Raw genomic sequence first — 268540 nt, forward strand, 5'->3', positions numbered from 1 at the left:
ATACAGACAGACATACATACATACATACATACATACATACATACATACATACATACATACATACATACATACATACATACATACATACATACATACATACATACATACATACATACATACATACATACATACATACATACATACATACATACATACATACATACATACACATACATACATACATACATACATACATACATACATACATACATACATACATACATACATACATACATACATACATACATACATACATACATACATACATACATACATACATACATACATACATAGATACATACATAGATACATAAATACTTACATACATACATACATACATACATGCATTCATACATACATACACATATACTATTGATGGACACATGAAAAGACCTTAACTCGACGTTGTTGGTTATGAGAAATCTATTGATGGACCCATGAAAAGACCCTAGCTGGACTATCTTTGTTATGAAAGGACTATAGTTCGGCCCATGAAAAGACATTAGCTCGACTTTAACTAGCGACCTCGACCGTGTAATTATAGTCAATATTGACCCCCGCCCCTACTAGATATTTAAAGTCTTTTCATAAGTCGAGGTCTAGGCCTGGGTAAAAATGAATCTGGTTTAATATTATTTTGAGATAAAATTATAGGGTGCTTTCTTATTCTCCTTCTCCTATAAAGGTAACGGTTTCAAAAAAAATGTATATTTTAGACAAATTTAAACAAAATCCGTAAAATTCAGTTTTTGTGGGGTTTAAACTAAACTAAAGCCAGAAAAACATGGCTGATGCAATGCGTTCAATTCGACATCATTTTTTTGAACGTACATAACCTTGTTCACCAAGCGTTTGAGACGTCATATTTGTTCTCGGCGTCAATTTTTTGCTTTTGTTTCCCAAAAGCTGTGCCAAAAATTATTAAAAGGCCACAAAATGGGGCATTAAAATACGTTTTATACGTTAAATTCACAAACGAAGCGAAAACTTTTTAACGCGGACAGCTTACAAACTTACAGACTGATGATTTTATAGCCAAGATGCCATTAAATATTTTTAATAAAGATATAAAAATTAATACGCAAAAACATCAACGGTGTTTTTACGAATAGTTGAATGTCCAACAAAATGTTCAATCAAAACATGTCAATATTTAAAAAACATTATTTAAAAGTGGGCACCCGAATGATTTAATTATTGTATTTAATAATTTTACATAGATCATAAAGACTGTTACAGTCTTAGATCATATTTAAATAGATTGCTAATACATTTCAAAAAAACAGAAAATGAAAACTAGTCCTTTTTGATAGTTTGCTAATACGTGCAAAACAAGACAGTAGCAAAGTATACTTTTCATCGGGTCAAGGAGTTGTCCAAAGTGAACCAAATTGATATCCCAGACTACCAGTACTATCTAAGTTGTAATGCAAAAAGAAAAGAAAAGATGCCTAGAAGAAAAGTTCGTACTTCAATCGGTAATATCGACTTATTCGCTTATTCTATTTTCAAAAATATAGACATTTTATTGGGTCAAGGAGTTGTTCAATTTGTTTCATGATATAAACCTAGTCAATATAGTTGTCATTTTGGATTTACGATTCAAAACGGTAGGATTATGACTCGACAGACCGGGTCACTGTTCCGAAATACCAGTTTTATGAATAGAAAGACCGGGTCATTGTTCCGAAATACCAGATTTATGATTCGACTTACCGGGTCATTAACTTCTTCCGGGACCGTGTATTTAACGACCCGGAATGACATCCCCCCAGACGACGTTTTGTCGAGTCATATTTCTAACACCTCGCCCCGGGTAGGGAATCTAATCTCAGAATTTTGAAAACGCTCCACTTAACTTTAACTTTCAGGTTTTCAAAACCTTATAAGTAGAAAGGAAACCAAAAGGGTTTGCATAGATTCGCCAATTTAGTGCGATTTTCATATAGCAGATTGGTTATGCCAATTCAAAAAGAGAACAGTTAAGGTGGTAGTAGCAGATAGTCAAAAACTATTGGCAGTAGGAACAGATAAAGTTCAAAGTTGCGATACAGTCAAACGCTATTGGCAGTAGGAAAAGATAAAGTTCAAAGTTGCGATACAATATTAGCATACTCCTCCATTATTTAGATGGCCTTTAACAAAAAAATTGCAGATTGCGAATACGTAAACTTTTTCTTTCCAATCCAAGTTCTTTGAGTTGGCATCTAATAGCCAAAAACTTCCCCTCGAGAGCTCTTTCATTCCAGAGAATGCTTGCTTTGACAAAGAGAGCAGTACCTTCAAAACTCATAGCAACCGTACAATCAAATTCGGTCTCCAAAGTGACCTCAAAAGGGCGAGGCTTGGAGGTGTTTGAAGAGTCTGGCTTTCCAAGCCGTCAAACAATTGGAATACTTCTCACGGGCGGAATAAGTAGTTGTAGTAGTTGTTGTTGTTGTAGTAGTAGTAGAAGTAGTAGTAGAAGTAGTAGTAGCAGTAGTAGTACTAATAGTAGTAGTAGTAGTAGTAGTAGTAGTAGTAGTAGTAGTAGTAGTAGTAGTAGTAGTAGTAGTAGTAGTAGTAGTAGTAGTAGTAGTAGTAGTAGTAGTAGTAGTGGGGGACAAAATCCAACCTCACCTCCACGTGGTGTCCCCTGGGGGTAGGTCTTGTGCTGCGGCTCTCCGCTCACATGGTCGAGCTAACGAGGCACTGGTCTTCTAGTTTGTGGCGCAACTAGTCGTATCTCAGCCTTCAAACACCAAAGCAATGATTCAAATGTCGAGTCAAAGCCGAAGGTGAGAAAGGACGCTTATTTGATGTCAGAACGGGCGTTAGGCAGGGTGATGTGTGGTCCCCAATCCTATTCGGCCTTGTCATCAACTACATTTTGGCTAACTCGGTGCATGGAGGATTAGACATTGGGAGATTGGTGGCTGACTTAGATTTTGCTGATGATGTTGCTCTCGTGGGGGTCTCAGACAGTGAGGTGCAAGAAAACCTACATCGAATCGAGGCCCTTGCGGAAGCCGCTGGTCTGAAGATTAATGTGGCCAAAACAAAGAATATGGGCGTAAAATGCGACAGCCCAAATGTTGTTGCAGTGCCTAGTATCCAACAGAACGTGGAGATACTCACTGGAACACATAAAGGCAAACTAGGACTCCTGGCAGAGACATCTAGCCAGTCACGACTAACCATCAGCACGGAGGTGCTGCTGGGAACGAAAAAGAAAGCGGGCTGGTTCGAAACACAAGATGGCCGGAAGCTAAGATTGAAAAGCTTAGCGGTGGCTAAGCCAGCGTTGGTAGCTTCACAACAACAATTTGCGGTAGCAGATTCAGAGTCGCTAGAAAATGAGAGTCGGTCAGTGGTGGCTGACCAAGAGTCTTTAAGATGTCAGAATTGTCAGCGGCAATTCAGTACAGTTACCGGACGCAAAGTGCACCAAACAAGATTCTGCAAAGCCGGTTTGTCAAAGAATGTCGTCGACAAGTCAAAGTTCGAGCAACTAGAGGCGAGCCTTACCTGTGACAAGTGTGAAAGAAAGTTCAAAACAGTCAATGGCCGAAAAGTTCACCAATCGAGATACTGTGGCAAACCTAAAACAGTTGCCACACGCGTGTTTTCCTGCAAAGTACAAGATGTTCTCGGAAACGAGTTTGAAAACATAGAAGCGTTCAAGTATCTCGGATCATATGTCAGCCTCAAGCATGGAGACCTGCAGGAAGTCAATTGCAAACTTGCAGAAGGTAGACAACGGTTTGCTAACTTCCAAAATCTCTTGAAGAGCAAGCAGCTCAGCGTGCACCTCAAGTGCAATTTGTACAAAGCACTCGTTTTATCAGCCGTGCTGTACAGCTCAGATACTTGGACTCTTTCGAAATTAATGGAGAGAAAACTTGAGAGTTTCCACTGTGGTTGTCTTCGGAGAATTCTACGTGTGTCACATCTGGAGAAAGCAACGAACGAAGAAATTATGTCAAGATCACGAATGCCCCAACTATCCACGATGATCAAGCTCAAACGGATAAAATGGTACGGACACATCCAGAGAATGGAACCAGGAAGATTAGCCCGCAGTGCCTTCGATTGGGACCCGCCCGATCAATACGTCCATGCTAGACGCGCTCCTGGGGGGCAACGGAAAACGTGGATGAGTCAAATCGAAGGAGACTGTGTACGAAACAAAGTATCGTTCACCAGATTGCAGGAGAAAGCAGCAACCGGGTCAAAGAATGCCTTCAACAATTTCGTCGTACAGCACTTCACAGAATAACCAAACATATAACTCTTCTTGTTTTGTTTGTATTTGTTGCCAACCGTGCCTTTATTTCATATTTGGAATTAAAGTGTTGAAACAGTAGTAGTAGTAGTAGTAGTAGTAGTAGTAGTAGTAGTAGTAGTAGTAGTAGTAGTAGTAGTAGTAGTAGTAGTAGTAGTAGTAGTAGTAGTATCAGAAAAGGACGTTCCTGCTATACGGAGCAGCGGGTGTCCTTATCAGCGTCCGTCCGGGACGCCACTCCTCGGTATGATCAACTACGTCCTATATGCAGAGCCCAGACTAGGGGTGTAAGGTAGCAAGTACCGGGCTGAGATGGTAGTTCGACATCGATTCTATCAGATAAGCCCCTAACTTTTAACTTTTTCGAAGAAAAAAGACTCACTACCGGCTTGGTAGTGGACCTGCTTTTCGTGGGTGAGTAGACAGTTTTGCTACACCGGTTTTTATCTCGGACAGTTCTGCTAACTTTTTTTTGAAGGCTGATTTCTGCACTTTCCAAAGGCTTCTGGAGGTGATTCAAAGTGCAAATGGAAGCTCACTAACAGTTCTTCATAATCTGTTTTCGGCTTTTTTTGAATTTCAAGGTATAAATAGGAGCTACTTTTCGAGTAGTGGAATGGTGAGTAGACCGCGCTGCTAGTGCTTATACGTGTAGGAGATTCCCAATTTACATTTTGGATGACTTTTTTGCACCAATATCATTGTATTGGCCTGGAAAGACATCCTAGTATAGGAACTAGGTATCTAAAATCATTATTTGTGGTACCTACCTAGCGTTATTTGTACAGTTAGGGAGGACCCCACTGCTAACATTGATGATCAAACACCTCTCATTATATTGACTGTTGATTGTTCCGAACAAGTTTTTCACCTTTTCGAACTATTATCGCACTGTGTGAAGGCAAAAAGAAACTTAAAAAAGTTTCTGCAAAGCTAGGAGAGAGAACTGTGCTCACTAATAGCAATGACACTTGACGCAAAATTTCACCAAAAAATTTATCTCGGAGCCTCTTGCTACCCCACTACTACTACTACTACTACCCCACTACTTACATTTACCACATTTGAAATACTGATCTCTCTTTCTGATCTCAATAGAAGACAATCACCGGCCCCAACATTTGAATTAACGTCCTCTCTAACATCGCCAATACATAATGGGCCTTCTATAATGTAAATAATGGGCCACGGACCCGACTGCTAATGCAGAAATCGCAAAAGAACAATCTGGGTAATATAATCAACGAAGTAAGAGAAATAAGCTACACAGTAGCAAAAACAAAACAAAACATTAACAAAGCTCAGACAAATCAGCTACAGTAGTATAAAACAACATATCTACAACAAAGACTCAACAAGATAAAGATGATGGAAGTTTATGACAATCTAGCAGTATGGTCTGGTCTCACCAGTTTTCGAAATCAAGTTTAAACAAAGTTTCATTCAGCTAAGCGATTAACAAGTGCCTTCAGTTTGTCGTATATCTTGTTCACAAGGTTCTTTTGGGGGTTTTTTCCAGTTTTGTCCCGATGTGCAGCTTGGATTTCAGTCTTACTAGGAGTGGTCTTGGCCTGGGCAAATATGAGGAGCAGACCCTTTTCCTCAGCCTTCCAGTTAATTCTACCGGAAAATGTGTTTAGGCTTGCGATAAACTCTCCTCTCCTCCGTTCCGGAACAACGCTCTGGGATTTCCTAGAGGCAGAGAGAATTGAGACATTCTCGTCCAAGTCCGAGAAAACTTTGTCGGGGTCATCAGGGTTGTCGTCAGCGTCCCCGAGATAGCGTGCCATCTCTTCTGCCTCAAGATCACTGTCGTCATGAAAAGCGTCCATGTGCTGTTGATGAGCCTTAACTTCAAATATCGCTGTGACGTCCTCCTCGTCCATGTCAGACTCTTCGTCTAATTTGGGGAAACTAGCAGCCAGGTCCTCTCTCACATTGAATGAGCTTGGTCCAGGTTTGTTTTGATCTGCATATAGGTGTGGAAATAAAGGCCCGTCGTTGCTCGTATTGAGATAAATTGTGCTCTTCGCCATTTCATTGAATTCCTGCAGAGTTACATGAGCAGGGATGGTCCTAATTTTCTCTGTGGGAAGTCTGAAGAGTTTACCGTACTCGTGCTTTACACTGCCTGAATTGACAAGATCCATTACATAGTGTCGTGTTTCGGTCCGGTCTTGGTGTGCCGTTTGCATAAGATGGGCTTGGTATAAGTGGGGGTTACTCTCTTTCTGACCAAACATATATGTAGACAGTACTCTGCGCATTGCCGTCGGATTAAATTGCTTGTTGAGCAAGGACCTCGGTGCTATCTCAGATAGCGAGTCTTTGACAAATCGAGCTATGGACTTCTCTTTTTGATTCAATGTAGTTGGGAATAGATAAGCAGGCTCCGTGCCTGTTTCCTTTCTGAAAGCTACGTACATTTGATCAAACCATGGGGTTTGTTTGACAGTTAGCTCGAACTTGACTGCGTACTGTGCACCGGTCTTGTGCTCAGTTGAGTACACGATCTCACCTCTTCGCAACGGGGCGTACTGGTCAAAAGTAAGGTTCAAGATTGGCCCAGGCCAGGTTCCTGATAGTGCATGAAAGTAAAAAAAGACAAGTCCTTTTAAAAAGTTATAAGAGTAACTGATAAAAGTTGGGCGATCCAGGTGGTCCGTGACACACTGCAACATAGTTGCGCATTCTTCAGGAGATGGAGTTTCGCTTTTCTTTTTGTTCTGTAGAAGAACCTGATCCTTTTTCATTTGATGCCTGTAGTCCCCTGATATCTCAGACAAACCGTCCATCCAAACATCGTACGGAAGTTTCATCTGCTTCTGATTTCTTCTGATGTAACGAAGATACTTCTTGAGGACTACAATTAAGAGGACCATGGAGCTAGCTTTGTAGTTACCGTTCTTTTTCACTTCTTCGATGAGCTTGGACGCGTCTTCGTGTCTCCTGAACTGTCCTGTTGTAACCCAAAGCCTATTTAGATGGTGTTGGAATGTCTTAGTGACCCTCTTATGAACTGCGTCCGTGCTGTAGTTCTTACGGCAGGCCTTTTTCACTTGATCTCTAACAAAATACTCCAATAGAATCCCACCGTTCACCTTGGCTCCCGTATCTGCGATAATTCATCTCTTATGAACTCAGGCATTTCATTAGGGTTCTTGGGATTATTAATCCGAGTGACATCGTTGTCAAAATGATCACGGAGGCCAACACTAACTTGGCGGTTCTTCCTGTCCCGTTTTGTCCTATGGTCGGTCGGGTTGACGAAACGTCGGAGGCAGAGACTGCAGTCATATACTGGATCTTTGCACGATCCACTCCTGTTAAAGTGCCGTCTACAATCGAGAAGATAAAGGAGTACGCTCTTTGTCATGGCCTTGTGACTTTTGTAGTAATGCTGTGCCATATCCGCAAGTTTCCGTCCACAGACGTAGCACCTCGACTTGTGCTTTACTCGGTGAACTCTCGGACTGTCGAGCTGTTCCAATTCATCTAAATCGGATGCTTCTGAGATCGGGTCAGCTGAAAATAAAGTCAGAATCGATACCGTATATATACATAGCAACGAGGTCTGACCTCACTATTAATTTTATTTACTGTACAGAAGATTCCCAAATGGCGTTTTGTGAGCTCTCGTTTGCGAGTTTAGCTGTGAGTCCTGGTCCTCATCTACAATCTCACTACTTTTCTTCTTCTTATTTGGCATGGGAGTGACTGGCGCAGACCTTTTGCGTTTGCTAGCTGAGCTGACCGTGAACCTTAATGGCGCATCGGAATATGTTGCGATATAGTCGTGGCTTTTATCGACAATTTCCTTTCCGGAAGGTTCCGGGGTCATTGTCGTCAAACAGTCCTCCATTCAAAGGCAAAACAAACCTGACATATTCAAAAAACATTGCACAGAAGGTAGTACTACTATATGACACAAAGAGAGAGGAGCCTAATGCTAGTCGGTGGAAAATTGAAAAACCCCATTCCCCATTACAATAGATCTAAAACCGCGGAAACAGATGCTAATATTGACCAGGAGTTGAACACACTGACAAAAAATGGTTTTCCTACATCCAAAATTCACAAAGATTTCACTCTTCAAAAAAAATTATTTCACGGTATGAATTGTCGAAAACACAAAATGCCCGACTACTTAGTGTTCTGCTGTATTAGAAGGTATTTCCGCAACAGTTTGTGCTCAGGAAGTTTTTTCTGATCGATAGAGACCAAGACCGTCATACGAGCTTCCGGGTGTGTTCACTTATTGATCTCCGTTTTTTTCTAGTTTGAGGGTCCCCCTATAAATTTTACGCCGAGGATATCCGACTACTGAAATTACTCTAGCAGCAGCGTAAAACATCTAAGTAGTAGTAGTAGTAGTAATAGTAGTAGTAGTAGTGGTAGTAGTAGCAGCAGCAGCAGCAGCAGTAGTAGTAGTAGTAGTAGTAGTAATAGTAGTAGTAGTAGTAGTAGTAGTAGTAGTAGTAGTAGTAGTAGTAGTAGTAGTAGTAGTAGTAGTAGTAGTAGTAGTAGTAGTAGTAGTAGTAGTACCTGGAAAAGTTTTTGCATCAATCATCCTGAATAGTTGCAAAGATGCACTTGATCAAGTGCTAAGAGAAGAACAATGCGGATTCCGAAAAAGCAGGGGCTGCACTGACCATTTGTTTGCGTTGAGGCAAAAACTAGAGAAATGCATGGCCTTCCAATTGGACGTCAGTTTTTGTTTCATTGACTTCCGCGCTGCATTCGATTCGGTGGACCGCGAGATGATGTACAAGATAATGAAACATTACGGGCTCCCACAAAAAGTTGTGAATGTCATCCGCAACAGTTACGAAGGCTTCAAGTGCTGCGTCATGGCAGAGGGCGAGAAGGGCCAGATGTTCGACGTAAAAACTGGTGTTCGCCAGGGTGATGTATGGTCGCCTATTCCCTTTGGCCTTGTGATAAACTATGTGTTGGCTAATTCAGTTCAAGGAGGAATCGACATTGGACGCTGTGATGCTGATCTTGACTTCGCCGATGATGTTGCCCTATTGGGCGTCTCTGATTCCGAAGTTCAAGAAAATCTACATAGAATTGAATCTTTAGCCGAGGCTGTTGGCCTAATGATCAATGTTGGGAAGACAAAGAATATGGGTGTTAAAGGCGAAAAAACCGGAGCCAGTGTACCCATTGCTCAAAGGAACGTGGAAATTCTTACAGGAAACCGCAAAGGCCGTTTTGGGACTCTCATTGAGGCCGAAAACCAATCCCGACTACTCATTGGCAGAGAGGTGCTAGTGGGCAAGAAGAAGAATGCGGGCTGGTTCGAGACACTAGCTGGCGAGAAACTGAGACTGAAAAGTTCAGCGGAGGCTGAGCTTGTGACAGTTAGCAGCGAAGAGAGGTCAGTGGTTGCTGATCTAGTGTCTACGGCGAATAACAGATCATCTGCGGTCTCTGATGACGATAGTTGTGTATGTTCAGGTTGTAAACGTCGCTTCGACACTGTAAGAGGATGCAAAGTGCATGAAGCCAGATTCTGCAAGTCTAAGAATTCGAAGAGGGTCGAAGACAGCGCGTCAAAGTTTGTTGGGCTAGAGAAAAGCCTCACTTGTCAGAAGTGCACTAGGAAATTCGCAACTGTGAAAGGCCGACGAATTCACGAGTCACGATACTGCGGCAGAGAAAAGGCTGGAAGATCCCGCATTTTCTCCTGCGATGTCCACGATCGAGATGGAGTGGAGTTCGAAAATGTAGAAGCTTTCAAGTATCTCGGTTCTTTCGTGAGCTTGCAACATGGTGACCTAAAGGAAATCAGTGCTAAGCTGGCGGAAGGGAGACAGCGATTTGCGAGCTTTCAGAAGCTTTGGAAGAGCAAACAACTTAGTATTCCCCTCAAATGCAAGTTATACAGAGCTCTCGTGTTATCAGTGGTCTTATATAGCTCTGAAACGTGGACCATGAATAAAGCAACGCAACGGAAACTTGAGAGCTTTCACACCACTTCCACTTGTCTGCGAAGGATACTATGTTTGTCATATCTGGAGAGGGTGACAAATGAAGAAGTACTGGCTAGATCACGTATGTCGACACTTTCTGCAATGATCATGATTAAACGGTTGAAATGGTTTGGCCATATCCTGAGGATGAATGACGATCGTCTAGCGCTCCGAGCCTTCACTTGGGAGCCGACAGAAAAATATCGATATGCTAAACGAGCTCCAGGGGGTCAACGCAAGACGTGGATGGATCAACTTGAAGAAGATTGCTCAAGGAACAACATGAGCTACATCACCTTACGACAGAAAGCGAAAAGAGGGTCTAAATCCCGCTTCAACAGTTTTGTTGAACAGCATTTCCTGGATTAAATAAACACAAATAAGCTCAAACTTATACGCAATTTATTAACTTGTTTGTACTTATTGTCATTGTTCCTTTATTTCTTTATGGAATTTAAGTGTTCAAACAGTAGTAGTAGTAGTAGTATTAGTAGTAGTAGTAGTAGTAGTAGTAGTAGTAGTAGTAGTAGTAGTAGTAGTAGTAGTAGTAGTAGTAGTAGTAGTAGTAGTAGTAGTAGTAGTAGTAGAAGTATCAATATTAGTAGCAGCAGCAGTAGTAGTAGTAGTAGTAGTAGTAGTAGTAGTAGTAGTAGTAGTAGTAGTAGTAGTAGTAGTAGTAGTAGTAGCAGGGACAAAATCCAACCTCACCTCCACGTGGTGTCCCCTGGGGGTAGGTCATGTGCTGCGGCTCTCCGCTCACATGGTCGAGCTAACGAGGCACTGGTCTTCTAGTTTGTGGCGCAACTAGTCGTATCTCAGCCTTCAAACACCAGAGCAATGAGTACATTCAACCATGGCCCCGAGTCCCGGGTAAGGGGTGCTAAGAATCTCCCGAGGAACCAACTCAGAATTGCAACTTTAAACGTCAGAACACTGACCCAAGCCGGATCTTTAGAGGCTTTGAAAATGGATCTGGCGCAATACAAGTTGGATATTCTGGGAGTGCTGGAGACGAGATTGCAGGAGCAAGAAATTGATCTCGGAGACCACAAGCTCTACCTGTCTGACTCGTGGTTGTCTGGTGTAAAGTCGAGACAAGGAGGAGTGGGCGTTGCTGTAAAGAAGTCATTGATAAACAGCATCGTAGAACAAGTGGCTCTAAGTGAACGTATTTGCTACGTCAAGTTCGCGGCTCGGAGGAGAGCCAATCTAGCTGTTGTTGTCTGCTACGCACCTACGAATGAAGCTAGTCTCCAAGAGAAGGATTTGTTTTGGAGTCAACTTTCAGACCTAGTTTCCAGCTTCAAACATAGGGAGCGTATTTGTATCATCGGTGACCTCAATGCAGAGCCTGGACACCAGTTGAATGACACCATGAGCTGCAGAGGCCCGTTTGCAATGGGTGAAGAAAATGAAAACTCGGAAAAGTTGTTATCATTTTGCACTTCACACAAATTGCTCGTAGGTGGTACATGGTTCCAGCATCGACAAGTGCATCGGTACACCTACAACCCTCCCGATCCGAGTTGTCGAAAAAAGATGCTGGATCACATTCTGTTTGCAGAGAGATACAGAGGATGTCTGACGAATGTGAGGACCAGAAGAGGGAAAACCACAATTACCGATCATGAACTGGTCATTGTGGAAGTATCTATGAAACTTTTGTCTAAAAAGCCATGTTTCACGCCCAGAATCAGTTCTGCAAAGCTGCAAGATGAAACAACGCGTGACTTATTCACGCAGGAGGTCAAGCTACATCTTGATAAGAGCGGCGATTTCGAGAATACAGAGCAGTCTTGGGACAATTTTCGAAAAGCCCTGAACCAAGCAGCAGTGAAATGCCTCCTTCCGGACAAGCGAGTGAACAAACCTTGGATTTCTCCAGATTCTCTGGAACTTATCCGGAAACGAGCTGATCTACAGTTGAAGAAACACAGCAGCGCGGTGGCGTTGTTAGAGTTCACAAACTGCTGTAAGGAAGTCAGAAAAGCTCTACGTGCAGACAAACGGGCATGGCTTGAACGCAAAAGCCAAGAAGTGCAGAGCTTTGCGGACAGAGGCAACTTGAAGGAGGTTTTTGGGGCATCACAGCAGATTTGCCGAAACTGGAGTCCCCAGTTGACCAAATTAGTTTCAAGCACTGGCGTCAACTTACGGACGAAACAGGAACGACTTGAACGCTGGACGGAACATTTTAGTCAACTCCTGAATCCCCCAACATCCAGTTGCAGTACGAGATTGGATCCCGAAGAAGCAGCTGAAAGCTTGTCGATTGACCTGAGCCCAATTTGATTTGAAGAAGTGCTTGAAGTTGTCCGCAGGTTGAAGAATGGCAAGGCAAGTGGACCCGATAACATTTCCTGTGAGATGTTGAAAGCACACAAGGGTATTGTCGAGTGGCTCTGGGACATCATAGATAAGTGTTGGTTGACGGAAGTTCTGCCCGATGACTGGAAGGTAGCAGAAATTGTCCCATTATACAAGAGTAAAGGAAAGAGGTCAGAGTGTTCGAACCACCGAGGGATCTCTCTATTGTCAGTACCAGGCAAAGTGTTCGCTTCCGTTATTCTCAATCGATGCAAAGATTCAGTGGATCGCGTCTTAAGGGAAGAGCAGTGCGGCTTCAGAAAAAGCAGAGGATGCGCCGATCAACTCTTTGCCTTGCGTCAAATAATAGAGAAATCAATGGCGTTTCAATTTGATATTAGCTTTTGTTTCATAGACTTTCGAGCGGCATTCGATTCTGTCGATCGTGAGCAGATGTACCAGATAATGAAACACTATGGTCTTCCGCAAAAAGTGATAAACATCATAAGAAACAGCTATGATGGATTCAAATGTCGAGTAAAAGCAGAAGGTGAGAAAGGACGCTTATTTGATGTCAGAACGGGCGTTAGGCAGGGTGATGTGTGGTCCCCAATCCTATTCGGCCTTGTCATCAACTACATTTTGGCTAACTCGGTGCATGGAGGATTAGACATTGGGAGATTGGTGGCTGACTTAGATTTTGCTGATGATGTTGCTCTCGTGGGGGTCTCAGACAGTGAGGTGCAAGAAAACCTACATCGAATCGAGGCCCTTGCGGAAGCCGCTGGTCTGAAGATTAATGTGGCCAAAACAAAGAATATGGGCGTAAAATGCGACAGCCCAAATGTTGTTGCAGTGCCTAGTATCCAACAGAACGTGGAGATACTTACTGGAACACATAAAGGCAAACTAGGACTCCTGGCAGAGACATCTAGCCAGTCACGACTAACCATCAGCACGGAGGTGCTGCTGAGAACGAAAAAGAAAGCGGGCTGGTTCGAAACACAAGATGGCCGGAAGCTAAGATTGAAAAGCTTAGCGGTGGCTAAGCCAGCGTTGGTAGCTTCACAACAACAATCTGCGGTAGCAGATTCAGAGTCGCTAGAAAATGAGAGTCGGTCAGTGGTGGCTGACCAAGAGTCTTTAAGATGTCAGAATTGTCAGCGGCAATTCAGTACAGTTACCGGACGCAAAGTGCACCAAACAAGATTCTGCAAAGCCGGTTTGTCAAAGAATGTCGTCGACAAGTCAAAGTTCGAGCAACTAGAGGCGAGCCTTACCTGTGACAAGTGTGAAAGAAAGTTCAAAACAGTCAATGGCCGAAAAGTTCACCAATCGAGATACTGTGGCAAACCTAAAACAGTTGCCACACGCGTGTTTTCCTGCAAAGTACAAGATGTTCTCGGAAACGAGTTTGAAAACATAGAAGCGTTCAAGTATCTCGGATCATATGTCAGCCTCAAGCATGGAGACCTGCAGGAAGTCAATTGCAAACTTGCAGAAGGTAGACAACGGTTTGCTAACTTCCAAAATCTCTGGAAGAGCAAGCAGCTCAGCGTGCACCTCAAGTGCAATTTGTACAAAGCACTCGTTTTATCAGCCGTGCTGTACAGCTCAGAGACTTGGACTCTTTCGAAATTAATGGAGAGGAAACTTGAGAGTTTCCACTGTGGTTGTCTTCGGAGAATTCTACGTGTGTCATATCTGGAGAAAGCAACGAACGAAGAAATTATGTCAAGATCACGAATGCCCCAACTATCCACGATGATCATGCTCAAACGGATAAAATGGTACGGACACATCCAGAGAATGGAACCAGGAAGATTAGCCCGCAGTGCCTTCGATTGGGACCCGCCCGATCAATACGTCCATGCTAGACGCGCTCCTGGGGGGCAACGGAAAACGTGGATGAGTCAAATCGAAGGAGACTGTGTACAAAACAAAGTATCGTTCAACAGATTGCAGGAGAAAGCAGCAACCGGGTCAAAGAATGCCTTCAACAATTTCGTCGTACAGTACTTCACAGAATAACCAAACAAATAACTCTTCTTGTTTTGTTTGTATTTGTTGCCAACCGTGCCTTTATTTCATATTTGGAATTAAAGTGTTGAAACAGTAGTAGTAGCAGTAGTAGTAGAAGTAGTAGTAGTAGTAGTAGTAGTAGTAGTAGTAGTAGTAGTAGTAGTAGTAGTAGTAGCAGTAGTAGTGGGGGCAAAATTCAACCTCTCCTCTCCGCTGTGTCCCCTGGGTTAAGTGGTGCAGCGGCTGCCCGTAGGGCAGATGCATAGTACCACCGAGCTAACGAGGCAAGGGTCCTCTATTTGGTGGCGCAACTAGTTGTATATCAGCCTGAAAACCCAATGCAATGAGTTCAGTTCAAACAAAAATGGCCCCGAGTCCCGGGTAAGGGGTGCGAAGAATCTCCCGTGGAATAGAAATCTCAGAACTGGAACCCTCGATGTCAGGACACTGGCTCAATCAGGTTCATTAGCCTTAAAATGGACCTGAAGAAGTACAATTTGGACGTTCTGGGAGTGCAGGAAACAAGACTGGAGGAGCAGAAAATAGATGTTGGCGACCACAAGCTCTTCCTCACTGACTCCTGGCTATCGACCGCAAAAGCGAGACAAGGAGGAGTTGGTATTGCAGTGACGAAAACACTTGCCGGTAGCATAATTGAGCAAGTTGCTGTTAGTACGCGAGTGGCTTTTGTGAAGTTTGCAGCTCAGAGACGAGCTAACTTTGTTGTGATTGTGTGCTATGCGCCCACAAATGAAGCTGACGTCTTAGCGAAAGATAATTTTTGGAATCAGTTGAGCAGCTTGGTATCCAGTTTCAAGCAAAGGGAGAGAGTCTGCCACGTCGGAGACTTCAATGCGGAACCTGGTCAACAATCTGATGTCAACGTTCCTTGCCGAGGCCCCTTTGGAATGGGCGAGGAGAATGATAACTCAGAAAAATTGTTGTCCTTTTGTGTCTCTCATGACCTGTTGATTGACGGAACCTGGTTTCGACAACGGTTAGTGCACCAGTATACACTTAACCCACCTGACCAACAGATGCGAACGAAGATGTTAGATCATATCTTATTTGGTTCGAGGCACAGGAGTTGTTTGCACAACCTTAGGATAAGGAGGGGAAAGATCACTCTCATCGATCACGAAAAGGTTATTGCTGAAGTGCGACTCAAAATAGTGGCACAGAAGCAACGCAGTCAATCAAAAGTCTACTCTGCCAAGTTGCGCAATGAAGTCACGCGTGAAGCTTTCTGCGCAGAAGTGAAACGCTATCTTGATGAGAGCGAAATTATTGAAGGCGTAGAACAATCTTGGGCAAATTTTCGAACGGCTCTTAGTGCAGCGGCAACAAAAACTACTCATCCCCGAAAAGCGTGTACACAAACCCAGGATTACAGTTGAAGCGCTGGTTTTGATTAGGAAACGGGCTGAGATAAAGTTGAGGAAGCATAGTAGCTTGGAGGCGTTGCTAGTGTTCTCTAATTGCTGCAAAGAAGTACGAAAAGCATTAAGATCTGACAAAAGACAGTGGCTGAAAGAGAAAGGTGAAACAATACAAGATCATTCAGACAAAAGTGACCTGAAAGAAGTGTTTTGGGAGTCAAAACAGTTATGCCGGAAGTGGAGTCCTCATATAAGTAGATTAGTTTCAACCACAGGCGAGCCTCTGAAAACAAAAGAAGAAAGGTTGGAACGTTGGACCGAGCAATTTAAGCATTTGTTAGATTCAGCCACGACAAGCGGCAATTCTGTATTGAGCATAGTGGAAGCATCCAAGAGTCTTGAAATAGACCTAGGTCCAATTCGGTTTGATGAAGTTCTAAATGCAGTGCGTAAACTGAAAAACGGTAATGCAAGTGGACCAGAAGATATTTCTGCCGAAATGCTAAAGTCGCATATTGGAATCGCTGAATGGCTTTGGGACATTGTCAACAAGTGCTGGACTGAAGAAAATCTTCCACAAGAGTGGAAGTTAGCAGAAGTTGTCCCGCTATACAAAAACAAAGGGAAAAAGATCTGAGTGTTGGAACTATCGCGGAATTTCACTGCTCTCGGTACCTGGAAAAGTTTTGCATCAATAATCCTGAATAGATGCAAAGATGCTTTTTATCAAGTGCTAAGAGAAGAACAATGCGGAGTCCGAAAGAGCAGGGGCTTCATTGACCAATTGTTTAAATGCAAAAAACCCGGAGCCAGTGTACCCATTGCTCGAAAAAAAGTGGAAGTTCTTACAGGAAACCACAAAGGCCGTTTTGGGATTCCCATTGAGGCCGAAAACCAATTCCGACTACTCATTGGCAGGGAGATGCTGGTGGGCAAGAAGAAGAATGCGGGCTGTTTCGAGACGCTAGGTGGTGAGAAACTGAAATTGAAAGATTCAGCGGAGGCTGAGCTTGTGACAGTTAGCAGCGACGAATGTTCAGTGGTTGCTGATCTAGTTTCTAGGGCGAATAACAGATCATCTGCGGTCTCTGATGGCGAGAGTTGTTTATTTTCACCTTGTAAACGTTGCTTCGACACTGCAAGAGGCTGCAAAGCGCATGAAGCCAGATTCTGCAGTCTAAGAAATCGAATAGTGTCGAAGACAGAGCGTCAAAATTTGTTGGGCTAGAGAAAAGCCTCACTTGTCAGAAGTGCACTAGAAAATTCGCGACTGTGAAAGGCCGACGATTTCACGAGTCACGAGACTGCGGCAGAAAAAAGGCTGGAAGATCTCGCATTTACTCCTGCAATGTCCACGATCGAGATGGAGTGGAGTTCGAAAATGTAGAAGCTTTCAAGTATCTCGGTTTTTTCTTGAGCTTGCAACATGGTGACCTAAAGGAAAACAGTGTCAAGCTGGCGGAAGGGAGACAGTGATTTGCGAGCTTTCAGAAGCTTTGGAAGAGCAAACAACTTAGTATTCCCCTCAAATGCAAGTTATACAGAGCTCTCGTGTTATCAGTGGTCTTATATAGCTCTGAAACGTGGACCATGAATAAATCAACGCAAGTGAAACTTGAGAGCTTTCACACCAGTTGTCTGCGAAGGATACTATGTTTTTCATATCTGGAGAGGGTGACAAATGAAGAAGTACTGGCTAGATCACGTATGTCGACACTTTCTGCAATGATCATGATTAAACGGTTGAAATGGTTTGGCCAAATCCTGAGGGTGAATGACGATCGTCTAGCGCTCCAAGCCTTCGACTGGGAGCCGACAACAAAAATCGATATGCTAAACGAGCTCCAGGGGGTCAACGCAATACCTGGCTGGATCAACTTGAAGAAGATTGCTCAAGGAACAACATGATCTACATCACCTTACGACAGAAAGCGAAAAGAGAGTCTAAATCCCGCTTCAAAAGTTTGTCGAACAGCATTTCCTGGATTAAATAAACGCAAATAAGCTCAAATTTATATGCATTTTTTAAACTTGTTTGTACCTATTGTCATTGCTCCTTTATTTCTTTATGTATTTTAAGTGTTTAAACAATAGTAGTAGTAGTAGTAGTAGTAGTAGTAGTAGTAGTAGTAGTAGTAGTGGTAGTAGTAGTAGTAGTAGTAGTAGTAGCAGTAGTAGTAGTAGTAGTAGTAGTAGTAGTAGTAGTAGTAGTAGTAGTAGTAGTAGTAGTAGTAGTAGTAGTAGTAGTAGTAGTAGTTGTAGTAGTAGTAGTGGTAGTAGTAGTTTTAGTAGTAGTAGTAGTAGTAGTAGTAGTAGTAGTAGTAGTAGTAGTAGTAGTAGTAGTAGTACTAGTAGTAGTAGTAGTACTGGAGGAGCAGGAAATAGATTTTGGCGACCACAAGCTCTTCCTCACTGACTCCTGGCTATCGACTGCAAAAGCGAGACAAGGAGGAGTTGGTATTGCAGTGATGAAAATACTTGCCGATAGCATAATTGAGCAAGTTTCTGTTAGTGAGCGAGTGGCCTATGTGAAGTTTGCAGCTCAGAGACGAGCTAACCTTGTTGTGATTGTGTGCTATGCGCCCACAAATGAAGCTGACAACTTAGCGAAAGACATTTTTTGGAATCAGTTGAGCAGCTTGGTATCCAGTTTCAAACAAAGGGAGAGAGTCTGCCTCGTCGGAGACTTCAATGCGGAAACTGGTCAACAATCTGATGTCAACGTGCCTGGCCGAGGCCCCTTTGGAATGGGCGAGGAAAATGATAACTCGGAATGAGAACCTGGTTTCGACACCGGTTAGTGCACCGGTATACATCTAACCCACCTGACCAACAGATGCGAAAGAAGATGTTAGATCATATTTTATTCGGTTCGAGGCACAGGAGTTGTTTGCACAACGTTAGGACAAGGAGGGGAAAGATCACTCTCACCGATCACGAAATGGTCATTGCCGAAGTGCGATTCAAAGTAGTGGCACATAAGCCACGCAGTCAACCGAAAGTGTGCTCTGCCAAGTTGTGTGATGAAGTCACGCGTGAAGCTTTCTTCGCAGAAGTGAAACGCTATCTTGATGAGAGCGATATTGTTGAAGGTGTAGAACAGTCTTGGGCAAATTTTCGAACGGCTCCTAATGCAGCGGCAACAAAACTACTCATCCCCAAAAAGCGTGTGCACAAACCCTGGATTACAGTTGAAACGCTGGCTTTGATTAGGAAACGGGCCGAGTTACAGTTGAGGAAGCATAGTAGCGCGGAGGCGCTGCTAATGTTCTCTAACTGCTGCAAAGATGTACGAAAAGCGTTAAGATCTGACAAAAGACAGTGGCTGAAAGACAAATGTGAAACAATATAAGATCACGGTGACCTGAAAGAAGTGTTTGGGGAGTCAAAACAGTTATGCCGGAAATAGAGTCCTCCTAAAAGTAAACTAGTTTCAACCACAGGCGAGCCTCTGAAAACAAAAGAAGAAAGGTTGGAACGTTGGACCGAGCACTTTAAGCATCTGTTAAATCCAACCACGACAAGCGGCAATTCTGTATTGAGCATAGTGGAAGCATCCAAGAGTCTTGAAATAGACCTAGGTCCAATTCGGTTTGATGAAGTTCTAAATGCAGTGCGTAAACTGAAAAACGGTAATGCAAGTGGACCAGAAGATATTTCTGCCGAAATGCTAAAGTCGCATATTGGAATCGCTGAATGGCTTTGGGACATTGTCAACAAGTGCTGGACTGAAGAAAATCTTCCACAAGACTGGAAGTTAGCAGAAGTTGTCCCGCTATACAAAAGCAAAGGAAAAAGATCTGAGTGTGGGAACTATCGCGGAATTTCACTGCTCTCGATACCTGGAAAAGTTTTTGAGTCAATCATCCTGAATAGATGCAAAGATGCACTTGATCAAGTGCTAAGAGGAGAACAATGCGGATTCCGAAAAAGCAGGGGCTGCACTGACCAATTGTTTGCGTTGAGGCAAATACTAGAGAAATGCATGGCCTTCCAATTGGACGTCAGTTTTTGTTTCATTGACTTCCGCGCTGCATTCGATTCGGTGTGGACCGCGAGATGATGTACAAGATAATGAAACATTACGGGCTCCCACAAGAAGTTGTGAATGTCATCCGCAACAGTTACGAAGGCTTCAAGTGCTGCGTCAAGTCAGAGGGCGAGAAGGGCCAGATGTTCGACGTAAGAACTGGTGTTCGCCAGGGTGATGTATGGTCGCCTATTCTCTTTGGCCTTGTGATAAACTATGTGTTGGCTAATTCAATTCAAGGAGGAATCGACATTGGACGCTGTGTTGTTGACTTCGCCGATGATGTTGCCCTATTGGGCGTCTCTGATTCCGAAGTTCAAGCAAATCTACATAGAATTGAATCTTTAGCCGAGGCTGTTGGCCTAATGATCAATGTTGGGAAGACAAAGAATATGGGTGTTAAAGGCGAAAAAACCGGAGCCAGTGTACCCATTGCTCAAAGGAACGTGGAAGTTCTTACAGGAAACCGCAAAGGCCGTTTTGGGACTCTCATTGAGGCCGGAAACCAATCCCGACTACTCATTGGCAGAGAGGGGCTGGTGGGCAAGAAGAATGCGGGCTGGTTCGAGACACTAGCTGGTGAGAAACTGAGACTGAAAAGATCAGCGGAGGCTGAGCTTGTGACAGTTAGCAGTGACGAGAGGTCAGTGGTTGCTGATCTAGTGTCTACGGCGAATAACAGATCATCTGCGGTCTCTGATGACGATAGTTGTGTATGTTTAGGTTGTAAACGTCGCTTCGACACTGCAAGAGGCTGCAAAGTGCATGAAGCCAGATTCTGCATGTCTAAGAATTCGATGAGGGTCGAAGACAGCGCGGCAAAGTTTGTTGGGTTAGAGAAAAGCCTCACTTGTCAGAAGTGCACTAGGAAATTCGCAACTGTGAAAAGCCGACGAATTCACGAGTCACGATACTGTGGCAGAGAAAAGGCTGGAAGATCTCGCATTTTCTCCTGCAATGTCCAGATGGAGTGGAATTCGAAAATGTAGAAGCTTTCAAGTATCTCGATTCTTTCGTGAGCTTGCAACATGGTGACCTAAAGGAAATCAGTGCCAAACTGGCGGAAGGGAGACAGCGATTTGCGAGCTTTCAGAAGCTTTGGAAGAGCAAACAACTTAGTAATCCCCTCAAAGGCAAGTTATACAGAGCTCTCGTGTTATCAGTGGTCTTTAATAGCTCTGAAACGTGGACCATGAATAAATCAACGCAAGGGAAACTTGAGAGCTTTCACACCAGTTGTCTGCGAAGGATACTATGTTTTTCATATCTGGAGAGGGTGACAAATGAAGAAGTACTGGATAGATCACGTATGTCGACACTTTCTGCAATGATCATGATTAAACGGTTGAAATGGTTTGGCCATATCCTGAGGGTGAATGACGATCGTCTAGCGCTCCAAGCCTTCACCTGGGAGCCGACAAAAAATATCGATATGCTAAACGAGCTCCAGGGGGTCAACGCAAGACGTGGATGGATCAAATTGAAGAAGATTGCTCAAGGAACAACATGATCTACATCACCTTACGACAGAAAGCGAAAAGAGAGTCTAAATCCCGATTCAACAGTTTTGTCGAACAGCATTTCGTGGATTAAATAAAGCCAAATAAGCTCAAACTTATATGCATTTTATTAACTTGTTTGTACTTGTTGTCATTGTTCCTTTATTTCTTTATGGAATTTAAGTGTTCAAACAGTAGTAGTAGTAGTAGTAGTAGTAGTAGTAGTAGTAGTAGTAGTAGTAGTAGTAGTAGTAGTAGTAGTAGTAGTAGTAGTAGTAGTAGTAGTAGTAGTAGTAGTAGTAGTATTAGTAGTAGTAGTAGTAGTAGTAGTAGTAGAAGTAGTAGTAGTAGTAGTAGTAGTAGTAGTAGTAGTAGTAGTAGTAGTGGTAGTAGTAGTAGTAGTAGTAGTAGTAGTAGTAGTAGTAGTAGTAGTAGTAGTAGTAGTAGTAGTAGTAGTAGTAGTAGTAGCAATAGTAGTAGTAGTAGTAGTAGTAGTAGTAGTAGTAGTAGTAGTAGTAGTAGTAGTAGTAGTAGTAGTAGTAGTAGTAGTAGTAGTAGTAGTGGTGGTGGTGGTAGTAGTAGTAGTAATAGTAATAAGAGTAATAGTAGTAATAGTAGTAATAGTAGTAGTAGTAGTAGTAGTAGTAGTAGTAGTAGTAGTAGTATTAGTAGTAGTAGTAGTAGTAGTAGTAGTAGTAGTAGTAGCATTAGTAGTAGTAGTAGTAGTAGTAGTAGTAGTAGTAGTAGTATTAGTAGTAGTAGTAGTAGTAGTAGTAGTAGTAGTAGTAATAGTAGTAATAGTTTTTGTAGTAGTAATAGTAGTAGAAGGAGTAGTAGTAGTAGTACCAGCAGCAGTAGTTGTAATAGTAAAAGACCTTTTTGCTCATTGAGGCACTAAAAACAATCAGAACAAAACTTCAAATATTAAATTCTATTTATTCAACAAAAATTTGAAGTAAAATATTTTTTGAGATATTTCGGAAAGAGCAAAATGTCATCAAAACGTTCATTTTGGTTTCAGAAAGAAATCTGTTAGCCAGTTTGATGTCACGAAACAAAAAGTGTCCATAAGGGAGCGATTTTCTGGATTCTATTATAACTGAAAAAGACTTTGAGAAAAGTAAAGAGCTGTATTGGAAGGGACAGTCTATGTCAAAATTATACTCTCTTGGAAGTCTGCTGAAATAAATTGTAACCAGTCTGATTTGATTAAAACTAGATTTCATAAGTAATTTTGGGAATGTTGTACACGACATAGGTCCTTTTCGCATTTTTTTCAAACGCTTTTTAAGACAAAGTCCCCTTCATAACACCAGACCAATTACGTTCAAATGGGTTAACAAATTTAACAAATTCTGGCAGATCTTATTCACAATGGAGGCAATATAATCAATTTTGTCTTTGTTTATATTTGTCTTACCTTCTGTTTATTTATCTTTGTATATTTTGCAGTTAAATGATATGTAAACACAATGAACGTGCCCGTGGGGAGTTGCAACCAGATTCACCTATTAAGCTCGGAATTAGGCAAAATTGCAAATAGCCTAAATTTTGATAATTGCTAAAATTTCAGATCACTTTTGGGAAGATTACGGCTAATTTCAGATCAGATTTTGGGAAGATAATAGTAGTAGAAGGAGTATTAGTAGTATTACCAGCAGCAGTAGTGGTAATAGTAAAAGACTTACTTGCTCATTGAGGCACTAAAAAACAATCAAATCAGAACAAAACTTAAAAATTTAAATTCTATTTATTCAACAAAAAAATGAAAAAAAATAAATCTTGAGATATTTCTGAAAGAGCAAAATGTCATCAAAACGTTCATTTTGGTTTCAGAAAAAAGTCTGTTCGCCAGTTTGTTGTCACGAAATAAAAAGTATCCATCATGGAGAGATTTTCTGGATTCTATTATAACTGAAAAAGACTTTGAGAAAAATTAAAGAGCTGTATTGGAAGAGGCAGTCTATGTCAAAATTATACTCTCTTGGAAGTCTGCTGAACTAAATTGTAACCAGTCTGATTTGATTAAAACTAGATTTCATAAGTATTTTCGGGAATGCTGTACAGGACACAGTTCCTTTTCGCATTTTTCTCAAACTCTTTCTAAGACAAAGTCCTCTTCATAACACCAGACCAATCACGTACAAATGGGTTAACAAATTTAACATATTCTGGCAGATCTTATTCACAATGGAAGCAATATAATCAATTTTGTCTTTGTTTACTTTTGTCTTACTTACTGTTTATTTATCTTTGTATATAATGCAGTTGAATAATATGTAAACACAATGAACATGCCCGTGGGGAGTTGCAACCAGATGCACCTATTAAGCTTGGAATTGCACACAATTGCAAATAGCCTAGTTTTTGATTATTTCTAAAATTTCAGATCACTTTTGGGAAGATTACGGCCTGTTGAACTCTTCTTCGTTGAATTCAGTAACACCTTGTTTGAAAAAGGTTGGAATTTTTTTGTAAAATTAATGATCAATAATTGAAAGTTATGACTCCAAATATTGTTTGAGCTGAATAAGAGTGCGCTGACATTACAGAAATTGAAAATAAGCAGCACTTTTTTTGACGACATGCTTTATGTGGAGGAAAAGGGAACTGCAACTATAGCGCGGCCGAAAACTGAGACAATATTACACCAATTAGGAGTCTAGCCCTCTCTACCGTCCAATGAAGTCTGTTCCATCTTCATTTCTGAACCAGTTTTTTTTTAGTTTTTCTATATGATTTAATTACTAACAAAGCTAGAAAACTAGAAGTCGAATCGCATCATTAAAAAAATCGCAGAGTCGAATCGCATCATTAAAAAAAATTCCAAGCTCTCTCTCTCTCTCGCTCTCTCTCCTTAACTTTTTTGTTAAAGCCGCCCTTCAGCTGCTGTTATCTAGCGTGATATCATCTTCTGGTACTCTCACCTCCCGCCATTTCATTTAGACTAAAGCTAGCATCACTAAACCACTGCTAGCTACTGAAGAAGCCAGCCAGTCGTTTGTCGTTTGAGATCAATTCGCTGGACGTTGGGTTGGTTATGTTTACCAGACTCATTCTAAGTTAAAGTTTTTTTGCTCACAACAATAGAGTAATCATGTTTGCCTGTGTTCACAGTAATATACTGTCGAGATCCCACCCACAATTGTAGTAATAAGATCATTTTTTTCTCTATTTGTCTCTATCTTGTGTTTATTTATCTTTGTATTTGTCGTAATCAAATATTATGAAAAATTATTGAACGTATATCTGAGGAGTTGCGAATAAAGTCCAACCATTAGGCGTGGTATTTGTGCAAAAACGGAAATAATCCAGTTTTTGATATTTGCTAGAAATTCCAGACCTTTATTGGGTAGCTTACGGCCTGTTTGAACACTTCTTCAAGGAATTCATTAACATCTCGTTTAAAGGGATTGCAGTTATTGTTCTTTTAATGATCAATAGTTGGAAATTATGCCTCCGGATATAGCTAGAGCTGAGTTAAAGTGCGTTGAAACTACTAAAATTAAAAAGTATGAAGCATTTTCTCAACGATTTTCTTTATGTTGGGCAAAAAGAAAATGCAACTATTGCGCTTCCGAAAGTTGATGTAATAATACATATAATGAGAGTGTAGCCTTCCCTGCCGCACAAGGTGGTTTTTGTTATTTTCATTTCTCGGCCAGCACTTGCTGATGCTTAAAATTTGTTTGAGTTGAAATATTTTTTCCTTTGCTGTTTTCTTCAATTTTAAATTGAGAAACAGCAATCTCAATGTCTCTTCAGATATCTTCAAAAGGGTTTCCAATTTTTGATTGTCTTCAGGTTGTTCTCAGTTTTCACCTTCATTGTGCATTTTTTACTCAAATTAGGTCTCGTTAATACGCTCTGTCTTCATATGAATTTTTTGTTTTTCTCAGTTGGATCTGCTCAATTTTGCCGATGTGCTTTTGAGCGTTTCAATTTTCGCATTTTATTCATTACGAATGACAAGCAAGTTTTTTCAAATAAAATTTTTTAAATTCGTCACCCACATAATTGACAAATTCTTCTTGATTTTTTTTGTTTCACAATTAACATTAAAAATCAGATTTGTTTCAGATTGTCCCAGCAGTTAGACAGTTTATTGTAATTGTCGTCTGTTTAGTTTGTTTTGAATCGGTTCCCATAACTATGCTATGCCTCGAGTTTTTAAACAACTAGGCAGGTTACAGCTTTTTAAAGTATTTTTAGTCAAAGGACTCAGAAAATTTTTGTTCAGAGGAATTAAAACTCACAGTGTGTTTCTGTTTTTATAATTAATTATGTTGATGTAATAATTCCACCATATTTTGGAAAAACTCTATCAATTTGTTTAACTGTAGTTGCTTAAAAACTTTTATATGCTGCAAACAAACCAAAACGAGTCAACTTCTGCCTGGAGACGAGTAGATCGTACATCTAAATATAAAGTCGATACAGAAACATTTTGATGAACTAGAATCATAAGTTTTCGGGAAACAAACTGTCCGCAATTTGTTGATCCGAGACATGGTTGAGGGAACAAATTGATGAAAGATTGTTTGGTTTAAAGGAATTCAGCCCAATGTTCTATCAAAACGGCAGCTCAAAAAAGGACGGGGTTTGTATCTACATCCCTCAGTCTCTGAATGTTCAGCAACTGAACTTTTCGCATAAGTCATTAAACCTAATTGCTGTAAAATGTACAAATGTGGTTAAAGTATCCTATATGGTTGTGTGTATTTATCGAGCTCCATCAACTGACAAAAAATTTTTCATTAATGATTTGGGTTCACTTCTAAATGATATTACAAAACATACTGTGCAAATTTTTACGCTCGCTGATAAAAAATTTTGGTATAGTGAATAACACTCACCTGACTAATGAGTACTTTGAAACGCTGGAACTTTTCGGAAATTAACAGGGAATAAATTCTTCATCAAGAATCACAGACAACACGTCCCCATTAATTGACCACATTATCTTCGATGATCCCTCCTTGGAACTAGAGTTTCTAGTTGAAGATTTAGGTTAATCCGACAATTGTGCTCTAAAGGTATAACTTTCAATTGCCAGATATTGATCCACTCATCTTCCCCTTGCATTTGATACAAAAATTGACAATCCTTAAGGATAGTAAACGCTTGAGAAACTTTTTGTCTGTTCTCGACCAAAAACTAGAATTTATGATCTCAACTGAGCACCCAGATAAAATATAGTAACCTATATAGCCGAAGAGAAGGCTTTAAAGAGGTGCAGACAAGCACCAACGCCTGAGAAAAATTCCATGTATTCAAGTCTACGTATTGAACATCAGAGACAAATAAAGTCCTCAAAAAAGACTCTTACACCAAGAAGTTTGAGAAAAACATCTTTAAACTAAATTTATTTCACTCATATCTCAACCAAACACGTGACGCACAAAAATGAATGGTAAGATTTCTTTGAAGGATGATAACGGTGGTATTATAACAGATGAGATAACCTTGTACATTGTTCAAAAACAAATTCATTTCATTGGGAGCAGACCTTTCCATGTCGTAGAGAACATTCCAATCAAGAAAAATTTTCCATTCAATTAAATGGAGTAATCCTTCTATATTCTTCTCTGCAGCTACTGTTTTCGAAGTTTCCGTCAAGATAAACTGTTGAATGAAAGTAAAGCAAAACGTATAGATAAAATTATAGCAAAGAATTTGAAACTAAGTCATTGTGTAATCCTCCATCCCCTGACAGAAGTGATAAATGTTTCAATATAAACAGAAATTTTTCCACAGCTCAATAAAATTGCAGTTTTTTACCCACTACATCAAAAAAGCGACAAATCCTCCAATGATAACCAAATGTCAATTTCAACTTTACCATTACTTAGTAAAATTTTTGAAAGAATTGTTCTGCGCACGCTTCTCAGTTTTTTAAATAAAAACAACAAATTGTACCCAAAACAGTTTGGAATTGGACCAAAGTATCACGCTATGAGTAACTCTGAGAAAGATTTTCGTGGGAAATAACAATGATACCCGAGGTTAGAGTCTAGGTTTTTACCTTGTACCAAGCAAGCATAGGAAACCAATTTCAGAAAAGTTCACTGACTTTGAGAGGAACTACTCTACTCAATAAACTGATAAGTAATGAAGCCCTCCTTGTTGATTTCAAGCGGTCCGGTGAAAGCGAGCACAAAAATTCTTTTTAACGTGAAGTCAAAAATAGAATATAAAGACGTAATCCACTTAAATTTACGTGTTTGGGTCTCTCATGAATTCTCTGGGTCCTCCAAACATCGGTTGATACCTAATCAGGGTCCTCTCTGGCGGCTTAAAAATAAATTGTTTCCTGTTTTATAATGTGTACTTTTTTTGCAGAGCTTTTTTATTGCCTTACACTTTTGTTATAGAACATTTTTTCAATCTTGATAGAGTTTTCCACTCTTGAATTCTTAAATTCTACTTGATCTCATTTCCTCTCCTTTTCGATTAAAGATTTTTTTTGAAGTCGTTTTTGCATTCTTGAAAAATTTGTAACTCACCCTTAATATTATTACCGCCCCCCTTTTTTTCTAGAGCAATCGTTAGATGGTCTATGATTCTTAAATGAAACTCTGCTGTTATCTGTTTGATTACATGATAATAGTAACGTGCTTGGGAATAATGGGATAATTTTGGTTCACTGTGAGCCAATAAATTAATGTGAATGTAGGGAGTTCCTTATAAATGGCAATAATTAATATGTATCTTTTCCGTTTTTGTCCCCCCTCCTCCAGTTTAGTGGGTTCCTATAATTTTCAACCCCCCCCCCCCCCCACGAGAGAACGCTTAATGATATTAGATAACGTTTTACTAATTAATGACAGGTGATTCATAATGATGGGCGCATATCTATTTGGGTTCAGTGGTGAGTCCATTAAAATAAGGTGTTTCTCAAATCTTCAAAGACATATCCGCAAAGTGTAAGTTAAATATAAGATGACGGCAAGGACAGTTTCGCCAATCCTGTGGGCGTTAGTTCTCTGCAAAAACAAAAATATCACAAATTACTCTGCAACAACTTACTGAATTCAGTCATGTCAATAATTAACAAAGTTATACCGATATCTCTACTACAGCAAACAACGCTATTCGAATTTCTTCAAAAAGTAGCCTTCACTCAAATTCACCAGTCAGATAGATTAACACTTGCTATTCTAACGGACCAAATTCTTACATCCTACGATACAAACATCTTGACAAAGGTAGCGTTAGTCAGTCGCGGAATGATTTTCACCTTGGCAGTGCCCTCTGCATCTAGATCGACAGCTCTCAACTTCTATAGAGCAACTCCAGTACCAATTCCAACTAGATGAGAAGATGGTTACGCCTCTCAAAATGGCTTGGAATCAAATTATGTTGCACTAGCTGTACCTAAAAACTGCATATAATCACTCTCACAACCGCAAATTGACAATTGTGCCGGCTCCAGTAGCATTTTTCTACGTATAAATTGATTCACTTTGGAAACCGCAGAAATTACATGTTTTGGTTCACTACTGATTGTCAACCAGTTTGCAGCTACTGTTTTCGAAGTTTCCGTCAAGATAAACTGTTGAATTAAAATAAGACAAAAAGCAGAGATAAAATTTAAGCAAAGATTTTAAAACTAAGTAATTGTGCAATCCTCCATCCTCTGACAGAAGTGATAAATGTTTCAATGTAAACAGAAATTTTTCCTCAGCTCATTAAAAATGCAGATGTTTACCCACTACACCAAGAAAGGGACAATTCCTACAATGATAACTATAGGTCAATTTCGATTATACCAATACTATGTAACGTCTTTGAAAGAATTGTTCTGCGCATGCTTCTCAGTTTTTTAAATAAAAACAACAAATTGTATCCAAAACAGTTTGTATTTCGACCAAAGTAACACGCTATGAGTACCTCTGAGGGAATTTTTTGTGGGAAATAAGATTGATACCCGAGGTGTGAGTCTAGATTTTTACCTTGTACCAAGCATAGGAAACCAAGTTCAGAAAAGTTCACTGACTTTGAGAGGAACTACTCTACTCAATAAACTGATAAGTAATTGAGCCCTCCCTGTTGATTTCAAGCGGTCCGTTGACAGCAAGCACAAAAATTCTTTGTAACGTGAAGTCAAAAATAGATTTTAAAGACGTAATCAACTTAATCTTCACGTGTTTGGGTCTCTCATGAATTCTCTGGGTCCTCCAAATATCGATTGATACCTAACCAGGGTCCTCTCTGGCGGTTTAAATTTAAATTGTTTCTTGTTTTTGTAATGTGTCCTTAGTTTTGCAGAATTTTTTATTGCCTTACACTTTTGTTATAGAACCTTCTTAAATTCTACTTGATCTCATTTCCTCTTCTTTCCGATTAAAGATTTTTTTTGTGAAGTCGTTTTTGCGATCTTGGAAAATTTGTAACTCACCCTTAATATTAATACCCACCCCCTTTTTTTCTAGAGCAATCGTTAGATGGTTTATGATTCTTAAATGAAACTCTGCTGTTATCAGTTTAATTTCATGATATTAGTAACGTGCTTGGGAATAATTGTGATAATTTTGGTTCCTTGTGAGCCAATAATTTAATGTGAATGTCGGGAGCTCCCTATAGTTGGCAATAATTAATCTGTATCTTTTCCGTTTTTGTCCCCCCTCCTCCCGCTTAGTGGATGCCTATAATTTTCAACCCCTTCCCCCCAAAAAAGAACGTTTAATACTGTTAGATAAAGTTTTACTAAATAATGATAGGTGATTTATAATGATGAGCGCATATCTATTTGAGTTCAGTGGTGAGTCCATTAAAATTAGGTGTTTCTCAAATCTTCAAAGACATATCCGCAAAGTGTAAGTTAAATATAAGATGACGGCAAGGACAGTTTCACCAATCCTGTGGGCGTTAGTTCTCTGCAACAACAAAAATATCACAAATTACTCTGCAACAACTTACTGAATTCAGTCATGTCAATAATTAACAAAGTTATACCGATATCTCTACTACAGCAAACAATGCTATTTGAATTTCTTCAAAAAGTAGCCTTCACTCAAATTCACCAGTCAGATAGATTAACACTTGCTATTCTAACGGACCAAATTCTTACATACTACGATACAAAGATCTTGACAAATGTAGCATTAGTCAGTCAAGGAATGATCTTCACCTTGGCAGCGCCCTTTGCATCTAGATTGACAGCTCTCGCTTTTTATACAGCAACTCCAGTACCAATGCCAAACAGATGAGAAGATGGTTACGCCTCTCAAAATGGATTGGAATCAAACTATGTTGCAATAGCTGTACCTAAGAACCGCATATTTTTACTCTCCCAACCGCAAATTGACAACTGTGACGGCTCCAGCAGCATTTTTCTAAGCAAAAATGGATTCACATTGGAAATCGCAGAAATTACATGTCTTGGTTCACTACTAATTGTCAACCAGTTCTCAGCATTACAGAATTGTAGTATCCTGACGGTCAAACTATCGATTAAAGAAAAAACAGAAAAACTTGGTAATGGATAATGGTTGATAACATCATCCAAAATAAACTTCGATCTTTTTCTCAGTGATTTGAAAAATACGGAATATCTTGAACGAACAAAACTTGGGTGTCAGATATATTTGTGAGAATTAAAATGCGTAACAAAAATAGACTAACTCAATGGAATTAAGAGCAGATATATTTTCTTGCAAAAATGACAACGCAATAAAGATTGACATCAGACTGGCTGATCCATCACAAAAACTCTTCAGTAAGCTTCCAGTTTCCGATGAACTCCCACTCATCTCATCAATGTCTGCCGCTCGTAGACAAATTATCGAACGAGTAGAAAATAAAAATGAGGGTGCTTGAATTTCATAGAAATTCTATCAATAAAGTAGATGAGATGTCAGAAATTAATATTCTCAACATGAAAATACTGAGATCAAGCATTCAGAATAAGTTTCGAGATGCTAGAACATGGAAAATGTCACTGACAATTTTTTGCTATTTCTTTTAATGCAATTTTGACTTACTTATGTTATTTATTTTTATCGTCAACGATATGCTAGAGTTATCTCATCAGTGGTTGCTGAAAAGAAAATTAACTCAAAACCGATTATGGTTGTTTTCTCAGCATGTTATCAGTATCTGCCACTACATCCTTTGAGTAAACTTGCAAACAATAATTTTGTTTTGAGTGAGCAACAGTTGATACAAAGCTTCAACTTGACGAATCAATAGAGTGCTCCATCATATATAGACATCATGCAACTTGTTTGCAAACAAACTGAGCGAAATCCAAACACCCCATTTTAATAATCTTATATCTTAAAACTGGATACCTGTTGCATGCAGAACTTCAGTTTGTTATCGACAACACCAAAGGCCGTCCTGTCAATGTGGTTTTTAATTGCTTCAAAGAATAAATGCTTCATGAAATAGTGCTAAGTAGTATAATAAACTTTAATTTTAAAGAAGCGCACAGTAATGTTTGAACTTTGATTGATTTTATTGCTAAGCCATTTCTATGTATTTTTAGTTCATTCTTTTTTGTGGAAAAGTGTATGAATTATTGAATGAATTAGTCGTTGATAACTTACCATTAGAAGGATTGGATTTGTAGAATTGAAATAGTAGAAAGATTTTTAATAGTTGAAGAAAAAGTTTTAGAAGAATTCAAAAAGAGAATCGATTGTTAGAACTAATTTTGTTTTGGGATAACTGCTAGACTCACTTCCGAAGACCTGAAATATATTGTAATTATCATCAGATACTCAATATAATCAGGTAAAACCAATAAATTTTCGGGATCTTCAGTTTGGTAGGTGACATATCGAGAAATTAATTTTGGTCTTTCAATTGAAATCAAATCAAGAACGTATGAAATTGACTACAGTAGAAAATCAGCATTTTTGGTGTGATTTTTGTGCACCGTTGAGTTTATAAACAGCGCTTGAATGAATTATAATAGGGGGATTGAACCCAATATCAAACAGGTTCACTGAGTTATTGGTTAGCTCCACAAGTTTTTCGGGAGAAGAGGGATATCAATTTGCGACATTTCATGTTCTATAGTTGAATAACAATAATGGGGTGGTACTCCTCGCCCTTTACTGACCGAATTGCTGGAATAAATTGACACAGATGTGAGTCTGCCTAATGAACACTTTTTGAGAAAACGCATGTTGCTCAAAAATTCATAGAATTCCAGATACAACTTTTTTTTCACTTCAATCCATTTTCTCCAGAGGTTCTTCAACCATTGAAGTTTTTCACCAGCCAGTGTTGTTTCCTTGCTTAACATTTTTTGTCGAAAATCAACCCGTTTCTTTAATTAAGGAACAAGGAATTAGAAATTTAATATGAATACAAAATTATTCTAAATTGAGAATGGTTCCAAAAAAATTTCATCCTTAAAAGAAAAATGCTGATTGTCTCTGAAAGTGATTTTACTGTTTTTAATGCCAAAAAAAGGATCTATTTGTTTCCCTTAAATCACCTACAACTTAACCTGTAAAAGTGTTTAGCGTGCTGGTATAGGAGTGCAGCTATATTATGTTGGTGAAACTATAAGCCCTAATTGGATGGGGTGTAAATCCTGTTAGTTATATTCTTTTCGCAATGAAAAAGTAATCACTTTTGCACGTGAAATGCTTTTGACTTAACTTGCACAACGCGTGTTTCAAAATGGTTACGTGACTCTAATAAAGTCACTTCAAAACTCTGGAAACTATCTCGAAACGCTTCCCTTGTTTTCGATTAATGTCAGACTTGTGTTGTATGGATTTAGATGAAGCCCGCTTACAACAATGTTTGAGCCGAATAAGTATCTTCATTTAAGACCTTTCGTTTTGATAAAATGATGTAGATTTAATGCTCCAATTTCATTGAAGAGGCCACAACTGCTGCCTCGCAATTGCAATTAAATTTTAGCTAAGATTGAGTTGGCACTGGCGTTCAAATTCAATTTGATCAAAAGTTGAAAAAATGTGTCGCCAAAATTGGTTGTGCTAAATTACCTTCAACGCTCGGTATCAATTTCACTTTAGATCTTACCGGGGGGGGGGTATAGAACGAGCGGTAATGACAGCCTTTGAAACGACTTTGTAAGTTTATCCAGGCTACTACCTACTGCGTGATTACTAGTTATTGGGGAGTGTAATTCGCTCCAACGCTTTTGCTTGCCTTGTGCTTTGGCCTCGTGCATCATATTTTCCACGATTACTTCCCATCCTAGCTTACCACTATAGTAGGAATAAAGCGTATGTCCCTTAACTTTAAGAATTTTGAGACCCCAGATTTTGATAGTTGCCGTTGTTACAAATAGCTTTCACTAGCTGTATTGGGGAAGTTGGAATTGATAATTCCAGTAGGGTACCTTAAAAATGAGATTTTTTCTCCTTTTTGCTCTTGAATCCCAAAAGTTAGTTCGATTAAAGCCATTCGTATGGAAGATAAACGTAATGGAAGAATTAAAAACATGCAACAGAAAAGATGCAAAGTTTGGAGCTATATTAACTTTTACTAATTCCGATTTTCAGGGGACGTTGTTAGCCACCAAGATGCACAATAGTACAACTGTTACTGCCACCAACACGACAGACAATTTAAAAAATTTAAACAGCAAAGATGAGCACTCTGAGACTGAAAGTCAGACCAATTCCGAAGAGCAAGAGATCATGAAACGTGGAGGGTTTATGGAAGCTGAAGGTGATCCAAATGGTAATACGATTCCTGCAAATGGTGTTCCTCGTTGGGGACCACAGCACGCGGGCGCACAGCAACTTGCAGGGATGTATTCTGATAGCAAACGACTGCAGGAAACAATATCTGTCTATACTGCCGGAACCATTGGGCTCTTGACTGTAGCTTTAATTCTGCTCAGTGTCAGATATCAGTACTTGCCTTACATGTTTCTGGGTTTCGGTAAGTTTCTGTTCTTTCCCTGGTGACCAAGGTCTATCTGCCTGTTTCTTTACCCTAATTGTTTTCAGTGTTCGCTGGTCTGACTGCAGATTTCTTCTCAGGGTTGGTTCATTGGGGTGCGGATAGCTGGGGGTCTGTTGATCTGCCCGTTATTGGCAAGGTGAATTGTTTTCATTTTTTCCCAGTTAACTGTGAAAACGTGCTCAGAATATACAATTTGATACAATATTAATCAAAGCAAACGAAAAGTTCCGAAATGCATATCAAAATGCCTCAATCCCTTGCGACGTTTCCCCTTAACTTCAGATTCCGTTAAAGTTAACATTAACTATCCAGAAGCAATCCAGTTTTTTTGAAACGGAAAAATAAAATTATAGCCACAAGGTTGACGATACTTCAAATAAACAGATTATATACCAATCATGCTAGCATTTTAATACCAAGAAACTGTGATATAGTTAAATGTATAAAAACATTTTTTTAAAAATATTCAGTGCCTATTCAACTGCTAAAATTAGTGTACATGATTTTTGCAGGTTAAAAATAGATATATGATAGGAACATTGGACAAGGAACGCTACCATAGTCTTAACACTTCCATATGATTACCCGAAAAGCGGAATTAAATATCAGCTTGCAAATTCCTTGGTGTTTTTGAGACGGATGGGCAACAAAATATTTTTATCCACTGTCAATTGATTACCATTTTCAGTCACTACTGAGGCCATTCCGTGAGCACCACATCGACCCAACAGCCATCACTCGTCATGATTTCATCGAAACCAGTGGTGATCTCTGCGCCATCGCAATTCCCATCTTCGGCATCATTTCGTACCGACAGTACCAGTATTCTAATCTGTCGATGTTCGGACTGGGAACAGCAGATGCCAACTTGGCGCAACAAGCACCAGAACAATATGGATTCTCGTTCTTTTTGTTCATGCTGGCCATATTAGTTGTATGTACTAATCAGGTAAGTGGTCACTGCTGGAGTAGCCTATAGATAGCAAGTAGTTAGATCTAATTGTTATACTGAAACAAGCGCTAAATCGACAACCCGGTTGCTATTTGTATTCGATGTTGTCCTTTAGTAATTGAAGCGGAAAATAGGAGACTTGGCGACAAAACACTTTCCGGCTTTCTTCATTTCTGAAGCTATTAGGAGCATTTTTGGTGAAGCTATATGTTCCCACCAACGTTTCCCAAGGTTTTGCCGTTTTCAGACAAAGCGCTTGCAATTATGCAGAAATCCCAAGTACAGCTAGCGTACTTGTACAAGCAAAAATTGTCATTTTGCAATATTAGACCCCGATTCATACTATCAATATTTCGAAGAAGGGATGACCAATCATAACTCAAAATGAAAAGGGTGCTGATGCTATTAAGTTTTTCTTGTGCAATTTAATGCAGTTTTTTTAGTTCTCATAAAAACCTAATCCTGTTTACATAACTATAGATATTGTTATGCTCTCTATTCAGAAATCACAGTATCCGAGGTGAAAATTGCAAAGGCTGCATTTTTTTTTTGGGAAAATCTGTTGACCGTTCGCTCTAGACAGGTTCAAGAAAGCCGGTTGATTCGTAGTTACTGGATTTTTCAATTTTAATTAACCAAATTTGCCACGAAGTTTAACATTAATTTTATAAGCAGCCCTCATATTCTCAGCCGGCTATTATAGCGCTCCTTTTTTTACAATTCCATGAATTTAATTGTATTGGGGCGCTGTCTTAAATCGGTTCACAGATTTTCATGATTGTTAAATTCAAATCGAAGCGATGATTTTGGTCACGGCGAAACAGGAAGTGGGGCGATAAAGCAAGTGGTTTTGCGGGGTGAAACTTGTTCGCTCTGAATTCCGAGTGAGAAAACTGCTTGAATAAAAATTTTAGGGGTTTTTTGTTCACATGCGGCATTTTGACATTAATTTTTACGATTTTTAATTCCTCTCTAATGAGAAGCAATTATTGTGAACGTGCGTGTCTTTTTAATGCAAATTTTTTGCTTGGCAGTTCTGCGCTTTTCTTCGAGAAGACTTCTCAAGTGACTTCTTCACGCACTTGATTTTTGAGTGGTTTCAGTTTCTCAAACTCCGAAATAAAGCTAGTTTTTTTAAGCAAAAACGGTTGCTAGCGAGTACATGACAAGGCCCTGGTAGCCCAGTGGTTAATACCTTCGTCGAGGTGACCGAATGTGACTCAGGAGTTTGGGGTTTGAATCCTAGCTTCGGCTGATGTTTTTGCACCTATACAGAAAAATTTATCTGGGCCCTGAATTGAATTGCGCAGCCTGTCATTCGAGAGCAATTTTTCCGACGTTAGTTGGTTTCTTTTAATTTTTGAATAGTCCATTCGAGGTCCAGCTCTTTTTTGTTTAGTCAATAAAAATTATTTGAATGTTGTCAGGATTTGTGCTGCTTTGTTTTTACAATCCAAGACATTGCTCGACACCTCACATGTTTTTACGCATTTTTCTCATGACTTTTAGCTTTCAAACCTAAGCTGATTTTAGTAGTCTTTAAGGTGCTTAATGTACTGAAGCTGCTGGGCACATCTAATTTTAAGATGAAAAAGTCACTTGTGCTCACCACAGAATTGTGCTTTTTTTCTTGTTTTTTGTCAGACTTCAATTGAAATTTGCTCCTAGTGGTCTTGTGCAATCTAGAAAAGCTCTTGATAACTGTTTTTTGAGGTATATGTTTTGGTAATGTAAACTTAATTACCAAGTTGTAATATTTTTTTGACTTTTTTTGAAAGTTTGTCATTTGAGTTTTCCGATCTCTGTGAGCCAATGTCCAATCGTTTTGAGGACTTAAAATTGGTTATTGGATTGTTTTAGTGCCAATGGAGTGGTTTTTCATCTGGTTATTTTACGCATGTTTGCAATTTTTAATAAAGTTTGTCATTTTTCTGTTTCTTGAAATTTTACAAGTTTTTTTTAGACTCAGTGGCCTCTTCTAGGGTTTTTTTTTAGTTAGGTTAGGGCATAGGTTTTGCTAGCAATGTAAGGCTACTTATCGTTTTAATGTTAAGAATTTTAGCAATCTTTTTGCTTTTTCAAGTTTTTCTAAAACTATTTTGGCTTTGAGTGTATCGATATTTCTGGGCCTGTGAAATTTTTTAAGGCCTAAAATTCGGATACTGGCTAGTTTCTGGAGACAATGAAAAGGTTCTGAAGATATGATTATCACGAATTTTAGTAACATTTCAATAAAATTTGCGATTGTTTTCAAATTTTTTTGAAAATATTTGTCATTTTCACAGTTTATTGATTTTTGAGGGTCAACTTTTTTGAGGTCTTGCAGATGGGTTATTGGTAACTATGAAGACAGGACTATGCATAAGTATGAATTTCCATCTAAATAGTTTGCATTTTAAAAAGGTTTTTGTACAACAGTCTATTTTTATCATTGTTTTTTCTGTACTTTCAATCCCAATCGGTGTTATGAGAATCATTGGCGGCTATTTTGCGGCATTCTGCCGGTTATTTTTAAAAACTTCTTGGTTCTGGAAGTAAATCGACAATTTTTTCAAATTAAATATTGTACAAAGCCTTTAATACATCATTATCTAATCGTTTGACAAGGGCACGTGACAAGGGAAGCACGCGTTCACAATTTTGGGCTGCTGAAAAGTGAACCAGACCTGGTTTAGCTTGCTATCAAACATCGTAGTAATATTTGACAAGCTCTAATAGCATCATTTTAAGCCCTCGGTGACATGATACCGCTGCCTGTTTGAAGCAATATGTTGTTGACCGGCGCTTGTTATTTGGTCGACCTTAGTCTGTTGTGCTTTTTATTAACGCTCTTCATCGATTTATTCATAACGTCTGTTAGGGCGCTAAGAGTTTACTGTTCAAGTTTTGCCAATAGTTTAAATTAGCCGCCGTCAGCCTCTCAACAGATTTTATTTAGGTGCTCCCTTTTTACAATTCAAATTGTATTGGGGAGCTGTCTTTTTACTTTTACGACTCGAAGAGGAGTATAGGAGAAGTCCTCTTTAAATCATTTTCATTGGTGATCTGGATCAAATGAAGTCGTGAAAAATTTTGGAGTCGTTTGGTTGTTGAACGAAATTGAAGAGTAGAGCGAAAAGAGAGTTTTTTTGATGATCTGAAATTGAGGTGTGAAAGTTTTTTCTGTAAGCGAGCGAAATTTATTTTTCACGTACGCTTTTTTTGGTTTAGAAGTTGGATTATGATACTGTATAATTTTAAGAGTTGTTTTGATAGTGGTTTGAAGGTTTCCAGTAATTAATTTGAGTTTTTTCCAATTTGCTGGTTTTTCACCTATTTTGCTGAGCTTAGACGGATTTTGGCGATTTCCGCTGTTTTGTTTTACTGCTTTGCGTGGGAATTGTATAGACGCTTAATTTTTAGGGAGTTTTTAGATACCAAGTAAGTGCAGTATTATTGGTATTGAACGTTTCTTTTGTGGAGAAAAATTAGCAATAAAATAAGAACTTATTTAATTTCTCATATTTTTTGCATTGGTTCGGGTTTTTTTCTAATCTTAGATAAGTTTCCTAGCCTATTGTGACTTTCTTGTTGTTTTTTGAGCATTTAAACGCTCTATTTGCTCCAGTGAACGTTTTTTTTGGCTTTTTGTGCTCTCTTAATATAAAAAAATCCTTAAAATCCTTAAGACTTTTTTTAAATGATTTTTATTCTTAAGTTTTATTAGCATTTGGTATGTCTGTGGTTCAAGTTAGTTGTCTTTGCTGCTTTTCGTTTTTTTATTTTAGTTGTTTCGGTAAAGATAATTGAGTAAAATTTATGCAGATTTTGGCGGATTTTCGTCTTTTTTCCTTATTTTGGCTACTTTTCTCTGATTTTGTGCTTTTTGCTACTTTTTGTCGTTCAATTGTTTATTCAGTTTTTCAAGAGGTGTTGCTGGAAGTCACTGGAAACTAGACAGGGCAGTTTTTTTTGAAAAATAATACAAATTTCTTACATTTTAATTTTTTTCCTTTTTTTAAATATAAATTGGCAAGGTGTTGGATTAATGTGTGCTTCACATAAAGTAGTAATATATTTTTTAAAATAATCGATTGGAGTAGATTTGAAAGAAGTAATTGGCAACTTATCCTTTATTTGTAGCTTAATTTTGTTGAAATTTGCAGAGATTTTTTTTGATTTTGTCCTTCATTTCCTTTCGCTCACTTCTGTTTTCTCTACCTGAAAATTGTTATGAATGAAAACTAAACGCGTCGCATGGTCTTTTGTCGATAGTTGTTTTGGAGTTTCAACTTTAAAAGGAAGTTTTGTCAGATTCGTTATCATGGTTTCTGTTCAGATGCTTTTTCACTGTTCATTTTAATGCTTTTTTTCAAAGTTATTAATGTTATTTCGTAGGATAGTCATAATGTTAGTTAGTGGCCAATTTGTTTTTTCGTCTGGGTTCCAGAGTTCTACCGTCTGTTTTTTATCTGTAATTATGTTGGAATGTATTTGAAACAAGAAGTGAAATGCGTGAAACAATGTGTTTAGGACAAATTGCTGAAGAGCTGAGAGAAAAGAGAGTTGTTTTTTGTTCATGTAGCTTGTTTGAGAGAGCGCGAGAAAAATAGGTTAGAAAAATATTTCACTGAGCTTGCGGAATTTTTTGATCACCTGTGGCTTTTTGAAAGCAGCTTTTTTTAGTTAACTCTAACTTTTACGACCAATGGTGTTTCCCTCAATTAACTAAACAGGTAATACAGAAAGCTTTTTTGATAATCTGAAGTCGTTTTTTATAGCCGCACAGCGATAGCTGGGTCTATTATTGGCATTCTCTTGTTTTTTACAATCCAAGAATTGGATTGTATTGGTGCTCTGTCTTTTTTTTTTATTTTTGTAAGATGTTTTCACACCTGTTTTCATGACTTTGAGCTTTCAAAACGGGATAAACAGGTAAAGCTCAGCGGGCATCAAGTTTCATTAGAGGCCCGCGTTTAGTAGTCCCTCGAACACTCAGAGTGGTGAAGCTACTGGGAAGGCCGTAATTCAAGGTTAAAAGGTCATTTTTGGGAGTTCTTGAGCCTAAAATAAAGAATTTTTAGCATTTTTTTGTCATTTTTTTGGATTTTTTGTGAGATCAGTCTGAAATTGAGGTTTATTAAAGTTGATAAAGGTCCTTTGCAAGAAGTCCTTTGCTTTTTACGGCCACTTTAAGCGCTATATCTATTGCTACTCCAAACATAAACACGGTAATTTATACTAATATTTTCAAATTGTATGAAAATTTTTGTCATTTTTTTGAGTTGTTTCGGACTTTGATGTCAAGAAACCTCCTCTGCGGTTTAATAGGTGAATGCATTGTTTCTAGTGGTAATGAAGTGGTTTTAAACATTTTAACTTCATGAATTTTACCAATTTTTTTTAATCAAACTTGGTGTTTTTTCAAAATTTCTGCCATTTTTTGTCATTATTCAAGTTTTCCCACCCCAGGGGGCAAGAAGCCTCATCTAGGGTTTGCTAACAGTTTACTGAAAATATTTTTTGGCCATAGAATGGTATTCAACATTTTAATATCTTTTACCAATTTTTTGAAAAAGTTGCAATTTTTTTTAAATTTTTGAAATTTTTATTCAGTGGCCAGGGAACCTCCTATAGAGTTTGCTAGTATGTTACTACATAGGTTATAGGGGCAATAAAATAGTTTGCAATTTTTTAATTTTGCGGTTGTAGGGACTTTTTTAAATAAAGCTTGCAATTTAAAATTTTCGATTGTTTTCAAATTTTTTCGATTTTTTGTCATTCTCTGAGTTTAACTATCTTTACTGGCCAACGAAACTTTTCAAATTTTGTGGACGATTTACAAAAAAGAACTTCAGAGTCAATAAAATGTTTTGACCTTTTTAATAGCCCTATTTTTTTGTAAAATTTCTTTAAATTTTCTCTTCTCAGTTTCTTGATGCATTTGTCATATTTGTCCAGTTTATCTACTTTTGGTGGCAGATTCATCTCTTTCAAGGTTTTTGCATGAATTAATGAGTATTTTGAAATGAGTCATATATGGCCTTCAAGTTAAAAGCTTCAGGGGTTTTAGCAATGATAGTTTTTTTGTTAGTTTGTTTGATTCTTTTAGTTTCTCAACTTTTGAGATTTTGTCCTGTTGGCTGGGATTGTTCAATTGATCTGCTGGTCAGTTTAATTAGGTCTGTCTTTCATTCACTTACTTGGATTGTATTTCAGGACTTGTCCTGCTATGTTTTTTTATTTCGTCGTCGCAATTTTTGCTAGAACCATATGACGTCACAACCACTTCAAATCTGCTTTTTGTTCATTCGTTCATGCAATATCAACTGAAGTGCGTGCGTGACGTCATTTTTGCTCTTATTGGAGCAATTTTTTTATTCATTTGCTTGATTGAAATTTTGGTCACACTTGACTTACCTCACTCACAAAAATGACTTCCTCGCTATGAGATTGACTTTTATTTACTTTTATCCAAAGAGATATCGTCAAATGGGTGTGTACTCTAAATGAATGTTATTAGAGATCAACTAATAGAGGTAGCAAAAACTTATACAGATTTTTAATCAAAATATAACATATCAGCCTTCAATGAAAAGACGAATTTTTTTGGTCTGTCTTTTACTGTTGTTTTGAGACTGCAGATTTACGCAGCTATTGCGTCTATTTTCTGGCAATCTGCCAGCTATGTTTTTTTGGTGTCAATTTTCAGCTATTTTTACAACTCTGTCTTACAATTCAGCTATTTTACAAAGCTTTTTCCGCAATTTTTTCATTCTTCAATTTTTGATAGCATCTGGGTATTTTGTGGTTTAAGCAGATGTTTTAGATTTTTTAATTGTCTCCTTGGTTGAATAGTTTTGCCTTTGAGTTCTTTTGCTTAAAATAACTGTGTAAATTTGGGCGAGTTTTATGCCAATTTTCGTATGTTTTCTAAGTTTTTTTTGCTTATTTCTTTTAATTTCATGGTCCTTGATGTCGTTTTTCTTGCTCAATTTTTAATTAAGAGCATTTTTATAGGTGTGGTTACAATGAAGTGGTGCGTGAACGGGAGAAAGGTCACCTTTCCTTGAAATTATACATATTCCTATTTTTCAGATTTTTTCTCGTTTGCTTTTTTTAACTGGTATATTTTAATATTTCTCTGCAGTATTTCTCGAATGACCGATCTAGCGGAAGATCTAAGATTTTGTTCCCAATGTTTTTTGTTAGTTTGCTCCTTATTGTTTTTATTGAGAATAGTTCTTATAGAGAATATAGGGATTTTTTCTATTGAATTTTATAGAGAATATTGTTTTCTACTTTCTCCTTCGGCATGAACTTTCCGTTTGCTCGTTTTTGTTCTCTATGAGCCCATTATCTTTTCTATCAATGGATAATTTTGTTGTTTTGAACTAAGTGTATTTCTGTTTTACCAGCACTTACCTCTACTTTTGGAGGCGCAACTTAATGTAAATTTTATCAGATGCTTTTTGTTATTGTCATTTTATTTCCTTCACTGAATTTTTTCTGTTATTTCTTTGTGTCAGCAAGCGGGTGATTCATCAGGTCATTGAGTTTGGTCAGCTTTCTACCCCGATTCGTTTCCGTAATTCTTTCGGCTATGTTTTTAAGATCTGTTCACACGTTTTTGAAATCAAATTGGAGTGATGATTTTGGTCACGCCGAAATAGGAAGTGGAGCGAAAAAGCGATTGGTTTTGGGGTGCATTTTTTTCACAATGATTTTAAAGTAGGGTGAAAAAATGGTGTTTGAATAAGAATTCGCTTTCGCTAGTGGTTTTTTGTTCATATGCGGCATTTTGACATCGATTTTTGCTGTTTTCTTTTCGATTTTCAATCTGTTTTTTTTCTAAATGTTTTCCTAAACAAATCCTTGACAATTCTAGGTCTCAGAATTGTTTGTCAGGACTTGTCCTGCTTGGTTTTTTCAACTCACTGTACCTTTTGATTAAGTTTTTCGTTTTACACTTGTTATACACGGTTTTTACGTTAAGACTTATATCACTCACTGTTCGACTGAATGTATTTTAAATACTTTTACGCATTGAATTACGCAATGTGAATACGGTCAATGTCAAAAGAGCAAAATCAAAAGAAAAGGTATAAACTGTTAAGGCCCGATCATTAAGTCTTTGTGCATTATGTTATCAAAGTTCATTAGAGTGATGGCTAGCTTATTAAGCTTGGTATTAAGCTTAATAGCTTTCAGTTTAGAAGCTGAAATAAGTATAGTTTTGAAATATAGCTCGACAGCACACAGAATTAAAAGTCTTTTTGAAACAGGAATAAATTCTGTCATTTCTATCATCTTTTTTGTTTCATTCCCAATGTGCTTCAACGGCGGCTGTTTTCCGGCAATTAGCTGGCTATGTTTTTATCTGATTCTCTTAGTCTTTTCCAAGTTTTAGACATCTTGTTTTTCATTCAGTGTCTCCAAATTTTTCGCATGCTAAAGGGTACGCAGAATCTGAACAATTGTTTTGTTTTTGCATTACTTGACTATGCTTGAAGTGATGGGCTCGTTGTAATTGTAAAATTAGATCAATTTAGGTTAAATTTTACTTGAAAAGCCTTAAGTAATGTATTTGAATTGACTTCTTTTCGAACGTTGTACTTTATGAGCAGCAACATTTGAAATGTATAGTAATAAGGAACTGCTGGTAATTCTCCAGATTAAAACGTCATTTTGAGAATTTTGATCCCATATAGGTCTCTCCGACTTATCTACACTAAAGACCTCACCTTCATGTAAAACCCCGCTGCTAACCTGTATTTTTTGGGGCAGCTGTCTTTTCAAGCATTTTCATTATTTTTGAAGTCAAATTGAAGACGTGAATTTGGTCACGCCAAAACAGAAAATGGAGCGAAAAGCGCGTGGTTATGCGGCGTAACTTTTTTCTTTTCTCGATTATGGATTGTATTGGATTATTTTTGAACTGGAAATCCCAATCCTTGTATGGTCCGCTCTAGGATTAATTTTTTGTTTTATCAATAAAATTTCGTTGAATTGTTGGCCAGGACTAGCCATGTTTTACTTTGTCGAATAAATTGTTTCTCTTTACCGTAAGTCACGGCTGGTTCAAATTTTTAGAACCAATTTTTTTGCGTCAATTCTTTTTGACTTATTTAGGCTTCTTTATTCTTCGCTCATTCTGCTCAAAATGCTTTTAAACAGTTTTTGCTCAGCAAAGCAGTCTAAAATGATCGGAGTCTTAAAAACGAAATCAAGATTAGAAACGGGAGAAACTCAAAGCTCAATTTTAGATGCCAGCTACTCAAACTTTGTTCTTAACAAGTCCTAATTACCATTGCTAACGCTTATTGGTATTGATACCAGCCCATGTATTCCGTCATTAAGAAACAGAAATATATCTAACTACGAAATGATATCAAAATATTTCACACTTCAAAAATATTTTGTACAAAAATTTTCTTTTTTTCATAGCCGCAAAAAGATAGCTGAGGCTATTATTGGCCTTCTCTTGTTACAATTCAACGAATTTGAATTGTGTTGGTGCCCTGTCTTTTTTTAAACTGAGCCAGTGAGAAAACGGTGTTTTGAACAAAAGTTCGCTTTCTCGCCTGTGGTTTTTTTGTTCACATACGGCAATTTCATTTTGATTTTTACTGTTTTTTTTCGATTTTTTGGATCGGATTTTTTCTAAAGGGTTTTACCAATCCGGTCATAGTCCATTCTAGGCCCTGTTTTTTGTTTTAACCAAATTTCCTTTTCTCGATGGTGGTTTTTTGTTCACATGCGGCATTTTGACATTGATTTTCTGTTTTTTTTAACTGATTTTTTTAGAAATGTTTATCTCAATTTACTCATCGTTCGTTCTAAGTATAGATTTTTGTATAGTCAATGAAAATTCTTTGAATTGTTCGTCAGGACTTGTCCTGCTATGTTTTTTTATTGTTTCATCGTCAAGATTTTTGTTACGATCATATGACGTCACAGTCACTTCAAAACTACTTTTGTTCGTTTGTTAATGTAGTTTGACTGAATTGCATACGTGACGTCATTTTTCACTCTTATTGGAGCGAATTTTTTTGTCCATTTGCGTGATTAAGTTTTTGGTCACACTTGACTTACCTCAGTCTCAAAAATGACTTTCTAGCTCTGAATTTGACTTTTCTTCACTTTAATTCAAAAGGATAGGGTCACGTAAATGTGTGTCACTCTAATTGAAGGTTATTTGAGGCCAGCTAATAGAAGCAGCAATAAGTTAAACGAATTCCTAATCAAAATATAACATCTCAGCATTTAAAAGAAAATTCTGTTTGGTCTGTTTCTTTTACTAACTTTTTGAAGACTGCAGATCTACGTCTACGAGGCTATTGCGGCTATTTTCTGGCAATCTGCCATCTATGTTCTTTTTTTCCGCGTTCTTTCAATCCCCATCGGTGTTCTGGGAATCAATTTTGGCTATTTTCCGACAATATACTAGGTATGTTTACATCTGAAATAAATGCTTCTCTTAATTCCAATCGTATTTAAGCTGTACGACATCATTGTTTTAAATTGTTAGACTAAAAGTTTAATCTGAAATTTAGACAAAAGCTAATATTGATTAATTTTGCCCTATCATTTGACTAACCAGACTGTAATGTTTCTCCCTGTGATTGTGGCTCCTTTTATGAATAGATTCACAAGTGGTCCCACACTTACTTCGGTCTACCCAAATGGGTTGAGTTCCTGCAGTGGAGTCACCTGATTCTGCCCAAGAAACACCACCGACTGCACCACATCTCACCCCACGACACTCACTTCTGCATCACTACAGGTCAGTCGGAACCCCCTTTGTGACCATCTGTTATCGTTAGCGTAATTGTGGTTTCTGCGTATTCGCAGCAATAGGCCACAGAGGTCTGTTGTCAGCTGCCCGTTTTTCTTATGACATTTACATGTTATTGACAATTTGTACGCATTTTTTTTTCTTACTATATATGTAATAGTCCTATTAGTTCCTATTCTATAAAAGCCGTATATCATCAACCCATGAAAGCCCTAATCCGTGCAAAAGTTTTTCGAAGCAGAAGAAGGATTATTTCATAGTTTGTAAATTGATTAGCTCCTAAATTGAGTAGTAAAAAGAATCAAGAATTGATGAATTTTCGTATAGCCGGGAAGCAATAAGAATGCTATTATTGCACTCATCGTGGATACCTTACATTCCAAAGGACTTGGATTGCATTGCAGCGCTTTTTCTTTTATGATCGGTTTACTGTTTTCGATTTCTTGATGTCAAGGAGAAGTCAAACTGGATTGATCGTTTCAATGTTGCTCGGGAATTGTAAAAGCAGCGAACACGTGGGTACATATGAATAGTGTCAAGTTTTCTAATTGATGCTAAAGTGGAATGGGAGTTTCTTGTTTAAAATTTTTGTTTTCGTCAATTTGACTTCTGTTTTCGAAGTTTTTCTCAAATCACTTTGCAAAGAATGGTACTAAAGCTGATATATTTGTTCAAACAATGCAGGGTTGAAATTTCTTGAATCCGCCATTGAGCAGCTAATAGGTTTTAACACTTCATCAATATGTTCTTTTAATACATTGTTATAGAATATCTTCAGTTCAATCACGTAATGTAATTAATGACATGTTCCAACAGTCCCATAATGTGGCATTTAAAAAAGCCTATTAAATGTTTGCGACAAAATTTACTATTAATGTAACTTTAACTCTTTGTTTTTTATAAAATTGGTTTTTTTAGAATTGCCCCTATCTATTAGTCTTTTTGTTGTCTTTTCACTTAATCGACTTAATGACAGGAACTATGTGGAAGCATAAATAATTTTCCATGGTAGTCTAATTAAATTAATTTATGTTCTCAGTTGATAGCTTATGATTTTTTTTTTACTTTGAATTCAGTTTCTCCCAAAAATGTCAAGGGATTGTCAACTTTCCCCATTTTGTTTTTGCTCGCCCTGTCATTTAGTCTCATTAATAACAGGGCGAACACGTTATAGCTTGAAAGATAAATGAATCGGTTTAAAATTTTAGGCCTTTTTTGTCCAGAAATTTGTTTTCTTAAAGTAGGTTAGTACATAACAATGTAATAATTACGGTTAACAGTATAATTTCAAAATAAATTACGCATTATTAATTGCTCCCAAACAAGTTTTATAGCATATATATTAGTCTGTGAAAGCGATTTTTCACGTGTCCGATTTTTCGTCTGACTCATTTCACTTTTCGTCCTCAAAACGGATAAACAGGTAGTGCTCGCAAGTTTATCAGAAATTATGCTATGGTACGTGATCGTATATTAAAAACTCAATGGCTTATATTTAATTACTTTATTAGTACGACCTACCACATTTGGCCTGATCCATTTGCAGGATCGAGAGTGATGGTAGACGATAAGGCATATTAAGTCCAGCGATCTAATATTTAGTGCTAGGAGAGGATGTTTGTCGTTCTGCAGTTTTATCGTGAACCGAAGGTGATTTATGGTTTTAATCTTCTTAAGGCACTTGAAACGAATTAAGCGATGCCCGTATGTTTTGGCCTTTTCTTGTCATCAAACTTTTCTCAGAGAAACAAACTCAAAGTTTTTTATTAAGTATCTCAAACCAACGGTTTGCGAAGCAAATGTTCCGGCCCAATGCAAAGATAAAACACTTTTTTGGCAGCAAAAATGGTTATTTTTCGTTTTTGCTTACATTATTTGATGAGTATTTTAAATGAGTCTGCGCAACTATCTTATGTGCTCTGAAGATGTGCTCTTTATTTTATAGTTTAAGGGCAACAATGTCTGGGCAAAGTTATCGATGGGCGCATTTGTTCACGGCTCGAAACTACTCGAAATCTTCATTTTTAGGTTTTTAATTTGTCAGACAAGGTTTGTAGCAGTTATATTAATTCTGCTGGTCTTTTTTGCGTTTTTTTTGTACTGACAACTTTTCGACTGATCGTTCTTTTTTTCGTCTGACCATTTGACTTTTTTCTTCAAAAATGCTGTAAACAGGTAAATCCTGGAAGGCATTAAGTTCTCTTAGAGCCTTACGGCTCACTTGTTTTTAAGTATGCGATTCTACAAACCGTTTACGAAATATAAATTCGTGGTATGAAGTGCAGAATAACCCCACCCCCACTACTTAACTCTCCCTCCCAAGTAAATCCTAGAAGGTATTAAGTTCTCTTAGAGCCTTACGGCTCACTGGTCTTTAAGTATGCGATTCTACAAACCGTTTACGAAATAAAAATTCATGGTATGAAAAGCAGAATGACCCCACCCACTTCTTAACTCTCCCTCCCAGGTAAATCCTGGAAGGTATTAAGTTCTCTTAGAGCCTTACGGCTCACTGGTCTTTAAGTATGCGATTCTACAAACCGTTTACGAAATATAAATTCGTGGTATGAAGTGCAGAATGACCCCACCCCCACTTCTTAACTCTCCCTCCCAGGTAAATCCTGGAAGGTATTAAGTTCTCTTAGAGCCTTACGGCTCACTGGTCTTTAAGTATGCGATTCTACAAACCGTTTACGAAATATAAATTCGTGGTATGAAGTGCAGAATGACCCCACCCCCACTTCTTAACTCTCCCTCCCAGGTAAATCCTGGAAGGTATTAAGTTCTCTTAGAGCCTTACGGCTCACTGGTCTTTAAGTATGCGATTCTACAAACCGTTTACGAAATAAAGTTCATGGTATGAGGTGCAGAATGACCCCCCCCCCCACTTCTTAACTCTCCCTCCCAGGTAAATCCTGGAAGGTATTAAGTTCTCTTAGAGCCTTACGGCTCACTGGTCTTTAAGTATGCGATTCTACAAACCGTTTACGAAATATAAATTCGTGGTATGAAGTGCAGAATGACCCCACCCCCACTTCTTAACTCTCCCTCCCAGGTAGATCCTGGAAGGTATTAAGTTCTCTTAGAGCCTTACGGCTCACTGGTCTTCAAGTATGCGATTCTACAAACCGTTTACGAATTATAAATTCTTGGTATGAAGTGCAGAATGACCCCACCCCCCCCACTACTTAACTCTCCCTCCCAGGTAAATCCTGGAAGGTATTAAGTTCTCTTAGAGCCTTACGGCTCACTGGTCTATAAGTATGCGATTCTACAAACCGTTTACGAAATAAAAATTCATGGTATGAAGTGCAGAATGACCCCATCCCCCCCACTTCTTAACTCTCCCTCCCAGGTAAATCCTGGAAGGTTTTAAGTTCTCTTAGAGCCTTACGGCTCACTAGTCTTTAAGTATGCGATTCTACAAACCGTTTACGAAATATAAATTCGTGGTATGAAGTGCAGAATAACCCCACCCCCACTACTTAACTCTCCCTCCCAAGTAAATCCTAGAAGGTATTAAGTTCTCTTAGAGCCTTACGGCTCACTTGTTTTTAAGTATGCGATTCTACAAACCGTTTACGAAATATAAATTCGTGGTATGAAGTGCAGAATAACCCCACCCCCACTACTTAACTCTCCCTCCCAAGTAAATCCTAGAAGGTATTAAGTTCTCTTAGAGCCTTACGGCTCACTGGTCTTTAAGTATGCGATTCTACAAACCGTTTACGAAATAAAAATTCATGGTATGAAAAGCAGAATGACCCCACCCCCCCCCCCCCCACTTCTTAACTCTCCCTCCCAGGTAAATCCTGGAAGGTATTAAGTTCTCTTAGAGCCTTACGGCTCACTGGTCTTCAAGTATGAGATTCTACAAACCGTTTACGAAATATAAATTCATGGTATGAAGTGCAGAATAACCCCACCCCCACTAAACTCTCCCTCCCAAGTAAATCCTAGAAGGTATTAAGTTCTCTTAGAGCCTTACGGCTCACTGGTCTTTAAGTATGCGATTCTACAAACCGTTTACGAAATAAAGTTCATGGTATGAGGTGCAGAATGACCCCCCCCACTTCTTAACTCTCCCTCCCAGGTAAATCCTGGAAGGTATTAAGTTCTCTTAGAGCCTTACGGCTCACTGGTCTTTAAGTATGCGATTCTACAAACCGTTTACGAAATATAAATTCGTGGTATGAAGTGCAGAATGACCCCACCCCCCACTTCTTAACTCTCCCTCCCAGGTAGATCCTGGAAGGTATTAAGTTCTCTTAGAGCCTTACGGCTCACTGGTCTTCAAGTATGCGATTCTACAAACCGTTTACGAATTATAAATTCTTGGTATGAAGTGCAGAATGATTCCACCCCCCCACTACTTAACTCTCCCTCCCAGGTAAATCCTGGAAGGTATTAAGTTATCTTAGAGCCTTACGGCTCACTGGTCTATAAGTATGCGATTCTACAAACCGTTTACGAAATAAAAATTCATGGTATGAAGTGCAGAATGACCCCATCCCCCCCCCACTTCTTAACTCTCCCTCCCAGGTAAATCCTGGAAGGTTTTAAGTTCTCTTAGAGCCTTACGGCTCACTAGTCTTTAAGTATGCGATTCTACAAACCGTTTACGAAATATAAATTCGTGGTATGGAGTGCAGAATAACCCCACCCCCACTAAACTCTCCCTCCCAAGTAAATCCTAGAAGGTATTAAGTTCTCTTAGAGCCTTACGGCTCACTGGTCTTTAAGTATGCGATTCTACAAACCGTTTACGAAATAAAGTTCATGGTATGAGGTGCAGAATGACCCCCCCCACTTCTTAACTCTCTCCCAGGTAAATCCTGGAAGGTATTAAGTTCTCTTAGAGCCTTACGGCTCACTGGTCTTTAAGTATGCGATTCTACATACCGTTTACGAAATATAAATTCGTGGTATGAAGTGCAGAATGACCCCACCCCCCACTTCTTAACTCTCCCTCCCAGGTAGATCCTGGAAGGTATTAAGTTCTCTTAGAGCCTTACGGCTCACTGGCCTTCAAGTATGCGATTCTACAAACCGTTTACGAAATATAAATTCTTGGTATGAAGTGCAGAATGACCCCACCACCCCCCCCCCCCACTACTTAACTCTCCCTCCCAGGTAAATCCTGGAAGGTATTAAGTTCTCTTAGAGCCTTACGGCTCACTGGTATTTAAGTATGCGATTCTACAAACCGTTTACGAAATAAAAATTCATGGTATGAAGTGCAGAATGACCCCACCCCCCCACTTCTTAACTCTCCCTCCCAGGTAAATCCTGGAAGGTTTTAAGTTCTCTTAGAGCCTTACGGCTCACTAGTCTTTAAGTATGCGATTCTACAAACCGTTTACGAAATATAAATTCGTGGTATGAAGTGCAGAATAACCCCACCCCCACTAAACTCTCCCTCCCAAGTAAATCCTAGAAGGTATTAAGTTCTCTTAGAGCCTTACGGCTCACTGGTCTTTAAGTATGCGATTCTACAAACCGTTTACGAAATAAAGTTCATGGTATGAGGTGCAGAATGACCCCCCCCCACTTCTTAACTCTCCCTCCCAGGTAAATCCTGGAAGGTATTAAGTTCTCTTAGAGCCTTACGGCTCACTGGTCTTTAAGTATGCGATTCTACAAACCGTTTACGAAATATAAATTCGTGGTATGAAGTGCAGAATGACCCCACCCCCCACTTCTTAACTCTCCCTCCCAGGTAGATCCTGGAAGGTATTAAGTTCTCTTAGAGCCTTACGGCTCACTGGTCTTCAAGTATGCGATTCTACAAACCGTTTACGAAATATAAATTCTTGGTATGAAGTGCAGAATTACCCCACCACCCCCCCCACTACCTAACTCTCCCTCCCAGGTAAATCCTGGAAGGTATTAAGTTCTCTTAGAGCCTTACGGCTCACTGGTCTTTAAGTATGCGATTCTACAAACCGTTTACGAAATAAAAATTCATGGTATGAAGTGCAGAATGACCCCACCCCCCCCCCCCCCCACTTCTCAACTCTCCCTCGCAGGTAAATCCTGGAAGGTTTTAAGTTCTCTTAGAGCCTTACGGCTCACTAGTCTTTAAGTATGCGATTCTACAAACCGTTTACGAAATATAAATTCGTGGTATGAAGTGCAGAATAACCCCACCCCCACTAAACTCTCCCTCCCAAGTAAATCCTAGAAGGTATTAAGTTCTCTTAGAGCCTTACGGCTCACTGGTCTTTAAGTATGCGATTCTACAAACCGTTTACGAAATAAAGTTCATGGTATGAGGTGCAGAATGACCCCCCCCCCCCACTTCTTAACTCTCCCTCCCAGGTAAATCCTGGAAGGTATTAAGTTCTCTTAGAGCCTTACGGCTCACTGGTCTTTAAGTATGCGATTCTACAAACCGTTTACGAAATATAAATTTGTGGTATGAAGTGCAGAATGACCCCACCCCCCACTTCTTAACTCTCCCTCCCAGGTAGATCCTGGAAGGTATTAAGTTCTCTTAGAGCCTTACGGCTCACTGGTCTTCAAGTATGCGATTCTACAAACCGTTTACGAAATATAAATTCTTGGTATGAAGTGCAGAATGACCCCACCCCCCCCCCCCCCCCCACTACTTAACTCTCCCTCCCAGCTAAATCCTGGAAGGTATTAAGTTCTCTTAGAGCCTTACGGCTCACTGGTCTTTAAGTATGCGATTCTACAAACCGTTTACGAAATAAAATTTCATGGTATGAAGTGCAGAATGACCCCACCCCCCCCCCCACTTCTTAACTCTCCCTCCCAGGTAAATCCTGGAAGGTATTAAGTTCTCTTAGAGCCTTACGGCTCACTGGTCTTTAAGTATGCGATTCTACAAACCGTTTTCGAAATATAAATTCGTGGTATGAAGTGCAGAATGACCCCACCCCCCACTTCTTAACTCTCCCTCCCAGGTAGATCCTGGAAGGTATTAAGTTCTCTTAGAGCCTTACGGCTCACTGGTCTTCAAGTATGCGATTCTACAAACCGTTTACGAAATATAAATTCTTGGTATGAAGTGCAGAATTACCCCACCACCCCCCCACTACCTAACTCTCCCTCCCAGGTAAATCCTGGAAGGTATTAAGTTCTCTTAGAGCCTTACGGCTCACTGGTCTTTAAGTATGCGATTCTACAAACCGTTTACGAAATAAAAATTCATGGTATGAAGTGCAGAATGACCCCACCCCCCCCCCCCCCCCACTTCTTAACTCTCCCTCCCAGGTAAATCCTGGAAGGTTTTAAGTTCTCTTAGAGCCTTACGGCTCACTAGTCTTTAAGTATGCGATTCTACAAACCGTTTACGAAATATAAATTCGTATGAAGTGCAGAATAACCCCACCCCCACTAAACTCTCCCTCCCAAGTAAATCCTAGAAGGTATTAAGTTCTCTTAGAGCCTTACGGCTCACTGGTCTTTAAGTATGCGATTCTACAAACCGTTTACGAAATAAAGTTCATGGTATGAGGTGCAGAATGACCCCCCCACTTCTTAACTCTCCCTCCCAGGTAAATCCTGGAAGGTATTAAGTTCTCTTAGAGCCTTACGGCTCACTGGTCTTTAAGTATGCGATTCTACAAACCGTTTACGAAATATAAATTCGTGGTATGAAGTGCAGAATGACCCCACCCCCCACTTCTTAACTCTCCCTCCCAGGTAGATCCTGGAAGGTATTAAGTTCTCTTAGAGCCTTACGGCTCACTGGTCTTCAAGTATGCGATTCTACAAACCGTTTACGAAATATAAATTCTTGGTATGAAGTGCAGAATGACCCCACCCCCCCCCCCCCACTACTTAACTCTCCCTCCCAGGTAAATCCTGGAAGGTATTAAGTTCTCTTAGAGCCTTACGGCTCACTGGTCTTTAAGTATGCGATTCTACAAACCGTTTACGAAATAAAATTTCATGGTATGAAGTGCAGAATGACCCCACCCCCCCCCACTTCTTAACTCTCCCTCCCAGGTAAATCCTGGAAGGTTTTAAGTTCTCTTAGAGCCTTACGGCTCACTAGTCTTTAAGTATGCGATTCTACAAACCGTTTACGAAATATAAATTCGTGGTATGAAGTGCAGAATAACCCCACCCCCACTAAACTCTCCCTCCCAAGTAAATCCTAGAAGGTATTAAGTTCTCTTAGAGCCTTACGGCTCACTGGTCTTTAAGTATGCGATTCTACAAACCGTTTACGAAATAAAAATTCATGGTATGAGGTGCAGAATGACCCCCCACTTCTTAACTCTCCCTCCCAGGTAAATCCTGGAAGGTTTTAAGTTCTCTTAGAGCCTTACGGCTCACTAGTCTTTAAGTATGCGATTCTACAAACCGTTTACGAAATATAAATTCGTGGTATGAAGTGCAGAATAACCCCACCCCCACTAAACTCTCCCTCCCAAGTAAATCCTAGAAGGTATTAAGTTCTCTTAGAGCCTTACGGCTCACTGGTCTTTAAGTATGCGATTCTACAAACCGTTTACGAAATAAAGTTCATGGTATGAGGTGCAGAATGACCCCCCCCCCCCACTTCTTAACTCTCCCTCCCAGGTAAATCCTAGAAGGTATTAAGTTCTCTTAGAGCCTTACGGCTCACTGGTCTTTAAGTATGCGATTCTACAAACCGTTTACGAAATATAAATTCGTGGTATGAAGTGCAGAATGACCCCACCCCCCACTTCTTAACTCTCCCTCCCAGGTAGATCCTGGAAGGTATTAAGTTCTCTTAGAGCCTTACGGCTCACTGGTCTTCAAGTATGCGATTCTACAAACCGTTTACGAAATATAAATTCTTGGTATGAAGTGCAGGATTACCCCACCACACCCCCCCACTACCTAACTCTCCCTCCCAGGTAAATCCTGGAAGGTATTAAGTTCTCGTAGAGCCTTACGGCTCACTGGTCTTTAAGTATGCGATTCTACAAACCGTTTACGAAATAAAAATTCATGGTATGAGGTGCAGAATGACCCCCCACTTCTTAACTCTCCCTCCCAGGTAAATCCTGGAAGGTTTTAAGTTCTCTTAGAGCCTTACGGCTCACTAGTCTTTAAGTATGCGATTCTACAAACCGTTTACGAAATATAAATTCGTGGTATGAAGTGCAGAATAACCCCACCCCCACTAAACTCTCCCTCCCAAGTAAATCCTAGAAGGTATTAAGTTCTCTTAGAGCCTTACGGCTCACTGGTCTTTAAGTATGCGATTCTACAAACCGTTTACGAAATAAAGTTCATGGTATGAGGTGCAGAATGACCCCCCCCCACTTCTTAACTCTCCCTCCCAGGTAAATCCTAGAAGGTATTAAGTTCTCTTAGAGCCTTACGGCTCACTGGTCTTTAAGTATGCGATTCTACAAACCGTTTACGAAATATAAATTCGTGGTATGAAGTGCAGAATGACCCCACCCCCCACTTCTTAACTCTCCCTCCCAGGTAGATCCTGGATGGTATTAAGTTCTCTTAGAGCCTTACGGCTCACTGGTCTTCAAGTATGCGATTCTACAAACCGTTTACGAAATATAAATTCTTGGTATGAAGTGCAGGATTACCCCACCACACCCCCCCACTACCTAACTCTCCCTCCCAGGTAAATCCTGGAAGGTATTAAGTTCTCGTAGAGCCTTACGGCTCACTGGTCTTTAAGTATGCGATTCTACAAACCGTTTACGAAATAAAAATTCATGGTATGAAGTGCAGAATGACCCCACCCCCCCCCCCCCCCCCCACTTCTTAACTCTCCCTCCCAGGTAAATCCTGGAAGGTTTTAAGTTCTCTTAGAGCCTTACGGCTCACTAGTCTTTAAGTATGCGATTCTACAAACCGTTTACGAAATATAAATTCGTGGTATGAAGTGCAGAATAACCCCACCCCCACTAAACTCTCCCTCCCAAGTAAATCCTAGAAGGTATTAAGTTCTCTTAGAGCCTTACGGCTCACTGGTCTTCAAGTATGCGATTCTACAAACCGTTTACGAAATATAAATTCTTGGTATGAAGTGCAGAATGACCCCACCACCCCCCCCCCCCCACTACTTAACTCTCCCTCCCAGGTAAATCCTGGAAGGTATTAAGTTCTCTTAGAGCCTTACGGCTCACTGGTCTTTAAGTATGCGATTCTACAAACCGTTTACGAAATAAAAATTCATGGTATGAAGTGCAGAATGACCCCACCCCCCCACTTCTTAACTCTCCCTCCCAGGTAAATCCTGGAAGGTTTTAAGTTCTCTTAGAGCTTACGGCTCACTAGTCTTTAAGTATGCGATTCTACAAACCGTTTACGAAATATAAATTCGTGGTATGAAGTGCAGAATAACCCCACCCCCACTAAACTCTCCCTCCCAAGTAAATCCTAGAAGGTATTAAGTTCTCTTAGAGCCTTACGGCTCACTGGTCTTTAAGTATGCGATTCTACAAACCGTTTACGAAATAAAGTTCATGGTATGATGTGCAGAATGACCCCCCCCACTTCTTAACTCTCCCTCCCAGGTAAATCCTGGAAGGTATTAAGTTCTCTTAGAGCCTTACGGCTCACTGGTCTTTAAGTATGCGATTCTACAAACCGTTTACGAAATATAAATTCGTGGTATGAAGTGCAGAATGACCCCACCCCCCACTTCTTTACTCTCCCTCCCAGGTAGATCCTGGAAGGTATTAAGTTCTCTTAGAGCCTTACGGCTCACTGGTCTTCAAGTATGCGATTCTACAAACCGTTTACGAAATATAAATTCTTGGTATGAAGTGCAGAATTACCCCACCACCCCCCCACTACCTAACTCTCCCTCCCAGGTAAATCCTGGAAGGTATTAAGTTCTCTTAGAGCCTTACGGCTCACTGGTCTTTAAGTATGCGATTCTACAAACCGTTTACGAAATAAAAATTCATGGTATGAAGTGCAGAATGACCCCACCCCCCCACTTCTTAACTCTCCCTCCCAGGTAAATCCTGGAAGGTTTTAAGTTCTCTTAGAGCCTTACGGCTCACTAGTCTTTAAGTATGCGATTCTACAAACCGTTTACGAAATATAAATTCGTGGTATGAAGTGCAGAATAACCCCACCCCCACTAAACTCTCCCTCCCAAGTAAATTCTAGAAGGTATTAAGTTCTCTTAGAGCCTTACGGCTCACTGGTCTTTAAGTATGCGATTCTACAAACCGTTTACGAAATAAAGTTCATGGTATGAGGTGCAGAATGACCCCCCCCCACTTCTTAACTCTCCCTCCCAGGTAAGTCCTGGAAGGTATTAAGTTCTCTTAGAGCCTTACGGCTCACTGGTCTTTAAGTATGCGATTCTACAAACCGTTTACGAAATATAAATTCGTGGTATGAAGTGCAGAATGACCCCACCCCCCACTTCTTAACTCTCCCTCCCAGGTATATCCTGGAAGGTATTAAGTTCTCTTAGAGCCTTACGGCTCACTGGTCTTCAAGTATGCGATTCTACAAACCGTTTACGAAATATAAATTCTTGGTATGAAGTGCAGAATGACCCCACCCCCCCCCCCACTACTTAACTCTCCCTCCCAGGTAAATCCTGGAAGGTATTAAGTTCTCTTAGAGCCTTACGGCTCACTGGTCTTTAAGTATGCGATTCTACAAACCGTTTACGAAATAAAATTTCATGGTATGAAGTGCAGAATGACCCCACCCCCCCCCCCCCCCCACTTCTTAACTCTCCCTCCCAGGTAAATCCTGGAAGGTTTTAAGTTCTCTTAGAGCCTTACGGCTCACTAGTCTTTAAGTATGCGATTCTACAAACCGTTTACGAAATAAATTCGTGGTATGAAGTGCAGAATAACCCCACCCCACTAAACTCTCCCTCCCAAGTAAATCCTAGAAGGTATTAAGTTCTCTTAGAGCCTTACGGCTCACTGGTCTTTAAGTATGCGATTCTACAAACCGTTTACGAAATAAAAATTCATGGTATGAGGTGCAGAATGACCCCCCCCCCCACTTCTTAACTCTCCCTCCCAGGTAAATCCTGGAAGGTATTAAGTTCTCTTAGAGCCTTACGGCTCACTGGTCTTTAAGTATGCGATTCTACAAACCGTTTACGAAATATAAATTCATGGTATGAAGTGCAGAATGACCCCCAGACCCCCCCACTAACTCTCCCTCCCAGGTAAATCCTGGAAGGTATTAAGTTCTCTTAGAGCCTTACGGCTCACTGGTCTTTAAGTATGCGATTCTACAAACCGTTTACGAAATATAAATTCGTGGTATGAAGTGCAGAATGACCCCACCCCCCACTACTTAACTCTCCCTCCTAAGTAAATCCTAGAAGGTATTAAGTTCTCTTAGAGCCTTACGGCTCACTGGTCTTTAAGTATGCGATTCTACAGACCGTTTACGAAATAAAAATTCATGGTATGAAGTGCAGAATGACCCCCCCCCCCCCCCCCCCCACTACTTAACTCTCCCCCCATGTAAATCCTGGAAGGTTTTAAGTTCTCCTAGAGCCTTACGGCTCACTAGTCTTTAAGTATGCGATTCTACAAACCGTTTACGAAATATAAATTCATGGTATGAAGTGCAGAATGACCCCACCCCCACTACTTAACTCTCCCTCTCAGGTAAATCCTGGAAGGTATTAAGTTCTTTTAGAGCCTTACGGCTCACTGGTCTTTAAGTATGCGATTCTACAAACCGTTTACGAAATATAAATTCATGGTATGAAGTGCAGAATGACCCCACCCCCACTACTTAACTCTCCCTCTCAGGTAAATCCTGGAAGGTATTAAGTTCTTTTAGAGCCTTACGGCTCACTGGTCTTTAAGTATGCGATTCTACAAACCGTTCACGAAATATAAATTCATGGTATGAAGTGCAGATTGACCCCACCCCCCACTACTTAACTCTCCCTCCCAAACTCCAACCTCGCCCCCCACACACACACACACACTCATATATCCTACCACTCCCCACGCTCCATCTCATTCCACCCGTGTAACGTGATGAACTGGTAAAACCCAAAGATATTAAATTTCTGATCTTTGCTCTTAGAGCTCCAGTCGTTTCTACGTTTCATCGAAACCCATGAGGAGCTATAATTTCAGTTGGAGATCAGTTTTGGAAAAGAAGAGATCCTGTCTCTTTTCGCAGAAATGTCGCAGACGGATCTCTAGCTTCCCAAAACTGATCTCGAAACTAAATTGTAGCTCCCCAGGAGTTTTGGTGAAACGTAGAGAGTAGCGGAGCTCGAAGAGCCCTGATCAGAGAATTAATAATTCGGGGTTTTCCTGTTTATGAGGTCAAAGTCACATGCTCAGACAAAAATTCGATCAAGCAAGAAAACATTTCGCAAAAATTGAAAATGATACTTAAAACAGATAAAATAAAGCTAAATTGAAACATGAGATAAATTTATTAAAATAGAAGTAAATTTAAAATATCTTAAAATACTGAAAATTAGTAACTGTAGTCCAATATCTAGCAGTTTTTGCACTAATCTTCTCATAATCCAAATTAGAAGCACGGTAGAACATTCATTGATTAGAGCATTTGAACTTACTATTTTATTTTTGGCTAGGTTGGCTTAACTGGCCCCTTCACTACATCGACTTCTGGCCAAGACTGGAGAGTTTGATCACGGCCTTGACCGGAGCTAAACCGAGAACTGACGATCTAGCCTGGGCTACTAAGGTCACCATTCATTAGATAGATGTCAATGGTGGACTGCAACGTGTAACAGGAATCACTCTCAATTTCACTCAGATAACAAGCATTCGAACTATTATCTTTATCCAAGCTTGCATTAACGACTTCAAAACGCGTTCAATATTGCGTCGAAGAAATTGATGCAACTGTTTCTTTCCCTTCGTTGAAAATAAAGTTAAAGTTTTTTTGCACCTTCTCTCTCATTTACTTGTTAGCGTTTTGGCTCTAAATAAACAATGGGCTGTTGAGATTGCATTGTTGTGCATTATTTTTTTAATATCAACTATTCTGCTTAAGGTTCTGCTTACGATTCATTGCGGTGGGAAAAGAAACAGTTGCCTCAGAAAAATGTCAAAATGCACGCATCAGTGCTAAACATTCAAAACTTTTGTTAAGATTGCACATTAAAGTTTTGGGCCAAATTGAAACTTTGTTTTTGCTAACTTTCAATCAAGTGCTACTGGAATGGCTGCAATTTTCGAACTGTTCATTAAATGGCCTCGTATTTGGTGGTTATTATCGAGATGCTAACATGACGATGCTAACTCCAACACGCAACAGACTCTTGACCTTTATCAATACTTTTGCTCCTCATATTAAAAAAATTTCTCATTTCCTACAGAAATACATTTCAGAGGACCATGTTGGATTGTATACATTATTCATGTTAATAATAGCTTTTGCTATGATCTTAAAATTCCTGTTTTTAAGATTTCTTAAGAAAAGGTCTGGTTTTAGCTATTACATAATAGGAGTAAAGGCATCGTCGTGTTTTTCATTTTAGTTGCAAATTTTGTTCTAAGTTGGTTTGATGTTCCAAGATTTTGAGGAATTTGATATTGACATAGCCTTGAATAATTTCGAAGGAACTGAATTTGCAACTAATATCTGATTCACTCTCGGCTATTTGTTTCAGTTATAAGCTTTTCTTATTCTCAAAGTGGCTGTCTCGATACAAATAGCTGGTGATAAATTGTTATAAAAACTTTGTGCATGTTTAAAAACCCCGAGCTATTTCTGCACTAAAATTCATAAGCTGTTATAAATGTGACAACTAACTAATACGCCAACCTAATCATTTTACCTCGTTTTGTATAATTCTCTTATTTTGTTCTCGTAAGCTTTTCGAGATAATTTTTCGTTGCTTCAACATTGAAATTGATTTATCAAAAGCATGTGAATTTATTGTTTTTAAAGCGCTCAAAGTAGTTGATGTGAACTTTCCCTCTATGAAGTATAAACAACTTGAAAAAAAGCTACTGGAAATTGTTGAAACTGCATCAACAACCAATATTAAATTTGAATGATTTTTCTTCAGTGAGGGAGAATTTATCTGCGCCAAGTTTTTGTCCTGTTCTTCAAAAAGAACTGTTTAAGTTATTTTGTCATACTTTGTGCTCATATCGGCTCCTAATTTTAATTTGAATTGTTGATGGTAGATAGTAATTAGTTTGACCTCGTTCAAACTTTCAGATGGTAGGGGTCAAAGTCTTGCGAACATACATTTTGACGACATAGTTCGAACTTTGCGTTGTTGTTTTCTGTTGGCAAATAGCAAATGAAGTTGTTTCATGTAACCGACTTGATGTTGAACCGTGAAAGGGGGGATTATGCTCAACGGCATTTTGAAATTCTTGCTTATCGAATTTTCTTAAAAAAAGACGATGGAATTGTAAAATCCCGCGGATGCATATAGACTAAAAATTGAGTATTAGAGTAGAATTTTATATCTATCAACTAAGAAGAAATTGTGTACTTGGAATATATATCTGGTAACGTATTTAAGGTAAACTTAGGTTATAAAGAACGTGAACGTTCAATGGTTCAGTAAATGAACCTCAGTAGTTTGAAGGTGAAACGAATTTACTAATTAGTTATCAAATTGCTTCGAGTTGTAGATTGCTGCAAATTGTGATAAAAGGCCAAGCTATGTTCTTGATAAGATGGTGCTTAGACTAATGTACAAAACATCTAATTCTTTTCTAGAGGAGAAAATGCTATTTTGGTTTATAATGCTTCGAAGATAATGTTTGCTGTCCCAGTTGCAATGCTAATTTTGTGCTTAAAGTTCAACGAAATTTAAGCTGTGCTTTTTGCTTACTGTCGGTCATGTTTCTGTCGTGCAGAAATAGTTTTATTTTGAGAACCTTTAACTACTCAGCTAAATGTAAATTAAAATGTTTTGATAACCTGAATTCTGTCGAAATATTTTATCTACTGAATTAATGAATTCAAAATTCCCTGTCAATTTTTTTTGATGTTTTGATATGAATATGGCTTATGGTGTGGAATCTAAGCAGGTCTTGGTATCAGCATTCCGGGAATGTTAAGGTTTCTGGAACTGTTTCAGGTCATGTTTCTGGGATCAGGGCTGTCAAACTAAATTTATACCAGCTATGTTGAGGATTTTGGTCTTCCTTTGACTTTTGTGTCTGACCCATTTCACCAGCGTCCGCATTATCCATTACAACTCTTTATATTAAATTTATTTGGGTATTTATGCAATGCAACCTAAATTGAATAACTGGCGGACAGAACCCTTTACTTTTCGTGGGAAAAATTTAAATCCAATGTCAGATAAAAAGAAAGATATCATATAACAATGGGAATGTATAAACAAAGATTTAATTTCATGGCACAATTTAGAGCATATGATAAATGAATTTAAATGGGATCGAGATGTTGAAATTATTTCTGTGACGGATAGTACTCTATGATAGGCTTCCATGAGATTGGTTAGAGGCAGTTCGAAAGATGGGTTAGGGGGCAGTAACTCAATTGTTTTTGATTGCTCTCGAACGAAGTTGGAAGCAATTATTGTTAACCTGTCTTTTTGTGCTAATTTTTTACTTGAGGCGTTTGCGCTTTTATTCTAGAATATTCTCTAACTTTTTGAGCAAATTTTTGCTCTAGCTCTTCATTTTTAGATTATCTAAGTTGCTCTCATGCTGAAATAAAGTTTGCTGATTGAAGGGATTGTACGCGAAAAGAAATCAAAGCCTTTGTATCTGAGTAGCTAAGATGTTAGGGTGGCAACCATGAAGGCAGGGTTCGAACTCTAGTGAGGATGTTATTTCACCCATAAAACAATTCTAAGCTACGACCCCTCTGAATTAAATTGCCCTCGTCTGTCGTTCGAGAGCAATTAATCCGACCTTTGTCGGCTTGCTACTGAAAATAGAACCACCAATTCTATTAGATCAACTGAAAGAATACCAAGATTATAGAATGGCAACAAGGAGGCTCGGTAATAAGCGTTTGCAGTTAATGTTTCGAACCCGCTCAAGCACATTTTGACTTACATGGCCAACAAATGAAGAATTGCTTTAAGCTCAAACCATTAAATAAAGAAATGATACCTCATAGATGGACAATGATACGTGTCATTAAAGAGGCCTGGAGATAAGAAACGACAAAATCAAATAAAAAAAGCATTACGACCAAACCTCAATATCCATCTATTCTTTAAACAAAAACTTTATAACAAAGTTCAAATAGCATAAGAAAGGCTAAACTAAACAAATTGAAATTAATTTCAGCAAAGATGATATGGGGCTTGTCTTTATTGATCATAATTAACGTGTAGACAATTTTAAAAAAATGACAAATTTTGAAAAAACGTTTGTAATTTTTAAAAACAATTTCAGAGCCATAAAAACAATAAGCTATGATTTCTATAAATGGCTTCGTTTATACCTTCATAGGAAACCATTAAGACCTGTCATTATCCAGATTGGCGTACAACTTCAAAAAGAACAAATACAGCAGAAATAAAAACAATCAGTCGCATTTTTTTGAGAAAACGGTATCGAAGCCTTTCAAATTATAATCTATCAGCTAAACATAATCAATTGGGCCTTTTTTAATGCTATTAATGTGATATTAGACTTGTTATTAATGTGACAATCGGCCAAGAAAGCAAAAAAATTAAAAATTGGAAAATGTCCAAAATAAAAAAAAATATGAAATCTCGTAGCCGCAAAGCGAAAAAATCCATTATGTAAATGATTCATTTGAAAGAGGATGTGACCTCTATCTTTGCAGAGACTACGCTATAATGTGACAAAAATAAGATGAAAAGTGGCAAATCTCAAGATCAATAATTAAAAAAAAATTTGAACCATAAGTCGTAGGAACCATAAGCCTTCGACTAAAAAATAGTAAATAAATCAGCTTTAACTGCATTTTGGAAGACAATTGGACATATTTTTTCTGAGATCAAGTCCAAAATCTACAAAATAACAACGAAAACTGGCAGAACTATTTTTTTACAGTTTTACGCAAAAAGTGTTGAAGCCAAAAAAACTTGAGCTTTTGACTGAAATCATAATGTTTATTGGACTTAGTGTGCACGTAAATTTGAGTCGTAAATTAAAGAGTTTTAAATTCAAATCTTTCTGATCTATTATAAATGTGAAAAAAAAAGGAAAAATGTGGAATTATTTAAAGCAGCTCCCCATTGCAATCCGAATGATTGAATTGCTAAATTCCACAATTAGACGAAAACTAGTCTTGCTATTGCTTGTCCGTTAAAACAAAAAATACATTTCAAATGTTGCCAAAATAGATAATTTGACAAACAAAAGTCAATATATCAAAAATAAATGATGAATTTTGGATAACTATCGAGTTATTTCAGCGAAAAAAAAACGTAGTTATCAACTGAAAGCCTAGGATATTTTAAATAATAGCTCCTTAGATGGTGAAAGACTTAGATAACGAAATTAATTAATTATACTCAGTACTAATAAACTACGAATTCTGGCAAAACCCAAGAATTCATGAAAAAATTAACAAAACACTTTGTCGAAGCCCTAAAAACGCGCTTTATTCGAAAAAAAAACTATTTATTGGCTGGGCCTCAATGGATCATAAATGGGAACTCTCATTGATTAAACTGTAAATTAAAACAGACTTGTCTGCTATTTGTGAGACCAAAAATGGCCTTGCTGTCGCTGCTCCGCTGCTTAAAAACGTCATTTTTCCAAATATTGCGTAATAGATTGTCTGGCGAACGAAAATCTGAATATATGCAACTCAAATAGTTGATGCAATTTTGATAAATATCGATTTAAATCAGGGAAAGGCCGACAAATTGTTAGTTTCCTAGCGCTTTCATGGGAACAGGATGTAGAAATAGCCCTCATCTGAGTAAACGAAAATCTTGCCAGAATTTTAGTAACTGCACTACCGGTAATTTCGGACGCATCGGGCTAAAGTATCATATTTGGTGCCAAATTTAGATGAAATTTTAGTCAAAAGAGCAATTTTAGTTTGAGCAATTCAGCACTTTGAACCTTCGCAGTTCTTTGGAAAGAAGCAAAATTCAAAAATCTCAATTTGATAGTCTACGCCTGACAAGCTTTCTAATGATACCACCTAACAACTCTGTACAGTGACTATATCGATCGGCGAAAATTGAGTCAGCAAAAAAACCCAATTGAGCTAATATTTCCTCCTCCACTAAAGTGGGTCGGAACTAAAACTCGATTGCCGTGTACCTGTACTTGCTTTGAACGAAAAATAATAGATTCCTGTGGGTGTTTCGGTATGAAGATAATGTCGATTTAATTTTTAGAAACTAAAATTGTCTCGCAAAAATCAAGTTAAATGTATGTTTACTTTTAAGATATATTACTGTGGAATTTGGTCCGATTAAACTTTCCTAAAATTGCAACAGAAAAGCCAGAAATCAGTATAGAGTTGCTTTAATATCCGTTCCTATCATACGTCAGCTGTAGTTTCAGATGACTTCTTCCGGCAATTATGCTCAATTATTGATTATTTTCAGATATTTTGTATCAAATGAGAGACCCCCTTACAGAATCTCCATTTGGAGCGCTACAACCGGCACGAGTTTTCACATCAGTTGAGCCAAGCATGCCAAATTTGACAGATAAAAAACGGGACTCCAAGATTTCAAATTCAATTGTAGTCAGTGGGAAAGCTTCCAAAATAGTGGAACCCGATCTGGGTGAAATTCGCTTCCTGCTGTCTAGCAAGCCGAAGAGTTCGACCAACGAGGCTAAGGAAAGTGTGCTCAGAAGGGAAGATTATGTGAAGCAAGTTCTATCCAATTTCTTATGCAGGGTAAATACAAGATTTTGCCCTTGATTGCATAATTTAGGGTGTCAATATTATTAAAAGGGAAGTTTTTTTGCGGTTTTCTGTTCTGTTGCTTTGGCTTTATTTGACTCACAAAGTTTTCTCGTAGCTTGCAAATGTTTGTGTATATTTGGCTAAATGAAACACAATTTGTGTTAACGGTTCTTAAAGCCATTAAATATTTGATAACATTGGAGTTCATTTTCTAGAATTTTATTCCTAGTCTGTTCCCTCTCCTAATGATCAAACGGTTTAAGGTAGCTTGCACGTGTTTTTGTCGACCTTTGCTAAAATTCGTTGAACTTGTCATGGACAATTACTCAGATTGGAAACATCTTAACCGGTAATTAAGTAGGAAACTAATCAGTGAAGGAGTTCCGCACGAACAGTGTTAAGTCTGCTGCTGTTTAATCTCTTCAACGCCGATTTCGAAGTCATAAATAGAAAACAGTTTAATTAATTATAGGGATGACTAACTTGCTCGTTTCACGATTTACAGAACATCTGAAATGATGAACGCAATTTAATTGTGGTGTCAGGAGAACGCAATGGAATTGAATTCCAAGCAAACCACGAAGTTTACTGTTCATTTCATAGTGGCTTCTGCCAAACATATTTATCTCTGAAATTTGAGCCAGTTAATTCAGTGAAAATTATCGTAAATGGATACTATAAAGAAGTTAAACATAATGTTGTTGGAAATACAGCAAATTTATTGAACAGAAATCTGTTTTTGATATGAAAATGGTTTTGATTGGACTTGAACGGAGCTCAGAGTAAAATAACTGCAGTTGGATTCAAAGGAAGTTGTCAGTATATTCCCAAGAAAACAGATGCTTAATTGCGCTCGAACGAAGTTTGAAGCTATTAGTTGTTTCTTTATGCAAAAAAAGAATTTTTTTTGGCTGGAAGTTTGTTTCGCTGGTCTTTTTTCGCTGGACGTTTCTTCGCTTCTGTTCTACAACATTCTTTGATTTTGGAGTGACTTTCACACTTGAGTTCTTCATTGTTGAGTCCTTTAAATCTTTCTGAAATAAAATTTGTCAGTAGAAGCGAATGTGAGCAAACAAAAATCAAAGACAGTTTAAGTTTGTGGTTAAAATGTTGGACTTGCATCCCGGAGCTCCTCCCAACGGCTATTATTTGGGTTTTCGCGTTTCTATGACTCGAAGAGGAGTATTGGTGAAGCGTCTTTTTATCAATAATTCTTTGGAGTGTATTTAAAAAGGATGTAAAAGTTAATGCCGCCTTTGGAGACTGTGACTTTTTCGAGTAAAGTGGGTGTTCTAAACCATATTAACAACTAATTGTTTGTTTGGGAGTTTTTTAAGACTCGAAGAGGCTTTATATTTTTCTGTTTTGAGGCTATGTTTTAACTATCTCGATAATAGATTAGTGATTTATATGGAATCTTGCTGTTTTTGCAATTTCTCCGTTTTGGACGCTTTTTAGCGGTTTTGTGGTTAGTGTCTGAGGTAGTTTTTTGGTTGAAATAGGTATTCATGTGGCTTATTCATGTGGCTTTTCATGTCCTCTGTTATTTGTTATCTTTTGAAGTTTGTTTCAGTTGAGGAAAACAGTCTAAATCAGTCTGAATTTTTCACATTCAATTGTTCAATTAGGATTGGTTGTAGTGTTTTTGTTACTGAGTGAAAATAATTAAAGGCACATTTTTTAAATTAAAATAAGTAAATAAATTCTGCAGTTTTGTAGTTTTACTTGTTTTAAGTGCTTTCCAGTGCGTTTGGGTGTCGTGTTGCTGCTCAACGAAGAAATAAAAAGTTTTTTCTAATATGTATCGGAAAAATCCTTTTTTGCTTCGTCGAATAAAATTTTTTTTAGCTTTACTAAGTTCACAGTTTGTTCAACATTTTGCGCGAAACCGTTCGTGACTTCTGGGCTATTTTCATTTCTCTCTCATTCTGTTGAAAAAACTTTAAGGAGGTGTAAAGGAGATGTGAAAAACAATCTAGATTCAACAGAGTCAGTATTATAAATTTTAGTTAATATCTCCAATGCTTATTATTATTGATACTAGCCTCTGTACCCCTCATAAGAAACAGGAATATGTCTCAACTAATGAATGATATGGAACATAGTTTACACTTTGAAATATTTTGTACGAAAGTATTGTCTTCCTTTTAATGCCAATCGGGTTTATGGTGATCAATGGCGACTATTTTCCAGCAATCTGAGGTGATTGTTTTCTAATGTATGCAGTTTTTCGAACAGAAGTTTGAGTATATTAGACGATCTGTTTTCGAAAATTGTTATTGGAATCGCAACTCACGAAAAGTTGCCAAGAGTATGTTTCACATTTTTGTTTTCCTTTCTAATTTGTTTGATAGTTTAGTTATTGGTTAATTATTGCATAAGTTAAGTTCTACTTAGAGTGAACTCGGGAGTCTTTCGGCCGTGTTTTTTATTCGCTGTACCTTCTGATCACGTCTTTCGTTTTTCATAAATCACGATCTTCACGTTTGACTCGTAACTTACCTCAATCAGTGTTTCAACTGAAAGGTTGCTAAATTCTTTCACGCATTGAATTGCGCAATGTAGTGGATACGGTCAATGTCAAAAGCGCAAAATTAAAAGAAACGGGATAAACCAATAAAGCCCGGTCAGTAAGTCTTATTGCATCAGGTTATCAATGTTTATTAGAGCGATTGCTAGCTGACATTATTATTAAGCTTAATTGCTATCTATCTCGTGAATTTCTATCTCTTTCTATTTCTTTTCTCTATAATTTTTCTCTTTCAATCCCGATCTGTGCCAAGTGCGTCAACGGCGGCTGTTTTCCAGAAATCTGCCTGCTATGTTTTTAAATTGACGTAAATATACATATGATTAAAAGGGGCCTATCAACGAATAGGGGTTAAATAAATGTTCTTAAGGGAAGCCTGACTGCTTCATTGACAGATTTGTTCAAGAAAAAATGTTTCAAGGATGATACAGAGCAGAATTGCTAGTCTATTTTTAAACTTTTACGAATGTTGGCACAAAATGCTGTAGAACTAAAAATTTTATCAGCTCCTGTTGAAAGAGTATTGGTTTTCGATCAGTTTGACGAAACAAAGGTTTTTGTAAATTTCTTTTTTCAGAGTTTAGAGGTTGTCATTAGTTTTTAAAATGGGACGAACTTTTCCTTTCCAGAGTCTTTTGGTTTTTTCTCGCGTTTGATCAAAAGATCATTTCGCTCGTGTACTAGCTCGAAAAATTACTTCTATACTCACTAACAAAACAATTTGCAGACACAAGGTCAGTTAGAAATGGAGGTCAATGGAGGAGAGCTTTAATTGTTTTTACGAGGTTGTTATTCTTTGATAAATTGTAGCTCTTTCGTAATAGAATATCATAGCTGTATTTCAGAAAGAATGGTTAGTTTTTTGCTTTAAGGTTACAAGTGGAAAGTTGTTTTAGAGTTTTATGTGGTTTTTGGTTCGTTTTCGGAGTCGTCGTGCTATAAACTTTCAAACGTTTTCAAACGATGGACATTAAGATAGTGAGTACTGTGTGTTTCTTGTATTCATTAGTTAGTTACCTTTGGCAATGTTCAAGGTGAAAAGGTCGTTTTGAGAGGTTATGATCCTATAACAGTAGCTCCTCCCTGCCGTAGCTACTTGCCACTACCTGCCTACCTACCCCACCCCATACTAGATCTACCTCCACGCCCCTACCCATCACAAATCAAATCATTAACCATCCACCAACACTTACCCCATTCTTTTCATCTCGGGCCACATACCCACACCTAAAAATATTGTCTTCATTTTAACTCTTTCTATGGTTTTGTTAGGCAAATAACTTTTGTTCTTTTATTTATTTTTTGATGTTTCTGATCCAGGTAATGTTAATTTATATTGCAAGACTCGTCGAGTCGTCTTTTGTCCGACTCTTTTTTCGTTTTATATCTGTTCACATTGCAAGGCTAAAGGATTTTTTAATTTTTTGCTTGATTTTTTACCAACTGCATTTGCTTGCGTGACTTAAGTTTTCACAATTTCCAGCTTTATTGTTTGCCATTTGCGTGAATAGGTTATGATCACATGACTTACCTCACTTAACAGAATGACTCTTGATAACTTTTTCAAACTTATTTTTGTATCTGTTCCTATCTGTATTCTATGACAAGCATGTGTGTGTGTCAGTTTTCCAGCAATGTGCTTGTTATAATTGTGTTTTCATTTTTTTTTGTAATTTTAGTAAATATAGGTCTTGGTTTTGTTTCAGCTTTCAGTTTGGCGACAAAAATTCTGCTAGTTTGTACGGTTCATATGTTTTAAGATTCCTTCAGTATCTTACATAGTCAACGCTAGTCATTTTTCGAATTCTAAGACTTGTCCTGATGTTTCTTAAGTTTGTAGATGAAATAATTTTTTTTTGCCGATGGCGGCTTTCCTAACTCTTTCCTTTGCAGGTCAATTAATTTTTTACGGCATTTAATCTCAGGATTTTGATTGTGAAAGAATTAATCATTTAACAGCAATCTGCATCTTCAATAATATGAATATATTTTCAATTTCGCACCTTTTGTGATTTGCTTAATCTGTCTTGAAGTCGCAGTAATAAAAGGTTGTATGTATTTCTGACTAATGCATACTTTAATAATCTTGAACGATGTCTTGGTACGTTTTTGTTGTTTTTCCCTTATTGGCGTTGAATGTATTTGATTCTTATTGCGGATAATTTTTGCACAAACAGCACTATGTAGGTACATGTTTAAGAAAATTTTATCAACGTCACTTGGGAAAATTAGCAGCTGCATTGTGCCAGCATCTTTCATCTTCTCGTTACCTTGTTACAACGTTTTATAAATAGTTACTGTTTTGATCTGGTTAGAATCTTGTGTTTTAGTCTGATGTATGTTATGGCGGCCCTGACGTGAATGCGCCTTATTTGCAGACATTTTAGGTTTGGCGCTCTTCGAGTACTTTTTTGCTATTTGTCTCCTGAAGGTGATATTAAAGGATGTTGCATGCATACTTTCTTTTGAAAGTTAGTGTAATTGTTGTGACGGTGTCAATGTAATTGGTGACAGTGTCAATCGTTGTAATTTTTCTTATGATTTGGAGGGGGGGGGGGTTGGTTTTGCTTAACCTTCCGGAAATTTGCTCAGATGTTTGTCAAACAGCTCAGAGGTTTGTATGTTTTTATTATTCGTTCGCTTTGTTTCTTACAAATATCCGTTTTTCAGTCGTCAGATTTTTCGGTTATTCAATGAATGAGAATATCCTTGGAAAATTGGATCTACTCAGGATCACATGATGAAAATTCTGTAATAGGTACTTTTTGTCTGATTCCAAATTTTAAGTTGCCCTCGAACGAAGTTTGAGGCAATTATTGTAATTGTTTTTATGCAAATTTTTTGATTAATTGCTCTCGTAGAGAAGCAATTATTGTAAACGTGCGTGTCTTTTTTATGCAAAATTTTCGCTTGGCAGTTTTGACTTCTCGAGAACTTTAAAAATCCTCCTAGAGCTGAAATACTGTTGTAAAATGCAAATTCACTGGTTTAAGAATTTTTCAACCTTATAGGATCTTAAGGTAGTTTTCTTTATGTAAACAAAATTTTAGAGTTGTTTATAACGTCATTGGAACATCTTTTGACTTTTTCATGGAAATTACAACAGTAGCTTTACAGATGAAGCTGAAATTGAAGTCAAATATAGACTGTACGAAAATTATGCATGTAGTCAGTTAATAGGTTTAAATACCATGAGGCTTATCGCCAGCGACGCTTCATTTGCCAGTGACGCTTCAAACAGTCTATACGACGCTTCATTTGACCTTAGAAGTTATATTTGTGCAGATCATTTTGCTATTGAAAAACATTTTTTAAATCGGTTTCTGTGCTGTACCGCTAGGTGTTGAAAATGGTGGTATAAACTACTTTCAACTTTTGTGAAGCATCGGATCTTATCAGATGAAGTATCATCAGATCTTACAGGAGAAACAAATTTGTAAGGCACAATTTTTACCGCGTAAGACCTGATAAGTGCTGATAAGAAATTTCTCAGACTTGCACTTAAAAATTCCAGAGCCACTGAGGTGATTATCTTATGACATCCAATAACTGATTTCAGAGTAGCGACATCCAAGTAACTCACTTGTTAGAGCCAGTCACAATTGAAAAACAGCAAAAAGAAAAGGAAGCATCGAAAGAGAAACAGACTAGCGAAACTTACTTTATCTTCAAAAGTGAGTTTTGGGTGAAGCTTAGACGCTGGGATCAGGCGGACCCTAATGTCTTGTCTCGGATGACTGAAATTTACAATGTCTTATTGGAGAAAGTTGGTGCTGACTTCGTTTCGGTCATAGCTCTGCCGTCTTTCACACAAACTGACAGCTTGATGCACAAGTACAGGTAAAGGTGTCAGTTACAGCTGCCAATAAATTAACTTAACTATTTAAATGCCTGAAAAACTTTGGATGATGAACTTCATGGGTCAGCAGCTTGAAAGAAGGAAGAATCAGTTAAATACAAAATATAGCAAATAGATAGATTCGGATACAGATTTAGACCTCACGTCACCTCAAATGTGGGTGGTTTTTTTTCAAAAATTGTTGGACAAAAATCCGCGTCCTTTTGCTGTCTCGTCATAGGTGGTATAGTGATATCGTTACCCATGCCATACTTTCCTAATTTTTTGAGCTTTAAATTCAGTTTTCAGTGCTTAAAGTCAAAATCAAGAAAGAGTCGCGTTCAGTTGGTGAAAAATATTTTTAATTTCATAAAGCTGTTTTTCAGTAATTGCTTATGGTAAAATATTTTGATTTCGCTAAATGTTTTACATTGTGGTGACATGACGCTGCACAAAATAATAACTTTTTATCTTGCAAGAAAGCTCCGTCATTAACTACTATTTCCATATCACGTGCTTCTCGTAAGTGTTGAAACAATGTTCACAAATATTACTTGATTTTCTGTGGTTCAGATTGCAGCTGTTATTTGCATAAATAAAGGATTGTGATTTCCTACTTATTTAACCTTACTTGACCTTATATAGGATATTACATTGCTTACCAAGTCTCTCCTCTATACATAATGATGAGGAAAAGAATTTTTAAATTGCTCTCGAACGAAGCTTGTAAACTGTCAATGCACGATTTCATTTGACCGTTTTCTCCTTGAATATTTGAATGATCTAATTTGCTCTCGTTCAGAATTTGAGCCTCAGACTTAATGGATTTAATTTCTCCTTCGAATTTTTCTAGTGGTCTATGGAAAGCTAATGACATCTTGAGTGAGCTCTCCCCATCCGAGTGAATCAGGCTGCAATTAAAGCGAGCAGTAGTGAGAAATGGGGTGGTCTACCGCACAGAAAAGGGATCCCTTCACTTATTAGTCTTGAACCCAAGCTTTCGGGGCATTCATATGTTAATCATACTTTTTTTAGCCTAAACCACCGAACTACAGGGGCATCATTTTTGAAACATTTTTGGCAATCATATACCGAACTTCACCAAGGTTAGTTCATACAAAGTTCATTTTATGGCCCATTATTTATTGCTTTATCTGTGTGTTTGACATATCGCAAATTGACTAGTTTGCTTTTGGTCCTTTTTGCTTCTGTGTAATGTGTGCTCAATTTGCCAAACCGCTTCTGGGTAAATTTGACTTTGAATCAAAAACCGTTCAGCTTTAGACAAAAGCTAAAATTGGTTCCTTTCATTTTTGGTATCTCTATCTTTGCCACCTTTTATCTGGTTTAGACTCATTAAAGACAAAGAAGTGCTAGTTTTGCGCATAAACAAAGGTTTCGAATATGTTAATTCAGATAACTATCCGCTTACCGAATATGCTTCAACTGAAGCTTTTCAATATCATGCAATTAGAATAATAAATGACGATTATGGAAAGTTAAGAGTTCGCTTAAAGCTTTATTTCAAAGTTTGTTAATGCGAGTCTTTCAGATTGATTAGAGGCACGTCATCCTCTGATGTTAAATCAACTAGTTCAGGCGGCTCGTTTTCGCACCGTTTAGCTCGCTTCGTAGGTTTTACTTCGGCGAATGGTATCAATCTTTTATTTATTCTCTCCCTTCTTGCCGCCCGCGAGTATTCTTGATGATAAATCAGCAGGGCAGTCAGCTCTCTCAGATGCACCGCTGTGTACTGTAGGTCCTACATGTCCCCTTTCATTGTGAATTTCTTGAAGTAGAAGAATACGCTCAGTATTATGTCCATTGGATCAAAATACTTACAGCAAACCTGTAGTAGGTGTTTTCGGTATCTAAACAGAAACAAATCATCTTTAATTTTGTAAGACAATACAATTCCGTTGAGTTTTGTCTGGGACATATACTAACTAACTATTCACAACCATTAATTTGAAATCAATTGGTATCTAGTAAAGAACAAAATTTTACCCTTTATATCGCGAATCACCTCACAGTTTTTGCTCTCAACCCTCATCCTCTCGCACGCATTGAAGTTGATGACAATATGTCCCTCGCTGTTGAATTTACCGTCGCTAATGAGTTTAAGAATATCTCTTTCTAGTGTGCAGGAGTCCATGATCTCTGTGTAATGGTGCTCGGGTATTACAACGGATTGATTCAAGTAGCGTTCTTCATTTGCGAACTTGAAGAGCGTTATTTCAATGTTACTGCCTTCTACTGATTCGTCTCTCGCAACTCTTAGTAGGCGAGTTGAGGTTTTGTATTCAGAGAAATATCCCGCGGTTTGCATTTTAAGACACGTCTAGTTTATAATTATTTTATTTTGGAGTATGTTGAGACGGATCGGGAGTTGCGAGTGAGCTGCTTTTATACTGCTTACCTTTTGTTGATAGCGGTTATCATTGCATAAATCAGAAATATCTTGGCGTTTTCTTTGCTCATAGTCTACCTCATTGCATATGAGAAACTTGTGTCTTCGCCAAATTTGGTGCGACCTAAGCCTGCATATGTCAAAATTATCTTTTCAGCGTGAAGCTTTTCCTTCGGCTTATTCATTTGCAAATATTGTATTAGTTTATCAGCAGGTGATATCTATCAAATGATTGAGCTGAATAACCGAGAGTTATTTCAATTTCTCCTGCGCTGAACAGTCAGGAAATACTTTGTCCGTTTACTAACTTTCCGTCGAATTTGAAAGATTTCTAAATTAAATTGAAAATACAAATTGTGATTGTGTCCCAAATCTCTAAAACGTGCATACAAAAATTGTGAGGTGAGATTCGCTCGCGTTATATTAAGAAAATGTTATCAACCAAATGGGAATTAGGTTGGTGAAAAAGTGAAATGAAATGGGATATGTGGGTATGGGGGAAATAAAGGGGTTGGGGGGGGGGCGGGATTAAGGAACTCTATGCTAGGTGCTTGTGAAGAGCGGAGCTCTTCTTTTTTTTAAAAAACTGAAAGAGCAGAGCTCTTCCTTTTTTTGAAAATTGTTACTTTTTGCGAAAAATTCAAATTGGTTTCGGGTTTACCCAATTAGGCTGCCTTAGATCAAAGCAAAACAAAGCAACTGATCTCTTTTTAAACTACAAGGTGAGGAGTAGTTTTCAAAGTCTGGATAAAATTCTGTTATGTTTTATGAAAATTTTTTCAAGCTTAGTTTTTGTAAAACCGATTTTCGTACGTCGAATTGAAATTACTTTCGATTAGCCTAATCGATTGGCTCACATTGAGAACATTATGCTAGGCTAGTTAAACTCGAAGAGTTGTGCTCTGCCTGCGTTAGGGCTTAAAAAGTTGGTTTATATTGGTCTGCTTACTGAATAATTATGCATAGGGACCAAAGAACTGAGACTTCCAGTCCCGTTAGACTTTAATTGCTTTTCCGAAACTGATCGGCATACAATTTCAAGATGGCTGTTCTCAGCAACAATTTCTCATGGTTTTTCTGGTACTGCTCAAAGCATTCAAAATTGATCTAGGGTTCAGTAGTCCTTGTGATCTGAGAGAGCTGCAATTAACAAAGGGAATTGAGTTGATTTTTTGAGCATCACGGTGATGTTCAACATAATCGACTTTGTTCCTTTCGTTTCTTGTAGCTTTCTTATACATTGCTAAGATTACTGAAATCGGTATTCTTTTTGATGTGAGAGAGTTGTGAGTTACTGAGAGAACGTAGTTGATGTTTTGAGCATCCGAGTGATGTTCAAATATTTGACTTTGTTCTGTTTGTTCCTTGCAGCTTTCTTATACATCACTAAGGATACTGAATTCTCCTTCCGGCTTCGGTCAGCCTTGGCTACCTCTCGTCGAAGGGACCAAGCAAAAGTCGGGTGGGGGATAGTTGGAATATAGACTTCGAAAAACTTATGTTTTTTGAAGTCTGTTTTCCGACTATCCTCCACTACAGGACTTAACAAAAAAAAGATGCTTGGATTACCGGTTTTAAATAAACTGGACCCTCGCATCTTTTCCGGCATGTTTAATTGAAAAACGCCGGAGACTTCCTTGTAGCCACCTCCTACAAGGATTGAAAAAAAACTTGACCGGAATCGTTTGTTTAGGCGTTATGGTGAAATGCGTTTTGTGTAATCAAGACTTTGCGAAACAACGAGATCTTCTCTTACATAGGCATCAAAAACATTCCGAGCTTCCGGATCAGAGCTTTCGATGTGGTCATTGCCAGACAGTTTTTACGCTTGCCAAAAACTTAGTCCGTCACCTAAAGAAAGTGCACAAGTTTGATCGTTCAGTAAGATGCACCTGTCAGACCTGTTTTGGGCAACAGGAAGCATGGCAGAAACACTGCACAGAAGAGCAATCATTGACTGCTCCCTGTGTGAGAACAAATCCAGCTCGCTTCTGTCAAAACTATAATTTTTTATTGGAGCGTGAAAGAAAAGCTATTAGAGAGCACTTCCAGTCATTTCGGTTGAAATTGTCAGGAGATTCTAGTTTTGACCCTTTCGAGTTTCTTGTTACTAAAGAAAATGATATCATTGATTTCATCAACAGAAAACTGGAAGATCTGGTCTTGATAAAATTTGGAATGTGCATAGAAGTTAGGTTTGTGAAGCCGTTGACAGATGATAGCACTGTCTGTTTTTTTCACAGTCCAATGGAAATCCTCACAAGTTTTAACGGCCGACGAATATTTTTCACACGTCGATAAACTGCTGACTAAAATCAACGTTTTCTGCACGGCTGGGATTTGATGGGTTATTGAAAAACTGAATCTAGTTGAGCTGACGATAACAAAGTTTGCGCCACTCCGAGCCGGATCGTATATCGCTACCCCGCCGGAACTTGAAAATCAACGGAAATCGATTCTCAACATCAAGAATCTTAAAGACTATTTTTGTTTCCTTTACTCTGTGTTAGCTGCTCTTTTCCCTGTCAAGCAAAATCAAGAAAGACCTCAAAGTTATCGGCAACATTTCAGCGCACTATACTACAATCCAAAAAAAATGCCAGTTGCTTTAACTGACATACCAACTTTTGAGAGAAATAATCAACTTAAAATCAACGTCTTCGCTTACGAACAAACAAAGTTTTTTCCGGTTTACTTGAGCAAATTGAAAGTTCAAAGCAAAAGAATAAATTTGTTACTCTTATCAGAAGAAAATAATTGGCATTATTGCCTGATAAAGAATTTGGATCGTGTTATGAAAATTCTGCTGCGTTCATTTGCCACCGCCAACTCGAAGAACAATATAAGAAAATTTTGTGAGCGCTGTCTGCAGAGCATTGCGAGAGAAAAATTTCAGCTGCATAAATCTCTTTGCGAGCATCATCAACCTCAAGTTATTCAAATGCCTGAAGAAGGGACAACGTTGAGATTCAAGAATTGGCAAAAAACTTAAATGCCCGTTCGTGGTTCATGCAGATCTAGAGGCTCTGGACGTTCGAACGGATGACCTTGAACCAGTTGAGGAAATTGTCAAAAATGGCTTAAATCAAGGATCGGCTTCAAGTTTTGTCGTTGAGAAACAGTACCCTTGTAGTTTCGGTGCTGTGTTAGTTGACAGTAGAAACTCCGAAGTGCAACTGAAGAAGTTTTATAGAGGAGAGAACTGCATTTCAGTTCTGATGAGCACTTTGCAAAGTTGGGTCAAATAGGAAGACTCGGAACGACAACGCTTTCGTTTTCTAAAAATGTCAAATTCTGGGAAACGTGATTTCATTGAAAACTGGTCTGCGCCGTGTTGCATTTGTGAAAAATGTTTTGTGATTCTTGAAGATAATGTAGTCCATCACCGTCACTTAACTGGAGTTGTGCTTGGAGTGGCTTACTCGGCTTGCAATTTAGCTGTTACAGTTGGGTCGTTTCTACCAGTTCTCTTCCATAATTTGTCGCGATACGACGCTCATCACATAGTGAAGTATCTTGAATTGGAGGAAAACGAAATTCTCTCTGCAATATCAAGAACTGAGGAGACGTTCATTTTTTCTCGGTCCAAGTTCCAATAATAACCTATATCAATAAATGCGGCGTCGAGAAGATAGTTCGAAACGAATTACGCTTTCTCGATAGTTTCAATTTTATGGCTTCAGGCCTTGATTCCTTGGCACAGACGTTAGAGGATGATGATCTTAAGCTGCTTCGTAGCCATTTTGCACATTATTCAGATGCTGAATTCAAAAGAATTAGAAATAAAGGAATTTTTCCATGCTCTTATCTGGATTGTTTTGAAAAGTTTGAGCATGGTCTTCCTGTTTACGGTGAGGATTGGAAAAATACCTTAACAGGGAAGATAGATATCACCGAAGAAATATATCAAAAAGCTGTTGAAATGTATCAATTGTTCAAATGCGACAACTTTGGCGACTACCATGATGCAAATTTGGAAACTGATGTCTTGTTGCTGGCCGATGTGTTCGAGTTGTTTCGTTCTGTTTGCATTAAGGTTTACGGCCTTGATCCAGCATACTTTTACAGTGCACCAAATCTTAGTTGGGACGCTATGTTGATGACAACAGACGTTGAGCTTGGATTGCTCTCGGATGTCGATATGCTTCTCTTTTGTGAAAAAGCAATCAGAGGCGGGCTCAACGGAGTAGGAGCCCTACGCCACTTTCGAGCAAATAACAAGGACCTGAGTGATTACAACAAAGATGAAAAATCAGTTTATGGAGCTTTTCTGGATGCAACGTCACTATATGGAGGAATCATGATGGAAAAACTGCCAAAAGACGGATATCAGTGGGCTGAGTTTGCAAATATTGAGTCACTCGTTGAGACTTATAAAAGCAACAATACTGTCGGTTACTTTGTCGAAGTCGATCTCAATTATCCGACTTCAATTCACGACAATCATTCTGATTTTCCACTGGCTCCTGAGAAACTTATTATTCGCGACGACTGGTTGTCACCCTATAGCAAGAAGATAGGTCAAAACAGGGCATCTGTTCCAAAGCTCGTAGAAACTTTATTTGACAAGGAGCATTACATCTGTCAGATTGAAAATTTGTTGTTTTATGTAGAACAGGGTCTGAAAGTAGTTGCTCTTCGTCGCGTACTACAGTTTAATCAATCAGACTGGTTGCGTCCTTATATTGAAAAGAACACCGCTATGCGTAAAAAAGCATCAACCACCTTCGAAAAAATTTCTACAAACTTATCTCTAACGCCTGTTTCGGGAAAACTATGGAGAAGAAACGAAACAGAAAAAATATTCAGTTTGTATCGGACCAAGTTAAAGCTTCGAAGTTAACATCAAAACCAAATTTTAAGTCATTCCAAATTATCAGTGACAACTTATGTTCCGTTTCTTTTTCCGTTCCAAATATTAAATGGGACAAACCAACGCCTGTTGGAGCGGCCATCTTTGATCTTTCTAAACTTGCACTATACAATTTTCATTACAACGAGATGAGACCAAGATACGGTACGCGGATTTGGCTCATGTATAAGGACACGGACTCGCTTTTGTATCGCGTAGAGACTGATGATCTGTACAAGGACATGGAGGAGTTTAAACATCTGCTTGATTTGAGCGACTATCCAACATCGCATCCACTTTTTGACCCGACCAACAAAAAAGTACCCTTGACAATGACAGATGAATTAAATGGAGCCGTTTTGGAGGAAAGTGTAATCTTGCGATCAAAGATGTATAGCATCAAATTTGTTAGCGGTGTTAAACAGAGTGCAAAGGGGGTTCAGAAAGTTGTTAAGAAAACGCTTCATCACGAAAAATACCTTCAATGTCTTCAGACAGGTGTTAGCAGCAGGGCGCCTATGACCAGAATACATTCCCTTAATCACCAGATACAAGTTACCACAACAAATAAAACAGCTCTGAGCTGTTTCGACGACAAGAGGTTTATTCTTGACAATGGCATTGACACCTTACCATACGGTCATTATGCTCTCGGCCAGGATCCTCCAACACCATTCACAGCTTGCAGTACTAACTTGTCGAGCGATACCGACGACGACGTCGATCAAACTTCGCTTTCAACTGACGAAGAGCAAAGCTTGAATGAGTTCAAAGAGCTCACTCCCTTAGACGCAGGTTCTGCCTCCAGGGCGTCAACGTCATCTTTCGGTTGTCAATTTTAAATTTTTTTAAATAATACAAATGAAACAAATTTATATTGTGAATTTGTTTTAGCATCACCTGATCCCGGTCTCTTTCCGCGAGATTTTGATCAAAATGAACCTACGTTGAATTGGAGTGACCTGAGTGATCTGAATGAGGAGGATGATAGCGAGAAAGAGTGTGGGACTGGAAACCCTTTCATTGACGATGAGGCGACAGAAGACAAAATGATTAGAGAGAGCGACGATGAAAACTATTTACTTGAAGCATTGCCTGCAAAGTGGTCCAGGCTGATTGTTCCTTACTCTGATTCAGACTAGGGAGAAATTTAAGCATTTAATACAAGTTTTATTACAGAATTTTATATGTATGTTTAGACTGCAGTCGGCTATTAAAAAATCGTATCAAATTTACTTCATTAATCAAACCAATATTTTTAACTGCGCTCTCAACAAGGTGTCGAAATTGCTTCATCACACTTTTGCAATCTTTGGAGTTATTGTAATGGGCATATCCAATCTTTTCAAAAATTTTTAATGCGGTATAAAGACAATACATTCCGCACAAGTTAGAAGATTGGGATTGTGGATGAGGTGATGAGGCAATTTCATGAATAGCGTATGTTTCTCTATTTGAATAAATATTATGCACCCTTTCGTAAAAATCGACAAAGAAACTTAGCGGAATTGGCAAGCTATTCCAAATTATAATTTTAGTTATTGACTTCGCTGGCTTAACATGACTCAATCTTCGCCGCCGCTGTTAGTTTAGTAGTCCCAGCAAAGATTGAGTGAATAGCAACAATAAGAATCCAATGTGTTCCCCTCATATAAGAAGGTGAAGTATTTATTATCTGAAAGTGGGCGCCGCGTTTCGCTATTATCGGAAAATTGTTGGCCGACCAAACGCCTCCAAAAGTGAATTTTAGCAAATTGAAATTTTTGGCTACGTGCCTAATAGTTGCGTTATCCATTGAAGATGGTTTGGTTTTTCGAGATGTTGCTTTTTGCGTCAATAAAGACCTGCTGACTGAACCTTTCTCCTATCAAAAAAAGTTCAACTGCTTCTGGAAGAGCTTCAGAGAAAAATAGTTTGAGGGTTATTGGTGCTCCTGTCAATTCCGGGGACAATGTAAGATTTTTGGACGCCTCTTGGTATGATGTCAGATCAAAGGTCACAATAAATTTGTTTGCAAAATCCTTCAGAGAAATTTTGTTTCCACCGTTTTTAAATCCCAGAGCCGTTAGATTGTTGTGATATATGCGAGCATTGTTCTCTGTGTCGACGGGAGTGCCTGCTATTGGTTAGTCGTTACCGCGTATTATTTCGATTCGTTTTGTGTCGTTCTTGTGATATCAGAAAGAGTTCGTGTCTTTGGAGCCTCTAAACTTGTCATTCGCGACCATGCAGAACGTCAAGCGTCTGATGGGCTCAGTTCCGAATATGGACTCTTTTACAAAAGAGTTTTGTCCAGTTTGCATGATAAAGCTTTTGCATGAATATTCTATGTAAGGATATCTTGCAGGAGCTTTTAGCAATGCCCTTTCAATTGAAAGCCGAACGGACTCGGTCACGGTAATTTTGCGAACAAACAGCGAGGCTTTTTCAATAGCTGCTGTAAACATTTTGTCTGAGTCGTCGGCTAAGCTAATCAGACTGAACGCGTTACTGGCGCGGTAGAGCTTTATTCGAATGTCAACTTCGGGTAGCATTAGTTTTTCGCAACTAAAAAAATCCACATATAGGGAGCCATAGAAATTGAACGTATAATTGTCGGTCACTGTCTCTTTTAGGCGGTATTGCAGCCATTCTGATTTATTGGCGTCTGATGAGGGATCTGGATCGTAACTGTATCCCTGACAAGCCGCCCAAGTCTCTTTACTATCACTGTTTGTTGTCAATTCAGTCTCCAAGAAGGCACGATGATGGTACGTGATGTTACTGTCCGAGATCAGAATTCCATTGGCGTACACTTCTACTTGTGAAAAGAGACTGTGTAGTGCATTATTTGCAAAAACAACCTTGCATGCGTCGTCGCTTTTTATACGATCTTTTCCATCGGGCGTGTAAATAGCCACTTGTAGTCCGAGTTGTAAAAAATTGAGGTCGATGCAATTGCGTTGGTCGCCACTAATCAAAAAGTCTAAGGTTGGTCCACGAGAACCAACTTGCGGGTAGATCTCCTGGTCGAATCCACTTTCATAATTAACAAGCACATTGGGTTTTTCAAAAAAGTCTAGCGCTGTATGTGTTACTGGGTTGGCAATATCTATTGCTAAGCTCGTGAACTCGGTCATTTAGAACTTTGTTTGACAAAATATCAGCTCCACTGCGTTTGGCTTTTGAGTTTTTGAAAGTGTTGCTGTTCAGGGATTTTGCTGTCCGCTTGCGCGAGGTTGTCTTTCTTATCTCCCGTTTGCTGGATGATAAGGATTCCTTGGGGGGGGGGGCTCAAACCCGCCGGCGGATGGCGTGGCGACGCGGGCCCGGGCGCCGGACGCGTGCGTGGTGCGCGGTCGTTTCGGCGCCGAACGAGACAACTCCACGGAGTCTGAGATTGTTTTTGAAACTGATTTTTTGATTGAGTCCTTTGCAGCAGCTTTGAGCTTCTTCTTGCCGGCTATCATCTGACCAATTTCTGGAATTGCCGCACTGACAAGATTCCGTCCAACCTTCTGTGCAATTGACAATGCGTATTTTTTCAAAAGAGGCAATGTTCAGCGACCAATCCGCACAGCTAGAGCGCCAAGACCAGCGGCGCCTGAACCAAACTGTCTGGCAGGGCCTACTTGAGTCACAAAATTATCTTGATTTTTTGCAATTTGGGCGTCGTAATGTGCATCCATGAGGGCAGCGAGCGACTGCTTTTTTGGTTTGTAATAGGGAAAATGATTTTTATTGGGGCAATCATTGGAATTTCAGAGTCAACCAACTGCGTCCTATGGATAGAAACGGCATCAGTTGACCTGTTTCATCACGAATAGTTATTGTTATTGATTGAAATGATGACTTCACAACATCTTTCCACTGCAGATTCGAGAAAGATTGGTGACAAATAGTTGCCACCTCATTTAGTTTCCTATTTCCTGTACTGTTGATCGCAACTGATCTAAGAAGTGATGTAAAAGTGTTGCCGAGTATTTCATCCTGTATTAGATCACAATAGACAAACATTATGGCGCCCGCCTGAAATGTCAACTGGAAATGTTGGGTTGACACCAACCCTAAGAATGTGTGTACCGAGGATATTTTGAAGATCACCTGAAATGAGTTCTATGCTTGATGGTGTCTCAAAGGGTGCCCTGTTCAATGTTTGTTGGTCTTCAAGGTCTTCACTTGAGCTAGCGGCTGTTCGAAATCCGTCCTCCTCATTTTCTGTCGACTGAATTTCTTTTTGGTGGTCTTGTGGCACTATTTTTAGCTTCTGACTGTGACTCGATATACACCAATTGTAGAGCCAATCAGTTTGGTTTCTTGTTCTGAAACTCTTAGTAAAGATTTTTCTCATTAAGTGATCAATTGATGGGTAGTAGCCAGTGTCAATTGTGCATCTCAAGTTGGAAACTTTTGCTGAATTTTCTGTCTCACCCACAGGTTGACGGCGGCCTATGTGAACGTAGAGCTCGTCACCACTTTTTGACTTTATTACCTCTTCGGCATCATCATCAACTTCAATATCATCATCATCAGAGGACTCCGGTTTGTCACGATTAGGTTCTATTATTCCTTGTGTAACGTTTTCAAATTTAGCGGGCCATGAAATTTCGAGCAATGCCACTTGCCAGCGGCCAATTTTTTTGTTGAGACCAATCGTTTTTGGCAATTAGTTGTTGAAGGATGCCATTGTGTTGCCGGGGTAAGTGTTCGTGGAGGAGTTTGAAATTAGATTTATTGTGAAGCTTTTAAAGCCGTCCAATGCTGCCATATCAAATTTCTGAATATTTTGTTAGTTCAGCTTCGTAAAATCTACCGTCTATCTTTTCGCCTGTTTCATGGGAAACAACCCGGTACGTTGGCGGGTTGAGCGTAAGAACCTTATCTATTCGAAATATCTCGTGACTGAATTGTATCTGATAACCACGATGAAAGGTTTTAATGTTTCTCTTTATTCGAACCGTTTCACCAACTGAAAATTTTGGTTTTTGGATCTTCTCGTTCAATGTGAGGGAAACCAAGAAGCTTGTATGTTGCTTGGTTACTTTTTTTGGAGCGAGACCGGTCACTCTATTTACACGCGAGTATATTACATTGACAACGTTCTGTAGGTTATCTATGTAGCTGCTTGTATGATTTTGGTTCAGATACTTGTAAATGAGAGACTTGATTGATCGGATATTCCGTTCTGCAAAAGCGCTTTTCTTTTCGTTCCTAGTTTGGTACAGAATTATTTTTCTGCTCGCAAAATTGTTTAAAAGAGCCTACAAAATTCTTTTCCATCGTCAGTCCACACATCCTCGGGTCTGATTTTTGTTGTCATTGTTGCGAAAGCTCTTCTCGTTGTGGTGGCGTATTTGTTTTTCATTGGTTGAACGCGCAGGAAATGACTCAATGTATCCACAGCAACTAAAAGATATCGATTGTTTCGATTCTCCGCAGCTAGTGACTGCATATCTGCTAGATCGAGGGACCAAATTTCATTCAAGCGGTATGATTGCACCTTTAGTCGAAGAAAACGGTACCTAGTCTGTTTGAACTTGGTGTATGTTGCGTTTGTTTTGAGATAGGTCTCTACAGTTTTCCGCTTTAGCCTGGTTTCTTTTATAAATCTATTTATACTGCCGTAGGCTGATGAATGGTTTGAGTTTGTATAGAACTTGTGTGCAGTCTGTAAGTCCCGGCTATTGGTGATTGCTGATGAGATTACCCTTTCATTTTGGCATTTCGTGCAATTAAAGTTGTCTTTATTGTAGTCGCTTGCATTTCGTAAGCCAGAACAATGGTAATGCACCCAACCACATATTGTGCAGTAGAAAAGTGGTCTCTTCTTTGTGCTCTTGCCCAAAAGTTTTTGACAACTTCGACATTTGAGCTTCCTGGCTGGTCCCGGGTTTCTCTCCACTCCAGCAATTATTAGAAGCAATTCAATAAGAAGGTATAGTGTTGAGAAGTTCAATATCTTGGAGTAAACATGGAGAGCCATGTGGTGTTCGAATCTCTTAAAAGTTTAGGGCTAACTGCCTTGGCGTTTGTATTTGCAACTAAGTGCTGTGCAATATTCAGCGCCTTAATCAATTCTAGGTCTGCAGATGAAATTTTTTTCGTTGGATGCTGAATGTTGATCAAAAGTTGAAAAAGTGCTGTCGGATGGAGGTCCTCCGGATTTGTTTTGTAATTTTCCTGTTTGCTTGTCAATGGCTATTGTTTTTGAGTTTTGTAACAATTTGATTATTGCTTTTGTTTTTTCAACTTTCCCACTTGACAGTCCAGTTGATAATAATTCTTCTACTATTTCGTTTGCTTCGTCTGCACTCAAATTATACTGCTGATGCTCCCTTGATATCATTTCATCAGTTTCTTGGTTTGACCCGCCAGGCTTAGGTGCTTGATTGAGGGTGGCTGCAACGCTCAATTGAGCAGCAACGTCTGTTTCCCTGTTTTTGTGGCTTTTAGAAAGTAAGTATTCTTTGGTGGTGGAAGATGAAATCTGGGTATCTACTACTGTTCTGGTTCCTTTCAACAGCTCGTTATAGGTTTGCAATGAAATGAGTAAAAAATTTTTTGCTTCCACGTCAGCTCGCTTGCTCATCTTTAAAATGATTTTGAACCGGCTCATAAATTAGCCTAATTAACTTCAATCCCTGTTTGGTTGCGAGCAGTTTTTGGTTTTGACTAAACTTCACTTTCTTGTTGCAAAGAAATGTTAAAAGGGTTTCGAATTTTTTCAATTTGCTCTCAGTTAAAGAAGTTTGAGCTAATGAGACATTCCCCTGAACAACGTTATAAATACAGTGAAGTAGAAATTTTATAAATTCATCATGAAGATGGAGAATTGCGAAGCGCTTCAAGACAGGTTTGAAGCTCATAAGCAGTTTGAAAGTAGTCAGATGATGTGAATGATTCATCGAGTTCAATTTTGTTGTGTAAGGTTTGTGAACTGTAAAATATGGTAAAACTGTCTGTCAAGTTTGAACAGAGCCGTAGCTGCTCAGAGCATCGAGGATCCAGGTCAATCAACAAATGTCCAAATGGTTCCTTGGTTGCTGTTTTATATGCTGATATTAAAAGATTACGGCTGCCCAATTGACGACCAAGAACGTCGATTTGTATAATATCTCGAGGGTTTTTCATCAAAAGCATATGTGTAACATTAAGATCGATTGTTTTTGAGTTTTTACTTTTTTGATAAAAATTATGCTTCAATGAAATTGCATGCTTGTTCTGGTGGCGACCAGAAATAACTAGGTTTAAAAATTCTTCCTGTTCGCAGGCTTCATTGTACACATCGTCGAAAACCACTAGCTGACGATATTTCTCATGACCAGAATTGATTTTGCTCCAGTCAAGTCCGTGAATGAAATTTTACTTTGTGCCAAGGCTATTGGCAAGCTCTGTATAAATTTTCTGCCAATGCTGATATACATATGCTATTTTGTCAAAGCTGGGAAAAAATATATGTTCTTGTTTGATCAATATATCTGCAACCAGGCGCGTTTTTCCGGATCCACTGGGTCGGACCACCACCATCATCAAATGAGGTTCAGTTACAATAACTTTATTCATTTAGGTGTGGGAATGAAACAACCAATACTGAATGCCAAGAGTGACCAAATTTTGGATCTTTCGGTTGAAAATTTGTTAACGAACAGAAAACAAAGGCTACTCATAATAGCTCCATTTAAAGGAAAGATGTGAATACTGTAAAATACCAATGATCTTTCAATGTTTCCACACAGTTTCCAAGGTGGGCGCTCCTCATTGTTATCGTCAAAAATAATCTTACTGGCAAAATCCAATTGACAATCTGACGAGTCGGCCATTACTATTGTGTACTCCTAGGCGGGGGCTCAGGCGTTGAAGTCTGATTTGATTGTTGTGATATAGCGACAAAGTATTCCAACAATTTAGAGGCCTCAACTAGCAGTTCAATCTCATCTCGAGTAAGATCAATTTCGGTTTGAACGGGAAGAAATCTCTGACCCACCTTTTTCCAACACAGTTTCCGCAAAATAATTTCCTGCTTCTGATTTAGGTTTATCAGTTGTAAAGTTGCGAGCTTAGAGATATGTAGTGCAAAGTTATCTAAGTTATTGGTAGTCATCTAAAACGGTAACGCATCAAAATAGGACCGATAAACTAGTTTGAATATTGTCCAAAAAAGAACACCGGTAACGTGTCCACACAAAAAATGGCTAGGAAAGTTTGAAACACTATATACATAGCCGGGCCCTGTTACATACTGTTCTTTCATGAACCCAAAAGCATCATGAAACGCGGCATTCGTTCTCAAAATGTTAAATTGTTTGAGATATTTATGAAGTCTGCTATCGCCAGGTCCTATCAATCCACCATGTGGTGCCAATTTGTTGATGACCTGGAGATCAGTACTTGGTTCAATGAACATACAAACTGCCAAAAAGGCATTCTTTGTTGTTTCGTTTCTAGGAAAATGCTTGGAAACAATATCAAAGTTGTTCAATACTTTATTAATGTCGGGAATATTTATCATTAGTTTGCCGCAACCAACTGATTCACAGAATGTTTATAAAGAAAATGGTGTTTACGGTCAAAGTTTCTTTTATCAGGTTTTCTTTGTTTCTTTAGATGATTCATTGGGAACTTCCACTTCTTCTTTGCGCACCTTGTTATCCCAGTCGTCCTCTAAAGGAGCGTCCCAACATTCCCAGCAGGTACACTGTGCATTATTCATTCCACACTGAACTTCCAAGTAGACCGAGTGATCCGTTCTATAAATTGATCCCCAGCCAGTCGCTAATATCTCAATGTAGTCTTCTAAAGTGTTCTCGAAAGGAGAATCGGTGCTCTCAAGGCTTTCAATTTTCGTCAGAATTCTTCTCTGATAATCGGTCATGCCTGCTGGTTCTATTCGCCGATTTGGGCAAGATCGTTCAATTTCCCACACTGTCTCCATTGCGCTACACCTTTAGGGTGAAACGTCCATTACGGTATCAGCCTTTCGTGAACTGATCGAAGATTTCTCCCCGTCTTGTATTATCTGATACGTTGAGACGCAGGAATTGCTGATTGAACGTCTGAAACGCGCTTGTTGGTGCAAAAATTCTTGCCTTGATCTCAAAGAGTATTTTGCTTTTATGGTGAATAGAGGATTTGATAATCTTCTCCATATGTTTTGGATTGTCGTTTGTAGAGACCAGAATGTGTTGGTGCTCAAATGAGATGTCGTCGCACCATCTGAAATGCTGTTGAGTCTTTTCTGGCTCATGGTTAACCACAGCAAATTGCCATTCTGTGAACTGATCAATCCAGTGTGCAAGTCCTTTTGGATGAACTTGGGTTGTCTGGTTGGCCTCTCTTGGGTCGGTCTTGCGTCTCTTGCTGTTTGAATCAAAAGGAAACAGAGGGAATGAGGACGTGAGCACTGTAGACTATGTAACGAAAATTATCCAAGTTTTCCGGATAGCTATTCATGGTAACTGCTGAAATATAGTGACTGTAAGTTCTGGATTGTGGTATTTATAGGCTGGCCTATTTATTCAAACTCAGTTAAATTTCCGAAATTGTGATTGCCTTATTTGTTCAATCATGATAAAATGTATTTTGCTGTTTGTTCAATCTTGATAAAGAGTAGTTTTGGGTTACAAGAAGGCAACTTGACCCAGTTGGTCATAACGACGTACCATCTGGGCCAAGTTGCCCTGTGATTTGCTCTATTTTGGGTAGTTTAATAGCTAAACTCAATTTTTTGTAGCTAGTCTCATTTAAGCATTCCTTATTTATGCAGCAATCCAACGACCGCAATTAGTGTTATGTTTTAAACAGCCAACCCAATAACTGTATGTTGTGATACAATGTTAGCATTGATTGGTTTTTGTGGCGCAATGATGTAGGCAGCGTTCTAGGTGTTAAATAGTGATTTTGGCGTAGGTTCGAGACCGGGTAGGGAGGGATCCTATATCTGTGCGGTAGACCACCCCATTTCTCACTACTGCGAGCAATTCGTTTGACAGCAATTCGTCTGAGTTTAGTCGGTCATCATTTAGCCAAAAACCAAATAGCGAAACTGCAAGATACTTGCATCATTCATGCCTCATTTTGTTCCTACCCACTAGTGGGGGAGGAACTATATACTCAACTGGTTTTTTTGTTCAGTCAACTTTCGCCGATCGATATTGTCATCGTACAGGATTTTGAGTGGTATCTTTAGAAAGCTTGTCAAGCGTAGAGTATCCAATTTAAAAGAAGGGGTTACGGAGGTTTGAATATTTGTGGATGTTAGCCTGACTGCCGTTGTTTTGTTCGCATTTTTCGTAATTTTCGCTTAAATTTTAAGCAATTTTTGATAAAATATGATAAAATTGTTAACAATAGTCTCATTGGTTTTCGTTTAAAGTAAGAAGAGAGTTGATGAACTGTTTTAACTCACTTTTGGCAAAATTTTCATCTATATTATTGAAAAATCAGCATTTTTTGTTTTAAAAAAATATGGCATCAAATATGCCTATTTGGCCCACTTTGTCCAGTTTGACCGGTGGTGCAGACATAAAAACTGCGGACACAATCTTCCTCTACTCAAATATGAGCTAATTGTGACTACGGCTCCCAAGAAAAAAATTCTGGAAAAAAACGTTTTTGCTGTCTTTCGGTAAATTAAACCAATATTTAATTATAAAAAAAGCAGTTTCTTTTTGGTATTTTATGATTTTCGCTTGTCAAAAGCCTTCTACGAAATATCTCGGATCAATTGCGTTTATTGATAGCCGAGCAGCGATAGCAAGGCAGGTTTTGGTCTCGCTGTGTCTTGCGATTAAAGAGGATTCGGATTTTATTTTGGGTCTGTCTTTTTTGAAATTTTTTTTGCATTTTTTATCCCAATTACTAGAAAGTCTTTTTCATTTAATGTTGCAATGATAAAATTGGCACATTTTCTGTTTTAATGGAGAAGCAGCAGGATCAAGATCAATGCTGGGCTATTTGTGGATTTTCATAGTTTAAAAACTATTGGGATTTTAATGTGGCGCTGTATGTTTTTAATTTCTTTACCTTTTTTTCGTTTTTTTTTGTTAGTTACAGACAAGAATCATTTCAAATGGAACCTCAATTAATGGTAGTATTTACTACCAATCAGGTAGTATTTACAGGTAAATGAGAGGCCAATGAACGTACCTAATATTTTCAGCCAAAAGCACTTGGTTTTTTGGCTTCAACACCGTTTGCATAAATTTTCGCGAATTTTTGCCTGTATTTGTAGTCTTTCGATTTAGTCTCACTAATGGCATTTACAATTGGATTCTTATGCTGTAACAATTTCATGATTTTAGAATTTTCAGTTGAAAGCATACGGTTGTTATGTCTCACGGTTTAAAGTTTTGTTTTAAAAAATTGGTTTTTAGAGAATTCCGATTTATTTTAGAGATGTCAATCTTATTTTTCAATCTTTAAGCGTAGTCTGATAAATGAGAGGTCGCATTCCTTTTCAAGTTAATTATAAGGCAGCCGTTGTTTTTACTTTAGTGTTTAAATTATTGGTTTTTAGCGTTGATACTTCGACTTTTCAAAAATTTTCAAATAAACTTTTTGATAGCTTCCAATTTTTTAGGTTCTTTTTCTGTCTTGACGCATCTTCATATTAATGGCACATTAATGACAAGTCTTATATCACATTAATGGGGTTGAAATAAGTTGCAGTTGATCGTATTCAATATTTTCAGTGAATAGATGCTGATCGTATGGGCTTCGAAACCGTTTCCTCACAAAATTGAAATGACCTGTTTTTTTTTGCCTGTTTTCGTTTTTTTTGTAGTATTGTGATATTCTGGGTAATGACAGGTCTCAATGGTTTTGCCAGAAAATATATGATAATATATGGTAGTATATATGGTTAACGAAGCAATTGAATGATTTCAGTTGATAGCTAATTGTTTATAGCTGCGAAGCTGTAAGCTGAGCAGAGCTATATTGCGGTGCTCTTGGTTTTTTTGTTTCGTCGTCTGACGCTCCTTTTCGTTTTACATTTGTTCACACAGCAAAGCTGAAAAAGTCAAATTTTCTGAATGACTTCTTCTCACTAACGGCGTTTGCGCGCGTGACGTCATTTCTAACTCTCTTTAGCAAAAGTTTTTTGCGTGATTAGATTTTGATCACAAGTGACTTACTTCACTCAATAAAATGACTTTTGCACTTTAAAACTTAAGTTTATTTTGAATTTGTTTAAGGTCAAATGAACTCATATGTGCAGTAAAGGTCCCTAATAAGAGGCTTCTGCGGGATGAATTTCAACAATCTATTAATTTATCGCTCAATAATTTTTAGCTAGCTTTTTTTAGCGGAGGCGATTTTTTTTTCAATTTAGGTTCTGTCTCTGTTTCTATCTCTACTATACGACACGCAGGTCTATTCTTTCGCAGCTATTCCGGTAATCTGCCGGCTATGTTTTCAAGACTTTGTATCTAGTTGTTTAAAGAGTTTAAACGTATTTTCGACTTTGCTTTTTTCTGTCTACGTGTCAATTATTCTCAATGAAACAGTTCCCATATTCTTTCTGGTAAATTGGAAGTCATTGGTTTAGATCACTTTTTATCTGATGCTATTTTCACCTTTTCATTAAGTTTTTTATTTAAATAAAAATGGATAGACATTTGATTTTGTTCTTGTCTTGTCTCATACTCTATTAAGGGCAGTTATCATCAGCTCTTGTCTGAGTTATTGTTTCATTTGTATATTGGTTAGAGCTTAAAGCAATTTTTGAAATGGATAAACCAATTATATTTGAACAATAAGTGATTGCTGAAAGTTTTCTATCTCTTCCTCATTTGGTGGACAATTAAATGAAAAACGTGATTGGGCGGACGCATATTACCGAGCCTCCGTGTTCTTTTTGCACTTGTTTTTTGTATTTTCGTAGTTTTTTATTCTCATTTTTACATAAATAGTTTACATGGTTTTTAATCCTTTTATATCCTTCGAGATCTTTATCGGTATCATTTTTCTCAGTCACTGGGACAGAAATATTTGTCTGGTATCTGTTGTTCACAAGATATCTGTTGCGGTACAATCATGGAAATTCTTTTATATAAATATTGAAATGGAGTAATCCCAGATTATAGCCTTAGAAGATGACAGTATGACAGTCGACTTTTGTTGATGATGAGCTGCTGTCCAGGTTCTCTAGTTTCGTACTGTAGTTATTTTAGACGTAACTGATGATTAAAATTTTTTTAAAAAAGTTTGAAAAAAAGAACTTCTCCCTTAAAGCATCAGTACTGTTTTTTCCTTGAAATAAAAGTTTTGTGAGAGTGGAGTAAATTATAATGTCAAGGATAACCGTGTAGGTGATTGCACGTGATATATTTAGATTTTGCTTAGATCGTCAATTAATGAAATGTCGCGATCTTTTTTTACATGCAATTTGGATCCTCGTTTGTCACTTTTGAGTTACTTTGCGTGATGTGCGAGTGAGTTCATAAACATGCCCTGAGCAAGTGACTGATTGATCAAAAAATTTGACAAATGTCGGGTGATATTTTAAAACTGCGTGGAGATGATGTTCAAAATGTTACTGGTTTCTAAAAATATTTTGTTGGAGAAGCATTTGTTTCAATGAACGTTCACTGAACATCCACTGAACTTTCACTGAACATTTCGAAAACTCAAGTTCTGCAAATTCATGGAAAAAATGATCTCACTATAGAATTAGACGGTGAATTGTTGTTTAAGCAGCCGCGCGTTACCTATCTTGGAATAAAGATTGATGAGAGGTTCAATTTTACAAGCCATATTCAGGATATTGTAAAAAAAAGTTTCTAAGCAGATTTTCATTGTGTCGCGTTTGCGACACCTTGTCAGTCGTGACGTTGTAATACGGTATTACATTGTTTACATCAAACCTGTCATACAATATGGTGTATTGATATACGGTTGCACTTCGCGCAACCGTTTACTTCCAATTTACTTGCAACAAAAGAAACTACTCAGACTAATTTTCTTAAAGCTCAAGGTATCATTCCAGTTTACTTTTCAAAGATTCAGGAATTCAAAACATTTATGATATTTATACGTTTGAATTGTTAAAATTCTCCCTTTTTTCGATCAAGCAATTGCAACCGACTTGCTACCTAAACAATATCTTCAAAAGGCAGCTGAAAATTTCCATGGCTACCCGAGCTACAACGTGTGGCTTGTATGAAGTTCCCGCAGCAAAATGTCTGAGCATTCTCTAAGATATCGCGGAGCCAAATTACTCAATACGCTAGTCAAACATGATGTCTTCATAGAATACCTTGATGTTTCAACAGCCGCGTGCAAAAATCAGTCCTTTAAAACTTTAGCTAAATTTCAGACTTCACTAAGGTTAAGTGATATCTGTTTCAATATAGAAGTAGGTTAAGAAAAATAGGTAAAAAAGTCAAACGCGATCAAAGCTCTGCACTTTTAACTCGAGTCTTCATAATAAAAGGTGATTCAACTTTAGGAGGGCCCCCTCTGATCCATCTCTAATTCTTCTAAACTCTTCACGTAATTTTAGTATTATGAATCAGAGAAATTAATTCTTTCTTTCTTTCAGAATAGTCTTCCACTCTTGTGAAAAAAAAACTTACTTCTTTGAACATTTTTTGTCCACATTTGCAAAGAATTCGAATGTTTGCTTCATCCGAACTGGTGCAGAGACGAATGCAAAAAGTGGGTTGGATTGGCTAACACAAGTATAATATAGTAAACAATGTCAAAATCAATCGGTTGTCGTCGCTTGAGTATCCGTGATGTGCGGTCTGTTGGCGCTCCACTTAACTCTGGGAAGGGCGTGACCACCGATACAACTTAATTACGCTATTTTTAGGACTTTCTTAAACGACCAATGAGAGCTCGGAGATGCATTTATCTGAAATATTTATTATAGCTGCGAAGCTGTAAGCTGAGTGGGGCTGTGTTGCTGTGCTCTTGGTTTTTTTATGACTTGGTGGAGCGTCTTTTGTTATCGATAATTAATAGCTGCCGTCAAACTCAACGGCTATTTTTTAGGCACTCTCCTTTTTACAATTCTAAATAGTTCGCCTTGCTATTCGTTCGAGGGCAATTCGTCTGACGTTAATTGGTGTATGTTTAATAGCCGCCGTTATGAACTCAAACCGCTGTTATTTATGCACTAATTAATAGCCGCGAAGCGATAGCGGCTATTATTGGGGACATCGTGGTTTTTTACAATTCAAAGAATTTGAATTGTATTGGGGCGCTGTCTTTTTTTACGATCTGTTCACACATTTTCATGTTTTTTGAAGTCAAATTGGAGTAGTGATTTTGGTCACGCCGAAACAGGAAATGGAGCGAAGCGAGTGGTTTTGCGGCGTGAATTTTTTTCGCTCTAATTTTAAACTGAGTGAGAAAACGGTATTTGAACAAAAATTCGCTTTCTCGCTAGTGGTTTTTTGTTCACATGCGGCAATTTCACTTTGATTTTTACTGTTTTTCCGATTTTTTGGATTGATTTTTTTTCTAAATGGTTTTGCCAATCCATTCATAGTCGTTTTAGGTCTAGTTTTCTGTTTAGTGAATGAAAATTCTGTGAATTGTACGTCAGGACTTGTCCTGCTTTGTTTTTTTTTTCAAAAAAATGTTTCGCTTTACCTCATTTTGCCGCCTTTTCAACATTTTGCGTGAAGTGTTTTATACTTCTCTAGGCTAGTTTCTATCTTCTCTTATTCTGCTAAAATTGATTATGAACATCAGTTGCTCAGCAAAGCAATTCAAAATGAACAGAGTCAGTTTAAAAATTGAAGTCAGAATTAGAAACGGGATAAACCCATAAAGCCCAATTTTAGATGCACGCTATTTGAAGGTCGTTCCTATAAGTATTAGTTACCTCTCTCTAAAGCTAATTGGTATTGCTAGTAGCCCCTGTAGCCTCTCTTTAAGAAACAGAAGTATGTTCAACTACGAAAAATTTGCTTTCTCTCTAGTGGTTTTTTGTTTACATGCGGCAATGTCACTTTGATTTTTACTGTTTTTTTTTCGATTTTTGGATCGGATTTTTTCTAAATGGTTTTTCCAATCCTTGTCATAGTTTCTTCTGGGCCTAGTTTTTGGATTGAACCAAATTTCTTTTTCTCGCTAATGATTTTCGGTCTATATGCAGCATTTTTACTTTAATTTTCACATTTCAAATTTTTAACCTTATTTTTTTAATAGCCGCACAGCGATAGCTGGGGCTATTATTGGCCTTCTCTTGGTTTTTTTATTTCGTCGTCATAATTTTTGTTACGACCATATGACGTCACAGCCACTTTTTGTTCATTCGTTCATGCAATTTCAACTGAATCGCATGTGTGACGTCATTTTTCGCTCTTAGTGGAGCGAGTTTTTTTGTTCATTTGCGTGATTAAATTTTTGGTCACACTTGACTTACCTCACTCTCAAAAATGACTTCCTCACTTTGAAATTGACTTTTATTTACTTTAATTCAAAGAGATAAGGTCAAATGGGTGTGTGCCACTCTAAATGAAGTTTATTTGAGATCAGCTAATAGAGGCAGCAATAACACAGATTTTTAATCAAAATATAACAGATCAGCCTGCAATGAAAAGACGAATTTTTTTGGTCTGTCTTTTTTACTGTTTTTTTAGACTGCCGATCTACGAATCTATTGCGGCTATTTTCTGGCAATCTGCCAGCTATGTTTTGGAAATAGTTTCCCAATTCATTGTGATCCGTTCTAGGTCTAGTTTTCGTGTAGTCAATGAAATTTTGTTGAATTGTACTTCAGGACTTGGCCTGTTGTATTTTTTAATTCGCTTTACCTTTTGATCACGTTTTTTGTTTTACATAAGTCACGTTTTTCACGTTTGACTTCTGACTTATTTACTAACTATTTCAACAGAATTGAGTATCGTTTTATAATCCAACTGAAACTGTACGCGAGATTGGAAGACTTTTTGACAATAAAAAAAAAACAGAAAAAAATCGGTCTATTCATTTCATCTTTTTTTTCAATCTCGATGTGCATCAAGCGCGTCAACGGGGGTTATTGTCCGGCAATTGGACGGATGTGTTTTTGCAGTTTATTTGAAACAGGAGGTAAAATACGTGAAAACAAAGTGTTTCGGTCAAATTTCTGAAGAGCTGAGAGACAGAGTAGTTTTCTGTGCAGGCAGTTTTTTTGAGAGAGAGAGAGAGGAAGCGAGAAAAGTAGGAGTGAAAAATTCGTTAAGCGAGCAATTTTTTGATCACGTGCGGCATTTTCAAGTTAGTTTTTTTAGTTTAAACTCCACTCTTTTCTGTCAAAGATGTTTGCATCATTTGCCCAAACTAGCAATAGTGCGTCTGAAAGCTGTTTTGACTCTCTGAATCAAAAAATGATGTTTTAGGTTCATCAATTTTGAGCTATGTTTACCATCTTGCCATGTTTTACGCCTTTTTTAGCAGTTTTTTATATTCTTAAAATTTGGTAGCTTTTTGGGAGTTCTGTGGTTTAATTTAACTGGTTTAGTGGTTTTAGTTGGCTGTCGATCCAATTGTTATTGACTTGTTGATTTGATCCAATTGTTATCGAGTTGTTTTTCTAAAGGTAATTGAGTAAGTTTAAGCAAATGTTGGCCGAGTGTTGTGTTTTTTTAAAATTCTGCCTATAGCTTTTTTCAATCTGATATTTGGAGCTGTTTTCATAGGTTTTGCACCTTAAATCTGCTATTGAAGGTCAGAGAGCAGAAGGCACTTTTCACTGAAATAAATAATAAAAATTCCTAAATTTTTTCGAGATCGTTTTTCGTTCTTTGCATTTTTTTAATAAGTTTTTTCCAGGTGTTTGTTGGGTAAGTTCCTGAACAAAAGCAGTAATAAAATTTATTTGCCAAATAGTTGATGGGAAATGGCATTTTAGCATTTGTGGATAATTTTGTTCAAATTTTTTGTCAAAAACATTTCTACATTGTCCTTCATTTCTTTCTTTTCCTTTGTTTTCTCAACATGAACGATTTTGTCGCTTTTTCTGTCAGTCGGCAGTCGTTTTTTGAATGAGAAGTCACTATGTCGGAAGGTTTTTGAAGGTAGTTGTTTTCGAGCCGCAATTTTTTTTTTGTTGTCAGTTTGACTCCCTTAAAATTTTTGTTGTCAGTTACTTTTCCGTAGTTAATTTGCCTGTTATTGTTTTATATTAATTAGCGTAATCAGTTATGAGGCTCATTATGTTGGTCAATGTAGTCAATTTTGTACTCTGAATCGTTTTTGACGTCTCCCGGCTATGATTTTCGTCTGAGGCTTTTCGTTTTACATTTGTTCTTAGCAAAGCTGAAAAAGTCAAATTTTTTGAATGACTTCTTCCTCTCACTAACGGCATTTGCTTGCGTAACGTCATTTCTCACTCTATTTGGCCAATGTTTGTAGCTCATTTGCGTGATTAGATTTTGATCATACGTGACTTACCTCACTCAATAAAATGACTTTAGCCTTTTAAAACTTGAATTTAATTTGAATTAGTTTAAGGTCAAGAGAACCCGTAGGTGTTATAAATGTCCCTAATGAAAAGCCTTCTGCGCAATGAATCTTAACGAGCTTTAGTAATTTATATATAAATGTTTTTTACATAGCTTTTTTAGAGGCGTCGATTACTTTTTCTCCTATCTGTATATGTTTCTATCTCTATTATGCGGCACGCAAGTCTATTCTTTCGCAGCCATTTTGTGGATGAAGTAATTGATCTGCTAACCTGAACTCTGCTACTCCTGTTGAATCTGCTTAGCAGAAAAGCGAGGTTAGTTTTAGTTTTATCCTATTGAAAGTAGGTGAGTCAAAAGTAGGCATTTTGTAAGTAGCATTTTGCCGAGCCTCTAAATTACCTTAAAATCTGAAATTCTGCCTGCACCTGTCGAAAGGTTCAGAAATGTTGGATTATGTATCTCTACTTTGCTGAAATTGTTCAGATATTGTTGATTTTTATACTTCAGACACAATCTTGTCTTTTCGCAGTTGATGTGGAAGGTGCTGTGGCATGTTGCAGTGTAATTTTGATGGTGTTATTCACGCTCTCTGAAGTTTGTTTGTTTAGAAGTGACGTCAGCTCATCAGCGGTTCTCGATGCCAGACTGAAGGCATCACAGGTTACGAAGAATCTGTGTCACGAGAACAAATGCACAGTCAAGTTAGCCAACCATGGGGTGCCGTCATCAGTAGTGGAACTCTCATTCTCAGAATCACCGGCTAACGGAGAGATCTCAACAAGCCAGTCGTGGTCCGATTTATACAGAAGAGCGTTTTGCAAAATTCAGGCAGAATTCAGTTGTACGTTTGAGGTAAAGAGCACGAGCTATAGCAACAAAGGAAAGAAGGAGTTCTATTCTGGACTGAGATAATTGAAAACCGTCATAAAGAAACAAAGTATTTTTGACATGATAGCTTTCGGAATCTATCAAATTTGTACATAAATTGTATGTGTTGTATAAAATTCTAGATTAATTAACAATTTTTGGCTGAGTATTTCTCAGAGCAAGGCGTAATGAGATGTTCTTTGTTTGTATTAACTAATACAGAAACTCCTTCTAGATTAATTCCTAGAGTATCAATTTCTAAATGCGTTTCCTTCAAAATCAACATTCAGCTTTTGAGGCCGACCGGTTTTCGAATCAGTTATTTACTCAGAAAATGTCACTATATGCATTTTCTAGAATAGTACTGCTGAGCTTTTTATTTGAGGAACGTATAGAGAAACGGGATAAACTGGTAAAGTCGGAGGGCGTTAAGTTGGCATTCAGTTTTGTAACTTATTAACTTGGTCAAACGCATAATACACGTTTGGGCTAGGCTTAGTCGGGCTACATCTTATAGATTCTTTTGATTTCACTTCTCGAGAGACTTTTCCTCGAATGACTTTAAATTTTTCCGTGATTTGAATTGCGCGAATTCAAAAATTAGGTCTGTTGTAAATTGAAAAACGATGGTTAAAGATGAACATAGATATCCTGTGCACGTAATGGTTGATGCCAACGAGCATCCAAGAGCTCGCATATTTGACTCCGTCCCTAAGAAGTTTTTTGCACCATAAAAGTTGCGCCAGCCTCTGTCCGCTTCTAAATAGTTCGCCTCGCTATTCGTTCGAGGGCAATTCGTCTGTCGTTAATTGGTGTATGTTAAATAGCCGCTGTTATGAACTCAAACCGCTATTATTTATGCACTAATTTTATTATCTTTTGTTTTTAAATCTGCGAAGTGATTGTGAAACTCGATGTAAAACTCAATGTCGCAAGTGACAAGTGTTCAGGTCAATCTGTTGAACAAAAATCCAAAGAAGAGAAAACCAGATTGTGATTTTTGCTGATACGTTATTCTGGGAGAGCGTGAGAAGCGAAAATATAAGATGTTCATTATTGAGAATAATTTTTGTTCACGCGGGGGTAGTTTTAGTTTTAACTCAACTTTTTTGTAGCTGAAGTGGTTGACAATTTTTTTTAAAAAAAAGTATACTAGGAAGCGTATTTCATCGTTTTTAAAGCGATTGTTAGACTTTGAATTGCATTTTTTTCCGGCGTAGTGTCGTAATGCTGATAATCTACACGCATTTGTAATTAATAGCCGCCCTCATCTTCTCAGCCGGCTATTATAGCGCTCCTATTTTTTACAATTCAAAGAATTTGAATTGTATTGGGGCGCTGTCTTTTTTTTTTAAGATCTGTTCACACATTTTCATGATTTTTGAAGTCAAATTGGAGTAGTGATTTTGGTCACGCCGAAACAGGAAATGGAGCGAAAATGCGAGTGGTTTTGCGGCGTGAAATTTTTTCGCTCTAATTTTAAAGTAGAGTGAGAAAACGGTGTTTGAACAAAAATTCGGTTTCTCGGTAGTGGTTTTTTGTTCACATGCGGCAATTTCACTCTGATTTTTACTGTTTTTTCGAGTTTTTGGATCGGGTTTTTTCAAGTCACTCATAGTCCATTCTAGGTCTAGTTTTTCTGTTTAGTCAATGAAAATTCTTTGAATTGTACGTCAGGACTTGTCCTGCTATGTTTTTTTACTTCGTCGAATAAAAAAATGTTTCGCTTTACCTCATTTTGCCGCCTTTTCAACACTTTGCGTGAAATCTTTTTGACTTTTCTAGGCTAGTTTCTCTCTTCTCTCATTCTGCTAAAAGTGATTTTGAACATCAGTTGCTCAGCAAAGCAATTCAAAATGAACAGAGTCAGTATAAAAAATTGAAGTCAGAAATAGAAACGGGATAAACCAATTAAACCCAATTTTAGATGCCCGCTATTTGAACGTCGTTCCTATAAGTAATAGTTACCTCTCTCTAATGCTTATTGTTATTGATAGTAGCCCCTGTAGCCTCTCTCTAAGAAACAGAAGTATGTTCAACTACGAAATGCCATCAAAATAAATCGGACTTTAAAAAATGTTTTTGTACAAAAATCTTTTTTTTTTTCAATATCTTCTGTTATTTCAATCCCAATCATGCTTAATGGAATCAACGGCGGCTATTTTCCGGCAATCTGCCGGGTATGTTTATTAATAGCCGCCGTCAGCTTCTCAACGGCTATTATTTAGGCGCTCTCCTGTTTTTTAATTCGCTTCAACTTTTGATAACGTTTTTCGTTTTACATAAGTCACGATTTTAATTAGGTAATGCGGTGAATACGGTCAAAGTTTAAAGAGCAAAATCAAAAGAAACGATAAACATTTAAGGCCCGGGCATTAAGTCATAATGCATTAGGTTATCAAAGTTCAATGATGCGATTGCTAGATGGAATTATTTTTATTATGCATAATAGTCTTCAGTTTATAAGCTGAATTAAGTGTAATTTTAGATCTAACCGTTTGTGCAGAATTTACACCAAATAAGAATACTGACACTTTTAAAAAACTGTCAATTTCTATCTCTTAATTTTTTCTCTTTTTTGTATCAATCATAATGTGCGTCAAGCGGGCCAACGGCGGCTATTTTCCGACAAATTGCCGGCTATGTTTTATTATGCATTATTAAGTGTGCATCTTTTGCGTAGGCTGTACTTGATGAAACAAGTTATGTTGGGTACATTTCATGGAATTTCTCAACTTCTAAAGTGCGTTTTAATAACGATGTTAAAAAACTTTTCTTCGTTTCAATATCTATTCTTCACAAAACCTTGAAGTTGAAAGCTATCCTTTCAAGTTTACAAGTGTCAGGCTAGCTAAATAATTTCTTATTTGAAGGTGGTCGTGGTAATACAATCCTATTCCATAAGAAATCAAGTGATTTTTGGGCGAGAAATTCTAATGCTAGTCAAGAACAGAGTTGGACAACAATGATTCACAAACTTCTGTAAGTGAGGCTAGCCAAGAACAGAGTTGGAGAACAATGATTCAAAAACTTCTGTAAGTGAGTCGTTTTTAGGTGAGGTGAATACGTGCGGAATCTGACCTTGACTTTAACTGTTTTCTGTTAAATTTTTGGTGTTTTAGATAGTTTCCCAATTTCAATCCTCGTCTTTTCTAAATGTACTTAATTCGCTAAAGAAGAATTCTGAAATGTTCGTCACTGCTTGTCTTCATTTTTGGTTACGTTGTGAGAAAAAAGTGTTTACCTAATTTTGCAACGCAATCTCAACTTAGCGAAGTCATTAGTGCTTATTGTTTTATTGATTGTGGATTATTCTCATCAAAAAGGAGTAAGCCCAACTGCAGATTATAGTCAAAGTAGCAAAGTAAATTAGATAATTAGGTAAAACTATCATTTATGTGCATTTTCTTTTATTTCGGTTCGCAGTTTGATCAAGGAATCAATCACGGCTATTTGTCTTCAATCTGGTCGGTACAATATCTTGTTTTACTATTGCTCTTTTTAAAATTGTTGTGAGTCACTGCTGCTTCGAGCAAATTTTTGCTTCTAGTTCGTATCCGATCAGAATTCGTTCAAAAATATGTGCATACAGCTAATTCGTGGAAGGCTGAAAAAGAAGAAACAAAGTAAATAAGATAAATCGATAAAACTTAGGTAGAAAAGCTTAATGCAAAAAATGCGAATTAGTCGTACTACTTTCTTCCTATTTTTTATTTTCTTCCTAATTAGAGATTAACTTCAACGGGTTTGTCTAATCTACTGAAGCAGCTGTCTAAAATAGAACATCTATTCACACTCAAAAAATAGGCTGCCGAATTTAACTTTCTTTTTCGATCCTTAGCTGTTTCAATCTTGAAGTAGATCAGTTGGGTCAGCGATCGTTACTGTCCTCAGTAATCTACCGGTTCTGCTTTATTTCCTCGAATCTGAAACAAAGTTATTTGCTCTGAAAGGAAATTTGTTCTAATTGTTATGCTCCTGCTAGTCTTTTTGGCAGAACAATTTTTCAATTTGCGTTTGGCGACACTGGATAGTTTGTTAATTTGAAAACCCTATATAAACTTCTAACAATTGAGGGTATAAATGGGTTACTACGCAGATCCTTCAGCGCCATAATATTTTCTAATTATCAATTTAACCTAAACTGCAAGGAGACATCAATTTGGGATATGAAGGGAAATTTTGTTAGTGCTGGACCAGGCTGTTTTGGTTCTGTCTCCCTCCCATACCTCATCATATGTTGACTGCAATCAAAGCCAGCCCACGCTAATTTTATCTCAGCGCTCCATCCGACGTTCGCGGTATTTTGTCAACTGCTTTCAAACGATGTTTGAAGTAACGTTTTTGACTTATTTGTGGGTTTTGTTGACTCCGTTTGAAGTCACTGCGAACTTCTGGCGTTTGTCGAGAACAGCGGAGTGATTCAAGATATTGAGCAAAAAGTTCGTACATAGTCACGTAAACTTGCTTATAGTCAGTCCTATAAAGTTGCAACGCTATCGAACGTTTCAAAGGTCAATGTTCAAACTTAAAACATCAGCATTTATAAACCGATAATGCCCGGTCAATAAGTCATTGATATTAGTGTGTTTGCTAGCTTATATTCGTATTGGGCTTATTAGCTTTCAGTTTTGAAGCTCAAGTAAATATAGTTTTAGAATCTAACTGAAGCTGCACGCCAAATTAGAACACTTTTTGTGCATCAAGCATGTGGCTATTTTCCGGCAATCTGCCGGCTATGTTTTGCATGTCGAGAGTTTATGGGACTTACTATAAAACACGCAACCTGCACGTTTTAAGAAGGCGAAAGTCAATTGAAGTCAAGTTCTGGCTGTATATCTGGCACTAGAGACTTGCGGCATTTTAAACCAAACCGTGCATGCTGGTGACTTTTTCAGTTCAGCATGAGTTAAATTGCTCTTTTGTTCAGAATTTTAAGAGAGCAAACTTAACTGACCGCAGATGACGGCTAAAAGCAAAATTAAAATTGCGCCAAAAAGTGGTTTTATTTTTTCTATTGAAATCATTGCTGGTCTACAGCAAATAAAAACTCCAACACCCCTCATTGGTAGAGCAAGATAGAATGAGATTAGATTCTACTAGAGAGTACTATATACATATACGGGCTTCTTTTAGCTGCCAGCGTAGCTGATTCGTCTCATTCTTCACTAAGCTAGTCGAAATTTGTGTTTGAAATATACTCACTTCAAATTCGTTGGGTGTACAAAATAGATTTTCAACAAATAAACCAAATCACACTTGTTAGCTACACAAATACTTGATCGGCCAAACTAGTTTGGAGTTCTTTATTAGCATTCATATTGCAGTAAATAGGTTTTGATTCTAATTGTATTGAAGACGCAATCAGAACGATGAATATTTATCGATAATACTATCTAAGGCATTGACTTTTACCTGGTCATTTTTTGTGCCTGTCGGAAACTGCCACCGAACAGTTCTCTCAGGTAAGTCTGATGTTTTGATAATCGCGTCTCCTTCGTCAGGGGGTCTAAGTTTAAGTAAACAATTTTTTGGAAATTCAGAGGGAAATAAGTTTTCACACACACGCATAGTATTCTAACCTGGGCTCTGTCCCCCCATGAACAAGTTATTTGTTTTCGTGAGCTTTTATGGACAAATTGATGCTTGTTTTAACAATTGTAATAGTTTGTATAGCCTTACCTAGATAGGGGCTATACACTGTAGTGTATAGCCTATCCTATTTGAGGGTGTAAAGCATCAATTCTATTTGACCATACTTCACCAGGAGAGGAGGTAGTTGAAAACTCCCCCCATCTCAACAATCCAACTGCGAGCTATTATTTGACAGAAATTGAATTTAGGCAGACAAATTACAACTTATGGACTGTTGTGAGCACATTGGCGCTATGCCTACTTCAGCTCAATAACAGCGCATGAATAGCTTACCTAGTAGCATGTGTCCAAGACAGAACTCATATTGACAACTTATCTGAAGTGTATTCTAAACGTGAAATGGTGACACCAGAAGGGAGCAATGTGTAAAAAAATTCATAAATAAATTTGCGTTTCAAATAAAAATAGGTAGAATGAGAAGCTGAATAGAAAACAAAACTTCTATGGAATATAATAGCAAAAATGATGGTGTTGTTGTTACAGTATTTTAGAAGCAAATGGAGAAATTTATTTTACGCCTTCCTTTTTAAAGCAATATTCAGCATCATTTTTGTGCATTTTAGAAAGGTTAGACCGGTCACGTTCGAAAGTTATTTAAACGTAACATAAATTTTCAAAAAAAAAATTTCCAATTATCCAACATTGCAGCCCAACCCCTTCCTTCTCTATGTCACTAATTTTTCCTAATTTGGCACTTTTTTTGTCAAAATGGGATATTTTGAATGGATGCCGCCATTTTGAATGGAAGCTGTTTCGCTGATTTAACAGTACGGTTTCCTGTTGTTCTTTTGCATCGAATGTTGTCAGCTCCAACTCAAATGCCATCACAGCGTCTCTGAATCCTTGTGTGGGCGTTGCAACCTGTACAGAGTTTTAAATAAAAGCAAACAGATCATTAATAGTTCGTTCTTTGTCGTCTATTGGCTAGCTGATTTTATCATTTCTTATGTATCTAAGTGTGTTTAACTTTGTGCAAAGGCATAAAAATTGAAAAGTTCAATTTTTGAAATTTTGAGAGTATACTTTTTTTCCGTTTTTTTTTTCTAATTTTTGTTAAGTAGATCTTCATTATTTATTGAGCAGAGCTCGCTGTGGTTCTGAACAAGTAAAATGTTGCTTTCATGTCTGTTTTGTGAGATACAATTGTTGTTAAGGCGAACTTGAGCTAAACAAAGTACTGCGACTTTTGTATTTTTTCAATTTTTAAAAATTTAAGCGCCAATCAAACTTTTTAGATTTTTTAGTCTTTACCTGTGCTGATTATAACAGCAGTTGTTGTCTTCTTAAGAGCTTAACCGAGAACACTTTGATGCAAGTTTAATTTCAAGTTTGTTCATTTCAATTTTTTCAACAGTTTCATGCTGTTCGCTTTAAAATCTGATTAAGTTTAGCTGTTAATAATTGACATCAAGTTACTGAATGGTGTACTGAGGTTTTAAAGATTAATATACAAAACGGTTGAAACCGTTAATTTCATCAGACCGATAAGGAAACGTAGGTGACAAACACATTGATGACATAAGGGATTGCTTTTTGTCTTCATTTTTTTTCAGTTTTTGTTCCATCCCTCAATTTTATTTGGGTTTTGGATCTTTATGCTAGCCTGGCTTTTTCATGTTATCTTTGGTCGGTAGATAAATTTGGCAGATAATTTTTTAAATTCTTTAAAAAATTTTGAGGCTGAAAGTTTACAATTCTTTTGACTGTTCTGTTCGTTTCAGACTTCATTTGCACTCATGTGGTTGAATAAAAAATTAAAAGCTTTAAAAGAAACAAAGATATCGAAAAAACTGGTAATGGAAGTTACTCGATTAACAAGCTTATTCAGCTAAGATATAGCATTCATTCTTCAAAAAATTCAAAATACTTAATTTTTTCCGATAGTGCAGAAGCGATTTCGTAAAAAGAAATAGATTATTTAAAATGACCTAGCAAAGTTTGTTTTTTCACTTAAATATAATTTTACCTCCGTCTGAAATGAAGTTAATTGTTCAGATTGTTCACACATCCCACTTTTCTGATTTCAGTTGTTCGTCATTTTTTTATTCTCATCTAAAATTATCTAGACTCTTTTTAGAGCCGATAACTCAATTCAATGGAATCGCACTACGTTTCCAGGTCTCTGAGAATAACTGTAACTGTGGAGTTGCAACGGCTTTCCAAGTTGAAGTAAAATAATAAAATACACCTCTAATATAGCCTTGATTCGCGAAATTAATCTTTTAAAATAAAAAATACATTCAATCGGTATGCATTTGCCATTAAATAATGAACAGATATCACAAGTTGCAGTCAGCTTTTAAAAAATGGCTAAAAATTGGCATTTAACCATTTTGATATCCCCAAGAAGCGCCACCTAACAAAAAAATCGTTGCCACCGCAACCAGTATATTAGGAAAATGTTGAAAACAACAATGCCCAAAGTAAACGAGATTGCTTGCACGATCATGAATGAACAACTGAAATACGTTCGGCTAAAAGTCTAAAAGTTGTCAAAGATCGAAGCTGCAGGGGTATTGTATGTCGACCATCCTTAGAAGATTAGTAATAGCAATTACGTTTCCTTTTCCTTTTCGAGTCTTGTTTTTGCTCTCAAGAATCAAATTACGAGATCGATGAGATGATAAAAAGGGAACTAAGGGACCTTTTAGAACATGTCTTTACAAAGCAGCGAAACATTCTGTTTGATATAGATACGTCTTATAGATACGTCTTATTTACCCGACAACAGCTAAAAGGAGAACCAGTTGGAAAATTATTTTTGGTCTCTCAGGGAATTTTCACATAAATGCGATCTTGGCAGGAATGAAGAATCAATAATACGAGTTGTGTTCATAGCGAATTTGCTTGACGGAAAAATCAACAGAGAGCTGTTAAAACAAACAAACAAATATCAGAAAGGCTTAAAGTTGACCATGAATTATGGGACGGGAAATTTAAACCAAATAAAACTACTGGAAACTTTACGTAAACGACAACCTTCAAAAAAAAATTAGAATACTTCCTAAAACAACTATGGTTCACCTCAACCAGTTAGTAAACAAAAGCCGACGAAATGTTTGTCCTGCCCAAGATAAAATTTTTTAAAACTCTCGCAATAAAAACCACGTTTCGAAATTATGCAAAAACCAAAATGAAGGAAATTGGAAACCAAAACCCAGTGCACACTAATTAGGGAGCGTGCCATCAGAGGTATCTACCTTTGGAAATATTGTTGAAGATTAGCCCAATCGTATAAGTTCCTAGATGCAGACTCATGATAAATACGATGCCAACTGCTATTCGGATTATGAAGAGACAGACGATAAGTACACAGCGCCTATCTCGGACAATCAGAGTTTAAGGATATTTGGACCCGTGAAATTCGTGAACATTCTAATGAAAGCTTTAGTGGGCTTCGAGTAGCGTTTGCACTAATCTTCATAAGACTTTAGCAAATAACAGTGCAATTGACAAAAATCAAAACTGTTGAATACAAGTCCTAATTATGACTGATTCAAAAACATTCTGAAGTGAAATAGTCAGGACAATTGGAGTAATCGACACAAATGTAAAATGTAGCAATTGTACCACAGAAAGTTTAAAAACAACAGTTGTAGAGGACGGTCATCGCCCCATCACTGGAACAGATAGTTTTTTTTATTGGGTCTAGCTTTAAATTAATCAAAATAAGTAAAGAACTTCAATCAAAATCAGTGTCCAAAATCAGTGTCTCGTAGGCTTCAAAAGAAATATAATAGTTTGATTTATTCGACTTTGAGATTATCCAACGATACTTTTCTACAATCAAGATATGCATATCCAGTAAACAATAAGACTGTTGGAACTGTTCTTGCTGAAAGTAGATCGATACAAAACGCTTTGTTATTATTTGTACAGATCTAACAACGAAAGTGAAATGAAAATACCTTTAATTTAATAAACTGTCATCAAAAGTCATTTCTTTGTTAATTTCATCAGACCGATAAGGAAACATAGGTGACAAACACATTGATGACATAAGGGATTGCTTTTTGTCTGCATTGTTTTTCAGTTTTTGTTCCATCCCTCAATTTTTTTTGGGTTTTGGATCTTTATGCTAGCCTGGCTCTTTTTTGTTATCTTTGGTCGCTAGATAAATTTGGCCGATAATTTTTTAAATTCTTTAAAAAAAATTGAGGCTGAAATTTACAATTCTTTTGAGTGTTCTGTTCTTTTCAGACTTCATTTACACTCATGTGGTTGAATAAAAAATTAAAAGCTTAAAAAGAAACAAAGATATTGAAAAAACTGCTAATGGAAGTTACTCGATTAACAAGCATATTCAGCTAAGATATAGCATTCATTCTTCAAAAAAGTCTAAATACTTAATTTTTTTCGATAGTGCAAAAGCGATTTCGTAAAAATATAGATTAATTGAAATGACCTTGCAAAGTTTGTTTTTTCACTTAAAAATAATTTTACCTCCGTCTGAAGTGAAGTTAATTGTTCAGATTGTTCACACATACCACTTTTCTGACTTCAGTTATCCGTCATTTTTTTTATTCTCATCTTCAATTATCTAGACTTTTTTTTGAGCCGATAACTCAAATCAATCGAATCGCACTGCGTTTCCAGGTCGCTGAGAATAACTGTAATTGTGGAGTTGCAACGGCTTTCCAAGTTGAAGTAAAATAATAAAATAAACTTCTAATATAGCCTTGATTCGCGAAATTAATCTTTTAAAATAAAAAATACATTCAATCGGTATGCATTTGCCATTAAATAATGAACAGATATCACAAGTTGCAGTCAGCCTTTAAAAAATGGCCGATAATTGGCATTTAACCATTTTGATATCCCCAAGAAGCGCCACCTAACAAAAAAATCGTTGCCACCGCAACCAGTATATTAGGAAAATGTTGAAAACAGAATAGCCCAAAGTAAACGAGATTGCTTGCAGGATCATGAATGAACAACTGAAATACGTTCGGCTAAAAGTCTAAAAGTTGTCAAACGATCGAAGCTGCAGGGGTATTGTATGTCGACCATCCTTAGAAGATATTTAATAGCAAATACGTTTCCTTTTCCTTTTTGAGTCTTGTTTTTGCTCTCAGGAATCAAATTACGAGATCGATGAGATGATAAAAAGGGAACTAAGGGACCTTTTAGAACATGTTTTTACAAAGCCGCGAAACATTTTGTTTGATATAGATACGTCTTATAGATACGTCTTCTTTACCCGACAACTGCTAAAAGGAGAGCCAATTGGAAAATTAATTTTGGTCTCTTAGGGAATTTTCACTTAAATGGGATCTTGACAGGAATGAAGAATCAATAACACGAGATGTGTTCATAGCGAACTTGCTTGACGGAAAAATCAACAGAGAGCTGTTAAAGCAAACAAACAAATATCAGAAAGCCTTAAAGTTGACCATGATTTATGGGACGGGAAATTAAAACCAAATAAAACTACTGGAACCTTTACGTAAACGACAACCTTCAAAAAAAATTAGAAAACTTCCTAAAACAACTATGGTTCACCTCAACCAGTTAGTAAACAAAAGCCGACGAAATGTTTGTCCTGCCCAGGATAAAAATTTTTAAAACTCTCGCAATAAAAACCACGTTTCGAAATTATGCAGAAAACAAAATGGAGGAAATTGGAAACAAAAACCCAGTGCACACTAATTAGGGGGCGTGCCATCAGAGTTATCTACTTTTGGAAATATTGTTGAAGATTAGCCCAATCGTATACGTTCCAAGATGCAGACTCATGATAAATTCGATGCCAATTGCTATTCGGATTATGAAGAGACAGACGGTAAGTACATAGCGCGTAACTCGGACAATCAGAGTTTAAGGAAATTTGAACCCGTGAAGTTCGTGAACATTTTAACGAAAGCTTTAGTGGGCTCGGGTAGCGTTCGCACTAATCTTCATAAGACTTTAGCAAATAACACTGCGATTGGCAAAAATCAAAACTGTTGGATATAAGTCCTAATTATGACTGATTCGAAAACATTCTGAAGTGAAATATTCAGGACAATGGGAGTAATCAACACAAATGTAAAATGTAGCAATTGTACCGCAGAAAATTCAAAAACAACAGTTGTAGAGGACGGTAATCGCCCCATCACTGGAAGAGATAGTTTTTCTTTCTAGCTTTAAATTAATCGAAATAAGTAAAGAACTTCAATCAAAATCAGTGTCCAAAATCAGTGTCTCGTAGGCTTCAAAAGAAATATAATAGTTTGATTTATTCAACTTTGAGATTATCAAACGATACTTTTCTACAATCAAGATATGCACATCCAGTAAACAATAAGACTGTTGGAACTGTTCTTGATGAAAGTATATTGATAAAAACGCTTTGTTACTATTTGTACAGATCTAACAGCGAAAGTGAAATGTAAAGATCTTTAATTTAATAAACTGTCATCAAAAGTCATTTCTTTGTTAATTTCATCAGACCGATGAGAAAACGTAGGTGACAAACACATTGATGACATAAGGGATTGCTTTTTGTCTGCATTTTTTTCAGTTTTTGTTCCATCCCTCAATTTTATTTGGGTTTTGGATCTTTATGCTAGCCTGGCTCTTTTTTATGTTATCTTTGGTCGCTAGATAAATTTGGCAGATAATTTTTTAACTTCTTAAAAAAATTTGAGGCTGAAAGTTTACAATTCTTTTGACTGTTCTGTTCGTTTCAGACTTTATTTACACATGTGGTTGAATAAAAAATTAAAAGCTTAAAATGAAACAAAGATATCGAAAAAACTGCTAATGGAAGTTACTCGATTAACAAGCATGTTCAGCTAAGATATAGCATTCATTCTTCAAAAAATTCTAAATTCTTAATTTTTTTCGATAGTGCAAAAGCGATTTGTAAAATTATAGATTATTTAAAATGACCTTGCAAAGTTTGTTTTTTCACTTAAATATAATTTTACCTCCGTCTGAAATGAAGTTAATTGTTCAGATTGTTCACACATCCCACTTTTCTGATTTCAGTTATTCGTCATTTTTTTATTCTCATCTTAAATTATCTAGACTCTTTTTAGAGCCGATAACTCAATTCAATGGAATCGCACTACGTTTCCAGGTCGCTGAGAATAACTGTAATTGTGGAGTTGCAACGGCTTTCCAAGTTGAAGTAAAATAATAAAATAAACTTCTAATATAGCCTTGATTCGCGAATTTAATCTGTTAAAAAACAAAATACATTCATTCGGTATGCATTTGCCATTAAATAATGAGCAGATATCACAAGTTGCAGTCAGCCTTTAAAAAATGGCCGATAATTGGCATTTAACCATTTTGATATCCCCAAGAAGCGCCACCTAACAAAAAAATCGTTGCCACCGCAACCAGTATATTAGGAAAATGTTGAAAACAGAATAGCCCAAAGTAAACGAGATTGCTTGCAGGATCATGAATGAACAACTGAAATACGTTCGGCTAAAAGTCTAAAAGTTGTCAAACGATCGAAGCTGCAGGGGTATTGTATGTCGACCATCCTTAGAAGATATTTAATAGCAAATACGTTTCCTTTTCCTTTTTGAGTCTTGTTTTTGCTCTCAGGAATCAAATTACGAGATCGATGAGATGATAAAAAGGGAACTAAGGGACCTTTTAGAACATGTTTTTACAAAGCCGCGAAACATTTTGTTTGATATAGATACGTCTTATAGATACGTCTTCTTTACCCGACAACTGCTGAAAGGAGAGCCAATTGGAAAATTAATTTTGGTCTCTTAGGGAATTTTCACTTAAATGCGATCTTGACAGGAAAGAAGAATCAATAATACGAGATGTGTTCATAGCGAATTTGCTTGACGGAAAAATCAACAGAGAGCTGTTAAAACAAACAAACAAATATCAGAAAGCCTTAAAGTTGACCATGATTTATGGGACGGGAAATTAAAACCAAATAAAACTACTGGAACCCTTACGTAAACAACAACCTTCAAAAAAAATTAGAATACTTCCTAAAACAATTATGGATCACCTCAACCAGTTAGTAAACAAAAGCCGACGAAATGTTTGTCCTGCCCAGCATAAAAATTTTTAAAACTCTCGCAATAAAAACCACGTTTCGAAATTATGCAGAAAACAAAATGGAGGAAATTGGAAACCAAAACCCAGTGCACACTAATTAGGGGGCGTGCCATCAGAGTTATCTACTTTTGGAAATATTGTTGAAGATTAGCCCAATCGTATAAGTTCCAAGATGCAGACTCATGATAAATTTGATGCCAATTGCTATTCGGATTATGAAGAGACAGACGGTAAGTACATAGCGCGTAACTCGGACAATCAGAGTTTAAGGAAATTTGAACCCGTGAAGTTCGTGAACATTTTAACGAAAGCTTTAGTGGGCTCGGGTAGCGTTCGCACTAATCTTCATAAGACTTTAGCAAATAACACTGCGATTGGCAAAAATCAAAACTGTTGGATAAAAGTCCTAATTATGACTGATTCGAAAACATTCTGAAGTGAAATATTCAGGACAATGGGAGTAATCAACACAAAAGTTAAATGTAGCAATTGTACCGCAGAAATTTCAAAAACAACGGTTGTAGAGGACGGTCATCGCCCCATCACTGGAAGAGATAGTTTTTCTTTATTGGGTCTAGCTTTAAATTAATCAAATAAGTAAAAAACTTCAATCAAAATCAGTGTCCAATGAAAACGTGGATAGCTCAAAACTTTCCTGCATTTCACATAATACACATGCGGTCATTTCACATAATGATATTTATAGAATTCGTAAAGTAAAACCAACATTTCATAAAAACTACAATCCAACTCATCAACTTTCAAAATTGACGTAGGGTGCCGATTTATCTGCAGCACTCAGTAAACACAAATATCCCTAAATTATTTTACAAAAAAATATAATAAAATCAGACAGATGCTCAGATAAAAGCTTTATATCCCCTGTTGTTTTAACTAGATATTTAAAATTAATTTTCAATCTAAAATACTAAAGATACCAATATTTAAAAATATCAAATGCCGAATATTGAAAACACAAGAGAGTTCCCCTATAGAATTTTTCAACATTCGCAATTCTTACACTTTCAGCGCCCAACCACTTTAACAATTAAGATCGTTCTTGGGATCAGCACGTTGCCCTTTTCTGAATAAACACTATAAATTTGAATGGAATGATACACTTGAAGCTCATTTCCAACACATCAGGTCGCAAAAGCAACAAAAAACACGCATTACAATCTACAATTGGAAACCCTGATTAAATGCGCTGCTTCCCGCTCAAGTTTGGGATTCGCCTTCGAACAACCTTGGCCTACTGGTTGACAATTTGTAGCATTCGCTTCACGTTTCCTTTAAAAATACGAAGAAAGATTTAGTGTCAACGAATTGGATTTTAAATATTCGTTTAGTTTCTATAAAATTTTAAATTTGATCGTTTTTTGCAAAATTCGTCATCGTTATTATTGATCATCAGGCATAATTATCTATAGTGAAAGATCTCGCTGAGAAAAATATACAAATTCGACAGCTAACTCGTTTGAATGATCGATTATTTCCATTTGATTTTATTATTAAGCAAATCCAGCGCGCTGAAACGGGCTCTGTTGATAAATTTGTTGCCAACCATTTCAACGGGTCAAAATAAGTTCCAAATATGACGAGGATTTTGCCGCTGCAACTAATAAGCGCACTGTTAATGCAATTGTAGCAATTTATGCAACTCTGCAACCAACAAATGCCAATCATGCGGTAAATAGAGCACATTCCATTCGCGCCATGAAAGCTAATAAAGTTAGCATTTCCAAACAAATTTGAGCTTTTTTCCTTACTACTACAGTTGTTTCGAAATAACTAATTCTTCTTTACTAATCAGTTGCTTCAAAGTAATCTACAAATTCTATCAACATTAACACAGTTCAGTCACCCAATACTCCACCCAATAATGCCATCGGCCAAGCAAGTGTCATCGTCGCCACCAATTAAACTGTCGCGTAATGAAGTGTTTGCAAACATTTTTACCCAACTTTCCACCAATTCATTTCTGGCTGCTTTGACATCCAAGGATGCAGTCCCTAACGAATTTTGGGATTGTATTTTGCAAAACTACGAATAACGCTGCAAAAACGTCAATCCAATTCTACACTCAATTTGCGCGATCTCCGTGTACGTTCGGGATGTGTGTATGTCAACGAAATAGTGGCCGTCCCGAAGTTCATAGTAGAAGCGTTTCTGGCGTCCTTGCATCTGACCCGCCCCAATAATTGCGGTGTGAGCTCTCTGGGTTAATATGCATTTTGCAGTACATTTATTGTGAAATTCTGAAACAGGCGGTCACTTGTAAACCCCGTACATATATATGTAAGATCTTCACACCAATTGCACGGTTCAAACAAAATGAAAATTTCTAAGAACCGAATTAGGATTTTCATGTTGAGTTTAGTGGTTCAATTACTAAGGAAAAGAATCAAGATGTATATTTTATAGCATGCTCTGACAGATTCTTCAAGTATCCAACTATCGAGGTGTCCGAGAAGGTAAACAGGCCAAACGTAGTTTGATAATTTTACCTCCGCCTGAGAGGATGTTAATTGTTCAGATTTTTCTCACCTCACACTTTTTTGTTTTTATCTATTCACCTTATTCTCATAGTAATTTTGAAATTCAATTCTTATCTAACTTTATTGCTTCGATGACTCAAATCAGTTGAATTGCACAACGTTTCTACATCTCTACAAATGAATCGTAGCTTTTCTAGACATCCAGAATCGTAGCGGATGTCTGTTATAAAATCTAGTCTAGTCTGGGTTCGCTGAGCGATTCCCGTAATATACAAACTACGTATCACACTTTTTTAACCACTTAAACTATTTAAAATGAAAAAAGTATCAAAATATATAATTTATTTTTATCGGATTCATTTTCATTATGGAAATCTTTCTGCGGACAAAGGACTAGCTGATTTGATTGATTCCGAAAGTCAGAATCGATCGTATCCGGCTGCAACAGTTACGGGTAACCTGTAGGTTAAACTTTTTAATAGAAAAGAGAGTAAAATCTGCTACCTCAAAAATATATTTGTTGAGTACATTTTTAATTGAAACGGCGGAAGAGGTTGATATCCAATTGTTTTAGTTATAAAAGAATAAAATGAACTCAATTTTTTGCATTTACTTTTTTCTTTTGGTGTTCTGTTGACATAATTGCGGTGTGAGCTCTCTGGGTTAATATGCATTTTGCAGTACATTTATTGTGAAATTCTGAAACAGGCGGTCACTTGTAAACCCCGTACATATATATGTAAGATCTTCACACCAATTGCACGGTTCAAACAAAATGAAAATTGCTAAGAACCGAATTAGGATTTTCATGTTGAGTTTAGTGGTTCAATTACTAAGGAAAAGAATCAAGATGTATATTTTATAGCATGCTCTGACAGATTCTTCAAGTATCCAACTATCGAGGTGTCCGAGAAGGTAAACAGGCCAAACGTAGTTTGATAATTTTACCTCCGCCTGAGAGGATGTTAATTGTTCAGATTTTTCTCACCTCACAATTTTTGTTTTTAGCTATTAACCTTATTCTCATAGTAATTTTGAAATTCAATTCTTATCTAACTTTATTGCTTCGATTACTCAAATCAGTTGAATTGCACTACGTTTCTACATCTCTACAAATGAATCGTAGCTTTTCTAGACATCCAGAATCGTAGCGGATGTCTGTTATAAAATCTAGTCTAGTCTGGGTTCGCTGAGCGATTCCCGTAATATACAAACTACGTATCACACTTTTTTAACCACTTAAACTGTTTAAAATGAAAAAAGTATCAAAATATATAATTTATTTTTATCAGATTCATTTTTATTATGGAAATCTTTCTGCGGACAAAGGACTAGCTGATTTGATTGATTCCGAAAGTCAGAATCGATTGTATCCGGCTGCAACAGTTACGGGTAACCTGTAGGTTAAACTTTTTAATAGAAAAGAGAGTAAAATCTGCTACCTCAAAAATATATTTGTTGAGTACATTTTTAATTGAAACGGCGGAAGAGGTTGATATCCAATTGTTTTAGTTATAAAAGAATAAAATGAACTCAATTTTTTGCATTTACTTTTTTCTTTTGGTGTTCTGTTGACAAGTCTCACCAGTGACAGTCTTTATCAATTTCGAATGAGGCATTAGTAAGCATTTTCAAATGCCTCAGTAGATAGCTATGGCTTTTTCAAACTCGACACTGTTTGTTTTTTTAAACTTAAAATGAACGTTTTGGTTATTGCCGTTATTGAATATCTGTTTGATGTCTCGCTGCCTATGATTAATATTGAGAGGTTCTAATGGCCCCCAAGTGAAGCAAAAAACAATTTTTAGGCGTTATCCAAATCGTAACTGAATTTTGTTATAATAACCTTGGTACTGATCGTTTGAAAATACTGGCAATAAGATTTGAATTTTTGCGTTTTTTTTCTGATTTTTGTTTTTTTTTGCACCTATTATCACCTTTAAAACATCTCAATGGCCTCATAGCAAAACATTAGCAATTTTCAAATGGTTTTAGTTTACATTTGTGGCTCTTTCTCACTTTGATGTTTTGCTTTAAGAAAAAGTTGGATATTTTGCATTTTATTTTAGTTTACTTTTTTTGCCTTTTCCAGTTGCCTTATTCATGACAAACTTGGTCAGATGAAACTCTCTGATAATTGAATTATTTTAGCCAGCCAGTTTAGAGCTAAGACTTTAATTAAAATTGATATTGCCTTGGCATTTCTATATTTTGGAGACTGTTTTTTATAAGTTTTTTTAATCGGTTTGAACTTTTTTCCTAAACCGTTGTATTATTTGGAAATTAACAAAGATTGTTTGGTGGGCTCTTTGGTTATACATAAAGATCATTCAGCTTGTGCCTTTTGAGCAAGTTTAACAAAGATTTCATTTTTCACTGGCAGTCTCTAACTTTTTTATTAACATAGATTAGAGTTCAAAGATACGAATCCCTGCGTTCTGGGTATTGTCGTTGCTTGCGGAAACCAAGCAAAAAACAGTTCTCCATTGGTCGTTATGAACGCGATTGTATTAACTTTTTCTAATCTAAATTTTGGTTTATTGTTCCGACCCCACTTTTGGGGGGAGGAACTAAATACTCAAATGGGTTTTTTTTGTTCAGTCAATTTTGGCCGATCGATATATTCATCGCAGAGAAATGTGAGTGGTATCATTGAAAAGCTGGCCCAGCGTAGAATTCAAAAGTAAAAAGATTTTTTTGTTTTTCGTTTTTTTCGAGGAGTTATCGAGGATTGAAGTTTTGTGTGAACACGGGTTATTTGTTCACTTTTATTGTGATTTTTCTTCAATTTAAGATATTTCCTATAAAAATAGTATTTGAAACTTAAAATTCTTGCCAAAAAACGAACCAATTTTGTGTTCCTAAAAGACTAAATGCAATAAAAAAGACTAGTTCTGGTCTCATAGGGAGCTTCAATATCAAAAAAAAAATCAAAATCTATTTGAGAGCTCTTTTTTTTATAAAAATTATCTACTTTTTTTCCTTTTTAAAGTCACCAAGAGACAAGTCACTTTTGATATCAAGTTTGCGTTAAAGACGAACCTCATTTACAGTCAAATGAAGCCCAATGAACTAAAAATATCGTTTTCAAGGAATTGCCTATGTTTTTTTCAAATCCGACTCTGAGTTTTCGTAATTTTAAATGAAATTTTGAATTTCTTTTTGGGGTTTCACTAATATTTCGGATTCTTATGGCAGGTAACCATTGACTAACAGCGCAATAAGTTCCGTAATGAGATTTAAGTGAGAAAATTTAGTGCTTCGAGTGAGTAACAGCTAATGGCTATTAAGACTTTAAAAATAATTTTTCGAAAATTTATTCGAACATTAACCAATCATAAACTTATTATCGTGAACTGTAAGTCAGTCTCTATGACGACAACACCCTCTTCCGTCGTACTGTAATCCAATTTGATCTAGTTGGCGGTTTAAAGCTTTTGAATTTAATGGCTACTAAGACAGCCATTAGTAGGATCTCTTTTTTTTACTTCTAATGCAGGCAGAAAGAATCTGGTTAGCGGTTTTATCTTCTACCCATTAGTTTTAAAACTTCAATGCCACTAGTTTTCATGTTTTTCTAAAAGAAATTTCGGGTACTTTTCGTATTTTTGGATCCTTTGAAATCTTATCACATTATCCTAATACTAATAGTTCCCATTAGTTTAGGCAAGACGTTCAACGGATGATATATAAAGTTTTCAGAGGTGAACTTATGATTTAGATTGCTTCGACACTTTCTTTTGGTACTTTTCTACTGAATTTTTGTTTGTTGCCTGTCTCTGTTGTTGTTTTCATCTTCAACAACTTGTTGTAAGGTCTTATTAACTGAATATGGTTGGCCAACAAACTTGTTGTCCCATGGAGGTGTAATTTAGCGTATTTAGTGGATTCCGTTGAAAGCTAATGAAATTAATGGCGTTGATACTACGACTTTTCTCAAAAATTTCTTGGTTCCAATATATTTGTTCACATTTGATTTTTTGAAACTATTGATAAAAAAGAATCATGTGCTGTTAAAAAACTAACTGAACATAGAAAATTTATTATTGAAAAGTTCATTTTTTAATGCTTTCGACACTTTTCTCGCTCAATTTTTTTTCCTGATATTGCTGTTTTTGCCTGTTGTTGTTCATTAGGTAGCCGTAGATAGCTGACAAGTCTCATAGGCTTATAATTGAGGACTGAATTAATGCTGTTATCCGAATCCTTTGGTCAGTTTATAGCCTTTACTATTAAAGTTTATGATATACATTTTCAATTTTTCAAACTTTTTTTGTTGTTCTTGTTGTTTTTGTTGTTCTTTTCGTCAAATTGTAACTTATTTTTATCAATGAGATGTCACATCCAATTTCTTGTTTTCCAAAAAATAACATATCTATTGATTTTATTTGTCACCGATGCTCAGTTTGTCGGACAATATGCGTTTTCATAATCATTTTTTGAGTGCTCATTTTTTGCGTTCTTTTTCTCTTCTTTCAGAACAATCGCGTAGTAACAGATCCAATTGTTTACAAATGTGGCCCAAATAAACTTATTTAATCCCTCAATGTAATTCCTGCTGCAGCTGAATTAGTAGAAATAAGAATTGAAATAAAAAGACATAATATTCAGATAATAGCTAATGATTTTAATGGTAACAATAGTTTGTGTTTTCGCAAATCGTTTCTTATTTTTTTTAGGTTTTTCTTTAGTTCGTTCCTAACGTTAAAACTACCCAAAGACGAGGGCTTTTGGTTTTGTAGTAACTTTTTATTAATTTATCAAGGATTATTTAGTTAAAGGCTAATGATTTTTAAGACTTGAAATTTCTTGGCTTAAAAAATATTGATTAATTTTTGAATTTCGCCTCATTGATCATTCTCTTTGCTGACTTGTAACATAGTCTCATTAAGAAAACTGTCCGTCCGCTGTGTAGTTAGGAGAAATTAAATTTGAGTAATTAAGGTTTTATCTGACTTTATTTAGACGTTGTTACTATGTGCTTTTAATTTTAGACTTTCAGTTTTTGCCGTGAGTTTTTTGTTTTTGCTAATTATTTTGGTTGTTTTTTGTCTCGTAGTCTCTTAAGGTCAGATCTCCTTGGCGCTGTAATAAGGCATGGCATTATGTAGTTCAATTGGTAGATAGGTTGTGTAACGATTGTTTTAAACTCAAACATCTGTTTTTGTTATTTCTTCATTTGGTTGACAATTAAGTCAAAAATGTAGATGAGCTCGGGTCGGAACATCATGTGCGAACGCACATTAACGAGCCGCTTTGTCTAATTTAAACTCATTATTCCTGTCTGTTTTCCAGCCATACCTTTCTTTGCATACCATCTTGGAAATAATAGTATGGTAGGTTGGAACATTTTCCTTGCTATTCTCATACGTGAAGCGAGGATGGTCAAAGGTGTTTTTGTACGTGTTGATGGTCAAAGTGTAGAGAAAGGCATAATATCGGCAATGCCGAAATAATCGCAGCAATGGTGTGTTCTAAAAACTATAAAAAAAAACAGTTTTCTCATGCAAATTAAGCAATTTTAAAAGCAATAGCTGAAGTTATATAATTTTTGTTTCTAAGAAATTGATACGATGTCACAGCCAACTGGTCCTTCAAGACATGAATCATTCTCCCAAATGCGGATACGGCCAGTGTGTAAATCAGATTGCTCAAATCTGGCCGACTTGATAGCTGAGCTAGCGGAGTATGAGAGAATGTCAGATCTAAACCACGCAACCCCTGAACGGATATACTCGGATAAGTATAAAAGAGATCCTTCCTTGTTCGAGGGACTGATAGCCGAAGTCAAAATGTCTCCAATAAGTGAATGGGTTACAGCTGGGTCGGCTATTTATGTCATTGGATTTTCTCTGAGGTAAGAGAGTATAAGAAAAAGATTTTGTGGTTCATGCTCCGAAAAGTCCAGGTATAATTCTGGCTAAAAGAGAAATGAACTGTAGTTAGGATTTGTTTATTTTTTCATTTGTAGCAAAATAGCAAAATGTGGCTTTAATTTGTATTTGTGAGCAAGCTAATGCGCGTTTCTCAACTGACATACGTTTGGGGGGGGGGGGGGGTGGGTTGAATGGACGAAAGTAGTGGAAGAAACGGGGGTTCTAGCCACCAGCCACTTTGGCCCACTTCTCCTAATGCTAACCGCATTTGTCGAAATGTGCCAAATTGGGCTGCTAACTAGAACCCCCGTTTCTTCCACTACTCTATATCCCCACAAAATCTATCATTTCCTGTCTCACTTAGTGTTATCATATTCAAAAATAAAATTTCTGTATGTCCCCAATCAATATTTAATCAATCTAAAACTAAAACTTTCTGTCTTACTTGGCGTAGTGGTTAACTCATTGAGTCGAGTTAAGTTGCTTTAGCAAACGGAAGGTTTGGGGTTCCTTCCTCACTGTCTCCAGTGAACGTCCCCCGATTTGATGAATTACTATGAAACTAAATGAGATAAAAACCAAATTCACAGTTCTTAAAAAGGATGATCCCTGCCGTGAGACTGTATATGGGACACACTGTGATCGGTATACAGTCAAAAACATTTAAATCGGTGGAAACACAGTGATCAGTGTTTTTACGTTTAGTATAACTTTTTAAAATAAATCAAAAATTGATTATTCATATTGTTTCATTTTTTAAATTTTTTTCCCTAAATACCAGCATAACTCTTTTATAGGTTTTAATTTCTAGTGCTAATATTTATATGAAAAGAATTAATTATCTTCGAAGCAACCTCACTGATATTATTGAAACATGGTCTAAGTCCCATAAAATCTAAACTCACCATTACAACCTTTAATACCTTTATCATCAAATGGATCAAAAGCTATCTTGTATCGTTCTTTTGATTCTAATTGATGTTTCTTGCAATCAGTAGTATAATTAGTTACATATTTACTTTTTACCTCATATATAGTTTTTTTATATTCTTCAATAGTAATTTGGTTTTTAATAGTAGCTTTGGTTATACCTTTTGACTTTTCCTTTCCTTCTCGTTTAACTGTATTAAAACAATATGCTTTAGCTTCAAGGAAACAGGCTTCTATAATAGTATCATTAGGTATTTCGTCTTTCATTTTACCTAACTCTGAGTTATGCAATATATCTTTTATCTTTTTCATTTTAGTTTCTATATCACTATCTAAATAAACATTTATGTTTATGAATATACTATCGGTATCTGTATAATGATAACTACAGTCTAAATCTATCTCAAAGTATTCTTATATAGCTTTATACATAAACTGTTTAGCTTTCTCTAATTTAACAAAACCAATATAATTAAACTTATCTAACTTAACATTACCTCTTGTTTTATGTACAGCAATTAGTTCATCATAAAACTCTACAGCATAATTGAAACTAATAGTTTTTACTAATTTAGTATATCTAACCACATCTTTAACTAACTCTACATCTTGTCTATTGTACACATTTTCTATTGTTTTTCCATAAAGGCATTATTCATTAACTTAAAGAAAACATCACCAAATTTATCTCCCTTAGCGTTAGCTTCTTTTCTTTTCTGAATATTAAACTCAATATAAAGTTTTAACCATTCACTTTTACTATACTCTAACGTTTGCTTAATTGTAACATCTTCCAACCTTAAACCTTAGTCTGTAAACTGATCAATGTTAGCATTTGTCTTTTCTGGAAAGAATGGATACTTCTTTGTTTTTGTTTCAACTCATCATTATAATTTACATCAATGGTATAGATGTAGCCTGTATTATTACTAGAATTAGTGTAATTATTATCTGCGAAACCAGTTTCTGGATCATTACACACTTTGATTTCACCAGTAGGTAAAGCTTGTACCATGAAAGAGGAATATAATGAGTTGAAGTCTCAATACTTTGAATAATTCTGTTTACCTCTATAATCAGGATATATTTCTTTGCTTTTACAATTAACATGACCATGACAATCACCTAACAGTGAAGCTAACCCACCTCTAATACCATGTTGTATTGTATCATAAATATTAACTGTATTTTCTTTATAATACTTAAGTTTAACATTAGTAAATTACAATCCACATAACCAAGTTAAACCAGGAGTAGAATATGTGTAACAAGGATCTAATTCATAATATTCTAAACACTTATCTCTTAACCTTTCAAATACATCCACATATAATAAAGCATGAGTTTTAAGATATTACATCATATGATCTTTTATTGTTTCACATCCAGACTCATTCCTGCAATCTAATGCTTGCTTATCCTCTTCATTAGTAATACCACTTTGTTTCAACTTACAATAGAATACTTCCTTAGGCGGTACTGATTTTTCATGAAGTTTATCTATACCATCTAAAATTTCAAATGGGAAAATACCTTTTCGTCTCTCTAACTCAAATTTGTTTAATGTTGCACACTCAATGTTTTACCTATAGCATCTAAGCTAAGTGGATGGAAAAACCTAAACATATCTAATGCTTCAGCATGACCCATATCAATACAAAAACAATTCGAATCAGATTTTGTTACTACTTTAATTCCAATCCTCTTTGCTAGTTTAGTTTTAAATAGGTGATTATCATATTTAGTAGAGTTAAATGCATATATTGGTACGAAATTGTTCTTAGCTTGGAGGTTACACTTATTGTGAGCATATCCTCTAAGTTTACCATACAGGTGATCAAGATCACTGACAATGTCTTCACCCATATACTCGTTACAATATTTACAGTGAATAGTAAGTGGAGTAATACTATCTTCTTTTAATGGAATAATTATACTAAATATCTCTTTAAATAATTTATTATAATAACTCATCCTACTTATAAACAAATCAAATACATCGGTCGAGCCGCCACTTTGTGGACCTTCTCCACAATAACTTTCAAACTAATCTTCTGTATATCAGGATAGTCACTTTTTATATATAACCCACAAGCAAAAGGAATGTGTTTTTTGTTTTTTATAATAAAATCAAAATCATAATAAATAGCAAATAGTACTCTGTTTTTATTGTAGAACTTATCAAATTTTAGATAATCATCATGATGGAATGTCCTTCTTCCAATATTATTACACAATTCTAAATGTTTATTTAATGCATTTTCAGTTCGAAATGACACAAAACACTTTAGACATGGATAACATTTATGTCTAGATGATCTTGATAAGAATGATACATCTTTAACTAGGAAATAATGATTATCCCAGTATAATATATTACAACTTTTAGGATCATTATGATTGATTAATTCAGGATTAATAATTTTATTTTTGATTAGGTTAAACACATTAAATAATACTTTATCTTTGTTTAACTCTTGTATTTTCTGTAAATCTTTAGATCCATAAGGAGGTGAAAGATTTGGTAATTTTATCTCATTAATTTATTCAGATTTATTATAATTTTTAACTCTATTAAGATTTTCTTGAGCAGGATGTAGATAGTCAATTAAACACCGCAATAAGCATTTATTATAATTAATATGTGTATTCAGTATATATCTTGATTGAAATAAGAGTTCTACATGACAACCACCATTAGGACAAAAACTGTCCATATACATAGTTCTTTTAACAAATTTTTACATGCTTCAACCAGATTGTTTCATTTTTTGTTCTTGCATTCTAATCTAAAGTTCACCATTCATCATATCCAAGTCATAATGTCCATTAAATTGTCTAGTCATCCTTAGACTAAATATGAATTCATTTTCTTCTAACTTATCATCTGTAGGTTTTGTATACTTTACTACATCAAAGGTGGTAAACTTAATAAGGGGATGTGTGTTATATATTGTCTCTAATTTTTTCAAGAAATTAAGATAATCATAATTACTTCCTGTTATCATTATTTGACTACACTTCATATTATCATCTGATCCTAACTCATTAACTTTCTCTCTACACAAACCCTCAGCAAGTTTTTTCTATTTAACATTTTCTTTATGTTCATCTGATCCATTGTATTTATTTTTATTGTTATGTCTAGTGTTACATATATCACAATTGCCTGTATTTGTTGTATTATCTTTAGATATAGTACTATCTCAAGTTATATTATTATTGGTGTAATCACTACGTGGATCTTCTGTTATTTTATTATCCTTATCTTTGCCCTTAACACTATCTAGATGCATCTTTGTTTTTAAATGTTGATCCACACTATATTGACTTAGAGTAGACTTGCATGTTACACATTCAAACTTACTCCCATTCTTTATTATTTCCCCATTATTTAGTCTTACATTTTTCCTATGTTTTAATGTTTCTATCTGTTTATTATGTTCAGTATTATTGTCTAGATACATGTCAAAATTATCACAATACTTTATTCCCTCTAGTTCAGGATACTGTTTATCTATCTTTTGTTCTATATCTTCATTAGTAACTTTTACCCCAGTCTCATTAGCACTCTCAATAATTTTCTTCTTTTAGTTTGTTTTATTCAACAAAATTTGGAACAATTGGGCCATGCTAGTAGAACTAGATTCAGCTTGTCCACTTCCAGTTTGAATGTTTTCGTTTGAAACTTGTACATTCATTTTTATACGACAAAATCTGAAATAATAATCTTTATATAACTTTTCACAATTAAAAATTGATTAGTACTAAGTGTGATAAATGTAAAGATAAAGATTTGTGTTGGAGTTGTGATATGTGTCAAAGTAAACCTTTTTTATGTTTTGTATGTAAGGAAACCATAACATATAGAGAGAGAAATGATCAGATGCATATACATTATAATAGTCCCAATCAATATTTAATATGTAGAAAGTGTAAAGTAAATAAACATATCTCTCACTATAGATATAAAAATTTGACTTGTAGGGTATGCTTGTATCACATTAGATATAGATTTGGTCATACCAAAGAAAGATTCATAGAACATGTACAGAAAAATAATTTTGAAGTTTATTCCTAATAAAAAGTTGTTGGTTATCCCGTTATATATTATGTTAGTATTTGTTTTTATAATTGCTTATTGGAATTTTGATAAATATTCTGATTTAAGGAAGAGATTTAAAGGATATATGAATGTTCTAACAGAACCATTTGAAATGAAAAAACTTAACCTTATTATTTACAGTCCATCTAATTCAGGCAAAACATCATTTATAAAAGATTATTGTGGTTTGTATTGTGTTAATGTATTCTGTATAACGTATATGGTATTAATGATTTAAAATTATTAGATAATATAGTCAACTTTGCATATAGTATTAATATTTTTGAGGATATCGGAGAAAACATTAGATTACCAGCAATATATTCATTATGCCCTAAAGGTAGACAGCACAATATTAATATAATATGCATAAGCATACTGTAACAGATTTAAATACTAAATCAAGAGAGAACACCCCAGCAACATATATATTACTTTAAATAGCTCACAACAATTCTTTGAAAGACTACAAGAGAAATTTAAAATTGATTTTAATCTATATAGATTTAAAAATTATAAATATGGTATAATAAATTATTGTACTATGGTTGACCATTATATTGAATTAGATAAAGATAAAAATGTTGTGTATCGTTCAAAGAATAGACAATCTTGATATTGAGAAGTATATTAATTATACAGAGTTTAAAGAAAAGGAACTTAATGTACTAAGTATATATTCATAAAATAGAATGTTAGAACCAACACATATTAAACCAAATGAGTTAAAGTTCTATTTTGAAGAATAATTAAATTTTAAAGTAATAAATAAACTATTTAATTTTTTTAACACATATATGAAAGTAAAAGGTATATTTAATGAGGTACATAGTGGATATATTGCTGTAAGTGGTGTAATTAGTATATCAAATTAATTTGCAAATAAATACTATCAAAGATATGGTAACAATAATAATAATGATAATATTAATGATTTAGATATAATAAACATAGATAAGGCCAAGATTAAATTAAGAACTGGTAAGAAGTTAACAATAGGTTATGGTGTATTTAATAATAACAATGAAACATTAGATATAATATGTGTATCAGCCATTATTGTTATATCTGTTTATGCAAACCATAATGTTATTGATTCTCCAACTAAAAAGGCATTTATATACAGAGAATGTAATATTGAAATTGATGATAGTGGTTATCATGCAGAACATGAACAAATGCTACATTAAAATAAATTACATTAAAAAAATTAGTTGTAAGATGTATGAAATGTAAAACAATATAGTGATTATCTTTTTAGAAATGAGTCTAAAGCTGATCTAACATGTGTTATATCATCAGTACATAGTTATATTCATTATATTGATATTAATAATAGTGATAGTGATAATTATATCGATAACAAAAAATATAAAAATAAAGATGATTTAAATAAGGTTTTAAATGAACTAAGAGATAATATTATAGAGTAAAAGATTACTTTAAAAATGAATTAAAAACAAAATTAAAAAAAAATAAAAAACCGAAATTATAAATGAGATAAAAACAGAAATTGTAAATGAGATAAAAACAGAAAGTAATATTCAGAAGAATATTACTATTAAGAAGAAACTAATATTAAGTTAACTAGAATTTGTTGTTTATGTAAAATCGAAAAGAATAGAGATTGCTTTTATAAAACTGGTGGTTTATGTATAGATTGTTTTTCAGAGAAAGTTTCATGTCCCACATGTAATATTGTTTTAAACAGATCTTCTCTTGGTAAACATAGAAAAAAGATGCTTAATAATCAAACTCCTATTTCTATCAATGGATAAGCACATGATTACAAACTACAAAAGATTTTATGCGATAACAAGAGATTACATGAGATAACTTGAGATTACATAGAATTACACTAATTATATAGTTTGGGTAACTCCGTGCTCGTGCGGAATAACGCAAACTATATAATTAATGTAATTCTATATAATCTGATCTTATCTCATGTAATCTCATGGGGAATTACCCAAAATATATATCTAGTGTAATTCTATGTAATCTCATGTTATCGAATATAATCTCATGTTAACACATAAAATCTTTTGTAGTTTGTAATCTTGTGCTTATTCATTGATAGTATTAGGAGTTTGGTTATTATGCCTATTTTTTCTATGTTTACCAAGAGAAGATCTGTTTAAGACAATACTACATGTGGGACGTGAAACTTTTTCTGAAAAACAATCTATACAAAAACCACCAGTTTTATAAAAGCAATCTCCATTCTTTTCGATTTTACATAAACAACAAATTCTAGTTGTTTTAATATTAGTTTCTTCTTAATAGTAATATTCTTCTTAATATTACTTTCTGTTTTTATCTCATTTACAAATTCTGTTTTTATCTCATTTATGATTTCTAGTTTTTAATTCATTTTTAATTTCCGTTTTCAATTCATTTTTAAACTAATCTTTTCAATTCTCTACAATATTATATTTTAATTATTTTAAAACCGTATATAAATCATCTTTATCTTTATCTTTATTTTTATCCATATTATCATCACTATCACTATTATTGATATCACTATAATCAATATAGCTATGTACTGATGATATAACATCTGTACGATTAGTCTTAGACTCATTGGTGAAAGGATGACCACTATATTGTTTTTAAATACATTTCACACATCTTACAACTAATTTTTTATGTAATTTATTATAATATAGCATTATTTCATGTTCTGGATGATCACCACTATCATCAATTTCAATATTACATTCTCTACATATTAATGTTGTTTTTAGTTGGAGAATTAATAACATTATGGATTGCATAAATAGATATAAGACTAATGACTAATATACATACTATATCTAATGTTTCATTGTTATTATTAAATACACCCTAACCTATTGTTAACGACTTAGCTTTTCCTAAATTAATCTTGGCCTTCCCTATGTTCATTATATCGATACCAATAAAATTATCATTTTTATCATTGTTACCATATATTGGTAGTAACTATATACAAATCCAAATTTACTAATTAAACCAATTACTGCAATGTATCCACTATGTACATCATTAAATATACCTTTTACTTTCAGATATGTTTTAGAAAAATTATATAGTTTATTTATTGCTTTAAAGTTTAATTATTCTTCAAAATAGAACATTAACCATTTGGTTTAATATGTGTTGGTTCTAACATTCTATCTATTAAATATCTACTTAGTATATTAAATTCCTTTTCTTTAAACTCTGTATATTTAATATACTTCTCAATTTCAAGATTGTCTATTTTTTGAATCATATACAACATTTTTGTCTTTATCTAATACAATATAATAGTCACCAATAGTACAATAGTTTATTATACCATATTTATAATTTTTAAATCTAAATAGATTAGAATCACAATTAAACTTCTCTTGTATTCTTTCAAAGAATTGTTGTGAACTATTTAAAATAATATATATGTTGCTGGTGTGTTCTCTTTTGATTTGGTATTTAAATTTGTTACAGTATGCTTACGCATATTATATTAATATTGTGATGTCAACCTTTAGGGTATAATGAATCTATTGCTGGTAATCTAATGTTTTCTCCCATATCCTCAAAAATATTAATACTACTAGCAAAGTTGACTATATTATCTAATAATTTCAAATCATTAATACCGTATACGTTATACAGAATACATTAACACAATACAAACCGCAATAATGTTTTATAAATGATGTTTTGCCTGAATTAGATGGACCATAAATAATAAAATTAAGTTTTTTCGTTTCAAATGGTTCTGTTAGAACATTCCTATATCCTTTATATCTCTTCCTTAAATGAGAATATTTATCAAAATTCCAATGAACAATTATAAAAACAAATACTAACATAATATATAACGGGATAACCAATAACTTTTTATTAGGAATGAACTTCAAAATTATTTTTCTGTACACGTTCTATGAATCTTTCTTTAGTATGACCAAATCTATATCTAATGTGATACAAACATACCCTACAAGTCAAATGTTCATATTTATAGTGAGAGATATGTTTTTTTGCTTTACACTTTCTACAAATTATATATTGATTCGGATCATTATATTGTATATGCATATGATCATGTCTCTCTCTTTATGTTATAGTTTCGTTTAATACAACGCATAAGAAAGGTTTACTGACACATATCACAATTCCAACACCAAGCCTTATCTTTCCGACGAAAACATGCAAACTGGAAGCGGAGAAGCTAGTTCTACTAGCAAGGCGACCCAAATGTTGAATATTAAAATTAATTTAAAAGAAGAAAACGAACCAATAGATAACGAAAAATAAAAGGAAGAACTAGAAAAAGCTTTGGAACCAATCAAATAAACCTAATCAAATAAAGGAGTCATATGATAAAAAAAAAGGAAAAATCAAAACAACGAGAAGAGGATATGAATGACTCAATGCGAAAGACTGAAGCAAATCACTTTACTGATAAAGATATATCTAAAGATTCAGATTCAGATTCATCTAAAGATTCAGATTCATCTGATGATATTGTCTGTGTTAAAAAGCCTAAAAAACTCTAATAAGATTAGGTGTGAAGATTGTAATCAGGATTTAACTCAAAAGAAAAATGCTAGACACATTCAATCACTTTAACATAAAAAGAATGAGCGAGTATATTATAGAAAAAGGATTAATGAGAGTGCTATTGAGACCGAGGTAAAAGTTACTTATAAAGATATAGAACAAAAGATAGATAAACAGTATCCTGAACTAGAGGGAATAAACTATTGTGATAGTTTTGATATGTATCTAGATAATTATACTGAGTATAATAAACATAACGAAACAATAAAACCTGGGAATAATTTAAGCCTAAATAATGGGGAAATAATAATGAATGAGAGTAAGTTTCAATGCGTAACATGCAATTCTGCTCTAAGTCAATATAGTGTGGATGAATATTTAAAAACACAGATGCATCTAAATAGTTTTAAGGGTAAAGATAAAGATAATATTATAACTGAAGGTCCACGAAGTGGCTAAACCAATAAAAATATAACTGAGGATAGTACTATATCTGAAGATAATACTCCAATTACAGGCAATAATGATATATGTAACACTAGATATAACAATAAAAATAAACACAATGGATCAGGTGAACATAAAGAACATGGTAAACAGAAAAAACTTGCTGATTGTATATGGAGAGAGACAAACAATGAGTTAGGATTAGATCATAATATGAAGTGTAGTAAAATAATCATAACAAATGGTAATAATGAAATTCCTAAATTCTTAAAAGTATTAGAGACAAAGTATAACATACATCCCCATATTAAGTTTACCACCTTTGACGTAGTAAAGTATACAAAACCTACCGATGATAAGTTAGATGAAAATGATTTCACATTTAGTCTCAGGATGACTAGACAATTAAATGGACATTATGACTTGGATATGATGAATAGTGAGCTTGAGACTAGAATGCAAGAACAAGAAAAGAAACAATCTGGTTGGAGCTTGCAAAGTTTTGTTAAAATAACTATGTATATGCACAGGTTTTATCCTAGTGGTGGTTATCATGTAGAACTCCCATTTCAATCAAAATATATACTTAATATACATAATAATGATAATAAATGTTTTTGTGGTGTTTAATTGCTTATGTACATTCTGCTAAAGGTAATCCTAACAGATAGTAAAAGATAGTAATTTTAAAAAACCTGATTATGTTAATGAGATAAAATTACCAAAGCTTCTACCTCCTTATGGATATAAAGATTTACAGAAAATACAAGAGTTAAACAAAGATAAAGCAATATTTATTGCTTTCAATCGAATTAAAACTAAAATTATTAATCCTGTATTAATCAATCATAAAGATCCTAAAAATGTAGTATATTATACTGGGGTAATCATTATTTCCTATGTAAAGATGTATCATTCTTATCAAGATCATATAGACATAAATGTTATCCATGTCTAAAGTGTTTTGTGTCATTTCGAACTGAAAATGCATTAATTAAACATTTAGAACTGTGTAATAATATTGGAAGAAGGACAGTCCGTCATGATGATTATCTAAAATTTGATAAGTTCCACTATAAAAACAGAGTACTATTTGCTATGTAATATGATTTTTAGTTTATTATAAAAAACAAAAAACACATTCCTATTGCTTGTAGGTTATATATAAAAATTGACTGTCCTGATATACAGAAGAATAGTTTGAAAGTTATTGTGGAGAAGATCCACAAAGTGGCGGCTCGACCGATGTAGTTGATTTGTTTATAAGTAGGATGAGTTATTATAATAAATTATTTGAAGAGATATTTAGTATAATTATTCCATTAAAAGAAGATAGTATTACTCCACTTACTATTCAGTGTTATTATTGTAACGAGTATATGGATGAAGACATTGTAAGAGATCATCATCTTGGTAAAATTAGAGGATATGCACAATAAGTGGAAGCTCCCAGCTAGGAACAATTTTGTACCAATATTTGCATATACTTCTACTAATTATGATAATCACCTATTTATAACTAAACGAGCAAAGAGGATTAGAATTAAAGTATTAACAAAATCTGATTCGAATTGTTTTTGTATTGATATGGGTCATGCTGAAGCATTAGATATGTTTACGTTTTTCCATCCACTTAGCTTAGATGCTATAGATAAAACATTGAGTGTGCAACATTAAACAAATTTGAGTTAGAGAGACGAAAAGGAATATTCCCATTTGAATTTTTAGATGGTATAGATAAACTTCATGAAACATCATTACCAGCTATGGAAGTATTCTATTGTAAGATGAAACAAAGTGGTATTACTAATGAAGAGTATAAGCAAGCATTAGATTGTTCGAATGCGTCTGGATGTGAAACAATAAAAGATTATATGGTGTTATATTTTAAAACTGATGTATTATTATCAGTGGATGTTCTTGAAAGGTTAAGAGATAAGTGTTTAGTTTAATATGAAACCGATCCTTGTTACACATATTCTACTCCTGGGTTAACTTGGTTATGTGGATTGAAATATACTAATTACACATTACAAACTTAAACATTACAAAGAAAAAGCAGTTAATATTTATGATACAAAACAACATGGTATTAGAGGTGGGTTAGCTTCAGTATTAGGTGATTGTCATGTTGAAGGTAAAAATTAAAAAATAGATCCTGATTATAGAGGTAAAGAGAATTATTCAAAATATTTAGACTCCAACTCATTATATTCCTCTTCCATGGTACAAGCTTTACCTACTGGTAAAACCAAAGTGTGTAATGATCCAGAAACTGGCTTCACAGATAATAATTACACTAGTTCTATTAAGAATACAGGCTAAATCTATGCCGTTGGTGTAAAGTATAATGATGAGTTGAAGCAAAAACAAAGAATTATCCATTCTTTCCAGAAAAGACAATGGCTAACTTTGATCAATTTACAGACTATCAAAATGAAAATAAAAAGAAAGGATACAAACCAAATAAAAAGTTGATGCTAAAATAACGGATAAGGCAGACTGTTGGCGCCACTAGTGAACAGAAGCATGAGCCATCAGACCAACAGAAATGAAATCAAAACTCAGAAACTTGAAATTTTGCCAAAACTCAAAAAAGGTCAAAACTGAAAATTTTTACAAGTTGGGACCGAAAATTTGTCCGTCCCCCCCCCCGATTTTGGGAAGGGAAAACCTGAGCAACCCAAGGTTTTAGCACACGGTTAGGGTAACCCCTAAGCTATCCATGGACCCAACGAACATCCTTGCATCATACCTACAAGTGATGCTATTAGCACTTATATGGTGCAAAAAGTGCATTTTTGGATATTTTGTCATTTATTGTTAATTTTGCTAAATTGTTAATTCTATGATCCCTTAAGTGTTTATTAAAGGTCATTTGTCATACATTTGAGGCATTTAGAGTTACGTATGTACCATCAGTGCTTATGTCAACAAAAGCAAATAGTGCGGTAATTTGACATTTACTATGTAAACATTGACTTAAATCACTTTATTCGATTAACCAATCAGAGATCAGTGACAATGATGTTATAAATGATATTTAGCGGATTATTTACTTTAACCCAATTGTCTGAATAGTGTAACCATATTGTATTTAGAACCATTAGAAACTGTCATAAGGAGCAGTTGGCTCTCAGATTGACTATAATTTGATTCTTCATCAACTTTAGTCTTTTGCGCTAAGTTTTGCTAGATCTTAAGATCTCGAGCGTTATAAGTTAGTTGAGCTTTCTTAACAAGAAGTTAGCAACAGTACTAGCTTTGGGCTGAAGCCTTACAAACTTCAGCACGAGATTGGATATAGATTATCACCAAGGATTTTCTTAACTTCAATCACAAAAAATTAAAGTTACAGTCCTTTATTACAACTGAGCGACTAATAGTTACTACGCGAGTGTTAGTCGATAGCAACCAAGTGAAGAACCAGGCCGGCGTAAAACTCGAGAACCAGGCCGCGAAGTTGGGTTCCGCTGAGATTCTTGAGCAGCCGCAACATTTGGTCCGCCGACCCGGACAACATCAACAGCAGTGACACGAACAGAAAGGAATCTTCGATTCAACCTGGTGGACCAAAACAAAATCAGCAACGATGGCCAGCAAAAGTCCCAACAGACACTGGAAGACAGCTGATTGGAAGGCGAGTGGTCAACTCAAGACGTTAGAGAAAGAGCAAGCTGACCTACTCAAGTCCTTCTCCAGACACCTCAACGAGCTAGAAGGCTACCTAACACAAAACAAAACAATGACAGCCGAAAGTGCTTATCGATGTTTCTTCAGGACGTACGACGACTTGGAAGACAACCGACAACAGCAGAGGTTACTATTAAAACCAAAGTATTTTGAAAACTTTGACAATGACACCAAGCGTATGTTAGAAGAAAAGAAAAAAGTTTTGAGATGGGTAGTTGACAAAATACCAGATCTCCAAGATATTGAAGATTGTCGCGCAGTAGTCGTCGATTACCGGAAATACACATTGCGATGGTACAAATTATGGAAAGATGCTAATCTAATTGAGCACGAATTGGGAGAACTCGAAAAGAAATTGAAATCAGAAAATTTAAGCGACTCCGAAAGACAGATACTGTGTGATCAGATGGAACGATTATTAGAAAAGCTAGATGAAATTTACGCAGAAGCTCTTCGAATATTGAATACAGAAGGTTGTCCCGATGGGTTTGCGAATTTCAGTAAAACGAGAAGTCAATATCAAGACCTGATCAACCAGTACAGGTTCAGCAAGGATTGTGGAAATCAAACATCTTTAGTGTCAACTACATCGGCTGGTGACAAAGACCCAAACGACAAAACTGTAATTGATACAGGTAATGGAGCAATAGAAAATGCTGAGGAGAACGCCGAGGTCTCTTCCAAGCGTTCTGCTACACATGGAAACAGAAAGCAACCCAGTATCGCCAACTCGCGATCATCGAGAAGGCGACAGATTGAAGAAATGGAGCTCGAAAACCTAAGAGCAAAGAAAGAAACAGAGCAACGACTGCGAGAGCGCCAGTTGGAGTTAGAGCAAGAGCGTGAGGAAATAGAACTTCGTCGCCAGCAAGAAGAGTTACGTTTACAGCAGCAACAGCAGCAACAAGAGCAAGAGTTACGTCTGAGGATGCAACAGCAAGAAGACGAACTGCGTTTTCGACAGCATGAGCGAGCTCTTGAAAACGAAAGAAGGAAAGCAGAGGAAGAAGAAGAACAAAGACGTCTGAAACTTGAGCTGACCAAAGGAAGCTCGAGAGCATCCGGATCAGTGGCAGATGAGATAGAAAGTGTTGGATCAAAACGAAATCAAGAAAGAATAGAGAGGTGGGCAGAAGCAGGGGCTCAACAGTCTGTCCCTCAACGACCACTATCTCCAAATGTTGTTATCGACCCTCCAACGAATGTCACTAAGGACAGAGCTGACAAACGTTTCAGCACCTACCCGAAAACTACCCCACTGTTCCACCCAGGCGAAAGGCTTTTCTCAACCCAACTAACAGAACCGAGCATTCTCAAGAAACCAGAAGTCCGTAAATCAATTAGAGTAACGGACCCACCAGCACCGCCGTTGACAAGGACGACGTTTCAGCAGCAGCGAACGTCAGCAGTTCAATACAGAAACAGGAGTCAGAGTCCCAATAACAACTTTCGGAACAGGTCTGCCGAGAGCAGAAACAGGAGCACAATGAATCACACCACTCCCCAAGTGATCTACCAACCAGTACCAAGCAGTGGTGCCAGCGGCTTGCCAAAACTAAAACTGACTGAGTTTTCAGGAGATCCTCTGGAGTGGCCAGAGTGGTCAGGTCTTTTTGATGTTGTTGTTCATCAAAAGCCAATCAGCGATACAGAAAAGATGCAATACCTCAAGACCAGTCTCACGGGTCAAGCAAAAGCAGCAATATCGGGAATGGGATTCAGCTCGCAATCATACTATCATGCTTGGGATATACTCTGTGAGAAGTATGGAAGATCAGATTTCATCGTCAACGCGCAATTCAAGAAAATACTAACTCATCCTCCAGTTCGACATGACGATTCTACGAGCATTGTCAAATTCGCAAATGTGGTTACAAATGTGGTGAACACCTTGACCCAACTTGGATACACATCATACCTAGAAGCAGAAGCAGTGCTAAGTTCAACAACCAGAAAACTTTCTCCGCAACTGAGAGAACAGTGGTTGCAGTATATGCAAGATCGTCGACTACTGAGAGGTAACCTGATTATTTTCAAAGAGTGGCTTGCCTCCAAAGCTACAATTCATGAGAATTTGTTAGCACAGACAAACTCGTCGTTTGACAGAAACAAATTTCAAAGCCGTGATAAACCGAAGACGAGTACCTTTGCTTCAAACGCTGAAGAGTCAAGCAAACCCAAGAATTTCGAATGTCCCTTCAAAGACGGGCAACATCCTATTTGGAAGTGTGAAAAGTTTAAGTCACTGAAAGTAAATGAACGACGAGAGCATGTCCAGAAGTTCCGACTGTGTTTCAATTGCTTGAAACCAGGTCATATGTCGAAGGACTGCAGAAGCAGGACCTGCAGCGTACCCAGCTGTGGAAGGCGGCACAACAGGCTTTTGCACAGCGAACTACCGAAGAAGGAGACTACAAGGAATGTCTCAGATGCTACAACGGCAGTAGCAACTAACATCACCCAAGGAGGACTTCCAGTGGTACGAATCAAGCTGACTAACAGAGATTTAAGCCTAAATGTACTAGCAATGTGTGATTCAGGATCCTCAATCTCGTTTGTGGACAAATCAGTGGTGTCAAAACTCCATCTCCAAGGCAGAAAAGCATCTCTATCAGTAGCAGGGATCCATGGATCACAGGATGTAAAGACTGAAATAGTGCCAATAGCTGTTTCAGCGCATGAGAAGTCTCGACCATTGACAACAGTGCAGTTCTACGTACACGAAAAACTGAAATTGGGTGACCAGATTGTAGAGTTGCAAGAATTGAAAGACCGTTACCCACATCTGAGGAACTTGCCAGATCAAAGCTACAATCTAAATGATGTTCAAGTGATTCTTGGACAAGATTGCTACGACATTCATCACCCTTTTGAATTCAAGAAGTCAGAAGACAAAACTGCACCATGGGCAGTGAAATCAAAGATTGGTTGGGCTTTAAGTGGACCCCTACCAGCGAAGCAAGCAGCAACTCTTGCCACAACAGCAACATCAATTGCAGATGACAAATTAGCAAACCAGTTGAGTAAGTGGTGGAATATCGAGTCCTATGCTTCAAACTGCGATGTCACTGGACATTCGAAAGAAGAGCAACGAGCAATCAAGACGTTGGAACAAACAACACGATTCAATGGTGAAAGATACGAAGTTGGACTTCTGTGGCGAGAGGACGAAGTGAAGTTACCAAACAACTTCTAATCTGCAATGGGGCAACTCAAGTCTTTAGAACGACGCCTGCAGAAAGACGAGGCGCTAAAGAAGCGCTACCAAGAAACCATTGACACAGATGTCAACGCTGGATACGTTCGGAAAGTAGATCAAGCTGAACTGAATGAAACCAAAGACAAACTGCAATGGTATTTACCACATCATCCTGTCATAAACCCGCACAAACCCGAAAAAGTCAGAAGAGTGTGCAACGCAGCAGCGAAGTATCAAGGTGTAGCCCTAAACGACAAACTTCTATCTGGGCCAGACCTGCTGCAGAGTTTGATCGGAATCATCTTTCGCTTCCGAGAACACCAAATAGCCTTATCAGCCGACATAGAAGCAATGTTTCTTCAAGTAGCTGTCCCAAAAGATGACAGCCGATGTTTACGATTCCTCTGGAGAGAAGATCCAGAGCGGAGGATAGAAGTCTACGAGTACACACGACACGTTTTTGGGGCGAAAAGCTCGCCGACTTGTGCAAATTACGCCTTGCACCAAGTGGCGAAAGATAATGCAGTCAACGACGAAAATCTTGTCAAAGTGGTTCAGCGAAACTTCTACATGGACGACTTCCTCAAGTCAGTCAGAACACCTCAAGAAGCGATTGAAATTTATCAGAAAGTCAGAGACATCCTCATCAAAGGTGGTTTCAAGTTGACGAAATGGATAGCAAGTGACGAAGAAGTCAAGTCACACATTCCAGAGACAGACAGATCAACGAAAGTTGTGAAAACTTTCGAAGCAGAACCACAATCATCTTCAATCCTAGGACTCAACTGGAATGTGGACACAGACAGTCTCATTGTCTGTCGTGGAACTGAGCAAGAAGTTCCAGCAAAAATAACTCAGAGAATTGTCCTATCCTTTGTCTCAGCAGTGTTCGACCCACTTGGAATATGTTCACCTTTCACCATACGAATGCGATTTCTTCTCAAAAGCATTTGGGCAGAAATGGGACAAGCATGGGACAAAGAGTTGTCAGCAGAACACTCAAAACTGTTCAGTGATTGGTGCTCTGAGTTGAGAGAAATAAGGACGATGTCGATAAATCGACTTTATTTCGAAAACGGATGTTCAAATTTGAGACTTCACATTTTTACAGATGCATCAGAGGAAGCGATGTGCATCGTGGCATATCTGCAAGATGAAGCAACGCTAAAACTGACATATGTAATAGGGAAATGCCGTGTGGCACCCATCAGACATATGACGGTACCGAAATTAGAACTTCAAGCCGCAGTCTACGGAGTTCGTCTCAGAAGGCAGGTACTCAATGAGCATGATGTCAAAATCGGCAAAATCTATCATTGGACCGACTCATCAACAGTGCTACAGTGGCTACAGGCAGCGCACAAGAAACAACAAGTATTCGTTGCAAACAGAGCAGCTGAAATACTGGAAAACTCATCGATGGATCAATGGAGACACGTCAAAGGTGTTGAAAACCCTGCCGACATCGGAACCCGAGGAATGTCCATCGAAGGCCTCAAGGAGTCCGCATGGCTAAACGGGCCGGCATGGCTTCAGGCAGATGAAGAAAAGTGGCCAAAGCCGTGGTGCCAAGTGAACGAACTCGAACCTGAGCAAGTTACGAGTACTGTAGCAACAGAAACAAAACTAGAGCAACTATTTGACTGGAGACGATACAGTTCCTTCAAACGAATTAGAAACTTTATTGCCTATTGCATGAGGTTCAAGACAAAACAGAAGGGTCCCCTCAAAGCAGACGAGATTCATCAAGCAGAGCAAATACTGTTTCGATTTGTTCAAAACGAAAGCTTCCCGAATGTTTCGAAGTCTATATCAAACAGCAAGGAAATCTCAAAAACATTGAACATCGCCAAATTGTCACCCTTCATAGAGGAAGATGGAACAATTCGAGTGAAAGGTCGACTGAAGCATTCAAACCTCGATTACAATGCAAAACATCCAATACTGTTGACAGCAAAGCATCCAGTAGTACAACTTCTGTTGGAGAGAGCTCATCGTGACAACCTACACGAAGGCACAGAATACGTGAGAAACATGCTCCAACAAGAATACTGGATCATTGGAATACGAAATGCGTTACGAAAAATCAAGTCCAGATGCATCAAAAGCAGACACAGGAACGCCAACCCAATCCACCCACCGATGGCGGACCTACCACGAGAACGACTTGATGAACATGTTTTCCCATTCACCCATACCGGAGTCGACTACTTCGGACCCATAGAAGTGAAGTTCCTACGACGTACATTGAAGAGATGGTGCTGCCTCTTCACTTGTCTGACAACCAGAGCAGTACACATCGAAGTTGCACAGTCATTGGACACCGAGTCATGTCTAGCGGCAGTGACAAGATTCATCGCACGACGTGGCTACCCAAGTACCATCATCAGCGACAACGGCACGAACTTCGTTGGAGCAGCCAAGGAACTCAAAGCATTCATGGACGAATGGGACAAAGCTAAGATTGAAAGTGACTTAGCTCAGAAAAAGTTTGTTTGGAAATTCAACCCTCCCGGAGCTCCTCACTTTGGTGGAATCTGGGAAAGACTGGTTCAAAGTTGCAAGAAGGTCATGATTGCAATCTTGGACAACAGAAGCCTCACTGACGAGGTACTCAGCACAACAATGTGTCTTGTAGAGCAAACTCTCAACGCAAGACCCCTGACAGCAGTAAGTGACGATCCAGAGGATTTGACAGCTCTTACACCCAATCACTTCCTGCTAGGACGAGAAAACGCAAGTGCACCATTTATGCCATCCAGTGAACGCTACCATGATCTCAGAAAATCATTCAAAACGGCTCAAGCATATGTGGACATGATCTGGAAGAGATGGACTCGTGAATATCTTCCACAATGGAATCAGAGGTCAAAGTGGTCAAAGGAACATGTGAGAAACCTGAAAGAAGGAGAACTTGTTTGGATGGTAGACGAGTCAGTGAAACGATGTGAGTACAAGATGGGACGAGTCATCCAAGTCTTCAAAGGCAACGATGGAGTCGTACGATCAGCGAGAGTCAAGATGGCACATGGCGAATTCAACAGGCCGGTGGTGAAATTGGCGCCAGTCTTCTACGATGGTGTTTCCGAGATCGAAAACAGGGCCGGCGATGTTGGCGCCACTAGTGAACAGAAGCATGAGCCATCAGACCAACAGAAATGAAATCAAAACTCAGAAACTTGCAATTTTGCCAAAACTCAAAAAAGGTCAAAACTGAAAATTTTTACAAGTTGGGACTGAAAATTTGTCCACCCCCCCGATTTTGAGAAGGGAAAACCTGAGCAACCCAAGGTTTTAGCACAAGTTAGGGCAACCCCTAAGCTATCCATGGACCCAACGAACATCCTTGCATCATACCTACAAGTGATGCTATTAGCACTTATATGGTGCAAAAAGTGCATTTTTGGATATTTTGTCATTTATTGTTAATTTTGCTAAATTGTTAATTCTATGATCCCTTAAGTGTTTATTAAAGGTCATTTGTCATACATTTGAGGCATTTAGAGTTACGTATGTACCATCAGTGCTTATGTCAACAAAAGCAAATAGTGCGGTAATTTGACATTTACTATGTAAACATTGACTTAAATCACTTTATTCGATTAACCAATCAGAGATCAGTGACAATGATGTTATAAATGATATTTAGCGGATTATTTACTTTAACCCAATTGTCTGAATAGTGTAACCATATTGTATTTAGAACCATTAGAAACTGTCATAAGGAGCAGTTGGCTCTCAGATTGACTATAATTTGATTCTTCATCAACTTTAGTCTTTTGCGCTAAGTTTTGCTAGATCTTAAGATCTCGAGCGTTATAAGTTAGTTGAGCTTTCTTAACAAGAAGTTAGCAACAGTACTAGCTTTGGGCTGAAGCCTTACAAACTTCAGCACGAGATTGGATATAGATTATCACCAAGGATTTTCTTAACTTCAATCACAAAAAATTAAAGTTACAGTCCTTTATTACAACTGAGCGACTAATAGTTACTACGCGAGTGTTAGTCGATAGCAACCAAGTGAAGAACCAGGCCGGCGTAAAACTCGAGAACCAGGCCGCGAAGTTGGGTTCCGCTGAGATTCTTGAGCAGCCGCAACACAGACTATGTAATTGATGGAGAGATGTTAGATTGGTGTTTAAGTAAAAGTTTAATGTTGGAAGATGTTACAATTAAGCAAAAGTTAGATTATAGTAAAAGTGAATGGTTAAAACCTTATATTGAGTTTACTTTTCAAAAAAAATAAAAGAAGCGAAAGCTAAGGGAGATTGATTTGGTGCTGTATTCTTTAAGTTAAAGAAAAATGCCTTCTGTTGAAAAACAAAAGAAAACGTGTACAATAGACAAATTTCGAGTTAGGTAGTCATGTGTAAAGATATAAAAAATTTTAAATATGCTTTTAAATATGCTGTGGAGTTTCATGAAGAACTAATGGCTGTACATAAAACAAGAAGGAATGTTAATTTAGATAAATTTATTCATATTGGTTTTGTTATATTAGAGAAAGCTAAACTGTTTATGTATAAAGCTATACAAGAATACTTTGAGATAGAGTTAGATTGTAGTTATCATTATACAGATATTGATATTATTTTCATAAACTTAAATGTTCCTTTAGATAGTGATATAGGAACTAAAATGAAAAACAAAAAAGATGTATTACATAACTCGGAGTTAGGTAAAATGAAAGACGAAATACCTAATGATACTACTATGGAAGCATGTTTCCTTAAAGCTAAAGCATATTGTTTTAATGCAGTTAAAAGAGAAGAATAGAAAAAGTTAAAAGGTATAACCAAAGCTGCTATTAAAAACCAAATAACTATTGAAGAATATAAAAATACTATACATGATGCAAAAAGTAAATATGTAACTAATTATACTATTGATAGTAAGAAACATCATTTAGAATCAAAAGAACAATACAAGATAGCTATTGATCCATTTGATGACAAAAATATTAAAGGTTGTAATGGTGAGTTTAGATTTTATGGCTCTTAGAAAATGAAACAAAACCAATAATCAAACTTTGATTTATTTAAGAATTTATACTATACGTAGAAACACTGATCACTGTATTTCCACCGATCTAAGTGTTTTTGACTGTATACCGATCACAGTGTGTCCCATATACAGTCTCACAGCAGGGATCATCCTTTTTAAGAACTGTGAATTTGGTTTTTTTTATCTCACTTAGTTTCATAGTAATTCATCAAATCGGGGGACGTCCACTGGAGACAGTGAGGAAGGAACCCCAAACCTTCCGTTTGCTAAAGCAACTTAACTCGACTCAATGAGTTAACCACTACGCCAATTAAGACAGAAAGTTTTAGTTTTAGATTGATTCAATATTGATTGGAGACATACAAATCTTGATCAGAATTCGTGCAAGTTTACCCCAAAATTTTTAGTGTGCAATGGTTTTTAGTGTGCAATAATTTTATAGTCATATATATATATATATATATATATATATATATATATATGTATGTATATATATATATACACATATATATATATATATATATATATATATATATATATATTAATTACACTAGGCTGTTTATAAACGGATAAAGAGCATGTAAATGACTGAGAACCGCTGTCCACTGCCATTTGTGTAACGCGCTGTGGATTCTAATCCGGAAACAATGGGCGGTTATTGCCACGATAAGAACTAAATTATCAGCGCACAGTCAGAATTTGCATGTAATAATTTTTTTTTCGTCCACCTGATGCAAAACTTTAATGTCCAATTGAGACGCATCCAAGTTTGCGTGGCCTAACAGAATAATCGAGCAATTACAAATTATCTAAAAAACATTATATGCAGGTGAAAAAAATCAATTATAGATGCGCTCATATTCCAAGGCGAGACCAAGTGACTATTCTGGCTCAAAGATGCTGCCAGCAAAGGGCAATCTAGCGCGAGTCTGTTAGAAATAGTGGCTATCGTGAAAGGTTCTGCTAAGTTCTTCCAGAATCTAGCAAGATAACCGTGGTTCCACCTGGGGAGTTCGTCGGGTATAGATTAAATATATCTGAACAGATTCTTTGTAATTGACTGAACGTGTAGAGTGTGGAGATAATGACTTCGGTGGACTGCAAGGGAAAACTTTCTAGAAAATCGGAAAATGGATTTATCCCTGTTATAGCAAGCTCCAATCCGCAACCCCCCCCCCCCCTCGCACATCAAGCAGTGTCATTATTAAGCACAACATTGTGTCTTAGAGTGTAAATGTAAAAATGTGAGCCGCTAACTGCTTGAGGGGAGGACGTAAACCAAATTATATGAAAACATTAAAAGAAAGGCCGTTTTCAATGAGTACGTGCAGAAAACAGAGATCAAGATTTCGGGGTGCAGTCGAGGGTGTTTTAGTGATTTCACGCACTGCAGCCTCTGGGCTGCACGTCATTCTAGCACCACCCCCTTGCAGCCAATTACAGAGTTTTGAGCAGCATTTTTCTTAAAAAAATGAATCTTCTAGCGTCTTACGTCTTTTGGGATGAAAAATACTCCTTGGAGCAAAGTAAATCGGTATTCGTCAAACCGTTTCAGGTGGGGTAAGTACACCTACTTAGAGGATATATTCGTTCGGAGTGAATTCAGGAAAAATGGAATCGGCAGAAAGTTGTTCACATCAGTCATTCAAAAGTCGAGAGATGAACACGGGAGTAAGAGCATGATTTGGGCTGTTCTGGATTGGAACGTAGATGCTAAGAAGTTTTATGGACAATTTGGAGGGGAGGAGTTAGAGGGGAGCGTCCGGTTTCGATTTGCAGATGAGCACAAGTTCTTGGTGGACTTAGAAGCATCGGAAAATTGATCAGTTATTAAAGAATACAAACTATTCGAAGGGACGGGCCAATAAAAGAGAACAAATCGGTAATAAAAACAATGCGATTTAACTGTTTGATCGCGTGTTGACAAAATTTGTAATCACACAACAACTTCATATATTCAGCAGTATCGATGTCATACATCGAAAATATTATCATAAATTGTTAGAACTTGAGGACCCAGTATGCGTTCGATTGTTGTGCAGACCTTTTTGTTCAAACATTCTTATTTTACCTTTTTTAAAAATAATAATAACACTTGTTTTGTGTGATCAAGAAAATTCACAGATAAAGAGCATTCAGTTACTATTATACGTCAGTGACTGCAGAGAGATCACTATTAAGCCATATACCCGTTGATCCCGAGATTGAAATGTTCAAAGCGCAGAATGATTCAGTCTAAGATTAAGTTCTAACTCGAAATTGGATTTACATTTGCCAGCACTGGCCATAGTCTGATCATGTCACTCATAACACTGTCAAGAGAAAAAATCGGAGACAAAAATTCGGATATCTGAATTGTCTCCGGCCAGTTTCTATAGTAATTCGGGAAATATTATGCGCAATCAAAACTTTCATCAAGAAAAAATCTTGGCTGAGACTTTGACAGAATTTGGAAAAATTCTATTTAAAAAACGGTACAGACAATGATGAATTTAAAAAATGCTGCAAAACAAAAGGATAAACAAATGGTAAGGTCTTCTAAAATCATTATGATCATCATTTTTGGCGATCTTCAAGGGGGCTATCTCGTCCCCAGTGGACATCTCGTCTCCATTAAATCAGTGCTGTGGGGGCATTATTGGGAAGGCAATGCTAGTTACTATAGTTAGTTAAGTTATCAATATGACAACGGCAAACAAAACAATAGGATCGTCTAGGTGAAATATAAACTTTGAAAATCTGCAAGTTTGATAAGTTCAGGGTCCTTGGCGTGTATTTTCTGGTTTTGGCGGGTAGTTTAGGCAATGATGAAACGTCTTTTTTACTATGTTTTAAGATAGTAATCTGATCGTCATGCTCAAAATATGCATCGTCCAAAAGTTTTTTTCTAAAGCGAACATGTCGATTTGGCACTAAGTTGAAAGAAAAACTAATATTCCAATCTTCCATACTTTTCAATTTAAAATATGATTCTCTAGTGCGGGTACCATCACTTGTTTACTGTATTAATTTGATAGACCTCCAAATGAAAGTGTTATATTTAATTTATCACGGATAAATTTTTTAGCGCTGAGTTTTTACGGCATTGTCCCCCATATTAATAACAGCTGATCGTTTCCGTAACTGTTCTTCACTGGAAACTTTAGAACAATTGAGTGGATGTCAGCCATGACCAATAATGAAGATCTTGGCCTACTCTTCCTTCCAATAATCTTATGTTGGACTTAATCCGCCCATAAACTTAAATATGCCATTCAATATCCTCCAAGTAAAGATACACAAAAATTTCAGATATAAAATCGAGTTCTTCAATTTGAATAATCGGATCTTTTCGTGTGTACCCCCCCCCAAGCTTATTATTATTCCATGTTTTTAAATTTGATTTACTGTGTAATGACACGTGCTCTGTAATGGGGGGTGAATAACGAACCGGGGGGGGGGGGCACAAACCGAAAATGTCCGAATAATCCTTGACACTCTTTGAAAAGTAAATATTCGCAGCACTTGTAATTTTGCTTGATATGGTGTGTTTCCGATGCATAACTATGGTACTTTTATTCTGTGAAGTGGAATTGAGTATTTTTCTACAATTACTGCTACTAATATCGGGGTGGAAATTATAGGGGAATTGATATTTATCTGATGATTTTCAAAATACTTTCACAAGACATAGCAAAAGAAAACATTTTCTGAGCGATTACAGAGTTTTAATTTAAATCAAGAAAATCAATGCAGGAACTGATTTCTATCAGGGGACAATAAGTTTTGATTACGTTGAACGGTGGGTTTTATGCTGATAACCGGATCATGATAACATGGTAACTCAGTGCTGAATCATAATATTTCAATTCTGCAATTTTACCCTGCGCAAAAAGAATTTCATGTTATTTCTTAGGCTGATCATTGTAAAAACAAACAAAAGTTTTTTTTCTGAACTTAACTCTGCGTAGACCACTTTTACGCCTGAGCAAAATCCGCTGAGACGAACTCTACAAACTGCTCATCCAAATTTTACAGACTGCTTATCTGAATTTCGTTCCGTTTTTAAATGCCTATAGTTGACGCGCAGTCCATGAACCAGTACCTACGGCTGAGGAGCAGTCCAGTCGAGTGGACCTTCTGCTGATGGACGATTCAGACTTTCAGCTGAAATGCAGTCCGATGAATCGAACCTTTAACAGAAGATCACTCCAATGGGCCGCCCCTTCGTCTTAAGAAATAAGGTTAATTTAATTAAGATGGGGCAGATGCGTAAGAACCATTGATTTATGATTAAATTTATAAATATTTGTCAGTTCCAGTTGTAATTGTTATGATTGAGTTATATTAGCCTCACCAGCTTTTTCGTAGCGCACGGTGAATTGAACTGAATTGAATTGAACCATTGATTTGAGCCAACTGATGAAACTGAAACACTTTTCATTTTGTCAACAACTTTGATCGTGGAAGCATGTTCATCAGCGCATGAAACTTTTACAAAAACGTGAGATTTCACACATAAAACAGTCTAACTTGAAAAACCAACGAATTAAGTTTCTAGTTATAAGATCCTTTTGAAATTCCTTTTTGCTTGACTAGTTCATGACTTACTTATATTTCGTAAGTTACTATAGGAGAATAACTTAGACATGATTGAAAGCAAATCTACTGGTTTCAATTGCCTAATTAATTGAAAGCTAACACATAATAAGAAGTAATTTGCCCGGACCCTCCTCACATTCATCGCCATTCCGGAACTGTAAGTTTTTGTCGGAGCTAAAATTAAGATATCCATGGAAAATTTCTTTACAATCTGAATTAAAAACCATAGAAAACTTCAGTTTTGGTCCATATTTATTAGTTTCCAGGTTTCGGCGTGTATTTTCTGGTTTTGGCGTGTATTTACTGGTTTTGGTGGTTTTGTTGCTAATCTTAATACGTTTCTCTCAACTTTTTAAGATTGTATGCCATCGTCATGCTCAAAAAGTGTATTGCCTAAAATTTCGAAAAAAAAATTTCTTGAAACTTTCAAATTTTATCATGATTCTGCTATGAAAATCATGAGAATCAAAATCAAGGATGCACAGCCTATATTTAGAAAATAAAGTATCAATGAGACAAACTGCACATAATGAGGTAGAAACATACTCATTGAATGCACCGATACAGTACTTGGCCGACGATATCCATTTGGAATAAGTTTCAGTACTGACATACTATGGGACAAGGGTCCGGGTAAATTACTTATATCAAAATTGAGAATGATTTTGCGGTACGAATGCGGTAAATTTTATCACGTATATATTTTGCGTTTAATGGAACGCAATTGAAATATTGTATTAAATGTCTTAGTGGTTAACTAATTAAATAATAGCTATTTTTGAGTTGCAAAATACAAAACTCAACGATTATAGCGGAGAACTCAACGGCGGTACAAAAAAATGAACCATAATTTAGATCTCGAGTCGCAATGAGGAAAATTTGCTTGACGATTGACAACTGAAGAAAAGATTTTTTTACGATTGATAAATTAAAAAATTAAATTGATGGATTACCGAATAGTGTACAAGATTTATGTAATGACATGATAAAAAATTTATTTTCTATCTTGAAATAAAAGAGACCCCGCTTCGTTTTTGATTATAACACGTTATGTGGCTTGCTTGGTGATGTTCAGAGTTTTCTCGTATGAAAGGGATATCCTTAGTATGTTAAAGGAGTTATTGGCAAAACTTTTAAAATTGGAATTCGAGCTAATGGACTGACCTGCACAACAGTTTTGGGCAAAAGTGCGTTTTCAATTTGTTTTTTTTTCTCACTATACTGAGCTATAACGATTATTGTACTAAGTCGACCCAACAGGTGCAATACTGTAGCTGTAGTTTCACTCTTGAATCTGCGGTGCAATTTTACTCTTAGAAAAGAAACGATTGCGATCTACAATTCTTTTCTCGAACTTAGATTTTTTTTCGGTTTTATCTCCGTGCCATTAAATTAATCTAGCAGTAAATTTTACTGGATCTAATTTTGCCAGTATAATTTATGCACTCTATCTGACGCAAATTGTTCTTCTCTTGCTAAGCTCTAAGGGTTCTAATTATATAAAGTACGTCCGGAACGATAACAATAAAAGTTTCCGATTGATCAAACTTCCGCAAATAACTCAAGTTATTTTAAGCTTCTTTAACATTTTTCTGTATTTTTAAGGAGCAAAAGGTAAAAACCAGGTGCCACAGTTTGTCATTTGGGCTGTTTAAGTGCAGCTACGAGGCCTTTGCTTCATTCGATCTCCGTTTCCTGAATAGAATTGGAATGCTTATTTTCGTTGAATGTCGCAATTTTACGCAACAAGAAATTAATTGAGAAAATGAGCAAATTTCGAAGTCGGATTATGCTCTCCCTGAATATTGAAAACTGTGGTTCCCACTTTAATGTCTAAAGTTTAAATGAAAGACTTCTTAGGGTAACAACTGCAGGAATTTTTACCGAACCAGAGAGTGATTGGGAATTTATTGAATTTTTTTTTGAAAAAATCAAAAATGGCCTGCAATAAAGCCTGGAAAAAATTGTTTATTCATGTTGTCTTCAGGAAAAAGAGCTACAATATAAAAGTTTATGAATAAGAACTCAAATTTCATTAAACTCCTATTAAATTGATCTCTGTTAAAAATGATTTCCAGCATTGCCATTCCTGAACTAAAGAATAACTATTGATTCCTTTGCAACTCGATGTTAGTTGTGCCTTTCATCATTCTAACCTGAACTAATTAATATTACGCCACTCCTAATTTTTAGTCTTGCGTTTGTTTGACAAGTTTCTCCTCACCAAGTGGTAGTTTCAACATCTCAGTGTACTCAACTCTAAAACGCTAATTATTAAGTTTTTTTTTAAATTGTAGCGTTAGTACCATGACTTGTCACTTAATCCGCAAGAACTGTGTAGTGCATGAAATACTGATTGCACACCTCTAACCAATCAGAGACTGAGGAGACTCTATTCTCTTATATAAAGTACTTGCATGGCTAACTTCACTCAGTCTAGTAGAAGTAGATGATTACACTATATGTATACTTTATACCTTGACTCCAGTGATATGTAGTTTATAAACCGTTATAATTGAAGTATATCTTCAGAAGAAGAAGAAGAAGAAGAAGAAGAAGAAGAAGAGTGAATTAAGCATCAGATCACACTGGCAAATTGACCAAATTATTTACAGATTCAGAAAATAAAGATTAAATTTTAATTGTTTAAGAGTTTATAGAACTTTTGTAAAGGTGTCAAGTTTAAAAAGTGACTACAATAAAGAATATGGTCGGTTGATAAAAGAGTTCTTTCGCAAAATCTGCAAACACATAGGCTTTTCTCCCATTGGTAACAACCTTCCATACAACAAAAATTATTGTGCAGTCCATTGGCATAGAACTTGGCAATTACTCTTCTGTGTTTTGGCGGGCAGTCTTTTAATCCATGTATATCATGAAACATCAATTTTTGTAAAAGCGTTGTGGTTGAGTTGTATTTGCTTACTCCGCACAAAGTTTTCCAAAAAACGGCTTCTATTTTCCGGTAATGTTGTTTTATTTCGATTTCAAAAAGTTCATCGACGTACGTCTCTAATCCCTAAGTTGAGGCTGGAAAAACAATTGAATTGAAGAGTTGTTGTGCTGAGTTGAATTTGACCTTCTGTTGATTTAGTTTTCGGTTTATTGAAGCTACTGAATGATAAGCCTTGCTCATTAGATGCTTTAGATGATGACTGGGAGATCGCGTGCTTGAAAAAATTACCCCTAGATAACAAAAAGTGTTAGTAAATTCAACTTCTCTATCGATATATAGAATTTTTTATCGACAGCTAAACGGCCACCTCTTCAAAATTTTATGCATTTGTCTTGTTTACATTAATTTTCCTACAGCTGCTACATTTCCTACAGCTGCTGTTTACATTAATTGCTGCTACAGTGCGTGTTCAGATTATTCAGACTTTGTTGTAATTGGCATTGGCTATGGCTCCCAAGTACTAAGTCATCAGCGTAAAATATAACATCTAGAGCCTTGCATTTCAATTCAAAATATAAGTATATCTTCAGTGTTTTACCAAGTCGGTTAGTCAGAGACAAATAAGTAGCCCTAGCCTTTTATAATTTAAGGCTGTAAAAGGAGCCCTCCACGGGTCTGCCTCAATTGGTCATTTTTAACCCTGACTTTGACTCAATCATAAAACTGTAGACCCTAAAAAACGGTCTCTTCCAATAAAACAATCAAAAGCAGCACTCTCTAGAAAAGGGAAATTTTCCATAAACTATCAAAAAGCGATCAAAAACACAGTTTTCAAAAGATTACAGGTCAAAAATGGTTAAAACGGATCAAAAACTGTCTGCAATTTTTCGCCTGTTTTTGATCGGTCTGGTCAACTGGGGATATTTGCGCATTGTTTTAATGTGTAGTTATTCTTACAAGAACGGCCCGAGAAAAGGCAACAAAAAATTTTGTTATGTGTTACTCACGTTGCTCCACACAAGGGCTGTAGGCTTTCGATGCATTAATAAATGACAAAACTGTTACTTGCGAATTTTTTTTTCCTTTTTTAAGAAAAACAGAAAAACCTGTGTTCAAGCAACCGGCACATCTAAAATTTTATTTTGATGTCCTCTTCCAACAGCATTATTCAAAAATGAGTTTTTTTTTCGAAGTAATGAATTATTCAGGTAAATTAAATTGTTGCCCTCTCGTATCCTCTCATCTCATTTCAAACGTGGAGTGCTTCAACTGAAATCGGGGAAATTTTGAGTGATTGTTCAATCAAAATTCAACAAAGAAGATCACTAATTTGTAATGGGACGCGAGGATCAGTTTCTCCTAATTCCTGGCTTTTTATCTACCACTAAAAGTTGAAATAGACTTAGAATTAAAAAAAGAAATAAAATTTTAATAGACAAAAAACTTCAGCAAAATGACCCATGCAATTTTTCTGGAAAAAAAATTAGTTTTCTCAAATTAAAAATAGTTTTTAAGAGCACTAACATTCTTAAATGAGTTCGAAAATCAATCTAAAGCTAACTCTCCGTCACAAATAATCAGATAGTTTTAAACCGACACAACGGTTATCAAATAATGTAAATCCAAATTTGCAAAAGCATTTGAATTATTTTGAAAAGAAAACTCCACTTTTGTGAGACTTCGAAAACATTTTCATCATTATAAAACTGTGAAACATGTTTTTAAAAAACAGAACAAATTTAAAAAACAATTAAAAGTGCGTTCGACTACAGTTAAATCTTTTTTGAAAGTTGTTGACACCAGAATTCAAAATAATTGAATTAATGAAATCATTGCAAAATGATGAGAAAACAATGAGAAAACAAATTGATTGCTAGCAATGACACTACTGTACAATTCGCAGGCTGTGACAAAACTGAATTAAAAATTCACTGAATTCCGTCGAAAATGAACTTTTTCCAGGTAATCAATATCATTAACTTTTAACTGAGAGCTTTACATAAGCTGCAAAATTGAGACTAAGTAACATGAAAAAATGATCGAAACTAAAATATCTTTAAAACACATCTTTGGAATTATGTTTTTATCTAGGTAAGAAAACCTTTTGTTGCCCAGAGACGGATTTGGGTAAAAATTTCAATGCACTCTTGAAAGAAATCCAATTTCTTTTGAATACTTTGCCAGAATGTAACGGGAGTGAAAGCGGAAAAGGAAGTCAAATGACATAGAGTGAAAAAAATGCTCAAAAACCGGTTGATCTAATTCACTTTAGGGCTACTAGAACACGGAACTGCAACTTTGTACCGTACAAGAGCTACAACAATTTAATTCTCTTTTCGAAACAACCGGATTCTCTTCAAATGAATAGCCTTGATTTAGCAGCCATTTAGTTATATCTTCTCTTTTATAGAACTTAGAAGTAAAAAGAGATTTATTCTACTTGTCTGTTCATTCAAACTGTCTGCATATTCTGTTTGTTTCGAGTAATTTCAGTACTTTGACACACTCTGAACATTTCGAAGTTCTGGTTCCGAAAGCAATTGTGAATGGGTTTTTGCTGCTGATTTTTTTTGCTGGCATAGTCTATCAGGAAATAGAAATTTTTCTGTAGACTCAAAATTTTATATGCCGTTTGCAATCCTTAATTATCTGAGATAAAAAGTTTTGACCATATTTTGCTTTTGCGTATATCAATGCATAATTCGTTCTCAATTGCTCTACCGGAACTATGGGAGACAAATTTTCTTACAATGCAAAGATTTCGAATTGTATCATTGAGTTGTCTTTTATTCGAGTCGAACAGTAGTATTTGTTTTGATTTCTTTAATTAAGACTCCCAGAGGAGTATTGGAGAACCAGTTTGCTCATCATACAAGCTTCATTGTAGTTATAGTATAGGATCCTCGGTAATCATGCCAGGTCATATTTGATTTGTATTAACTCATAGTGCTCATACAAGGGTCATAAATGAATCCATAGAGTTCTTACAAAGACTATACAAAAAATTCAAACCTTGAAAAGTGTATAATTTTTATTTTCTATTGAAGTTGACAGTTTTTTTTATGAAAATCACCTAAAGTTGTATATGATATAAAACTTTGACTGGTGCCCCAAATTCTCGTATAATGAAATCAGAGGACCTACTAAAATATTGTATTGCATTTGCAATTTACATTTAATTCTTTATGTGAGCTAATAATTCTTTAGTTCACAAAATGATAGTGATTTTCGCTATTGTTTTCAAGTTTCTTAATTTTTTTGTCTTTTTTTTAAATTTGTAAAAAAATATTTAGGGATCCATTAAAAATTTATTGGGATTACAAACGAGTTGGTAAACAGTCTGAAGAGAAAAAATAATTTTGAAAAAATTAGTGTTTCGAAAAGTAGAAATTTTACTGAAGAAAATTGATGTTTTCAATTTTTATAGAAAGTTTTTTAAGTTTTAAAAATGGGTTATTGTACAGATTCGAAAGAAAAAAATGATTTTCAAGATATCAATATACCAATTTTTAGCAACTTTCAACAAAATTTGCATTTTTTCATTTGCGGGAAAATATTTTTTGTTGTGTAAAACTAATTTTGTATTTTTTTTGCATTTCAGGTGCCGATTTCTTGTGAGTAGGCTTATTTAATCGAACGTTTTTTGGTTCAATGATACTAGCTTCGAGAATTCAAACAATGCTGTTTTTGTTCTTTGTTCGAAATTGTTATAACGAATGTCTGCTTGGCATTACTCAATTGGTCTTCTCGTAGAAAACAGCAGTTTGTAACTCTTCAGTTCATTCGTTCGATCATTTTTCAGCACTTGTACTGTTATGACTATTTTCCCTTTTTGTCGCTTCTCCATGGGTGCTGTAGCCGGTTGCTGGCTTAGGAGGATTTTTCGTTGCTTGCTGACACTTCCAAAAACTTCTCAATAGGGATGTGTTTTGCCATCGAACTTTCTAACAAACTTTACAGGATTTCCAGTAAGTTGATGTCGGTAATGTAAGGAGTGAACTCTTCTCACTTATTGGCTCTCGGATATAAAGAACTAAGCTGTGCTTGTTTACGACTAAATTTTTACGGGGTACAAGATAAAGTTACTTTGAATCAAATCCTGTTCAAACTTAATTCATTATATTGCTAGGCGCTTTCATTGCATAAAGATTTTTTCTAGTTCTCTAGCTAGGTCCCCTAGTCTAGACCTCGACTTATGAAAAGACCTTGCTCGACCAAAAATCGGTAGGATTAGACCTTGCTGTACCCAAAAGAGCTATTAAAAGATTTTTGCTAGAATTTTTTAATCGCCTGGGATTTTGCTGACCCTAATTTTGTCAATCTGGACCTTTGCAAAAGTTGCCCTGATTTTTTGTGCAGTTCAGGTGTTTGTCACGCGAAAAATTTTCTCGACTAAAAACTTAGGCTGGAGCTTTGCTCGACCAAAAATTGGCTCTGGATTTTGCCTTGACCAATTTTTTCGAGGAGTAAAAATTGAGTCGAGCAATAATGAATTCATAAACCACAAAAAAGTGTTTTTTACCAGGTCAATTCAAAGGTCAAATCTTGAGTTGAGCAAAAAGTCTATTCATAGGTCTGCATTATTGCCTCGAAATTTTTACGTGCATTTTCAGTGCTCACTTTCTAATAAGGTAGTCCAATTTGCTGGATTTTTGACTAAGAAGCTCAAATGTGTAATTTTGGTCAATCGTGACCCCCCCCCATTAGACCACTTGGGCCTATCCATGAGTCTCTACTTCATCATCTTCACCGAACTCTTCTGTTTTTAATGCCTTTTAACATCTTCTTTTTTCTTTGACTATCGTGGAATGCGAATCATTTGTGTTGTTTTCTCTTATAAGCTGGAATGTCAAAATCTTCAGTCTTTGTCGGCTCGTTTTTCATGAAGTTTACAGATTTCGGTATGTGCCATGTTTTTGCTATGTTTTGTTGTTCAAAAAGAGCTTTGTTTAATCTGAAAATCTGAAAACTTCCAACTGAAAACAAAACCGAATTAAATTGCAGGAAGTTAGTAGTGCTTGTTATTAGCGAGAGCGAATTATAAGACAAAAAAAAATATCAAATCGTGAATTCGGGCAAAACTGAAAATAGAACGGGATAAACAAAAAACCTTAATTCTTTCATTGAACGATTGAAGGCTTCTGTTCACCGATTTCAGTTGATAGCTAATTGATTTTCATTTAATTTTCATTTTAAAAGAAAATAAATTTGTGGTTTTGATTTTTGAGGTTATTGTCGACAACATCTAATTTATTCTCATTATTGACAGATCTCATCATCTTTTTGTTAGTCCAAACAAAACCTGTGCAGCTGTTTATGTTTTGATGGACGTCTTTGAAACTTAACAATGTGTTTTGATAAGATAGTAATAGGTTCACGATACTTGTCATATTTGTGGTTGTCATTCTTGTCTTTCTCATAAAATTCGTTTTGAAGTCAGACCTAAAAAATCAAAAGACACGCTTGCAAAATTTTCCGATGCTTTCAGTCACTTAAAACTCTTCAAAAATTTTCAATGTCTTATGGTTTTCATGGTTTATAACTGTGTTCAATAAAGCCTTTTTAAAATTTTCAGTTTTGTCCGTATTCAGTATTTGTTACTTATTTTGTCTTATAATTTGCTCTCGCTAATAACAAGCGCTACTAACTTCCTGCATTTTATTTTGTTTTTGCGTTCAGTTGAAAGTTTATGGTTTATTTGAATTTTTGAAGTCTTAGTTTCAAAAGAGAATTTGATTTTCAGTCCTTGTCGTTCACCATATTTTTGTAAATTTTGAAAAAATGGTCTCTTCAACGGCAGGTTTTTTCACTTTGTAGTGAACAAGATCCAACCTTTATAACGGATTTTTTTCACTTAAGTATTTCCTTGGCTTTGGTAATACATATTTTTATAATGTGGCTGACCAGATGGCGTTGAACAAGTGTGAGATTGAAGATATTTAATATTTTCCGTGAATAGCTTTTGTGTTCATCTGTCGTGACATCGCTTTCTTTTTATAATTAATTGATTTTGCTCTTCGTTCATCCCGTTCTTTTTTCAGTTTTGTCAGTATATATATATATATATATATATATATATATATATATATATATATATATGTATATATATATATATATATATATATATATATATATATATATATATTCAATTGTCTCCTTGTAATTCTAAATAGAGTTCGTCATTAATAGGGTCTTGAGTGGAAATCCTTCTCGCCTGTAATGAACTTAAAAATCAGAAAAAAAGCAAACAAAATTTGAATGAAACCACGCCCCAATTTAATATGAGTAATTTTTGCTTGTCAGGATCTAAGACGTGACCAAATCGTAGCCCCGGTATTGCTCCGCGTCCAACAGAAACCTCTAATAATTCTATTCGTTTGCAGAAATGGATAATTAAGCAAATAAAATGTTTTAAACCAAAAATAAATAATGCAATTTGTACACATTTTGAAATACGTTCTCCAAATCCCCGCAAAATTGTAATTACGGAAATTCCTATGTGAAAACAAAGTCTGAGTGGCCGTTTTTAGATATTTCAAAGGTTTTGACATCAGAGGTTTTGTCTCTACTGCCGGCTTAATTAATCAAAGCTGTATAAAAAGTGTTTTTGGAGCCATTATGATTAAAGAAGCCTAAAATTCGGAAAATTGGGCAAAAAAATTTAATCAAAAGGCTGTGATAAAAGCAATTGACAGGCGTCCTACCTCCTCAAAATAAAAACTCGATAGCTCCCTGTAAAAAACGAAAATCAAAAACATCTTGTTCCATACTCTATGCTGGGTGGGTTTTCTAATGATATCAGTATCCACTCTCTCCGGTGAAGATATCGATCGGACAAAATTGACTGAAAAAAAAAACTCATTTGAGTTTTTAGTTCCTACCCCCACCCACAAGTGGGTCGGAACAATAATGCCAATTTGTTTGTCATCTGACTGGTACTCCGTTCTCTCAGGTAACCGTGTTCTCTTCAGCTCAATTTGGTTCAGGAAAAGCAATAAAGAAAATGATTTGCATAATTTTTATTTGTAAGTCTCCTTCGGATTGATTGGAAGAAAATAAAGCGATAAAAAAGTAAATGGTTTTCGTCAGTTGCTTTAATTTCTTAACCTAGAGATGTTCTTATCCAGTAGTAATTAGAAACTGTTCAACTTGCAGATTTGCCCACTCATATTAGAATTGGCACTGTTGATATGCTCTTCGGATCAGCTCCTTATCCTCTTCAGCCTCCTAGTTCTTGATTATTCTGATTATTGTTCATCTGTGGTCATCTGTCAAAATCCTTTTCCACGTCACGTACGTAAAATCTGCTATTAGCTCCCTTCTTTGACTGTATGAGTTATTTCCTCGGCTTTCGGTTGCAGGGGGAACGGATACCTAGGTAAACTACACCTGCTGCTATTGAAAGCCTAGTGATCGAGGAAATAACTCATACAGTCAAAGAAGGGAGCTAATAGCAGATTTTACGTACGTGACGTGGAAAAGGATTTTGACAGATGATCACAGATGAACACTAATCAGAATAATCAAGAACTAGGAGACTGAAGAGGATAAGGAGCTGATCCGAAGAGCATATCTGAAAGAAGGGAGCTAATGCAGATTTTACGTACGTGACGTGGAAGACAATTTTGGCAGAGGATAAAGTTCAACAATCAATCAGAGTTCCAAGAACTAGGAGGCTGAAAAGAATATGGAATTAAGCCGAGAAAAACTAATAGCTGATTGAAAAAGCAAGCTGTTCGTGAAGAGAAAACAGCATACCAACAGATTCGAATATGAGAGGGCAAATCTGAAAATTAAAAGTTTCTAATCGCTAGATAGCTTCTGTCATACGGGATGGATATTACCCTCAGATTATCCATCACCGTATTTAGTTCATGTTTTCCATTAGAAAGGCAGTTGCTTTAATTTAGTTAGTTATTTTCTGTTCACCATGCTTTCAACCCAGTTTAATGTCTGTTCATACTTTAGACAGGAAACTGTCTGTTCACACTGAAACATTTTGTTAAGTCCTTCCTGTTTCGTGATTAAATCGTGAAATAAAGTTATTTCCTTTTTAATTCCAATTTATTAATTTCATTTGTCATTCTCCAATTTTCATCGCTATAATTCAGTTTCAATTTAACCTCAGTAAATCGCTTTTCAAATACGCCTGCTCAATTGAGTTTGAGCCATTCGCACAGCGAATAACAGATTAAAAGTTGAGAAATCAAATAGCCTAAAGATAATTGGCAATCGCGACGCAATTGCCCTAGCTCAGTAGTTTTATAAGCAATCGTGTCACAATTGACTACCACAATATTAATTGAGCATAAACTTGCGCAGTCAGCAGCTGAATCCAAGGAGACGCCCCTTCACGTTGACGCATTTTGGGAGAACCCATCTGCTACCTCACCTGTGACGTGGGACAAGTGGACACAGCAATGGAAGCTAGCATTGTTGGCAAAAGAAGGGATACAACTCGAACTCCTGCTGAAAGAACCACCGGCTACTGTCACATACCCACCCGAACCAACATACGTAGAACCCGTGGAGAACCCTACACAAGCATCGGAAAGGGACCGCAAAGTTCGCAATGAGCAACTCAAAGTAAATTGGTAAAATCAATTTAACAAGATTGAAAAAAATGGCATTTTGTGTGGAGATAAGCCGTGGGGAATTTGCGAACAAAACTTAATATTACTACTGTATTTAATTATTGGAATTGAAGGACGTCGTATTTTTAAAAGTAAAAACCCCCATTTTCGAATTGAGAAAGAACCATTCAAAGAACTCTGGCAAACATTGGAGGATTCTTTCACTAAAATTAGAAACATAACGTATGACCACTTTGTCTTCTTTTCGTCTAAACAACTGTTAAAAAATTTTTACGGTCGTTTAATGTAGTTTAGGAAATGAAGAAACTACACTTTTTAGGGATGCATTTATACTTAATATGAGGGATAATGAGACTCAAAAAGAATTGCTAAAGGAGACTGTTGAACCTACTAAAGCACTCGAGTTGGCAATTCAAATGGAAATGGGGGCACAAAATCCACAAAATATAAATCAAAACTTGGCCCTAACTACAAACTCAGTCAATGCTGTTAACACTTTTCAAACTCGCAATCGCAACGCGAATTACCAACCAGCTCGCAAGGATTTCACACGCTACCCATCTTTACCCCAAAACTATCAGTACACCAGTGTTTGTACAAATTGTGGCCAACGATGGAGTCACAACCATCGACAAACTTGCCCCGCAAATGGCAAAAAAATGCAATAACTGTGGTATAATAGGACATTTCGCGAGGAAATGCAGAAAACTAAAAAGATCATAAGGACAGACGCCTTATACTCCATAAACAAATGTCAATCAAATTGAAAAAACTGCTGAAAAAAGTGATGACGAAAAATCCAATAATTATATAGCTATATATCAACAGCTATACAAGAAAGTCTATGACTCCAATTATGGTAGCGACTCTGATAACTATGTGGCGGCCATCTCTTGCGATTCGGCTAATCAACTGGAACCCTTAAATGCAAAAATCTAATTTGGAGAAGTACAAGCAAACGCAATGATTGACTCTGGAAGTGTAGTTAGTCTCATCACGAAGACGCTAGCAAACCGAGTACTTCGAATTTCACCATCTGCAAAATGGATCACTACAAAATAGAGAAGGGAACTAAAAAGTTTCTACAACGAGCCAATCAAAGTTCTTGGACATCTCAAGTCAATGGTGACATACAATAACTGGACATGCAAAGAGGCCGGCCTAACAATTGTGGATCTTTTCAATATTCTTGGCCTTGCAGTTGTCCAACAGCAACAACCAGAAATGGTAAATGTGATAATAATATTCATAATTCTCTATGTAAGATTTAAGTGACAATTGTGGCACAATTTCTTCATTTAGTTTTCAAGAAATGGCCTCTCACAGACAGATGTAGTGAAATCAAAATTTCATCAAAAATTCACAGCAAAGCACCAAAAAAGTCGACGCGTTCCCAATAATCTACAGCCTAGGGTTACGGCGGAATTAGAACGTCTACAGAATGAAATCCATATCGATAAATTGTCTAGTTGCTCAGACGAACAATTCATATCTCCAATCGTGATCACAGTTAAAAAAAGATCAATCTATCAAATTAGCCTTAGACTCTAAAGTATTAATTAAAGCAATATGTAAAAAAAAATACCAAATGCCTAACATTGACATGCTACAAACACTCAAACGGTCAACAAGCATATTTTTCTTCACTAGATCTCAAATAAGCCTAAAGTCAATTACAATTGCACGAAGATACTGCGAAACCTTGTAATTTTAAAATTATTTGTGGAGAATCTACTGGCACTTATAGATTTTAAACACGATCCTACGGTCTCACTGACATGCCGGCAAAATTTCAAAAAGCAATGGACTATACACTGATAGGTCTACGAAACACCTATCGTTTCCTAGATGACATAATAATAGTTAGCACAGGTTCTGAAACCGACCATTTAGCATATGTCATGAAGTGTTTAAAAAAGTTAGATGAAGACAACTTGAGAATTAATCTCCAAAAATGTCATTTTGCAAAACGGAAATTGAATGGCTGGGGTACAGGTTTACCCAAACTGGCATATCACCACTTGAAAATAAAACAGCAGCAATTTTAGCAGTCCCACCACCAACACTAAAACGTTTACGATCCTTCCTCGGGTCAGTACATTACATTGGTAAATTTATACCACACCTAGCACAATTAAGTCATCCACTTAGACCATTTCTCAAAAAATCTACAAAATTTATTTGGACAGAAGAACATAATAAACATTTCCACTTAATAAAGGAGAAAATTGCTGCCAGTACGGAAAATAGTCACTATGATCCGAAATTAGACGTCAGATTTAAATGTGATGTATAACGATCTGGGCTGGGAGCAGCTCTTGAACAAAACACAACTGAAGGTTGGAAACCAATAGCATTCGCGTCGCCATTTCTAAATCCAATAGAAGAACGTTACAGTGTTAATGAATTAGAACTATTGGGGATAGTTTGGTCCATTGACTACTATAAATATTATCTGTATGGGAAAAATTTTGCTGTCATAACAGATCACCGTGCACTACTATCCATATTAAAAGAACACAGATCAAATAAATCTTATAATTGTCGACTTTCTAGATGGATGGACCGATTAATTCCATACAACTTCACAATTGATCAAAGGCCAGGAGTAAAAATGGGCCTGGTAGACTACATATCCACAAACCCATTCGCATAAGCTAAAAAAGTCTCTACATATGACGATCATTTCGTCGTTGCAATACTATTTAAAATTCGTGATCCAATGAAACATCTAATTCAAAATAAACAAAACAATACACAAAAACTTAATAGCATATTAAAGATACATTTACCCACTTATCATTCAAATCAGTTAATCGCACCGCAAATGCGTACATCAATAAATTATAATCCGCAATTTAACATTGACCCAGTTGCATCACAATCACTACATTGTAGAAAAATATTAACTTTCGCGCCGAAATTAACACTCTCAATTTCAGCAATTAATCCTTATTTAACAGCACCATTCGCGTCGCAAATGCCTTCTGAAATTGCAAACTCACAACTTGTACCAAATAATCCTACAGCGATTAATTCACATTCCATTAACAAATTTACTGCAAAAGCACTGCAAAAGTCAGACAATAAAGAACGTGAACTGTTTGAACAAGCAAACCCAATAGAGCCCATAATTGGTATTAAATCAAGTAATCAACACAAATATGTCAAATTAGGCGCGAATGTAAAAAATTCCTGAGTAAATATACAACCCACAGAAACATAAATCTCTTTTTGACCAAAATTCACTCAGAATAAAGTCCAATTAGAACAACTACGTCAATTCAATCACCAAAACGCCACGATCAAAAACAAATAAAGCTACCCCAAGTAGAGCCCGAGTCACCTTCTCAGACACCACACCCTCAACGCCGGCCACAAATACTTCATCCAACACGGAAACAATCCCGTCTGGTAGCTTACTCGATGCAGCAGGGGACTTGCGTTTCACAGTTACTCTTAATAAAGTCTTCAGTAAAAAAAAACTCCTATCAATACTCACTGGGAAAGACGCAATTTTGAACGAAGTCCGCGACTGTGTGCTCCGAAATGACCCGGACAGATTGAAATAAATCAGCCCATACATCTTTTCCCACTGGTGGGACTTTAGTGTGAAAGATAGGTGCATTTGCCTGGACGAACGGATTGCAATACCGAAGGCAATCCAGGACGCAGTACTAGAAGATGTCCACTCAACGCGCCCTGGGAGCTTTGCTATGCTGTCGCTAGCACAAAATGTTTGGTGGCCAAATATCCATCGGGATATATTGGCAAAAGCCAGTGAGTGCAAAGCCTGCACGGAAATCGGCAATAACTTAAAATCAGTGATTCCGCACTGCAAATGGACACCTTTACCAAAAAGTACTGAACCAAATGATGAAATCCAAATAGTATTTGGTGGGTCAAGACTGAACAAAAAAGGCATAGAGCAGTATTTTATTACAAGCGTAGATAGATATTCACAATACCCGACAGCCTAAATAGTAAATAATGCTTTTGGCACAAATGTAATTAATTTTCTAAATAACTACATATATAATCACGGAGTACCCAGAACTATAAGATTAGATCAAGCCAGATCTTTTACAGGAAAAAAAGTTTGGAACATTTTGTACAGAAAATAATATTACCCCTATATATGCAACCGGATAGGGCAATAGGACTAGTAGAACGTCTTATTCAAACAATTAAACGACAACTATCATGTATGAAAACATAATTAATTTAAAAAATTAATTTAGAACGATCACTACATGCAATTATACAACGATTAAGAATATCAAAAAAAAACAATAGATACTACACCATTCGAGGCACATTTTGGTAGAACATGCCATACAACAATTTCAAACATCACCACTAAATCCAATAATATTAATTTAAAAAACAATAAAATAATTCAACATTATTTAGATGAAGATAGAATTCCTGGCAGATCTTATCTGACAGAAGCCCAGTGGGCAGACACGGCCTTATGTTCCGATACTGAAAATGAAAAAGTAATTTGTGCAGCGAACAACCGAGCTCAAAAAGAGCAAGAAAAAATGAAGTATGGCGAATCAGGGCTCATATGGTCGGAAGGGCTAGCACGACCAATTCCGTGTAGCGAACGTAGTGTCCAGGTGAAAATTGCGCGCAAAACCTATGAGAGCCAACGCCAGAAAAAGAACTTAGATGGTTTATACGAAGTTCTCGCCACCGGCAGTGCAGTTGGGAAGATAAGTCCACCTTAAAGCGTTATCAAAGAACCCAACCAACAAGAAGTGCGCGTAAGAAACCCCGACATTGCGAAAATTGGAAAAAAAACAAGCGAGATACGGAATTGGGCCAATACATTAAACGATGACCAAAGAAAATTTCCGACAAAACGCTTGAACAAAAAATAACGAACCATAGGAGAGATCTTATCCGAAAAGACTTAGGACGTGAGAAAATCCAGCAAAAAAAACCAGCTGACGATGTCAGTGTTCTTTCATCGAGTAGATCTTGCATTTCAGTGACGAGTAATGTGGCACGAGCACTAAAAAAGAGGATTCCAAGACGAAACCCAAGGCATGACAACGCCTTTATAAATCGAATTGATTTAACTCAAATTCTTCACTTTAGCCCGCCTGTGCGCCGCCGAAAAATCCGAGCACAGCTGAACCATCCACAACACAAGTGGCTTCACCACAACAGCCAGCACCAATATTGCGTAAAGAACGTAAAGGAAAAAGACAAATGACGGTGAGCGATACATCGGACTCGGATACATCATCAGTGCGGAGAAGCAAAAGAACTTTGAAGAAACAGAAAAAGTCTACAACATCAACTGTCGAAAATATATAAAGTACGAAGGGATATTCGGCTGATATTCCCGTATTGGACACATCATTCATTGGGGAATGATCGCCAAGAAACCCCAATGAGAGATGGACTTCTGACCTTAACCCGAATCTACCAAGAGAGATGACTGTCTTAGAAGCTGAAACTCAAGCACAATCTGACTCATGTTAAAACTCAAAACCATTTGAACTCTAAGTTTTATTTATTAATTAAAATTCTATTATGTATATAACCGGTGAATAAGTACAAATTTTCTGATTTTATCTACTAATTTTTCTCCAACAGGGGAAATGTCATACGGGATGGATATTACCCGCAGAATATCCTTCACCGTACTTAGTTCATGTTGTCCATTTGAAAAGAAGTTGCTTTAATTTAGTTAGTTAATTTCAGTTCACCATGCTTTCAACCCAATTTAAGGTCTGTTCATACTTTAGACAGGAAACTGTCTGCTCACACTGTAAACATTTTGTTAAGTACTTCCTGTTTCGTGATTAACTCGTGAAATAAAGTTATTTCCTTTTTAATTCCAATTTATTAATTTCATTTGTTATTCTCCGATTTTCATCGCTATAATTCAGTTTAAATTTAACTTCAGTAAATCGCTTTTCAAATACGCCTGCTCAATTGAGTTTGAGCCATTCGCACAGCGAATAACAGATTAAAAGTTGAGAATTCAAATAGCATAAAGATAATTGGCAATCGCGACGAAATTGCCCTAGCTCAGTAGTTTTATAAGCAATCGTGTCACAATTGAGAAACTAGTAAGGGACTCTTGGAATTTTCTGATGTAGGCCATTAAGTATCCAATTATTATCTCAGCAAGCTCATTTTAAAAAACTGATGTTGTAGGCGGATTTATATTAGAATAAAGAAGACTGTGTTGGAATCTAAAAGAGTCAGGCTTGTAACAGTTCAAACTGCAGCAACGATAAATACACAACACAAAAATTATGAGCCGACGAAGCGGCAATGAGCAGGCCACCATCTTATAGGAAATTAACAAGGAATTTTAAATTGTAAGAAGTCTTTAGGGGCACTTCACAGTCAGAAAAAATTGTTGAGAGCATTTAGTGAGAAATACCAACAGTCACAACAAACTGCCAGAATAAACCTATAAAGATCATGAAGTTTCCCGACCGATTCATGAAAAAACCTCACCCAAAACTAGACAAGTAAAAACCCTCACCCCAAAAAAAAAACAGAAATATCCCACGGAAATAAACCCCCACTTGACAGCCAAGAAAATGCAAAATCAATAAAATTAAGTTAAATGAGTTGTCTCCTAACACAATTACACAGATAAAAAGCAGAAGATTGAAACAGTTTCTGAAAACGACATGTTTCCAGGAATTGCTCGCAAATATTCTTATGGTTGATATTCGTGAGCAGCAAACGATTCGTTTTATTGTGCCAATAATCTCTCTCTTTTAATCACCTGCTTACCTGCATTTGCTGGGCCAATTAACAAGCATCCTACACGACTATGCCTAAGCTCCTGATCAACAAGTGGTCTAGACCTATGCCTGTGCTGTAAGGGTCATGGGTTCGAGCCCGAGTAGAGGAGGAAAATGATTTACTTGAATAACTTTACATTCTGATATATACAACCTACACGACTATGCCTAAGCTCCTGATCTACTAATGTTTTTGTGCTCCTTAGGCCTCCAGAATAGCAAATATGAGCAAGAAAAAGCCATTGACCAAGAATGTGGTTCTGTAGAAAGTTCAGCAGACGGCAGTAGCCATCGGTAGCAAAAAAGTTTAGGCCTCTGGCTGTTAAGCGTGGGATATGGGTTTCAGCGCGAGTAAAGTCAAATAAAGACTCAAAATTTCCAAGAAAAACAAATTGGGAGGTTGTTTTTTTTGTTCTTCATTTCTTCCCTCTTATTGTACATTCATCTTTCTCTCGTCCTTTCAAGAATTCACTCCTTCTTTATTTCTTTTTCTTTCTTCCTTCTTCCCTCTATCTCTCCTCATCGGGCTTATTTATTAGCAGCATCAATTCAAATCCTCTCTGAAAACCTTCCATCGCATCTATGGTTATCGGTAGGTGCTTGATCGTTCGATGATACCCATTCCACCTTGTGTCTTTCCGATATTTGACAGAGAGGCCCAACTCAAATACTTTTCTATATGGAGGTTGAGAGTTATGGAAAAAACGTCACACAATTCCATTTCTGGGGAAGGCTTCCGTTGCGGTATTTATTGAGACAGACTCAAAGTCCATCATTATTGTGCCGTGTTCAGATAAACTGTCTTTTAAGTTTTTCCAAAATGGCACATATGTGTGCTGCTTTTTGTCTGTCTATAAAGCATATATGAATGGGATTGTTATTCCATTCTTGAAGCAAGGAACAGTAAAAATCTAATAGAAGTTGTTGGAAAGCTTTTTAAAGTTCCATCAACAAACCATCCCTCTTTTACTTCCCCATTTCTCTGAGTATGAACCTCACATTCTAGAGAGGCCTTAAATTGAAAATGTTTAAGAAAGTTTATTGAATCATATCCCACAAAGTGACACTGAAATACATAAGTTATAACGCCGAAGCCTGAATACGTAATGCAGAACTTGAAAAATCACGTCCATTTTTTTTTATCGCTGTGCGTGTTTAAATTTTTTTCTTCTGGTGGTTTCATTCCAATCTCATTCTCTTTTTTAATTGATAACATGGGGATTTATTCCTTGCGGGTTTTCTTCCGGTTTTTTTCGTTGAGGTTTATTTCCTATTAAAAAGGTGCCGTTTTTTCCCTTGAGGTTTATTTCCTAGACCCGTTTTTCTAGACTCAATAGAGACTGACAATTTTAAATCTAGTCAATGAGAATCAATTCAAATACGCAGATCTTTTGGTTTGAAACTCAAATTTGAAATAACAAAAGTTAGTCTTATTACCTTCATCCTCCTTCATCATAAAATTTTGCTTCGCAAGCAAGATTTTTTCAGCCTATCGTTCCTTAGATTCACGATACTTCTTTAAATACACAAATATTGAGTACAACCGAAGTGACGGTTTAGACTTATTGCTGTGACGTAGGGAGCATGGGTTCATGCCCGAGTAGGGGAAGCAAAGGATGCATAACGTACTTGGAGAAAAATTGGGAACGTGTTGTATTTTTCTTCCTTTCTTCATTTCTTTGCTTTCATTTGCTATTCATAATTTCCTGTCGTTCTTTCTTCTTGGTTTTTCATCTTTTCTTTCTTTCTTCATTTCCTTTCCCTCTCATCCAAAAAATTAAATGCAAGTCTCCTTTGAGCGTTATGCTTAACAACGCTCCTATCTTTACATTCTGAAACATGCAGCCTACAGGACTACGCCTAAGCTCCTTATCTAGAAATTTTTTTGTGCCCATTAGGCATCCAACTTAGCAATTACTACCCAGAAAAAAAGCCTTTGACCATAAATGTGGTTATGTTGAAAGTTCAGAACATTTGTAGACATCGGTAGCGAAATGGTTTAAGCCTATAACTGTTAAACATGGGAAAAGGGTTAGAGCACGAGCACAGGCAAATAAAGACTCAAACGTTCAGGGAAAAAGAAATTGTGAATTTGTTTCTCCTTTCCCGTTCTCCATTTTTCCCTCTTATTGTATATCCATCTTTCTTTTGTCCCTTCTATAAATTTTTGCTTTTTTTTTGCTTTTTCTTTCTTCCTCTCTCTATCTCTCTCTCTCTCTCTCTCTCTCTGTCTGTCTCTTCAACTGTTTGTGCATTTTCTTTTTTTCTTCTTTCACTTTCTTTTCTCCCTTGGTTTTTTGTTTTCTTCTCCCTCAATCTTTTTTCTCTTTCCTTGTTTCTTTATCTTTTTTATCACCTTTCGTTTTCTCTCTTTTTCTCTTTTTTTCACTTGGATTTCTTTTTTGTTTCGCTCATCAATCCTTTTTTTTCGATTTTTACAGTTTACGTATCCTTTTTTTCTGTTTTTTTGTTGTTTGGCTGTTCTCTGTTTCACTTTTTTTGCTTCAGTCTCTTTCTTTCTTTCTCTCTCTCAATCTTTTCGCTCTTTGTTTTTCGTATTTCTTTTCCGTTTCTCTCTTTTCCTCCCCGTCTTTAATTTCGTATTTCTTTTTCTCTTTGCTTGCATTTTTTCATTGCGGCAATACATGCCTCTTGTTACGCGATATACTGCCATATTTTGCTGTCATGAGGCATGCCGCAATTCAAAAACAAGCGAACCTAATCTGACCAATCATGTGCTTATATGGAAATGATTTGCTGATTTAGACTTAAACAATAGGCATCATCGGTAATGTATGGGATGCGACCAGTTGTCGTGAAGCAATTGGCTTGGATCAAGTCCGAGGATTGGCTGAGAAAGACGCTAAAAATCCTGGATCAAAATTTCGCAAATAGTTTTTGTGCTGCTTTCGGTCATGCTCTTCTGTTTCTTTCTCCCTATTTCTCTTGTACTATCTAAGTTTTTACTACGTGCACCTTTTTGCGCTCATTGAGCATGCCGCATAGCAAAAACAGGCAATTCCAATGGCCAATTATCAAAAATGTCTATTAACGAAATGAAAAAACTAAGACATAAGGCATCTGTAGCATTGACTGATGGAACCAATTGCTATTAATCAAGGCGGATGTGTTCAAGACGGATTATAGGCAAAAAAAGATGCAATAATTCCCGCGCAAATATATTGGTAATTGATTTCTCCTGTCGTTCTTTGTCTTTTCTCTGTTCTTTTTTTCCCTTTTTTCAAATATAACCTCTTAATCTGCCCATGTTTTGCGCTCATTTGGAATGCCAGATTTAAAAAACAAGCGCTTAATTATTTCATTGGCCAGATTATGGCTGATGTAGAAAGAGCAATAGACAAGTTGAATACTTATCAAAAGCGAAAAAGATGAGATCAATGACTGTTATCAGAACGAAGAGCAGGGTTTCGATTCCAAGTGGGGATAGAAAAAAATGCATTTTCACATTGAAAAAATGGGAAGTTATTTTTTTTGTTTCTCTTATCCGTTCCGTGTTGTTCTTTTCGTTTTTCTTTTCTTTTCATTACTTCTCTTGTCTTTCATTTTTCTTTTGTTATTTTGAAGCTAGATATCTGACCAAGTTTTCCGCTCATTCAGCAAGGCGAATAGCAAAATAAGCAAGCCAAAGGGCCAATGACCAAATTACTGCTGATGTTGAAACAGCAAAAGACAGATGCAGTAGGCATCGTAAGGGATAACACCCATGGCTTCTAAGTGAGGGATAAAGATCGCACCCGAATTGGTGCGGAAAATTGGTTTCGTTTTTTTATTCCTGAAAAAAAAGGTTATTTATTTTTTCATCCAACACGCTAATTCTCCTTCTAATTCTTTTCTCTAATTCTTTCTCGTCTTTTTTGAAGGATTTTTTTTTCTTTCGTCTATCTATCTGTTCTTAAATTTGAGTGCAATGGTTAATTTTGCTTCCATTTTCACATGCTCTAACTGTCTTGAAAGTTGCGACCGAGCTTTATGCATGCGCTTTAAGACGCGCTCTACCTACAATTCAGTTTCTAATATTCATATTTTACCTATCATTAGGCCGCCAAAACAAATCAAGCGAGTTAGAACGCCAGTGATAAAAACTTTGCCACATATAGAAAAAACAGTAGACAAATTAATTCGAATTGGCAGCGTAAAGATTAAAACCTAGTGTTTTTAAGCGGGGCATCGGGTTTCGCGTTACGTCGTGCCAAATTTGCTCCAATATTTCCAGCCGGAAATGGATGAGTGTTTTTTTTCATCCGTTTTTGTCTTTTTTTCTCCCCTCCTTTCTTTCTTTCTCTCCTCTTCTCTAACTCTTTCTTCATTATAATATATTCTTCAGTCTATCAAAAGTAAATTGCTCTTCAGCACAATTGTTAACAGCGCTCCTATCTTCACATTCGTTTACAGTCACAAAAGCTGCAGCCTATCGGATTATGTGAGTTCTAAGACGCGCTATACAGTCATATCTGCTTTTCTAATTTGGGAATTATTTTGCGCTTTAAAGCATGCCATATTCCAAAATTAAGCCAGCTGACCAAAAATTTTCTGATAAAGAAAGATCATTAGAACTAAGCGATAAGCAATGGTATTCTAAAAGATTAAACCATTAATGGAAGGGTTTGAGTCTTTTTATGAGCCGAGAAAGACGCATGATTTCCCTAGCCCATATTGGCCGTTTGTTCGTCATTTTTTTCTTAGCTTTTTCTTTCTTAATTTTGTTCATTTTTCTTCTTTAAGCTCCTAACTTTAGCTTGTTTTGAAGCTCATAAACATACCGCTTCATAAAATCAAAAGAATCTAATACCCACCTACCTAAACTTTGCTGATGCGGAAGTACAGTAGACGTGGGCAATAAGCTTGGGTAGATTAAAGTGATAAGATCAATGGCTGTAAGACAAAAAGCATTGTTTTGCGCTCTATTTGTTGCCGAAAACGACTCCCATGTTTTGCGCAAGACTAGTAATTCTTGTTTTAAATCTTTTACTGTGTTTTATACTTTCTATCTTCCATTGTCTTTACTTTTCTTTTATCTTACTTTGGCATAAATCTTTTTTATATAATTACTATAATTTAGGTACTATCTAACTATGTATGGATCTAATCTATTAATCTTTTCATTTTTTAACGCTCCATAAACAAGCAGCCTAGCGTATTACATGCGTTTGGAGCCAAGCTATACCACCATGTAGAAACTCGTTGTCTGCAGGTTCAAAGCGCTCATTAAACAGAAAAGCCAAAACTGTCGCTTAACAAAAATTTGCTCCTAATTAGGGTAATGGACACAAAAAATACGCGTTGGTAGCGTAAGTGGTAAGATCTGTGGCTGCTAAAAGAAGAACATGGGTTCAAGCCCAAGTTGTTACGAATCAAAAATTCTAGATTTTTATAAACCTGTTTGAAAATGATTTTGTATTGCGCTTGCGGGCCTGCTAGTCTGAAAAAAGGCATTTAATCTTCAGAAAAAAAATTGACTAGCAGGCGCAGACGCAAAAGCTTTCTTCCCATTTATGACAGCCTTCCCTTCAGCAGAAAAAACTGTACAGACAGTTTTTGGAGAACATCGCAACCTCTTTTCCCTGTTTGGGGCAATAGTTTATCAGCACAAGCTTGTCATATATTATCAAATTGCCCGCAATTTTAGTTTTTGACGTGTTTTTACCCACATCGCACCAGCATTCCCAAAAAAATCACTTTTTTATAGTGTTCCCTCATTTTTGTTCATAAATAGATCGTCAATGTAGAGGCTGATGCCTTAAATTAAACCCGGTAAATTATCGAGTTGATGAGAAAATGCGCCCAATGAAGAACCGTTTTCTGTGATTCGAGTTTTGATTAAGATTTGCAGCTGCTTGGTAATCTTTATTAACTAAATGATTTAAGTGGGGGCTTGTTGATGAAAAAATTAAAAAGATGACATCCAGATAAAAAAAACGGGTTGGTGTAATTGATTGCTTTACCGGATAAGAAAAGTTTGCCGTCCTTTGTTAGACGACCACTTCTCCTGAATTTAATGGCTTTTGTTTTCACCATATTTACGTTCAATTAATTTCTAGTGCAGTATCGTTCGATGTGAATTTGGCGGCTGCTGCCGAGCACTGTTGATACTGAATTTACACTATATCATTACGTGTAGATCAGCAAAAAAGACAAAAAAATCCAATGTAAAAGTTTATCTCCTCGAGAAAAAGTTTCGTTTTTTTAATTGTTCTGGAGCAATTTCTCATCTAACAGTTGCTGTTAATTGCACCTAAATGCTAATTGCAAGGTCGTAGGGATGTTTTGATGTAGTCCAATCTACTAGTATTTATATCATGAGAATCTGATTTTAAAAATTGAATATCTTTTTAGTATTCATTAAAGCATGCGTAGAAATTTCCACATTGTGTTACGTTCATTTTGATAGCGCCTTTGAGATAAAAGGCCGCACGAATGTTGCCTGGCCTATACGAAAACCGTAATAAATTAGCAATGAAGAGTCTGAAGTCAGGTTGAGAGTTTATCTCCGTGAGCAACACCTGCCTTTTACTTAAATTCTTCTGAGAAGAAGATGACTGATTTGACCATCAGATAAAGATGACAAATTGTTGATTCTAGTTACAGATTCAGAAAAAAACATAAAATTTAATACTTCAAGAGTTTATAGAACTTTTGAAAAGGTGTCAGGATGTTGAAAAATGGACTACAATAAACAATATGGTGGGTTGATAAAAAATCTTTCGCAAAATCAGCACCCATATGTGTTTCTTCCAATGGTAACATCCTTCCATACAAAAAACTCTTATGCAGTCCATTGACATAGAACTTGCGAATTATTATCCTGTGTTTTGGCGGGAAGTCTTTTTATCCGTGTATGTCATGGAAAATCAACTTGTTTAAAAGCTTTGTGGATGAGGTGTACTTGCTTACCCCGCACCAACTTTTCCATTAAACGGCTTCTTTTTTTGCTAATGATGTTTTATTTCGATTTCAGAAAGTTCATCAACGTATGTCTCTATTCCGTAAGTTGAGGCTGGAAAAGCAATTGAAATGAAACGTTGTTGAGCTGAGTTGAAGTTGACATTTTGCAGATATATTTTTGGTTTATTGAAGCTACTGAGTGATAAGCTTTGTTCATCTGATGCTTTGGATGATGACTGGGGGATAACGTGTTTGAAATAATTACACCTAGATAACAGAAAGTGTTAGTAAATTCAACTTCTCTTTTCGATGTATAGAAATTTTCATCGACAGCAAGACGCCACCTCTTCTGTATTTTAAGCTTTTTCTCTTATTTACTTTGACTTTCAAATAGTTTCCGCTACAGTATGTTTTCAGATTATTCAAACTTTGTTGTAGTTGACATTTGCTATGGCTCCCAAGTACTAAGTCATCAGCGTAAAATATAACAACTAGCCCCTTGCATATCAACTCTAGAGTTAAGTCAGCTATAAATAAACTAAATAAAAATGGTGAGAGTTTGTTTCCTTGTGCTACGTCTGTTTTCTGTTCCATCCGATTTGACAGGATTTCTCAATCAAGGATCTGCTGAAATTAACATTTGGGCACCGATTGTATTGTGTGTAGCATGTTCCCGTAGAGCCCCAGTTTTATCAGTTTTGTTCAGGTTCCTATTTACGAAACTGAATGCTTTTTCGTAGTCAATGAAGCAGGCGTGTTATTTGCCACTGCAGCTGATGTTATGCCTAATTGCTTTTTTCAAGTGCAAAACTGCTTCGATTTTTGACAATTTACGTCTGAAACCATATCGGGTCGGTGGTAGTATTTGATTTTGCTCGACTCATATTCGCAAACGCTGGTAAATGATACTCGTGAACAAATGGTGTGTTCAAAATAACAGACTAATTACTCGGTAGTAACTTTATTCTGCTTTGCTCCCTTTGCCTTTGTATAGTGGTTTAAAATATGATAACTTCCTACTTCTGGTTACATTATGCTCCATAGAGCAGAGGTTAAGTAAATGGAACACGTATCTTCGCATTTGTTGAAAACCTAATTTATTTCAATTTTTCGTTGATCAACCTGGTCCCGCTGCGTCACCAGTTTTAAAAAAAGTTTTAAAAGCCTACTTGGTAATTTCTTCCATTGTTATTGGATCATTCAATTGTCCGGTAAATTTCCAGTTTGAAAAACAATAATCGTCCATTCTTAAGATTTGCCCATCTAAAAGTTTATCCGATTTTTCGATCTGAGTTTCAAACAGACCTGCAAAATTTGATTCCTAAAATTGAATCGTAATTCCGGATACTTTTTTAAAATTTTTCTTTGATATCAGAATTTTCTAAAATTCTCGCTTTTCTGACTCCGCTTTTCTGAACAGGAAAATTTGACGATCTATTTCATGCATCATTTTGTGTTTTCTGCAAAGTTTCCTAAAGGCGTTCTGGAGAGTTTGTCATACGACGTGTCCAATGCGTTGCTATCGTTAGGACTTTGAACGCTTTTCGTTCGTTCAATTGTTCAACATCTAATTTACGCATTTGCTTCTTTCTGCTTTCAGCTATGTCTTGTAGATCAGTCCAACAAGAAACCCTGTTTGCGATTTGTTAAGAATGAATTGTTGATCTTTATCAGGATAATTTTTTCTAGGAGTTCCTTGCCTACGAAAAATAAATCGATAATGCTTTTACCGCGCTGAAATCGTACGTTACTTCTTTATTGTCGCTAACACAATTAAGGTTCCAGTTAATTAAAAATTCGCAGAGTGAGTTGGCTCTTTCCGTTGAGTCGAATATGCAAGTGAAGTCGCCGCCCAGAATCATACGTGCTTTGCCTTGGAAGCATTGAAAAGCTTCGGTAAGTGCTTGATATGATGTCTCTAAATCGGTTTTTGATGTAAAATATGCTACAATTAGAATTAGGCTGACTTCTTTGATCTGCAGAGTATAATCTACTGTTCTGATGAATAACATTGCATGTAATTCTCAAATGTTTGCTCAGTGCAATTGCTAAGCCGCTTTGTTGCCGTCCCTTCCCGCTTTTTTACTGACTTCATAGAGAATTATGTGAAACCAGGTATTTCGACTGAATTTAACCTGAGTGTTTCTGTTAATATTAAGATTTTGTATGCGATTTCGCCACTTGTGCTTGTTGATAATTTTCTTTTAGCACCTTCGACGTTCCATTAACAAATTTTTACTCATGAAGTCAAATTTCTTGAAGTCATGAAGTCAATTAGTCAAATTTCTTCTGAGAGGTTTTCGTCATCTAAAACTTGCTGCAGGTTGCAAGAGAGAATGGACTGTATTCAAATTACAATTTTTCGAATTTATGTTTAAAAAACGGTGCGACTCATTTCCACAACATGACAAATTTCAGTAGATTTTAAATATACGTACCTCTGCGTATGCCGTTCTGAAATTTGGGGAAAAATTTTGATTAGTTTGTAATCTGCAAACGTTTAAGAACAATGGATGTTGAAAATATGGTTCCCTCTGGTATCCAGGCTAATGGAAAAGCAAACACGGCAATGGTTGGTTTCTTGAATTAATTGAGATTGCTGGGGATTTGTCAATTTCGTTGTTTAGGCGGTTAATAACCAGAGGCAAGTATTGGGAAATGTAGCAAATCACGGCGGAATCCAGAAACGTAAGGGATTGAAGGAAAGAAATGCTGCTGGAGAAGCTGATCATCGCGCTGCAAAGAAAGATATCGCTAGAACTCCGACGAACCAGAATGATGAGAATATGGACGTTGACTGTAAGCTCTTTATTTCTTTCCTTAAATGGCAAATAAACATATCAGCTCGAACTAACAAAATTAAATGTTTTAGCGCTGGAAAATATGGAGACAGAACAGGAATTGGAAGTTCTGCTACCTCCACTTGAGATTGCGTTCAGAGAACCTGAGTATTGCGCTGATGGTTATCGATTTTGGCAAGCAACCGAGGTACTTTAGCATGCGTAGCATAGTAGTCTATTTTCTGCTTCACAACAAACTGCTTAATATTTTCAGAGAAAACTTCTGCCTGTTCCGAAATACATGCGAAGACAGAAAGAAATTGATTGGGAGATGAGATCGACTCTCGTAGACTGGCTGGTTGAAGTTGGCGAAGAGTTTAAGCTATGTAACGAAACATTGTTCTTGTCAGTGGCTTATGTTGATCGATTTTTATCAATCATGTCGTGTACACGGGACAAATTGCAGCTGGCCGGCGTTGCAGCGATGTTCATAGCAGCGTTAGTGAAGCTTAATTATAGCTCAAAATCTGAAAACCTGTTGACTCAAAAATTACCTCGATTCAGAATTAAGATCTGTTCTAGTGCTTTAGTTATTTAGGAAATACGAGGAAATCTACCCCCCAACTGCTCTTGAGTTTGTTAATCTGACAGACAATACCTACAACACGAGACAGCTGCTCAAGTTGGAGAAGTCAATGTTGAAAGCTCTAAAATTCCAACTATCACAGCCTTCTGCACATGCTTTCCTAAATCACCTGATTAAATCCTATGATCAATTGTTCAGAATGTCGGATCCGGAAAGTTTGTTACAATTGGAGAATTTATCAAAGGTCTAGTACAGTTCTCTATAACAGCCATATTCGTATCACAATCATGTATCACCCTCGTTTAAGCTTTATCTGGCGATCTCAACTAAGTTTATCGGAGATCTTGTTTTAGTTCATTTGCGAGTTAACACTGCTTCAAGGCGATCCTTTTCTCAGCTTTCTGCCATCTCAAATTGCAGCTTCAAGCCTCTATGTGGCAGCAGCATCTCTGAAGATGCAGAGTTGGGTTAGTTATAAAGTAGACAATGTGTAAAGTGACGTTATTCAAAGTTATAAAATAGCAAGTTTTTGGTCCTCATCATTTGGGTCTTGCTGTATGTAGTCATGCCCTGTGCATGCACGTGCTCTTGTGCAATTCAAGCGACGGAATTAAATCATCCCGGGTTTAGGTTGATGGCGTAGCGACTAAGAGTGGATACTCCCTGAATCAGTTGGAGGCGTGTATTAGATACACACACAAGCTGTACACAATTGTGCCGAGATTGAACTACACTGCAATTGTTGAAAAGTACAAGGATGAAAGGTTTGCGTTTGTACTGGATGCCTGCAATCTAGTTTAACATGACACTAAAGGTTGAGCTTAGACATTGCTGAACCATGAATCATGAGCAATCGGCTGCTTGCAGATATCGGGAAAGGTTTTATTTTCAGGTTTGGAGAAGTTGGAGAGCTGGTGGCACCGAGAAGCATTCCGCTTATCTTGGATTAATCAGGTGTCCTCGAACTGCAAAGACTAATTTAAATAATGAACTACCAGAGATCCCTAGAATACAAACCAACTGCGTTTTTCATTCAGAACGACCATTGTTGAGCGTTGGTTTTGTTATGAACGGTTAAGAATGAACTTAGTTGCTTATATTGGCAATTGTGAGTGAAAAACGATTTAAGAACTAAGCAAATGATAATTGGTGCTATGAGTTGTTTGTAGGCACGAGTAGTCGAATGGAATTTTTGTACACCTAGTTAATGCTGTTTTGTAATTATGCTCCCCAAGTATTTAGCAATTTATCACCCATTTAGCGACAATGAAATCTTTTAATGTATTTCCACTTTTATGTAATGTGAACTGCTGTTTATATTAGTAATGACTTCAAGTCGTGTTTTGTGGCGGCGATTGTTCGCTTGCAGTTTTCAATAACAACTTTGAGATTCTTAATGTTTTTTTTTTTCAGTCGAGTACCTAAAATCGTGCTTGCAAAATTCGAGGCTTGCGAAATGACTAAGACCAGCAGAACAGATCACTCGTCGTTTTAAGATGACTTGATGTTAAATTGAAGAATTGAATTTCTGAGCATTAATTTGACCCTAGATCAACAGGCAGTGGTTTTCTCCGCATCATATACTCTACTGCAGTCGCTTAGTACTGAAGCAATTATGAGTACGTGGGCTCGCGTAACAGTAGGTGAGGTGAAATATATCGGTAATCGACTATCGGCTTAATATGCCACCATGAATGGGAACCTTAGCTTGACTATTAACAGACAGCAAGAAAAAACGGGAAGGAAAATGGCGGAGATAAAGACAAAAGCCCAAAAAACAGAATTAGACGAGGTGAACCTAAAAACAAAGAAAATAGACTAATTGATCGAGCCAGTAAGGTATCTTTTTGGCTTTAGGTTCGTCTTAATTGTGTTCTGGGCTTGGTCTTCCTTTTGTCTCAGTTCATTACCTTTCTGACCTTTTCCATCCCTTCTATTCTTGCATTTTTGTTCGTGCCTGCATTTATGAAACCCGAAATGAATGAAACGTAAGACAAGCAAGCAGAGAAAGACAGGCAAGAAATACAAAAGCAAAACGGGAACAACGAAAAAGAGGGTAGGGAAAGAGAACGCACACTAAAAATAGATAACGAAAGATAGACAAGAAAGGGAGACAAAAAAAAACAAGGAAAAACATGAAAGAAAACAAGGAAAGAAAAAGGCAAACAATCTACAGGAAAGAGAAAAGGACAGAGAAGCCAATGACAGCAAAGAGTGAAAACCAAGAAATTAAAGTCAAGAACGTAAGAAAAAGGAAGATAGAGAAAAGAAAGAGAGGAAAGAAAAAAATAGAAATGAAAACGAGCAAACAAAGGAAAATAGATTGAACAGAAAGAAAGTTCGATAAACAAGAGCGAAAAAGAGTTAGAGAAAAAACAAAAGTGGACAGAGATAGACGCGCGCGCGCATACACGAACTCAAAAAAAAATAGAAAAGATTGAATATACAGAAGAAAGCGAAAAGTAAGAGACAAAAAAGCATTAAGAGAAAAAAGGAGACAGGGTACGCAAAAAGATGACAGAGATGATAAAGAGAGAGAGAGAGAGAGAGCAAGCAAAGAGGAGAGAGAAAAATTTTAAAGAGGCAGAGCGAAAAGAAAAACCGCAGAGAAAACTGAAAAAAGAAATAAAGGGCGAAATGAAAGACGAAAGAGAAATAGGATGGCAAAAGTGAAAAAGAAAAAAACCGAGAAAAGCAAGAGAACAGTCAAAGAGAAATGAAAGACAAGACAGAGAAAAGAGATAGAACAAACGATAAGAGAGAAAAGAAAGGGGGAAGAGAATAAAGCGTTTGAAAATCGAGACAAGAAAGAAAAGGAAGAGAGGAAAGAGAGAGGAAAAGATAGAACATCTTTTTTTCCTCTGTTCTAATTAAGAGAGAAACGAAAGAAAATAAGAGGAAAAGGAAGAGACAAAAAGATAAGAATAAAGATGAGGGAAATATAGAGCGAGAGAGTGAGTGAAAGAAAGAAAATTAGATGACAGAAATGAGAGTCTGGAAAGATAAAGAGGAAAGAGGCAAAAAGAGCGAATGAAGAAGCAAAATTAGCGAATGAAAACCGAGAAGCCAAGAAATAAGAGAAAACCGGAAAAAAATTTTAAAAAAATGCAAAAACGACACAGAAAAAATAAGGCGATAAGTAAGAGAGAAACGAAAAAAATAAGAGCAAAAGAAGAGACAAAAGCTAAGAATAAAGATCAGGGAAATAAAAAGGGAGAGAGAAAGAGAGGAAAAAAAGTTTTCAAAAAAAAGGGAAAAAAAAAGAAAAACCGGAAAAGAATTGAAAGAAAAAATTTTAAAGGGAGAAATGACAGAGAGGAAAGAAGAGAAGGATGGATAAAAAGAAGAGTAAAAAAAGAAAACTGGAAAGAAAAGAAAAATAACGAGAAAAGCGGGAGAGAAAAGTGAAAAAATGGAAGACAGGAAAAAGCAAAGAGAAAGAGAGAGAGAGAGACAGAGAGAGAGGAAAGATAAACAACCGAAAAGAACGTCAGAACAGAAAACCTGGAAAGCGAAGAGGAAGAAAGAAAAAAAAAACAAAAAAAGAGAAACCAAAACAGGAAAAAAAATAGAGGGAGAGAAAAAAAGAAAGTGAGAAAAGCAAAAAAGAAAGAAAACACAGAAGAATCTAGAGAAGAGAAGCGTGAAGGAAGACAGGAAAGAGATAAGAAGCAAGAGAGAAACGAAAGACAGAAAAGAAAAAAAGAAGAAACAGAAAAAGAAAGCGAAAACTGAAAAAGGAAATGAAATGAGACCGAGGGATGGAGAAAGAGAGGGACAGTCAGAAAAGGAAAAAATAAAAGACTGGGAGAGGTAAAAGAAAGTGCGGTAGAAAAACCAGAGAAAGAGAGAGAGAGAGAGTGGGAAAAAAGGCTAGAAAACAAAGAGAAAAGAAAGAGAAAGGACAGAAAGAAAGACAAAAGACAGGAAAGAGAAGAGAGAGAAAATTAAGAGAAAAGTCACAGAAAAAGTAAAGAAAGAGAAAAGGAGAGTACGCAGAAAGGAGAGATAATAAAAATGAGGAGATCGACAGAAAAGAAAAAAGAAGACAGAAAAAGCGAGAGAAAAGAAAAGCGGAAAAGAAAGAGAAAAGAGAGACATGAGAGGTAGAGAAAAGCCAGAGAGAGAAAAAGGCAAAAAAAGAGAGGAAAAAAAAGAGAAACAGAAAATGAAGAGACAAGAGAGAAAAGAAAGAGAACTGGGAAGATGAAGAAAGATGAAGAAAAATACCGCGAGATAGAGAGAGAGAGAGAGAAAAGAGAGAGAGAGAGAGAGAGAGAGAGAGAGAGCGAAAGAAAAATAAGTGACAGAAAAGAGAGTGTGGAAAGAATGAGGAAAGAGGCAAAAAGAAAATGGAAAACCAACACAAATAAGAGAGAACCAGAAGAAATTGACGAAATGCAAAAACGACAGGACCGAACCAGCAAAAGAAAGTCCGAGAAAAAAACAAGATATGGAGAGAGAGAAAGAAAAAAAAGGAAGAGTAGAAAAGATAAGAAGAGGAGAACAGATATGAAAAACGAAGACAAAAGAGAGTGAAAAAGAGAAAAGAAAGAAGAGAGAGAGAAAGAGAACCGAAAGCAGGAAAAGAGAGAAACAAGAAGTACAGAAGAGAAAAGGATGAAAAAAGAGAAATAAGAAAGAATTGAAAAGAAAGAAAACAAAGCTGAAGAAAGATATCAGTGACAGAGAGAAACAGAGAGAGAGAGAGAGAGAGAGAAAGAGAGGAGAGGTAAAGAATGAAAAGAAGGAAAGAAATGAGAGACGGGAAAAAGAGGACAGAAATAGAAAAGAGACAAAAATGATAAGTGAGATAAAAGTAGGAGAGAAACGAAAGAGGGAAAAGAAAGAAGGACAGAGAAGAAAGACAGAACCCAAAGTGCAAAAAAGAGGTGAGAGAGAAGAAAAGTGTATATGTGAGGGAGAGAGAGAGAGAGAGAGAGAGAGAGAGAGAGAAAGATAAAGACAGAGAAATAGGCGAAAGGAAAAAGATGAAGAGATGAGAGAGAGAAAGAGAGCGAAAGAAAGAAAAAAATAATGACAGAAAAGAGAGTCTGGAAAGAAAAAGAGGAAAGAGGCAAAAAGAGCGAATGAAAAAGGAAAATCAACACAAATGAGAATGAACCAGAAGAAATTAAAGAAATGCAAAAACGACAGCACAGAACGAGCGAGAGAAATGTTAAGAAGTCGGAAAAAAAAAGCAAGATACGGAGAGAGAGAAAGAAAAAAGGAAGAGATAGAAAAGATAAGAAGAGGAGAAGAGATATAAAAAAACGAAGACAAAAAGACAGTGAAAGAATCGAAAAGAAAGAAGAGAGAGAAAAAAAGAGAACTGAAAGCAGGAAAAGAGAGAAACAAGAAGTACAGAAGGGAAAAGGATAAAAAAGAGAAAAAGACAGAAAATAAGAAAGAATTGAAAAGAAAGAAAACAAAGCTGAAAATAAACAGTGACAGACAGAGAGAGAGAGAGAGAGAGACAGAGAGAGAGAGAGAGAGAGAGGAGAGGTAAAGAATGCCAAGAAGGAAAGATATGAGAGACGGGGAAAAAAAGGATAGAAATAGAAAAGAGACAAAAATGATAAGTGAGAGAAAAGTAGGAGGGAAACGAAAGAGGGAAAAGAAAGAAGGACAGAAAGGAAAGACAGAACCCAAAGTGCAAAAAAGAGATGAGAGGGAGAAGAAAAGGGTATATGTGACAGAGAGAGAGAGAGAGAGAGAGAGAGAGAGAGAGAGAGAGAGAGAGAGAGAGAGAGAGATAAAGACTGAGAGAAGTAGGAGAAAGGGAAAAAAATGAAAAAAAAAACAGAGCAAATGGAGAGAAGCAAAAAAGCGAAAAAAGCGAGAAACCGAAGGTGAGTAAGAAAGAACAAAAGGATAGAAATTAGGACAGAGAAGAAGTATAGTACAGAAAAGTGTATATGTGAGGGAGAGAGAGAGGGAGTGAGGGTGGGAGAGAAAGAGGGGAGAGGGAGAGAGAGAGAGAGAGAGAGAGAGAGAGAGAAAGAAAGATAAAGACTGAGACAAATAGGAGAAAGGAAAAAGATAGAGAGAGGAGAGAGAGAGAAAGAGAGCGAAAGAAAGAAAAATAAATGACAGAAAAGAGAGTCTGGAAAGAAAAAGAGGAAAGTGGCAAAAAGATCGAATGAAAATGGAAAACCAACACAAAAAGAAAAAAACAAGAAGAAATTAAAGAAATGCAAAAACGAGAGCACAGAACGACCGAGAGAAATGTTAAGAAGTCCGAGAAAAAAAAACAAGATATGGAGAAAGTGAAAGAAAAAAGGAAGAGTTAGAAAAGATAAGAAGAGGAGAAGAGATATAAAAAATGAAGACAAAAAGAGAGTGAAAGAATCGAAAAGAAAGAAGAGAGAGAGAGAGAAAATAAAAAGAACCGAAAGCAGGAAAAAAGAGAAACAAGAAGTACAGAAGAGAAAAGGACAAAAAAGAGAAAAAGACAGAAAATAAGAAAGAATTGAAAAGAAATAAAACAAAGCTGAAAATAAACAGTGACAGAGAGGTAGAGAGAAGAGGTAAAGAATGAAATGAAGGAAAGATATGAGAGACGGGAAAAAGAAGATAGAAATAGAAAAAAGACAAAAAATGATAAGTGAGAGAAAAGTAGGAGGGAAACGAAAGAGGGAAAAGAAAGAAGGACAGAAAGGAAAGACAGAACCCAAAGTGCAAAAAAGAGATGAGAGGGAGAAGAAAAGTGTATATGTGAGGGAGAGAGAGAGAGAGAGAGAAAGAGAGAGAGAGAGAGAGAGAGAGAGAGAGAGAGAGAGAGAGAGGATGAGAGAAAGAGAAAGATAAAGACTGAGAGAAATAGGAGAAGGGGAAAAATTAAAAAAACAAATGGAGAGAAGCAAAAAAGCGAGAAACCCAAGTTGAGTAAGAGAGAACAAAGAATAGAAGAAATTAGGACAGAGAAGAAGGATAGTACAGAAACAAATGCAAAGCAAAAGGAGAGAAGCGAAAAGCGAAAAAAGCGAGAAACCCAAGGTGAGTAAGAGAGAACAAAAGAATAGAAGAAATTAGGACAGAGAAGAAGGATAGTACAGAAAAGGTTTGAGAGAAGGAAAAAAGAAAGAGATAGCTAGATAGAGAGAGAGAGAGAGAGAGAGAGAGAGAGCGACCGAAAGAAGAGAGAGAAGGCGAAGAAAAAATTTTAAAAATACAGGAAAAAGTGAAATTAGAGAGAGAGAGAGAGAGAGAGAGAGAGAAAGAGACAAAGAACGATGAAGAAATAAATGCAGAGAGTGGAGAAAGAATGATAGATAGTGTGTGTGTGTGTGAGAGAGAGAGAGAGAAAGAGAGAGCGAAAGAAAAAGAAAAGCCTGAAATGGGAGCCAAGAAAAAGAAAAAAAGGCAAAAACGGGCTATAAAAAAACGAGAAACCAAAGAAAATTAACAGAGAACCGAAAGAGAGAGATGAAAAAAAAAGTCCACACAGAACGAGAGAAAAACTAGGTTAAAATTATTAGGAAAAAAGAAAGAAAAAGAAGATTGAGAGAAGATTAAAGAACTAAGAGATGAGAGAGAAAGAACTAAGACAGAACTTAAGAGAAAACAAGACAGAAAAGAAAAAAAGGTAAAAAGAGATAAAGAGAGAGAGAGAGAGAGACAGAGAGATAGAAAGAGAGAGAGAGAGAGAGAGAGAGAGAGAGAGATTGAAAAAAGGGATGGAAATGAGAGACAGAAAAAAGAGGATGGAAAGAGAAGAAATCAAAAAAGCATTGATTAAGAGAAATTTTAAAGAGAACCGAAATAAATTGAAGAAAGACAGACAGAGAAGGAAGACAGAAAGAAAAAGAAAAAGTAAAATAAAGGTTTATTGGACGAGAAAGAGAGAGAGAGAGAGAGAGAGAGAGAGAGAGAGAAGAGTGAGAGATAAAGACAGAGGGAAATGAGAGACAATAAAAGATAATATGAAAAAGAGTGCAGCAAAAATGAGAAATAAGAAGGCAAGAATTGAAAGATGAGTGATAGAGAACCAAAAGAGGTATGAAACCAGTGTACATTTAACATTTCATTTATTTTTTTGATGCAGTAAAATTTCAAATTTATTATGTTCAGCTCATTTGCCCTTCATTTCCATTTCATCTTTTTTCATACTTTGTTTCTCGAGTTTTTTTTTTCATTCTTTCTTGGTTTCCCGCATCGTGATCAGAAATGTCTGATAACACATTCATGCATGCTTACAATCACTTCAGTTAGACTTTCACTTTTGCAATTCAATATCAGTTGCTCTTCTCTCTTTGCAAACTCGCTCCGCAAGTAAGCGTAAAATATTTAAGCTTGAATTTTGCTCCGCGAATCGCAATTCTAAAAGTTTTAAGCTAACACGCATCACAAGTGACTATCGAATTCGAATAGTGGACGACTTAGCGGAGCCAGCAAACAAGTGTACACCGCTCGGGATAGAAGCATTTTGGGACTAGCCAACACCCGATATTCCCCTTCGTTGGGAAAAATGGAGAGTACAATACAAACTGGCACTACTCGCAAAGAAGAATATCATTCTCGAGACTCTACTTGGATCAAAATCTGAGATGGTGGACCTCAAGTTCAAACCCACATATGAGGAGACAATAGTTGGTTTGTCAGCGCAATCTGAGAGAGAAAGAAATGCCCGCAATGCTCATCAAAAATGAACTGGCAGAACAAGTGTCAACTATTGATTGAAGTCTGTATAATGTACGGAGATAAACCATGGCCACTCGCGGACCGTAACACGGTCTCAATTCTCTACCTGAGCTTCGGTTTGGAAGGACGACAGATCCTGAACTGCAAAAACCTTCATATGGTGATCGATACATTGTTCACTGCGGATTTTTGGAAGATTGTAGAGACTGCATTCATACAACCCCGGAACATCACCTTCGATGGTCACGTTTTTTTGATAACGAAACAACTTCGAGGTGAGACTGTCGAGATTGTCTACGGTGGACTGCAACAATTAGCTGAAAATTGTGAAAAGAAGGACGAAACCTTGAAAGGTGATGTAATCATCACCATTTTGATTGACCCTAAGAACCAAAAAGAAATCTTTAAACAAACAGTAGAGCCGAGTCAGGCGTTGAAATTGTCCAATAATATAGAACTCGGGATGAAAAACCAGCATCAAATTCAACAACATAACAAGACCCTCATCCCGGCCAGCGTGATTGCAGTTCAGTTTCCAAGCAACTCGCGATAACTGAATTGGTCATTCTCAAACAATTTCTAAAAACAGGCCAATCATCCACCACTATACACAAAAAATTGTGAAGCCTCAAAATCCCGAGAAAAAAACCGCGAATACAGTGGATGATGAACCGCGTTCTGAAGATTCGGTCAATTTCCTTCAGTCGGCTAAACTATATCAATCTGATTACAGCAGCAAGGAATACAATACGGTTGCATTCATCCAAAACTACATTACAAAAAAAGAACCTCTAAACATGTTCATCAAAATTGGTAACATTTCAACTGCACTCCTTGTGGACTCCGTGAGCGCGTGTATTATTCTCAATGGGTCGCTCGCGTCGCAAGTAGTAAAAATCGGCCCACACGCTTTCTGGATCCACGATAACGTCAGCCCGCATGCACATTCTCGATTGAACCGATTTGCATTGAAGGAAAAGTACAGGCTCCAATTACAGGCCACGGTTGGACTTCAAGTTTGACTACCTTCACTGTCGTCGCTGATGGCCTAAAATCTCTAATTGGTAGAGATTTGTTTGATCAATTAGGCCTAGCTGTTTCACAACCCTCTTCATCTCAAGGTAATCACATCAACACCATTTCATCATCGCCCGAGTTCAAAATAGACATTGGAAAAAGTTTCTCTAAACTAATCTCGCGCATCGGAAGATAAAAAAAATCACGTGGCTAAATCTAATCTTCACAAAGATTTCCAACCTAGATAACAAAAGAGTAGACTCATACCTACTAAACTCCAAGATAAAGTCAATACTGAACTTAAAGTTATTATATCGAAAACACATAATAAAACTCTCTAGTTGTCCTGATAAGTATTTTTATTTCACCTATTGTAGTCACAGTAAAGCAACACCAAACAATCAAACTTGCACTGGTTTCCAATATTCTAAACAAAGCCATTAAAAAAAGAAATATCAAAAGCTTAACATTGATACGCTTATCGAGTCTATTTCTCAACAAATTAGTGCTCCCGAATCGCAGAACACAATTTATTTTTCTACATTAGACTTTAAGTACGTGCACTGTCAATTAAACTTAGATTCCAACACATCGAAACACTGTATTTTTAATATAATTAGCGGTGACATGACAGGCACTTAGATTTCAAACTGGATTTCATGGTTTAACAGATATGCCGGCAGAATTTCAAAAAGCAATGGATGATACTCTCATTGGTTTAAAGAATACCTGTTTATTTTTCGATGACATCTTGATTGTAAGTAAAGGATCGGAGGAACAACATTAGCTTTACGTTATAAATTGCCTCAAATGGTTGGATGACAAAAATCGTTCAATAAATCTGCCAAAATGTCTTTTTTCTAAATTTGAAATTGATTGGCTGGGAAGCCATATCTCACAATCGGGTATTTCGCCTATCGAGAGAAGACCTCAGCTAATTTGGCTTGAAGCACCAAAGACATTAAAGAAAATCCGCACTTTTCTTGGTTCAGTACACCATATCAGTGAAATTATTCCAAAGCTAGCTCAAACTAGCCTTTCACTCCAACTTTTATTGAAAATGTCATCTAATTTATCTGGACTGATGTACATGAAAATTGGTTTGTTGAAATAAAGAACGGCATTGCGAACGCTACTGAAAATAGTCATTACAACCCGCAGCTCGAAACACGCTTTATATTTGACTCTTCTCGCTCCGGTCTTGGAGCAGCACTTGAAAAATTAACAATTGATGGCTGGAAAACAATTGCGTTTACATCTGGATTTTTAAATTCGTGTGAAGAACGATTTAATGTCAATGAACTTGGTAGTATGGTATATTAAATATTTTAAAACTTATCTGTATAGCAAACATTTCACAGTCATTACAGATCACAGAGCTCTTCTTTCCATATTGAAGGACAATCGTTTTAATAAATCGTATCGCAGTCGCTCAACTCGCTGGATCGATAGGCTACTCCTTTTTCAATTTGATACGGAGCATTTCGCCCGGGGGAAAAACGTGATTGGTGGACTATATTTCACGACACCCAAATTATTTTTTATTGCCAGGGGCAAATATTTGATATCGAACCTTTCGCCAGGGGCAAATATGGGATTGGTGGATTTTATTTCACGACATCCAATTTCGGTCTCATCGCCAGGGACAAAAATGAGATTGGTGGATTATATTTCACGACACCCAAATCAGAAAGCTAAAAACTGTCTGCATATGGTGAAGAATTCATTGTGGCCAAATTGAAACTTATTTCTGCATCATTCAATTCATAAAATCTAATGAACCCGAACCTCATTTACACAATTTAATACAAGTTTATGACCCCGCACCTCAAACTTCACCTAAAATTGATTCTACATCTAATGCGATTAATTTGTTTAGCACACTTGCTACCCGTGTACATAAGCATGATTAATACATGTCCCCCGCGCTGCAAAATCAATTTACAAATACAAGTTGTAATTTAAACAATTTAAAATATGCATACCCCTTGTCGCATATACCAATTAACACTTCACTCGCTAAAGGAAATGCAATTCAATGTAAACAATCCTTCAAAAATCTTAATGAAAAGTATCTCGCGAGGCGTGAAACTCAATTCAATAAGCCTTATTTCACTCCAAATAGAAGACATCCCGGAAAAATCTCTAAAAGTCACTACCCAAAAATAGCATCAGTGCTTTTTGCCTCAAATCACTCTCAAATTCAGTTGCATAAATCGTCCCCAAAATTAAATCACATTTTTAACAATACTCAGATGTTAATTATACCAACTCAAATAAACACAACATGGCTTCTAAAAAGCGAATTACAAGAGTCCGCGTCACCGACTCCCCACGCACCATGAACCCAAACTCTACGCCTCCGAATTCATCTCGCGCTAAGAATCAACCATTAAACTCTCCAAGTGCTACTCGCACCGCGAATCCTATCCCTGCATCAACCCCAACGTCCCCAGCTCTGTCATCAAATGTCAGTACTCCCCTAACACCCAGCCCCAAAAATCCCTGCATTTGACAACATCGTCACTAAGATCTTTTTAGTTAAATGTTTATTGCATCTCTTACTAGCAAGGACGCTGTTTTAAAAGAGGTTCGAGATTGTATCCTCACAAATAACGAAAGTAGATTAATAGCACTTAATCTATATATTTACACATATTGGAGAGACCTCCACGTTCGTTCCGGCGGCGTGTGTATCAGCGAGAAAGTTGCCTTACCTAACATCCTTCGCAAAGCCCTGAACGATGATACACATGCGAGCCACACAGGTACTTGAGGGATGATTTGCATGGCCACATACCTGCACTGCAATCGGTAAGAATTTAACAATAGCAATTCCCGCTAAACACTTTCGACCTCATGTAACGTGCGTTGAACCGAATCAGGAAATCCAAATTGATTGTGGAGGACCAATTTTTGACGAAAAAGGGGCGTTTAATTTTATTATTTAGCCGCAACAGATCGTTTCTCTAAATATCCCACTGCATTTATATATGAAATAACTACTGGACCAAAAGTTTTAAAATTTTTGGACATGTACATTGAGAATCACGGATTTCTTCGTTCTATTCGATTGGATGAAGCAAAATGTTAGGTTAGAAATCAAGTAAACACCTTCTGTACTGAGAATAATATTCAAATTATTGAAGCCCCTGTTAATGATCATTGTGCTATTGGTTTGTGTAGAAGGACTAATTCAAACGATTGAGAATAGACTGGCAAGTATCAAAGAGGAAAAATTGGCTAATATCGCATTCCATGCAAAGCTTGCATTAAGGATTATCATTCATCAGTTGCGAATCTGTAAACAGAAACAACAATTTTTCCACCATTCGAAGCACACTTTCGCCGAAAATCTGATACCCCGCTGAGCGTAATCTCCACTACACCTAAACTGTCTAATCTTTCGTATGAGAGTATTGTAAACCACTATTTAGATGAAGACACAATCACACCCGAGGCCATTCGTCTGGATTATAAACGGCTCAATGGATATAGGAGCGACATTGAAGTGGAGCTTGGAATGACTCGGGCAGCGCGGGAGGCCAATGAAAGAGAAAATGCAAACACGGACGGCTAGTCTCGCTTTATTCGCTCAGGGGACTGCAGGCACATCCTGATCACAGAAAGAGCTGTTCAGTTCAAACTGGCTCGCAATATTCACTGCAAAAGAAGATCGAAAAAGAGTCTTGAGGGCTTGTACGAGGTCTTGGCTCCACTTTCCAACATTTTGAAAGTGAGTCGCACAACTACAACTATAAAAGAGCCTGGGAAAGCCATAGTCACTGTACGGAATAGTGACCTAGCAAAATTCGACAAACCCCTTTAAAGGTTAAAGCAGAACGACGGGGACCAAGGACCTGCGAGAAGCTTGTGGAAGAACAAATACAAAGCCATATCAAGCAATTCACCCGTAAACTCAAGGGTGAAAAAAGATGAAGCACCGCAGACAAGAACCCGGTAGTGGGGTTTCATCTTCCCGCTCGAATATATCACGGGCGATGCGATGGCGCATATCAAAGATACCCGATTTCCCCGAAATCAACGAAATAACGAACAGGCCACTCCGATAAGCGAAATAATACTTCACAACAATCAGCATCGTCATTGGCCCTACAACAAGTTGAACCAGCAGCATCTATATCGCAGGGCAAGCGTACATCAGACTGGAACCAACGCAGCCCCTCTCATACTACGGTTTTGATAATTTATTTTCGGATTCGACCATCACAGCTCCAACAAATTGTCCGCGCCGAGCGGGAGACGTTGAAAATTTCCAGACCCCTCTGCATCGGTTGTAGAGACAGTGCAAAATATTTCCATACAACAAACCGAGGAGACCAACAATTCTCCGATTATTGGAGAAGTATCGCCACTCGACTCTCGCGTGCGCCCATTAATCGACCAGCAGACCCCCACTTTGGAGGACGATGTAAGGTCTCTGACAGTATTTTTAGCTGAAAATCTAGAGATGAATGAGAGATTACTTCCAAAACATAGAGCTTCAACGAACTATTGAACTCATAATTTAATATTTCTTATTTTATTAGATATGGTAACCAGTACGTATATTGTTATTTTTTGTTTAACCGGAGACCAAGTACTAATTTGTGAATATTGTTACTATTATTATCCGCAGAAAATAATAGCACAGTGTGATAACCCTGACTATAGGGTACAATCGTGCTGCGAATCCACTTAGATTTAGATGTATGGATTCGAGGTACGAATCCAAGTTTCCAACGTCAATTGGATTGTTACTTTTAGAATTAACTACAATCGCGGTGCGAATGTAGACAATTTAAATGATGATGGATTTCTCCTTCAAATCCGCTAAGTTTTTATCTAGTGGAAAAGAGATTAGATTGTGAACGACTGAATTCAGTAAGAAGATTCATAAGAATGAATAGTTGAGTAAAAGTGGGAGGTGTGAACAGTATGAAATAATGACTTTTTAGTCGGCGGTAATTTATAATTATGTGAACATTGACTTTTAGTTTTACAAGGACAAGTATAAATTAATTAAGTACAATTTACTAAATGGGAACTAAATTATGGTACAACCGTACCACATATCCTGCGCTGAACAAAAAATTTTAAACTGCATCAGTATAAAATTTAGAATAATATTAAAATATGTACTGGTTATTATAGATAGTATACATAATGAGGAACGATTAATGAGTGCCGTAGGATTAGTGTATTCGAGTCTCAAATGTAAGAAAGAACGAACATAACGGAAACTGACGACATATGCAGTAAATTTTATGCACGCGATATAAATTAATGCACAAACGTGATTCGAATCCATCCAACTTTATAATACGCGGATTAGTGTTACAAATGCAACATCACATTAAAGGAATGGAGAACTAACACACAATGAGAATTAAAATTAAACGAAAACATGAAATGAGTGGAAAAGCAGGGCAATTCCGAAATGATTTTTAACAATTACAGATTGGAACTAAGTTAATAAGTTAACAATGACAATTTGAAATAGTTTTGGTTTAAATTTGGTTTTCCGCATCGAATACACTCATGCTAACTTTACGAGCGTAATCGTCGTAATTGTATTCTTCAGGGGACCAAGTTCCCACTGGTGGTGGTGCAGAGGGGCTTGCAATCGTCAATTCATAGTCTGTTTCGGGAACTGGCGGCCTTGTAGCTTCTTCATGGAGGATTGTTTCGATCACCGGATTTGTTCGTTTCGGTTTCTTGGAAACCGGAGCTGTTGAATCATCACTAACCGAATTGACCGAGCTTTCGAATCCGTAATATTTTGGAGCTCGTCGGTTTCGTTTAGTACTAGTATTCGAGGGAGACGTGGTTGAAGACGTTACGGAAGGGGCAGCAACAGACGATGCATTTGAGGTATTCATGCTCACCGATGTGTTACGTGATCGTTTTCCCCCGACTTGGGGCTTTCGTGGTTTTCGTGCCAACATTGCTTTTGAAATGTTGCTGTTGGCAGATGACACACCCGATGCTGCATCTGACTGTGTTGGACGGTGTCGAATTTTTATCTCCCCGCGAAACTTCTTCTTTAATTCCTTCGTGTGCTGCGCGATTTTCTCTTCCGTAGTTTTATCGTAAGGGAGGGGTCGACGTTGCGCATATTGCCAGAGTTCAGTGTTCTTTTCGGCGCGAGTACCGAATTTAGCAATATCGCTATTGCGAACGCTTACTTCAGGTACTCCTGGTTCTTTGATGACGGTTGTCGTATCTGATGTACGAACAACCGTACTTCCTGGTGCCAGTGTTTCCCAAAGACCGCGGAGGTCTCGTTTGGAGCGTTTAGTCACCTTGCGAGCGAGCTTCAAGTCCAGTGACTTTTCCGATCTGGGGATGGGGTTATTCAGTCTGGGATGTAATATGAAGCGAGAGACAGATTTGTTGTGTTCGCCGTTGTAGAGGCGTCCGGCGTCAACTTGTGCCCGTTGCATTGCCTCTTCAATCAGTATGTCGCTTCTGTCTCCCGTCACCCATCCATTTTCATCCAAGTAATCCTCAACAGGGACAGTATCAGCGTCTAAATAGTGGTGAAGAATGTTTTCATCTGACAGATTAGATGATTTAGGTGTTGTACTTATATTACTTAGTGGTGTGTTTGGCTTACGTCCAAAGTGTGCTTGGAAAGGTGTTACATTTGTAGTCTTTAGTTTACATATACGTAATTGATATACAATTGACTTTATTGCTTCTTTAATTGTGAATGTTTTATTTCTATTGTCTAATTTCATGCAGCCTAAGCGTCTTTTAATTGTTTGTATCAAACGCTCCACTAATCCTATGGCTCTATGATCATTTACAGGGGCAGGTAGTATGTTAATATTGTGTTGTTTGCAAAAGTTTTTAACTTTATAACCTATTAAACATCGTGCTTGATCAAGTCTAATATTTCGGGGAACACCGTGTGTTTGAATGTAATCGTCTAAAAATTTTAGTACATTTGGTCCATTAGCTTTATCAAATACTTCTACAGAAGGATATTTGGAAAAACGATCAATACATGCAAGAAAATATGTGTCTTGATCTTTTTCATTCGTGATAGGACCTCCAAAGTCAATCTGTATTTCTTCATTTGGCTCTGTACATGGCAATAAAGGTTTCCAATTAGACGCCGGAATAACAGGTTTAAGGTTCTTACCAATATCCGTGCAAGGTTTGCACGTGGCCGCTTTATTTATAATTTCGCGGTGCATATACGGCCAGAACGCGTATTGGCCAAGCGTTATCATCCCCCAACTTCCTGGATGCGTTAAGTGGAGGCTTTCCAACACCGCGTCTTGAATGGAGTCTGGAATCTCGCAACGCGTTCGTCCTCACAAACACATCCTGAGCGGACGTGCAAGTCTCGCCAGTACGAGAATAGGTACGGGTTGACTTCCCTGCATCTCTGGGGGTCATCTTGAAGTATGCAGTCCCGTACCTCCTTCAGAACTGCGTCCTTGCTGGTCAGTACTGCCAGAAAGCCTTTTGTGAACAACTGTGTCAGGTTGTTCTCAAACACCTCTTCTTTTGACAATTCGACACTAGGGGAAGGGTGTCCCTCAGTTGAAGATCGGGTCGTTCCTGAATTTGGAGTGGATTGAAATGTCACTCGGCTGTGGGTAGGGGGAGTTTGCGGGTTTCGGCTGTGTGAAGGAGAAGTACTCATTTTGTGGTTTTCAATTACGTGGATATGAGTGTGGTTGGATGTAGTGTTTATTTGTGACTGGATTTGAGTTGAGTTTGTACTGGTATTAGAATGAGATTGCAATTGTGCTGCGTTTGCAGAGTATTTAAGAAGCAACTGATTTGTGTTTCGATTAATGGCAGAAAGCAAATTGGAATAGTTTGTTGAGCGAGGATGTGAGGCACGTGTGGAATGTGTGGTAACGACGCTGTTAAAGTGTCGTGATTGACAGGTTTGTGGTGTGGTATTTACATAAATTGCTGCAATTGCGTCACGAATGCGGGTAATTGTTGCTACCGCAAATTCCTCGTCATATTTGTTTGTAACTTTTGCTTTTTGATTTGGTTGGAGAGAAATATAATCTACCAGTCCCATTTTTGCACCGGGGATATGTTCAATATTAAAATCAAAAGGTAAAAGACGATCAATCCATCGTGTTAATCTACTATTATAAGATTTGTTTGATCTGTGTTCTTTCATGATTGAGAGTAATGCTCGATGATCTGTGATGATTGTAAATGATTTGCCAAATAAATAATATTCAAAATATTCGATGGACCACACAACACCTAGTAATTCAAGTTCGTTAATGCTATAACGTTCCTCATTTGAGTTAAGGAATCGAGATGCAAATGCAACCGTATGCCAACCTGTAGGTGAACGTTGTTCTAGTGCTGCTCCTAACCCTGCTCTAGAGGCATCGCATTTGATCCGCGTTTCCAAGTGAGGATTGTAATGTGTGTTTTCTGTGGCGTTTGCTACTCTATTTTTAATTGCTTGGAAATGTGTATCGTGTTCTATGATCCAAATGAATTTTGTGTTCTTTTTTAATAATGGACGAAGAGGATTACATAATTGAGATAAGTTAGGAATGAATTTACCAAGGTAGTGTACAGAACCTAAAAATGATCGGAGTTGTTTTAAATTTTTAGGTGCTGTTAGAGATGCGATTGCCGCTGTTTTTGACTCAAGTGGGGCTACTCCAGATTGACTGAATTTATGTCCTAACCAATCTATTTCGGTTTTTGCAAAATGACATTTAGGTATGTTGATTCGTAGGTTATCCTCATCTAATTTTTTTAAGCACTGGTAAACAAGTTTTAAGTGGTCTTCTTTGGACCCACGGCTAACCACTATAATGTCATCTAGAAAGCAGTAAGTATTTTTTAGTCCGACTAAAGTACAGTCCATTACTTTTTGGAAAGCTGCTGGCATATCAGTTAAACCGTAGAAACCTGTAATGAACCGATATGTTCCCGTTCTCTCACCGCTGATAATATTAAAGTTACAGTGTTTGGCCGTTTCCGGATCTAATTTAAGTTGACTGTATGCGTACTTCAAATCCAGTGTGGAATAATATGCTGTTTCTTGTGATGCGGATGTGTTTAAATTTTGCTGAATTGTGTCAATCAAATTATCAATATTTGGCATTTGATATTTGTTTTTGTGAATAGACTTATTTAAAATTTTTGAATCTAGTGCTAATTTAACTGTTTTATCTCTTTTAACTGTAATAACTATAGGTGAGATGAAGTTTTTGTCAGAACAACTATTTAATTTAATGATGTGTTTTTCATCAAGTAATTTTTGGAGTTCTATGTTAACTAATGGTTGTAAATTAATAGGTACTCGTCTTCCTTTTTGATGAGTAGGTGTAAATTCATTATGAAATGTAGACTTTACTGAATGTTTTAGAGATTTACCGACGCGGGTGATGAGTTCAGGAAAGTCAAAAGAAATTTGCCGCTTAATTGGGCATTGATTTTGATCAATGTTTGCCACTTGTTTTGATTGGATTACTGAGAAACCTAGTTTTGGGAAAAGGTCTCGTCCAATGATTGGTCGGTGACCATCTTCAACGACAGTTACATCAACATCTGAGGCTATCCAGTTGTTGCACTTTATTGATGTCTTGATTATACCTTTTATCTTGATTATGTCATTGGAGAAAGTTTTTAAGTCGTGGATTTCAGGGGACTGTATCCAATAGCTATCTTTGCATTCCAATACCACTTTGTCTGCTAGACTTTTGTTAACAATCGTACAAACACTTCCTGAATCCACCAATGCTTTGGTGCTCGTATTTCCAACTCGAATGTCCAAATTTACGGGTTCTACCTCGCGAGCGTCGGTATTGTATGAAATTGCCGCTACACAATTGTCATCGTAATCATCGTAGTCGGAATCGTAATTGGCATCGTATATGCTCTTTTGTTGTAGAAGTTTGCTAATATTGTTTACTTGTTCGGTCACTGATGTCGTGATGACTGTAGCCGCTTCCGAAATTGAGTCATCTACGTAATTTACTCGAGATCTGGGTTTGTTAGCTTGTTTTGGTTTGCGACAAACCTTAGCGAAATGGTTAGAGATTCCACAATTTTTTACATATTTTCCCACGGGCGGGACAATTTTGTCTATGAGATGGAGTCCAACCATACCCACAATTCGGACAGATTGTCGGTTTTACGAATTGATTTGTAGATGGTCGCTTTCTATTCCACGGTCCTTGGATATTGTTTATCGAGTGAACTTCATTAGTTGAATTGTTGGTTGAGGTTCCAGAGATTTTAAGTTGTGTTTGTATGCCCATTTTGATACTGATCGCTACTTCGAGAGCTTTTTTAGGTTCTCGTGTTTCTTTTAGCAATTCTCTTTGAATTTCTCCATCTTGCATGTTAGCAATAAACACGTCCCGTATTATCGATTCCTCACGGCTTCCCAAATCACAATTTAGGGAAAGTTCTCGAAGGCACCCGTAGAACTTTTCCACTGGTTCGCCTTTCATTTGTTTTCGAGATAAAAATGTATATCTGTCAAATGTAATATTCCTTTGTTTGGTGAACACTTCATCAAGGCATTCCCACAGAACTTTCATGGTCACTCTGTCAATTTGGATACTTGGTTCTTGTGAACCAAAAATTCGTCTTCCTTCAACTCCCAGGCTGAGATACGTTAGGGATACTGCTTTACTGTCACAGTTTTTCCAAGGCTTTTCCCCACATAGTATGCCCACAAGTTCTGCTTTCTGGCATCGGTTAAGCCATGAGTTTTTTAGCTGTTCATTCCTAGTACGTCTGTCTCTTTCGCTTTGAGCAGTGCTGTTTTGAACGTCCTCCTCGTAGATTGGTTGTGCGGGAAGGGTAACTTTTTCTGGGGGGTCCTCAAGAAGAGTATCGATTGATATTCCTTCTTTAGCCATGATGGCTAACTTTAGCATGACCTGCCATCTGTCCCACTGCAATGGAGGCTCCAACGTCGGTTTTTCCCAAAAGGGCTCGATTCCCAAGAGTGCGCGTTCTTTTGTAGCTGACTGCGCCATGTGATAACCCTGACTATAGGGTACAATCGTGCTGCGAATCCACTTAGATTTAGATGTATGGATTCGAGGTACGAATCCAAGTTTCCAACGTCAATTGGATTGTTACTTTTAGAATTAACTACAATCGCGGTGCGAATGTAGACAATTTAAATGATGATGGATTTCTCCTTCAAATCCGCTAAGTTTTTATCTAGTGGAAAAGAGATTAGATTGTGAACGACTGAATTCAGTAAGAAGATTCATAAGAATGAATAGTTGAGTAAAAGTGGGAGGTGTGAACAGTATGAAATAATGACTTTTTAGTCGGCGGTAATTTATAATTATGTGAACATTGACTTTTAGTTTTACAAGGACAAGTATAAATTAATTAAGTACAATTTACTAAATGGGAACTAGATTATGGTACAACCGTACCACACACAGTATACAATTTTTTTTTTCGTCACAACAAGGGGTATATGACACCTGTGCACATTTAACATTTCCGCAAATCACAATTCTGAAACTATTAAGCTAACACTTATCGCAAGTGACTATCGATTTCTAATAGTGTACGACAAGAGGAAAGAAGGAAATACAGAGAAACAACAGAGAACTGAAAATTTTTGCGCATGAAAAGAAAAAAGAAAAACTGTGAGCAAGAGACAGCGGGAAAGAAAAAGTGATAAGAGAGAAAGAGAAAAAGCAAAAGTGATAGAAAAAAGTTATAGAGATAGAGATAGAGAGGGAGAGAGAGAGAGAGAGGAGAGAAAAAGGAGAAGAGAGGAGGAAAAGACACGAGAAAAGGAGAAAAGAAAGCGAAATGAATGAAAAAAAATGAGAGGAAAGAGAAAAAAAAGAGAAAAGAAGCCGGAAAAAGGGTATTACAGAAAGAGGTAAAATGCGAAACAAAAGGAGGACAAAAGAGAAAGAGAAAATAAAAAAAGGAGAAAAGAAGAAAAATAAAATAAAAGAGTGAGAGAAGAAGGAGGAAAATATGATAGAAAAAAGAGGCGTAAGAAAGAGAGAAAAGAGAGAGTGGGAAACAAAAGGAAGGATACAAAAAAAGGATATCTTTAAAAATAAAAGTAACAGAGAAAAGCCAGTGTGAAATAAAAGAAAAAAAAAGAAAATGAATGAGAACAAAGCGAGGACAGAAATAGAGATTAAGAAAAAAAACAGAAAGAAAGAAGGGACAAGAAAACAAAAACAGAAAAGAAAGACACAGGAGATGGGGATGAAATATAGAATGAAAAGAGAGAAAAATATACCAGAAAATTTGAAAAAAAACAATAAAGAGAAAGAAGGAGCAAAAGGAGATAATAAAGAGAGAAAGGAACAAGAGATAAGCCAAAAGACAAATGAACATTAGGAAGAAAAATAGACATGAACTAGAAACGAAAAATAAAAAAAGAGTAAAGAAAAAAAAGAAAGAAAGAAATGAAGAAAGAAAATAAAGAGCGCAAATTAAGACAAAAAGAAAGAGAGGAAAAAAAGCAACGGAAAACGAGAAAAAAGAGTAAATATAGAGAAAAGAAAAGAAGTGAGAAAGAGGAAAGAAGGGAAAGCAAAACGGAGATTTAAAAGAAAGACTGAAAATAAATAGACAAAGAGAAAAGAAGGATAAAAGAAAGAGAAAAGACCCAGATCGGAAACACAAAAGGAGAAGTTAAAGACAAGTGAGATACATATCCATTCATTGTTATTTGTCCATTTTCTTTAGTGCAGTAAAATTTGATACGATATCATTATTTAGTTCTTACTCATTTTACACTTCATCCTTGTTTCACCTCCAGTCAGTTTGTCACGTTTCCCGCTTTAAGTTTCTTTTATTCAGTTGATTGTTTTTTCCCGCCTCGTGATCAGACATGTCTGTTCACTTGATTTCATTTGTTGACAACAACTTCTTTTTTAGTTTACTTCTTTCTTAATTCAAAACCAGTTGCTCGAACCTCTTTGATTCCGCACCGCAGTATCAAGAGTAGAGTTAATTAAGCATTTCGCTAAGTGAAATCCAACTACAAAATGAAAGTGTGTATTAACGTCGCCAAGCCTATTGTAATTCAATAAAGTACGGCATGGTGCAGTTAGCAAACAAGCGAACCCCAATAGAAATTGACGCCTTTTGGGACAAGCCTGCACCGGATCCACCTCTCCGATGGGAACAGCGGAGGGTACAGTATAAATTAGCCTTGATTGCCAAGAAAAACATCATTCTGGACACACTTCTCGACCCGAAATCTGAGATGGTAGAATTTCCTCTGGAGTTGATTTATGAAGAAACGATCATGGGATCAGCGCAATCAGAACGCGAAAAAATGCACGAAATGAACAACAAAAGCTGAATTGGCATAACAAATGCCAAAGACTCACCGAAATTGGAATAAAGTGAGGAGACAAACAATTACTACTTGTCGACCGAAAGACTGTTTCTCTCTATCTCTGTATTGGTGTGGAGAGGCGCAGAATTCTCAGTAGCAAGATTCCTCACATAATGATCAACTCCCTTACAACTGCCGAGTTCTGGAAAATCGTCGAAGAGGCATTCATCAGGCCTAGAAAATTAACTTCTGACCGACACGTTTTCGTCATCACAAAACAACTCCAAGGAGAAGCATTAACACATTTCTATGGAAAGCTCAAGCAGTTCACTGCAAATTACGATTTCGGGAACAATGAAAAAAAATTTGCTCCGCGACGTCTTCGTCACTAATCTAATCGACCCTGAAATACAAAAGGAACTCTTAAAACAAACAGTACAACCCAGGAAAGCACTGAAATTAGCAATAAATATGGAACCTGGGATGCGAAATCAGCTCCAATTTTAAGAACACAACCAGATTCTTATTCCGGCCACCGTAAATGCAGCTCAGTATTACCCGCTCCTCGAATTGGTCTCTTTCGAACATTTTCGATTAAGCAAGGCAACCGTCCACCCCTCTATATTGTTCAAATTGGTTCCCTAAGCACCGGGACAAATGCACCGAAAAGGCAAAATTTTCGATAATTGTGATTTGTTAGTCCACTTCGCAAAAGAATCAGAACCCAAAGAAAAATTCGGTCAACGCAATAGAAGAAGAACCTCATCCCGAGGACTTCGTAAACGTTTCGTAATCTCAGTCCTATAATATTGAACTCTTAATATGCCTATCAAATTGGGCTATTTTTCTACAACACTATTCGTTGACTCCGCAAGTGCTTGTAGCAGTCTGAATAAATTTATCGTGACGCGAGTGGTCAACTGAAACTCATATGTAATCTAGGTACGCGAAATCAATGAACCACATTTGCGGACATTCTCAAACGAACCAATACAAATTGAGGGTGAGATCCAAACACCCGTAACTGACAAGGGCTGGCATACTTCAGCTGTCACTTTCTCACTTGTTGCCGATGACCTCAAACTAATCATCGATTGTGATCTCTTTTATCAACTAGGACTTGCCGTGATACAATGTTCTTCTCAACAAGGTAATCAAATAAGCAAAATTTGATCACTCTCCGCATTTATAGAAAGCATAGCTTTACATTTCCCAGAACTAAGAACTCGCAACTAAGAACTTGGAACTAAGAACTAAGAATTCGGAACTAAGAACATTTTAATTTTTAGCAAAAGATCAGAAGAAGATCATAAACTGGCAACGACTGGCATTTTTGAGCCGCCATATTGTCTTTCGTTGACAATGACCTCAAACCACTCATCGGTTGTGCTATCGTCGATCAAGTAGTACTTGCCGTCACACAATCGTCTTCACAACAAGGTAATCAAATGAACAATGTTTTACCACACTCCTCATTTAAATAAAGGCTAGCTTTACAATTCCCACACTTAATATACACGGATTGGACTATCAGAAAATTATGTACGATAAACAAAGATTCACAAAAATGTTCAACCTCGACATCAAGAAATGAGACGCCTTCCTATTAATTTGAGTGATAAAATAAGTACTGAACTTTAAAAAATGTTTGATGAAAAAAACATAACAAAACTTAAAAAATGCTCTGAGAAAAACTTGATAGCACTAGAGTATTCAGGAATAAAAAGGAACAGTCTATAAAGCTGGTACTTGATTCAAAAACACTCAATAACGCGATCTACAAAAGATAGTATCAAATGCCAAATATTGATACGCTTATCAAATTTAATTCACAACGACAAGGGATCCCGCGCCGCAAAGCACCACATAGTTTTGAACAACAGATCTGAAACACTCATGCAGTCATTTAAGTCTAGAGCCTGATACAGCTAATCATATTTTAAACTTAATAAGCGGCGATGTGACAGGTACGTACAGATTTCAAGCTAGATTTTAGGGTCTCACAGATTTGCGGGCGGAATTTCAAAAGGCAATGGATTACACCTTATTAGGACTAGAAAATTTATATTGCTTTCTTGCTGATATTTTAATTGTTTGCAAAAGATCAGACGAAGAGCATAATCAATATGTAGTCAACTGTGTCAAAAGACTCGATGAAGAAAATTTTCGAATTCATCTTCCAAAATGTCGTTTTGCTAATCTAAAAACTGAGTGGCTCGGTTGTGATATTTAAAAATCGGGTATTTCTTCGATTGAAAGTAATAAATCTGTAATTTTGTCTCTCTTCAAAAACACTAAAAAACTTTGTTCTTTTCTTGGATCAGTACTTCACATCAGCAAGTTCATCCCAATTCTTGCTCAAATTTAGAACAAAAGACATGAAAACTGTTTTCCTGAAATAAACAACCGCATCGCAAATTCAACTGAAAAATGCCACTACAACCCGCAAGTAGAAACGCGGGTCAAATAAGATGCTTCACGATCTGGGTCCGCTGCTGCCCTTGAACAATTAGCAGTAGACAGGTGGAAACCCATCGCTTTTACTTCTAGATTCCTAAACTCCTACAAAGAGAGATACAGTGACAATGAAATTGAATTATTAGGTGTAGTTTGTCTATTGAATATTTTTAAAACTAGTAAAAAACGGTAAAAAAGATAAAGTTATCACAGAGCACTTCCTTAAATGTCAAACGAATATTGCGCAGACAAATCTTACAATAGCCACCTCAATTGTTGATTAGACAGACTTCTACCCTACCAATTCGAAATCGAACATATGCCAGGCACTAAAATGGACCTAGTTGACTACATATCTCGACACTTTTATCAGAAAGCTAAAAAAAGTTTCTCCTTATGATAGGGAATTTATTGTTGAAAAACTTGAATTAATTTCCGCTTCCGAAAACTCATTAAAATATACTCTTATCAACCTGCATCGGATTTACACATTTTGCTTAAAACATATAATCCTGCACCGCGAATCACTAATAATAGTGAATCTAACATGAATGCAATAAATACACTAAGCACACTTGACAATCACTTACAGGCGCATGCAATTCACTTGTCATCTGCAAAGCAAAATCCATTAGTAAATACCAGTTATATTGCAAACTATTATGTATACCCCGCGTCGCAAACACCAATTAACACTACACTCGCTAAGTGAAATCCACTTCAATTTATGCACCCTTTCCAAATTCAGAAGCTAAAGTACTACGGGGGGAGAGAAACGAAATTTTTTAAGCCTTCTTTTCCGCTTATTAAAAAACATTCATATCAAAATGGCATTAGACAATCATCAAGAAAAAAGTGCTTTTTGCCCAATATCACTCTCAAAACAAATCGACTAGAGTACAGTTAATTAAGCATTTCGCTAAGTGAAATCCAACTACAAAATAAAAGTGTGTATTAGCGTCGCGAAGCCAATTGTAATTTAATAAAGTACGACATGGTGCAGCTAGCAAACAAACGAACCCCAATAGAATTTGACGCCTTTTGGGACAAGCCTGCACCGGATCCACCTCTCCGATGGGAACAGCGGAGGGTACAGTATAAATTAGCCTTGCTTGCCAAGAAAAACATCATTCTGAACACACTTCTCGACCCGAAATCTGAGACGGTAGAATTTCCTCTGGAGTTGATTTATGAAGAAACGATCATGGGATCAGCGCAATCAGAACGCGAAAAAATGCACAAAATGAACAACAAAAGCTGAATTGGCATAACAAATGCCAAAGACTCACCGAAATTGGAATAAAGTGAGGAGACAAACAATTACTACTTGTCGACCGAAAGACTGTTTCTCTCCTCTATCTCAGTATTGGTGTGGAGAGGCGCAGAATTCTCAGTAGCAAGATTCCTCACATAATGATCAACTCCCTTACAAATGCCAAGTTCTGGAAAATTGTCGAAGAGGCATTCATCAGGTCTAGAAAGGTAACTTCTGACAGACACGTTTTCGTCATCGCAAAACAACTCCGAGAAGAAGCAGTAACACATTTCTATGGAAAGCTCAAGCAGTTCACTGAAAATTACGATTTCAGGAACAATGAAAAAAATTTAATCTAATCGACCCTAAAATACAAAAGGAACTCTTAAAACAAAAAACAGTACAACCCAGGAAAGCACTGAAATTAGCGATAAAAATGGAACCTGGGATGCGAAATCAGCACCAATTTTAAGAACACAACCAGATTCTTATTCCGGCCACCGTAAATGCAGCTCAGTGTTACCCGCTCCTCGAATTGGTCTCTTTCGAACAATTTCGATTAAGCAAGGCAACCGTCCACCCCTCTATATTGTTCAAATTGGTTCCCTAAGCACCGGGACAAATGCACTGAAAAGGCAAAATTTTCGATAAGTGTGATTTGTTAGTCCACTTCGCAAAAGAATCAGAACCCAAAGAAAATTTCGGTCAACGCAATAGATGAAGAACCTCATCCCGAGGACTTCGTAAACGTTTCGTAATCTCAGTCCTATAATATTGAACTCTTAATATGCCTATCAAAATGGGCTATATGTCTACAACATTATTCGTTGACTCCGCAAGTGCTTGCAGCAGTCTGAATAAATTTATCGTGACGCGAGTGGTCAACTGAAACTCATATGTAATCTAGGTACGCGAAATCAATGAACCACATTTGCGGACACTCTCAAACGAACCAATACAAATTGAGGGTGAGATCCAAACAACCGTAACTGACAAGGGCTGGCATACTTCAGCTGTCACTTTCTCACTTGTTGCCGATGACCTCAAACTAATCATCGATCGTGATCTCTTTTATCAACTAGGACTTGCCGTGATACAATGTTCTTCTCAACAAGGTAATCAAATAAGCAAAATTTGATCACTCTCCGCATTTATAGAAAGCATAGCTTTACATTTCCCAGAACTAAGAGTTCGGAACTAAGAACTCGGAACTAAGAACTAAGAACTCGGAACTAAGAACATTTTAATTTTTAGCAAAAGATCAGAAGAAGATCATAAACTGGCAACGACTGGCATACTTGAGCCGCCATATTGTCATTCGTTGACAATGACCTCAAACCACTCATCGGCTGTGCTATCGTCGATCAACTAGTACTTGCCGTCCTACAATCCTCTTCACAACAAGGTAATCAAATGAACAATGTTTTACCACACTCCTCATTTAAATAAAGGCTAGCTTTACAATTCCCACACTTAATAAACACGGATTGGACTATCAGAAAATTATGTACGATAAACAAAGATTCTCAAAAATGTTCAACCTCGACATCAAGAAATGAGGCGCCTTCCTATTAATTTGAGTGATAAAGTAAATACTGAACTTAAAAAAATGTTTGATGAAAAAAACATAACAAAACTTTAAAAATGCCCTGAGAAAAACTTGTTAGCACTAGAGTATTCAGGATTAAAAAGAAAAGGAACAGTCTATAAAGCTGGTACTTGATTCAAAAATACTCAATAACGCGATCTACAAAAGATAGTATCAAATGCCAAATATTGATACGCTTATCAAATCTAATTCACAACAAAAAGTGATCCCGCGTCGCAAAGCACAACATAGTTTTCAACAACAGATCTGAAACACTCATACAGTCATTTAAGTTTAGAGCGTGATACAGCTAATCATATTTTAAACTTAATAAGCGGCGATGTGACAGATACGTACAGATTTCAAGCTGGATTTTAGGGTCTCACAGATTTGCAGGCGGAATTTCAAAAGGCAATGGATTACACCTTATTAGGACTAGAAAATTTATATTGCTTTCTTAATGATATTTTAATTGTTTTTAAAAGATCAGAAGAAGATCATAATCAATATGTAGTCAACTGTCTCAAAAGACTCGATGAAGAAAATTTTAGAATTCGTCTTACAAAATGTCGTTTTGCTAACCTAAAAATTGCGTGGCTCGGTTGTGATATTTCAAAATCGGAAATTTCTTCGATTGAAAGTAATGCATTCGTAATTTTATCTCTCGAAGCGGCAAAAACACTAAAAAAAACTTTGTTCTCTTCTTGGATCAGTACTTCACATCAGTAAGTTCATCCCAATTCTTGCTCAATTTTGGACCAAAACACATAAAAACTGTTTTCCTGAAATAAAGAACAGCATTGAAATTCAACTGAAAAATGCCATTACAACCCGCAAGTAGAAACGCGGGTCAAATAAGATGCTTCCCATTCTGGGCTCGCTGCTGCCCTTGAACAATTAGCAGTGGACAGGTGGAAACCCATCGCTTTTACTTCTAGATTCCTAAACTCCTGCAAAAAGAGATACAGTGACAATGAAATTGAACTATTAGGTGTAGTTTGTCTATTGAATTTTTTTAAAACTAGTAAAAAACGGTAAAAAGATAAAGTTATCACAGAGCACTTCCTTAAAAATCAAACGAATATTGCTCAAACAAATCTTACAATAGCCACCTCACTTGTTGATTAGACAGACTTCTACCCTACCAGTTCGAAATCGAACATATGCCAGGCACTAAAATGGACCTAGTTGACTACATATCTCGACACTTTAATCAGAAAGCTAAAAAAAGTTTCTACATATGATAAGGAATTTATTGTTGAAAAACTTGAATTAATTTCCGCTTCCGGAAACTTATTAAAATTATACTCTTATCTACCTGCATCGGATTTACACATTTTGCTTAAAACATATAATCCTGCACCGCAATTCACTACTAATAGTGAATCTAACAAGAATACAATAAATAAACTTAGCACACTTGACAAACACTTACAGGCGCATGCAATTCACTTGTCACCTGCAAAGCAAAATCCATTAGTAAATACCAGTTACATTGCAAACGATTATGTATACCCCGCGTCGCAAACACCAATTAAGACCACACTCGCTAAGTGAAATCCACTTCAATTTAAGCACCTTTTCCAAATTCAGAATGTAAAGTACTACGGGGGGCGAGAAACGAAGATTTTTCAGCCTTCTTTCCCGCTTTTTAAATAACATTCATATCAAAATGGCATTAGACAATTATCAATAAATAAGTTCTTTTTGCCCAATATCACTCTCAAAATAAATCGACTAAACATGTGTCAATTTGACATTTCAGAACACTTCAAATTCACATTATCAGAATAATAATCAAAAAAGTTCAAAATCAATAATTAAAATCAATATCCCCTCCAAAGAAGCGAATCAAAAAAGTTCTATTTGGTGATTCTTCCTGCACAGCGGATCCAACCTCTACACCTCTACCACCAATTTTCCCAGCGGAATCCTCAAACATCAGCACACTCACGCCTAGCCCACAAATACCTACCTTTGACAAAATAATAGGGAAAATTTTCAGGAAATCTGTGATACTGACGAACAAAGATGCTGTCCTCAAAGAGTTGATTGCACCTTACTAACAATAAACCAAGATTGAAAGAGCTAAACCCGTTTATTCTTGGGACCTTCATGTGCCTTCCTGTTGCGTCTGTATAGACAAAAAGATAGCAATACCCATTATTTTGCCGGAAGTGCTCATTGATGATCTGAACAACGCAAGCCATCCAGGTATCTGGGGCGTGATATAAATGGCTACACCTTGCTGGTGACCATACTTGAATAGCGAACTGATAGTCAGGTCAACTGAAAATAAACCCTGCAAAACAATTGGTAAGAATCTCAAGTTAGTATTTCCCGCTAAGCAATTTCACACTCATATACCCACTGCTAAACTGAACCAGGAAATACAGATTGATTTTGGAGGCCAATTAACGATGAAACAGGACATGAAATAGATCGCAGCAGTAGATCGCTTTTCTAAACTTCCTACTGCATGTATAATTGATAAAGCCAATGTCCCTAATGTTTAAACTATGGATAAATTTATTTAAAATGTCGGAATACCACGTTCCATTCGTTTGGATCAAGCAAAATGTCTTGCGCAACATCAACAAAGAATTTCTGTATTAAGAATAATAATGAATTTACTGAAGCTCCCGTCAACGATCATTGAGCGATTGGACTGGTTGAAAGACTATTACAGACAATTAGGAATAGACTTGCATGTATCAAAGAAGAAAAATCGCTATTAATTCGATTTACAAAAAGCTTGCACCAAAAATTTTTATTCACCAACTGCGAATATATAAACAAAATAACAATAGAGATTTCGCCCTTCGAAGCACACTTTGGAAGAAAACCTAATACTCCGCTGAGCATAATCTGTACTACACTTAAACTGTCCAAACTCCCCCACCAAAATGGTATAAATAATTTTTTAGATGAAGACATAGTTACCCAAAAGCCAACCTTCATGACGACAACTGTGAAAACGGCTGCAGAAGTGATATCGAGGTTGAGAAGGGCATGACACGAGCAACCAAAGATGCCAATGAACGGGAGAGGAAAAGCACTGACGGAGAGTCTCGATTCTTTCGCACCTCCTTTTGGAGACCCATGTCATTATTGGAACGCGCGGTGCAAGTGAAACTCGCTCGTAAAGTGCACTGGAGGTGCAGATTTAGCAACAAATTTGAGGGATTTTACAATGTGGCTTGAGCATGGCTTCAATATCTTCAAAGTCAGCCCAAAAACTTCCACAATTAAATAGCCGGGGAACGAAGGTGATCGTCACTATCCGCAATAGAGACATTGAAAAAATTGGGACTCAACATGAACGTCACACAACCCTAAAAGTATACGCCGACCGTCGTGGACCGCGCACTAGTGACAAACTAGTAGAACAAAATCAAAGCCATATTAAGGAGTATACACGAAAGCTGAAAAGGAGATAAGAAAATGAAGCACAGGCGACAGGACCCAGGTCGCGGCGTATTTTCCTCGAGATCTAATTTTGCACGCGCGATTTGAGGTCGTATATCAAAACGCCCCAACTATTCGGCACTGGAAAGCCAACCAGAATTATCGAACGATGATTCGCCAAGCGAAATCATCATCCCTTCACGAAATGTTCCAACCTCATCGCTGCAGAGAGTTCAGCCATCCACTTCTCAGTCTACTAAAAACAAACACTCATCAGCCCGAAAACTCATCCTACTATTGCTTTTTGGATTCTTCACCGGACTTTGTAATTTCGGCACCACCCTGTAGAGCAGGGGATGTGGAAAATTTTGTACCCAAAAAACGTTTCGGCGGTTAAAACAGTTCAGTCAACGGCTGAGCAAATTCTTGAGGAACAAATAATCTGTCCGGCCATCGGGAACAGGTTCGCCCGTGACCTGCGAGTGCGCGCCTTAGCAGACTATCGGACCCCGACCCTCGAAGAAGACGTCATATCCATAGCAGTTTTCGAGGCGGAGGGTCAAACAATCTCTGAATAAAATCGATCTCTCATTAAATTGAATTTTCCATTATTTTATAGCACATACTACTAGCTGTTGTAAACAGAAAATATTTTGTTAACACATATTTAAACGGGCACAACGTATTATTTTTGTAAACATTGTTATTATTTTTCGAAAAATTCTCTTAATTTAACAATTTTTCTTTCACTCAAGTGGGGATATGATACATATGCATTCATTGTTAACTGTCCATTTTTAGTGCAGTTAAATTTGATACGATGTCATTATTTTGTTCTTACTCATTTTATCCTTCATCCTTGTTTCACCTCCAGTCAGTTGTTCATTTTTCACGCTTCAAGTTGCTTTTATTTAGTTGATTGTTATTTACCGCCTCCTGAACAGACATGTCTGTTCGCCGTATTTCGTTTGTTGACAACAACTTCCTTTTGATTTTATTTTATTTCTTAATTCGAAATCAGTCGCTCCAATCTCTTTGATTCCGCACCGCAGGATCAAGAGTAGAGTTTAAAAAGCATTTCGCCAAGCGAAATCCAATTACAAATTGAAAGTTTGTCTTCGAGTGGTGAAGCCGACGGAAACTTAAAAAAATAGGACAACAAGAAAAAGCGAAATTAAAAGACAATAAAGCAAGAAAACAACACAAAAATGAAATATAGAAAATAGAGAAATGAAAGACGCAGAAGTAAGAAGAGATAATCAAAAGAAACAGAAAACAAAAATATAGAGAAAAAGGATGAAATAAGAAAAAAATTCGAGAAAAAAAAATAAATAAAAAAGCAAAACAGAAGAGAGAAACGAAAGAGAAAGAAAGAGAAATTGAAGAAAAAAATCAAAGGAAAGAAAGAGAAAAGAAATTAAAAAGAGGAAAGAGGAAGGAACCAAAGAGAAAAAGAATGAGAGATATAAAGAGAGACGAGAGAGAGAGAGAGAGAGAAAGAGAGGAAAAGAAAGAGAAGCGAAGGCGAAAGAAAGAGAAAAGGATAGATGAATGATGAAAAAGAAAAGACGAAGAGAAAAAGAACTAAAGGAATTAGTCAAACAATAAATGGAAAGAAATGATGAGCGGAAGAAAAAGAGAACCAACTACCACATTTTTTCCCGGAAGTTATGCGTATTTATCCTCCCGTACTCGCGCTCAAGCCCATGCCCTTGATTAAAAGCCATAGCTCGGGTCCCTTACGCTACCGATAACTATTGATGTATCTTGAACTTACTTCATTAGCACTTTTTTCGACAATGGTCTTTTGTCTGGCTCCTTTTTCGTTTTATTGCATGCTTATTGGGCACAAAAACAGGCGCATATCAGCATCTTATGCGTATTGGAGTAGGCTGCATGTCTAAGGACAGTTAAAACATGTGATGATAGGAACGGTGTTAACCACTGTGCTGAATTGCGAATTAAACTGAATATAATAGACAAGACCCGTCCATAAGACAACAATCTAAATGTTTTTATTATTATTAAAAAATTGTCTGAATTGTACAATTTTTCTTTCACGCAAGGGGTAATATCACTATCAAGGGGGTATATCCTATCACTATGTTGGGATTAGGAGAAGCCAGAAAAAAAACAGTACCCGAAAAACTCAAATGGTAACAAATGTCTGATTTAAACAAGGCCTCGGAGTCATAAAAACCATCAGTTGTGCATTGATGGAATTGAATAATAGAATCTAAGCGCCAGTAGAACATATTTGTCATTTTGATTTGAATTTGCCTGCAAAAAAATTGAAAAAGTTTTGGAAACAAACTAAACTGCCACAAGGGAAGAGTGCAAAAAATAAAAAGTTTGATCGAGCATGAATTTCGGGCTTACCTTCAAATTCGCTTTCTCCAAAAACAAATGTTTTAGAAGCACTCATTTTGTCGCGCCATCTATTGTTTTGGCGCGACAAATTATGGACCATTGGCATCAAATTAAAACAAAATGTGCACAAATCATGAGAAAAGACAGTAATTATCAGAATTCAAATCCTTTGAATTGGGAACCCATGATGAGAATAGTAAAATCATGCCTCTCGGATATTAAAAATACAAAATTATTCAATGCATGAGGAAAAACAGTTTTAACAAACGAAAATTGAGCTGAAAACGAAAACAATTATGTTAAACTGAACTAAATCAGCAAAAAAAATCAAAATTAGATCTGCAATTTTTTCCCAGTGAATTGAGGTTGAGACTCAGTTTGCCCTGTAGCTTATGAGTTTTGTCTCTATGAATTTTGTCTAAGTGATAGTCAATTACTATTGTGTTAGTCAATTGAGTCTATTGTGTCTATTGTGTTAGTCAAGCGAGAATGCTTCTCAAATCACTGAGTTAGGGCAATTGCGTCGCGATTGCCAATTATCTTTATGCTATTTATATTCTCAACTTTGAATTGGTTATTCGCGGTCCGCTTACGTATTTGAAAAGCGATGTACTGACGTTAAATTGAAACTGAATTATAACGACGAAAATTGCAGAATTACAAATAAAATTACTAAATTGAAATTGAAAAGGAAATAAATTTAATTCACGAGTTAATCACGAAACAAGAAGGACTTAACAAAATTTGTACAATGTGAACAGACAGTTTCCTGTCTAAAGTTTGAACAAACATTAAAGTGGGTTGAAAGCATGATGAACTGAAATTAACTAACTAAACTAAAGCACCTGCCCCTCAAATGGAAAACATGAACTAAATACGGTGATGGATATTCTGAGGGTGATATCCATCCCGTATGATATTTTCCCCTGTTAGAGAAAAATTAGTATATAAAATCAGTAAATTTATACTTATTCACCGGTTATATACATAGTAGAATTTTAAATAATAAATAAAACATAGAGTTCAAATGGTTTTGAGTTTTAACCTGAGTCAGATTGTGCTTGAGTTTCAGCTTCTAAGACAGTCATTTCTCTTGGTCGATTAGGGTTAAGGTCAGAAGTCCATCTCTCATTGGGGTTTCTTGGCGACACTTCCCCAATGAATGATGTGTCCAATACGGGAACATCAGCCGAATATCCCTCGTTCTAAATATTTTCGACAATTGATGTTGTAGACTTTTTCTGTTTCTTCAAAGTCCTTTTGCTTCTCCGCACTGATGATGTATCCGAGTCCGATGTATCGCTCACCGTCAATTGTCTTTTATCTGTACGTTCCTTACGTAATATCGGTTTAGGCTGTTGTGGTGAAGCCACTTGTGATGCGGATGGTCCAGCTGTGCTGGGATTGTTCGGCAGCGCTGCGAGTGGCACAGGTGGGCTGAAGTGAAAGATTTGTGTTAAATCCGGTCAATTTATAAAGGCGTTGTCATGCTCTGGGTTTCGTTTTGGGATCCTCCTTTTTAGTGCTTGTACCAAATAACTCGTCGTTGAAGTGCAAGATCTACCCGATGAAATAACACTGACATCGTCAGCTGGTTCTTTCTTCGCTTGATTTTCTTACTTCCTAAATCTTTTCGGATAAGATCTTTTCTATGGTTCGCTATTTTTTGTTCGATCGTTTTTTGGGAAATTGTTTTGGTCTACGGTCAATATATTGGCCCAACTCCATATCTCGCTCGTTTTTCATTCCAAAATTTGCAATGTCGGAGTTTCTCACACGCACTTCTTGTCGGTTGGGTTCTTTGATAACATTTGTAGTTGGACTTATCTTTCCAACTGTACTGCCACGGGCAATAACCTCGAACAAAACATCTAGGTTCTTTTTCTGGCGTTGGCTCTTATGGATTTTGCGCGCGATTTTCACCTGGACACTTCAATCGCTACTCGTAATTGGTCGTGCTAGTCCTTCCGACCATATGAGCAGCGATTCGTCATCCTTAATTTTTTCTTGCAATTTTGTGCTCGATTGTTTGCTGCGCAGACCACTTTTTCGATTTCAGTATTGGAACATAAGGCCGTGTCTGCCCACTGCACTTCTGTCAGATAGATCTGCCAGGAATTGTTTCTTCATCTAAATAATGTTGAATTATTTTATTGTAATTTAAATTATTATTATTCGATTTAGTGGTGATGTTTGAAATTGGTGTTTTGCATGTTCTACCAAATTGTGCCTCGAATGGTGTAGTATCTATTGTTTTTGGTTTTGATATTCCTAATTGTTGTATAATTGCATGTAGTGATTGTTCTAAATTAATATTTTTATTTAATTGTGTTTTCATACATGATAGTTGTCGTTTAATTGTTTGACTAAGACGTTCTACCAGTCCTATTGCTCTATGGCCATTTGAGAGTTCATATATAGGAGTAATATTATTTTCTGTACAAAATGTTTCAAACTTTTTTTCTGTAAAACATCTAGCTTGATCTAATCTTATAGTTCTGGGTACCCCGTGATTATATATTTAGTTATTTAGAAATTTGATTACATTTGTGCCAGAAGCATTATTTACTATTTCAGCTGTAGGGTGTTTTGAATATCTATCTACGCTTGTAATAAAAAACTGCTCTATGCCTTTTTCGTTTAGTATTGGCCCACCAAATTCTATTTGGATTTCATCATTTGGTTCAATACATTTTGGTAAAGGTGTCCATTTGCAGTGCGGAATCTCTGATTTTAAGTTCTTTCCGATTTACGCACAGGCTTTGCACTCACTGGCTCTTGCCAGTATATCAGATGGACATATGGCCACCAAACATTTTGTGCTAGCGACAGCATAGCAAAGCTCCCAGGGTGCGTTGAGTGGATATCTTCTAGTACTGCGTCCTTGATTGCCATCGGTATTGCAATCCGTTCGTCCAGGCAAATGCACCTATGTTTCAAACTAAGGTCCTGCCAGTAGGAAAAGATGTTTGTGCCAATTTCTTTTAATCTGTCCGGGTCATTTCTGAGCACACAGTTGCGGACTTCTTTCAAATTTGCATCTTTCCCGGTGAGTTTTGCTAGGAGTTTTTTTTACTGAAGACTTTATTAAGAGTATCGGTGAAACGCAAGCCCCCTGCTTCATCGAGTAGGCTACCAGAAGGGGTTGTTTCCGTGTTGAATGAAGTATTTGTTGCCGGCGTTCAGGGTGTGGTGTCTGAGAAAAAGGCTCGGGGTCTACTTGGGGTAGCTCTATTTGTTTTTGATCGTGGCATTTTGGTGATTGAATTGACGGAGTTGTTCTGATTGGACTTTATTCTGAGTGAGTTTTGGGCAAAAAGCGGGTTATGTTTCTGTGGGCTGTATTTATAGTCAGGAATTTTGACATTCGGGCCTAATTTAACCTATTTGTGTCAATTACTTGATTTAATACCAATTATAGGCTCTATTGGGTTTTGTTGTTCAAATTGTTCACATTCCTTACTGTCTGACTTTTGCAGTAAGTTTGTTAATGGAATGTGAATTATTTGCTGTAGGAATATTTGGTACAAGTTGTGAGTTTGCAATTTGAGAAGGCATTTGCGACGCGAGTGGTGCAGTTAAATACTGATTAACTGCTGAATTTGAGAGTGTTAATTGCGGCGTCAATGGTAAAAACTTTCTACAATGTAGTGATTGTGATGCAAGTGGTTTAGTGTTAAATTGCGGATTATAATTTATTGATGTAGGCATTTGCGGTGCAATTAAGTGATTTGAATGATAAGTGAAAAAATGCACCTTCAATATGCTATTAAGTTTTTGTGTTGTGTTTTGTTTCTTATGAATTAGATGTTTCATTGAATCACAAATTTTAGATGTTGTTGCTACTACGAAATGTTCGTCATATGTAAAGACTTTTTTAGCTTGGATTTCTGGATAGGTAGTCTACTAGGCCCATTTTTGCTCCCGGCATGTGTTCAATTGTGAAGTTGTATGGAAGTAATCGGTCAATCCATCTAGAAAGTCGACTATTGTATGATTTATTTGATCTGTGCTCTTTTAGTATCGATAGTAGTGCACGATGATCTGTTATGACAGTGAAATTTTCCCCATACAGATAATATTTGAAGTAGTCAATGGTCCAAACTATCCCCAATAGTTCTAATTCACTAACACTGTAACGTTCTTCTATTGGATTTAGAAATCATGACGCGAATGCTATTAGTTTCCAGCTTTCAATTGTGTGTTTTCAAGAGCTGCTCCCAGCCCAGATAGTGATGCATCACATTTAACTCTGACGTCTAATTTCGGATCATAGTGACTATTTTCCGTACTGGCAGCAACTTTCTCCTTTATTAGGTGGAAATGTTTATAATAATCTTCTGTCCGAATAAATTTTGTAGATTTTTTGAGAAGTGGTCTAAGTGGATGACACAGTTGTGCTAGGTGTGATTTAAATTTACCAATGTAATGTACTGACCCGAGGAAGGATCGTAAACGTTTTAGTGTTGATGTTGGTGGTATTGCTGAAATTGCTGCAGTTTTATTTTCAAGTGGTGATATGCCAATTTGCGTAATTCTGTGCCCCAGCCATTCAATTTCCGATTTTGCAAAATGACATTTTTGGAGATTAATTCTCAAGTTGTCTTCATCTAACTTTCTTAAACACTTTGTGACATACTAAATGATCGGTTTCGGAACATGTGCTAACTATTACTATGTCATCTAAGAAACAGTAGGTGTTTTGTAGACCTATCAGTGTATAGTCCATTGCTTTTTGAAAATCTGCCGGCATGTCAGTGAGGCCGTTGAATCCTGTTTTAAATCTATAAGTGTTAGTAGATTCTCCACAAATAATATTAAAATTACAGTGTTTCGCAGTATCTTTGTGCAATTGTAATTGACTATAGGCCTATTTGAGAACTAGTGTGGAAAAATATGCTTTCTGACCGTTTTGAGTGTTTGCAAGGTGTTGTGAGATTGTGTCTAATAGCATGTCAATGTTAGGCACTCGGTATTTGTTTTTATATATTGCTTTATTTAATATTTTAGAGTCTAATGCCAATTTTATAGATTGATCTTTCTAAACTGTGATCACGATTGGAGATATGAAATATTCGTCTGAGCAATTAGATAATTTTTCGATATGGCCTTCATTCTGTAGACGTTCTAATTCCACCTTAACCCTAGGTTGTAGATTAATGGGAACGCTTCTACCTTTTTGGTGCTTTGATGTAATTCTTTGATGAAATTCTGATTTCACTACATGTGTCTATGAGAGGCCAATTCTTGAAACTATATGAGGAAGTTGTGCCGCGATTGTCTTTTTAATCTTACCTGTAGAATTATTAATATCTTTAACACATTTACCATTCTCTGGTTGTTGCTGTTAGACAATTGCGAGACCAAGACTATTGAAAAGATCTCTCCCGATGATTATTTTGTGACCGTCCTCCACAATTGTTAAGCGGGCATTTTTGCATGTCCAGTTATTGTATGTCAATGTGGTCTCGAGATGTCCAAGGACTTTGATTGGCTCGTTTGAGAAAGTTTCTAATTCGCTCCTCTCTTTTGTAGTGATCCATTTTGCAGATGGTGAAGTTCGAAGGAATCGATTTAATAGCGTCTTCTTGATGAGACTAACTACACATCCAGAGTCAATCATTGCTTTTGATTTTCTTCGCCAAATTGGATTTTTGGATTTAGGGGTTCCAGTTAATAAGCTGAATCGGCCATCGGAAACAGTTTCGCCCCTGACCTACGAGTGCGCGCCTTAGCAGACTACAGGACCCCGACCCTCGAAGAAGACGTCATATCCATAGCAGTTTTCGAGGCGGGGGGTCAAACAAACTCTGAAAAAAATCAATCTCTCATTAAATTGAAGTTTGCATTATATTATAGCACATATTACTAGCTGTTGTAACCAGAAAAGATATTGTTAACATATATTTAAACGGCACCGCGTATTAGTTTTGTAAACATTGTAATTTTTTTTCAAAAATTTATCTTAAATTTACAATTTTTCTTTCACTCAAGTGGGTATGTGATACATATGCATTCATTGTTAAATGTCCATTTTTTAGTGCAGTGAAATTTGATACGATTTCTTTATTTTGTTCTTACTCATTTTATCCTTCATCCTTGTTTCACCTCCAGTCAGTTTTTCACTTTTCCCGCTTCAAGTTTCTTTTATTTAGTTGATTGTTATTGCCCGCCTCTTGATCAGACATGTCTGTTCACCGTATTTCGTTTGTTGACAACAACTTATTTTTTATTTTACTTATTTCTTAATTCGAAATCAGTTGCTGCCATCTCTTTGCTCATATTGAAAGTTTGTCTTCGCGTGGCGAAGCCGACGGAAACTTAAAAGAGTAGGACATTAAGAAAGAGCGAAAGAAAAAGACAATAAAGCAAGAAAACAACACAAAAATGAAATATAGAAAAGAGAGAAATGAAAGACGCAGATGTAAGAAGAGATAATCAAAAGAAACAGAAAACAAAAATATAGAGAAAAATGATTAAATAAGAAAAAAATTTGAGAAAAAAAATAAATAAAAGAGCAAAACAGAAAAGAGAAACGAAAGAGAAAGAAAGAGAAATTGAAGAAAAAATCAAAGGAAAGAAAGAGAAAAGAAATTAAAAAGAGGAAAGAGGAAGGAACCAAAGAGAAAAAGAATGAGAAATATAGAGAGAGACGAGAGAGAGAGAGAGAGAGAGAAAGAGAGGAAAAGAAAGAGAAGCGAAGGCGAAAGAAAGGGAAAAGGATAGATGAATGATGAAAAATACGAAAAATACGAAGAGACAAAGAACTAAAGGAATATAGTCAAACAATAAATGGAAAGAAATGATGAGCGGAAGAAAAAGAGAACCAACTACCACAATTTTTCCCGGAAGTTATGCGTTTTTATCCTCCCGTACTCGCGCTCAAGCCCATGCCCTTGATTAAAAGCCATAGCTCGGGTCCCTTACGCTACCGATAACTATTGATGTATCTTGAACTTACTTCATTAGCACTTTTTTGGACAATGGTCTTTTGTCTGGCTCCTTTTCGTTTTATTGCATGCTTAATGGGCACAAAAACAGGCGCATATTGGCATCTTATGCGTATTGGAGTAGGCTGCATGTCTTAGGACAGCTAAAACATGTGATGATAGGAACGGTGTTAACCACTGTGCTGAATTGCGAATTAAATTGAATATAATAGACAAGACCCGACCATAAAGCAACAATCTAAATGTTTTTTTATTATTAAAAGATTGTCTTAATTGTACAATTTTTGCTTTCACGCAAGGGGTTATATCACTATCAAGGAGGTATATCCTATCACTAGGTTGGGATTAGGAGAAGTCAGAAAAAACAGTACCCGAAAAACTCAAATGATAACAAATGTCTGATTTAAACAAGGCGTCGGAGTCATAAAAACCATCAGTTGTGCATTGATGGACTTAAACAATAGAATCTAAGCGCCAGTATAACATATTTGTCATTTTGGTTTGAATTTGCCTGCAAATAAATTGAAAAAATTTTGGAAACAAACTGAACTGCCACAAGGGAAAAGTTCAAAAAATAAAAAGGTTGATCGAGCATGAATTTCAGGCTTACCTTCAAATTCGCTTTCTCAAAAAATAAATGTTTTAGAAGCGCTCACTGTGTCGCGCTAGGTATTGTTTTGGCGCGACCATTTATGTACCATAGGCATCAAATTAAAAAAAGTGTGCATAAATCATGAGAAAAGACAGTATTTATCAGAGCTCAAATCCTTTGAATTGGGAACCCATGATGAGAATAGTAAAATCGTGCCTCTCGGATATTAAAAATAGAAAAAATTATTCAATGCATGTGGAAAAACAGTTTTAACAAACAAAAATTGATCTGAAAACGAAAACAATTATGTTAAACTGAACTAAATGAGCAAAAAAATCAAAATCAGATCTGCAATTTTTTCCCAGAAAATTGAGGTTGAGCTGTAGTAGAAATTCTATATGACAGAGACTCAATTTGCCCTGTAGTTTATGAATTTTGTCTCTATGAGTTTTGTCTATGTTTTAGACGATTACTATTGTGTTAGTAAATTGAGTCGAGAATGCTTATCAAATCACTGAGCTAGGGCAGTTGCGTCGCGATTGCCAATTATCTTTATGCTATTTGAATTCTCAACTTTGAATTGTTTATTCGCGGTGCGAATGGCTCAACCTCAATTGAGCAGACGTATTTGAAAAGCCATGTACTGAAGTTAAATTGAAACTGAATTATAGCGATGCAAATTGCAGAATTACAAATAAAATTACTAAATTGAAACTTAAAAGGAAATAAATTTATTTCACGAGTTAATCACAAAACAAATTTTTTTCCTACAAAACATTTAGCTTGATCTAATTTTATAGTTTTGGGTACCCCGTGATTATACATGTAGTTAATTAGAAATTTGATTACATTTGTGCCAGAAGCATTATTTACTATTTCAGCTGTAGGGTATTTTGAATATCTATCTACGCTTGTAATAAAAAACTGCTCTATGTTTATTTCGTTTAGTATTGGCCCACCAAATTCTATTTGGATTTCATCATTTGGTTCAATACATTTTGGTAAAGGTGTCCATTTGCAGTGCGGAATCTCTGATTTTAAGTTCTTTCCGATTTACGCACAGGCTTTGCACTCACTGGCTCTTGCCAGTATATCAGATGGATATATGTCCACCAAACATTTTTGTGCTAGCGACAGCATAGCAAAGCTCCCAGTGTGCGTTGAATGGATATCTTCTAGTACTTCATCCTTGATTGCCATCGGTATTGCAATCCGTTTGTCCAGGCAAAAGCACCTATGTTTCACACTAAGGACCTGCCAGTAGGAAAAGATGTATGGGCTGATTTCTTTCAATCTGTCCGGGTCATTTCTGAGCACACAGTCTTGGACTTCTTTCAAAATTGCATCTTTCCCGGTGAGTATTGCTTGGAGTTTTTTTACTGAAGACTTTATTAAGAGCATCGGTGAAACGCAAGCCCCCTGCTGCATCGAGTAGGCTACCAGAAGGGGTTGTTTTTTTGTTGGATGAAGTATTTGTTGCCGGCGTTGAGGGTGTGGTGTCTGAAAAGGTGACTCGGGCTCTACTTGGGGTAGCTTTATTTGTTTTTGATCGTGGCATTTTGCTGATTGAATTGACGGAGTTGTTCTCATTGGACTTTATTCTGAGTGATGTTTGGGAAAAAAGCGGGTTATGTTTCTGTGGGCTGTATTTATAGTCAGGAATTTTGACATTCGCGCCTAATTTAACCTATTTTTGTCAATTACTTGATTTAATACCAATTATGGGCTCTATTGGGTTTATTTGTTCAAATTGTTCACATTCCTTATTGTCTGACTTTTGCAGTAAATTTGTTAATGGAATGTGAATTATTTGCTCTAGGTCTATTTGGAACAAGTTGTGAGTTTGCAATTTGAGAAGGCAATTGCGACGCCAATGGTGCAGTTAAATACGGATTAACTGCTGAATATGAGTGTTATTTGCGGCGTGAATGGTAATAACTTTCTACAATGTAGTGATTGTGATGCAAGTGGTTTAGTAATAAATTGCGGATTATAATTTAAAGATGTAGGCATTTGCGGTGCACTTAATTGATTTGAATGATAAGTGAGTAAATGTATCTTTATTATGCTGTTAAGTTTTTGTTTACTGTTGTGCTTCTTTTGAATTAGATGTTCCATTGAATCACGAGTTTTATATATTGTTGCTCCTACGAAATGTTCGTCATAATGTAGAGGATTTTTTAGCTTGGGTTTCTGAATCGGTAGTCTACTAGGCCCATTTTTGCTCCCGGCATGTGTTCAATTGTGAAGTTCTATGGAAGTAATCGGTCAATCCATCTAGTAAAGTCGACTATTGTATGATTTATTTGATCTGTGCTCTTTTTGTATGGATAGTAGTGCACGATGATCTGTTATGACAGTGAAATTTTTGCCATACAGATAATATTTGAAGTAGTCAATGGACCAAACTATCCCCAATAGTTCTAATTCATTAACACTGTAATGTTCTTCTGTTGGATTTAGAAATCATGACGCGAATGCTTTTGGTTTCCAGCCTTCAGATGTGTTTTTTCAAGTGCTGCTCCCAGCCCAGATCGTGATGCATCACATTTAACTCTGACGTCTAATTTCGGATCATAGTGACTATTTTCCGTACTGGCAGCAACTTTCTCTTTTATTAAGTGGAAATGTTTATTATAATCTTCTGTCCAAATAAATTTTGTAGATTTTTTGAGAAGTGGTCTAAGTGGATGACATAGTTGTGCTAGGTGTGGTATAAATTTACCAATGTAATGTACTGACCCGAGGAAGGATCGTAAACGTTTCAGTGTTGATTGTGGTGGTATTGCTAAAATTGCTGCAGTTTTATTTTGAAGTGGTGATATGCCAGTTTGCGTAAATCTGTACCCCAGCCTTTCAATTTCCGTTTTTGCAAAATGACATTTTTGGAGATTAATTCTCAAGATGTCTTCATCTAACTCTCTTAAACACTTTGTGACGTATGCTAAATGATCGGTTTCGGAACCTGTGCAAACTATTACTATGTCATCTAAGAAGCAGTAGGTGTTTTTTAGACCTATCAGTGTATAGTCCATTGCTTTTTGAAAATCTGCCAGCATGTCAGTGAGGCCGTTGAATCCTGTTTTAAATCTATAAGTGCCGGTAGATTCTTCACAAATAATATTAAAATTACAGTGTTTCGCGGTCTCTTTGTGCAATTGTAATTGACTATAGGCGTATTTGAGAACTATTGTGGAAAAATATGCTTTCTGACCGTTTTGAGTGTTTGCAAGGTGTTCTGAGGTTGTGTCTATTAGCATGTCAATGTTAGGCGTTTGGTATTTCTTTTTATGTATTCCTTAATTTAATAATTTAGAGCCTAATGCCAATTTGATAGATTGATCTTTCGTAACTGTGATCAAGATTGGATATATGAAATATTCGTCTGAGCAACTAGATAATTTTTCGATATGGCCTTCATACTGTAGACATTCTAATTCCGCCGTAACCCTAGGTTGTAGATTAATGGGAACGCGTCTACCTTTTTGGTGCTTTGCTGTAATTTCTTGATGACATTTTGATTTCGCTACATGTGTCTTTGAGAGGCCAAGTCTTGAAACTAAATGAGGAAATTGTGCCGCGATTGTCTCTTTAATCTTACATGTAGAATTATTAATATTTTTAACACATTAACCATTCTCTGGTTGTTGCTGTTAGACAATTGCAAGACCAAGACTATTGAAAAGATCTCTCCCGATGATGATTTTGTGACCGTCCTCCACAATTGTTAAGCGGGCATCTTTGCATGTCCAGTTATTGTATGTCAATGTGGTCTCGAGATATCCAAGGACTTTGATTGGCTCCTTTGAGAAAATTTTTAATTCGCTCCTTTCTTTTGTAGTGATTCAATTTGCAGATGGTGAAGTTCGAAGGATTCGATTTGCTAGCTTCTTCGTGATGAGACTAACTACACATCCAGAGTCAATCATTGCTTTTGCTTTTCTTCGCCAAATTGGATTTTTGCATTGAGGGGTTTCAGTTGATGAGCTGAATCGCGAGAAATGGCCGCCACAAAATTATCAGAGACGCTATCATAATTGGAGTCATAGAGTTGCTCGTATAGCTGTTGATACCTAGTTATATAATTAACGGATTCTTCATCATCACTTTTTTCAGCAGTTTTATCAGTTTGATTGCCATTTGTTTATGGAGTATAAGGCGTCTGTCTTTGTGATCTTTTTAGTTTTCTGCATTTCCTCGCGAAATGTCCGATTATACCACAGTTATTGCATTTTTTGCCATTTGCGGGGCAAAGTTGTGACTCCATCGTTGGCCACAATTTGTACAAACACTCGTGTACTGATAGTTCTGGGGTACAGATGGGTAGCGTGTGAAGTCTTTGCGAGCTGGTTGGTAATTCGCGTTAAGATTGCGAGTTTGAAAAGTGTTAACAGCTTTGACTGAGTTTGTAGTTAGAGCCAAGTTTTGATTTAACTTTTATTGATTTTGGTGCCCCCTTTCCATTTGAATTGCCGCCTCTAGTGCTTTAGTAGGTTCAACAGTCTCACTTAGCAATTCTTTTTGAGTCTCATTATCCCTCATGTTAAGTATAAATGCATCCCGAATAAGAGTAGTTTCTTCATTTCCTAAACTACAGTTTTCTGCTTGTCCGATTAGACGACCGTAAAAATTTTCAACAGATTCGCCCTTTTGATGTTTAGACGAAAAGAAGACAAAGCGGTCATACGTGATGTTTCTAATTTTAGTTAAAGATTCCTCCATTGTTCGCCAGAGTGTTTTGAATGGTTCTTTCTCGATTTGAAAATACGACGTCCTTCGGTTCCAATACTCAAATACAGTAATGATACTGACTTTTGTTCTCAAATTCCCCACGGCATATCTCAACCCAAAATGCCAACTTCCTCGATCTTTTTACATCGATTTTGCCAATTTACTTTGATTTGCTCATAGCGAACTTTGCGGTCTCTTTCCGTTGCTTGTGTATGGTTTTCCACTGGTTCTTCGTATGTCGGTTCGGGTGGGTATGTGACAGTGGCCGGTGGTTCTTTCAGCAAGAGTTCGAGTTGTATCCCTTCTTTTGCCAACAAGGCTAGTTTCCATTGTTGTGTCCAGTTGTCCCACGTCAGAGGTGGGGTAGCAGTTGGCTTCTCTCAAAATGCGTCAACATGAAGGGGCGTCTTTTTGGATTCAGCTGCTGACCGCGCCATGTTACAGTTAATTACTATTGTGTTAGTCAATTGAGTCGCGAATACTTGTCAAACCACTAGGGCAATTGCGTCGCGATTGCCATTTACCCTTATGCTATTTGAATTGTTAACTTTGAATTGGTTATTCGAGGTGCGAATGACTCAATCTCAATTGAGCAGGCTTATTTGAAAAACGATGTACTGAAGTTAAATTGAAACTGAATTATAGCGATGCAAATTGCAGAATGACAAATAAAATTACTAAATTGAAATGAAAAGGAAACAACTTCATTTCACGAGTTAATCACGAATCAGGAAGGACTGAACAAAATGTTTACAATGTGAACAGACAGTTTTCTGTCTAAAGTATGAACAGACATTAAAGTGGGTGATGGATATTCTGAGGGTAATATCCATCCCGTATGACAGAGCTGCAGTAGAAATTCTATATGGCAGAGACTCAATTAGCCCTGTAGTTTTTGAATTTTGTCTCACGGTTGTGTTCAAGTATTGGCGTAATTAACTTATTTGGTATTGGTTTTTATGAACAAATTGTATATTATGCGCAAAAAGTTCTGCAAATACATTCAACCAAAAATTTCAGCAATCCTGTTTCATTGTTAATAAGAAAAAAACACGTTTCAAGCAGATTTTTGATTTGAACAGAAAAAAAGCTGAGAAAACATTTATAGAAGCGAACAAACTAATGTTAACAAAATTTTTCATTTCAGATAATTTGTAGAGTTTGGTTTAGCTAAAATGCACAATATTCGATAACCCGTCCAATTACGCTTGACGAGCTGTCTAACTATTTTACTTACAACTCTCTTAGTCTATCGATAAGTATCTTGAATAGTCAAATTTGAAGGAACAAGATAATTGAGCACATAACCCCCTCCACCCCCCCCCCCCCCCCCAACACAGACACACACACACAATATGTGGAGTCGGAACTATGAAGCTTTTTAACAATCCGAAACAAGTAGAATTGTCAAAGTATTCAACGATAATCTTTATTTCTAAATTGATCGTTAAGATAACTCACATGCTTTTGTAACTCAGTACAGACGACTTGGCCTAAATGAAATACAACTGTACCAAATAATTAAGTATTGGCGATTTTATAACAAACAACAAGCAGGCTCGTTAATGTGCGTTTGCACATGATGTTCCGACCCGAGCTCTTATAGGTTTTTGACTTAATTGTCAACCAAAAGAAGAGATAACAAAAAAGAGGTTTGAGTTTAAAACGATCAATACACAACCTATCCAGTAAATGAATTACATAATGCCACGCCTAATTACAGCGCCAGCGAGATCTGATATTAAAGACAGTACGAGACAAACATACAACAAAATTAGCAAAAACAAAAATTTAACGGCAAAAACAGAGTATCTGAAATTAAAAGCACATAGTAACAAAGTTTACTTTCTCTTAACAATAAATACAGCAAATGGACAGTGTTCTTAAAGAGACTATGTAACAAGTCGACAAAGAGAACGAACAATGAGGCGAAATTCAAAAACTAATCATCATTTTTTAAACCAAGGAAATTCCAAAGTCTTGAAAATCATTAGCTTTTTACTAAAAACTCCTTGATAAATGACTAAAAAGTCGTTACAAAACCAAAAGGACCTGTCTTTGGTTAGACTAAGTCATAAAAACGAACTAAAGAAAAACTTAAAAAATTACAAACGATTTGCGAAAACAACAACTATTGCTACCATTAGAATCCTTAGCTCTTATCTGAATAATGTATCTTTAATTCAATTGTTATTTCAACTAATTCAGCTGAAGGAGTTATACTGATAGATTAAGTAAGCTCACTTGGGGCACATTTTAAAACCATTGGGATCTGTTATTACGCAATTGTTCCGAAAGAAGACAAAAAGAAGCAAAAAGATTGACCACTCAAAAAACGTTTATGAAAACGCATATTGTCCTACAAACCAAAACAACCGTGACAAATAATAGAAGTAGTTAAATTTTTTAATACAAGAAATTGGATGGTACCTCTCTTTGAGGTCCGATCCAATTCGCTAAAACTAATCGCTATAAACTGACTGCTTCGAGTAACATTATTCATTCAATCCTCAATTACAGGCTTAAGAAATCTGTCAGCAATTTACGGCTACCTAAAGAACAAAAACATGCAAAAAAGCAAAATAAAAAAAAAATTTAGCGAAAAAATTGTCGAAGGCATTAAAAAGAGCACTTTTCACTAAAAATTTTCTACGTTCAGTTTATTTTTTAACAGCATCGAGATTCTGTTGTTTTAATTAATTTAACATCAAAAAATCAAATCTGAACAAATACATTTAAACTACGAATTTTTTTGAGAAAACTCGTAGTATCAAGGCCATTAATTTCATTAGCTTTCAATGGAAGCCAGTAAATACTCTAAATTAACTCTCATTGAGACAACAAGTTCGTTTGCCGTTCGTAGTTCCTTAATAAAACCTTACAACAAGTTATTGACTATTAAAACGACAACAACGACAAAGACAGGCAAAAACCAAAAAACTCAGTAGAAAAATGCCAGAAGAAAGTGTCAAAGCAATATAAATCATAAGCTCTTCTCCGAAAACCCTATCTATGATCTGTTGAACGCCTTCCTCAAACCAATGGGAACTATCAGTAAAAGGATAATATGATAAGATTTCAAAAGGATCCAAAAATGAGAAAAAGTACCCGCAAATTTAAAAAAAATATGAAAACTGGTTGCATTAAAAAATAATATGTAGAAGATAAAACCTCTAACCAGATTAATTTTGGCTGCAATAGAAAAAAAGGATTGTGTCAGTACTGAGATTGACTAACAGTTCACGAAAAAAAGGTTTAGGATTGGCTAATTTTCGAAAAGAGCTTTCGAAAATTTATCTTCAAAATCTTTACAGCGATTAAATTCAATAGCTTTCCACGAAAGTCATGAAATACGCTCAAACATACCACATTTGGAGTACAAGGATGTTTTTTATGCACAAGTAATAAATAAAACATCAAAATAAGTCTTATGATTATGAAAAACTGGCGAAAACCAAAACTCAGCAGAAAATGCGAGAAGAAATTGTCGAAGCCAATTAAACCATTAGCTTTTCTCTGAAACTTTTATCTGTGATCCACTGAATGTCTTCTTTACCCCAATGGGAACCGATTAATATTTGGATAATGTTTATAGTACTTGGATAATGTGATATGAATTCAAAGTAACCAATAACACGAACATCTCTAAAAAATTTTTTAAAATTTTTTTGAAATCTTATGTCCTTGAAGTCATACAACCAGTAGTTGAAGATAAAAGATCTAACCGAATTAATTTTAGTTGCAGTAGAAAGCAAGTGGGTTCTGTCATGTTTGAGAGTGGCTAAGAGTTCAAGAAAAAAGATAAAGACTACTTAAGGTGAAAAAAATTTCGGAAAATTATCTTTAATTTTTTAACAGCTATTAAAATCAATGGCTCTCCACAGAAGTCATCAAATACGCTAACAAAAACTCCGATGGGAGTACAGGGATGTTTAGATTGCATAGGTAATCAATAAGACATCACAATAAGTCTTATGACTATGAAAACAACAACAAAAACAGGCAAAAAACAAAATTTCAGTAGAATAGTGCGAGAAGAAAATGTCGAAGCCATTTAAACCATAATTTTTTTTACTGAAAAGTTTATTTGTGATCCATTGAACTTGTTTTTAAGCCAATAGGAACTATAAAAATTAGGATGATATGATAAGATTTCAAAAGTAACCAATGATACGATAATATCTAAAAAATATTTTGAAACCTTGTGTCATTGAAGTCGTATAACCAAAAGTTAGAAGATAAAATTGCTATTCAGTAGATTATTGCTAAGATTAAAATTGGTCGCAGTAGGAAGGAATAGGGTGTTGTCATCACTGAGACTGACTTACAGCTCTCGATAATAAGTTTTTGATTGGTTAATATTCAAAAAAAATTCCCGAGAAATTATTTTTAAAGTCTTAACAACCATTAGTTGTCCACTCCAAGAGCTAGATATCTTCACTTAATGCTCATTACGGAACGTTTTGCACTGTTAGTCAATGAGTTTACGCCAAAAGACTTCAAAAAATTAGAAAAACCTTAGTAAAAATTAGTAAAACATTCAAAATTTGATTTAAAATTACGAAAACTCAGATTGGAAGTCAAAAAAACCAGAGCAATTCCATGGAAACGACTTTGTTTTGTTCTTTGGGCTTCATTTGACTTTAGAGGTGGTGTGTCATTAACTCAATATGAAAAAAAGTGACTTGTCTCTAGGTGACTTAAAAAAGCAAAAAATTAGAAAAAGTTTTACAAAAAAAGAGCTCTCAAGTAGAATTCGGTTTTTTTGATAGTGAACTTCCTTATGAGACCAGAGGTAGTCTAGTCTTTTTATCGCCTTTATTCTATTAGGAATACAAAATTGATTCATTTTTTGGCCTGAAATTTAATTTTGAATTACTATTTTTATAGAAAATATCTTAATTTGAAGAAAAATTACACTAAAAGTGAACAAATATCCAGTGTTCACGCAAAATTTCAATCCTCGATATTTCCTCAAAAAAGAACGAAAATCAAAAAAATCTTTTAATTTTGAATTCTACGCTGGACCAGCTTTTTAATGATACCACTCACATTTCTCTGCCATGAATATATCGACCGGCCAAAATTGTCTAAACAAAAAAAACCCATTTGAGTATATAGTTCCTCCCCCACAAGTGTGGTCGGAACAAAAAATAAACAATAAATTTTTCATAAACAATAAATTTTACATTTTTCACGAGAAGTTATTTTCACAATTATCTTGTTTATGGTAACATTGGTCATCAGCTCAACAGATCTACCGTTTAATGAACTTTCTATCGGTAGCCGTTCTCATTGGAGACTCATAAGGTGGGCTTTTTTGCAAATTGTTTTCATTTTCCCTTTGCTCAGGTAACAACCAAAAGTTTGTGATTTGAGGAATAAACTTTTGTTGAATTATTTGTCTAAATTGCTTCAACAGCTGAAGAAGTTCTCTGCAGGCTATCATCTAAAAAATCAATGATTAGCAGAGGTTTGGGAGGACGAACAAGAACACGCCTTTTTAATTCTCTGAACAGGTCATAATACTGCAGTTATTTTTATTAGAATCCATGACTGATCACATGCAACTGACAAGAAAATTCTAGAATATCTTCCAAAGTAAATGGCTGATGGTTAAAGATTTATTCCTAAAGATTTTATTCCATTTTTACACCTAAATTACAATGTTGTGAAACTTATCATTGAAGATGTCTCTCACAATAAAAGAACACTATTTTAGAACGAGCGTTATGGCTACAACTAAGAACTTCATAATGCTTTATACTGTTTGTTGAAACCATCACATCGTCAAGCATATTATAAAACGTATTTTAAATATTTATGCGCCAAATGACTTTTTCACCACATGTTACCATAGAGCAAACCATGCAACAGAAAATAAAGATACTAAAATTATGTTGCCTAAAGCATTGAAACTTCATCGCTGCTTTATATGAGTTGTACATTCATCATTTATATTTATAACTAGACATATTGACGCGTTCAATTTCAAGCGACTAAAAGCATTGATAGCAAGTTTCGAGTGAAGTTTGTGGAATTTAAGTACTAAAGAAAGAGATCATGAGCAGAAGTGCGTCCATTCTTCGCGACCCAGCAGAGAAACCATTTGTAGCTACCGGATACAATGGGTGAGTTCAGTTAACAGAACAGAAGACGAACTTATGTCTTAGAGTAACTATTTCGTTAACCCTGTCGAGATTTTACCGGGAAATGATGCATGACAATGATCGAATGAATTGTGGTTGAAATACGTACTTTCGCCGCATAAATCTTTCATCCACAATAGAGGTGAAAGTGGTGAGTAATCGCACTCGTTATTTTTTAACTGCACTTATTCCGGTAACAACTGAGGTTAAAGTTTTTAATTTTTTTCACTGCTTTGTTCGGCGATGTTTTTTTCAACAATTTTAGCAGTCCTTGGCGCTGTCACAACAACTCGGCAATGGTCTGCAAGGGACGCTAATGCAGCGTACCGCTGTATTTTCTGATTAGGAGTATGACGTAGGGGTTTTGGCTCACTAATTTAATTCAACAAGGATGTGCTGTTTGCTATTTAGCCCAAAGAAAAATCAAAAAGTTAAAATAATTGAATTAGTAACTCATTTTAGGGCTTCAAGAAAAATGACTGGAATCTAAACCACTACAATAAACCAATTCGGTTCAATAGTCAGCTAAATTTTAGCAATGTTAAAACAATGTTTAAACAATGTTAAAACCGCTTAAGAAAAATTAAAACGACCTACGCCAAACGAAACGCCCTATTTGGAATACTAAATAAACACTGTTAATTCTTTTGAGTATGAACTATAAAACACAGAACATTGAGAAGGTTTAAAATTGTATTAAATGTACAATGTGTAAAAAAATCTTTCCAAATTAAGTGCCATAAAATAATTTAAGATGAGAATATTGAAAAAATGCTTATTCTACAATTAACATTTTTGAGAGAAATACAAAAAAATGAGAAATGCTAAATCTACAATTAACAATTCTTAAATCAGTAAATGACGCCCTAAAAACTAAGTCAAATTAAGATTAAACCTGAAAAATTTGAAATTAGAATTCAATTCCGAAACCGATGGCCATATTTTGAACTTATTCTCCAAATGTTTCTTTTGTAGTTTTGAGAACACATTTTTGGGCGCTTTCCGCCTCATATACAGAAGAACCACAGATTGAGTTTAGCAACGCTTTCTTCAAAATATTGTTTTAATGCCGAAACCTTTTTCCACTCCAAAGATTAAAGCTATCATCAGAGGAATGGCTTTTTAGAAATCACATCAGCATCATTGTTCATGTCATTTATATATATGTTGAAAAGCAGTGAGCCCGGAAAATTACCTTGTGTTACTCCACAAAAAAAAGATATCCAACTTGATTCTTGCCTCAAGAATTTGACTTCTTGGACACAATTTTCTAAATAAATTGTGAGAAACGTACTGCCGACTTCTCTAAAACCTAAATTTTTAGTTTTTTTGAAGACAAATGGGGTGTGATATCCAATTAGGAGCTCTTGACAGGTTTAAAAAAACTCCTGTAAGGATGGTTTTTCCCAGTTACTTTCCAGAAAACATCATATCCGAAAACGAAAAGGATTTCTATTTATGATGAACGCTTCGTTGTTGCCACAATATCAAAAATCAAACAATCTTTTAGGAGAATCCGAAAACCTAAACAATCAACAAATGAAAACTTGCTACAAATTAACAGCTATAGAAAAACAAATCTCCCGATAACTTTAATAAAACAGATAATGCTTCGCAATCTTGGCAAACAAAAAGTCGTATTTCAAAAAAAATTTAATCTGTCAACACAAAAAGACACTTTTAAATGATCATCGCCATTTGCAACGCAATTACCCATTCAGATGTAGGCTGGAATCAAAATTCAATTTGGGTAATTGCATCGCACATGCCACTTCAATTCAGATCACTAAACTCGCACCACATATTCTTTCTAAAGTTATTAGCAACATCTCAGTTACGGGTAGTGCCTTGGCGCTGCAAAAGTCAGATTAAAAACAATAACAGCAAGCTGAACAATACTCAATAAGCACTAATTTCATTGCCAATTTACGCCAATTCATCAAAAAGTTCACAATTAAAGATGAAAACACAAAAATGGAAAACAAATTTTCTACAAACAACATCTTTTTGCTGAGAGATCACTTTGCAAGCAACACTCATCTAAGTTGAGTCTTTTCAACTACAAAAAATCAAAACTCTCAAAGTTGCTCCGAAAGCCAACAAAACCTCAACCCCAGCTCAATCACGTGTAACTTTTTAAACTGATGCCGACTCCGATACATCACCAAACAACACAGCGGCTGCAGTCAAAACGTCAGATTAGATCAAGCTTAATGTTCAACTGGAAAGAAGTTTTAATTTTTTTAAGAAAATGATATTGAGCCAATATAAGAATATAAGCACCTACAAACGATATTAGATCTATAGGATCAATTGAAAGATTGATTGAAACAATTAAAAGACATTTATCATTTAGGAAATTGCAAATTAATAAAATTTTTATTCTAAATAAATCAATACATGCAATTTTTCACAAATTGGGAATGTGTTAGCAAACAACTACAAGTCTAACACCATTTAAGGCACATTTTGGTAGAAAATGCAATCTCCAATATCTTATAAATTAACAAAGCAGAAAGTTGAATTCTAAATTACGAAATTATAACAAACCAATAATTAGACGAAGACAAAATTCCAGTACAATCGTACTTGATTGAAACTTAATCTGCAGACACATGAATCTGTAGTGATACTGAAATTGAGAGAATCGTTTGCGCCGCAATCAATCGGGCAAGCAATAACCAGGCGCAAATCAAGGATGTCGAAGCAATATTACTGTGGTTGAAGATGCAATTCGATCGATGCCCTGATCATAGCGCAGTGTTCACGCCAAATTGGCAAGAAAAATCATTGAAATTAAACGACCAAACCCAACTTAGATTGGATTAAAGAGGTCCTAGCGCCGGGAAGTTCTGCGGGGAAGATATATCAGACAGAAAGCGTATTAGAAAAGCCAAGTAGGGCTGAGGTACGAGTCCGAAATTTAGATGTTGCGAAATTTGGGACAAGGGAGGAACGCAAAACCCATTTTTTTTTAATTTGCTGAACGAAGGTCCCCACGGGTGACAGAGAAAACTTTGGTACAAAAATCGCTAATCTCAAACTGGACCTCAAAACAAAAATTCAAGGTAAAAAGAAAATTTCCACAGAATCCTGCATATCGGCAGCTTGTAACTTTCCAAGATCACTCAAAATGAGTGTTTCAAACCGCAAGCTAAATGTGGTGAAACGTTTTTAAATCGTCCAGAAAATCAGTATGAGGAAAAATTTTCATCGATCGATGATATTGCGACTCAATCTCCACAAAAATTGACAAGCGTGAAAACTGCGCACCATCAAACCAACACCATAAACTTCGTAGCTATAAAAGAGTGGTGGTAACTACAAGCGATACATCAGATTCTGATTCATCCTCCACAATAGTAAAAAGCAAACCGTAAAATAAAACAAAAGAAAGCACGCAAGCACAAGCAATGGTGTAGGATATTCGGAATGCGGAGTGTTTCAATGATCCATTTTTTGACACAATTCCAACATTCTTATGAAGTTGCTCGCCCAGAAACCATGATGATGGTTGGAGATGCGATCGTCACACAAAGTAGCGCGAAGAAAAAAGGAAATGACTGTACTTGAGGCTAAAAAAATAGTAGAACCAAGGATTTATAGACAATTCTAATATGAAAACTTCGTTATGATTATTTATTAGCTTAGATTGTATTACTATTTAACAGGTGAATAATAACTAACCTTCTAATTTTATTCTACGAAATTCTATTGTGCTATAAATTTTCTCCAAAATCTTCACTACAATTTGCAGTTCAATTTAGTTCAATTTCGTATCTAATTTTTGCTGCTTTATTTGGATATCCTTATCCCAAACAGGTATTGTGATGGATCTGTCTGAACCCGTTGTAAAGAAAAGATAAAACCTTCTTTTTAGTTCCCCTGTTGTTAGATCAAAATTGTGATAAAATTTTATTGCTGTTAATTTTCTGTAAAGATTTTTTGCTTGCCAGAGTTCCGAATCGCCAATCGCTCCGCAATATCCACTGAATAAAATAATCTAACTCCAATGTCAAAACGAAATTGGTCATGCGCATCACGAACTCCAATCAAATGTGTAAAGTAAGCAATCGTGCCCCGTAATCTAATAAATCTATACAACAGCTCATCACATTAATTGACCTGACTGTTTCAACAAAGTCAGTAAACAGTTGATGAATATAAATGCTGTACATCTTTACTTGTTTACAACTTGCATGTAAAGATAGTAAACCAGCAGCCTCAGCTAATCTTTTTGATGCATTATTCTATTAGGCTACTTCGCCAACAGTTTAGGCTACCTTGCTTGCATTCTTTGTTTTTTATCTAACATCCAAAATTTTTGAATAGCTCATTGAATAGAGGAAACCTTTGCAGCCCATTCTTAGAACTGTCGATGTTCACATTTGGTTAAAAGTGAAAAAAGCATTTGCTAACAAGTCTCGTTTGATTGTTGTTTCCTCAGGAACATATCTCCAGCGGGCAAAACAAATAGACTGGATGTACTCGGGAATAACTCGGATCCTACCGGACGGTCTTTGAGCTCTCCGAGGGGAAACAAACAAAGTTTGGCAACTATGGCCAGCTCAGCACAGCGGCCGCCGTCCAATCAAGTTCCGACCTCTCATCTGAGAGAAAGTTACCACGAGAAACCGAAGGGGTCGACTCACCGTCATGTAAATAGCATTTCGAGCTATAATGGTGAAAACCTTTATGCGGTAAGTTTATGTAAGACAACTGCTTTTTGTCGTATCAAGTTACGAGACGAAACAGCTTGCATCAAAAATCAATAAAGTCTATTGGAGTTTTAATTCACCGAAGTACATGACAAAATGTGTCCAGTAACTCAACTGTCCAATAACACCACATATTTTGACGTACACTCAATTTAAGTGACAAAAAACTCATGTATATCTGTAAATTATGGAACTTTTGAGCTAGAGCATTTCTAGGTAAACTACCGGCTCTATTGACCCAACTTTTCACAATATCATCTACTTCAATCATCCTAATTTTAATGTAAGTATTTAATTAAGACGAAGGAGTTTGCTCATAGCCCAGGCTGAGGTTCCTTGCCGAAAGTCGATATTTCCACACCAAACTGAACGCACAAGGGGGTGTCGAGCTTTCAAAATTACATGTTCTGGAAACATTTACGACCGCGCGAAAACCTGGACATTAGTAACTCTAAACGCACGAAAGTTTGAACATAAGTAATTTTGAATGCTCGAAAGTCTGGACATAAACATATTCCTTCTGGAATAGTCTGAACATTAAAATTTTTGGTCCGGGACCTCAGCCTTGGTAAAGTACCATTTTTAAAGCAGTTAGAGTACAATGAGGTAATTGCAAGTTCAATCTCAGAGTTTAAACCATCAATTTTAGACATCAGAGCTTAATGACAACTACGAAACAATTCCTCAAGCTCAACTGCAATCAAAGCGATCCTCGAATCGAACATACAGAGCACACAAAACATCAACATCTCGGATATCACAACTTCCAGAGCAGAACTTAGACCAGACCTCCGACAGCGATTATGCCCCAAATATGCAAAAAGCTGCCAGTTTGCCCGACTTTCATCAAAGCAACTTGATTATTGAGGATCAAAGTCAACACGCAGTTACAGATATTGATGATTTGGTTCGGAGTTCAAGTGCTGATAATTTGTTCACGCCTGCACCCGATATTCCGCCTGTTGTCAAGCAGGCACTTGTCGACGAGTTGAAAACTGTGTTTGGAGCGAATGGTCGGAAAGAGCGTGTAAGTGAGGACAACCTTTAAGTTGTACTAACAAAAGTTTCAGGTGGCTTGAGGGGGGTCTAAGAAGGCTTGAGGGGGGTCGTTCGTTTTTGCACTTCTGCGAAAACTAATGACCCATGTTGGCGTCGAAAAATCCGTATCTCAAAACCCATTCAATGTTTTCTTTTGGTCCTCGAGGCGTCATATCTATAGCCAAGTTTACTTTGAAAATTGAGAACTGAGCTTTTATTCAGCCTGTGTCAAAAATACTTGACGCAAAACTTACAAATCGGGTTTAGCATGTTGTTCTCTTAATATTCTCACACAGATTGGATTTAACGCAAATTGTTACCAATCGTGAGTATGTGGGATTGACGTACAGTTATGAAGCTTCGAGGATTACAAAACAAGAAGGCTCGTGTGAGTTTGTGCAACGTTCGAAAGCAATGTTTGAAACTTCTATATTTTCACAGGTATTCCAAGAAAAATTAGTTTGAACTAAGAGAATGGGTTCATTTTTGCATCATTTTTTGCTTCAATTTTGCTTCATTTTTGGGTTCGTTTTATAATTTTTCATTTTACGCGAGCAAGACACATTAATAATGAACGACAAAACACCATATAAAACCATTAGTGGCGTGAAATATAATTTTAAAAAACCTCTTTGAAAAGAAAAAATCAACTATAATCAGTATTACTATAAAACAGATAGGATCTTAAGTAGGTTAAAGAACAGCGTAAAGAACATCAGCTTCCAAAAAACAATTTAAAACAAGCCAATGTTTTTTTAAATTTAAAACAAAAAAATGTGGCCTGCTTTGCTGTAAGTTTGTGAGAATTGTGACATCTTTGATGTCAAACTTCTGTGACACTTTCAATGAAAAAAAAACATCTGAAAATTCAATTAGAGAAGAATGTATTAATCGAAGCGTATCAGGAATAACGAGTCATAAAATATTAACAGTTTTGTTTTCTACGCAACCCGCAGTCTGCTCTTTTAAATGTAGCACCCTGTAACCAGGTGTCAGTGCAAAACAAAGCTGAATCAATAAAAAATAGACTGTGATTTGAACTGCTCTTTTGTATTGTTCGTGGCAAATTTCAAAAAATATAGTCTGCAGATTTCCTTACTTAGGTATCAATAGGCTTGGCTTTAGCTGCTTATGAATTAATTGCCAGCTGCCGTTCAACGGGCCAGAATTAACTGCCGACTGCCCTTCAATTGGTCAAAGAAGATTGCTGACTTGGTGATTGAAAATGGGCGAAAAGGGTAACGGGGAAACTCTAATTTGGCACAATATAGCTTTTAAATTTTTCTCTTTTTTCGACAGATTGGCAGAAACAGATTGTACATTTCAGTCATCTGTCGCAAATCAAGGGTGCGGCATTTTCTGTTCATCACTTGATAAACTCAATTCAAAGAAAAAACAGCAGATAAACTTGTTGAAATTTACTGAAAAAATTTATTTTTTCTTCAAATTGAAATTAACCAAAGTGTCATTGTAAACACTTTACCGGCTTTAGCGAACAGTACGGTTTGTTTAAATGACAATATTTTTGGATTTGTCCGCTATTCGACTACACAGCTGAAAAAACTTGAAGAGTAATAGATAATCCCTTCAAAAAATTCACCTCAAAACTAATTCCTACGAACTTTCAAGGAACTCTCTAAATAGTTGTGGTGATGAATCAATTTGCAACTGAATGAGGCACTAAATTTATTGTTTTGTATTTACTTCCCGTTCAGTGTGATATAAAAAGTTTTCTTAAATTCTTTTGGGCCAACAGATGTGTTTTTACTGCTGAAATTTATCGTTTACCTGTTTGAACTTGAAAATTAATTGATCAAATGAATCTAAGTGCTTCTGAATGATGTCAATCAGTTTTATAGGATTGTCGTTTAGCATTTTTGGCATTCAATTGGCCATGTTTGACCCAATGGACTGATTTTAAAAAAAGAAAAAAATGAACTGCAAATTTTAAAAAAGATTCCCGGCTGAAAATCACTGCGCTAAGTTTCTCTAAACTTATGTCAAGAAATTCCTGTGAGCTGAATTTCTCTAAAGCTATTAAAAGACAATGCTTGAGTAAAAAGTTGACATGAAAAGTATTTGCTCGGCCCATGAGAAAACAGTGCTTGACCGAAGCAGGCTGTAAAAAGATATTAACTCTACTAATGAAGAGACCATGCTTGACCCAGAGGTGCTCATTCAAAGACTTTTATTAAACCTATGGAGAGACCATGCTCGACCAAATTTTCCTGTGAAACGATTTTTTACGAGACCTGCTAAAGGACAATGCTCGAATAAATGTGGATATGAAATGATGTTTGCTTGAGCCTGGAGTCAAATATGACTTCCAGAAAAGACTATTTGAAAGACTTTATTATTTAAATAAATAAAGACTGAAAATACTCTTCCCTGATTGGATAAAAAGGGAATAATATCTTTTCCTTTCTTTCCTTTAGATGTTTTACCCATTTACCCCTCTAGACAGAGGAGAAAGTTATTTAGTCAGTACCAGTTAACCACCTGATATAATAATAAAGTATATTTCTCTCTCTCTACTCCGCTCTTGTTTTGTATTGAGATATACGTTAGACTTTAGCATTGGGGCCCGTGCACTGTCTACTGAAGCTCAGATAGAAGAGTAACAGACTAGAGATATAGAACTTTAGTTAGTCAGGTAAGCCTTAAGAGTACACCATATTCTTGAGACAACCATAAGACAGTTCTAGAAGTATCCTTATAAAGGGAACCCTCAGGACACGTCTTATCTGGTGCGACCAGTGAGGATAATACTTTAAAGACTGAATAATACTTTAGCATTGGGGACTATAATAAAGATTGAATAATACTTTACCCTTGGGGCCCGTGCACTGTCTACTGAAGCTCAGATAGAAGAGTAACAGACTAGAGATATAGAACTTTAGTTAGTCAGGTAAGCCTTAAGAGTACACCATATTCTTGAGACAACCATAAGGCAGTTCTAGAAGTATCCTTATAAAGGGAACCCTCAGGACACGTCTTATCTGGTGCGACCAGTGTTGAACTAAATTGGGTAAACAAACAAAAAATATCGAATTAATAACAAAAGTATTGTTGGTAAACATAACGCATATAAAGAAAAAAGAACATTAAAATGGCTTACAACTACAATGAACAAACAAGTAGTAACAATTTCTTAATACCATTTACAATTGCTAACGATTGTCCACAAGAAAACCGTGAAATTATATACAGAATAATAACAAACTTGAAGAATAACCTCTTCAAAGAAACAAAACATATACAACAGATCAATATACATAGAAACCATTTAATACATTATCTACCAGTCATACTACTGGATAGAGATCAATACAACAAACATTACACATTCACACTAACATATGACAAAGGAAATAAAAAGATATTTTTTAATTTCCAAAATGAAACATCACTATCGGATATGCTTAAAATATTCTTGAAAAGACATGAGGAATTACAAGATAAAACAAAATTGACAGCAGTAACATCCAAAACGTACAAAACACTAAGGAATACAGCCGGATACCTAAACGAACATCGTCAACAAATACAGTCAGTGAACGATAAATTAAGATTAGACATAAAAAATTATAACAATTGGCTTAAAGCAAAATAATTGATATAAAACCAGATTTGAAAACAACAACATTAGATATAATAAAAATAGTATCTGAATTTACATTCCTATTTTGGTTAGACAACTTCTAACACATTAATGAAAAACGAGTTCATTTCGGAGAAACATTTCCGGAGGAAATTAGTCATTTATGTGACGAACTCCAAAACTTTTGGAATAGCGAACACTATTCAAAACATTTTGAAAGCACATTAAAAATATGCTCCGATAGCATAAACTTCATCGAAGGATTACAAAGTCATGTAAAAATCACGGATCAAAGTCAGACAGGATCTTCTTCATTTAACTTATCAAGAAGTCTAACATCGACATCAACACCTAAAGACATTCAAACAAATAATAGCTTACAACTAAAACAAAAATCAACACTAAAACCTGATAAACAATTAACATCGAATTTATTTGGAAATCAACAAAATATAGACGAAGACATAGATATCTCAGATTCCGAAGAAAGAGAGATAAGATTTGAAAATCAATTACCACCATCAGTGAACCAAAATGCTCGACGGAAATACCCAATGAGAGATAATAGAAACAATATATATATATATATATATATATATATATATATATATATATATATATATATATGTATATATATATATATATAAGTTCTCTATATAATAACCAAGAGTATCACGATCAATATTGGGGACAACAAACAAATAATTACATGGAACTAAAAAATGAAATAACAGCTACAGTAACAAACCACACAAATAAACTAATAGATAATCTGGAAATGAAATATCAATAAATGAATAGAAGAATGGAAAAAAGACAAGAAGAAGCACTAGAAATGGTATTCGACAGACTTGATAAAACTCTGGATAACATAAATAGACAAACAAACCTCAGAACAGAAAATGAACAATTATTCACTAACAAGAATATAGACAATATTGCGAACGAAAATATACAAAATAATAATAGACAACAAAATCGACAACAAGAAAATCGGAATAGAAGAACCAACTCTATCACAACAGAAGAAAGAGAAACAACCGTAGCAGAACCTCCTCTACCCTTTTATAAACAATTGACATCAATGAGTATAAACGAAGAACCTCAAATAGAACAAAGCATCAGCAGTGGTTCAGTACCCACAAAAATAAGACCTTTCGATGGTACAGACCCAGCATATACTGTTGAAGAAGACTTAAACAGTATAGTTGCAGCTATGATATTTAGTAGTGGAATAGAACCAGTAAACAAACCTGGACATCATCAATGTAAAGTAAAAAGAGCAGCTTTAATACTACATACCCTAAAAGGACCTGCACAAAAATGGTATTCAACACTTCCGAGTGAAACAAAATTAGATTGAGAAACATTTTGCAAAGAATTTTCAGATATGTTTGACTCTGAAAAGTCAAAACAACAAGCAAAAATAATATTACAACAACTACAAAAACACACAAACGAATCACTAAGATCATTAGCACTGAGAATAGAAACTCTCGTAAAAACTGCATATTCACTGTACACAGAAGATTACAGAAATAGCGTAATGAACCAAACATTTATTAGATGTTTGGATAACGAACTAAAAACAGCAGCATTAAAAAAGCATGCGAATCATAAAGAAACGCCAAGAGAACCAGAAATGCCATTCAAAGCATTGGTAGAAAAAATAGACCAGATGGATCTAACAAGAACTATAACAAATAATCACAAATGATTATATGAAGTTAATCAGAGTACAAGTAATATCAATGACGCTCTAAAAAAATGAATATAGCCTGTAACAATATCAACGAACTTAACCAAAACGACCTAGAACAATTTGAAGGAACAATATGTAACGTCCTTAACGGAGTTAATAATACATATTACAAAAAGAATTTTAAAAGTAGACCAAAATTTGCATTGTTTTGTAGCCATTGCAGCTCACACGGACATACTAAAGGTAGATGCTTTAAAAGACCACGTCGAGAAAGCATAGCACGACCAAAAGAAAGATCATTCTATGGTCATATGAGAAATAATCAAAATTTACCAAACCGAAAAATTGATTCAAATAACATTAACGGAAGACAATTACCACCAACGTCACCGATATATAACAATTCACGAAGCCGAACCCCATACAGATCACAATCAAGGAACAATTATAATAACAACGAAAATCCTAGAGATAATAGGAATTATCAAGGATACCGGAAGTCACACAATTACAATAACAGAAGTACAAGTTATAACAGAAAAAATTACAGTAGAAGCAGAGGAAACAGCTACAATAGAAATAACAATTATAATAGATACAATAGTAGATCAAGTTCAAGATATACAGACAGAAACAACTCAAGACAACAATCACCATATAAAAGAAATAATAACAACTATAATAACAACAACAGACAAAGATATACCAGCAGAGATCCAAACAGAAACGACAGATTTAGACAACGTTCAAGTAGTAACAATAGAAATTACTCAAACAATAATAACAGAGACGACAGGAGAAATTCTTCACAAAGAGAACAAAATCAAAGGAATAACTCTAAAGAACGACGAAATGAAGGAAATAAATACAACAATAATAATAACAAAAACAGAATAAATAACATTGAATCAGAAAAACAAAACGATGACCCACCAGGAATTGATGAATGCGAATACACATCAGAGTCATCAGACGAAGATCAGGAGATACTAGATAAATTCTATAACGCAAACGAAGATACATGCAATACATTAATAAATACATTAGAAAGTAACCCAACATGGATCTTACCGATGTACCAGTGTAATAAATTTGAACAAGATTTCACTAAACAAAAACCAATTTTAGAAATTGATTTTCTACTGGATTCAGGAGCAACATTAAACAGTATAGTTGCAGCTATGATATTTAGTAGTGGAATAGAACCAGTAAACAAACCTGGACATCATCAATGTAAAGTAAAAAGAGCAGCTTTAATACTACATACCCTAAAAGGACCTGCACAAAAATGGTATTCAACACTTCCGAGTGAAACAAAATTAGATTGAGAAACATTTTGCAAAGAATTTTCAGATATGTTTGACTCTGAAAAGTCAAAACAACAAGCAAAAATAATATTACAACAACTACAAAAACACACAAACGAATCACTAAGATCATTAGCACTGAGAATAGAAACTCTCGTAAAAACTGCATATTCACTGTACACAGAAGATTACAGAAATAGCGTAATGAACCAAACATTTATTAGATGTTTGGATAACGAACTAAAAACAGCAGCATTAAAAAAGCATGCGAATCATAAAGAAACGCCAAGAGAACCAGAAATGCCATTCAAAGCATTGGTAGAAAAAATAGACCAGATGGATCTAACAAGAACTATAACAAATAATCACAAATGATTATATGAAGTTAATCAGAGTACAAGTAATATCAATGACGCTCTAAAAAAATGAATATAGCCTGTAACAATATCAACGAACTTAACCAAAACGACCTAGAACAATTTGAAGGAACAATATGTAACGTCCTTAACGGAGTTAATAATACATATTACAAAAAGAATTTTAAAAGTAGACCAAAATTTGCATTGTTTTGTAGCCATTGCAGCTCACACGGACATACTAAAGGTAGATGCTTTAAAAGACCACGTCGAGAAAGCATAGCACGACCAAAAGAAAGATCATTCTATGGTCATATGAGAAATAATCAAAATTTACCAAACAGAAAAATTGATTCAAATAACATTAACGGAAGACAATTACCACCAACGTCACCGATATATAACAATTCACGAAGCCGAACCCCATACAGATCACAATCAAGGAACAATTATAATAACAACGAAAATCCTAGAGATAATAGGAATTATCAAGGATACCGGAAGTCACACAATTACAATAACAGAAGTACAAGTTATAACAGAAAAAATTACAGTAGAAGCAGAGGAAACAGCTACAAAAGAAATAACAATTATAATAGATACAATAGTAGATCAAGTTCAAGATATACAGACAGAAACAACTCAAGACAACAATCACCATATAAAAGAAATAATAACAACTATAATAACAACAACAGACAAAGATATACCAGCAGAGATCCAAACAGAAACGACAGATTTAGACAACGTTCAAGTAGTAACAATAGAAATTACTCAAACAATAATAACAGAGACGACAGGAGAAATTCTTCACAAAGAGAACAAAATCAAAGGAATAACTCTAAAGAACGACGAAATGAAGGAAATAAATACAACAATAATAATAACAAAAACAGAATAAATAACATTGAATCAGAAAAACAAAACGATGACCCACCAGGAATTGATGAATGCGAATACACATCAGAGTCATCAGACGAAGATCAGGAGATACTAGATAAATTCTATAACGCAAACGAAGATACATGCAATACATTAATAAATACATTAGAAAGTAACCCAACATGGATCTTACCGATGTACCAGTGTAATGAATTTGAACAAGATTTCACTAAACAAAAACCAATTTTAGAAATTGATTTTCTACTGGATTCAGGAGCAACATTAAATTTACTCAATGAAGATACTTGGAATGAGATAAAATATAATAACCCAGAAATACAATTAGAAAAAGCAAACAAAACATTCACTGCAGCGAACAACACCACAATAGAAACATACGGAACAATCAAATTACCTCTAACACCAGATGAAATCTTGAAAAACAGAAACAAACCTCAGAACAATTTTTACATTCATTTTTATGTAACTCAATGCAATCATAACATCCTAGGCACCCCTTTCTTCAAAGAATACATTGAAACAATAAATGTAAACACAAATAGACTAACCTTAAATACAAACACAATCTTAGATAACGATATTATATTCTATATGAATAGTACAAAAGGATACCCGTATTACTCTCAATTGTATCCAATATTTAACAGAGAAACAATTTATATCGAACAGAACCAAAATAAAAGCATAACATTTCCAATACCTATATTTAAACAGATGAAAAAATCAAATGAAAAAACAATACATAAATCACATTTCTACTTTGAACCGATAAACAAATATCACAATATATCTTTTACAGATATAAAAGACTTCACAGCAGATGAAGAGTACTTCATAGACATTTTACTAGTTAACAAAAATAGACATAGAATAATCATAAATACAGGGTTAATTGGTTTCATGATTAGAAACATTACATTTAAAAAACAAGATAACGAAGTATATCAAACAAATTCATTTGACTTATTCACAGCATTGTATCATCTAACATACGAAAGTGAACACGATATTAATGAAATACTCAACATACAAGAAAACGAAACAATTGAACAAGTAGCAACATTTGAAAGAAAACCAAACTTTAAATGCAAAATTAATATTAACAAATATTCAGAACAAGAAAAAGAATTTATACAAATGTTTGATTTTCAACATTCACAATTAACACAAGAAGAGTTCGAAAAAGTAGTAACAATCATATTACATTACAAACAAGTATTTGCAACAACAAAATTTGACGTCGGAAAAACAAAAGTAAAATTGAACCTACCGATGAAGAAAGATGCAATTTTCAAAAAACAAAGAATAAGCAAAGTACCGATACACCTTCGGGAACGAATACAAAAACTATTAGACATATTAAAAAAATACAACATCATTGCACCCGTTAATAAAGAACAATTATCAACAGGGTACATATTCACAAATCCAGTAATAATACTACAAAAAGGTGAATCTCTAAAAATCGTGCTATATGCAAGATACTTGAACAGCATGATAGATGAATCCAAATGTAACTGGCCAATGGAACCAGTTGATGTAGCCCTAACAAGGATTAATGGAACAATATTCACAACAGCAGATCTAAATAGCGCATATAACCAAATACCATTAGACGAAGAATCAATGCGATATACACATTTTACAATTGGAAATGAACAATACTGTTTTAAACGATTATTCTACGGAATATCAATCGGACCAGCAGCATTTGCATCAATATTAACACATTTTCTATATCCCTTAATTGGAAAAGGAACAGTCATTACATACGTAGATGACATATTTATTCAAACAAATTCATATGAACAAATGTTCGAAACATTGATAGAATATCACAAAATACTACTTAAAGAAAACCTAAAAACAGCACCCGACAAAACATATTTTATGTTAAAGAAAGTTAAATTCTTAGGACATATAATTGAAGATAAAAAAGTGAAACCACTTACATCACGGATCGATGGATTCCAAAAACTGGAACCACCAACGAGTATGAAAGCTTTACAGCGATACCTTGGAACAATAAATTTCCTAGCGAAATACGTATATGGTATGCAATCAATACTACAACCATTATATAATCTCTTACACAAAGAGAACGCCTTTAAATGGTCAAAAGAACATCAAACAATTTTTGAACAAATGAAAAGAACAATAACACATAAACTCGAATTAACAATTCCAGACACTAATAAACCACTTTACATCATAACAGATGCATCCAACACAGGCATTGGAGCAGCATTATTACAACAGCACCCAACTGAAAAGAACATGAAATTAATATCAGCAAACTCTAGACTTTTCACACCAATTGAGATGCGACTATCTACATTAATTAGAGAATGCTCAGCGATCATATTCGCCCTAACGGAATATGAATTCCTACTAACGGGCTCAAATCATCCAATTATTCTATTTACAGACCACAAACCAATAATTTATCTATTTACACAAAAGAATAAACCGAATCACAGAGTTTACAGATTTCAACTTATACTAATGAAATTTCCAAATTTACACATTATTTGGACAGAAGGGAAAAACCTAGCTCTACCCGATCTTCCTAGTAGAAGAATAGATGAAGAACATTTTACAAAAACACGAGACATTACAGTAGAAATACCGGAAAACATAAAATTCTTTTTTGCAAAAACACCATTTGCAAATAACCTCGAATGCAAATACAGCATATGTAACAACACAGATGAAGACAGTAAAGATAAAACACACTATCCAGTTTTAGCTAACATACATAACAACTATTTCGAAATCAACATTGATAAAAACGAATATCACCCAATCTCATACGAGAAGTATAACACAGAGACAAAAACAAATTTAATACCGAAATACAAACCAAAAACAAAAAAGTGGCAATCACCAATTGTAGAAAAAGACGACATGATTATTGAGAAAAACCAAAAAGGACCATACACGGTTCACCATGACGATGACTATCTTAGACTCATTAACAATGTTAAACAAGAACATAATTACGATAACGCAAAAATAACAGACATTTTCTATGATGAAAAAACGAAAATCACAGAAGATCTTATAAGAGAAACACAAATCATAGATCCAGTACTTCACAAAGTAAAAATGTGGAAAAAACATAACAATAAACCACATTCAGTAACAATGGACATACGCGGAAACAAAGGACTCTTTGCATATTATAGAAAGTTTAAATCAATAGTAATTGATGAAAAAACTGGAGTAGTTAAAATCATCATTAGGATTCACAAAAGCACAATCTAAAGAATATGCTTACCATTAACATTACTACTATGTGTCTTCTACGAAAATCATTGCACAGACACAGTTGGTCATACAGGACTTGGAAAAACCAAAAGAAACATAACGGAGAAATATTATTTTCAAAACTTAACAACCTGGATAAAAATCCTAATAGCAGATTGCATACAATGTCAAACAAACAAAGTATTTGCAAACACAAAAACAGAAAGTAAAAAAGAACAATTAGCACCGACAAAATCATATTTTAATGAAATGATCATGATAGATACAAAAGGACCCATCCACCCATCATCAGAAGGAAATAATTTTATCTTTGTAATAGTAGATGCATTTTCACACTATGTAACAATTATGTGTGCACCCAAAAATAATGCACATTATGCATTTACAGCATTATTTGAACATTGGTTTATGAAATTCGGACTACCAGAAGAAATTCGTTCCGATAACGGATCAGAATACATTAACACAGAATTAACACATTTATGTAACTACTTTGAAATCAAGTTTAAACCAAGTACAACATATGCACCCTGGACAAACGGATTAGTAGAAGGAACAAACAGAATAATCGGACAATTTATCAGAACATTATTAGACGAGAAATATCAAAATTGGTCAAGGAAGGCAAAATTCTTCCCATATGCATATAATACCCAATACCAAACACAATTAGGTATGTCACCATATGAAGTCGTTTTCAACGAAAAGCCAAGAAAACCAACAAAAATAAAACTTGGAACAACAACAGACGAAATGGGAAATTGCAACCCAACGGAAAAAAGTGCATGCAACACACAACCAGCACATACTCATTTGGAAAAACAATTCAGCCATCCAAAAATAGCAAAGTTGCAAAAAAGAACATTCGCTAAATGCTTCCTTGATAAAGAAAAACATTATAGTGATACATATCGTACAATAACAAAAATACTTCAAAACCGCAAAAAGTTAACAGATGAGATGAACCTCCGATTTCGTACAGCAAAACCACTTGAGAAAAATACTTTCGTATTATTAACAAATCATCAACAAATTGACGGCGTATCTAAAAAACTACTACCACTAAAAACAGGACCATATCTTATCATCGATAAACCTACCGAAACAACATACATATTAAAAGATAACAATAAAGAATATATAACAATACACAGAAATCACACAGTACCGTATTACCCGAAAGAAAGACATATTAAACTAGAATAACAAAACTACTTACCAACGAACGAAATTCCAATATTAAAACAACCTACTATACAAACATCACACAAAAAACACATAGCACAAGATGAAATTCAACAAATTCATAACTACAATCATCGTAAGAAGAAAATACTATTAACACCATAATTAAAGAACAATAATACATAATATTTCTAATAATAATAATAATAATCAAATTAATACTAATATTAATAACCCGTATCAATACAACGCTATTCATTGTATTTGCAACAATTGACTTTGACAAATTAATACATACCTACTGTACAACACTCCACTATGGATTGTGGATTCAACTTTAATACTCTCACTATCACGTATAATATTACACACATACTCGAAAATTTCTAACGTTATAAAATATTCATTTCACTTGACCATCTATACCAAAAGTCATTTCATGATAATCCGTACATACAGCTATCATTAGTAAAACTACTAAACAGATCCCGTAACCGTTTAATGTTCCAATATTACCTAATATATCAATTTTCAACAAACATCTTCCTAGAATATTCAAAACATAATCTATGAATAATCCGAAAATCTATCAAAGTATAACCATATAACTATCTATATGTACATTCCTATGTACATTCAGTATTTCTACGGGCACACATACCTAAACCGAACCTTGTGTGCAGAACCAAATATATTAGAAAAGAAACGATAAATACATCTAAATTAATACAGGAAAATATTACAAACAATAAACATGAACACACATGAACAGAATAAAAATAATAGTACTAAAAGGTGCTAGTATTCATCTAACCACTAACCAACTATGACACATTGGATCATACCCCCGAGATATATCATCATAATTTACAAACCAGTTATAAAATAACAATTCCGATATTAACATTCCATAAATATCTTTGGGAGCAACCATCACCAAATATTTTAACACCTTTTAGTGGATAACCTATATAAATCAACAAAATTTAAAAACATAAAGTGGATCTAACTGTTTAAGGACACTGGAAGTTTAAACATATGTTATGAATACATTTTAAGAATACATCTTCCATCCTCTGACAAACCATCAGTTGACAAACGCCCACCCAGTTGGCAAACGCTCACCCAGCTTGGCAAACGTCCCACACGTAGTAGTTGACAACAGCAACCATTATCATCGATAAAAACAAATAACAAAGATTCAAACAACAAATAACAAATAAAACATATCGATGCAGGATATTCTAACAAAAATAGGTTTTGATAGTAGCCCTTGAAACCCCAACTATGATTGTCACAAAGGGTAATTTCTCATATAAACAAAATTCAAAAACACAAAATTCAAAACACAAAAGGTATATTTTTTTGGTGTTCACAAGCTTAGAACTGGAATAGAGGTTTAGAGATAATTGATATTAACAGTAAACAATAAACAAACAACAAATACCCAAATAACAAACAATCAAAGAACAAATAATTTTATCTTTTATAAAAAAGATCGAGGATCTATCCACCTCACGGAATGGAATAGATATTTTGAAGATGCCAACATTCACGAACATTAATAAAAATAAAAAAGACACAATAAATTTAAAAAAGGAAAATTTAGAAATAACAAACAACATCGATGACTAATAAACTAACGGGAAAGAGTAGAAATAACAACAAATAATTAATAACAGGATAAATGGTAATACTAGTAATAGAAACGGAAGCTAAAAATAATGAGTACCAACTAATAAAAGAGACACATCTAAAAATAGAGTAACGTATCGATTGGACGAATATTTTCACCAGAACAAAGGAATAACTTATGTTCAAAATGTAATGAGAAAGAAACGGAAATAATCTCAGTATAACAATCTCCGTATAACAATCTCCGTAATAACAATCTCCGTAATAACACGCAATAAGGCACATCCAGTAATCTCCAGCAACAGGATCTAAAATACACGTTTACTTTCATACACGTTACCTTTGAATACATATATTCACATAAATGTACAATACATCCGTTCACATTCTTAACATACACGTCCTACACCAATAATTATACATTCAGCTATCAGACATTCGGCCAATAGAACTTGAACTTAAACATAAAGATTCGGCTAATAGACCTTCGATACTATGAACGGTTAATCCGCTATGCACCTTTTTGCACAGAACAGAACAATATACGTCATACATATACACGTCATACCAAATACGGACGTCATACATCTCATTAGTGAAAATACGGACAATATTGCAAGCGGACGCTAACAACTAACGTCATACAAATAACGTCATATATATCATTAGCTCTCCTAATTAGAGATAACTCGAACTATAACTCATTAGTGATAATCACTAACACCCAACAAGGACCCAATTAGCAGGAAGAGATGAACAAAATGGCACCATCCTCTATGAAGATGACAGGATGATAAAACACGTTAACAAAGACTTATTGTCTCATTGTATAAGCAAACTAAGCCTTCTAGTAGACTAACTGTCTTTTTGCAGACGCAATTAGTAACAAAACGTAAAGGTCATACCCATAAACATCTACCAACACCATAAACAAGATGGTGATTAACAAAACTGATCTTACCAAGATCATTAGCAGTTGAAAGAACATTTCAATTACGTCAATGCTTCTCAAACAAAGCATTTTGTACCATTTGTACCAACTACCAATTAACATTGCAGAGTTGCAAAACTGCAGAAGACTGCAACAACGTATCCAATTAGCAATCATACCACTTCAGTAATTGGACATTTTTGCACCAAATTCTTTGGTACAAACTGACGCCACGAGCCATACCAATGATCAAAGAACCTACTTCAAAACAAAAGACAACAACAAAGTTGGCACCAACATCAGACTAATTACCATAACATACCATGATGGAAACACGTCAACTACCATCAAATATAATAAACTTCATACCAAAACACCAATTACACAAGAAAACAACATCTTAAGAACAAAAGTTCTGGAAAATGTCAGAAGTAAACCCAATTCAAGAAGTAGGAAACTAACATTCTAATTAGACCTAGTAATTATTAAAAATGACAACTTAAAAACCCAAATATGAAAAACGGAAGATATGTAAATGTCAGAAACATTGTAGAGAACCAGAAACAAAAAAGTAAAAATCACAATTCTGATTTTGCATCGTACAATCCACAACTGCCAAACTACCTTGAAAAATTTGAAAAATTTTGAAAAATTTCAGCTAAGCTGAAAAACCGAAATTGTAAACTCAAAATTCAAAAATTTTCTATCTCAAAATCTCAACACATTTTTTTCCTTGTTGCTATATTGTAATAAACACCCGATATCACTTTAGAAAGAGAAGATAAACTATTTCTCAATTTCATCTTTCATAATACAAGTTTATCAACGACACTCAATTGCAAAACAATCCAACATACCAGGTAAACTGAATTACTTTAATTTCATTTCAGAAAGGTTAATTCACCACTATACACATCACTGTGATGAAAACCCACCAATGTTAGCAGCATCAGAGTTTATGCACTCTTTAAACAGAAACCAGCTTTGTATAAAAATACAAGTACAAAGAGACAATTTTGTTCAACTTAAATTTCCTTTAAACAGTCATATACATTTTGATAACGACAGTGTTACAACCACTGATTGTAAGATTTCAACTAAAGATTGTTTATTCATAATTGAAGGAATAACAGAACCGGACAAGAAGTAAAACTCTTTTGGGGAGAAAAACATTTTGTATTGTTGAAAGACATAACGCTCTGTAACGAAACTATTACAGAATTCCAAACACTGGAACAACAAATACACACGAATAAATGTGTTGATATTAACAAACTAAACACATTTTTCATAGTAGTTTGTAAAAAAGACGCTATTGAACTTGTAGACGATAAAATAAAAGCCTAACAGATAATATGATACCGATTATTGTTATTGTAGTTTACCAGTGAATTTAAATTTAATACAATTAGTGCGACACCGTTAAGTGTCAGTTACACAAGAAAATAACTGTCATTTTCCAGTGCAGCATTAAAAATCTTTTCCAAATAACAACACTCGTTTATGCGTTCAACAATTGATTTCTCAGAAACATTAGTCACACTCTATTTAATATTAAATAAAATAATATTATTTCTTACTATATTCTTAGTACCTTGCATAGTAGTAATATCCACGTATCTAGCGATTGTAACAATACATGAAGTAATTAGAAATCGCAGAGTAGTATATGCAAGCCCACCAGTACAATAATTCAATGCACGAAATACATCCTGATATATACCATACATGTAAAACGAACATAGATGTAGTAGAACTGGAAATATTTAAATTTATTAAAATTGCAATAGTTATATATTTCTTTGTACGAACGTGCTTAAGCTTAATAGAATACTTTGTAAACCCATAAAAATTGATCCAAACCCCGACATAGAAGAATCTATATATCACACATTACATTCACGAAAATTCTATCTACAAATTGCATTCCCTGAAGAATCACCATTTTACGGAAACGTTGTAAAATACCAGTTAAACTTAAGAATACAACATAACGAAATTTGGATATCAAATATAGGAGCACAAACACACCAACCAGAACAAGAATTAATACCAGTACTGATATTAACACCACCATATATGCAGATCCCACCACACGGACCTGGTTCCGGAGCTTAAAATTAAAAATCAGCAAAAATTGCGTCATCAAATAATAATAGTAATCGTAACAACACTCAAGAACAACCACATCATAACGAAGTAACAGATCTAACAAATATACCAACATCGCCTGAAGTAGACGATACAGACCCAGGAAACGAAAATCCGTATACAGTACGGCGTGAGAGAACAGAAACTAGACATCTATTAAGAGGCAGACGTTGAGCATCACTCTCATTTCCCACACAGGACTCTACATTAGTCCCATACGATTCTACTGATATAGAATCAAATATAATAAGACCTATAGAAGCCGGACAGTCAGAACCACCAAGTCGAACCGGAACACCAAACCGAACACCAACACTCCATAATTTTAATATCAGTTCACCAAACGATCATTCAAGTGTTAATACTATACCAACACCTACATCATCTGAACTAAGAGCAAATCCTTTCTTACCACCCACATTTCAACAGAGACAGGATTTTAACTTTGTACAAGACCATTTTTGTGTACAATCAACACATTCACCACATAGCTCACTTTGGTCAGCAACTTCACCGCAACAAACGATAAGTACAAACACTACACCACATAGATCACACCAATCGTCATCCTCGAACACATCAATAAGCGTACCACGAATAGAAATAACAAACTCCTTACAACCACCACGAAATATAACACTATCACCAGCATCATTTATACCAGAATTAAGACTAGCATCAAGTCATCCAGGTAGAACCCGAGCAACACCAGTACTAAATCCAAATCCACCTACTTTAAGTAGAACTAATGATCATACATATCTTTTTCCATTAGATCATAAGACCTCGAATCCACCTCCACCATTATACGGACCAACTAATCTTGGAGATACTCTCACAAACTGGTCAAGAAATAGACTTACAAATACCCTAAATCTAACACATCGCCAACGAAATACAGCACTTGAAGTTCTAGCAACACCATCTCTAGTACTAAAGTTTAATACAACGATCAAATACGATACAATATTTAATCATCCATTTCATGCAACAACACCTTCCATAGTAACAACAACGACACCAGCACCGTTCATTTGTATTGACTTTGTCTATAAGTTTGATAGATATACTAAACAAACTTTAGGCTTTGCGACATTTTACAATCCTCATACAGGATTATCGTACACATGCTGTTTCAACTAAAATCTATAATACTAATATTATTAATAATAATAATATTTATTTATATGAAAATAGACACACAAATACAATCACAATACAAGATACAAAACAAACTTAAAGAACATATTAAAAACTGCATCAACGAACGAATGGAGAAACATATCAAAAACTTCAAAAATAAAAACAAAATAAAAATAAACACATCAAATACAATAGAACGAGAAAACTTCAACAAACTTATGAAACACGTATTTGACAATCAAACAAATCTAACAGTAGACTCAACACTAATTCCAGATAATTATAAAATACCAGAATTAAAAGATTTAAAAACAGTTTAGATTATGAAGAAATGTGGAACATAGCTATAGATAAATGGACAAGAAACTGGAATTTTTTCAGAGAACATTTAACAAATAGTATTCTAGAACAATTCCAACTAAACAACAAAAGACAAAAACGTCAGACAAAGGAAGACTACGTAGAATTAACAGGACAAAACATAACCGACTCAGCAATCGGACCTCAAGATATTTTTATTGAACATTACGATTGCGATGCAGAAGAAATAACAAACGTAAAATACTACGAACTGAACAAAATTAGCACATGCAAATTTAAACCTCCAAATTTAGATTTAGACATGACAAAAACAGAAGTTCAACTATTATCAAAAGCACAAGCAGTAGAAATTAAAGCATACGCAGTTGCAGGAACAATTAAAGAACGAATAGAATGGTGTTCACAACACACCCACTTTATTAGAGCAAACAGACCTAGCTATTATGTATCAGACGCACAAAGAACAAAAATATTAGACCCAGACGAAGTTCGTAACGAACTCGCCAGACTTAACTTACTGAAAAATACAGAATATAAACCAACAAGATACAACATATCATTCAATTACATAGCTAATCCAACATTACAAAAGAAAATTGAAGACCTAGAAGGTAAAATACAATTTCACTTAGATACTCCTATGGTACCACCATATGGAAGGATAGTGTATGATTACACAAACCCAACATGGATACCCTCCGCAATAAAAAACGCAAAATCAAACTGTTTAACCGGAGTAAGAAAACAAAATAGACTAGACATATTAGATTGGACATTAGAAATAAGAGAATTATCACTCATACTAAATCTTGATACGGAAGAAATCTCATACATGGGAACAAAACTACCATGCGACCTCCGCAAAGGAGAGTGTCAACCGACACCTTTTACAAAAGCAACAATAGTTTGGGAACCCCAAACCCATTGTCAATTATTTGAACTAATTAGATTTGATGCATACATGGTAAAATACCAAGACCGATACTGGATAGAAACAAACGCAGAATGGACAACAGTACAAAAACCAGATATACAAGAGAAAATAAAATTAAATAAAACAGCCTCAATAGCAACACGACTTGAAATATATCCAATAGTTGAACGCGAATGCGGATCACCACAACCCCTACATAAAACAGAATACGATGATATTTACATAATATATGAATATGGCTTTGATATGCATACAGGACAGAAAGCAACAAGAAAAAAAGATAAATTCGATGATGAAAAGTTCATAAAAATAACACCGAAACAAATCATCTCAACGCACACACGCTACAAAGATGAAGATAACAATAACTTTTATTACGGTTTTGTAAACGAAAACACACATTTAAATATGAAAATGGACTTATATATGAGTAACATATACTCTAGAATCAGTTTACAAGCAATAAAGTTTTACTCACAGATTTGCGAACAAACTAGAAATCTACGATAGTTAACATTAACACAAGTACAAAAGAACACACCACTTTTAGGATACATCCTTACAGGAGACAGATCGATATTTGTCAAACAAGAAGGAGTAAACGTTATGAAAATGTACAAATGTGCAAAGAAAGCATCACCGCTTTATGTACCACAAACACGTGATTGTTATGATAAAATACCATGTAAGGTACCATGTAAGGTTCAAAAAAGGTACCATGTTCACACAGTAATTTTGATCAACTCATATCTATAGATACTGAGGGAGCATCCCGATACAGATTAACACCGTATCCAGTTGAAGTTGAAACAATACTAAACACTATATCACCTGAAGAAATAGTATTAGACATTATGTTTAGTAAGGCAAGTCTAATAGAAAGCGGAATCTACAGTAAAGAACAACTAGTACAAGAACGAAACAGAGACCTATTACATGAATACATGAGAGACCGTGAAAAACCATTACAAGACGCACAGTCAGCTAATGCACTAAAACTCTTAGAACTCGAACAATTAGGTTTACTACAAACATACAAAAATTATGAACAATCACTAAAATGGCTACGAGATTTGAATATCAATGGATATAACTTTCAGATAGATCAACCAAGCGTAAACTGGAAAGAAATTTTTGACGGCGCATGGCTAAAAGACCAAATTCTAACCATCGTTGGTTGGCCATGGTACATATTAGAGAAAATGGCTATTATTCATGCTATGATTAGCATGATACTATTCATAACAAATCTTATTATTAAATTCTATAACGCTTTAGCTATTCATAAAGCAATCGGAAAACAAGCAAGTATAACAAAGATACTACTAACCGGAATATTTGGAATATTTTCACAAACACTTACACAACTGATAGCACAAATACAAGAAGAAAATATACATAACGACAGTGACGATAGCAATTCGCATTATGGAAACTTAAATAACAAAACGAGAAAAAATAGACCTAGCTTTCGTAGACATTCAACAGAAGTAACATTATCATATCATAATAACAATGAACTACCAACAGAAATTTACGTTGATACAAATTATAAACATTATAACACTACAATCCGTAGAACAGAAAACGGACTACAATTACGAACTTTAGAATCAACAAAAAAGACACAGAAACCACCATTACCAGAAAGGAAGTACAAACCAGAACCATTTAAAATAGAACCATTAGAAACAATAAAAGAGAATAAACTACAAACCATATCACCACAACTAATGACACCACCCCCGGCATATCAATGCATCAGAAACAGTTTATCAGCACCTATCCCTAGTGCACCAAAAGTTGAACAACATAATAATTTATTCCACAACCATCCACATGAAACACCAATACCAATTAATCAACCAAAACCGTATGAAATCCCAAATCCTTCATTAACAACTAACGAACAAAGACACTTAATACCTACATCGAAACTACTCGATATACAAAACCCTCCACCAATTGATTTTGAACAACTAAAATTAACGGCTAACAAAATGCATAACCGCAGTCACAGCTTAGACATTCTCCAAAATGATCAGCCACAAACAAATGAAGTCACATATTTTGACACTCATTCGGCTGATACATACGAAATTTAACACCAAACATAAATTGAAGAACATATAACAGTATACATCCCCCCTACTATTAACTCATCGAAATTTTGTATTCATAAAATTGTGTATTCATAACAAAACACAAGAGACCTACAGTAAAAATGACAATACAATGTAACCACTAACGAGTGAGTTTATAACATATCAAACTACAAACAGTTTCTATAACAGTCAAAACAACATTTGTAACTATATGTTATTCCAATAGTAATAATCTATGAGTTTTAGCACAATGGCAACAAGCATGGACTACTAATCGCCATACAAATCCGATTCACCCTTCAGCTACGAAGTTGAAGAAGGAGAACTGAGTTCAGGATCAGGAAGATCGAGTCCTGGCACAGTAAAAGATAACGCCTCGGACTGTGGAACTCAAACAGACGACCAAATGGGGAACATTTCTGAAACAGTAACAACAATGGGAGTACATTTGGACAACACTCCAGAGAATACTCAAAGTCCACAAGAGATTGCACGTAAAATTAAAAATAAATTTTACGAGTTAAAACAAAACGAGGACAGACGGAATTTGCAATCCTTTAACACTAACAGAAACACTAATGAACAAGGAACAAGCACAACTATACATAGCTATGAACATAGCAGATTAGTTAACAATCAAAACCGTTCAACGACGGAATCATATACATCACCTCCACTTCCAAACTACCCACCCCCAGTGCGACCGCCACCACCATCTGATTGTATTAGAGAACACCCGAGAACACAAACTTATGCTCAACAACGATTGTTTACAGCTAATAGTAGACCGCACAATTTAAGATTCCCATACGTGGTAACACCGAGATCAACTAGTAGTAAATCATTTTTCCATCAATCAACAAATGAGCAAACACCAACAACAACAGTTATGGAACAATTTGGTTTCAGGACAAAGATCCTAGAACATTAAATAGCCCACACAGCAGCAATTACAATCCATTATTATCATACAGAAATTGGGCAAACATGCCATTCGATTCACGCGATTATAACTTTTTCATGGCACCTCTTCATAACCTTAAAGATCGTGTGTCAGAGTATTTCCCACCTCTGCCACCCGAAAATACAAATACAGTTAAGCGTAGTACACAAAACATGGGGAGAGACAAACTCCACCAAACTATGTACCCGAAACTCAAACAGTTTTACAGCCTAACTGAATGATTTTTATATGATTATGACTACAAGTTTAAAATTCCAATCACATGTCATTTCGATCTACTTATAGCAAAAGCATCCCAAGACTTATCTGCATACAGTATTTACGATCATCAGATATTTCAACTTAGTTTCAATTTTCTGCATCCTACACCAAAAGATGTGCAGAACAATAACTACAGAGTACATGAAACTAAGCTGATCTACAACCTTATATATGATACATTTCTACGTGAAAAAAGCAATAATACATCCAGAAGTTATATACACATAAACGATCAACCCACATCACCTTATTTCCTAAATTACGGATATCGTTTGAAATGGGAATATACATTGGGCACACTTAGAAACTTTGACCCAATCAAAAATTATTACATCTTCCAACCGAAAGATGCACCTGAGCGGCCTCTCATGGTACCGCTCGAAGCTTTAGAACCTTGCGAGGAATACCATGTCTATCACCTCGAAGGAAGCGTAACCAACCGCGCTTTCACAAATAGAATAAACTTCAATAATGAACGGACTAAAACAGAACTTGAGAACGAACTATGCAATACAGTGAAAGCATCCATTACAGACATCCCATTAAAAGATCTAACGAACTTACTTGCATATTTCCTATCGAAAGACGACAACTTTGTAAAGGAATACCGCCATTATAAAGAACGGACAAACTATCCGAAACAGACGGAGAAATTATAACAATGTTATCATAGTAACAAGTAACAACTTTTAATAATTTCGACAAGTAACAATAAATAACCATGAAATTAATCAGTGCATATATGATTATTTATGTTTTCCGATACCCGAAATTCAACCCTTTATGAGGAAGGTATTTGTATCCGTCCAATAATTTGTATTCAAATATTTTGTATACACTTATATTTATATCTGTATCCCGATAAACATACTCCCAACTAGCAATCTATAGTTGGATCTTCTATTTGCATAACTATAAACCACAAAAATAATTGTACCGATTATTAAATATTTTCTCTGTTCAATAAAGTCTAAACACAAAAAATACTTTTTTACTCTTTATATAAACTCTAACCTAATTTCTAAAATGTACATGTATTTATGCAAAGATTTTTCCATAGTCAGTTATATGCAATTTTGTAAATAAATAGATAACAACTTGAAATAGGACACAGAACTGACGGAAATTAGAACAAATAATATACACTTGCAATGTAAACCAAGTGTATATGGACAAACAATGAGTCATATAAACAAACATATTCACTCTATGTACAACATGCAATAATAACTTTCAGACCTTGAGTCACTGACATGACATTTTAACAAAACTCAACTTAGATTCTCATAGAACCGATTTGTTTGCACAACATACAAACTATAATACCAGTTTGAAATCATAATGACATAACAAAGTGTTATAGACTTTTCCAAACAGACTGTAACAATAAATCAACTTCCAACATAGATCAAAACATAAAATATTTTGACTTCGAAATTTTCACATGTAAAAACATATAAATCAACTGATGACCAAATATATGTAAAACATGCATCCATTTATCAAAGAACAAAACACATGTGTATATGGATAAACTTCATTAAATCCTTAAGCTATAGTAACAACTAACAGCTTCACCTTTACCTAGTAACAATTAACATTGTAGTACTCCAAATACTGAAAGAGTCTTTGGATTATTTGGAATATTGGATATAAGCGCGCAGCCAGAGACATTAATCAATTTCCTGAATTGATGAGGTAACCATTAATGAGGATCAGGCAATTGACATTTTTGTGCCTACCCATTATAACAAACAATAAGCGAAATCTCTAAACCTTTTACAAAATATATAACACAACACAAATTGTAGAAGTATGACAATACAATTCGTGAGAATTGATTGCATCAGAATAACTTCTGGTTTCGCGAAGAAATAACATCCTTAATACATGTTCATCTTCAATAAACAGATTTGAACTAATCCAACATGGCTATACATTCACATGTCACTAACCATTTCTAGATCATGTCACACACCTTGTGTTGACCTAATAAGAACTACCCTCAATTGATCTATCGACTTCCATAAAAACATATAACAAAATAAACTTTACACAGAACATATAAATTTCTATTTTCTTTCCAACCGGAAGGGATACTAGGTATAACAAAATATTAAAACCTAACAAAGGTTAAAATAGAGAAAAACTTTTTAAACATCGAACACCTAACAACTAACCAATTCAGGTAAGTCAGGTAAGTCATGTCACTGGACATCAGGATCGCCTCCAAGCATCAACACCGGACCTACCCGAAAGGATCTTCACCCACTGGACGTGGTAATGGAATAGATACTTTTGTGGTTGTTGATGTTCAATCCTTGCTCCTTGGGCAACCTGTGTCTGGGAACCGACTTACAGACGAACCGATCTCAAACAGCACATTCAAAAAAGAAAGAAAATCCTTCAGAGAGAATAAAGAGAAAATGACTTATTAGATTGTATAAGAGACTTTCAAAAAACTCGAAACCCCGGAAAGATGGAGTCAAATATGACTTCCAGAAAAGACTATTTGAAAGACTTTATTATTTAAATAAATAAAGACTGAAAATACTCTTCCCTGATTGGATAAAAAGGGAAAAATATCTTTTCCTTTCTTTCCTTTAGATGTTTCACCCATTTACCCCTCTAGACAGAGGAGAAAGATATTTAGTCAGTAACAGTTAACCACCTGATATAATAATAAAGTATATTTCTCTCTCTCTCTACTCCGCTCTTGTTTTGTATTGAGATATACGTTAGACTTTAGCATTGGGGCCCGTGCACTGTCTGCTGAAGCTCAGATAGAAGAGTAACAGACTAGAGATATAGAACTTTAGTTAGTCAGGTAAGCCTTAAGAGTACACCATATTCTTGAGACAACCATAAGACAGTTCTAGAATTATCCTTATAAAGGGAACCCTCAGGACACGTCTTAAGCCATCAAAATACAACGCTTGACAGAAAGTGCTGTAATTTTTTAATGTACTAATGAAGCGACCGTGCCTGACCAAAAAACGCTCAGGATAAACTTTTTTCTAGACTTATGAAAAGACAATGCCCGACAAAAATTCCCATGAGAAGATGTTTGCTGGACATCAACTAAGAAGATTAGCTGTGTAAATTTAGTCAATACCCCCTCCAACAAAAATATTTGGGTCTTTTCATAAATCGAGATCTGGACTAAGGAGCCACTAGAAAAAGCTTCTCTTTTACGGCAAAATTCATTAAAATATGGTATTCATTTTACAATTGAAGCATGTGGGAAAAAATTCAGTATTTCAGGTTGAGAAAGCAAGTGAATACCACAAACGGAGACCCCCTCTTAAGAACTCAATGAGAGGTCTCCGCTACTATGATCCCCAATACTCTGAACAGCTGAGCCGACAAAACAGTTCAGTCAGGTAATTTTTTCATAGCTCAACCTTTTCGATAAGATGAAAACACTTACATTATCAGATTGAAGTACAATGAGAATTTTAATTGGATTGATAATATGATTAAATTTACGACTCTTTAGAATAAAAGTACACATATCTAAATACTGACATGGCAATGCTGAATGCCATACCGCTGAAAGAATTACTTTTTTGTCTCTGTAACCTAATCACAGGTGCGACTAGCAATTTCAATGTATATATACTTCTATAAAAGTGTGAAATTACAATTTAGAAACAGACATATATTACCATACTCTTTCGAGGGAGGGTGTGGGACAATGCCAACATTTGTATTCTTTCTAAGTTATTAATTATATTTTTTTCGTCTCATTAGAGGTCAAAGGTCACTTGCGCCCATTGGAGACGAAGAAGAACTGTTAAATCCATTAGATTGGAACCCAGATGAAGTGGCTCAGTGGCTGGATCAGGAAGGCTTTGGAGATATGACGTCACTATTTCGAGACACAAAGATAGATGGAAGAGATCTGAGCACTCTAAGTAAGATAACTTAACTAATTGTTTACTTTATCTTCAACAAGGCGGCTCGTTAATGTGCGTTCGCACATGATGTTCCGACCCGCGCTCATCTACATTTTTTACTTAACTGTCTTTTGACTTAAATTTTTGACAATAAGATAAACAAAAATAGATGTTTGAGTTTAAAAAAATTGTTACACAACCAAACTAATAATTGAATTAAGTATTGCCATGCCTCATTACAACAAGATCTGCCATTAAAAAGACTACGAGAAAAAACAACAACAACAAAAAGGAAAACAAATTGCACGGCAAAAACTCAATATCTAAATTAAAAGCACCTAGTATCAACGTCGAATTATAATCAGACAACATCCTAACTACACAAATTTATTTTTTCCTAACTACGCTACAAATAGTATTTTTCCTTAATAAGACTAGGTAACAAGTCAACAAACAGAAGAAATAATGAGGCGATAATCAAAAATCAATTAACATTTTTTTAAACCAAATAATTTCAAAACTCTTAAGAAACAATAGCATTTAACGAAATAACTCTTGATAAATTTACTAAAAAGTCATAAGGAAACCAATAGGACCTGATTTTGGTTATACTAAGCCATCTGAATGGACTAAAGAAGCAGAAACACTAAAAAAAATTACGATTAGCAGTTTACAAAAATTCCAAAAACACAAACTATTGGTGCCATTGAAATCATTAGCCATTGTCTGAAAATTATGCACTCTTATTCCAATTTTTAATTTTACTTACTCAGATAAAATTATACCGAATGATCAAATAAGTTCAAGTGGGCCATATTTGAAAATCATTTGGATCTGTTATTACGCGATTGTGCTAAAGGAACACAAATACACCACTCACATAATTTTATATCAAAACGCATTTTGTCTAACAAACAAAACATCCTTCATTTCAGAATATCGGTAAACATGTTAATTTTGAAAAAAAAACAAGGAATTGTTTGGGACCTCTCAATGATGAGAAAAAGTCACAAGTTGACGAAAAGAACCAAAAAAACTGAAAAAAATGACAAATCCTTTAAAATCTTAATTATATATAATATCGTAAGTTTCAAAACTATTCGCTATAAATTAACTGCTTCGCGCGGGTAACCTAATTTATTCGATCTTTAATTACAAGCTGATGAGAATGGTCAACACTTAACGGCTACGTAAAGAATAAAAAACACAGGCAAGAGAGCAAATTCAAAAAAAAATTGAGCGAAAAATTTGTCGAAGCTATTAAGAAATGAATTTTTCTGTTAAAACTTTTCTACTTTCAAATAATTTTTTAACAGCAATGGGATACTTCTTTTTAACAATTTGACTCCAATAAATCAACAAACATGAACAAAACATTAAAACCACGAAATTTTTGAGAAAACCCGTAGTATCAACGCAATTAAAATCAATAGCCTTCAACGGAAGCTAATAATGACGTTTTGTTAAGTCATGAGGAGACAAAAAGGATATTTGTCATTCATAAGGCATCAGAAGGACATTACAATAAAAAATTGACTATGAAAAGCAACAAAAACTGGCAAAATCCAAAAATTAAGTAGAAAAATGCGAGAAGAAAGTGTCGAAGTCGTTCAAAGCATAAATTTTTCTCGGAAAATTTTATGTATGCTCCCTATAAGCCATTGCAACAATCAGAAATAGGATAATCGGTTTAAATTCCAAAAGATACCAAAATTATGAGAAAAATATCTTAAAACAAAAAAAAAATGAAAATTCGGGCATCGAAGTCATAACACCAATAGTTAGCAGATAAAACCAATAAATAGATTAGTTTTAGTTGACTTCGAAAAAAAGGGGGTTTGGTCTTTCCCGAGACTCACTTTCAGTTCACGAAAATAAGTTTAGGACTGGTTAATGTTTTAAAAAATTTCCCGAAAAATCATTAAAATGAAAGTATTAACAGACATTAAATTCAATAGCTTTGAACGAAAATTGATAAATACGCTAAGCTATGCCTCAATTGGGGGACAAGGATATTTGTCGTGCATAGATAATCAATAACACATCACAATAAGATTTATGGCTATGGAAGCAACAACAAATACAGGCAAATACCAAATTTTCAATAAAAAAGTGCGAGAAGAAAGTGTCGAAGCCATTTAAACCATAAGCTTTCCTCTGAAAAAATCAAGCATGATCCATTTGACGTCTTTGCTAAGCCAATGAGAGGTATCAGTATCAGGATAATGTGAAGAGAGTTCAAGAGGAAACAATAATATAGAATATCCATTTTTTTAAAATTGTGAACTCTTATGGCATTGAAGCCATATAACTAAAAGTTAGAAGATGGAACAACCACTAATCAGGTTAATTTTTGCTTCAATAGAAAAGTAGGAGGTGTTGTCACTACTGAGACTGACTTACAGCTCACGAAAATGAGTTTAGGATCGGTTAATATTAAAAAAAGTTTCTCGAAATATTTATTTAAAGTCCTAACAGCCATTAAAATCAATAGCTTTGAACAAAAGTCCATAAATATGTTCAGTTGTGCCTCGATTGGAAGCAAAGGATGTTTGCCGTGCATACTTAATCAATAAGACATTACAATAAGTCTTATGACTATGGAAACAACAACAAATACAGGCAAAAACCAAAATTTCAATAGAAAAGTGCGACAAGAAAGTGTCTAAGCCATTTAAACCATAAGCTCTTCTCTGAAAACTTTAACCACGATCCATTGAACAATTTCTGTAAGCCACTGGGAGATATCAGTATCAGGATAATGTATTATAATTTCAAGAGGGACCAATAATAAGAAAATATCGAAACTTTTTTTTTAACTGAATAGTTAGAAAATAGAGCCACTAACCAGATTAATTTTGGTTGCAGTAGAAAGACAGGGGGTCCTTTTATTACTGAGACTGACTTACAGTTCACGAAAAATAGTTTAGGATCGGTTAATGTTTAAAAAAGTTCTCGAAAAATCACTTTTAAAGTCTTGACAGCCGTTAGCTGTCCACTCAAAGCTCTAGATAGGTTCAATTTTTGCTCCTTACGAAACTTATTGCCCTTATAGTCAAAGAGTCTATGCAATAGGACTTCAACAAAATTTAGTAAAACCTCAAGAAGGAAATCAAAAATTCATTTAAAATACGAAAACTGTAAGTCGAAGCCAAAAAAATACACGAGCGATTCCCTGAAAACGAATTTTTTGTTCATTGGGCTTCATTAGACTGTAAATCAGGTTTGTCATTAACGTAACTTCGATATGAGAAGTGACTGGTCTCTAGGTGACTTAGGAAAACAAAAAATATTAAAAATTTCTCAGAAAAAGAGCTCTAAAAAATAATTTGAATTTTTTTGATAGTTAACTTCCCTATGAGACCATAACTAGACTTTTAATCGCCTTTCCTCTATAAGGGACTCGTAATTGATCGATTTTGTGGCTTGAATTTAAATTTTGAATTAATATTTTTGTTTAAAAAGATCTTATTTTGAAGAAAAGTTACACTAAATGTGACCAAAATCATGCTAATTATCCCATTTTCGCACAAAGCTTCAATCCTCGATAACTCCTGGAAAAACACGAATTTCAAAAAATCTTTTTAATTTTGAATTCTACGCTGGACGAGCTTTTTAATGATACCACTCACATTTTTCTACGATGAATATATCGATCGGCCAAAATTGACTGAACAAAAAAAAACCCATTTGAGTATATAGTTCCTCCCCCCCACAAGTGGGGTCGGAACAAACAAAAAACAATAAAATTATCACCGTAACAACGAAATTTTGTAGTTCCTAAACTCCACTCATTTGGTTTTTGGCAATTTATGATTCTTATAGTGACTCAAGATTGCTATCAACAGCTTATTTATTGTCTTGTGGTCCAATCTTTTGATGATTTGTGTTCAACTTCGGAAATTTTTTTTATCGAAGACATGTATTGTTAAAGATCTGTGCCTCATAAAGCCAAAAAAATGATTAAAAAGACAACACAATTGATGGTCTACCAGTTTCGCCTCACATCAGATAATGGGGTCCAAAATATTAGGTAATCGCAAGGCCAATCAATAATGGATTTTTTTTAGGCAGGAAAGGCCTGAAAGCAATGGGAATTCACAATTCTCACGATGTTGAAGCCCTGATTGACGCAATTGATGCCCTTTTCGCGGAGGACAGCCCCAGATCGGGTTACAACCGACGAAGAAAACCCTCATCTCGCAGACCTTCCAAACGACGTCTCTACTCTTCAAGACACGAAGACTCCGAAAACAGACCACCCGGGAATTCATTCAGAGGGGGTAGAGGGAATGTAAGACAGAGGAACACAAAGATTTTGAAGGCGAAAGTTCCCTCCTTTTCTCGACCCGGCTCCGAGTTGATAAGGCGACAGTCTTTGATTGCGGAACAGCAGAAACACCAAATTTCGCCAAGGTAAACAAAACAAATGTAAAGAAAACGCTGACCCACGGTAGTTATCGGGCGAATTTCTCAGCACCCGGCAAGCAATTGTTGTGATACCTCGTTAATTCATACAAAATCTTGATTTAGTGGACAAAACTTGAAATATGTTTGCAAGATCTTGAAGGTTATGCTTTTATAGCGAATCTTGACCTATCTTTGTAAATCTTGGCAGGAAAACAACTTTCCTTAAGTGCATGCAAAAATCTTTGAGGTGCATATTGTCTTTTTTTATCGCGAATGTCTTCAGGGTTTCATCAATTTAATTGTTCCGACCCTCTTGAGGGGGGGAGGAACTATATACTCAACTGGGTTTTTTTTTTGTTCCGTGAATTTTCGCCGCTCGATATATTCATCGTAGAGAGTTGAGACTGGTATCATTAGAAAGCTCGTCCAGCGTAGAATATGAAATTAAAAAGTTTTTTTTTAATTTTCGTTTTTACAGGGAGTTATCGAGGTTTAAACTTCTGAGAAAAGAAGAGTGAATTCACGTTGTTTTTATTCACATTTTCCGGAATTTTTGCCTAAGGTTTCGTCAATTTTGCTAAAATTTGTTATAATTTTTATAAATAGTTTCGTTGATTTTATTTTTGAAGACGAAAAAGCATTGTTGATTGTTTTGATTTCATTTTTTTGGTCAAAAAATCTGGATAAACATTTCAAAATATAGCCTTTTTCGTCAAAAACAGCACGAAATTAGCTACTTTTGTCCACTTTGATTAAATTTGCCGACAGTAAACCCCCAAACAACACTCATACAATCTTTGTAGACTCAGAGGGGGGCTATTTCTACTTCAGAGTCCGCTGAGAGTGCACTGTAGTTAAAACTTTGCCGTTTTTTGCTAACTTTACTCGTTGATTATCAAAAATGCAGATTTTATTTTGAGTTTTCAACTAACAAATTATCTATATCTACAACATTCGAAAAATCAATTGTTCCTAACTGACAAAAAGTATTTACAGGGCTAGTTTTGGGCCATTCTTGGACTGTTACAATCCGAAAAAAATCGGGTTGTAATCAGTCGGTCTTTTTTTTTTAAAAAAACTTTTTTTAATAATAAAGAACAGAACATTTCAAATCAAAGCTCAGGAGTGATAGGCCCGACCAATTTGCTTGCTAAGCAGCTCCAAGCTAATGCATTTAGTTTTTTAATTGAAAGTTTATGGTCATTTCTTTTTTTAAAAATAATTGACTTTTCAATAAATAATAGCTTAAATATTTTTCCTCTGTTTCTTTCTTAATTTGTACAACTTCCAGCTTAGTGTCAGCAAAACAAGACTGCTTCTTTTTCCTACTGATTTAACATTTAATCTCGGTTGCAGTTTTAAGCCTGAAGTTATTGTTTTCTGGCTTTGATACGACAAGATTTCAGATTTTTGTTTGTTTTGATATTTGCCAGTTTTTCACGTATTCTTATTTTGTCACATTATCAGATTATTGACAGTTCTCATGTCACCTTATTTGCATTCAAAATAAGGCACAATTGAACATATTAAAATCCTGAAAGATATATATCATCGTTTTAACGGCCTCGACTTTTTAAATTTATTTTGTCTCTAACTGTCATTTATGATTTGTCGGTTCGGTCGTATGAAATTTCCTGTATAGTGATAGCTTTCATTGGCTTTTCATGGAAGAATAGAAGAACCGATATTCTGATAATAATAGATAGCTGATGGCTTTCATGACTTTGAAAACAATCGTTTTCCAAAATTTAAAATAAAAAACTTTTTAATTTCGCAATTTTGTTTTTTTATGTTTCTTTTTGTTACCTAATCTCGTTAGTTATTTACAGGTCAAGTATGACATTTTGGGTGTCAAGGGAATAAAAGGGATTGGTGTCCCAAAATCTTTTTTCTAAAGAATTTGTTATGACCTTACTGGCTTCGGCATCGGTTTTTCACAAAAAAAAGTAAATTAATTTGATTTTTGTCATATTTGACGTTCTTTTTGTTGATGCAAGAAATGTTCTGGATAATTACAGGTCTCGAGGGCTTCTTTTTCACGAATAAACGACCCGATTTAAATAGCTCTTTTGTAATTAATGCCTTCTATGATATTGAATGTAATTTTGTTTCGAAAAAAAAAATCAAAAGTATTACATACTTTAGCACTTCGCTTTTTTTGTCTACTTGTTACCTAGTCTTACTAATGAATGGCCACGTACTACATTATAGCTGTTTGAAGAAGGCGCAATCAAATATATTTTGTGTGCCAAAATTTGGCTTGACTGTTTTGACAGCGTTTTCTTGCAAGTTTCAATTGAAATTTTGTTTGTTCTTTGTTGTTCTTGTTAGCCGCTTTAAAAAATGAATAAGGACAGGTCCTAATGCCCTTCTATAGAAGCAGTGGTAATCATAAATTTGTGGTAATTTTAATTGATTCCTAATGGAATTTATTACTTTGAAGTTAACTGTTTCAAAAAAATAAATTAATTTTTTTACCTACTGTTTTTGTTCTTTTTTTAATTGTTACCAAACCATTTTATGGACTGGTTGCATATGTTTTCTGGTGATTTATAAGTTATTTTTGTTTAGTTTTAGGTTTATCCGACGGTATGTTGACTTTGCTATTAAATTTAGTTTTTAAGAGGGACATAAATTTTTTGATGTAATTAATGTTTGTTGTTGTTGTTGTTGTTTGATTTTGCTGTTCGTCTTGACTCGCTTTCTTAATATTGAGATATTACAGCCATCTAATGCATTAATGTTTACTCCACTGAATTATTTGCTTGGAAGGCTGTCTTATCGTTCATACAGAATTTTTTGGAAAAGACTTGGCTTTTTCGGGATTCACAAAAAATAATTTTTGGGTTTTTCTATCTGTTCCTCATTTGGTAGACAATTATGCCAAAATTGTGGATGGGCGGGGTCGGAACCTTATGTGCCATCGCACATTACCGAGCCGCCTTGTTCATGTTTCGTTTCACATGACAAGTGGTCATACTCGGCATCATATACCCTATTGTAGAAAACATAGTTAAATGTGAATTCAGATGAAGTTAATTGCAAATCCTACTAACGTTTTTAAAAATATCAGAAATTGTGTACTGTTTCAGACATCGAAAGGAACAACGAAAACCTTTCGAACTAGAAGATCCAGTCCTCGCTAGCCAAACATCCAACGTGGCAGAAAAAGCCAAGTGGTTTAACAGTAACGCCACAAAGCCGAAACAAGCAACCAGCCGAAAAAATTCGCCCGAGCTAGAAAACAAGTCGGGCATAAGTCGAGTGCAGTCTCTTCGACACGAATTGGAAGTCCAAGAAAGTCATCGGAAGTTGGAAAATATTTTCAACCGGAAGCGACAATCGAAAGAGAGTCTGAGGAAGAAGGAAAAGAATGGAGCCCTATTCGCAACAGGTTTCAATCATAGGGTTTTTGATAT

At 36.2% G+C, this 268540-nt stretch overlaps 6 protein-coding genes across 8 annotated transcripts in view; all 6 read left to right on the forward strand.

Moving 5' to 3' along the window:
• Positions 1-33949: 33949 nt before the first annotated feature.
• Positions 33950-59977, forward strand: LOC142337516 (plasmanylethanolamine desaturase 1-like). The gene is made up of 5 exons (XM_075386798.1): positions 33950-34358; positions 34427-34518; positions 35071-35331; positions 45961-46099; positions 59643-59977. Exons 1-5 carry the CDS (start codon positions 33995-33997, stop codon positions 59768-59770), a joined length of 984 nt encoding a protein of 327 aa, XP_075242913.1. The 5' UTR covers positions 33950-33994; the 3' UTR covers positions 59771-59977.
• Positions 59978-65565: 5588 nt separating this feature from the next.
• Positions 65566-98915, forward strand: LOC142338325 (uncharacterized). Its single transcript, XM_075388019.1, has 3 exons — positions 65566-65860; positions 71959-72239; positions 98491-98915. The coding sequence occupies exons 1-3, from the start codon at positions 65576-65578 to the stop codon at positions 98792-98794; spliced, it is 870 nt and encodes a 289-aa protein (XP_075244134.1). The 5' UTR covers positions 65566-65575; the 3' UTR covers positions 98795-98915.
• Positions 98916-103800: 4885 nt separating this feature from the next.
• LOC142338326 (thialysine N-epsilon-acetyltransferase-like) lies at positions 103801-144806 on the forward strand. Its single transcript, XM_075388020.1, has 4 exons — positions 103801-103817; positions 104063-104214; positions 120484-120778; positions 144264-144806. The coding sequence occupies exons 3-4, from the start codon at positions 120495-120497 to the stop codon at positions 144529-144531; spliced, it is 552 nt and encodes a 183-aa protein (XP_075244135.1). The 5' UTR covers positions 103801-103817; positions 104063-104214; positions 120484-120494; the 3' UTR covers positions 144532-144806.
• A 30098-nt stretch (positions 144807-174904) lies between these two features.
• Positions 174905-177227, forward strand: LOC142338327 (G2/mitotic-specific cyclin-A-like). The gene is made up of 8 exons (XM_075388022.1): positions 174905-175036; positions 175092-175263; positions 175337-175452; positions 175519-175742; positions 175843-176074; positions 176184-176297; positions 176461-176594; positions 176723-177227. Exons 1-8 carry the CDS (start codon positions 174974-174976, stop codon positions 176778-176780), a joined length of 1113 nt encoding a protein of 370 aa, XP_075244137.1. The 5' UTR covers positions 174905-174973; the 3' UTR covers positions 176781-177227.
• A 28149-nt stretch (positions 177228-205376) lies between these two features.
• LOC142337517 (uncharacterized) overlaps positions 205377-268540 on the forward strand; it is a 320572-nt gene continuing 257408 nt past the window's right edge. For all 3 annotated transcript variants that reach the window (XM_075386800.1, XM_075386799.1, XM_075386801.1), the window contains exon 1: positions 205377-205388. The gene's annotated coding sequence lies outside the window, so the exon portion shown is untranslated. The remainder of the gene's footprint in view (positions 205389-268540) is intronic.
• LOC142338026 (uncharacterized) overlaps positions 228020-268540 on the forward strand; it is a 41402-nt gene continuing 881 nt past the window's right edge. The window contains exons 1-7 of the mRNA XM_075387659.1: positions 228020-228269; positions 232735-232987; positions 233655-234032; positions 260077-260195; positions 260566-260729; positions 264782-265127; positions 268214-268515. Of these exons, the coding sequence (XP_075243774.1) occupies positions 228202-228269; positions 232735-232987; positions 233655-234032; positions 260077-260195; positions 260566-260729; positions 264782-265127; positions 268214-268515 (1630 nt within the window). The 5' untranslated portion in view covers positions 228020-228201. The remainder of the gene's footprint in view (positions 228270-232734; positions 232988-233654; positions 234033-260076; positions 260196-260565; positions 260730-264781; positions 265128-268213; positions 268516-268540) is intronic.

This window comes from Convolutriloba macropyga, chromosome 4 (assembly GCF_964194025.1).
Source record: "Convolutriloba macropyga chromosome 4, txConMacr16.3, whole genome shotgun sequence".
Lineage (NCBI taxonomy): Eukaryota > Metazoa > Xenacoelomorpha > Acoela > Convolutidae > Convolutriloba > Convolutriloba macropyga.

Coding starts and splice junctions, on each gene's coding strand:
- LOC142338326 (XM_075388020.1), top strand. CDS start 120,495: ATGTCACAGCCAACTGGTCCTTCAAGACATGAATCATTCTCCCAAATG. Junction 120,779..144,263: donor GTCATTGGATTTTCTCTGAG/GTAAGAGAGTAT, acceptor AAACCGTTTCAG/GTGGGGTAAGTACACCTACT.
- LOC142337516 (XM_075386798.1), top strand. CDS start 33,995: ATGCACAATAGTACAACTGTTACTGCCACCAACACGACAGACAATTTA. Junction 34,359..34,426: donor TTACATGTTTCTGGGTTTCG/GTAAGTTTCTGT, acceptor AATTGTTTTCAG/TGTTCGCTGGTCTGACTGCA. Junction 34,519..35,070: donor ATCTGCCCGTTATTGGCAAG/GTGAATTGTTTT, acceptor TACCATTTTCAG/TCACTACTGAGGCCATTCCG.
- LOC142338327 (XM_075388022.1), top strand. CDS start 174,974: ATGGATGTTGAAAATATGGTTCCCTCTGGTATCCAGGCTAATGGAAAA. Junction 175,037..175,091: donor GAAAAGCAAACACGGCAATG/GTTGGTTTCTTG, acceptor TTCGTTGTTTAG/GCGGTTAATAACCAGAGGCA. Junction 175,264..175,336: donor TGAGAATATGGACGTTGACT/GTAAGCTCTTTA, acceptor TAAATGTTTTAG/CGCTGGAAAATATGGAGACA.
- LOC142338325 (XM_075388019.1), top strand. CDS start 65,576: ATGAGAGACCCCCTTACAGAATCTCCATTTGGAGCGCTACAACCGGCA. Junction 65,861..71,958: donor TATCCAATTTCTTATGCAGG/GTAAATACAAGA, acceptor AACTGATTTCAG/AGTAGCGACATCCAAGTAAC. Junction 72,240..98,490: donor AGCTTGATGCACAAGTACAG/GTAAAGGTGTCA, acceptor TTGTTTGTTTAG/AAGTGACGTCAGCTCATCAG.